At 50.5% G+C, this 283,387-nt stretch overlaps 5 protein-coding genes and 3 non-coding genes across 8 annotated transcripts in view; 3 read left to right on the forward strand and 5 right to left on the reverse strand.

Moving 5' to 3' along the window:
* Positions 1-6,605: 6,605 nt before the first annotated feature.
* On the forward strand, positions 6,606-35,762 carry ZFTRAF1 (zinc finger TRAF-type containing 1). The gene is made up of 4 exons (XM_060243150.1): positions 6,606-6,965; positions 24,311-24,549; positions 32,102-32,313; positions 35,319-35,762. Exons 1-4 carry the CDS (start codon positions 6,621-6,623, stop codon positions 35,708-35,710), a joined length of 1,188 nt encoding a protein of 395 aa, XP_060099133.1. The 5' UTR covers positions 6,606-6,620; the 3' UTR covers positions 35,711-35,762.
* A 16,129-nt stretch (positions 35,763-51,891) lies between these two features.
* Positions 51,892-104,424, forward strand: TONSL (tonsoku like, DNA repair protein). The gene is made up of 26 exons (XM_060243048.1): positions 51,892-52,001; positions 56,693-56,788; positions 60,568-60,710; positions 63,899-64,082; positions 65,529-65,658; positions 68,603-68,774; positions 72,104-72,218; positions 72,342-72,490; positions 74,744-74,896; positions 76,071-76,196; positions 76,939-77,119; positions 79,760-79,821; positions 79,930-80,019; positions 82,003-82,075; positions 82,187-82,350; positions 84,076-84,199; positions 85,948-86,735; positions 87,488-87,564; positions 93,657-93,810; positions 94,764-94,842; positions 95,077-95,378; positions 97,153-97,324; positions 100,630-100,808; positions 100,968-101,041; positions 102,214-102,347; positions 103,853-104,424. The coding sequence occupies exons 1-26, from the start codon at positions 51,965-51,967 to the stop codon at positions 104,092-104,094; spliced, it is 4,200 nt and encodes a 1,399-aa protein (XP_060099031.1). The 5' UTR covers positions 51,892-51,964; the 3' UTR covers positions 104,095-104,424.
* On the reverse strand, positions 88,696-88,767 carry TRNAG-GCC (transfer RNA glycine (anticodon GCC)). The gene has a single exon. It is a non-coding gene; the product is annotated as a tRNA-Gly (tRNA).
* A 501-nt stretch (positions 104,425-104,925) lies between the features above and the next one.
* On the reverse strand, positions 104,926-115,146 carry VPS28 (VPS28 subunit of ESCRT-I). Its single transcript, XM_060242910.1, has 10 exons — positions 115,058-115,146; positions 111,519-111,604; positions 111,131-111,159; positions 110,867-110,904; positions 109,102-109,191; positions 107,864-107,969; positions 107,646-107,747; positions 106,901-106,954; positions 106,452-106,543; positions 104,926-105,348 (listed from the first exon to the last, which is right to left on the reverse strand). The coding sequence occupies exons 2-10, from the start codon at positions 111,553-111,555 to the stop codon at positions 105,231-105,233; spliced, it is 666 nt and encodes a 221-aa protein (XP_060098893.1). The 5' UTR covers positions 111,556-111,604; positions 115,058-115,146; the 3' UTR covers positions 104,926-105,230.
* Positions 115,147-117,627: 2,481 nt separating this feature from the next.
* On the reverse strand, positions 117,628-188,334 carry LOC132574901 (protein EFR3 homolog A). The gene is made up of 23 exons (XM_060243151.1): positions 188,316-188,334; positions 185,621-185,697; positions 182,883-183,010; positions 181,068-181,218; positions 178,851-178,972; positions 171,562-171,711; positions 171,266-171,403; positions 169,477-169,555; positions 167,331-167,466; positions 157,865-158,023; positions 156,814-156,928; positions 154,386-154,437; positions 152,331-152,503; positions 149,859-149,934; positions 148,684-148,845; positions 146,863-146,994; positions 141,857-141,924; positions 140,656-140,783; positions 139,221-139,309; positions 137,282-137,330; positions 132,964-133,067; positions 127,264-127,313; positions 117,628-120,384 (listed from the first exon to the last, which is right to left on the reverse strand). The coding sequence occupies exons 3-23, from the start codon at positions 182,987-182,989 to the stop codon at positions 120,279-120,281; spliced, it is 2,346 nt and encodes a 781-aa protein (XP_060099134.1). The 5' UTR covers positions 182,990-183,010; positions 185,621-185,697; positions 188,316-188,334; the 3' UTR covers positions 117,628-120,278.
* A 31,381-nt stretch (positions 188,335-219,715) lies between these two features.
* TRNAR-CCG (transfer RNA arginine (anticodon CCG)) lies at positions 219,716-219,788 on the reverse strand. Its single transcript has one exon. It is a non-coding gene; the product is annotated as a tRNA-Arg (tRNA).
* A 2,786-nt stretch (positions 219,789-222,574) lies between these two features.
* Positions 222,575-222,641, reverse strand: TRNAP-AGG (transfer RNA proline (anticodon AGG)). The gene has a single exon. It is a non-coding gene; the product is annotated as a tRNA-Pro (tRNA).
* Positions 222,642-250,352: 27,711 nt separating this feature from the next.
* The window catches only part of LOC132574817 (zinc transporter ZIP4-like), a 46,752-nt gene continuing 13,717 nt past the window's right edge, over positions 250,353-283,387 (forward strand). The window contains exons 1-2 of the mRNA XM_060243049.1: positions 250,353-250,482; positions 258,759-259,165. Of these exons, the coding sequence (XP_060099032.1) occupies positions 250,353-250,482; positions 258,759-259,165 (537 nt within the window). The remainder of the gene's footprint in view (positions 250,483-258,758; positions 259,166-283,387) is intronic.

Genomic DNA, 283,387 nt, shown 5'->3' on the forward strand with positions numbered 1-283,387 from the left:
TCTCACCATCACTTTTAAAGGGACCGCACAGCTTTTAAATGCCTTCCCTCCGTTAGAAATAACGAAGGATAGGGGCGCCTTCTTTGGCAGCTCATAGAATTGGACCCCCTGGTCCAATCTTTTTGAAACTTGGAGGGTATTTTGGGGACAGGCACTCGATGCTATGCTGAAAATTGGCACTCCTCCCTCAAAAACAGACCCCCACACACCGAGCCCCAGATTCCTGCGGATCAATTCTCCATTATATCCTATGCGATTTGGTTTCCATAGGGAATAATGGAGTGCCTAGCAGACATTCCCTCCCCTCCCCCCCGTTTTCTGATGGCACTGAAGTGGGGGGAGGGCCTCCAAAGGGGGGGGGATCCCCCGCCCCCACCTGGGGATTGGCAACCCTAAACTGTGGACTGTATCTTTCACAAAGCTGGCCCAGCGGTTGATCCCCGGCTTAAATGCAGTGCCCGTGTGCCATCAATCTCTTGGGAACTGGAGATTCTAGGGCAGGGGTGGCCAACGGTCGCTCTCCAGATGTTTTTTTGCCTGCAACTCCCATCAGCCCCAGCCAGCATGCTGGCTGGGGCTGATGGGAGTTGTAGGCAAAAAACATCTGGAGAGCGACCGTTGGCCACCCGTTCTAAGGTATTAAGAGAACATTGCAATGTGCACGCCAAGGGCTCCGTTCTTCTCCTGTTCATGCTCCTGGCACTTTCTCCATATTCGTCAGACTCTCAAACAAGGCTGCACGTCTTCCTCCTCTTCACATCAGGGTTTCCTTTGCCTCCTTTCCAGCCCTTGAACGGCAAGGGTAGTTCACAGATGTCTCAGCGCTCCTCAGACTGCTTCAGACAGCAGAAATGTCTATTGATCCTTCAGCAGTTTTTCCAAAGAGGGAAGCGTGAAGCTGCCTTATACTGAATTCGCTGTTTCAGTCCACCAAAGTCATCCCGGTCTTCTCAGACTGGCAGCCGCTCTGCAGGGTCTGAAGCGGAGGTCTTTCACATCCCTTCCTCCCGGGTCCTTTTGGCTGAAGATGCTGCCAGGGGTTAGAATCTGGGATCTTCTGCATGCAAAGTGGACACTCTACCGCTAAGCCACGGCCCCTTCTCAGACTCAAAATATGCCTGCCCTTGACCCATCTTGCTCATGAAAGCGGCTGATTAGAGAGCCAGTTTGGTGTAGTGGTTCTTATCTGGGAGAACCGCGTTTGATTCCCCACTCCTCCGCTTGCACCTGCTGGAATGGGCTTAGGTTGGCCATAGCTATCGCAGGAGTTGTCCTTGAAAGGGCAGCTGCTGTGAGAGCCCTCTCAGCTCCACCCACCTCACAGAGTGTTTGTTGTGAGGGGAGGAAGATATAGGAGATTGTGAGCCGCTCTGAGACTCTGAGTGGAGGGCGGGATATAAATCCAATATCATCTTCTTAAAGCATTAGCACTTGGTGGTCTTTCGTTGCTTTCTTTGTATCTCTCCCAAGTGATCCAGGGAACTGGGCAAAGGAAGCTCTGGCTCTTTCCTTCCTTCCCCAGGAGACCAGGAGGGGGAGGAGCCTCAGCCACTAGAAGGAAGAGAGGCTTGGCTCAGTAGCTCTGCTGTGTGATTGAGAGAGCCTGGAAAAGCAAGCTCTCCCCCCCCTTCCTCCACAAGGGAGGAGATTCAGCCAAACAGAGGTTTTGCTCTGTAGCTCCCTTGCAATTGAGTAAGCCTTGCAAAGCAAGCTGTGATGCAGAAGGAAGCAAGAGAGAGGGAGAAGGAAGCAGATGACAGCCAGTTGTTCAAGGGCCTGATAAGAGCCCTTTGGGGGCCTGATTCGGCCCCCAGGCCGCATGTTTGACACTCCTGATTTAATCATGGGGGAAATAGCCATCAATGGACCTCTCCTCCTTGGATCTGGCTAGCCTTGTTAAAGCCATGCAATTTCGCAGTCTTCATAAGAACAAAAGAGAAGCCCTGTTGGATCAGGCCAATGGCCCATCCCGTCCAACACTCAGTGTCACACAGTGGTCAAAAAACCCAAGTACCATCAAGAGGTCCACCAGTGGGGCTAGAAGCCCTTCCACTGTGCCGCAACACCAGAATACAGAGCATCACTGCCCCAGACAGAGAGTTCCAACAATACGCTGTAGCTAGTAGCTACTGATGGACCTCTGTTCCATTTGCTTATCCAGTCCCTTCTTGAAGATTGCTATGCTTGTAGCTGCCACCACCTCCTGTGGCAGTGAATTCCACGTTACTTCCAGAAGAAGTACTTCCTTTTATCAGTTTTAACCTGACTGCTCAGCAGTTTTCAGCATTTTCGCTACATCATGCGAAAATGAGTTCCACAACGTACATTTCTTCTTTGGGTGAGCATGCCCTTACTTTTTCTCAGACCTGAATCTGTTGTCCATCCATATGTGAGTTCTGGTGTTATAGGAGAGGGAGAAAAGGTTCTCTGTGTCTTGAAGTTTGTTGAGAGACTAGAATAAATGTATACACTGCAAAAGGTTGATCACCATGCTAATTCGAGATTTTCTTTTAATTCTAATTTAACATGTCCTTAGTTAAGCAGTTTCTCCTGCCTATGAATGATTCCGATGTTTAAGTTGTTGCTATTAAAGGGGGGCGGCTGCCAAGACCCCAGAAGTTCAGTGATCACACATGGTCCATTTCATGAATGGTACTTTATTGATACACAGCAGTCCAAGGCAGGACGGACTTTGCGAAAACTGACTTGGCGGACTTTCGCCCTTCTCTTATAGCTTTAGCGAAAACCGTTACATGTTCAAAAGAAAGCGTGAAGCAACAATCCTTCCCGCCCAAGTCTTTCTCAGGCCCCTTCGCAGGTGCACATAATCTCGCAAGAGTGACCTTGGTAGCCCCTGGTAACGCTTGAGACTAGGCAGAAAAGGAATGTGATAACTGTACACAGAGATAGGCGCAATGTAAGGCAGGGAAATGAAAGTACTTCAGAGAACAGAATGAAAAACTGGCAAGGCATCTTGACAGCAACTGTGAATCATGATGAAACACACTTGGCGACCTAGGGTTAGTCACCATCCCCCTGCCTAAACCCCCCACAGAGTTGTTATGAGGGCAAAATGGGACACAAGAACCAGGTACATCTCAGAGGAAGGGAAGAATAAAAATGGCAGAGACAAAAGTAAAATATAGGGAGGAGCACCAGCAACCATGTGTCAAGCTGCTAAGCCAAAGTATAGGGAGGAGTGTCACAAAGACATTTTACGGTCGGAAGTCCCAAGCAGGAAGGGGAAACAGGCAGCCATCTGAAGAGAACAGTAGCCCTTCAGAAAGAAGGATTTATAATGTCCACCTCTTAGTTGGAGAAGGCATATGTGTATCCAACAGGTAAAAGCTGTAAGAGAAATGTCGTTGTAAAAGACGTTTCAAAGGGTATTAGAAAGAGAAACTCCTGAACTGGAACGGATCATGAAGCTCGAGATGATGTATCCACCTGGTCTGAACGAGACCTAGGTTTCCTATCTCATTGCCCATGCTGATTTCTCACACCTACGACCTTTTCTGCATATCACACCGAATCTAATTATGCTTGCTATTGTCATCAGCTGCTATTGTCCATCAGCATCTTGCAAATATTCCATTCTCCAAGGTATGAAGAGAGACAGGCTTCCATTCCAGCCGTACCTGAAGAGTGAGCAGTGACTCACGAAAAGCTCAATCCCCCTGCCACAAGTTTTGTTAGTGATTAAAGTGCTCCTGCGTTCTTGCTCCTTTCTAGGTCAAGCACATTGTCTTAAGAGGCAAGGCCTACTGAGCTCAGATGATGCTAGGGATGCTAGCTTCTAGCTTCTAGACCTGGGGATCCCCTGGAATTGCAGCTCAGTGGAGCTGCAGTTACTGCAGTCCAAGCTCTACTCACGACCTGAGTTCGATCCCGGTGGAAGCTGGGTTCAAGTAGCCGGCTCGAGGTTGACTCAGCTTCCATCCTTCCGAGGTTGGTCAAAGGAGGTCCCCACCTTGCTGGGGGTAAAGTGGAGATGACTGAGGAAGGCAATGGCAAACCACCCTGTAAAAAGGCTGCCGTGAAGATGTCGTGATACAACATCAGTCCAGAGTCGGAAACGACTGGTGTTTGCACAGGGGACTAGCTTTACTTTTTAAGATCAGTTCTCCTGGAGAAAAGGGATGCTTCGGAGGGTGCATTCTATGGCATTGTACCCCACTGTGGTCTCCGTCCTCCTCAGGCCCAACTCCCAAATCTGCAAGAATTTTCCAGGCAGGATCTGGCATCTCCACACCCCCATCCCTTGACAGCAATTCTGGGTGCTCCCCGCCCATCTTGTTCTCTCAGCGCAGGAAGCCCCAAGAGCTAAAGCAGCAGCAGCCGCCTGGCAGACATGGCCGGATTAACAAGTAGGCAAAGTAGGCACGGCCTATGGGCCCCCATGCCTTTAGGGGCCCAGGCTGCCCCCCCACTCAGTTTTCTCCCTGCTTGCAGCCCTCCCATCCTGCACATGCAGCCGGCAACTGAGCCGCTCTTTGCCTAACTTGCCTGGTGCAGCTGCTGGTGTAGTTGCCAAGTTTGCCTCTCTCTGCCTCTCCCCTGCAGCTTAGTAAAAGGGGCTTTTGAAAAAGAAGAAGATAAGAAGATATTGGATTTATATCCCACCCTCCACTTCGAAGAGTCTCAGAGTGGCTCACAATCTCCTTTCCCTTCCTCCCCCACAACAGACACCCTGTGAGGTGGGTGGGGCTAGAGAGGTTCTCACAGCGACTGCCTCGGCCAGAGGACAACCTCGGCCAGAGCTATGGCTGACCCAAGGCCATTCCAGTAGGTGCAAGTGGGGGAGTGGGGAATCAAACCCGGTTCTCCCAGATAAGAGTCCGCACACTTAACCATTGCACCAAACTGGCTCTCCTGCAGGTTGCAGTGGAGGGGCTGCGGGCGTCAGGGTGGGCATTCCGACTGAGACAATTTGCAAGGCCCCCCCCTCCAATATTTTGACTGTCTAGGGGGCCTCCACAGGGTTTAATCCGGCACTGCCGGCAGAACTCACTGGTGGCTTTTTTTGCTTCTTTACTAGGCCTCCTTGCTAGAAACGTTTTTGTTAAGGTCAGGACTAGATGGCCATCTGACAGCAACGAAAATCCTGTGAATTTAAAAAGGTAGACCCCTGCGCGAGCACCAGTCGTGTCCGACTCTGGGGTGATGTCGCATCACAAGGTTTTCACGGCAGACTTTTTACGGGGTGGTTTGCCATGGCCTTCCCCAGTCATCTCCACTTTCCCCCCAGCAAGCTGGGTGCTCGTTTGACTGACCTAGGAAGGATGGAAGGCTGAGTCAACCTCAGGCCGGCTACCTGAAAACGCAGCTTCCGCTGGGGATTGAACTCTGGGCGTGAGCAGAGAGTTCAGACTGCAGTACTGCAGATTTAACATTCTGTGCCACGTCCTGTGAATTTAGGGGCAGGTATTTGTGAGTTTCCTGCATTGTGCAGGGGGTTGGACTAGATGACCTTGGAGGTCCCTTCCAAGTCTGGTTCTACAGGGTTGAAGACTGCCTGGCTATCATGGCCCACTTTGGCACCCTAAATGCTAACATGGGAAGGCCTGGACTGGTCCCCCCATTACACACGTGTGGGCTGAGGGTAGGTGAGCTGCCCTGACAGACACGTGTCTGCTCAGCGGGACTAATTGAACGTGTGAATAGGCAGAGCCAGGCCTCTCCGTGACGTCACTGACTCCGCCCAGTGACGGGAGGCTGAGCGACACATCAGAACCGGGCGACGCGATTCGTCTTCTGTGCTGCCCAGGCGGCTCCTCCTTCCACGGGCGACGATTGGCTGAGTGGGGAGAGTGTGAAGGAGGGGCGTCCTGACTGCCGTCCATTACGAGCCCGCGCTCCTGATTGGACAGAGTGGGCGTCTATCTGTGCGCGACGCCATTGGCGGGCGTGACCGGCTGAGGATTGGCTGAGCTGGGAGCGTCTGACGGAGGGGCGTCCTGCCGGCCGGCCGTCCATCTCGAACCCGCGCTTCTGATTGGACCGAGCGGCCGTCTATATCTGCGCGACGCCATTGGCGGGCGTGGCCGGCTGAGGATTGGCTGAGCTGTGAGCGTCTGAAGGCGGGGCGTCCTGCCGGCCGGCCGCCCATCTCGAACCCGCGCTTCTGATTGGACCGAGCGGCCGTCTATCTCTGCGCGACGCCATTGGTGGGCGTGGCCGGCTGAGGATTGGCTGAGCGGGGAGCGTCTGAAGGAGGGGCGTCCTGCCGGCCGGCCGTCCATCTCGAACCCGCGTTCCCGATTGGACCGGGCGGGCGTCTATCTCTGCGCGACGCCATTGGCGGGCGAGGCCGGCTGAGGATTGGCTGAGCGGGGAGCGTCTGAAGGAGGGGCGTCCTGCCGGCCGGCCGTCCATCTCGAACCCGCGCTCCCGATTGGACCGGGCGGCCGTCTGTCTCTGCGCGACGCCATTGGCGGGCGAGGCCGGCTGAGGCGACAGAGGGGCCGGCCGGGGATTGGCCGGGCGCTCGGTGGGCGGGGCCGCGGCTGGCGGCGACGGGGAAGGAGCGCGGAGGCCCAGCAAAGATGGCGGCGTCTGAGGCGGCGGGGCCGGGCCTGGTCCTGGGCACGGCCGGGTGAAGCAGCAGCAGCGGCGGCAGCATGTCGGGGCCCGAGGAGCGGGAGCCCGGCGGCGGGGGCGGCGTGGCGGCGGCCGGCGTGGTGGGGGAGGCGGCGGGGCCCGGCCCGGGGGGCGCGGAGGAGCCGGGGCCGCCGCTGCTGCTGCTCGGGGCTGGCGGGGCGGGAGGAGGGGGCGGCGGCGGCGGGGCCCGGCAAGGGCAGCCCGAGCCCGGCGCCGACCGAGACTCCGACGCGCCGCCCAAGAAGCGACTGAAGCTGCCGGGCGGGGCCGAGGGAGGCGGCGGCGGCGTCAAGCTGGAGGAGCGGCTCTACTCGGTGCTCTGCTGCACGGTCTGCCTCGACCTGCCCAAGGCCTCCGTCTACCAGGTGCGCCGCGCCGGGGCTGCCGAGCCCCCTTCAGGAAACACCGGGGGGCTCTGGGGGCGGAGCCGGGAGACCTCGGGGGCGGAGCCAGGTGGCGGCGAGCATCCCAAGGGAGCTCCGGCCATCACGTTTCAAGGGACCGCACGCCTTTTAAATGCCTTCTCTCCATTGGAAGTAGTGAAGGCTAGGGGCACCTCTTTTCGGGGCTCATAGAATTGGACCCCCTGGTCCATTCCTTTCGAAACACGGAAAGCATTTTGAGAAGAGTCATCAGGTGGAGAGCAAGTTTGGTGCAGTGGTTAAGTGTGCGGACTCGTATCTGGGAGAACCGGGTTTGATTCCCCACTCCTCCACTTGCACCTGCAGGAATGGCCTTGGGTCAGCCACAGCTCTGGCAGAGGTTGTCCTTGAAAGGGCAGCTGCTGGGAGAGCCCTCTCCAGCCCCACCCACCTCACATGGTGTCTGTTGTGCGGGAGGAAGGGAAAGGAGATTGTGAGCAGCTCTGAGACTCTTTGGAGTGGAGGGTGGGATATAAATCCAATATCTTCTTCTTCTGCTATGCTGCAAATCTGGTGCCCTTATCTCAAAAGAACAGCCCCCCCCCCTTCAGGACTCCAGATACCCACGGATCAATTCTCCATTATACCCTATGGGAATTGGTCTCCATTGGAATAATGGAGTGCCCAGCAGAGATTTCCCTCCCCTCCCCCCGTTTTCTGATCTCCCAAACGGGGGGATCTCCTGCCCCCCCCCCCAGTAGGATTGGCATGCCTACTCTGGGCACCTGGTTACATGCATCAGCACAATGGGGGCAAATGGGACACGGCTCATGGCTGTGGTGGGCAGCCACGACTAAGCCACAGTCCATGGTGTGTGTCGCTGTCCCCTGCCTACACGTGTGTGGCCTGAGCTTGTTGGTCCTCTGGAGACATCTAACCCGTGTCTTTCCTGTTGTTCCTCAGTAGAACAGGTTTCCTTCCTCAGAAGGTGGTGGGTTTTCCTTCCTTAGAGGTTTTTAAACAGAGGCTAGATGGCCATCGGACAGCAATGAAGATCCTGTAAATTTAGGGGGAGGTGTTGGTGAGTTTCCTGCATTGTGCAGGGGGTTGGATTAGATGACCCTGGAGGTCCCTTCCAACTCTGTGATTCTATGAATGCAAGGTTTGTTTAATTTCCTCACGTGATCTGAAGCTCCGAGTTTGTAAAGAGACCTACCACTGACGGTGGGGATGGTGAAAAGGCATCTGAATGCGTGCAAAGACACATGTTGAACATTTAGTTCTGCTAAAGGGACTCTGTTGTGCTGGCGACTCTCATTCAGGCCTCTTAAAAGGGTGTTGTGTGTTTGTGGCAGGGGGAATCTCTTTGTGCATACTCATGGATGTCACCAGTAAGCTACCCATTTTATAGCTGTAAGTATACAGGAATTGGGAGCGATCTGAATAACTGGGTTGGTAGGATGCAATCTTCAGCATTGGAGGGGCCTCCCGAATTATTTTTATTTAGTTCATTTACACCTTGCCTTTCTTCCCCAATAGGGACCCACAACGACTTTAATCTTTTTCCTTTCCTCTTATTTTATCCTCAAAACAGCTTTGTGAGGTAGGTTAGCCTGGGCCGAGGTCACCTAGCATGGCAGAGTTAGGTTTCAAATCTGAGTCTTCCAAGTCCTAGTCTGACACTTAAAACGCTATAGCTCTGTGGCTCATTTATGACTATAAAAATAGCAGAATGGGAGCTCTCTGTGTACCTGTGGAGGTAGGGTGCAGTCTTCAATAGTGGAAGGGCTTTCTGGTTGAACACCGTCACGTTGCATTCTTTTGTGGGGCTGGAGAAGTCTCTGAAACGTGGTGGTTTTGGGAAACTGGATATGTATGTATCCATCCATAGGCCTTTATACAACATTACAGCTTCCACCACTTTCTGTCTAGCTTCGCCTGAGGTTCCGCTTGAACCTGTCCTCTGTGCATCCACAGTGGGAGTGCTTCTACTCTGAAAATTTTGTCGGTTTCTTAGGTGCTTCTGAAAACCTTATTGTGTGTGCCCTGCTCCCTGCCATCAGTGCTTTAGGCCTTGTGGCAGAAAGGCTTTGCTACCTGCTTCACTACCTTTGGGCCTGACCTGACTTCTCTGACTTCTTTCCCCTCTGGTGCTTCAAATGTTTTGTTCTGAGTTTCTTGGAGGAAAAGCAGTGCAAAAATAAATGTAGAGGAAACGACTGTGTGCCAACTGTAATGCTTTTTTTTTCTCTCAGGCCTTTTGTATGGTTTCTGCACTCTACGTATGGCTTCTTAGTAGTAGGGCTTGAGGTGTGTCCAGTCTCTTCCCCCCCACACACTTTGTTGTTCCCAGTTGCCACTGTTTCTGCTTTCCCAGGTGCACTTCCATACATGAGTAGCTTTAAACTACATGAGTAGCTGTGAGAGAGCTACTTTGTATAAGGGAGGGGAAATTGTCTCTCTACCCTCATCTCCCCCCCCCCCCAAACACTAGCTTGGCTCACGGCCTGTCTGTTCCCTCTTTTGGTCCTCAGCCTAATCACCCAATTCCACACCCACTCAGGCTTTCTGTTTTGTTCCCCTTATCCATTTGCCTGGCTTGCTCCCCACTCTGCCACCTGCCCAGGCCTCCCTTCCCCCAGCCAATTGTCTACCTTTTATCCTCTGTTCTTCTCATTTTCCTGCAGCATCTTGGATTGCTAGGCAACCCAAGGTGTCATTGTTTACTTTGGGTAGGAGTTTAAGCCCCTCCATTTTTTTTTCCAGTTTCCATATTCTCTGCAAACCTCATAGGTTAACCTGGGTTTTTAGGAGCATGCCAGTTGCAGATTTTGGGGCTACCTATTGCTGTTAGATATGATGATTCCTTTTTTTTTTAATACAGTGTCCGTTTGCAGAAGCATTGGATAGAAGCTAGGTGGTTGCAGTGGAGGTGGGATGCAGGGCATTAGGGATGGCTGAAGAGGGGGGGTGGGGAAAGGCACAGCTTCAAAGGGCCTGATCTAGCCTGTGGATTGATCATCCCTTTTGACTCATTCCCAGAGAGCTGGTGTGGCACTACAGCAAGACAAATTTGCCAGTCTTTTTTCCTGCCTGTGCTGCGGAACTCTTACACTTTTCCAATAGAATGTTGAGATCTTCTTTTTCTTCTCCCTCGTTTTCTTCTGTCTTCTTTCCATCTTAACCCAAGGCTGCCCACCCCAAGTGAGATCAGTCACCTCAAACTCCCTGGCCCTCCCTTGAATTTAATCTAGGTGTATTAGTTTTAAATTGATGCAGTCCTCTTTGAGAGCTCATATTCGACTGGGGGGGGTAAAAAAGAAGAGGTTTGGCCTTGTAAAGAAAGGTCCCTGCTTTCTCTCTAGCTTTTTGCTTGGTCTCCCACCTCACAGAGGTATGGCATGTTGGCTGATAGGTGCTAAGGTAGGCCATGATATTTAGGCAGTTTTCAGCCCTGATATTTTAAAATTTTTTAAAGGCAATTAGGTGTGGCTGGCCGGGGTTTGAATTTGAAACAGTGAAAAGCTGTAAAAATGATTGGTGGGGGCAGGGGTGCTTGGGGGCAGTCTGTAACGGCAGCCAGTAGCTGGGAGAAGGGTGGCTTTGGGATGTAATGCGGGTTGGCATTGTGGCTTGTTTAAAGAGTCAGGTATCTGCTCCGCTTCGCACTTCCCGGGTGGTCTTTGTTTCCTGGGCTCTGCGGTTTGTCTCTGTTTTGGCAAGGAGCGGCGCTGCAGGGGCCGGGGGGGTCTCGGTCGCCTGCCAGTGCTGAGAAGCATCTTGCCAAGGAGCTTTTCCGCAGGTTGCTGTCTTGAGCCCCAGTGAGTTCCGCCCTCGATGAGAATGCCATTTTGCTGCTCCGCATCGCTGCAAATGTTTTTTAGGGTGGCGGGAGCCCCTCAGACAAGCGGAGCAAACAAACCAGAAGCCCAGAGTCAAATGGACTTTTGTCCAGCTGCGCCTTGAAGGCTGGCTGCTTTGCAGCATAAAAACAGCCCCTTCTCTCTCTCTCTCTCTCTCTCCCCCCCTTGCCTCCCTCCCAGGCTCTCTCAATTGGGGCGGAACAGGGACTTGAACTTAAAGCCAAGTGCAAACCAGAGGCAGAGAACATGTGATGGAGGCATGTGACTTGCCTTCGCTAAGTCCCTAAATGCAAAGGTCATTGCCTTGGTGATGTTGCACTTTGGCGAGCGCGCCCTAATAATATCCGCAGAGCGTTTTCTGCCTGGCTGTAGCATAAAGAGGCGGCAGAACTGTGCTGCCCCGGGATTCCACGCTGACGGGGGGGGGGGGGGGGCTGCTCTAGTGTTTGAGAGAGGTTGATGTTCAGTATTGGAAGCTCGGAGGGGCAAGAGAAGCGGTGCTCAGTTCTGAGAGACCCATTCAGGCCATTCAGCGCTTTCCTGGTAACGGAAGGATTTTGTGTTAACACAGCAGCCTTTTCCTCAGACTTTGGGACTCCAGATTATGTGACGGTTCTGCACCACAACCGCCTGTCACCTCCCTCAGGCCTCCCTGCAGTGTGACCAGCGGGCCTCAGAGTTAATTTCCAAAGCCTACGAAGCCAGTAGGCTCGATTCTTGATCTATAATTGGAGGAGCAGAGCTGCTGTTTTTGTCCACACAGCGTGGATGGGAACTTCAGATCTTAGAACAATACAGTTGCTGTTTTTGAAGGTGGCACTTGAGACCGAAGACAGTCTCCTCCTTGTTTTACCCATCACCAAAGAAAGCAGAGCTTGGTTTTTCTTTCTTTTTTTTTTTTTTGAAAAGCTGGTTCAAACTGGCCTACGGCTATTCAAGTAACTGTGGCATTTTCTTGCAGCTTTGGCTAGGAAAGAGCGCTTAACAGCCATGTAAAGCACAGTGCCATCTCTGTCCATTTAGAGGAGGAATTGAAATTCATACTGTTCAGTGTCTGTATGGGATTTCTTATCTGGATGGACTAAAATGCCATGTATGCCCAGCTTTTTGGCCGTTTCCTGTACTGAAAATGTGCAGCTTTAAATGTTAGAGACAGCAAGATTTTTGAGTTATAAGCTTTTGAGTCAGATCTGATGATGGAAGCTTTGATTCTTAAAAGCTCATCTCCCAAAATCTTGTTGCTCCTGTACTCAAACCTTATTGCTCCTGTACTCAAACCAAAGCTATAAATGTTGAGAGCCGGTTTGGTGTAGTGGTTAAGTTTGTGGACTCTTATCTGGGAGAACCGGGTTTGATTCCCCACTTCTCCACTTGCACCTGCTGGAATGGCCTTGGGTCAGCCATAGCTCTCGCAGGAGTTGTCCTTGAAAGGGCAGCTTCTGTCAGAGCTCTCTCAGCCCCACCCACCTCACAGGGTGTCTATTGTGGGGGAGGAAGGAAAAGGAGATTGTAGGCTGCTCTGAGACTCTGTCCTTGAAAGGGCAGCTGCTGTGAGAGCCCTCTCAGTCCCACCCACCTCACAGGGTGTTGTGGGAGGGGAAGGTAAAGGAGATTGTGAGCTGCTCTGAGACTCTTTGGAGTGGAGGGCGGGATATAAATCCAATATCATCATCTTGAATCTGGCGGTGAGAACGCAGGTATCGATGAAGGTGCGTGTTGTCAGTGTGGTGTTTCTTGTTGCTGGAGGGCTACATTACACTTTTCTGGTAGGGCACTGAGTTCTCATGTCCTCCTGTGACACTTGGGGTGTTAATCTAGTACCTGCTAGTTAGCACTCACAGCCAGCCTGTATGCCATACTCCCATGGTCTGAGGACTAGTTACTACCGCTTGGCAGTCTCTCTTGCAAATGGCTAACTAGCAGTTTGATGGAGAAGCAGGTGTCTGTGGTTCCTCAGAGCCTGTGGTGCTATAATGACAAAGTGGAACTAGAGTGCGATTTGTATGTGGGGGTTGCCACGGCCACCATCGGTTGGACCAAGTCACAGAACATATAAAATACGTAAGACCACCTGTTGAAGGCGCTGCTTGCTTTGTTTGCCCAGGCTAAAGATGGGTGGGATACAAGAGGCCTCGCTGCTGTGGCTTCCACGCTCTCCAGATCCTGCCAGGAAGGCGCAGGGTGTCTTTTGCATTTTTTTTGTGGTAGCCTGTAAGTACAGTAATGTCAGCCCTTCTTGGCTGGTCATGTGAAAAGCTGGATTCATTCTCCATTGTTTTTTTGGGCACACATGGAGGTACTTCCAGGAACGGTGCACGAGAGAGCCAGTTTGGTGTAGTGGTTAAGTGTGCGGACTCTTATCTGGGAGAACCCTAACTCCTCGACTTGCAACTATTGGAATGGCCTTGGGTTAGCCATAGCTCTTGCAGGAGTTGTCCTTGAAAGGGCAGCTGCTGTGAAAGCTCTCTCAGCCCCACCCACCTCACAGGGTGTCTGTTGTGTGGGAGGAAGGGAAAGGAGATTGTAGGCCGCTGTGAGACTCTGTCCTTGAAAGGGCAGCTTCTGTGAGAGCTCTCTCAGCCCCACCCACCTCACAGGGTGTCTGTTGTGGGGAAGGAAGGGAAAGGAGATTGTAGGCCGCTCTGAGACTCTGTCCTTGAAAGGGCAGCTTCTGTGAGAGCTCTCTCAGCCCCACCCACCTCACAGGGTGTCTGTTGTGGGGGAGAAGATATAGGAGATTTTAAGCCACTCTGAGTCTCTGATTCAGAGAGAAGGGCAGGGTATAAATCTGCAGTCTTCTTCTTCCCCACTCCTCCACTTGCAGCTGCTGGAATGGCCTTGGGTCAGCCATAGCTCTGGCAGAGGTTGTCGTTGAAAGGGCAGCTTCTGGGAGAGCTCTCTCAGCCCCACCCACCTCACAGGGTGTCTGTTGTGGGGGGAGAAGATATAGGAGATTGTAAGCCGCTCTGAGTCTCTGATTCAGAGAGAAGGGTGGGGTATAAACCTGCAGTTGTCGTCGTCTTCTGCTTTGTTTGCCATGGGGCTAGGAGATCCTTATGGGTCGACACTAGTTAAGCAGATGATGTGGTAACTTATAGTCAGAGGACACTGGGACAGAATGCAGCTGTTAGAATCCTGGAGGTCAAATCTTATTCCCCCCTCCCCCCCCCAGTTCCTCATGATTGTGAGTCATGTGCCAGTTTACAGATGTAGGCTTGAGAGAGTGGGGCAAGGTGAGGGAGAAGGCTGCTGCTGTGCTGCTGCTGCTTTCCAGTGGGGTTGGTTAAGTTGTCAGCTCAAAAGAGCCTGTGGTATTATGGGAGAAGACAACGTGTACCTTTAGAGTGTAAACAGATTAATGGCAGGGTGCATTGGCTGGGCCAGCCCTGCATGTGGGGACATTTAAGAAAGGTCCTTCCCAGAGAAGCAGGGAATGGTTCCATTTAACACTTGCTATTTTAGGTAGTACTTTTGGTGCTCAAAAGCACCTTATCTTTACAGCAGTTTTGTGAGCTGCACTGATAAATTTCTGTTTTACAGGTGAAGATGCTCAGTCTAAGAGGCTGACTTTTCCCCAACTGCCCAGTAGTTGTTTGGCTAAGTAGGGATCTGCACCTATGTACAAATCCAGCACATATATGCAGGGCACATATTTTTCCTTGGCTTCTTTACTGGGCCAGAGCTTTGTGGCCACCCCTGACTTCTTCCTTCCCAAAGTCTCCAGCCTGACCAAGAGAACTAAGAAGGAGCATTGAGCTTTTCTACTGCTGAGCCTCTGGATAGGCAGAAATCCCAAAGGATATTGATGTGAGGCCCCTCTTCCCAGCTGGGGGTGAGGAGATAGTTTCTCATAGTAGAAGAAGACGACTGCAGATTTATACCCCGCCCTTCTCTTTGAATCAGAGACTCAGAGTGGCTTACAACCTCTTCTATCTTCTTCCCCCACAACAGACTGTGAGAGGGCTCTCCCAGCAGCTGCCCTTTCAAGGACAACCTCTGCCAGAGCTCTGACTGACCCAAAGCCATTCCAGCAAGTGCAAGTGGAGGAGTGGGGAATCAAACCCGGTTCTCCCAGATAAGAGTTCATGCACTGAACCACCCGGGGGTAGGGAACGTTGGCTCTCCAGATGTTTTTTTTTTGCCTACAACTCCCATCAGCCCCAGCCATTGGCCATGCTGGCTGGGGCTGATGGGAGTTGTAGGCAAAAAAAAATCTGGAGAACCAACGTTCCCTACCCCTGCCTGGCTCATAACTTTCTAAACTTTGGAGCTCAAGAAACGCTGCCTGAGAAACAGCCTTTTCTCCTAGAACTAGGAAGGAGTGAGGGTCGGGCCTCTTGTGGGACTGAGCAGGTGCCCTCGCTTGTGGAGGCCTGCATGCCAATGCTGGGAAACCCCTGAGTATATTGTGCCCATCGTTTTTTCTCTGAAAAGTGAGATTTCAGGATGCCGTTTTCATTCTGCCTTGCTCTCCCATAGATTGACCAAGGTTTAAAGTGAACTTCCCAGAGGCCAGTGAGAGGTCTCCTGAGCTGCCTGGTGTCTGAGGGGCATATGCCTTAGTAAAGTTGACTTCCCTTTGTCTGTTGTTGTTTCTTTTATTAGGTAGTGCTGCTGCTGTTTAGGAGGGGCTGTGGCTCACTGAGAGGGCAGGTGCTTGGCACACAGAAGGTCCCAGGTTCAATCCCTGGCACTTCCAGGGAAAAGGACCAGAGAGCAAGAGAGCTCTCCTGAGACAACCTGGGAGAGCTAAGAACATAAGAGAAGTCATGTTAGATCAGGCCAAATGGCCCATCCAGTCCAAATTTTTATATATATATACACACACATATATATACACACACACACACACTGTGGCTAATAGCCACTGATGGACCTCTGCTCCATATTTTTATCCAATCCCCTCTTGAAGCTGGCTATGCTTGTAGCCGCCGCCGCCACCTCCTGAGGCAGTGAATTCCACATGTTAATCACCCTTTGGGTGAAGAAGGACTTCCTTTTATCCGCTCTAACCCAACTGCTCAGCAATTTCATCGAATGCCCACGAGTTCTTGTATTGTGAGAAAGGGAGAAAAGTACTTCTTTCTCCACTTTCTCCATCCCATGCATTATCTTGTAAACCTCTATCATGTTACCCCGCAGTTGACGTTTCTCCAAGCTAAAGAGTCCCAAGCGTTTCAACCTTTCTTCATAGGGAAAGTGTTCCAGCCCTTTAATCATTCTAGTTGCCCTTTTCTGGACTTTCTCCAATGCTATAATATCCTTTTTGAGGTGCGGCGACCAGAACTGCACACAGTACTCCAAATGAGACCACACCATCGATTTATACAGGGGCATTATGATACTGGCTGATTTGTTTTCAATTCCCTTCCTAATAATTCCCAGCATGGCGTTGGCCTTTTTTATTGCAAACGCACACTGTCTTGACATTTTCAGTGAGTTACCTACCACGACCCCAAGATCTCTCTCTTGGTCAGTCTCTGCCAGTTCCAGCCTGAGTAGACAAGACTGGCCTTGATCGTCTGATTCCATATAAGGCTGCTTCACGTGTGTCCTTAGCATACTGCAGCCCTTGTTTGGAAAGTGCAGCTTTGGTTCCTTTTTTCCATCTCCTTTGTGCCTTGTTCTCCCAGGACTTCCTGCCGCCTTGAACTGTTTCCATGCCTTTTGAAAACCCCACACAAATGATTAAACAGCAAGGACCCCTGAAAGCTGGAGACTTTAGAAGTAGGTTTTATTTCTGTAGTTGCATCTTTCTTTTCTTTCAAGAAGTCCAGGCAGTAGTGGTCCCAGCCTTTTCAGTATGGTGACTCACGAGTCCAATTTTTTGGGTATGGTGACCCATCCAGGGCTGGCCCATGGTATTTTTGCACTCTTTATTTATTTGATTTGATTTCTATCCCGCCCTCCTCGCCGAAGCAGGCTCGGGGTGGCTCACAGCATAAAATCCCAACATACAGTGATACCATTAAGAATTAAAAACTACACATTCCACAGTAACAGACCAACCCATACTTTCAGGGCTTTAAAGGTGATAACCAGCATCTTGTAATGAATCCGGTATACTATTGGCAGCCTTGGGAGCCCCAATAACAGCCTCGGGAGCCCCAATAACAGCCGGGCGGCCGCGTTCTGCACTAGCTGCAGCTTCCGGGTTCAGCACAAGGAAGAGAACAGTCTTGCAGCCCTGCGGAACTGCACAAGGTTCCGCAAGCCCTCACTTCCTTTGGCAGTTGATTCCACCAGCAGGGGGCTTCAATCCAGAAGGCCCTGTCTCCGGTGGTTTTTAATTTGACCTTCCTCTGGCAGTTCCACCAGCAGGGGGCTAAAATCCAGAAGGCCCTGTCTCTGGTGGTTTTTAATTTGACCTTCTTCGGCCCGGGGATTACTAGTAGATTTTGCGATCCTGATCTGAGTACCCTCTGGGGAACGTGGGGAGAGACGGTCCCTAAGGTAGGCAGGTCCTAGGCCATATAGGGCTTTAAAGGTGATAACCAGCATCTTGTAATGAATCCGGTATACTATTGGCAGCCAGTGCAGTTCCCGCAGACCCGACTGAATGTGCTCCCACCTGGGGAGCCCCAATAACAACTGGGCGGCCGCGTTCTGCACTAGCTGCAGCTTTTGGGTTCGGCGCAAGGGCAGCCCCATGTAGAGGGCATTACAGTAGTCCAACCTCGAGGTGACCGTTGCATGGATCACTGTTGCCAGAAGAAGAAGACGACATTGGATTTACATTCCACCCTCCACTCAAGAGTCGCAGAGCGGCTCACAATCTCCTTTATCTTCCTCCCCCACAACAGACACCCTGTGAGGTGGGTGGGGCTGGAGAGGGCTCTCTCAGCAGCTGCCCTTTCAAGGACAACCTCTGCCAGAGCTATGGCTGACCCAAGGCTATCTCAGCAGGTGCAAGTGGAGGAGTAGGGAATCAAACCTGGTTCTCCCAGATAAGAGTCTGCAAACTTAACCACTAGACCAAACTGCCAGGTCGTCGCATTCCAGGAAGACCAGCTGCCTTGCCCGCCTAAGATGGAAAAAAGCGGAGTTAGCAGCAGCTGCTATCTGGGCCTCCATTGTCAAGGCAGGTTCCAGTAGTACCCCCAAGCTCTTGGCCTTGTGCGCCATTGTCAGTGGCTCACTGTCAAATGCCGGTAGGGGGATTTCCCTACCCAGAGCGCCACAGACCTCAGTCTTTGCTGGACTGAGCTTCAACCTACTCACCCTACAGAGCCAGTTTGGTGTAGTGGTGAAGTGTGCGGACTCTTATCTGGGAGAACCAGGTTTGATTCCCTACTCCTCCACTTGCACCTGCTGAGATAGCCTTGGGTCAGCCATAGCTCTGGCAGAGGTTGTCCTTGAAAGGGCAGCTGCTGTGAGATCCCTCTCCAGCCCCACCCACCTCACAGGGTGTCTGTTGTGGGGGAGGAAGGGAAAGGTGATTGTGAGCCGCTCTGAGACTCTTCGGAGTGGAGGGCAGGATATAAATCCAATATCTTCATCTACCTCACAGGGTGTCTGTTGTGGGGGAGGAAGGGAAAGGAGATTGTGAGCCGCTCTGAGACTCTTCGGAGTGGAGGGCAGGATATAAATCCAATATCTTCATCTACCTCACAGGGTGTCTGTTGTGGGGGGGGGGAAGGTAAAGGAGATTGTGAGTCGCTCTGAGACTCTTTGGAGTGGAGGGCGGGATATAAATCCAATATCTTCTTCTTCAGCCTAAGCCACCCAGCAACGGCTTGTAGCGCCAGGTCCAGATTTTCTGGGACACAGTCAGGCCATCCGTCCATCAGTAGATAGAGCTGGGTGTCATCGGCGTACTGGTGACATCCCAACCCATACCTTCAGGCAATCTGGGCAAGCTAGAACCTTGATGCTCATCTAGTTCAGCTAGAGGTCGTTTTGTAGAAAAATAGGTGGCGAAGCTCATTAGCATAACTTATTAGCATATGCCCCCCTCCTGAAAGGAGATCCCCAGGCGAGCGAGGCCTGCTTGGGCTGGCTAGAAATCCAGCCAGCCCAAGCAGGCCTCGCTTGCCTGGGGTTCTCCTGGGCCAGCCCCCCCAGTCAAAAGGCCAGCAAGCCACCCGCTGCCCAAAATCACATAAGAAATGGAGAAAGGGTGTGCAGGCTTTTCCAGGGGTTAATGAGGGCTGCTTGGGGCGTGGCAAAGCCCCTGGTGGTTGGCTGGCTGCCCGCTCTCCTAATCCAGGGACTGTTATGCAGCCGCATCTACTATTCAATGGACAAGGTAGGTGGGGAGGAAGAGGGGGAATTGTCAGAAAGGTTCAGGAGCTCTGCTCCTGTGAGCTCCTGCTGAATCTGAGGCCCGAGTTTAGCTTTCCATTTTTTACAGTACTGAACCAGATTTTTTGAGAAACTGACAAGGGTGCAGTCCCCCCCCCCCAAGCTGTGAACCCCAAACAAGCAGCATTCTGACATACACAGCCATTGCACCTGGAGGACAGCTTCCAGCCTTTGACCACCCTCTTCTTCTCCATTACTCCCTCTCTAATCCCCCATAAGCGTCTAAGAAACTCTAGTAACCATCAGGCTTCCTCAGGAGGTGATGGGCTCTCTTCCTTTGGAGGCTAGATGGCCATCTGACAGCAATGCTGATCCTGTGGAGTTAGGGAGAATTTCCTGCATTGTGCAGGGGGTTGGACTAGATGACCCCGGAAATCCCTTCCAACTCTGTGGTTCTTTGAAATGCAGTTCAAGTTAGAATTCTAGCAGGCAGCCTGGATATCCTTTTTTCTCACAATCTGGATATGCATCTTTTTGGGCTGGTTTGGTCACAGAGAACAATTTACTTCTCTTGAATTCAGTGTAGAATGTTGCACTGTGTTTACCCTGCATCAGGGTTTGTTTGTTTGTTTGTTTTGATAGCTTAAGAGAATAAGAGAAGCCCTGTTGGATCAGGCCAATGGCCCCTCCAGTCCAACACTCTGCGTCACATAAGAACATAAGAGAAGCCCTGTTGGATCAGGCCAGTGGCCCCTCCAGTCCAACACTCTGCGTCACATAAGAACATAAGAGAAGCCATGTTGGATCAGGCCAGTGGCCCCTCCAGTCCAACACTCTGCGTCACATAAGAACATAAGAGAAGCCCTGTTGGATCAGGCCAGTGGCCCCTCCAGTCCAACACTCTGTGTCATACAGTGGCCAAAAAAACCCAAGTGCCATCAGGAGGTCCACCAGTGGGGCCCGGACACAAGAAGCCCTCCCACTGTGCCCCCCCAAAGCACCAAGAAGACAGAACATCGCTGCCCCAGACATAAGAACATGAGAGAAGCCATGTTGAATCAGGACAATGGCCCCTCCAGTGGTGCCCTGGCTAACCCTGATTCAGTCACCTGAGTTCCATCAGTCTTACAGGAAAAATGCAAAGGTAAAATGAAGGAGAGGAGAACCACTCAGACAACACTCAAGTTCTCAGCAGGATAGCAATATGGTAGGTTGAGCCAGCAGCTTCTGCTTCAGATGAACTTATTTACACAGTGGCCAAAAAAAAACAAGTGCCATCAGGAGGCCCACCAGTGGGGCCATGACGCTAGAAGCCATTTTTGTCTACTATACATAGCTTTGTATGTATAGTAGACAGAAATGCTTGTCACAAAAGGGAATGCTAGCACTGAGGCGGAAAATGCTGTGGCCCCCAGTCCTGTGCCCCTGCCATAGGTGGGAGCAGCCCTGGGTGAAAGAAGGAGACATGACAAGAGAGCGAGCTGGTGTAGCGATCAGAGTGTTGGAGAAGAATGTGGGAGGCCTGGGTTCTAATCCCCACTCTGTTGTGGGTGCCCTTGGACCCGTCACACACACTCAGCCTCACCACCCTCACAGTGTTCTTGTTGGGATAATAAGATGGAGGAGAGGAGGATGCCGGAAGTCACTTTGGGGAGCAAAGTGGGGTACATAAGTTCATCTGAAGCAGAAGCTGCTGGCTCAACCTACCGTATTGCTACCCTGCTGAGAACTCGAGTGTTGTCTGAGTGGTTCTCCTCTTCTTCATTTCACCTTTGCATTTTCCCTGTAAGACTGATTAGGTGGAACTCAGGTGACTGACTCAGGGTCAGCCAGGGCACCACACAGCAGAGGGTGGGCTTGGCCACAGGCTTCCCCAGGCCCAGTGCTCTCTAACCATGACCCTGTGATGGCTGGCCTGGGGCTGGGAGGTGCCACGGAAGCTCTGCCTGAGAGTCTAGGCACATTTTTCCACTTGTCCTGATGCTCTGGTCTGTTTCTCTCTCTCCCAGCTAGGCATTCTTGCCTGGCCCCATGCTTGAGAGCCAGTCTGCTGTAGTGGTTAAGTGCTGACTCTTATCTGAGAGAATCGAGTTTGATTCCCCACTCCTCCACTTTCACCTGCTGGAATGGCCTTGGGTCAGCCATAGCTCTGGCAGAGGTTGTCCTTGAAAGGGCAGCTGCTGTGAGAGCCCTCTCAGCCTCACCCACCTCCCAGGGTGTCTGTTGTGGGGGAAGGAGATATAGGAGATTGTAAACTGCTCTGAGTCTCTGATTCAGAGAGAAGGGCGGGGTATAAATCTACAGTCTTCTTTTTCTTGAGAATAGCATTTCATGGGCCTTGGGTCAGCCATAGCTCTGGCAGAGGTTGTCCTTGAAAGGGCAGCTGCTGGGAGAGCCCTCTCCAGCCCCACCCACCTCACAGGGTGTCTGTTGTTGGGGGAGAAGATATAGGAGGTTGTGAGCCGCTCGGGTCTCTGATTCAGAGGGAAGAGCGGGGTATAAATCTGCAATCTTCTTGCAAAGCGCCTCTTGCCTGCCGTGGAGAGAGGCTGCTGAGGGAGACAGCAGATGCAATCTCTGATCCTTCCAATGGATCCGAGGTAGCTTCAGCTCAGACTTGCTCCATCCTCCCTCGTGACTTCTCTCTTGTTGATGTTTCCTGTGTTGCTGCCACAAAGATGAAGTTGCACCCAGCCAGGTGTGTTGTGATAGTTCAAGCGAGAACAAGAAGAACTGCTTCCCCGACTTTCTGCCTCCCCGTCCTCCAGACTGGCGGAGGTGGGATAGGTCGGGCTGTCCCATGCAGTCCACAAACCTGCCTCTTCCTGGCTGCAGTCTTGCCTTAGCTGCTCCAGAGCCAGTTCTGAGCTTCCTTTGGCCTGCCTGGTGCTGCTGTTGATTTGTTCTTGCGTGAGGGAGCGGAGGCGAAGTAGCGCCGCTGGTCGCTCGACAGAGATGCCCAGTGTTGTGGGCGTTCCTCCCCTATCTCTGGAATCGAAACAAAGGCAAATAGCTGAGCTCTGGGATAATATTCCCTGCTTCTTGGGTATCAGCGGCCTAGACTGCCTAGCTCATTTTGCTTCAGTTTTGCTCAAGTAAAATAGTCCATTCAGTGTGTCATCTGTTCCGCTCTCCAGAATCAAGTGCCTTTAGTTAAAAATGGGCAAGAGGAGAGGGGCCTTTGGTGTGGATATGTCTGTAACCAACTGCATGCAGCATTCTTTTTGCAATAAGGCACCTGAACTGTATAACTCCAGTTAAGATGGTCTATAAATGAAGCTTCATACGAATGGCTTGTGCCATTTTGATTTGTGTATCCGAACACATTGGCCTGACTTGGGGGGCCCAAGGTAGCCTGATCTGTCGGAGAGCCAGTTTGGTGTAGCGGTTAAGTGTGTGGACTGTTATCTGGGAGAAGCGGGTTTGATTCCGCTGAGCCCGCTTTGGTGGGGTAGGGCGGGATATAAATCGAATAAAATAAATAAAGCTGCTGGAATGGCCTTGGGTCAGCCATAGCTCTGGCAGAGGTTGTCCTTGAAAGGGCAGCTGCTGTGAGAGCCCTCTCAGCCCCACCCACCTCACAGGGTGTCTGTTGTGGGGGAGGAAGAGAGCCTGTTTTGTGTAGTGGTGAAGTGTGCGGACTCTTATCTGGGAGAACTGGGTTTGATTCCCCACTCCTCCACTTGCACCTGCTGGGATGGCCTTGGTTCAGCCATAGCTCTGGCAGAGGTTGTCCTTGAAAGGGCAGCTGCTGTGAGAGCCCTCTCAGCCTCACCCACCTCCCAGGGTGTCTGTTGTGGGGGAAGGAGATATAGGAGATTGTAAACTGCTCTGAGCCTCTGATTCAGAGAGAAGGGCGGGGTATAAATCTACAGTCTTCTTTTTCTTGAGAATAGCATTTCATGGGAGTGCAGTCTGTGAATGAAAGAGGAGAAAACTCTTGAGAAGAGCTGGAGACTCTAAAGTGACCAGACCACATGGAAGTTGGCGAAAAGGTTGTCAAAGAGTGTTCCAGATGTGGGTTTCTGGAGCTCTGAACTAGATGCGTTCTCATAGTATTCCCAGCTGTATGCTAAGGGATTTGAATTAAACTGTAACTTTTGAGACTTGAGAGTGAGAATTGCATCGGTTGCTGTTGGACCGCAGATGTGCTTGGTCATCGTGCAGCAAAATCACTCTTGGATCTTTTACTTTTGAAACTCGATTCTTCAACGTTTGAAGCAGAATGTTCTTTCGACTCACACACTGGGACGGTTTAGATCTTGACTCTTTTGCGAATACTGCAGGGAGGGCCTTGATTGCTCACATGGGGAGAAGGGCTGCCTTGTGAGTCAGCCTCTTGCTAAAGATTGAAGGGGAACACCCCCCCCCCCCTCATATCAAGTAAACCTAAAAAATAATACAAACTTCCAAATTTACAAAATTATGAATGTTATATTTTTACCAGACTTTTAACAGTGTAAACCTTATTATGTTTGCAATTGTAGAAATTATGTGCACAAGAGACACCTGACAATGCAGTCAATCCACTGACATTCATAATTTTGTACATTTGGGAGCGTTTGTATTGTTTTTGAGGTTTACTTAATACATTTTTTTCCCTTCGATCTATATGTTTACCCATATAATTCACTTTGGTTTTGATCTCTTGGTAAAGATGGCAGGTCTTTCCTTTCTGGATAGCACTTTTGTATTTTACTCATAAATAGTTGAACAATCCAGGAATTCAGTAAAGGACTTTGTGGAACAAAGAAAGTTTTGAAATTTAAAGACCTCAACCAGTATCTTGATGGGAAATGTCTTGTCAGCAGCTCTGTGCTTTTCAAGGAAGAGTGGGGTTTGAAACGTAAATACAGCCGGCTAGCAAGGAATCAAAGAGCCCCGTGGCGCAGAGTGGTAAAGCTGCAATACTGCAGTCCGAGCTCTCTGTTCACAACCTGAGTTTGATCCTGGCGGAAGCTGGGTTCAGATAACTGGCTCAAGGTTGACTCAGCCTTCCATCCTTCTGAGGTCGGTAAAATGAGGACCCAGCTTGCTGGGGGGAAAGTGGAGATGGCTGGGGAAGGCAGTGGCAAACCACCCTGTAAAAAGTCTGCCGTGAAAACATCATGACGCGATGTCACCCCAGAGTTGGAAACGACTGGTGCTTGCACAGGGGACTACCTTTACCTTTTTAGCAAGAATTCAAACCTCTGTCCCTTTTAAAAAGCCTCTGAAGTTCTGGTTTCCCTTTTCCTGCAGTGCACAAATGGCCACTTGATGTGTGCTGGATGTTTCATCCACCTCCTGGCAGATGCCCGGCTGAAGGAGGAGCAGGCCACATGCCCCAATTGTCGCTGTGAGATCAGCAAGAGCCTGTGCTGCCGAAACCTGGCCGTGGAAAAGGCGGTGAGCGAGCTGCCGTCCGAATGTGGCTTTTGCATGCGGCAGTTCCCTCGCTCGCTGCTGGAGAGGCATCAGAAAGAAGAATGCCAGGACAGGTAAACCCTCTTGCTGAGGCCCTGCGTTTGGCTCCGAGACTGTCTTCTGTGGCACTTGCTATCCCACCACTGGCAGGGTGGGCCAGGCAGATCTGGCTGTGGGGGGGACGTGTTGGAGGGGATCTTGTTCATATATCCTGAGAGGGTCCCTTGGCACACCACTCACTTAGGTGAGATTCACCACTGCTGTTTAATCCTACCCTATATCCACTCTGTATCGGTGGCTGTCACCACCAACAAGGTTAAAAGAGTAATAGGGCCTTAAGTACGATGAGGGAAGAGGAGGGAAAAAGTGATGGAATACCAGTTTTCCCATGCTGAGCCTCCCTTGCCCCTAAAGGGGACAGCAGGCTCTTGAGAGCCAGTTTGGTGTAGTGGTTAAGTGTGCGGACTCTTATCTGGGAGAACCGGGTTTGATTCCCCCACTCCTCTGCTTGCAGCTGTTGGCATGGCCTTGGGTCAGCCATAGCTCTGGCAGAGGTTGTCCTTGAAAGGGCAGCTGCTGTAAAAGCTCTCTCAGCCCCACTACCTCACAGGGTGTCTGTTGTGTGTGGTGGGGGGAGAAGATATGGGAGATTGTAAACTGCTCTGAGATTCTGACATTCAGAGTGTAGGGTGGGATATGAATTTTTATTTATTTATTTGGGATTTATATCCCGCCCTTCCCACGAATGGCTCAGGGCGGCTTCCAACAATTAATCAAACATAAAATTTAAACAATTTCAAGTATAAAACAGTTAAATATTTAAACAGTTAAAAACATTAAAAACAGAGTAATTCAGTTTCCTGTAGACAGATGGCTGGCCAGTTACCTCAAGTTGTCATCCTAGCTAAATATAGGCTAGGTATAGGCTAGCCGGAAGAGGGTCGTCTTACAGGCCCTGCGGAACTGCGCCAAGTCCCGCAGGGCCCTCACCTCTTCCGGCAGCTGATTCCACCATACGGGCGCCATAACGGAGAAAGCCCTTTCCCTGGTGGCTTTCAGACGGGCTTCTTTTGGCCCGGGGATAGTGAGGAGATTTTGTGTTCCTGACCTCAGTGCTCTCTGGGGAACGTGGGGAGAGACGGTCCTTCAGGTAGACAGGTCCCAGGCCATATAGGGCTTTAAAGGTAATAACCAGCACCTTGTACCGGACTCGGTATATCACTGGAAGCCAGTGCAGAGTCCGGAGACCCGGCTGGATGTGTTCCCACTTTGGGAGACCCAATAACAGCCGGGCTGCGGCATTCTGCACCAGCTGCAGTTTCCGGGTCCGAGACAAGGGCAGCCCCATGTAGAGGGCATTGCAGTAGTCCAACCTTGAGGTGACCGTAGCATGGATCACTGTTGCTAGGTCGTCGCGCTCCAGAAAGGGGGCCAGCTGCCTTGCCCGCCTAAGATGAAAAAATGCGGACTTGGCAGCGGCTGCTATCTGAGCCTCCATCTTTAATCATCATCATCTTCTCAGAAACCCAACTGAAAGGGCTGAGTCAGACAAAATTTGCTCTGTCCAGTGTAACACAGCAAACTTGCTTGCCATTAAGGGAACAGTCCATAGCAGGGGGGTCAAACATCTGGCCCAGGGGCCAAATCAGGCCCCTGGAGGGCTCCTATCAGGCCCCCAAGCAACCGGCTGTCTTCTGCTTCCTTCTCACTCTCTCTTGCTCCTTTCTGCGTAACAGCTTGCTTTGCAAGGCTTGCTCAATTGCGCAGAAGCTACAGAGCAAAACCTCTATTTTCTCCATTGGCTGAGGCTCCTCCCCCTCCTAGTCCCCTGGGGAAGGAAGGAAAGAGCCAGAGCTTCCTTTGCCCAGTCCCCCAGATCCCCTGGAAGAAATACAAAGAAAGCACCTTTAAGACCAATGAGTGCTAATGTTTTAAAAATGTTTTAAAGTTTTTTTTTTTAAAAGACCCTTTAATTGTGTTTGTCTGTGTCCTTTATAAAGTTTATATTTCTGCTATCTAAAATAAGTACACATATGGCCCTGCCTGACAAGATCTCATTTATGCCAGGTCTGGCCGTCATAACAAATGAGTTTGGCAACCTATAGCATTGTTTGGACTCCTGTGCCCCTCCTCGCGATTGCAGCTTAGAGGCTGAAGGATTTTTCTTTGTGGGATGAACCAGTTCGTCATGGCATTCAGGTTGGATGAACCTGGGATTCCAACCCCTCATTTGGTTTGGCATCCTGCTTCCTAGGCAGGAAAACAAACCGCTGTTGGTTTTGTTGGGCCCAAATCAAGCTGTGTGCAGTGATGAGAACCTGTATCTCTGCAAGCCTTGTTCTCGCAACAACAAACTGGTTGCTGAATAGAGCCAAAGTGGGTGTCTGGTCTTGAGGAGTGCAGGGAGCAGAGCTGAGCCTGAACAACACAGTCTGCGGGTGTGTTTATAAGACCTGTGGGTGTGAAACTGACATGTGGCAGGGCCTGCTTTTTAGGGCAAGTTCTCTGGGATATAAGGCAGAGCAGAGCAGGTTTGTGCTTGTCCCAGCCTGCGCATACTGGTTATACTTGTACAGCTTTGCCCCTTAGAACAACGGGATAATTAAAGAGGAAAGGGTGTAATTTCTGTACAAGTCGTGTTCATAGTTCAGTTCCAGGAAAGGGTTTGAAAATGGATCTGAACTTGGCGTTCCAAATGCAAAGACGCTATGCAGGCATTATGATACTGCACATATTTTTCTCCTGGCTTCCCTCCGTTTGTCCCCGCAGCAACCTTTTGAGACAATGTGACTGAGCCAAGATTGCACAGCAAAGTTCGCTGACAGGGTCGGGATGGGAACTTGGGGGTCTCCAGTCCTGGTCCTGCTCTCTTCCCACAACACCACACTTGGAGCCAGTTTGGTGTAGCGGTTAAGTGTGCGGACTCTTATCTGGGAGAACCGGGTTTGATTCCCCCCTCCTCCACTTGCAGCTGCTGGAATGGCCTTGGGTCAGCCATAGCTCTCTTATCTGAGAGAACCGGGTTTGATTCCCCACTCCTCCACTTGCACCTGCTAGAATGGCCTTGGGTCAGCCAGAGCTCTCTTATCTGGGAGAACCGGTTTGATTCCCCACTCCTCCACTTGCACCTGCTGGAATGGCCTTGGGTCAGCCAGAGCTCTTACCTGGGAGAACCGGGTTTGATTCCCCACTCCTCCACCTGCACCTGCTGGAATGGCCTTGGGTCAGCCGTAGCTTCCACAGGAGTTGTCCTTGAAAGGGCAGCTGCTGAAAAAAAGCTCTCTCCTATCTTGAGAGGAGAATCTTGAGAGTCCCTTGGACTGCAAGAAGATCCAGTCAGTCAGTCCTAAGGGAAATCAACCCTGACTGTTCTCTGGAAGGTCAGATGCTGAAGCATCTGAGAGCCAGTTTGGTGTAGTGGTTAAGTGTGCGGACTCTTATCTGGGAGAACCGGGTTTGATTCCCCACTCCTCCACCTGCACCTGCTGGAATGGCCTTGGGTCAGCCAGAGCTCTCTTATCTGGGAGAACCGGGTTTGATTCCCCCCTCCTCCACTTGCACCTGCTGGAATGGCCTTGGGTCAGCCATAGCTCTCTTATCTGGGAGAACTGGGTTTGATTCCATCCTCCTCCACTTGCACCTGCTAGAATGGCCTTGGGTCAGCCATAGCTCTCTTATCTGGGAGAACCGGGTTTGATTCCCCACTCCTCCACTTGCAGCTTCTGGAATGGCCTTGGGTCAGCCAGAGCTCTCTTATCTGGGAGAACCGGGGTTGATTCCCCACTCCTCCACTTGCACCTGCTGGAATGATCTTGGGTCAGCCATAGCTCTCTTATCTGGGAGAACTGGGTTTGATTTCCCCCTCCTCCACTTGCAGCTGCTGGAATGGCCTTGGGTCAGCCATAGCTCTCCTGTCTGGGAGAACCGGGTTTGATTCCCCACTCCTCCACTTGCAGCTGCTGGAATGGCCTTGGGTCAGCCAGAGCTCTCCTATCTGGGAGAACCGGGTTTGATTCCCTACTCCTCCGCTTGCACCTGCTGGAATGGCCTTGGGTCAGCCAGAGCGCTCTTATCTGGGAGAACTGGGTTTGATTCCCCACTCCTCCACTTGCACCTGCTGGAATGGCCTTGGGTCAGCCAGAGCTCTGGCAGAGGTTGTCCTTGAAAGGGCAGCTGCTGTGAGAGCCCTCTCAGCCCCACCCACCTCACAGAGTGTCTGTTGTGGGGGAGGAAGGTAAAGGAGATTGTCAGCCGCTCTGATACTCTTTGGAGTGGAGGGCGGGCTATAAATCCAGTTTCTTCTTCTACCTCACAGGGTGCCTGTTCTGTTGCGGGGGAGTAAGGTAAAGGAGATTGTGAGGCACTCTGAGACTCTTCAGAGTGGAGGGTGGGATATAAATCCAATATCTTCTTCCTCCTCCTCCCTTCTAAATTGTCTAAACCAAGCCACACTGATCCATACTTCCGTAGCTTAGAATTGACTGCTGTGGTGCACTTTGCATACAGTTGCCCTTGAAGACAGCTTGGAAGCTTGAGTTTGTGCAAAACGTAGCCGTTCGTGGTTTTCTAGCGGTGAGGCAGTATGAGCAAGTGCAGGCTCACGCAGCTTACTTCTAGCCAGTTGCTTTTTACTGCCAGGTCAAATGAAAAAATGGGGAACACAGTAGTGAAAAGCCTGCGAAATAACTACAAACTGTAGCTCAATATTCCTACAAAATCATGCAAATAATATTTATACACTATCAACAACTCAAAACAAACCAATAACAAGTATCAAAAGTCCAAAAGGCTCAGTTATAAACAATGTCCTAGGGGAGGGATGGTGGCTCAGTGGCAGAGCATCTGCTTGGTAAGCAGAAGGTTCCAGGTTCAATCCCCAGCATCTCCAGGCAAGTAGGCATGAAAAACCTCCGCTTGAGACCCTGGAGAGCTGCTGCCAGTCTGAGGAGACAAGACTGACTTTGATGGACCAAGAGTCTGATTCAGTATAAGGCAGCTTCATATGTTCATATAAATGTGGCAGAAAATCTTCCTCCAGGTATTTTGCTGGTCATATTCCCTTCATCAGGCAGTCTTATTCCACTTAAGGATAATTCTGTTGGTCTAATTATTAGCTTCCCGAGCTTGAATTTTGTGACGTTGCATGGCTGTGAGGCTGTATTAATCAGGACCCCAAAAAGGAAAATGTTCTGGTATGAGTGAATAATTAGACCTATAGAATTATCCTAAAGTGGAATAAGACTGCCTGACGAAGGGCTACGCTCTGAAGTGCACCGAGACATCCAGAAATCGCGCTGTATATCTCAGGAGGCTTCTGGGCATCTGATTGTATCTATTTGGGAATATGACCAGCAAAATACCTGGAGGAGGATTTTCTCCCACATTTCAAGGACGTTGGAACAAAGCGGTAGACAAGTGTCACCTTTAAGACCAACTAAGTTTTATTCAGAATGTAAGCTTTCGTATGCTCTAAGCAGACTTCATCAGACAAAATTGAAATGGCAAGCCATCTTTAAATATAAAGTGGGCAGTGGGTTGGTATGTAGAGTCATGGGAATGGTTTTAGCAGATTAAAAGAATCACAAATCAGGGTCTTCGTTTGTTTGTTAGTGTTGTTAACGGGGCTGTAACAACAGTGGAGGGTGATAAAAAAGCAGAGTGATGTCATAGGTGTGAAGTGCCATAAATCTGGGTGTCATTCTGGCTTCGTTAGTTGCGGGTTTCAGTGGAGGGCATTAGTATTTCAAGAGGTTATAACATCATTCTAGTTTGCCATTAGAAAAAAAGAATACAAGGGCATTGTTTATAACAGCCTTTTGGACTTCTGATACTTGCTATTGGTTTGTCACGTGTTGTTGATATTGTATAAATATTATTTTGCATGATTTTGTAGCAATATTGAACACAGTTTCTCTGTAGTTATTTCTCAGTTTCCTTGCAGGGTCAGTTGAAGATGCCGATTTGTACCTTTCAAGGCCTTTGTGACCCTAGAGTCACATCCCTGAAAGGCCTTCTCTCCCTGTATGAGCTCCCATGCCCTTTAAGGGCCGTCCCCTTGGACTTGCTAGTGTTCCATCTCCCTGTTGCGTTGGCATGGCGCGGTGTCAGTAAAGGCATGGGCCGCCTCGTTGGCAGCTCCCATTCTGTGGGAGGACATGCTCGAGGAGGTGGAAGGCCGCCATCTGTCTGTCATTCCGCAGAACTTGTGTGATTGGGCTGTTTTGCAAGATTTCAGACGGCATCCGTATTAATTATGGTTGGGCTTAAGTCTTCCTCCCCTCTGGCTGTTTGTTTCTGTAGTGCCAGTGTAACTGATAGCAGACCATCGGGCAGGGCTTAACCTTCTCAAGAAATGCATTGCATTGAGTAGACCTTTGATGTGATCTAGCGAGGCCGTTCTTGTGGCCTCTGGAGTCTAAAGTGTGTCCCATAATTGCTTCTAGTGTGGCCTGAATGCCGTTTGTAATTTGAGCAGCTGTTTTCCTTCTGTGGGGCAGAGCAAAGGAGTTGCTGTGTTCCAGTCCCCCACTGCGCTGCCCTTTCACAATTGTATGAAGAAACGCTTGCACAAGAAGCGCTTGGTGGGAACAAACTTGGGTTTCCAAGTGCCTGGATTTCTTATTCCAGTCTGGAGTGGTACTTCTGAATTGCCAAGTACATGAGATCCCCCTTTTGTCTCTCTCCCCTGGCTCCCTGAAGATTTTGTTTTTGCTGGTATTCCCAAAAGGAATTAAAGCAGATCTGATTTTCTAGAAATCTGTATGCAGCAGAGACCAGCTTTCCATAGAAGCGGCTACCCCACAGGGAAATAGTGCTGTCGGGAGTATTTTTTTTTAATTTGTCACTTTCTATTCCACCCTGTCCCACAAGCAGAGTACAACAAATTGAACAATAGCAATAAAACAATAACAGTTTGCTGCAAATATAAACAATAAAAACAATAAAACTGTTAAAATGGTCCGTTTCAGGCAGTAGACAAGCCATAATACAGATAAAGCTGGAATCGACGTTGCAAAAATAGGCCCGTGTGAAGATGGAATATTGCAACAAGAGAGGCCAGATTCAATGTATTATGGATGCTCACTGCCTCACTCAAAGGCCTGGCGGTTCCATTTTACAGGCCCTACGAAAAGGTAGTAGGTCAGGTAGGGCTCGGATCTCCAGCGGAAGCATTTTTCACCGGGCTGGAGCCAAGGCAGAGTAGCAGCGTACAATCAGATATTGCTGACTCAACACAGTATTTGGTATTTCCAGGTTCAGATTGGCAATGTCTTTGAAAGACTTTCCCACTATTTCCAGAACAATAACAATATTCCTGAAACTGAATGATGATAACGCCCTTCCTGATTTTCTGACACGAAATTGAGATGTGTTTTGGGAGCAAGGGCCAGATAGGGCATTTCTCAGCTGCCTTTGCTCTGCTTTTTGGCCCCTTTTGGCATCTATGCAGAGAAGCTGAGACTGCTCAGAGCAAGCAGCGGAAGAGATGCTCCTTTGGGAGGAAAGAGACGAGATGTTTGTGGCTCTTGCTGATTCTTGTTGCCCTGCACTTCATTCTGTGGTGAGCTTTCCTGAGGCCTCCGCATCGTGTTCATTTGAACATTGGCTTTCTCGTTTGCACTTCAGGGTCAGTCGGTGCAAGTACAAGCGGATCGGGTGCCCGTGGCAGGGTCCTTACCACGAGCTGACCGTCCACGAGGCGGAGTGCACGCACCCGACCAAGACTGGGAACGAACTGATGGAGATTCTGGATGAGATGGACCAAACCCACAAGAAGGAGATGCAGCTGTACAACAGCATCTTCAGCCTGCTCAGCTTTGAGAAGATTGGCTATACAGGTAAATTATGGGGATGTGGCCCGGTGGTGTGCAAGAAAGAGCTGTTGCTGTTGAAGTCACAAGTTTGTTTTAATTCCTCATCTCTCCCTTTTATGCACTGGTGTCCGTTTTCTGCTTCTGAAGTTTGTTTCTTTTGACGCAACACCCAGCGATTGTTCCTCTAGGCCAGAAGAGCCGGGTTTTGACGAGCAGGCAGGACAGCTACGCCAAGTGTCCCTCCCAAGACACTCCCCCGTCTGCTTGAGAGTTTAGGTTCAAGAGGGGAACTTGGGGTGGCAGGGAAGGGGGAGCTGCAATATTTCACACGATGCTCTCGGACCGGGAAGAAAAGGGGAAAGGGGATTGTTCAGTCACACGGTGAGCGCCCAGCACCTGGTCCCTGGACCGGTTCTCTCGCATTCTTCCTTTGCTGTTTTGTCCACTGGGCAGCTTTGACGTCGCATAGAAGAAGGACGGACCCTTCCTAGCAGCAGGTAAGGTGCTCTAGTTGTATTCGATGGGCTGAGAGTCAAGGCCGCAGACTGAGAATTCAGACCAGCATTGCTGTTTGCGATTCATGCACACGCTTTTACTAGTCATCTGCTTTGTATTAATGACATATTGAAAATCCTTTCTTTCTTGTGGGGGAAAAAACTCAATCTAGTACTCCCAGTATAGCTCTTCATGAGTTGCTCGTGTGAAAGATTATGCATTCTGCAACTTTTGTAGATGGTTCTGCCTCCACCTTCACTGAGCTTGAAGCCGTCCATAGTTTTCTTACGATAGGTATGTTCTGTCCTTGGTTTTCTTCACCTACTACAACATTACAACATCTCCCCCCCCCCTCCCCACATGCCCTGGTGTGGAAGCAACAGAGCTAAAGTAGTCAGGGTTGTGGAGGAAGAAACAGAACTGTCCTTTAACACAACCAAGGTGAATTGCTTTTGCAGGTAAGCCTGGTTATGAATCCTGAAGCGGGCTCGGAAATGCCTTCAGCAGGACATGTGGAAAAAGCACTTAATGGCTCTGAGTTGCTTGAAGTTGGGAGGGAGGAAAGGTAGTGGAAACCGCTTTCTTTAGCAGTAAATGTTCACCTTTCCCGCAGAGAGAAACTGCTTGGATTTACTCTGCTCTCTCCTGTCCTGAATTCTGCGTTTGACCACGCGAATGCTGGAACCTGGAAGCGATTGTGCTGGCCTTAGCCGAGTTAGCGGAGGTCGTTAGTTCTTTGAAAGCAAAGCGGAGTCTTGAGTGGCAGGAGCCCAGGAAAATGGAGCTCAGGTGATGAAGCGAGGGGACGGCTGCCTCCCTGCTGAAAAGTTCCCTGCTCCCAGTGGGCACCCAGGAAAGCAGCCGGAACCGGGCTGGCAGATCAGGACGTGGCTCTGCTGAGGAGCCAGGGGGCAAGCGGGGGTGGCGTGGGGGGTTCAGCCTGCCCAGGTGGATGGTGGGTGCAGAGGGTGGCTTTCCCCCCATCCGGTGTTCTCAAACACTAGGGTGCCTCTGCCGGTGAGAGAGAGAAGAGGGGCAGAGTTCCTTCCTCTGCTCTCGAAAAGAGATGGCCTCTAGCCAGAGAGGCACTCGCTGCTTGACCCGGAGCAATCAGAAACGCTGAGTCAGGCTGGTTGTGTGGCTTGAATAACTCCGTCGCCTCCTTTGTCCAGGTGTCGCTGCTGCGCCTTCCTTAACGGTCCCCCGGAAGCATCGAAGAATGCATATATGTTCCCAAGAGGTTCCCAATCCCAGAACTTGTGCTGTGAGATTCCATGGGTTTTGTACACCAAAGACTTTTTTTAAAAAAAAAAAAAACAACAACACCACTGAACTGGCCATGTTGATAAACTCGAACAAAACAAAATACCTCCTTGCACTTTGGACTCTCCTGAAGAAAGGTTTTTGACAGACGGACAGTGGACTCTGCTAAAAACATTTGGGTCTAAAATTGAACAGAGCCTCAAATGATTCAGTGTACTGTTCTTTGTCTTTATGTATTTTAACCCCAGGACTTTCTGCACTCTGTCAAAAAAAAAAGTGAAGATTTTTTTTTCTCCCCATGCCCTGTTTCTGATTTTTGCATTGTGGTGGTACATAATTGTGCCTTGTTAATACACGCATCTGTATTGTTCATGCCAATAAAATAAAAGTGCAATGTTACATGAGTTGCCATTGTCTGGCTTGGTTTTATGCATCTTATATTTGGGTGTCGACACCTGTAATGAATTCAAAACCAACCGCCTTTCTCCCCCCTCCCCCCCGCAGTGCTGAATTATTGTGCCCTACTTCTGGTAACGATCAGAGTGTCCCAAAAGGTCTTAATCAGGTCCTCATTCCCGCCCCCCTGCGACTTGAAAAGTCTGGCCACGTAAGGAGCCTGAATGTCAGAGCTGTGGTGTGGCGGTCTTAACGTTTGGTGGCACGATAAAGAGATACAGCAGAGCGCTCTGTGGTACCATGGAGGCAATGAAGGAGCAGGCTGGAAGATGACGGGAGAGTTTTCGGTGATGAGAAACCATTTCATCCTCCCTCTGGACAAATAAACGTGGGACAGAAATCCTCATGACGTGTTGATTCCTGGACTGGTCACTTTAAACTTCACCACTGCAGCCTTCTGCCTCCTTCCCAGGGGGCTAACAGATGGGGGCGTGTCCAAATTGCAGATGGGGGCGTGTCCAAATTAAAGTGGGTGTGTGTCCACCGTTGCTCCTTCCTCTCCACAAAGCCTTAGCAATGATTCGACTGTGATAAAGTGATGAAATGCATTGATTTTTTTTTTGTTAATCTCCTTTTCTCCTCTTCCCTGCTCCCTCTCCCCCCAAAGAAGCCCAGTCGCTTCTGCCCTTAACTAGCTCTGAATGGCTACTCTCACCCTTGTTGTCTCCTTACGTCCCGGCAAAGAAGGCCCCACACAGTAGCTACAGGTAACGTGAGTTTTGATTTCCCCTGCTGCCAGCCGCCTTCGGTTCTAACGTTTCCCCCCTTTCTTCCAATTCCCCCCCCCATCCCCTTCTTTCTCGCTCTTTCCACAGAAGTTCAGTTCCGTCCTTACCGAACCGATGACTTCATCACGCGCCTCTATTACGAAACGCCGCGGTTCACAGTGCTGAACCAGACCTGGGTGCTGAAGGCCCGGGTGAACGACTCGGAGCGCAACCCCAACCTCTCGTGTAAGCGGACCCTCTCCTTCCAGCTCATCCTCAAGAGCAAGATCAGCTCCCCCATGGAGTGCTCGTTCCTCCTGCTCAAAGGCCCTTACGATGACGTGAAAATCAACCCCGTGATCTATCACTTTGTCTTTACCAACGAGAACAACGAGACAGACTACGTGCCGCTCCCTATCATAGACTCCGTGGAATGTAATAAATTGCTGGCAGCCAAGAACATCAACCTACGTCTCTTTATATTCCAGATACAGAAGTAAGCGTAGCAAAGCTCGGCCCTTTCCGGAGTGACCGAGAGAGAAAGAGAGAGAGCACCACTGAACCAGAGTTACCTCGTACGGCTGCCTCGACCCCTTTTGCGATTCCACAATTAGTTGATTATTTTTAAAGAGAACGTTTTTCTGCATGCGTGGCGTACCAACGGCCTTGAGCTGTCGCTGCCTCGGGTCTCTCCATCGAGCAGGGAACGAGCTCAACTCGGGCTGCCGTCGAGGCCTGAGTGTATCAGGAGGGGAAACTGGCAACAGTGGTCAATACAATGTGAAAACAGGCTGCGTTTGTGTCATGGTCGTGTGTGTGATCTCCAACAATGTAGTGTCAGCGTGGCTGGGGGTAAGATTCCTGTCGTGCCTCAGTGGATAACATTCAAAGGTCACATGTGTTACTGGGTAGGTGTTAGGTTCTTTTTATCGGAATAAAAACAAGTGTGGGGGATCTTCGGTAGAGACACCTTCGGGGACCCCCAAGCGAAGGAGCTGCTTCTAGCTGGGCTGAAATGCCACATTCCAAGAGTAGTAAGTTTACGGAGAGGGAGGCAGCTGTGCCCCCCCCCCAATGTGCTTCATGGCACAAGCGAGTTAACGAGGCACCGCTGCCGTCCAGATAATCCCCTCTCCCAGCTTTCTGTTGCTGTCGCATTGGTAACTAATGTGCAGAAGCACGTGAAAGGAAGTTGGAATTATGGAAAGCTAATAACAAGGGTCACTGATCTCTCCTTTCTGCCGGTCTCTTCCCTCTAAAACGCTGTGCCCTCGACACGACTTGTATTGCACTTCACAAAACACTAGCCCAGATCTCCCTCCTCCCCCCTCCTTCTCTGGTCCTCAATATTGCCCGTTCCCTGCCTCCGCCAACCAGCGTCTTTTGCGACAGACTAAGGACCTCTCTAGGGCTGACCCAAACGAGTGCAGACTTATCGGAATGCAGGGTGATAATTCTGTCTGTCTTGGGAGCTTTCCCGATACTTCGAGAATCCTTTCTCTCTCCCCCCCCCCCTCGTGCAAATGCGTTAACAGGTTCTTCTAGTAATTATGCAATTTTACAATGTGATTTTATGTATGTAAAGTATATATAGCAGGTTTATGGATGGGGATCGTGGGGGGGGGGTCATTCACCAAATTTCACTGAGATCTACAGGGATATTTTGTTCCATGCTCTTAAAAAAAAAAGTATTTTAAACTGCGGGGGAGTTGGTGGTAGATGAAGTCTATATCATGAGAAACTTGTATGTTAAAGAAGACTGTGCATTCAAGATAATTTTCTTCCTTCTCTTCCCCGCCCCCCTCCTTCCCCTGGCTTTTAAAAAAAGGAAGCTACATTTGACAATTAACACTTTATATGGACTAACTGGATCAGGTGTGTTTCTGTGCAAAACTTCCACGAACCTGTTGCATGTGCTGCCTTGGCTGGGACTTGTGCCGTTAATGATAAAACAGTTTCTCTCCCCGCTCCCCAGCTTTCCTATCTCTTGCCCCTTCCTCTCCTTTCAAGACTCCCATAATCATCAGGTGTGGCCTGGAGGTGGTTTTGGACACCAAAGGATTGATGCCCCTTGTGGACAAGCCCTGCATAACTTGCAGACCATCAAGTCAGCTTGCTCTGGCAGGTCTCGGACAAGACGTCCTTGCGCGGGTAATCTCGGGGCAAGCCTTCTGGTTGTCTGCCTTCCCTGACCGTCGGGAAGCTGTTCCCAAGAGAGCAAGTGGGGTTGTCGTGGCCGATGTCAGCCTGTTGGTTCTGCAGAGGCTCAGCTCTGGTGACCGAACTTCAAGCCCTTCCACAAGCTTAGAGGTGCAATTGCAGCTCTTGGAATTAGGAGTGGGATAATTAGGTTATTCGGAGGGGCGGGGGTGGGGGTGGAGCAAGAACTGCCGGGGTGTCGGTCAGTGCTGACAAGGTTGTAGTTCAGGTTCAGGAGTCTAGACATGGCTGATTCATTGGGCCAGGGTTGTTGAGGCCTCAGATAAGTGTACATCTAACCCACCCAGACGATGGAAGCTTTTGCCATTATGACCGAAGCAAGGGCTAGTTCTTGATGCACCACAAAACAGGCTGTTTGTCCTTGTAGGCAGTCTTACAACTAGCCGCTTGCAAGAGAGGTTTTAAAATTGGCCATGAGCAAGAACACCTGGCCCCAGTGGTCCCTCAGGCATCTGGCGATTGGCCTTTCATTTGGGAACTCAAACCAGAGCCAACTTTGGATTGGCTGCTGGGGCTCCTCTTCCTTCTCCCCCCCCCTCCCTGATCCTAGGGAGGCTATGGGAGAGGCGGGAAAAGGCAACTAAAAGCGGGAAAGTAGGCAAGCAGCTCCTTTGAGGCTGCAGAAGCTACTTTCCCGCCTTTTGAATTGACAGCCGTATACTTCCAAATAGCTATTCGGAAGTATACGGTGAGCCGTATTCAGCTGCCATATAATGGATGCCTATGGGGATCGGCTGCAGCCTATTCCGTATGCAGCCGAATCAGTGGTGATTCGGCTGTAAATACAATTTGGCTGAACCGAATGCACATCCCTAGTTTGGAACCAAGGTATGCAGTGTGGGTAAAGGTGGGAGCGCATTCTTTCCTGAGGCGCAGGAGTTTAGGGAAGCTGGCTGCATAGCTATGCTAGAACCTCACTTCAGCCTTAAATCACAGCATGCCCGGCTGTGGCCAGACACCTGTGGATTGGGCCCCAGAAGGACTCCCATGTTTTTGAATCATACAAGCCAAACCTCTCTCCTTAGTGTGCCTGAGCGGGTGATGCGGAGAGGCCAGCCGTCTGCCGGAGAGTGTGTGAAAGTCCCAAGAGCTGTCTTCAGAGTTAGCCTGCCTTTGAGGGCGTATGGGTAAAAGGAAAACTGCCAAGCCTTGGAGGCCTGCCTTTTCCTGCCACTGATCTCGGGAGGGCCCGTGAAAAGCCCCGCCCCTGTGCAGTTTGGGAAGGCTTCTCAATCCCAGACCCCAGAACTGGTTTTTTGGGAAGCGAGCAGTTCCACTGGTGTCTGCATGACCCCCTGCTAATGTTGACTTGAACCTCTTGGGGGCAAGCATCCTTTGGTGCTGAGAGCCAGTTCGGTGTAGCGGTTAAGTGTGCGGACTCTTATCTGGGGGAACCGGGTTGGATTCCCCACTCCTCCACTTGCACCTGCTGGAATGGCCTTGGGTCAGCCAGAGCTCTCGTAGGAGTTGTCCTTGAAAGGGCAGCTGCTGGGAGAGCTCTCTCAACCCCACCCACCTCACAGGGTGATATTTGAGAGCCAGTTTGGTGTAGTGATGAAGTGTGCGGACTCTTACCTGGGAGAACTGGGTTTGATTACCCACTCCTCCTCCCCTTGCAGCTGCTGGAATGGCCTTGGGTCAGCCATAGATCTCTTATCTGGGAGAACCGGGTTTGATTCCCCACTCCTTCACTTGCAGCTGCTGGAATGGCCTTGGGTCAGCCAGAGCTCTCTTATCTGGGAGAACTGGGTTTGATTCCCCACTCCTTCACTTGCAGCTGCTGGAATGGCCTTGGGTCAGCCAGAGCTCTCTTATCTGGGAGAACTGGGTTTGATTCCCCACTCCTTCACTTGCAGCTGCCGGAATGGCCTTGGGTCAGCCAGAGCTCTCTTATCTGGGAGAACCGGGTTTGATTATCCACTCCTCCACTTGCAGCTGCTGGAATGGCCTTGGGCCAGCCATAGCTCTGGCAGAGGTTGTCCTTGAAAGGGCAGCTGCTGTGAGAGCCCTCTGCAGCCCCACCCACCTCACAGGGTGTCTGTTGTGGGGGAGGAAGAGAAAGGAGATTGTAAGCCGCTTTGAGTCTCTGATTCAGAGAGAAGGGCGGGGTATAAATCTGCAATTCTTCTTCGTTGGGCTGCTTAATGAAGGGAAGGTGTCTTCAGCCAAGCCACGGCTGCTGCCCGGTTGACACACAGTGTGAATGAATATGCATGTTGTTCCTTTGTGTTAAGGGGACTGCGCCATGTCCAGAGGTTGCCAGAGTCAGGAATCCTGCCTCCAGGGACTGCAAACTGGGTGGAAGGGGAGAGGACAGACCATCTCCTGCCTTATTAGGGTGTGTGTGTGTGAGAGAGTGATTTCAAGAAACCAGAGTGCTCATATTTAGATGAACATGTGACAAGCCAGGAGCGCCCTCTGCCCGTTTTCGAAGGGTTTTTGTTCCTGCAGCACCAGAACGCGGCAAGCGGCGTTGAGCTCTGTGTGAGGCTCTGACTGGGGAAGATCCATTAGTATTTTTAACTCTTCATCCCGGAGCGGGCAAACTGGGCATGCTTGAGGTTACAACTCCCTCCCCCTCCCTTTGGAACAGCTGCCAGCCATTCCGTCCCACCTAGGAACACCCCTCGAAGCTGAGCTAATCTTGCTCTGTAGCAGTTGCTGAAGGGCTCCTGTCTGAAAGGGAGAGGCCTTAGCAGAAGACCATTTCCTCGTGGCAAAATAGTATTTGCACCAGCGGGGGAGTTAAGGAAAGGTTTTGGGCAGGGGGTGGGGTTGAGGGGGAGGCTGGATTCTGAGGCTGGCTGTTGGCGTGATTCCAGAAGCGGCAGGCATCGCAGCTGCTGGATCCTGCAGGCCTCGTCTGGGGAGCCACGAGTTCTAAACCTCCCACGGTCAGCACAGAAGTGCCTCTCCTCCTCCCAAAGGCTGACCGCCAGCTTCCCACGAATGCTTTGTGGAACGAGAACCAATTGTCGAGCAGCTGCTGGAGCTGAGAGCGGGCAGGCAGTGCTTTCAGGTGCCCCGCAGCAACCAGTGGAGACCTCCATGCTGCGGACGGGTTGTGTAGGTTTTCCCCACCTCCAGCTGCAGCACGTGTTTCTCCCCTTGCGCAAGTGAGGCTGCCGCTAGCTCCTTCCCTCCGCGGGAGACCCACGCTGCAAAGAAAGATAGTGGTGGCTTGTCCCAGTGCCTGGCCTTGCAGCTGGCAGCATTCGTGCCCTTGTGATTGGCAGGAGGCAGTTCACAACCCCCTGGTTGGCAGGAGACAAGGTTAACTCTTGCCCGGTTCTTCCCATGTAAAATGTGTATGTATGCGAGTGGCCTTTGTCTTGGCAAACAGACCAGAGTGGGTTATTTTGCCTCCCGTTTCTGTGATTCAGGCGCAGTCCCATTGTAGTGACGGTGGTTACCTCCGTCTTGGTTGGAGAGCCAGTTTGGTGTAGGGGTTAAGTGTGCGGACTCTTATCTGGGAGAACCGGGTTTGATTCCCCACTCCTCCACTTGCAGCTGCTGGAATGGCCTTGGGTCAGCCAGAGCTCTCTTATCTGGGAGAACCGGGTTTGATTCCCCACTCCTCCACTTGCACCTGCTGGAATGGCCTTGGGTCAGCCATAGCTCTGGCAGAGATTGTCCTTAAAAGGGCAACTGCTGTGAGAGCCCCCTCAGCCCCACCCACCTCACAGGATGTCTGTTGTGGGGGAAGAAGATACAGGAGATTGTAAGCCACTCTGAGTCTGATTCAGTCAGAGAGAAGGCAGGGTATAAATCTGCAGTCGTCGTCATCTTGAAACCAAGCGAAGCAGTCCCCAGAAACCACTGTCTCCAGTTCTTCTCATTCTAAACAGCTGGATTGGAATATGAGAACAGCTGCGGTCGCTTTGCGAGTGGAAGTGGCAGAGCCGGCTCAGCTGGCTCTTGGATCAGGTTGCCCGGGTACACCTGGCCACCGGACCCACCACTGCCAGCCGTCATGGCGCTTCTCTGCTCCCGCCCCTCCTCTCCTTCGCCCTGGGACTCTGTCCCCCAACTCCTCCTCGGTAGCTGAGCCTTACCTGTGTCTAGCCCTGCGCTGGGCACCTGAAGATTGTAGCGTGCTTTCTCCATGCCGGGGCCTGCTAGCGACTGGCAGACCACGAAACTCCTTACAGTATTCACTGTGGGTAATTTATTGAACTAGCGAATGTAGAATTTAAACTTATTTTAAAAGAGAGAGACACGAAGGGTTTGTTTGCAAGATGGTATGTCCTTTGTACTTGGCCTGATTTTCCATTGTTTGTGTTCCTGTTCCTTTTCGTTGCGGAGAGGGGCTCTTTGTGGGGGGGGGGGGTGGACCCTGGACTCCAGCTCGGAAGCTCCTGCAGGGGGAGAAAGGAAGATGGGGGCGGGGGGCCGGATGGGATTCAGTCTCCTGGCACTTGGACGCCACGGGATTGCTGCCTGCAGTGCCGCCCCCACTCCCACTGGCCAGCTAGGGAGAATGGGAGGGGGGAGGACTACCCGGGGGGGGTGGCCCTGCGGCTGCCCTTTCAACACTGCTGCGGGACACGTCCTGAGCTTCTGCCATTCCCTCATGTCTTTCCCCCACTTTTGTGAGCTCTAAGCATATACCTAAATGGCTTTCAACATGAGGAATGGTTTTAATGTCGTTGGGAATGATTTCCTCTGTTCCTTTCGTGGTCTGCGTTTGTTTGAAGTTTCTGTATGTAAAGTAGTTTAAAGAAAATTGCCAAACCACTCTTGTCTCTGTGTGTATGTGTGCGTGTGCACTTGACCAAGACTCCGTTACTTTCCAGAGCACTGGCGGACGCGAGGAACTGTAGCGAGGGATGCAGGTGGTGCTCTGTCCGTGTACCCATGCCAAGTAGGGCAGGTGCCAAAATCGTCTGCAGAAGACGACGTGCTGTGGCTTCCTGTGCAACAGAAGTGCGGCTGCAGAAAACTAGTGGGCAAAGAATAGGATTAGGCGAGGCCCTGTCCCTTTCCCCTGAAGGGTTCGATACCGAGCCGCTATTTGGATGTCTTACATCCAGCTAGGTTCAGCAGACTGACTTCACCATGATTGAGATCTACCCTTGGGGCTACGTCCCTCCTGTCCTGTCTCCTGACACTTCTGAAGGCCAGTTCCTGTTGACGGTCCAGCCCAGAGTTTACAGAACCACAGATATCTCTTACCCCATCCCTGCCTCCCCCTAAGAATAATAGCTGTGTACAATCCATTGAAATATCCCACTGCCAGTCAGTGTTTAAACAAATCCGAATGATCTTGGGACTGTTGACTCCCAGAGACTCCATCTGTAGCTTTATTGCACATTTGGCATGAGAATCATGTCCCCTGTGAAACAGGACGATTGGTCTCATTATTTCTTACGGCAGCCAAACATCTAATTGCTTTGCAATGGCGGAATCCTACACCTCCTATCAATCAATGGTATATAAAACTCTGGGACTATTTTATATTTGATAAAATTGCTGGAAATATTAATGAATCAGAAAGCAGCCCTGCTTCCTACCTAGGAAAATGGCTTCCGTTTTTGGAGAAAGAACAAACCATCTCATTGTTGAGCCAATCTAGGCAATCACATCCTTCACTCAATGTTTTAGCCCACTTCAGACTTGATGATTATTATTTATAGATTATAAACTGGTTGTCTTTTTAATTTATATATGAAATAACCCAATTCACAAACACACACACACACACACATCTTATATATATATACATATAATAACCCACTGCCTTCGGCCCAGCCAGGAATAACAGCTGTTGGGTGAGATGGAGCAAGTGGCTCTTTCTGCCACCAGGAAGTCCAGCGAGCCCAGCTCCAGAAGACCTAAGGCCAGGGTGCTGGGCTGGGGCGGCAGAGCGCCTTCCACGCAAGGGAGACCGTCAACACGGGTAAGCAGAAGAGCCAGAATTGCAGACACAAAGCACCTGCTACGTCCCATCTCTAGTCAAATGATTTCTAAGCCTTTCTACTTCATTTTTACCCTCAGTGGACACTCGGAGCAGCCCACAAAAGAAATGCAGTTTAAGCGGTTAGGAGTACAATCCTCTTAGCATCCTGGACTGGTCGTGGCTTCACAGGCTGTGAGCAGAGAGCCCTTTGGCTCGGGCCAAAGGCAGCGGCGGCCTCAAAAGAGCTGCCTTGGAGAAGCACTTGGATCTTCCAACTGGCGGCTCAAAGGAAGCTGTTCCAGAGGTTGCTTGTACGCAGAGGGGTTTCTCAAGAAAGAGAAGGCTGCCTGGGAGGGTCTGTCAGAGTTCTAGGCCACCTGCCCTCCAAGGGGATTGGGGCAGTATATGCATTCCTCCCATCCTTTAATAAGAACTACTATAATAGAAGCAATGTCAGGGTGAAACTATACTATCAAAACATTTATTACAGGGGGGGAAAATCGGCGATAGGAAAAGCTTTGTGACTTCTACTTCTGAGTAGACCCTACTTCTAAACAGTCTATAATGAAACATATAAGTGTGCACACCGGCACTTTAATATTCCAGAGCTTCTACCTTTAAACAGACTGCAGTATGAAACGCAAGAGTGCACGTAGGCACTTTTGACAGAGGCTCTTTTCCCAAACAGGCTGCACTAACATGAATTCAAACAGTGCAGAAATTCAAACACGCAGGCACTTCCCATCCTTGGCAGCCCTGTGAGGTAGGTTAAGTTGAGAGAAACTGACCATTGAGCCGGTTATTTAAAGACAAGGTCCTCTGTGCAAGCACCAGTTGTTTCCGACTCTGGGGTGATGTTGCTTTCACAGCGTTTTCACGGCAGACTTTTTATGGGGTGGTTTGCCATTGCCTTCCACAGTCATCTCCACTCCCCCCCCCCCAGCAAGCTGGGTACTCATTTTACCGACCTCGGAAGGATGGAAGGCTGAGTCAACCTCGAGCCAGTTCCCTGAAAACCCAGCTTCTGCCGGGGATCGAACTCAGGTCATGAGCAGAGCTTCGGACTGCAGTACTGCAGCTTTAACACTCTGCGCCACGGGGCTCCTTACTAGGATTTTATATTATTTATATTGCTATTTTACTGCTAAATCTGTTTTATGCCAATAAAGGCTTGCTATTTGCTATATTTGCATATCAGGCCACACACCCCTGATGTAGCCAATCCTCCAAGAGTTTACAGTAGGCCCTGGAAGAGCAGCCCTGGAAGCTCCAGGAGGATTGGCTACATCAGGGGGGTGCGACCTAATATGCAAAGGAGCTTCTGCTACAAAAAAGCCCTGGAAAGGAAAGGTCCCCTGTGCAAGCACCAGTCGTTTCCGACTCTGGGGTGACGTTGCTTTCACAACGTTTTCACGGCAGACTTTTTACGGGGTGGTTTGCCATTGCCTTCCCCAATCATCTACAATTTCCCCCCAGCAAGCTGGGGACTCATTTGACCGACCTCGGAAGGATGGAAGGCTGAGTCAACCTTGGGCCGGCTACCTGAACCAGCTTCCGGCGGAATCGAACTCAGGTCGTGTGCAGAGAGTTCAGACCGCAGGACTGCGGTTTCACCGCTCTGCGCCACAACCAGACCCCAAATTGTGATTCTTTTAATCTGCTAAACATTTCCATGATTTTGCCTACGAATTCACTGTCCACTTTCTCTATACTTAGGACCGCTTGCCATTCCATCCTACTGTCTGTGTGCTTCTAGCTCACGAAAGCTTCCGTTCAGAATAAAACTTAGTTGGTCTTAAAGGTACAACTTGGCTCCTACTTTCTTCTGTTGCTTCAGACCAGCATGGCTGCCCACCCGGATCTAGCAACAGAACGATGCTTTGAGTCCAGGGACACCTTTAAGACCAAGAAAGTTTAATTCTAGGTATCAGCTTTCTTTTTCAGTGTGTCTGAAGAAGTGTGTGCGCACGTGAAAGCAAATGCCCAGAATTAAACTTTCTTGGTCTTAAAGGTGCCCCTGGAATCAAACTTTGCTCAGAAGGCAGAAGTTCAGAAGTGCTTGGGAATGAGAGTGGGTGAAAATACCCAGAACCACACTTAAAATACCAGCAGAGAGAACTGAATTGCCAACACACCTTCACGGGCGAGGGCCTGGACAAATTGTTTTATAGATTAACTTGATTTTTTTTAAAAAAATAGCTCTCCTAGAAGTGGCTTTTGGCTTTCATTCAAGAGAGAGAATGTGCGCGCTTTGTGTAGACAGCTGTTTTATCCAAACGCTAGGACTACCTCTTGCTTGGAGCAGGCCATAAAGGGGAGTGCTTGACTGCGCTGTAAAGGCATGAATTGCATGGAGGAGGAATTGTGGGGTATGCGCAGTCCATTGGATGTCAGTGGAAGAGGGGTGTATGTGAAAAGCATATTTGAGGCTGGGCTATCTTCCTCCCTGTGCTTTTCCACTTGTTCTGTCCCTTATCTCCTTAAACAGTAGCATAGTGATCTTAGAATCCTAGAGTTGGAAGGGACTCCCAGGGTCATCTAGTCCACCCCCCTGCCTAATGCAGGAAACTCACAAACCCCTCCCCCTAAATTCACAGGATCAGCATTGCTGTCAGATGGCCATCTAGCCTCTGTTTAAAAATCTCCAAGAAAGGAGAGCCCACCACCTCCCGAGGAGGAAGCCTGTTCCACTGAGGAACCGCTCTAAACTCACAAACCCCTCCCCCTAAATTCACTGGATCGTCATTGCTGTCAGATGGCCATCTAGCCTCTGTTGAAAAACCTCCAAGGAAGGAGAGCCCACTACATCCTGAGTTGGAAGGGACCTCCAGGGTCATCTAGACCAATCCCCTGCACAATGCAAGAAACCCACAAACACCTCCCCCTAAATTCACAGGATCCTCATTGCTGTCAGATGGCCATCTAGCCTCTGTTTAAAAACCTCCAAGGAAGGAGAGCCCACTACATCCTGAGTTGGAAGGGACCTCCAGGGTCATCTAGACCAATCCCCTGCACAATACAAGAAACCCACAAACACCTCCCCCTAAATTCACAGGATCCTCATTGCTGTCAGATGGCCATCTAGCCTCTGTTTAAAAACCTCCAAGAAAGGAGAGCCCACCACCACCTGAAGAATCATAGAATCCTAGAGTTGGAAGGGACCTCTAGGGTCATCTAGTCCAACCCCCTGCACAAAGCTGGAAACTCACAAACACCTCCCCCTAAATTCACAGGATCTTCATTGCTGTCAGATGGCCATCTAGCCTCTGTTGAAGAACATCCAAAGAAGAATCATAGAATCCTAGAGTTGGAAGGGACCTCTAGGGTCATCTAGTCCAACCCCCTGCACAATGCAGGAAACTTACAAACACCTCCCCCTAAATTCACAGGATCTTCATCGCTGTCAGATGGCCATCTAGCCTCTGTTGAAAAACCTCCAAAGAATGAAAATCATAGAATCCTAGAGTTGGAAGGGACCTCCAGGGTCATCTAGTCCAACCCCCTGCACAATGCAGGAAACTCACAAACCCCTCCCCCTAAATTCACAGGATCCTCATTGCTGTCAGATGGCCATCTAGCCTCTGTGTCAAGTATCGATATTTCTCAATAACCAGTCTTTTGTTGTTAAATCAAAAGTTGCTTTATTGTAGAAACTCAGAAGCTTTACCAAGGACAGAATCTTTGGAAGTAATGACGTATACATGTGTACATAGTTGCTATATAGGATTACTTCAAAGGATCGTATAAAGATGCAATCTGAGTCACGGGTTCAAAGGTTCCTAAACTATCTCTTTTATTTTATTACTAAGGAATTTAGGCTATTAAAAACATTTCCCTTTCTCACACTTCTCTGAGACCTGATAAGAACTATCTGTGTGAATGTGGGGGAGAGGCACCTCACAGCTTTACTAGCCAGGCTGTAGCGTAAACATCCTTGGGCTAGATAGGTTTACTGCTTGCCCAGCTGTTGTAAAGAGGAGGGGGCGGTGGATACTAGTGGCTTGTTCTCTGTCTAAGAAACCATCATGGCACTTCGAAATATGCATGCTTGACACTCTGTTTCAAAACCTCCAAGGAAGGAGAGCCCACCACCTCCCGAGGAGGAAGCCTGTTCCACTGAGGAACTGCTCTGACAGTCAGGAAGTTCTTCCTGATGTTGAGCCAGAAACTCTTGATTTAATTTCAACCCGCTGGTTCTGGTCCTACCTTTTGGAACAGAACCAATGGGTTGAAATTAAATCTTGTTGCATTCTGGAAGGAGAAGCAACGTTTATTTCTCTGAATGCCTTCAGGCTTGTACAAGATGACTATTCATTCCTTAAATGGACCGTGGGTGTCCCTGTCTCCATGTTGTGTACTGTGACAAGCTGTGGATCTCCAAGATTAGGCTTAGCAGTGCTCCTTTGTTAATAGGACCCCTCAGATTGTATCTGGGACCTTCTACAGGCCAAGCTGCTTCCTTTCTGTGGAGCTTCCTAAAGCACGGTAGAAAAAAAGGGGGCTCCCTGAGTTTAAGCAAAACTATAATAGAAGAAACGTCAGGGTGAAACCATGCTGTCAAAACATTTATTACAAGGAAAAAAACTGGGTGAAAGGAAAAACCTTGTGGCCTCTACTTCTAAGTAGGCTCGCTTCCAAACAGTCTATAATGAAAAATACAGGTGTGCGCACAGGCCCTTTAATAAAAACATAAGAGAAGCCATGTTGGATCAGGCTAAAGGTCCATCCAGTCCAACACTCTGTGTCACACATAGGAACCTAAGAGAAGCCATGTTGGATCAGGCCAATGGCCCATCCAGTCCAACACTCTGTGTCACATAAGAACATAAGAGAAGCCATGTTGGATCAGGCCAGTTGCCCATCCAGTCCAACACTCTGTATCACACAGTGGCCAAAATATATATATACCACCTCCTGTGGCAGTGAATTCCACATGTTAATCACCCTTTGGGTGAAGACGTACTTCCTTTTATCCATTTTAACCTGACTGCTCAGCAATTTCATCGAATGCCCACGAGTTCTTGTATTGTGAGAAAGGGAGAAAAGGACTTCTTTCTCTACTTTCTCCATCCCATGCAGAATCTTGTAAACCTCTATCATGTCACCCTGCAGTCGACGTTTCTCCAAGCTAAAGAGCCCTAAGCGTTTTAATCTTATTTATTTATTATTTATTTATTACATTAAGCTTATATCCCGCCCTCTCTGCAAGCGGACTCAGGGCAGCTCACAACATTACATTACTACCATTAAAACCAATAAAACATAATTGCATATTAAATTATTTAAATTATTTAAAACCATTTCATGGTGCTGTATTAATACAATACAATACAATCTTTCTTCATAGGGAAAGCGTTCCAAACCTTTAATCATTCTAGTTGCCCTTTTCTGGATTTTTTCCAATGCTATAATATCCTTTTTGAGGTGCGGTGACCAGAATTGCACACAGTATTCCAAATGAGACCATACCATCGATTTATACAGGGGCATTATGATACTGGCTGATTTGTTTTCAATTCCCTTCCTAATAATTCCCAGCATGGCATTGGCCTTTTTTATTGCAATCACACACTGTCTTGACATTTTCAGTGAATTCTGTACCATGACCCCAAGATCTCTCTCTTGGTCAGTCTCTGCCAGTTCACAACCCATCAACTTGTATTTGTGGCTGGGATTCTTGGCCCCAATAAGAACATAAGAACATAAGAGAAGCCATGTTGGATCAGGCCAACGGCCCATCAAGTCCAACACTCTGTGTCACACAGTGGCAAAAAATGTTATATACACACATACACTGTGGCTAATAGCCACTGATGGACCTGTGCTCCATATTTTTATCTAAACCCCTCTTGAAGGTGGCTATACTTGTGGCTGCCACCACCTCCTGTGGCAGTGAATTCCACATGTTAATCACCCTTTGGGTGAAGAAGTACTTCCTTTTATCCGTCTTAACCTGTCTGCTCAGCAATTTCATCGAATGCCCACGAGTTCTTGTATTGTGAGAAAGGGAGAAAAGTACTTCTTCCTCTACCTTCTCCATCCCATGCATTATCTTGTAAACCTCTATCATGTCACCCCGCAGTCGACGTTTCTCCAAGCTAAAGAGTCCCAAGCGTTTCAACCTTTCTTCATAGGGAAAGTGCGGTGCATTACTTTGCACCTGGCCATGCTGAACCTCATCTGCCACGTTGACGCCCACTCACCCAGCCTCAACAGATCCCTTTGGAGTGCCTCGCAATCCTTTCTGGTTCTCACCACCCTGAATATTCCAAAGCCTCTGCCTTTGAACCAACGGCAATAAAATACACAAGAGTGCACGCAGACACTTTAACATAACCTCTTTTCTCAAACAGTCTGCACAAAAGGAATCCAAACAGTCTGCAGAAAAATAAATCTGAGTGCACGCAGGCACGTTTTAAAGGTTAAGAGTGCATGTGACTCATAAACCAAAATCGTAAGAAAACAGTCCGTAATGGATTCTTTCATCTAGAGGCACCTTATCAGACAAATTATCCCACTTCACAGTCTTGCACATTCAGTCCACTATTGTTTCAATGAGGTGTTAGGAGCCGGAAACTTTTGATTTAATTTCAACCCACTGGTTCTGGTCCTACCTTCTGTGGCCACAGAAAACAATTTCACACCATCCTCTATAGGACAGCCCTTCAAGTACTTGAAAATGGTGATATTGTCAAGAGCCCGTGACACATATCAACTCTCAGCCGCCACCTCTCCAGCCTAAACAGGCTCAGCTACTTCAACCTTTCCTCATAGGACTTGGTCTCCAGACCCCTCACCATCTTCGTCGCCCTCCTCTGGACCTGTTCCAGCTTGTCTATATCCTTCTTAAATTGTGGTGCCCAAAACTGAACACAAGACTCCAGGTGAGGTTTTACGAGAGCAAAGTGATACCATCACTTCACGTGATCTGGACTCTAGACTTCTGTTGATACAGCCCAAAATTGCGTTTGCCTTTTTAGCCACCGCATCACACTGTTGACTCATGTTCAATGTATAGTCCCCTAAGACCTCTAGATCTTTTTTGCACATACTACTGCTAAGACAAGTTTCCCCCATCCTATAACCATGCATGGGATTTTCCCTACCTAAACGCAGAACTTTACATTTATCCCTGTTAAAATTCATTTTTTCCCTTTTAGCCCCGTTTTCCAGCTTGTCAAGATCATCCTGTATCCTGCTTCTGTCTTCTACTGCATTTGCAACATCTCCCAATTTAGTATCATCGGCAAACCTGATAAGCGTTTCCTCTATTCCTTCATCCAAATCATTTCTAAAGACGTTGAACAAACAGGTTCCAAGACAGATCCTTGAGGTACTCCACTTGTCACTCCTCTCCAAGAGAATGAGGAACCATTCACAAGCACGCTTTGGGTGCAATCTGTCAACCAGTTACAGATCCACCTAACGGTAACAGGATCCAAACCACATTTTACCAACTTGTCAACAAGGATAGTATGTGGAACCTTATCAAAAGCCTTACTGAAATTTGTTTACAGAGAATCCTAGAGCTGGAAGGGACCCCCAGGGTCATCTATAGGGAATGGTGTGGAATTGTTTTCTGTGGCCCCAGAAGGTAGGACCAGAACCTGTGGGTTGAAATTAAATCCAAAGAGTTTCCGGCTCAACATAAGGAAGAACTTTCTGACCATTAGAGCGGTTCCTCAGTGGAACAGGCTTCCTCCTTGGGAGGTGGTGGGCTCTCCTTCCTTGGAGGTTTTTAAACAGAGGCTAGATGGCCATGTGACAGCAATGTGGAGCCTGTGAATTTTGGGGGAGGTGTTTGTGAGTTTCCTGCATTGGGCAGGGGGCGGACTAGATGACCCTGGAAGTCCCTTCCAACTCTAGGATTCTAAGATCACTATGCTACTGTTTAAGGAGATAAAGGACAGAACAGGTGGGAAAGCACAGGGAGGAAGATAGCCCAGCCTCAAATATGCTTTTCACATACACCCCTCTTAGGCAGGGGGTTGGACTAGATGACCCTGGAGATCCCTTCCAACTCTATGATTCTATGACCACTTTTTGAAACACCTGGCAGGCACCAGGAGAGGGGCCTATAGAAAGGGAAAGTGCAGCGTTGGGCACCCCTATTCTCCATTATGCAACGCACAGCTAATTTCTTCCATTTGTTGGGTCAAGATATTTCGATGCCCACCTGCTTTTTACAAAAGGCTGTTAAAAGTTTTAGAGAAGCCGGCTGGAGCTGATGCCGGCAGCACCTGTTTCATTTGTATTGGTTCGGAGGACAGCCTTCCTCCCTTCTAAATTGACCAAGCCAAGCCACGCTGATCCATATACAGCCGAAAATTTTTGAGTTTCCTGCCTTGTGCAGGGGGTTGGACCTCCCAACTCTTCTATGATTCTAAAGCATCCGATGCTGCCCCGCACGTGGGAACGCGGAACTCCCTTTTTCTTCCGCGCGCGTGCGCAGACCACGCTTTCCTTCGGCCGCGGCGTAAGGCGTCTCACGCGATTGGGCGGGAGGGCCGGCCAATAGGAGCGGCGCGCGGCTCCTTGCGGGCGGCCAATGAGAAGGCCGCGATGGCGAGGAGGGGGCGGGGCGCGCGGCGGTTTGGCGCTGAGGCGCGGAGAAGCCGAGGAAGAGGCGGCGGCAATGGCGCTGAGGGGGACGCGGGAGCGCGAGATCCGCCGTGAGTGGCCGATCGGGGTCCGCGGGGGAGGCGGCGCCGGCCCCCTCGTCATCCCTAATCGCGGTTGGGTCACCCGTCGTGGGAATGACTGGCTCGCCTCAGGGGAACGAGGGGAGGAGCGATCGCTTGGCCACGCCCACCGAGCCCCCCAGCTGGAGGATAGACTGCGCCTGCGCAGAGAGGCTCCAGTAGCCCGGGGGTGGAGCCCAGCTGGGTGGGAGCTCAGGTTGCCAACCTCCAGGTGGAGCCTGCAGATCTCCCGGAATCCCAGCTGATCTCCCGAGCACAAAGGCCCCTTCCCCTGGAGGAAATGGCTGCTTTGGGGAGGGTGATATTAGACCCCTCCCCTCCCTGGGCTCCACCCCCAGGTATTTCCCAACCCAGGGTTGACCATTCTCGACTCAGGTGAGCAGGTGGGGTCTGTGCAGAATTTGACAGCATTTTCCCTGCTGGGGCCCCTCTGAGCACAGCCATCCCTCTTGATGAAAGGTAGACTGCCCCTGCACACGGAGGCTCTTCCAGCTATCATGGCTCTTCACTGTCAAGAGGCTTCTGTCAGTTTGACGCAGTCAGCCAGTTTGGTGTAGTGGTGAAGTGCGCGGGCTCTTATCTGGGAGAACCGGGTTTGATTTCCCACTCCTCCACTTGCACCTGCTGGAATGGCCTTGGGTCAGCCAGAGCTCTCTTATCTGGGAGAATTGGGTTTGATTCCCGACTCCTCCACTTGCACCTGCTGGGATGGCCTTGGGTCAGCCAGAGCTCTCTTATCTGGGAGAACTGGGTCTGATTCCCCACTCCTCCACTTGCACCTGCTGGGATGGCCTTGGGTCAGCCAGAGCTCTCTTATCTGGGAGAATTGGGTTTGATTCCCGACTCCTCCACTTGCACCTGCTGGGATGGCACTTGGGTCAGCCAGAGCTCTCTTATCTGGGAGAACCGGGCTGGATTCCCCACTCCTCCACTTGCATCTGCTAGAATGGCCTTGGGTCAGTCAGAGCTCTCTTATCTGGGAGAATTGGGTTTGATTCCCCACTCCTCCACTTGTAGCTGCTGGAATGACCTTGGGTCAGCCATAGCTCTCTTATCTGGGAGAACTGGGTTTGATTCCCCACTCCTCCACTTGTAGCTGCTGGAATGGCCTTGGGTCAGCCAGAGCTCTCTTCTCTGGGAGAACCGGGTTGGATTCCCCACTCCTCCACTTGCAGCTGCTGGAATGGCTTTGTGTCAGCCAGAGCTCTGTTATCTGGCAGAACCGGGTTTGATTCCCCACTCCTTCACTTGCTGGAATCGCCTTGCGTCAGCCAGAGCTCTCACAGGAGTTGTCCTTGAAAGGGCAGCTTCTGGGAGAGCTCTCTCAGCCTTGCCCACCTCACAGTGTGTCTGTTGTGGGGGAGGAAGAGAGCCAGTTTGATGTAGTGGTGAAGTGCGCGGGCTCTTATCTGGGAGAACTGGGTTTGATTCCCCACTCCTCTGCATGCAGCCAGCTGGGTGACTTTGGGCCAGTCACAGTTCTCTCAGGGCTGTTCTTTCAAGAGCCGCTCTCTCTGCCCCAACTACCTCACAGGGTGTCTGAGGTGGGAAGGAGATTGGGTGAAGGGTGGGGTATAAATCCAATCGGTTCTTCTTCCTGTGCATGAGAATCAGGCCCAAAGAAGGCAGGCCAGGACAGCAGGTCTTCTTTCTTCGGTGGTCGTGTCAGCCAAAGGGGCTGGTTACATGGCCTGCCAATAAAGGGCACACCAAGTGAGATTCTAGAAGCAGACAGAACTTTCATTGCAATAGGAGACTCCAACTAGCGAAGACCCAAGAAGGCAAATGCAATTTTGAGCTGTATCAGCAGAAGTATAGTGTCCAGATCACATGACGTGATGGTATCGCTTTACTCTGCTCCAGTAAGACCTCACCTGGAGTCTTGTGTTCAGTTTTGGGCACCACAATTTAAGAAGGATACAGACAAGCTGGAACGGATCCAGAGAAGGGCAACAAAGATGGTGAGGGGTCTGGAGACCTATAAGGAAAGGTTGAAGGAGCTGGGGATGTTTAGCCTGGAGAGGAGTTGGCTGAGAGGCGATAGGATCACCATCTTCAGGTACTTGAAGGGCTGTCATCTAGTGGATGGTGTGGAATTGTTTTCTGCGACCCTGGAAGGTAGGACCAGAACCCAAAACCAGTGGGTTGAAATTAAATCAATTAAATCAACTTCCTGACCGTTAGAGTGGTTCCTCAGTGGAACAGGCTTCCTTGGGAGGTGGTGGGCTCTCCTTCCTTGGAGGTTTTTAAACAGAGGTTAGATGGCCATCTGTCAGCAATGAAGAGCCTGTGAATTTAGGAAGAGGTGTTTGTGAGTTTCCTTCATTGTGCAGGGGGTTGGACTAGATGACCCTGGAGGTTCCTTCCTACTCTAGGATTCTATGATTAGGAAGAACTTCCTGATTGTTAGGGGGTGTTTCTCATTGGAACAGGCTTCCTCCTCGGGAGGTGGTGGGCTCTCCTTCCTTGGAGGTTTTTCAACAGAGGCTAGATGGCCTCCTGATAGCAATGAAGATCCTGTGAATTTAGGGGGAGGGGTTTGTGAGGTTAGAGCGGTTCCTCAGTGGAACAGGCTTCCTCCTCAGGGGGTGGTGGGCTCTCCTTCCTTGGAGGTTTTTCAACAGAGGCTAGATGGCCCTTTGACAGCAATGAAGATCCTGTGAATTTAGGGGGAGGGGTTTGTGAGTTTCCTGCCTGGTGCAGGGGGTTGGACTAGATGACCCTGGAGGTCCCTTCCAACTCTAGGATTCTGTGATTCTAAGTCTGAAGCTGGCATCTTTACATTCAGTTTTTATACATTGTTGTGCGCAATCCTCAGACATGCGCAGATGTCTGGTATGACATAGGCTTATTTTCCTGGAATATCACTGCCCGGCAGACATACACTCAAACATATGGTTTCTCCTTGTAAGTATTTTCTTATTTTCTTGGTCCTGTGGTCTGGGACTGTCCAGTTCCTCAAAACAGCCTCCAGACATTTGCTTTGCCTGTGACTTATTCGCTTGACTTTCACTCCTCTTTCCCCACATCCTCTTTCCCCTCACCCGATGCTGGCATTTCTTAGTAATGTCTCTTCGCTCAAGCGGATACGTTTTTAGCTTCTAGCAGAGATCTACAGTCTGGCTTTAAATCCCACACCCTCTTTCCCCTCTCCCGATGCTGGCATTTCTTAGTAATGTCTCTTAGCTCAAGCTGATACGTTTTTAGCTTCTAGCAGAGATTTACTGTCTGGCTTTTAAGCAAAGCTGTGTTAGTTACCCTTGTTTACGAGATTTTACATGAAATCTAAGTATTGCTACCTGATGTATCAGCCATTTTGGGGTTTCTGAGGACAAGCCATCCCTGCCTCTTTGCATTTTGCTTCAGTGGGAGAAGGGACCATGGCTTAGTGGAAGAGCATCTGGTTGGCATGCGGGAGGCCCCAGGTTCAATCCCCAGCAGCATTTCTAGTTTGAAGAAGAAAAAAGAAAAAGATATTGGATTTATATCCCGCCCTACACTCTGAATCTCAGAGTGGTCACAATCTCCTTTACCTTTCCCCCCGCTCCACAACAGACACCCTGTGAGGTGGCTGGGGCTGAGAGAGCTCTCAAAGCAGCTGGCCCTTCAAGGACAACTCCTACGAGAGCTATGGCTGACCCAAGGCCATTCCAGCAGCTGCAAGTGGAGGAGTGGGGAATCAAACCCGGTTCTCCCAGATAAGAGAGCTCTGGCTGACCCAAGGCCATTCCAGCAGGTGCAAGTGGAGGAGTGGGGAATCAAACCCGGTTCTCCCAGATAAGAGAGCTCTGGCTGACCCAAGGCCATTCCAGCAGGAGCAAGTGGAGGAGTGGGGAATCAAACCCGGTTCTCCCAGATAAGAGAGCTCTGGCTAACCCAAGGCCATGCCAGCAGGAGCAAGTGGAGGAGTGGGGAATCAAACCCGGTTCTCCCAGATAAGAGAGCTATGGCTGACCCAAGGCCATTCTAGCAGCTGCAAGTGGAGGAGGGGGGGATCAAACCCGGTTCTCCCAGATAAGAGAGCTCTGGCTGACCCAAGGCCATCCCAGCAGGTGCAAGTGGAGGAGTGGGGAATCAAACCCGGTTCTCCCAGATAAGAGAGCTATGGCTGACCCAAGGCCATTCCAGCAGGTGCAAGCGGAGGAGGAGGGAATCAAACCCGGTTCTCCCAGATAAGAGTCCGCACACTTAACCACTACACCAAACTAGATCTCAAGAAGATATTGGATTTATTCTTCACCCTGAATCTCAGAGACTCAGAGCAGTTTACAATTTCCTTTGCCTTCTTCCTTCACAACAGACACTCTGTGAGGTGGTTGGGGCTGAGAGAGCTCTCACAGAAGCTGCCCTTTCAAGGACAGCTCTGTGAGAGCTCTGGCTGACCCAAGGCCATTCCAGCAGGTGCAAGCGGTGGAGTGGGGAATCAAACCCGGTTCTCCCAGATAAGAGTCCGCACACTTCACCACTGCACCAAACTGGCTCTCTGCCGGTTTGCATAGACGTTACTCACCTTCATGGACCAAGAGTCTGATTCAGTAGAAGGCAGCTTCATGTGGAACAGTCCCAGGCTGTTTGTTCTGTAAAGGCACTGGGGGTGGAGCTACAAAGGTTCACGATGCTTCTTCCATCCTTGACCTGAGGTGATATTTCTGCTCCTCCAGAGCTCCAGAAGGCCAAGGAGAAAGCCCAGAGGAAAGGAGACCTCCAGGAAGAAGCTGCCCTCTGCAACCAGCTGGGCGAGATCTTGGCTCGCCATGGTGAGTGTTTGTTGCAGGCGAAGGGAGGCTTGGAGCACTCTCTCCAGCGTGGGCCTTTTGGAGGGGCAGCTGTGCCATGGGGACCCCTGGAAATTCTTCATTGTGGGGACCGACTTCCAGCCCAAGTGGCTAGCTGGGGGGAGGGTGTGAGCTCTGTGGCGCAGAGTGGTAAAGCTGCAGTCCAAGCTCTGCTCACGACCTGAGTTCACTCCCGGCGGAAGCTGGGTTCAGGTAGCCGGCTTCAGGTTGACTCAGCCTTTCATCCTTCTGAGGTCAGTAAAATCAGTACCCAGCTTGCTGGGGGTAAAGCTAAGATGACTGAGGAAGGCAATGGCAAACCACCCCGTAACAAAAAGTGCCATAAAACGTCGTGATGCGACATCACCCCTGAGTGGGAAACAGGGCTGCACAGGGGACTACCTTTACCTTTATAAAAATAGGGAGAGATGGTGGCTCAGTGGTAGAACATCTGCTCGATAAGCAGAAGGCCCCAGGTTCAATCCCCGGCATCTCCAAAAAAGGGTCCAGGCAAATAGGCTTGAAAAACCTCAGCTTGAGACCCTGGAGAAAGAGCCGCTGCCAGTCTGAGTAGACAAGACTGACTTTGATGGACTGAGGGTCAGATTTAGTATAAGGCAGCCTCGTATGTTCATATTAGGGGAGGGATGGTGGCTCAGTGGCTGAGTATCTGCTCGGTAAGCAGAAGGTCCCAGGTTCAATCCCCGGCACCTCCAACTAAAAAGGGTCCAGGCAAATAGGCTTGGAAAAACTCAGCTTGAGACCCTGGAGAAAGAGCCGCTGCCAGTCTGAGTAGACAAGACTGACTTTGATGGACCGAGGGTCTGATTCAGTAGAAGGCAGCTTCATGTGTTCATATGAACAATGGATCTCCCGAAACCTTTAGGGGAGGGATGGTGGCTCAGTGGTAGAGCATCTGCTTGGGAAGCAGAAGGTCCCAGGTTCAATCCCCGGCATCTCCAACTAAAAGGGTCCAGGCAAATAGGCTTGAAAAAACTCAGCTTGAGACCCTGGAAAGCCGCTGCCAGTCTGAGTAGACAAGACTGACTTTGATGGACCAAGGGTCTGATTCAGTATAAGGCAGCTTTATATGTTCACTGTTGGTTCAGGGGGCTGTGACTTCACCCTGCTTCTGTGTGTCCCCCTGGCACTGTTCCTGGCTCTGTGGTCAGTGGGGCTTTTCTTTCGAGGTGAGTGGGTCTTAGAGCAGGAGGCCCCTGATAGCCAAGATGGCTGGGACCAGTGACACAAGTCCATGACTCTAAGACAGGGGTCCTCAGCCTTTCTGAGCACAGGGTGTAGGCACCGTTGCGGAAGGCAGAGCCCGCCACAGAGTGTCAGGGAGTGAGGTTAAGCATAACTCTGATTGTAGCTTTTCAGCATTTCAGGCACAAGCTCCATTTGAATGGGATGCTTTTAAAAAAAAATGGACATGTTCTTTAAAAACATTTTCTCGCTCACACAAGTATCCGTATTGCGCTAGCTAAGAAACAGTTATCCGGCAGCATCTGTTGTCTCTCTAGTGGCCAATCAGGTGGTCTCCTGGCCCTGCCCACTTTCTAAAAACGCTAGGTGGGCACCAGGAAGTGGTCAGCAGGTCCTGTGTTGCCTGTGGGCCCCATGTTGGAGACGCCTTCTGTAAGGCGTGATGCTGCCTGGGCCAAGTCATGATGTGTCACAGGCGCTCGGTTCCTCTTTTTCCTTCTGAAAGCCGCCAGAGGTGTCTGCACTACATTCTGGCAAGTTTCCACTCAAAAGCCCACTCACCCTGGTCCGGTCTGCTGCCACTGCCAACGTTCCCTCTAAGGCACGGAGTCTTGCGAGCAACAAATCTATTTTGCGAGCTGCAGGTATTAAAAGTTGTGAATGAGCAAATTGGCCACTGCGTAACCTGGCAACGCATAAAAAGAGTTTTAACTACTTCTGGCTGCCGATTGTGTACCGGATTCGTTACAAGGTGCTGGTTACTACCTTTAAAGCCCTATATGGCCGAGGACCTGCCTACCTTAGGGATCGTCTCTCCCCACATGTTCCCCAGAGAGTGCTGCGATCTAGCTTGCAAAATCTGCTGACAATCCCTGAGCCGAAGGAGGCCAGATTGAAAATGATGACAGAAAGGGCCTTCTCGGTTACAGCTCCCCGCTGGTGGAACCAGCTACCAAAAGAGGTACGGGCCTTGCGGGACCTTAACCAGTTCCGCTGGGCCTGCAAGACTGTCCTCTTCCAGCTGGCTTTTTAATGTGGAATGATTACACCATCGTTATGCAAAGCTATGTTATATCCGTAGCACCAAACTAATCTGTGGTTTTAAATTCTGGTTTTATTGATAATAAAACAAAATAAAACACCCCAATTATTCATCAGTTAAACCTTAAACCTGATGAATAATTGTAAATTGGAGTATTTTATTTTGTTTTATTATTATATTACTGTATACTGTATTTTATATTATGTGAGCCACCCTTAGCCTGCTCCAGTGGGGAGGGCGGGATATAAATTAAAAATTATTATTATTATTGAATTGATTGTTTTTATGATGTTGTGAGCCGCCCTGAGTCCGCTTGCGGAGAGGGTGGGATATAAATGTAAAGTAATAAATAAATAAATAAATTATTATATTCTGTACCTGGTCAGAAATTTGAGTAGTGGGGATTATGATGACCAATGCTTCCTCTAAGCTGTGGAGTCCTTGGTGAGCTGCTGGCATTAAAGCTGTGAGCTGCTGCATAAATTAGTTTTCTCCGGGGTCCTCCTTCCTGAGCTAAGAAGAAATGTGTGAGCTGGAGGCTAAAAAACCGTGTGCTAGCTCACGCCAACTCAGCTTAGAGGGAGCACTGGCCAGTGGTTGTCTTTATTTTTTTTTAAAAAAACCCGGCACTGAGATTGTTGCCTTTATCTGCAGCGCAGTCTCTGGGCGGCCTGAATTCTCCTTTGCAATTGCAAAAAACTGAGCTGAAGTTGAATTCCGCAGTCACTGGTTTGGCTCCAGTAGGATAAATCCATGGCTGGAGGTGAATAGCTGGGAGGGAAGGTAAATTCACGGCTTTGGGATTCATCTGGTACAGGAGTGTCAAACTCATTTGTCATGAGAGCCGGATCTGACATAAATAGCACCTTGTCGGACTGGGCCATGTATGTGTGTCATAAAATGTAATTCCAAAGAGCAGTGATATAAACTTTACAAAGGACATGGACAAACGAATTAAATATTTTTTTTCAAAATTAAAACATGATTAAAATATTAGCGCTCGTTTGGGCTTAAAAGTGCTTTCTTTGTATTGCTCCTGTGCAATCCAAGGAACTGGGCAAAGGAAGTTCTGGCGCTTTCCCTCCTCCCTCAGAAGATGAGGGGGTGGAGCCCCAGCCAATAGAAGGAAAAGAGGCTCGCCTCAGTAGCTTTGCTGTTCGATTGAGAGAGCCTGGCAAAGCAAGCTATTCCTCCTGTGCGACTGAGTGAGCCTGGCCAAGCAAGCTGTGATGCAGAAGGAAGCAAGAGAGAGGGAGAAGGAAGCAGATGACGGCCAGTTGCTCAGAGGCCTGATAGGAGACCCCTGGAGGTCTGATTTGGCTCCTGGGCCACATGTTTGACATGCCTGATCTGGTATTTAGTTTTGGAGAATGGTTCCCACCTTTTTGACTGTTATTTTTGTCCTTTGGCCTCCTGTGGCTGAAGATTCTGCCGGCCAGCCCTGGTGGGCTCACGGTAGAAGCTGAGTCTGCCCATGTCTGGAGCTCACGGCTTCCTCCTCTGTCCCGGGCAGGGCGCTTCCAGGAGGCTCTAGAGGAGCACCAGCAGGAGCTGCGCCTCTTGGAGAGTGTGGATGACGTCATCGGCTGTGCTGTGGCCCACCGGAAAATCGGGGAGTGCCTGGCGGAGCTGGAGAGCTATGAAGCAGCACTGAAGGTGCGAGGGCTGGGGGGGGGGGCTTGTGCTCACAGTAAAGCACGGAAGCACAGCTTGGCTCCGAGCACGGATTGGCTTAGGCTCCAGGTGCATTTCTGCCACCCTGATCCAACATCTCCCAGCCTCTGGAGCTCTCCTTCTCTAGAGGGTGGCAGAAACTTGCATCTCAGCCTCTCTGAAGGCAGGGTGAAACTTTAGAACTTGGACATGCGTTGAGGCTGGGTGAGTCAATGTGGCAGATGAGGTTCACTGTGGCCAAGTGCAAAGTAATGCACATTGGGGCCAAGAATCCCAGCTACAAATACAATGGGGTGTGAACTGGCAGAGAATGTCCGAGAGAGAGATCTTGGGGTCGTGGTAGAGAACTCACTGAAAATGTCAAGACAGTGTGCGTCTGCAATAAAAAAGGCCAACGCCATGCTGGGAATTATTAGGAAGGGAACTGAAAATAAATCAGCCGATGTCATAATGCCCCTGTATAAATCGATGGTGCGGTCTCATTTAGAATACTGTGTACAATTCTGGTCACCGCACCTCAAAAAGGATATTATAGCATTGGAAAAAGTCCAGGAAAGGGCAACTAGAATGTTTAAAGGTTTGGAACACTTTCCCTATGAAGAAAGCTTGGGGCTCTTTAGCTTGGAGAAACGTCGACTGCAGGGTGACATGATAGAGGTTTACAAGATTATGCATGGGATGGAAAAGGTAGAGAAAGAAGTACTTTTCTCCCTTTCTCACAATACAAGAACTCGTGGGTATTCAATGAAATTGGTGAGCAGTTGGGTTAAAAAGAAGTTCTTCTTCACTCAAAGGGTGATTAACATGTGGAATTCACTGCCACAGGAGGTGGTGGCGGCTACAAGCATAGCCAGCTCTGTGTGACACAGTGTTGGACTGGATGGGCCATTGGCCTGATCCAACATGGCTTCTCTTCTGTTCTTATGTGACACAGAGTGTTGGACTGGATGGGCCATTGGCCTGATCCAACATGACTCCTCTTATGTTCTTATGTGACACAGAGTGTTGAACTGGAGGGGCCACTGGCCTGATCCAACAGGGCTTCTCTTATGTTCTTATGTTTTTAAAGCGCGCGGAGAAGTGAGGCTCTGTGGGTCCGGACGCGTGCTCATTAACGTAGCTAGTCAGTAGCTGTTGTTCGAGTTGTCTTGGCTACAAAATGTTTGGCAATGAATTTGTGTGTTCTCTGGGAAGTGGCTGGAAGCAGCGAGAGTAAAGGACTGGTCCAGAGTTACCAAGTCTAGCAAGATTTGAACCTGAGCCTCCTGTATTAAAAAGCGGCATTTGGGGGGGGGGGGGAGGGGGAGACATCAGTTTGGGGATTCTAGTCCTGAAAAAAAATTGTTTTGAGTCTGCAGGGAGGCTCTGGGCAAGAGACGGGGGGCAGAGTGTTGATGGGAAAACACCCCTGGAAAAGGGCCCTGTCCTGCTGCCCGCCCCGAAGGAGAGAGGAGCAGAGAGTAGGATGTGCCTGGCCAAGATACAGGGCGAGGCCAGGCCCTTGCCAGACTGAGTGGGCACATTTTTCACCACTAGAAGGCTGGGCCAGGTGGACACGCCCAAGGATGAGCTGTGTGACTCTGTCATGCTAGGCAGGGCATGTCTGGCCCGGGTCCCTCAGTGGAATGAAGAAGATGATATTGGGTTTATATCCCACCCTCCACTCCAAAGCGTCTCAGAGGGGCTCACAATCCCCTTTCCCTCCCCCCCGCAAACAGACACCCTGCGAGGTGGGTGGGGCTGAGAGGGCTCTCACAGCAGCTGCCCTTTCAAGAACAACCTCTGCCAGAGCTCTGGCTGACCCAAGGTCATTCCAGCAGCTGCAAGTGAAGGAGTGGGGAATCCAACCCGGTTCTCCCAGATAAGAGAGCTCTGGCTGACCCAAGGCCATTCCAGCAGGTGCAACTGGAGGAGTGGGGAATCAAACCCGGTTCTCCCAGATAAGAGAGCTACGGCTGACCCAAGGCCATTCCAGCAGGTGCAAGTGGAAGAGTGGGGAATCCAATCCGGTTCTCCCAGAGAAGAGAGCCATTGCTGACCCAAGGCCATTCCAGCAGCTGCAAGTGGAGGAGTGGGGAATCAAACCCGGTTCTCCCAGATAGGAGAGCTCTGGCTGACCCAAGGCCATTCCAGCATCTGCAAGTGGAGGAGTGGGGAATCCAACCCGGTTCTCCCAGATAAGAGAGCTCTGGCTGACCCAAGGCCATTCCATCAGCTGCTAGCGGAGGAATGGGGAATCAAACCCGGTTCTCACAGATAAAGGTCCACACACTTAACCACTACACCAAACTGGCTCTCTGAATGAGCAGGAGGCTTGGAACAGATCCAAGGAAGTCCTTCGCCACCCAGATCGTAATTGAGACACAGAATTCACTGCTGCCATAGGAAGTGGTGGAAGATACAAACATAGTCAGTTTCAAGGGGGGGTGGATTGGAGACACATAAGGAGCAGAGGTCTGTCAGTGGCTGTTAGCCATAAGGTAGAGATGGGACACCCTGTCTGGGGTAGTGATGCTCTGTTTTCTTGGTGCTTGGGGGGGCCGCAGTGGAAGGGCTTGTAAGGGAGATGTGGCCATGGCACCCAGGACCCCCGGACCTCTCGTTGGGTCCTCAGTGTCAAGCATTGGTATTTCAAATGAACGAGTTAAGCTTTGATACAAATATTCATTTTATTGATAATCCGGTACTGCTTCAAGGTACGATACCTTGAGAGTGATACAAGGTTTCACATAGCATAGTGTTTTAAGGATCACTTCAAAGGCAAAGGGAAAGATAGCTTCAAGACATAACATATACATGTGAATTGCTACAGTGATTACATCTTCCCTGGTTCCCATACATTCCAACTTCCGGTTGATAAGCAATTTGAATGGGAAGTGGCTGTGGGAGGCACCTCTTACTTTCTATCATCAAAGTTACTACATTTTCTACATTACTAAGCCAATGTGGGAAAGTGGAGGAAGGTGAGAAAACGGGAGGGGGGGAGCAAGCTTTTGAAATGCAAGGACAGTAGAGAGGAACTTTATTAGGGTTAGCCTGGAAATAGGATTTCAATAGCTGTATTGATCTGCAGTATAGAAATAGCGGGCTTGACACTCAGCAGGGCAGGCTTAGGATGCCTCTGGGTGGGACCGTGCCCTTGACTCTCTCCTCTGCATCCTTTTGCGCAGCACCAGCGCCGCCACTTGGAGCTGGCGCAGTCCCTCCGCAACCACATCGAGCAGCAGAGGGCCTGGGCCACGCTGGGCCGTACCTACATGTTCATGGCTGAGAGTGACGCTTCGAGCGGGGCCCTGAAGGAGGCGGAGGAGGCCTTCAGGAAGAGCCTGGCTGTTATCGAGGAAACCCTGGATGGTATGACTTTTTGCCTCCTCCCAACAAAGGGGGGTGGGGGGTGGGGACTGAGTGGGGCCTTCCAGGAAGGGAAGTCTCACCCTGCAGAGGCAAGGGCTATTGCCCTGTCTGGCTGTTCAGCTGGTTCCTCGCCCAGGGGCTTAGAGCTCTTTCTGTCCTGGAGGACAAATCGGTCACTTAGCTGGAGGCCCCAGGACTTTCAGCTTTTGCAACCCAGCCAGCAAAAAAAATACTTGCAGCTGGAGCAAATGCCTCCAGGCCCTTGGGTGGCATCTGCTGCCAGAGCTTTCAGGGACTGGAAGACGGAAGGCCTATCCCCATGATGCAGAGAGATAAAGCTGCAGTACTTCAGTCCGAGCTCTCTGCTCATGACCTGAGTTTGATCCCGGCAGAAGCTGGGTTCAGGTAGCCGGCTCAAGGCTGACTCAGTCTTCCATCCTTCTAAGGTTGGTAAAACGAGTACCCAGCTTGCTGGGTGGGGGGGGGGGGGGGAAGTGGAGATGACTGGGGAAGGCAGTGGCAAGGAAAAGGAAAGGAAAGGTCCCCTGCACAAGCACCAGTCGTTTCTGACTCTGGGGTGACGTTGCTTTCACAACGTTTTCACGGCAGACTTTTATGGGGTGGTTTGCCATTGCCTTCCCCAGTCATCTGCACTTTCCCCCCAGCAAGCTGGGTACTGATTTTACCGACCTCGGAAGGATGGAAGGCTGAGTCAACCTCGAGCCGGCTACTTGAAAACCCAGCTTCCACCGGAGATCGAACTCAGATCGTGAGCAGAGCTTAGGACTGCAGCTTTAACACTCTGTGCCACGGGGCTCCTCACCACCCCATAAAAAAGTCTGCCGTGAAAACGTCGTGATGCGACGTCACCCCAGGGTTGGAAACGACTGGTGCTTGCACAGGGGGACTACCTTTGCCTTTTTTGAATGTCTTCCCTGTGGCTTGTGCAATTTCAGATTTCCTTCCCTTCCGGCAGGAGTTTCTAGGCCAATCAAACTGGAACACTTTTTTTTATAGAGCCAACTCCCAGATTAGATGTGTATTTTTTTTTTAAATTGCAAATGTTGGCTTGTTGACACACCTCTGTGAACTCTGAAGGCCAACGTTCTAGCTGTCCCCAAGGCAAGTTGCTGGCTCTGAAATGCAGGAGAAGCTGCTTGGGGTGGGGTGGATTCTTTCCGCAATCTTTCATGGCCCATGACTTGAGACAGGCATCTAGCACCATCCCCAAGAGAGCAACCCTGTGTTGCCAAGACGTGCAGCCTCCAGACCACACGGCACCTCCGCACTGCTCTTGAGTGAGCTGAGGGAGCTCAGAAGCCAGTGAAGCGGAGGATGTGCGGGAGGGGGGAGCTGTTCTTTAGTGGAGTTGAATCCAAGCTGGGTCGTTTTTGTGCCTGGCTGAGGATCCCCTGCCTGAGGGCTGTCTCTGTCTGCCTCCCCCAGGGGAAGTGCCGCAGCGCGAGGTGAGCGAGATGAGGGCCCGGCTCTACCTGAACCTTGGCTTGGTCCACGACAGCCTGAAGAACCCCGCCAAGTGCAGCGACTACATCAAAAAGAGCATCTACATCTCGGAGTGAGGGCAGGGCTGGGGTCTTGGGGAGAGGCTGGGGGGTTCATTTGTCCCACTGGAGAGCCACCTGTGGCTGCCTGGAGGAGAGGTGGGACATAAACGTTTGCAATAATGGGGAGGGACGGTGGCTCAGTGGTAGAGCATCTGCTTGGGAAGCAGAAGGTCCCAGGTTCAGTCCCCGGCATCTCCAAAAAAGGGTCCAGGCAAATAGGTGTGAAAAATCTCAGCTTGAGACCCTGGAGAGCCGCTGCCAGTCTGAGAAGACAAGACTGACTTTGATGGACCCAGGGTCTGATTCAGGAGAAGGCAGCTTCATAAGTTCACGTATTTGGGGAGGGATGGTGGCTCAGTGGTAGAGCATCTGCTTGGTAAGCAGAAGGTCCCAGGTTCAGTCCCCGGCATCTCCAAAAAAGAGTCCAGGCAAATAGGTGTGAAAAACTTCAGCTTGAGACCCTGGAGAGCCCCTGCCAGTCTGAGCAGACAAGACTGTCTTTGACGGACCGAGGGGGGTCTGATTCAGTCGAAGGCAGCTTCATATGTTCATATGAACAATGGATCTCCCAAAACCTTTAGGGGAGGGACAGTGGCTCAGTGGTAGAGCATCTGCTTGGGAAGCAGAAGGTCCCAGGTTCAATCCCGGCATCTCCAAAAAAAGGGTCCAGGCAAATAGGTGTGAAAAACCTCAGCTTGAGACCCTGGAGAGCCGCTGCCAGTCTGAGAAGACAAGACTGACTTTGATGGACCCAGGGTCTGATTCAGGAGAAGGCAGCTTCATAAGTTCACGTATTTGGGGAGGGATGGTGACTCAGTGGTAGAGCATCTGCTTGGTAAGCAGAAGGTCGCAGGTTCAATCCCCGGCATCTCCAAAAAAGAGTCCAGGCAAATAGGTGTGAAAAACTTCAGCTTGAGGCCCTGGAGAGCCCCTGCCAGTCTGAGCAGACAAGACTGTCTTTGATGGACCGAGGGGGGTCTGATTCAGTCGAAGGCAGCTTCATATGTTCATATGAACAATGGATCTCCCAAAACCTTTAGGGGAGGGACAGTGGCTCAGTGGTAGAGCATCTGCTTGGGAAGCAGAAGGTCCCAGGTTCAATCCCCGGCATCTCCAACTAAAAGGGTCCAGGCAAATAGGTGTGAAAAACCTCAGCTGGAGACCCTGGAGAGCCGCTGCCAGTCTGAGTAGACAAGACTGACTTTGATGGACCCAGGGTCTGATTCAGTATAAGGCAGCTTCATATGTTAATAAAATAAATAAGATCCCGCCATGATCATCCAGGTCACACCTGCCTTCCTGCTGCTGCTCCTCTGTGTCCATCCGTCTCCTGCCGGTCTTGCTCTTCTCCCGCTGCCTTCCGCTTTTCCTAGCATGATTGCCTCTTTCGGTGGGTCTTGCCTTCCAATAATGCGGCCAAAGTACAATGGCCTTAGATTAGCCGTTGTCGTTTCTACGGAGAGTTCAGACTTGATTCGGTCTAGGACAGGGGTTTCAAACTCCTTTGTTATGAGGGCCAGATCTGATGTAAATTAGACCTTGTCGGGCCGGGGCAGTTGTGTCATAACATGTAATGCCGGGTAGCGGAGATATAACCTTTATAAAGCACACAGACAAACACAATTAAAGATTTTGTATCTCTCCTGTGTGATCCAGGGGATGAGGAGGGGGTGAAGCCTCAGCCAATTGAAGGGAAAGAGGCTTGGCTCAGTAGCTCTGCTGTGCGATTGTGAGAGCCTAGCAAAGCAAGCCGTGACACAGAAGGAAGCAAGAGAGAGGGAGAAGGAAGCAGACTTGCTCATGGGCCTGATAGGAACCCTCCGGTGGCCTCATCTGCCCCCCGGGCCACACGTTTGACACCCCTGGTATAGAACACTCTGATTTGGCTTTTGGGCAGACCGTGGTAGCTGTAAAACTCTCCTCCAGCACCACATTTCAAAGAACCCACTAGCCAGTCCTGAAGGGGTCACAGTGCTTCTTGGAGAAGTGATGGTCCGGGGTGCTGAAGTTCAGGGCTGGCTGGCTGGTTCTTTCTTTCTTTCTTTCTTTCTTTCTTTCTTTCTTTCTTTCTTTCTTTCTTTCTTTCTTTCTTTCTTTCTTTCTTTCTTTCTTTCTTTCTTTCTTTCTTTCTTTCTTTCTTTCTTTCTTTCTTTCTTTCTTTCTTTCTCTCTCTCTCTCTCTCTCTCTTTCTCTCTTTCTCTCTCTTTCTCTCTCTCTCTCTTTCTTTCTCTCCCTCTTTCTCTCTCCCTCTTTCTCTCTTTCTTTCTCTCTCTTTCTCTCTCTTTCTTTCTCCCTTCCTCCCTGTCTCCCTTCCTCTCTTTCTCTCTCTTTCTTTCTCTCTTTCTCTCTTCCTCTCTCTCTTCCTCTCTCTTCCTCTCTCTCTTCCTCTCTTTCTTTCTCTCTTCCTCCCTTTCTTTCTTTCTCTCTCTTTCTTTCTCTCTCTTTCTTTCTCTCTCTTTCTCTCTTCCTCCCTTCCTTCCTCCCTTTCTCTCTTTTTCTCTCTTTCTTTCTCTCTCTTTCTCTCTTCCTCCCTTCCTCCCTTTCTCTCTTTCTTTCTCTCTCTCTCTTTCTTTCTCTTTCTTTCTTTCTTTCTCTCTCTTTCTTCCTCCCTTCCTCCCTTCTCTCTCTTTCACACACACACACACACATGGTGTGGGGGGGACGGTGGCTCAGTGGTAGAGCATCTGCTTGGTAGGCAGAAGGTCCCAGGTTCAATCCCCAGCATCTCCAACTAAAAAAAGGGTCCAGGCAAATAGGTGTGAAAAACCTCAGCTTGAGACCCTGGAGAGCCGCTGCCAGTCTGAGAAGACAAGACTGACTTTGATGGACCAAGGGTCTGATTCAGTAGAAGGCAGCTTCATATGTTCATACACAGAGAGTTGTATTGCCTTGAGGAGCAAAGCCAGGCTTGGCTCTCGAGTGAGTTGGGTCTGTGTCTCCCCCTGCCCCTCCTAGGCAGACTCACCTGCACGAGGACCTCTACCGGGCCTACTTCAACCTGGGCAACATCCACCTGCGGGAAGGCGAGCATTCCAAGGCCATGCGCTGCCTGGAGAGGGCGCGGGAGTGCGCTCGCAAGATGAAGGAGAAGTTTGTGGAAAGCGAGTGCTGCGCCAGCCTTGCCCAGGTGAGAGAGCCCCCCTCCCCCACAGTTTCTTCACTTTGTGTGTGGCCCCTCTGGAGCACCCCTGGCTGGGAAGGACATGGGGGTCTCACTAGAGGAAACCCTTCGGGGTGTGGGATGGGGCCACTGTTTGGATTACACTGGTCTGGTGGGATTGTGGGGTTCACGGAGAACCATGGAGATCCCCTCTCAAACTCTGGGATGCGTCACTGTAAAAGGAATGGGTTGGCATTCCAGCCGTTCCTTCAGGTCCTAGGAAATGTTGTTTAAAACATGTATCAGCTGCCTTTCTACCTTGCAGAACTCAAGGCAGGTTGCAATTTAAATAATACAGCAATGGTAAAAAAAAGTCTAAAGATTGCAGTTAGGACTGTCAATAAATAAAAGATAAATCAGTCAGATGCAGTCCTAAATAAAGCTGTCCTCAGTTTCCTTCTGAAGATCAAAAGAAAGGAGGCCAGGCACACTTCCCTGGGGAAGTTGTTCTTTAAGAGTGGGGCTGCCACTGAAAAGGCCCAGACGAGCTTCACCACCGGACGAGCTTCTTTGATCGGTGAAACAAGCTGGAGCAGGGGTAGGGAATGTCCATCCTGAGGGCCCTCAAGACCACTTGGTCGGGCCCTCGGGAATTGCTGGGCCAGCCAAGCCACATGGCTTTCCTGGGGCCTGGCTGGCCGGTAAGAATCGTGAGGCACAGCCGCACTATGCAGCAGCCTTCCTGGGGACCGGTTGGCTGTCAAGGATTGTGGGGCCCAGCTGCACAGTGGCCTCCCTGGGGCCTGGCTGGCCAGTCAGCATCGCTACAGGGCCTGGAAGTCACCGTCACAGTTCAGGTAAATTTCCCCCTCATTTCTTTATTTCCCTTTCTTTCTATTCTTCCCATTTCTTTGTTTCCCTTAATTCCCCTTTCTTTATTTTCCTTTCTTCCCTCCATTTCTTTATTTCCCTTTCTTCTCTTTCCATTTCTTCCCTGCATTTGTTTATTTCCCTTTATTTCCTTCTTCCCCCCATTTCTTTATTTTCCTTTCTTCCCTTCTTTCTTTTTACCCAGCTACCACCAGTTCAATTTGCACTTGATTATCCCAGATGGTGTGGCCTGATATACTAATGAGTGTGTGACCTAATATGATAATATTAGGGGATGTGGTCTAATATGCTAATGAGTTCCTGGTGGGCTTTTTCTACCAAAACCGTGGACCTAGGCATTTGGTTAGGGCAGTGGGTCGGGTGTGTGTACGTGTGCCAAATTAGGCTCTCCCCACGTGACTTCAAATAGAAAAACAATTATTTGCATTAATTTTGCCTGCCTGAATTGTTCTCCCTCGATGGAGCACTGTTTTTTAAGCTGATAATTTTGTATGGCCCGTGAATTATGTTATAAATATCCGAATGGCCCTTGGCAGAAAAAAGGTTCCCCACCCCTGAGCTAGAGTGTATTTCCCTGTGATCTTAGTTCCCAGGCAACCCTACAACCATACCAAGTCTCCATTCAGCATCACTTTCTTTTTCTCCTGGGGAGGGAGGGGTACCAGACTTCTTTCTAAATATTCATTTCCCCCACCAAAATTGAGAGGCGATCCTGCTAGATGGATTTGTACATCTAGCACTTTGCATCCGCGCTGCCATTTAGAGGCCTAGTTGCCATGCCTCCTACTTCACCCCTACAAGCCAGCAAAAGAACATATATATATACTGTGGCTAATAGCCACTTATGAATCTCTGCTCCATATTTTTATCCAATCCCCTCTTAAAGCTGGCTATGCTTGTAGCCACCACCACCTCCTGTGGCAGTGAATTCCACATGTTAATCACCCTTTGGGTGAAGAAGTACTTCCTTTTATCCATTTTAACCTGACTGCTCAGCAATTTCATCGAATGCCCACAAGTTTTTGTATTGTTAGAAAGGGAGAAAAGGACTTCTTTCTCTACTTTCTCCATCCCATGCATAATCTTGTAAACCTCTATCATGTCACCCCGCAGTCGACGTTTCTCCAAGCTAAAGAGCCCCAAGCGTTTTAACCTTTCTTCATAGGGAAAGTTCCCAAACCTTTAATCATTCTAGTTGCCCTTTTCTGGACTTTTTCCAATGCTATAATATCCTTTCTGAGGTGCGGTGACCAGAATTGTACAGAGTATTCCAAATGGGACCGCACCATCGATTTATACAGGGGCATTATGATACTGGCTGATTTGTTTTCAATCCCCTTCCTAATAATTCCCAGCATGGCGTTGGCCTTTTTTTATTGCAGTCGCACACTGTCTTGACATTTTCAGTGAGTTCTCTACCACGACCCCAAGATCTCTCTCTTGGTCAGTCTCTGCCAGTTCGCACCCCATCAACTTGTATTTGCAGCTGGGATTCTTGGCCCCAATGTGTATTACTTTGCACTTGGCCGCATTGAACCTCATCTGCCACGTTGACACCCACTCACCCAGCCTCAACAGATCCCTTTGGAGTGCCTCACAATCCTCTCTGGTTCTCAGCACCCTGAACAATTTAGTGTCATCTGCAAACTTGGCCACTTCACTGCTTACTCCCAACTCCAGATCATTAATGAACAAGTTAAAGAGCAGGGGACCCAATACTGAGCCCTGCGGCAGCCCACAAGATGGTGATGATCTGTCACAACTTTGAGTTGTCGCCCTCCAAGGAGGGCAGGCTTACCCATTTCATGGAGCAAAGCTGAATAGGCACAGTGTGGTGACCAGGCTTAGAGGAATCTTGCAGCTTGTTGCTGGGGCATCCATGGTTGTGGGGAGAGGAGTGCTCCCCCTCCTGGCTGCTAGATGTGCCTGAGGCCTTCTCCGAGAGCCAGCTTGGTGTAGTGGTTAAGTGCATGGACTCTTATCTGGGAGAACCGGGTTTGATTCCCCCACTCCTCCACATGCAGCTGCTGGAATGGCCTTGGGTCAGCCAGAGCTCTCTTATCTGGGAGAACCGGGTTTGATTCCCCACTCCTCCACTTGCAGCTGCTAGAATGGCCTTGGGTCAGCCAGAGCTCTCTTATCTGGGAGAACCGGGTTTGATTCCCCCCTCCTACACTTGCACCTGCTGGAATGGCCTTGGGTCAGCCAGAGCTCTCTTATCTGGGAGAACCGGGTTTGATTCCCCACTCCTCCACTTGCAGCTGCTGGAATGGCCTTGGGTCAGCCATAGCTCTGGTAGAGGTTGTCCTTGAAAAGGGCAGCTGCTGTGAGAGCCCTCTCAGCCCCACCCACCTCACAGGGTGTCTGTTGTGGGGGAGGAAGAGAAAGGAGATTGTAAGCCGCTCTGAGTCTCTGATTCAGAGAGAGGGGCGGGGTATAAATCTGCAATTCTTCTTTCCCTCCAGGTGCTGCTGAGTCTGGGGGACTTTGTGGCTGCGAAGCGCTTCCTGAAGAAGGCCTACCTGTTGGGCTCCCAGCAGCCTCGGCAACGGGAGAGCGTCTGCCACAGCCTGCGCTATGGTGAGTTGACCACAGCCGACCGGTCTGGTGCCCTTCTCTGCAGGGAAGTGTGCCAGGGCAGGCATTGGGAACCAGCATGCTCTGTGCCTTGGGAGGGTTTGTGAGATGTTTTCTCCCCGGCAGCCATGAAGGTGAGCTCCCTGCAGCAGGCCCTGGAAGAGGCAGAGGCAGCCGGCAACCTGCGGACGGCCCTGGGCCTGTGTGAGCAGCTGGGGGACCTCTTCTCCAAAGAGGGGGATTATCGGCGCGCTCTGGAGGCCTACAAAGAACAGGTGAGGCAGGGGGCAGCTGCTGGCAGTGGGGTGCAGTGAAGCCATGCATGCTCCAGAGGGCAGCAGGAAGCACTTTTGTAGGAGCAGAGGTCCATTGGTGGCAATTAGCCACAGGGTATTGATGGAACTCTCTGTGTGGGGCAGTGATGCGCTGCATTGTTGGTGCTTGGAGGGGGGCCCCAGTGGGAGGGCTTCTAGCGTCCTGGCCTCACTGATGGACCTCCTGATGGCACCTGGGTCTTGGCCCCTGTGTGACACAGAGTGTTGGACTGGATGGGCCCTTGGCCTGATCCTATATGGCTTCTCTTATGTTCTTCTGTCTGGGGCAGTGATGCTCTGTGTTTTTGGTGCTTGGGGGGGGCCACAGTGGGAGGTCTTCTAGCGTCCTGGCCCCACTGATGGACCTCCTGATGGTACCTGGGTTTTTTGGCCACTGTGTGACACAGAGTGTTGGACTGGATGGGCCACTGGCCTGATCCAACATAGCTTCTCTTATGTTCTTATGTCTGGGGCAGTGATGCTCTGTATTCTTGGTGCTGGGAGGGGGCAGTAGTGGGAGGGCTTCTAGTGTCCTGGCCCCACTGATGGACCTCCTGATGGCACCTGGGTCTTGGCCCCTATGTGACACAGAGTGTTGGACTGGTGGGCCATTGGCCTGATTCAAGATGTCTTCTCTTATGTTCTTCTCTCCGGGGCAGTGATGTTCTGTGTTCTTGGTGCTTGAGGGGCCACAGTGGGAGGGCTTCTGGAGTTCTGGCCCAGCTAATGGACCTCCTGATGGCACCTGGTTTTTTAGCCACTGTGTGACACAGAGTGTTGGCCCAGAGGGGCCACTGGCCTGATCCAGGAGGGTTCCTCTTACGTCCTTATGTGGGGGTCATTGATATCAGTGGCAGCTTTACAAGGACACAGGTGGAGTTGTTTGCTGTCCTGGCAAGCAGTAAGCCTGAACCTGAGCCCCATGGAGCTTGAGCACTTGCTACCGGTGGATCCCCTGCTCACAAGTGGGGGGAAATCCGGTGTCAGTGGCGGAAGTGGACCCAGGAATTTCTCACAGCAGCTTCCCTGTTGGCGGCCACAAATGTATAAAGAGAACACACTGTCTGGGGTGGTGATGCTCTTTATGCTTGGTGCTTGGGGGGGCAACAGTGGGAGACCCAAGGTAGCCTGATCTTGTCAGAGAGCCAGTTTGGTGTCGTGGTTAAGTGCGTGGATTCTTATCTGGGAGAACCAGGTTTGATTCCCCACTCCTCCACTTGCAGCTGCTGGAATGGCCTTGGGTCAGCCATAGCTCTGGCAGAGGTTGTCCTTGAAAGGGCAGCTGCTGTGAGAGCCCTCTCAGCCCCACCCACCTCACAGGGTATCTGTTTTGTGGGGAGAAGACATAGGAGATTGTAAGCCGCTCTGAGTCTCTGATTCAGAGGGAAGGGCAGGATTTAAATCTTCAATTCTTCTTCTTCTTCTTCTTCTTCTTCTTCTTCTTCTTCTTCTTCTTCTTCTTCTTCTTCTTCTTCTTCTTCTTCTTCTTCTTCTTCTTCTTCTTCTTCTTCTTCTTCTTCTTCTTCTTCTTCTTCTTCGCAGAGGTTCTGCCAGTGAGCCACAGCCACAGAGCATCCACTGGTGGACCTTCTGATGGAACCTGGGGGTTTTTTGGCCACTGTGTGACACAGAGTGTTGGACTGGAAGGGCCATTGGCCTGATCCAACATGGCTTCTCTTATGTTCTTATGTGACACAGAGTGTTGGACTGGATGGGCCATTGGCCTGATCCAACAGGGCTTCTCTTATGTTCTTCTGTGACACAGAGTGTTGGACTGGAGGGGCCACTGGCCTGATCCAACAGGGCTTCTCTTATGTTCTTATGTGACAGAGTGTTGGACTGGAGGGGCCATTGGCCTGATCCAACAGGGCTTCTCTTATGTTCTTATGTGTGACACAGAGTATTGGACTGGATGGGCCATTGGCCTGATTCAGCATGGCTTCTCTTATGTTCTTATGTGACACAGAGTGTTGGACTGGAAGGGCCATTGGTCTGATCCAACAGGGCTTCTCTTATGTTCTTCTCTCTGGGGCAGTGATGCTCTGTATTCTTGGTGCTTGAGGGGGGCACAGTGGGAGGGCTTCTAGCGTCCTGGCCCCACTGATGGACCTCCTGATGGCACCCAGGTTTGGGCCACTATGTTAACTCAGAGTGTTGGATTGGAGAGGCCTGATCCAACGTGGCTTCTCTTCTGTTCTTATGGTTTTGTTTCAGCTGCAGCATGCTCAGGCTTTGAAACGCCCCAGGCAGGAGCTCGCTGTGATCCACGTTTCTCTGGCTGCCACCTTTGGGGACCTGAAAGATCACGCTCAGGCGGTTCACCACTATCAGGCGGAGCTGGCTCTGCGGCAGGGTAATGCCCTGGAGGTGAGATGGGTTGGTCCGCGTGGACGCATGCGCCTGCTTCTTCTACCCTGCCTTTCTCCCCAGCGGGAGGCCCAGAACAGCTTGCGTCATTTTCCTCTCCTCCATTTTATCCTCACAACAACCCTGTCAGGTTGGCCAGGCCGAGAGGGTGTGACTGACCTAAGATCACCCAGCAGGCTTCCATGGCACAAGTGGGGATTTTAGACTGAGTCTCAACCACGACATCACACACTGGCTAGACTGTAAACTTCAGGTGATGTCCTGCCTTCCTCCATCCCACTTCAAGTCCTTGAAGGGCTGTCCTATAGATGAGGGTGTGGAATTGTTTTCCGTGGCCCCGGAAGGCAGGACCAGAACCATTGGGTTGAAATTAAATCAAAAGAGTTTCCAGCTCAACATCAGGAAGAACTTCCTGACAGAGTGAAACAGGTTTTCTCAGGAGGTGGTGGGCTTGGAGATTTCTGTCCCCCATCTCTTCTTTTAGTTCCTTGGAGGTTTTTAAGCAGAGGCTGACAGCAATGAAGATCCTGTGACTTTAGGGGGAGGGGTTTGTGAGTTTCCTGCATTGTGCAGGGGGTTGGACTAGATGACCCTGAAGATCCCTTCCAACTCTAGGATTTTATGATTTTTCTTCCTTGGAGGTTTTAAAGCAGAGGCTAGATGGCCGTCTGACAGCAATGAAGATCGTGTGAATTTAGGGGGAGGTGTTTGTGAGTTTAGACAGGTTCCTCAGTGGAACAGGCTTTCTAGGGAGGTGGTGGGTTCTCCTTCCTTGGAGGTTTTGAAACAGAGGCTAGATGGCCATCTGACAGCAATGAAGATCCTGTGAATTTAGGGGGAGGTGTTTGTGAGTTTCCTGCATTGTTCAGGGTTGGATTAGATGACCCTGGAGGTCCCTTTCCACTCTAGGATTCCTGACACTTAGAGCAGTTCCTCAGTAGAACAGGCTTCTTCCTTGGGAGGTGGTGGGCTCTCCCTCCTTGGAGGTTTTCCAACAGAGGCTGGATGGCCATCTGACAGCAATGAAGATCCTATGAATTTAGGGGGAGGTGTTGGTGAGTTTCCTGCATTGTGCAGGGGGTTGGACTAGATGATTCTGTGATTCCATGAAATGCGCCAGAGGCAAGAGGGCTGAGCTCTGTAACAGCATCTTCCCTTGTCTTTCTGTGGCTAGGAAGCGAAGACTTGGCTGAATATTGCCCTGGCCAAAGAGGAGGCTCGAGAGAGCTATGAAGACCTGGAGCCCTGCTTCCGAAAAGCTCTGCGGGGGGCGGAGGCGGCTGGTGATCTCCGGTTGCAGGTGAGCTTGTGGGGGTGGGGAGGAGGCCTGACTCCCCCTCTTCCGGTCCCCAGAGGCTGAGAGAGAGTGCTGAGAGCCCTCCTCCGACAAACCTGCTGATTTCAGCACTCTCCAGGCTCATTGTGGCTCTCCAGAGGCCTGCCCCAGCAGCAAGCAAGGTCTTTTGGAGGGCCTCCAAGGCTGCAGCAAATAACAAATTCTGCTTCTCTGCAATTCCCTGCTTCTTCTCCAGTTGTCTGTCCCCCATCTCTTCTTTTAGTTATTGAGCACTTTCAGTATTGCTTTTCTTTGAAGGGAAAGGTGACGGCGAGTCCCCTAAGCAAGCACCAGTCATTTCCGACTCTGGGGTGACGTTGCTTTCACAGCAGACTTTTTATGAGGTGGTTTGCTGTTACCTTCCCCAGTCATCTACACTTCCCCCCCCCCAGCAAGCTGGGGACGCATTGTACTGGGTACTGAGTCAACCTGGAGCCGGCTACCTGAACCGAGCTTCCGCTGGGATTGAACGTCAGTCGTGAGCAGAGCTTAGGACTGCAGTACTGCAGCTTTACCACTCTGTGCCATGGGGCTCTTTGTTTACATTCACAGAAAACACTGATTTTAAGAACGGAAGGGTACCCTTCCAGCAAGCTTATGCATCAGTAGAGGCTCCCCTGCAATGCTGATCACCCCCGGGCGTAGGCTGGGAGGCAAAAATCCGATTGTAGCTCTTTATCTGAAACGGGGAACTCGTTTGTCTCAGTGCCAGATCCTGCAGTCTTTGCATGCCTCGCAGCAGAGGTGTGGCGACCCCAAGACCTCGGCCACACTGGCCCAACTGGAGGACCTCCGGAGCCGCTCAGAGGAGGAGGCAGGCGAGGAAGAGGAGGAGCTGCAAAGCAGCGAGCCCTTGGAGGAGAGCGACCTCGAGCTCTCGGACAGCGGTGAGAGCAGGGCTGAGCAGCACGTCAGGAGTGGGGGACGCCAGGGCAAAGGGTGCTGCTGCACATGGCACCGGGGGGGGGGGAGTGGTTTCTCTGGGGTGGGGCGGGGCCTGGGCTCCTTCTTGGCCCACTCCCAGCTTGATTCCCCATTCCTCCTTCACATGCAGCCAGCTGGGTGACCTTGGGCCATTCACAGCTGTCTCAGAACTTTCTCGGTCCTCCAAAAGCCGAGTCTAGCTCGCCACCTAGTGGTGCATAATGCTAAAAAAGCTAGGGCTCCTGGCTGCTGGACGCTCTTAGGATCTCCTGGCCATACTGCACAAACTGCCATGCGATAATTATTGCAATTACCGGCATCTCGGCTCGAGCCCAGGAGAAAATTGGAAGCCAGCATCGATGAAACGAGGCTGGAGTGGCATCCGGCCCCTGCAACCCCCCCAGCCGACACCCTCAGCCTCCCGCTTGCAGTGTAAACTCACGAGGAGGTGCATTGACATCAACAGGCAGAAGTTGACATACTTTGCCGGGGGAACTGTATCTGTAGAAGGATCGTGACAGAGCATTAAGAGGACACAACTGGGTCCAAACAGCAGCTACCAAGTTTGGGTGCTGCTGGCCACGATCCAAGAGGCCGGTTGCTGTTCTGGCTGGCGAGGGACACTGGAGAGCCAGTTTGGTGTGGTAGTGAAGTGCCTGGACTCTTATCTGGGAGAACCGGATTTGATTCCCCACTCCTCCACTTGCACCTACTGGAATGGCCTTGGGTCAGCCAGAGCTCTCACAGAGTTGTCCTTGAAAGGGCAGCTTCTGGGAGAGCTCTCTCAGCCTCAACCACCACACAGGGTGTCTGTTGTGGGGGGAGAAGATATAGGAGATTGTAAGCCACTCTGAGTCTCTGATTCAGAGAGAAGGGCGAGGTATAAATCTGCAGTCTTCTTCCCCACTCCTCCACTTGCACCTGCTGGAATGGCCTTGGGTCAGCCATAGCTCTGGCAGAGGTTGTCCTTGAAAGGGCAGCTGCTGTGAGAGCCCTCTCCAGCCCCACCCACCTCACAGGGTGTCTGTTGTGGGGGAAGGAGATTGTGAGCCGCTCTGAGACTCTGTCCTTGAAAGGGCAGCTGCTGTGAGAGCCCTCTCAGCCCCACCCGCCAATCCAATATCTTCATCTACCTCACAGGGTGTCTGTTGGGGGTAGGGTTGCCAAGTCCAATTAAAGAAAAATCTGGGGACTTTGGGGGCGGAGCCAGGAGACTTTGGGGGTGGAGCCAGGAGACACTGGGGGTGGAGCCAGGAACAAGGGTGTGACAAGCATAATTGAACTCCAAGGGAGTTCTGGCCATCACATTTAAAGGGACAGCTCACCTTTTTAAATGCCTTTCTTCCATAGGAAATAATTAAGGATAGGGGCACCATCTTTTGGGGCTCATAGAATTGGACCCTCTGGTCCAATCGTTTTGAAACTTGGGGGGTATTTTGGGGAGAGGCACTAGATGCTATACTAAAAATCTGGTGCCTCTACCTCAAAAAATAGCCCCCCCAGAGCCCCCAATACCCACGGATCAATTCCCTATTATTCCCTATGGGAATCATTCTCCATAGGGAATAATAGAGTGCCCAGTAGACATTTCCCTCCCCCCCCCCACGCTTTCTAAAGGGGGGGAGGGCCTCCATACGAGGGAATCCCCCTCCCTGCCCCCTCCCTCTCTCTCACACACACACACACACACAAATACTTACTTGGTCTTCTTCCGGAGAACTGTGCCTGCTGTGAAAACGAAAGCAAAGAAGGGAGGGGCCGTTCTCCGAAGACCTTCCTGTTTCCTCCTTCCTGCCCAGCCTTAAAGGGACAGGGATTTTACAAACTGCTCAGGAGCTCTATAGGTATGTTCTCCCCCCCTCCACCCCCCACCCCCCCGGTTCTCAATTTTTGAAGACCGGGAGATTAAGCTGGGAACCCAGAAGTCTCCCGCTAAAGCGGGGGGATTGGGACCCATAGTTGGGGGGGAGGAAGGGAAAGGAGATTGTGAGCCGCTCTGAGACTCTTCGGAGTGGAGGGTGGGATATAAATCCAATATCTTCATCTACCTCACAGGGTGTATGTTGGGGGGGAGGAAGGTAAAGGAGATTGTGAGCCGCTCTGAGACTCTTCGGAGCGGAGGGTGGGATATAAATCCAATATCTTAATCTACCTCACAGGGTGTCTGTTGTGGGGGAGGAAGGGAAAGGAGATTGTGAGCCGCTCTGAGACTCTTCGCAGTGGAGGGCGGGATATAAATCCAATATCTTCATCTACCTCACAGGGTGTCTGTTGTGAGGAGGGGGGAGGTAACGTAGATTGTGAGCCGCTCTGAGACTCTTCGGAGTGGAGGGCGGGATATAAATCCAGTATCTTCATCTACCTCACAGGGTGTCTGTTGTGGGGGGGGGGAAGGTAAAGGAGACTGTGAGCCCCTCTGAGACTCTTCGGAGTGGAGAGCGGGATATCAATCCAGTATCTTCTTCTTCTTGACCTGCGGATTGTCTGGGTCAAGCGGTGGGTGGGCGTTGCCTCTGGCTCAGGAGCTCCCTGGGGGCATGAGGGAGGCTTGGGGTCCGGTCTGTTGATGCGGCCCATTTCTTACATCCCACTTTGTCCTCCAGACGGAGAGGATGACCTGGAGGACTACGGCAAAAGTGTCCCCGGCCGGCGCAACGTCAGCAAGGTGAGGCCGGGCTACCCGCAGGCGGAGTGGTGGGAGTGGCCCCACAGTGGTTTGGGCAGCTTTTGGGAGCCAGCAGTTGCGGCCTGACTGTGCCTCTCCTTTTCTCAGTGGAACCAGCGGAATGACAAGGGCGAGACCCTGCTGCATCGGGCCTGCATCGAGGGCAACCTGCGCCGGGTGCAGTTCCTCTTGGAGAAGGTGAGCCGCAATGGGGGCCGGGGGCTTCTGCTAGCTGCTCTTCCCTCCAGAGACCTGCCTCCCTGCCTGGTGCCAGCCTATGGACTCTTCCTCTTCAATCTTGACGTGGGAGCTTGGCCCCACCCCCAGCACGAGGCAGGCAGGCCCAGTGGGAGCCCCACAGATGTGTAAGAGCCCCACTCTTTGTTCCCCCCCTTCCCCTGGATTCCCGTCTAGTATTCTTCTGTCTTTTGTTTGGATAGAGCAGTGTTTCCCGTTTGCAGGGTCACGACCCGGTACCGGGCCACGGAAGCCTCAATACTGGGTCACAAGAAAAGCCAAAGCTAGCCCCACCCCCAGAAAAGCATGAGCTCCGCTCTGCTTCCTTCCTTTCCTGTCTCTTTGTTGTGCAGAGAAAAGCTAGGCTTGAAGACTGACACAGGCTGCAGAGCCTGAGCCCTGTTTTCCTTCCTTCCATCCCCCAACATCTATGTGTTGTTCAGAGAGGAGCTGGGCTGCCTCGCCTTTCTTCTCCCCCCCTCCCAATGTTTGAGAGAAAAGCCGGAGTCCACTGGCACACCCATGAAGTGTTCTTCAAGGTTTCATGTGCCTTGCAGTATGTTCTTTTGGGGAGATTTCCCTGGGAGGCCTGGGCGGCGAAGAAGGGGGGGATGTTTTTTTCAGCGGGAAGTGGGCATTCCAGTAGCTTTTTTTTTTTTTTAACCAAACAACCTCTCGGCAGAATTGTTGCTGGCTGGGGTCATCTGATGGTGAGAAAGGCTTTTTTTCCTTTGCCCCCCCCTTCTTTCCCTGGAATTGGTGCTTTTTCTGTATTCTTGGTGCTGGGCAGGGGGGAAGGAACAGTGGGAGGGCTTCTAGTATGCTGGCCCCACTGGTGGACATTCTGGTGCTTTTTGGGCACTGTGTGAGAGAATTTTGGACTGGATGATCCTCTGGCCTCATCCAACATGGCTTCTCTTATGTTCTTTCTTGCCATGTCTTTCTTTCCATGCCTTTCTTTTCCTTTCTTTTCTTTTCTTTTCCTTTCCTTCCATTTCATTCTTTCCCTTTCTTTCCCTCCATTTTTACTGGATGAAACTTTTCTGTTCATATTGTTGTTTCAGACATAGGAGCTCTGCCAATAAAAAGTTGGCATCCCCAGTTGTAGCCAGCTGGCCTTTCTATGAGATTTTTGCGTGAGTGAGAGGCGTGGGGAAGAAAGAGATTATTGGAGATTACTGCTGTATATCTCAACAGCACTGGAAGTGATGGGACTATGAACTTGGCACCATTTTACTGGTCCTGTTTTTAACAGCTGTCTGACACCAAAATTAAACTTCTCCTGTAGATATTAAAAAAGGATGAAAGAAATTCATTGCACAACAGGTTGTTTTTAAAGGCATGGGAGACAGCCAGTAAAAAGCTGCAAGCCCCTCATAAATATCTGTTTTGGAATAACTGCAGAAAAGCTTGTATGAACTTGAATTCATGAATTGCAGTACAGTTCTCTCAGATGTTGTCATGTTTGCATGTGCTTTGCCTTGGGAGCCCTAGTCAGATGGAAAGGGGTGTGTGAAAATGTTTTCCATAAATAAAAAATCTGAGCCAGTAGGTCTCTGGCATTTGGGCAGGGCAGGGCAGGAAGGGGACGGGGCACGCCTTGGGAGCCTCCCGAGTCTAAAGGGGGAGGGAGAAAGAAGATCTTGGTGCGGAGTGTACCATGTGGAGGGGCGATTGGAGAGTCTTACTTTCGTCCTCTGCCCTGGGTAACGAAGGGCGGGGTAGAAATCCAGTCTCCTCTTCTTCTGCTTTGCTTTCTGAGCTCTCATCAGGCTGGCCTGGCCCATTGAAGCCAGGGCAGTGACGCTGGGCTTGGGAGATGGAGGGTGTGGCGGTCCAGAGGGGCTTGCCATTTCCATGACCTCCCGCAGGGGAGGGGGAGCGGGCCTGCGGGGGGGGCAAAGGCAGCTTTTCTCCCATTCACGCCTCCCCTCTCCACTGCAGGCTCACCCCGTGAACACCCGGGATTATTGTGGCTGGACCCCGCTGCACGAGGCCTGCAACCACGGGCATCTGGGTGAGCGTTGGGGATGGGGATGGGGATCCTCTGGTCTGGGAAGTGTGGCCCTGAAGAAAGCAGGGGTTGGGGCCACCCCTCACCACGAACCCCCTCGCCTCTTCTTCCCAGAAATCGTCCACTTGCTCTTGGACCACGGGGCCCACATCGACGACCCGGGGGGCCCTGGCTGCGAGGGCATCACCCCCCTCCACGATGCCCTCAACTGCGGCCACTTTGAGGTGGCGGAGCTGCTCATCCGCAGAGGCGCCTCGGTGGGGCTGCGTAACGCCCAGGTAGGGGCAAGGAGAAGGCGCTGCTGAAAGGGGGAGGGGGTGGGCATTGCTGAGGGGGCGCCTGGGGAGGGCCTGCCTTGGACGGCCGTTCTGCACAGGGGGTGGGGGTTCAAAGAATTAGACTCATGGAGAAGAGATCTGTCAGGGGCTACTGGCCTTGGTGGCTAAGGGAAACCTCCACAGTCAGAGGCACTAAATCTCTGAACCCCAGAGCCAGGAGGCAACCTCAGGGGAAGGCCTCAGCCTCTCTGCTCTGTTGCTGGCCCTCCAAAGGAACTGGCCAGCCACTGTGCAAGATGGGATGCTGGACTAGACGGATCCTCCCTGGTCTGACCCAGCAGGGCTCTTCTGATGTTCTTCTCAGGGGAAGGCCTCGGCCTCTCTGCCCTGTTGCTGGCCCTCCAGAGGAACTGGTTGGCCACTGGGAAGGGAATTGAAAACAAATCAGCCAGTATCATAATGCCCCTGTATAAATCGATGGTGTGGTCTCATTTGGAGTACTGTGTGCAGTTCTGGTCGCCGCACCTCAAAAAGGATATTATAGCATTGGAGAAAGTCCAGAAAAGGACAACTAGAATGATTAAAGGGCTGGAGCACTTTCCCTATGAAGAAAGGTTGAAACGCTTGGGACTCTTTAGCTTGGAGAAACGTCGACTGCGGGGTGACATGATAGAGGTTTACAAGATAATGCATGGGATGGAGAAAGTAGAGAAAGAAGTCCTTTTCTCCCTTTCTCACAATACAAGAACTTGTGGGCATTTGATGAAATTGCTTAGCAGACAGGTTAAAACGGATAAAAGGAAGTACTTCTTCACCCAAAGGGTGATTAACATGTGGAATTCACTGCCACAGGAGGTGGTGGCGGCCACAAGCATAGCCACCTTCAAGAGGGGTTTAGATAAAAATATGGAGCAGAGGTCCATCAGTGGCTATTAGCCACAGTGTGTGTGTATATATAAATTGTTTTGCCACTGTGTGACACAGAGTGTTGGACTGGATGGGCCATTGGCCTGATCCAACATGGCTTCTCTTATGTTCTTACTGTGTGAGACGGGATGCTGGACTAGATGGACCCTCACTGGTCTGATCCAGCAGGGCTCTTCTGATGTTCTTCTCAGGGGAAGGCCTCAGCCTCTCTTCCCTGTTTTTGGCCCTCCAGAGGAACTGGGTGACCTCTGTGTGAGACAGGAGGATGCTGGACTAGGTGGCCCACTGGGCTGATCTTGTGTTCTTACAAGGGGAAGGCCTTGGCCTCTCTGCCCTATTGCTGACCCTCCAGAGGAATTGGTTGACCAGTGTGTGAGACAGGATGTTAGACTAGATGGACCATTGGACTGATCCAGCAGGGCTCTCCTTATGTTCTTATGAAGGCCTCAGTCTCTCTGCCCTGTTGCTGGCCCTCCAGAGGAACTGGCTGGCCCCTGAGTGAGACGAGAGGCTGGACTACGTGGACCCTCCCTGGTCTGACCCAGCAGGGCTCTTCTGATGTTCTTCAAGTGCAGGCACAGCCAGGGGGAAGGCCAGGAGTTGGTATGCTTGCTGCCTGTTGTGCTGGGAGAGCCTGCGGGGTTGAATCGGTCTCCCTTTGCCAGCAGTAAGGGCAAGGCTGGTCCGATCCGGTGTGCCCAGTCCTGAGAGTGTCCAACTGGCTGGCTGGCTCCAAGCGATCCTGGTCTCCTATGGACGTTCTCACGCTCACTGTGCCCGGCATTTCCCCCTGTGCAGGGCCTCAACCCTTTGGGTACTCTTCAGAACTGGGTGCATCTGTATGGTCGGGATCTGGACCGGGAAACTTGTGAGCACAGCAAGACCATGGAGCAGCTGCTCAGGAAGGCCATGGCAAGTCGAGGTGAGGCTGCATAAGGGAGGGCCCGTGGCTCAGTGGCAGAGAATCTGCTTGGCATGCGGAAGGTCCCAGGTTCAGTCCCTGGCATCTCCAGTTGTGGGTGATGTGAAAAGGACCAGGCAGGAGGTGATGGGAAAGTCCTTTCTCTGCTTGAGACCCTGGAGAGCCCCTGCCAGTGTGAGCAGACAAGACTGACCTTAAAGGACTGAGCCAGAGATTAAAAGGGAGGGTCGATGGCTCAATGGTAGAGGATCTGCTTGGTAAGCAGAAGGCCCCAGGTTCAATCCCCGGCATCTCCAACTAAAAAGGGTCCAGGCAAGTAGGCGTGAAAAACCTCAGCTTGAGACCCTGGAGAGCCATGAATGGGGCTGTGGCTCAGTGGTAGAGCACCTGCTTGGTAAGCAGAAGGTCCCAGGTTCAATCCCCGGCATCTCCAATTAAAAAGGGTCCAGGCAAACAGGTGTGAAAAATCTCAGCTTGAGACCCTGGAGGAAGAGCCGCTGCCAGTCTGAATAGACAAGACTGACTTTGATTGACCAAGGGTCTGATTCAATAGAAGGCAGCTTCATATGTTCAAAAAGGGCCCTGTGAGTCACCAAGGTACAGAAAGCAAAAAAAGCATCTCATGAACGTAATAGTTTGCTTAAAGGTACATGACATTCATTCACAAAACTGTAGGAAAAATATGCAATATGATCTGTAACAAGGCACTCTCTCTAAACCTATACAACGAAGCTATAAAGTCTTCCAGAAGGGTTCCCAGGTGTGTAAAAGTAGGTTGAAAGATCCATCGATTTCACCAGACCCCCAACAGACGGAAAAGTGCTTGTATGTTATTCTCCAAAGTCTCTCCTGCCCAAAAGTGTATGAATGAATTCTCCAAGGTCTCCTTGGAAGAGCCAGTTTGGTGTAGTGGTTAAGTGTGCGGACTCTTATCTGGGAGAACCGGGTTTGATACCCCCTTCCCCCACTTGCAGCTGCTGGAATGGCCTTGGTCAGTCATAGCTCTGGCAGAGGTTGTCCTTGAAAGGGCAGCTGCTGTGAGAGCCCTCTCCAGCCCCACCCACCTCACAGGGTGTCTGTTGTGGGGGAGGAAGGTAAAGGAGATTGTGAGCCGCTCTGAGACTCTTCGGAGTGGAGGGCAGGATATAAATCCAATATCTTCTTCATCTTCATCTTCTCATATGTTCTTATGTGTGACACAGAGTGTTGGACTGGAGGGGCCACTGGCCTGATCCAACAGGGCTTCTCTTATGTTCTTATGTGACACAGAGTGTTGGACTGGAGGGGCCACTGGCCTGATCCAACAGGGCTTCTCTTATGTTCTTATGTGACACAGAGTGTTGGACTGGAGGGGCCATTGGCTTGATCCAACATGGCTTCTCTTATGTAACACAGAGTGTTGGACTGGATGGGCCATTGGCCTGATCCAACATGGCTTCTCTTATGTTCTTATATGACACAGAGTGTTGGACTGGAGGGACCACTGGCCTGATCCAACAGGGCTTCTCTTATGTTCTTATGTGACACAGAATGTTGGACTAGAGGGGCCTGATCCAACATGGCTTCTCTTATGTTCTTATGTTCAGGACACACTTTGACTTTTGAAAGCTGATTGCCCCCTCCCCAGTCTTGCTGGCCTCAAAGTCGTGCTCCTGTCCATCTCCCCTTTCTGCTTGGGCCCCAGGTTTTAGGGAGGGAAGGGGAGAGAGGCAACACTAGCCCAGAGCTACCTGCTTTCCCCCTGACAGGTACCAAGGCTCGAACCCTACGAGAAGAGCCGACCAGTCAGCTTTTCGATTCGGAAGTCTCCGAGCCCCCACCTTCTTGCCCTCCACGTCCAGCAGAGAAGCCCCGCAGCCCCCGGAGGGCCCCGAGGCAGAACGGCGAACTGGGTCTTGGCGGGACCGGCTGGGGGCAGTGGGAGACCCCAGAGAGCGGCCAGATTCCCCCGCGGCCTGCCGAGAGGAGGCCACAGCTCCTTGGGCAGGAGCCACGAAGGGCCGAGGAGGAGCAGGGGCTGGGCCAGACTGGGCAGAAGGATGCTGGCTCGGCAGCCGCAGCAGAGTACCGGGCAGCCATGAGGCGCGTGGGCAGCGCCCACTCTCGTCAGCCACAGAACCCCGAGCGCCCGCTGCCCTTGAATGGGCCAGCCCTGATCCCCTCCGAGGACTATGTGGGCGACGATTGGCTGGAACACGATCTGGGGCCGAGCCACGGGTCCCGGAAAAGAAGTCGCCGCTTGAGCGTCCATGAGGACTCTGGGGCCGAGTCGGAGGAGAGCTCAGGGCCCGAGAGCGAAGGCGGGGCCCCCCGCCAGCCCCCGGAAGCTGCGAGGAAGAAGCGGCGGCGGATCCGGCAGAGTCGCCTCACCCAGGTCGTGGACCGGATCCCCCTGGGCAGGACGCGAGGGGCTGGCCTGGTGACAAGCCCAGGGCGGCCAGCCAATGGCCCCAGTTCCTTCGGGGAGGCAGGGGACAGCAGCCCCGTCAACGGCAGGACTGGGGGTTGCGAGAGCCCGCCCCCAGCCACAGCACAGGTGAATTTCCCAGAGGGAAGGGGTGCCCAGCTTGCTCTCTGCCAGGCCAGTTTGGTGTAGTGATTGAGTGTGCAGACTCTTATCTGGGAGAACCGGGCTCAATTCCCCACTCCCCCACTTTCAGCTGCTGGAATGGCCTTGGGGCAGCCATAGCTCTTGTAGGAGTTGTCCTTGAAAAGGCAGCTTCTGGGAGAGCTCTCTCAGCCCCATCCACCTCACAGGGTGTCTGTTGTGGGGCAAGTAGATAAAGGAGATTGTGACTGCTCTGAGATTCAGAGTGGAGGGCGGAATATAAATCCAATATCCTCATCTTCTTCTTTGATTCCCCACTTCTCCACTTGCAGCTGCTGGAATGGCCTTGGGTCAGCCATAGCTCTCTTGCAGAGCTGTCCTTGAAAGGGCAGCTTCTGTCAGAGCTCTCTCAGCCCCACCCACCTCACAGGGTGTCTGTTGTGGGGGAAGGGGATAAAGGAGATTGTGAGCCGCTCTGAGACTCTGATTCAGAGAGAAGGACGGGGTATAAATCTGCGGTCTTATAGCAGCAGCACCTTAAAAGGTCAGACAAACAAAGCACAACCTGTCTTGCTGTGTTCTGCTTGGCCTGGAGCCTTGCGGGGGGGGGGCACTCAGTTCCCAGCACAGTTGGAGATAGGGGGTGCCACTGTGGGAGACACCCGCTCCCCTTCCCAGGAAGATAAGTTGGGCTGGTGGATGATTAATCTGCCCTCATCCATTTTTTTCTTTCTCCACAGCTTCCCGTTCCCCTAGCCCCTATCCGGGTGCGAGTTCGAGTGCATGAGAACGTCTTCCTTATCCCCGTGCCCCACAGGTATGAGCAGCAAAGGGGGATCTGTACTCTAGAACCCCACTCTTGGTTCCTCTGTCCCTGCTGGAGTAGCTACCGTCTCCTCTCACCCGTCTTGGGTGCCGAAAGGGTGGCTGCTTCCTTTTCTCAGGGTCTCCGGAGTGCCTTTCTCTCCTTCCGTCCCGCTGTGCCTCTGCTCTTTTCGGCCTCGTTCCTGCTGCCTTCTTTCCTCTCTCCCCCTATCTTAAGAAATGCCTTGCTGGATCAGACATCTGACTGCCCTTCTGGGGAACCCTTGAGGAGGACACTGAAGGTAACGGCCATCCCTACTTTGTCCCTGGCACCTGGCATTCAGATATACTGCCCCTGTTCCATTTAGCTCCCCTGCCTTCTCTGGGCTTCTTCTCAAAAACGGAGCTTTGGCTCTCCAGAGCTTATACCCCACTCCAAAATCTTGTTGGTCTGAAAGTGCTACTGGGTTCAAAACTAGCTGTAGCCCTCTCGTTCAGGGATGTCGAGCTAATTTGTTACGAGGGCAGAATCTTCAGCTTGCCGGGCCGGGCGTGTCATAAAATGTAATGCCAGGTAGGGGAGATCTAAATTTTATAAAGAGTACACTCACACGCACACACTCAGCCTAATCCACCTCACTGGCTTGTTGAGCCTCAGCCAACCGAAGGAAGAGAGGCTTGACTCAGTAGCTCTGCTGTGCGATTGAGAGAGCCTGGCAAAGCTAGTTCTCCTTCCCCCACTTCCTCCCCAAAGGAGGAGCTTTGCTCTGTAGCTCTGCTGTGCGATTGAGCAAACCTCCCAAAGCAAGTTGTGATGCAGAAGGAAGCAAGAGAGGGAGAAGAGAACAGACAACAGTGAGTTGCTCACGGGCCTGATAGGAGCCCTCTGGGGGCGTGATTCCGCCCCGGGGCACATGTTTGACACCCCTGTTCTAGTCTCCATGACCAACTGTTCCAGGGCACAGTCATTTACGATGTCTAGAAACCTCATTTCTACAGCATGACTTGAGCACACACAAGCACACGACTCACTGAGACTGAATCCGCCCCTTGGTCCATCCAGGTCAGTATTGTCCACTCAGACTGACGGCACCTCTCCAGTCTCATGCGAGTGTCTTTCATATCACCTGCTCCTTTAAACTGGAGATGCTGCCGGGGATTGAACCTGGGACCTTCTGAATGGCAAGCAGATGCTCTGCCACTGAGCCACAGCCCCCTCCCATAACATGCATTTGCCCAGTCAATGGGATGGGAGTTCAAGTCGCCCAATATTACAACATTTTCCGCTTTAGTCTCCTCCCTTTCTTCTCCATCTTGAGATGGTTCAGATCGGGTGGGCGGGGTGGGCTGTAACACACCTCACTTTTAAGTAACGCTTCAAGCCCAGAATCTCCACCCATAGCAGTTCCATGGAGGAGTTTTTTCTTATAATGTTATCTAGTTTATTTGACTTTATTCCCTCTGTAATATACAGAGGAACACGGCCCTGTCTTTTCTGTAGAGTTTGCATCCAGGAATGACAGGTCCCCCTTGGTTGCCTCCATCCCACCAGGTTTCTGAAATCAGACGGACTGAAGGGATCCTGGGAAACGTAGGCCCTGTAACTACTCCAATACAGGCTTCCCCAAAGCCTGTAGGCCTCACTAGGATCATGACTCCTGGGAAGAGCCTTCCTTAGGGACTGCCTACTCCCATGTGAACCTGCCTGTTCTTATCAGCCATCTGCAGAGACCTTGCTTCCTTTAGCCCTGTCCTCTGAGGCCAGATGGCTTGCAACTCGAGAAAGGGCTCTCTCCATCCTAGGGCCAAAATGCTGGAGCTCCCTCCCCACCAAGATTCGTTTGTCTCCCTCTCTCTATTTATCTGCATCCTCCTTTTGGGTTTCATTCGGCATCTCCCCAGTAAGGAAAGCCAATTTGGTGCAGTGGTGAAGTGTGTGGACTCTTATCTGGGAGAAGTGGGTTTAATTCCCCACTCCTCCACTTGCAGCTGCTGGAATGGCCTTGGGTCAGCCAGAGCTCTCTTATCTGGGAGAACCAGGTTGGATTCCCCACTCCTCCACTTGCACCTGCTGGAATGGCCCTGGGTCAGCCAGAGATCTCTTATCTGGGAGAACCAGGTTGGATTCCCCACTCCTCCACTTGCACCTGCTGGAATGGCCTTGGGTCAGCCAGAGCTCTCTTATCTGGGAGAACCGGGTTGGATTCCCCACTCCTCCATTTGCAGCTGCTGGAATGGCCTTGGGTCAGGTAGAGCTCTCTTATCTGGGAGAACCGGGTTTGATTCCCCACTCCTCCACTTGCAGCTTCTGGAATGGCCTTGGGTCAGCTAGAGCTCTCTTATCTGGGAGAACCGGGTTGGATTCCCCACTCCTCCACTTGCACCTGCTGGAATGGCCTTGGGTCAGCCAGAGCTCTCTTATCTGGGAGAACCGGGTTGGATTCCCCACTCCTCCACTCGCACCTGCTGGAATGGCCTTGGGTCAGCCAGAGCTCTCTTATCTGGGAGAACCGGGTTTGATTCCCCACTTCTCCACTTGCAGCTGCTGGAATGGCCTTGGGTCAGCTAGAGCTCTCTTATGTAGGAGAACCGGGTTTGATTCCCCACTCCTCCACTTGCAGCTGCTGGAATGGCCTTGGGTCAGCCAGAGCTCTCTTATCTGGGAGAACCGGGTTTGATTCCCCACTCCTCCACTTGCAGCTGCTAGAATGGCCTTGGGTCAGCCAGAGCTCTCTTATCTGGGAGAACCGGGTTGGATTCCCCACTCCTCCACTTGCACCTGCTGAAATGGCCTTGGGTCAGCCAGAGCTCTCTTATCTGGGAGAACCGGGTTTGATTCCCCACTTCTCCACTTGCAGCTGCTGGAATGGTCTTGGGTCAGCTACAAGTTCTCGCAGAAGTTATCCAATAGCACAGGTATTAAGCACAATGTATCAGGGGTGGCCAACGGTAGCTCTCCAGATGTTTTTTGCCTACAACTCCCATAAGCCCCAGCCATTGGCCATGCTGGCTGGGGCTGGTGGGAGTTGTAGGCAAAAAACAACTGGAGAGCTATCGTTGGCCACCCCTGCAATATATCATTCAAAACCTCACCGGTTGAATTATCACTCTCACACAAAAAGTGTATAAACAAACATTTAGTGCTCCTGTCTCCACCCAGATTCCGGACTGTGAGAAGCAGCTGAAGGCCGTGCCTTTAAGACACACTTTAGGAAAACAGACTGGGGGAGCACTGTGAGGGGGTTTGTTCTGTTATTTTGCTGTATGGACTTATTATACATTGTGCATTAAATGTTTCTTTACATACTTTTTGTGTGAGAGTGATAATTCAGCCAGTGAGGTTTTGAATGATATATTGTACAAGTTCTCGCAGCGCTGTTCTGCTCAAGAGCAGTTATCTCAGAGCTCTCTCAGCCCCACCTACCTCACAAGGTGTCTGTTGTGGGGGAAGAAGTTATAGGAGATTGTAGGCTGCTCTGAGTCTCTGTCCATGAAAGGGCAGTTGCTGGGAGAGCCCTCTCAGCCCCACCCACTACACAGGGTGTCTGTTGTGGGGGGAGAAGATATAGGAGATTGTAGGCTGCTCTGAGACTCTGTCCATGAAAGGGCAGCTGCTGGGAGAGCCCTCTCAGCCCCACCCACCTCACAGGATTTCTGTTGTGGAGGGAGAAGTTATAGGAGATTGTAGGCTGCTCTGAGTCTCTGTCCATGAAAGGGCAGCTGCTGGGAGAGCCCTCTCAGCCCCACCCACCTCACAGAATTTCTGTTGTGGGGGGAGAAGTTATAGGAGATTGTAGGCCGCTCTGAGACTCTGTCCAGGAAAGGGCAGCTGCTGGGAGAGCCCTCTCGGCCCCACCCACCTCACAGGATGTCTGTTGTGGGGGGAGAAGATATAGTAAGTAAGTAAATTTATTTTTGTATCCCGCCCTCCCCCGCCAAAGGCAGGCTCAGGTCGGCTCACAGACATGGAGCAACCATGATTTCAATAAAATACAAACAATACAAAAGACAGATTAAAATACAATTAAGTTACCGTTGTAAATTTAGTTAAAATTAGTTAAAATTAGATAAAACAGCTGTTAAATGTTAATAGTTAAGGTGCTACAATTCACAGTCATATATGAGATGGCTAGATGGCTAGAAATCAACTTAGCCGGGTTCTATCTTGAAAGCGAGCTGAAAGAGGGTGGTTTTGCAAGCCCTGCGGAACTGATTCAGGGCTCGCACCACCTCTGGAAGTTGATTCCACCATCGGGGGGCCATAACTGAGAAGGCTTGCTCCCTCGTTATTTTCAATCTAGCCTCTCTTGGCCCAGGGATTTTTAAAAGGTTTTGGGAACTAGATCTCAGTGCTCTCTGGGGAACATATGGGGAGAGGCGGTCCCTAAGGTAGGCAGGTCCTCGGCCATATAGGGCTTTAAAGGTAATAACCAGCACCCTATAGCGAACACGGTACACAACCGGTAGCCAGTGCAGCTCCCGCAGCCCAGGCTGCACGTGTTCCCACCGAGGTAGTCCCACCAACAGCCTGGCCGCCGCGTTCTGCACCAACTGCAGTTTCCGTGTTCGGTATAAGGGCAGCCCCATGTAGAGGGCATTACAGTAGTCTAGCCTCGAGGTGACCGTTGTGTGGATCACAGTTGCCAGGTCACTACGTTCCAAGAAGGGAGCCAACTGCCTCGCCCTCCTAAGGTGGAAAAAGGCAGATTTAGCAGTGGCAGCTATCTGGGCTTCCATTGACAAGGAAGACTCCAGTAGCACTCCCAAGCTCTTGACCCTGCGCACTGGTATCAGTGGCACACCGTCAAAGGCCGGTAGGGAGATCTCCCCTCCTGGCCCGCCGCGACCTACGCAAAGGACCTCAGTCTTCGCTGGGTTCAGCTTCAGCCCACTCAGCTTGAGCCAGCCAGCCACAGCTTGTAACGCCCAGTCCAGATTTATAGGGACATCGCCAGTCTGGCCGTCCATCAATAGATAGAGCTGGGTGTCATCAGCGTACTGATGACAACCTAGCCCATACCTCCAGGCAATCTGGGCAAGGGGGCGCATATAGATGTTAAACAACATCGGGGAGAGAACTGCCCCCTGAGGCACCCCACAATGAAGTGGGTGTCTCTGAGACAGCTCCCCTCCAATTGCCACCCTTTGTCCCCGACCTTCAAGGAAGGAGGAGAGCCACTGTAAGGCTAGCCCCCGAATTCCCGCGTCGGCGAGACGGCAGGTCAGCAGCCGATGATCGACCATATCGAACGCAGCCGATAGGTCTAGCAGCAGCAATACTGCCGAGCCGCCTTGATCCAGTTGTCGCTGGAGGTCATCCATGAGGGTGACCAAGACTGTCTCTGTCCCATGGCCCGGGCGGAAGCCGGACTGGCATGGGTCTAGGGTGGAAGCGTCATCCAGAAAGTCCTGTAACTGCAGCGCCACAGCCCTCTCGATAATTTTGCCCAAAAAGGGCAAGTTTGAGACCGGTCGGTAATGTGCCAATTCGGCCGGGTCTCATGTAGCCTTTTTCAGGAGAGGGCGGACCACTGCCTCTTTCAGGGGTCTTAGAGGAGATTGTAGGCCACTCTGAGTCTCTGTCCTTGAAAGGGCAACTTCTGGGAGAGCTCTCTCAGCCCCACCCACCTCCCAAGGTGTCTGTTGTGGGGGAGGGAAAGGGAAAGGGGCTTGGAAGACACTCTGCAACTCCTTTGGCTGCTGAAGGGTGGGATAGAGAATCCATTCTCTTCTTCTCCTTCTCCGGGTTGCTGGCCTTCCTCTTTGGTTCTCGCGTCGCTTGTGTGTTTTTTTCGGAATTGGTTTAATCATTTTAAATGTTTGTTTTTAACTGCTCAGCTGTTGTCATGTTTTCACGTGTTCTGCCTTGCGAGCCCTAGTCAGGTGGAAAGGGGGTGTGGAAATGTTTTCCATGAATGAAAAATCGGAGCCAGCAGGCCTCTGGCATTCGGGCAGGGCAAGGAAGGGGGGGCGCGCCCAGGGAGCCCCCGCAGTCTAGAGATGGAAGACCCTGCCACGGCGGTGTGGAGGCGCGATCAGAGAGCCCGGCTTTCTTCCGCTGCCCTGGGCACCGTCTCCCTTCCCTTCCCTTCCCTTCCCTTGCAGCAACGAGAGCCGGCCGGTCTCCTGGCTGGCGGAGCAGGCCTCTCAGCGCTACTACCAGATGTGCGGGCTGCTGCCGCGCCTCACCCTCAAGAAGGAGGGGGCCCTCTTGGCCCCCCAGGACCTCATTGTGGACGTCCTGCAGAGCAACGAGGAGGTGAGTGGCCGTTTCCGGGGGGGGGGGGAGGTTGTGCCCAGGGAGGAGGCTGCTGTCTGAAGAAGGAGAATTGCAGATTTATACCCCGCCCTTCTCCCTGAATCAGAGACTCAGAGCGGCTCACAATCTCTGAGAGCCATGCAGCCAGCTGGGAGGCTCCTGCTGGAGGGTGTTCCACAGCTGAACGGCACCTCCTTTGGGGCCTGCATCCTGTTTGGGGTAGTGGTGAAGCGTGTGAACTCTTACCTGGGAGAACCGGGTTTGATTCCCCACTCCTCCTCCACTTGCAGCTGCTGGAATGGCCTTGGGTCAGCCAGAGCTCTTGCAGGAGTTGTCCTTGAAAGGGCAGCTTGCACGAGAGCTCTCTGAGCCCCACCCACCTCACAGGGTGTCTGTTGTGGGGGAAGGAGACCTAGGAGATTGTGACCGCTCTGAGACTCAGATTCAGAATATAGAGCGGGATATAAATCCAGTATCTTCTTTTTTAACTCCAAGCCAGGGAAATCTGGCCTGCAGTGCTGCTGCCGCTGGGGAACCACGCAGCTGGGTTGGCCTGAAGATGCCCCAAAGGGGAGTGGGTTTGGGGCGGGTAGTCTGGCTCCCTGCCCGCAGAATTCAGGCGCAGAATTCCCCAGGGTGGAGTGTAGCGATTGAGGGGTGCCTTGGGCGAGATTGCCCCTCCCCTTGACTCTGGAGGCGGAGCTATGGAGCTTCTCACCCTTTTCGCGGCTCTTCTGGCGTCCTCAGGGTCTTGGCAGGTCTTGCAAAGGCAAGATCAGAGCAAGCCGAGGCGAAGGGTGGGATCAGGGCCAGCTGTGAGATGCAGGTGAGCTAGAGGAGTTGTGGGAGCCAGCCCAGCAAAGTGGGTCAGGTGGGCCCCGGGATCCTTTGGCAGGGGAGGGGGGCCCCTTTTGCCCAGTGCCTGATTGCGGTCGCTCTCGCTTCTGTGGCAGGTGTTGGCTGAGGTGGAGTCCTGGGACCTGCCGCCCCTTCTGGAGAGATACCGCAAGGCTTGCCGGAGCCAGTCTGTGGGTAAGCTGCAGCCCCTGGCCAGGTGGGGCTTCTGTAGGGCAGAGGGGACAGAGGGGGGAGCATCGCAGTGCCCAGAAGGTCTCTCTCGGGAGTGGCTTGGTTGCCTTCCTCTGAGAGGCTGGTTCTCCGTGGCGCTGCCTACAGAAGCCCGGAAGGGCCCCACCCGTGTCCGGGCAGGTGATTCCTGCTGGCGGGGCTTGTGCTGACAGTGTCGTGGGTCTCCCGGGCTTCCAGGGGAACATCCGCTGCTGCTGAAGATGCTGGAGCGTCAGGAGTCGGGCCCCTCGTTCAGCGCCTCGGGCGTGGCCCTGCGCGGCCCCCACCTCACCCCCCTCCTGCGGGCGCTCAAGCGGCAGACGGCCATCCGGCACCTCAGCCTATCCGGGACCGGCCTGGGGGACGACTCGGCTGCGGAGCTGCTGGCCAGCATCAGCACCATGCCCGCCCTGAAGACCCTGGACCTCTCCGGCAACCGCTTGGGCCCCGAGGGACTGCAGAAACTGGCACGGGGGCCGACCGGCCCAGCCACCTTCCAGGTAGGGCGCTTCTTGGTCTTCAGCTCGGGGAGGGGTGCCTGCCCGCGCGGCAGGATTTCTTTTGGGGTCGATCCTCTCGGTGAAATTGGCAGCGAGGCGTCCAAGCTCTCCATCGCTGTTCATACTGTGAACAGCTTAGGCTGAGAAAGGGAAGGGCTGTTTGAGAACAGGAATCGCCTTATGCGGTATGAGCAGGAACCAGAAGATGCAGCTGGTAGTTCTGGAATGTAGCTGACGGGTATGATAAGATGAGGATGAAATAGAGATGTGATAAAGTTTCCGGGGGGGGGGAGCCTTTATAAACCTTGGGGTTTTGAGCAGAGGGGGCTGCCTGTATGAGAGACAGGGGGTCTCTATGCTGGTCAAGCCCTGAGATTAACAAGCCTTCGTTGATTTCAAGCTGATCAGACTAGAGACAGGAGACTCTCTATGCTGGGTCATGCCAAACAAAGGGGTCTTGGGACTTAAACTTTAAATGAGAAAATGTAGACTAACAGGGTGTTAGTCTAATAGAGACTTAGACTTTTCATAGAACGCTTAACTGTATAGAATTGTGCTTAACTATGGAACTGTGCTTGACTATAGAACTGAATTCTAGCTGTATGAGCAAATGTACTAATGCGATCTATTGCTTTGCTTTTAGATAGACAGACAGACAGACAGATTGATAGAAGATAGATAGATGATAGATTGATGATATAGACAGATTGATTGATAGGTGATAGATAGATGATTGATAGACAGATAGATAGATAGATAGATAGATAGATAGATAGATAGATAGATAGATAGATAGATAGATAGATAGATAGATAGATAGATAGATAGATAGATAGACAGACTGATTGATTATAGATATAGACAGATTGATTGATAGATGATAGATAGACAGACAGACAGACAGATCGATTGATAGATGATAGATAGACTGATAGATAGACAGACAGACAGACAGTCTTCTGTCCAGAGAAGAAACTTGGAGCTAATAAAGTTTATCTGTAAGGTCTTGAAATGTATTAGTGTGTCTGTTTTAGCCTTCTGCTGATAACTGCAGGTTGTTCTGGTTACTGAGGTGTACAAAAGCAAATCCGGCTTCAGTCAGGCCTGGGAGTGGCTTGGTTGCGGGGAGGATCCCAGCTCTTTCCAGCTTGTACTGAGTGATGGGGATCCCAGGCCTTTGGAATGGAGACACAAGGAGGCAGAGCCAGCCACAAAATGGCCACCATGAGAGGCGGAGCCATGCCCTCAGGAAGCCCAAGTGCGGGGTGGGGGGAAGGAGGAGTGGGAGAGAGAATAAACCCACCCTCTGGCAGCAGCTGCCACTCAAACCAGGCTATTTGAATCTGCCCAGCCAGTCAGGTCTCCAGTGGCCAGCTGGCCCTCCTTTCTAAAAACCACTTGGCAGGTGCTAGGACAAGGGTCAGCGGGTGCCATGGCTCAGGTGGGCACCAAGCTGGGGCCCCCTGCTTTTAGGCGACAGCCAGAAGCACAGGCAAAGACGGGAGGCGGCAGCTCCCTGGAATGCTGGAGCAGTTCAGGAAATGCCTCAAAGCCTGAGGACTAGCGCCCTGCTCTTTTTAAAATGTCAGCTGAGACGTGGGTGGGGGGGAGGTCTGGAAAAGGGCTCCCACTTCCCCATGTCCCAGGATGGCACAGACCTGCCTCAACAGACCCCCAGTCTGCACCACTCTACCTCCAGTTTGCCCCCAGCTTTGGTTTTTTCCCCTTGGGGTTTTCTGGTGCGCCCCCGACTGGGCCCTCCCTGTCGTTGCAGAGCCTGGAGGAGCTGGACGTGAGCTTGAACCCGCTGGGCGACGGCAGCTCCCAGGCCTTGGCCTCCTTGCTCCAGGCCTCCCCCCTCCTCAGCACCCTCCGCCTGGGAGCCTGCGGCTTCACCCCCGCCTTCCTCCAGCACTACCGCCCCCTGGTGGCCAGCGCCCTCAGAGGTAAGCTCTGCTAAAGCAATTGACGCACACCCGCATCCCCCTTCTGCAGGGAACGAAGCCCTCCTCTAAAACGGGAGGAGGCACCGAAATAGCCATCACGGCAGTCGCCGCAGCCTTTACGCAGGAAGGATTTCCCTGCAGAAGCGGGAAAGGGAGAGATGCTCTTCTTGGGTATTCGCTGAGGTCTGGGGCAGGAGACAAAGCCCCTGGGCCCTTTCTCAAAGCGCCTGTGTAGGGTGTGGGTGGTTCGTGTCTCGGCATGTTTTTAATTCTTCCCTGAGCTGACTCCTGTACCCCCTAGGCTGCGGGCAGGGGATCCCTCAGTTTGGAGGGGACAATCCCCCACCCCCGCGCTTCAGGGTCATCCGAAAGCGGAGTGGGGGAGGGAAACGTCTGCTGGGCGCTCCATGATTCCCTAGTGCAGGGGTGGCCAATGGTAGCTTTCCAGATGTTTTTTGCCTACAACTCCCATCAGCCCCAGCCAACAGTGGCTGGGGCTGATGGAGTTGTAGGCAAAAAAAAAAATCCGGAGAGCTACCGTTGGCCACCCCTGCCCTATGGAGACCGATTCCCATAGGATATAACGGAGAATTGATCCGTGGGTACCTGGGGCTCTGGGGCGGCTGTTTTTTTAGGTAGAGGCACCAGGTTTTCAACATCGCATCCAGGACCTCTCTCCAAAATGCTAGCCAAGTTTTAAAAAGGTTGCCCCAGGAGGTCTATTTGAACATATGAAGCTGCCTTATACTGAATCAGACCCTCTTTGGTCCATCAAAGTCAGTCTTGTCTCCTCAGACTGGCAGCGGCTCTCCAGGGTCTCCAGCTGAGGTTTTTCTTGCCTACTTGCCTGGACCCTTTTTAGTTGGAGATGCTGGGGATTGAACCTGGGACCTTCTGCTTACCAAGCAGATGCTCTGCCACTGAGCCACCATCCCTCCCCAAGACATATGAACATATGAAGCTTCCTTATACTGAATCAGACCCTCTTTGGTCCATCAAAGTCAGCATTGTCTACTCAGACTGGCAGCAGCTCTCCAGGGTCTCAAGCTGAGGTTTTTCACACCTATTTGCCTGGACCCTTTTTTAGTTGGAGATGCCGGGGATTGAACCGGGGACCTTCTGCTTCCCAAGCAGATGCTCTGCCACTGAGCCACCATCCCTCCCCTAAAGCTCTACCACCGAGCCCCCAAAGAAGGTGCCCTGATCCTTCATTCTTTCCAAAGGGAGGGGAGGCATTTCAACGGAGCGGCCCCTTGAAATCTGACGGTCAGAACTCCCTTTGGAGTTCTGTGATGCTTGTCACCACCTTGCTCCTGGCTCCGCCCCCAAAGTCCCCAGATATTTCTTGAATTGGACTGGGCAACCCTAGTGCCCCCCCACAAGCACTGGGGGCTGGCTTGGACAAAAGCAGACTGTAGCACACCCACCCCGCACACCTAGCCTTGCTTTGGGCAGCCTTGGAGCAGCTGGGAGGGAGGGGTGGATGCCTGAAGGGGGACTGCTGCTTGCCGGGCAGTGCCCACTGAGCTCACAGGCTCTTGGCATCTCTTAGTGTTGGGGGAGGGGGGCACCGTGCTTCGGAAAAAGCACTAAAGTATGCCTGGGGGATTGGAGGGTGGGGAACAAGACATGAAGCTGCCTTATACTGAATCAGACCCCCCGAGGTCCGTCGAAGTCAGCATTGTCTACTCCGACTGGCAGCGGCTCTCCAGCCGAGGTTTTTCACGCCTCCTTGCCTGGACCCTTTTTAGTTGGAGGTGTCGGGGATTAAGAACATAAGAACATAAGAGAAGCCATGTTGGATCAGGCCAACGGCCCATCAAGTCCAACACTCTGTGTCACACAGTGGCAAAAAATTTTATATACACACATACACTGTGGCTAATAGCCACTGATGGACCTGTGCTCCATATTTTTATCTAAACCCCTCTTGAAGGTGGCTATACTTGTGGCCGCCACCACCTCCTGTGGCAGTGAATTCCACATGTTAATCACCCTTTGGGTGAAGAAGTACTTCCTTTTATCCGTTTTAACCTTTCTGCTCAGCAATTTCATCGAATGCCCACGAGTTCTTGTATTGTGAGAAAGGGAGAAAAGTACTTCTTTTTCTACTTTCTCCATCCCATGCATTATCTTGTAAACCTCTATTGAACCTGGGACCTTCTGCTTACCAAGCAGATGCTGTACCGCTGAGCCACCGTCCCTCCCCTAAAAACCCACTGATGATCTTTATTGCAAGAGTCCTTTTAGCACTTCGTACGCACCGTCTTCCAGCAATTACCCATTTTTTTAAACTGGAGCTTGACAGGAATCGAACTGGAGACCTTCTGCATACCAAACAGACGTTCTGTTATTAAGCCACCCATTCTCCCTAAAGAAGTGGAGACTGTTCTGACAGACTGGCCAAAATCTACTCCACATATTCTAACAGATGTTGGAAGTGCCGAGAAGCTAAAGGATCGCTATTTCATATATGGTGGCAATGCAAATTCGCTAGAAAGTACTGGACACAAATTAATATTTGGATACAAAAAATTTTGGAAGCGCAAGTTACTCATGTGCCGGAACTTTATCTTTTAAATATTTGTAGACAGAAATTCCCCACAACAAAGCTGAAATTGTTAATGTATATTATTACGATAGCTAGAATATTATATGCCAAATATTGGAAAACTGACAAAACCCCGAACAGAGACGAGTTTATAAACAGATTATTGGAAACTGCAGAGGCCGATTTAATGTCTACAAGATTAAGAAACGGAAATCTGCAAAAGTGTCAGGAGGAATGGAGACCTGTTTATAAATGGGTTAAAAGTAAAGGATTTGATATGGAGTAAATATACTGAAACATTATATACTCATTGAGTAACGAAAGTGTCTTCTTCTAGTTAAGAAGTAAAGGTTTTAATAGTAATATTGAATTGCTTTTTTGTTAAAATATGATGAAATGACTCTGAAATTACAACTGAATATTTTCTACCAGTTGAAACCTCTCCGTCTCCCAGTGTGGGTGACTGGGTATGTGTGTTGTGTTTGTTTGGTAAAGGGAGGATGATGTATGTATTGGTTTGTGGCTTAGTCTTTGTATAACTTATATGTTCTTTGTCTTTGTAATGTTTTCTTTTCTTAAATAAAAGTAAAATTCTTCTAAAAAAAAAGAAGTGGAGACTGTTGAAGTGAAGGAGGCGGGAAGCTGGGAAGCCAGAATGATGTTAATGCCCCCTTCTCAGTTCTGTCTGCCCGTCTGAACCCTATCGTGCCCCCCCCTTTGCCTGACTTGTGAGCTGAATGCCTCTTTCCTTCAGGAGCCGTGCACTTGAAGAAGCTGTCCGTGTCCCACAATGCACTGGGCTCCCCAGGCCTCCGCCTGCTGCTCCAGAGCCTGCCAGCCGCTGCCCTCACTCACCTGGAGCTCAGCTCCGTGGAGGCCCCAACGGGAGACCCAAAGCCCCTGTGGGATGCGGTGGTTCAGTACCTGCTGCAGGTAAGGAGCGGAGGGGAGGGGAAAGAGACGCTTGCAGAAGAGGCCAGAAAAACCGAGGGAGGGGGCTGCTTTCCTTTCTGGGGAGAGTACTGAGCATCTCTCCCCCCCCCCCCCGGCAGCAACTCCATTCTGTATCCATCTTTTTTCACCCCCATGCAGGAAGACTGTGCTGTCACCCATTTGACACTGTCTGGGAATCGCCTGACAGATGAGGCCGTCGAAGAGCTGGCCAGGTAGGATGGGGGAGGCTGCGACCAAAGAAACAGGCGCCGTCCGGGGCTTTCCCGAGGTCTTCGGTTTCAGATCTTGATCTGGCGATCAGAGGAAAAGAGCAGGGGTCCAGGAGCACCTGGAAGACTAATGATAGGAGCAAGTCCCAAAAGTCCTAAGACTGCCTGTCTGTAAACCTCACATGCAGAGGCTCTAACCCAGGGGTGTCAAACATGCGGCCCATGGGCCAAATCAGACACACACACACACACACACACACACCCCAGAGGGTTCCTATCAGGCCCCTGAGCAACTGGCTGCCGTCTGCTTCCTTCTGAATCACAGCTTGCTTTGCCTGGCTCGCTCAATCACACAGGAACTACAGAGCAAAGCTCTGTTTCCTCCATTGGCTGAGGCTCCTCCTTTGGGGAGGAAGCGGGGGAAGGGAGAGCTTGATTTCCAGGCTCTCTCAATCGCACAGCCGAGCGACTGAGCCTAGCCTCTCTTCCTTCTATTGGCCGAGGCTCCTCCCTCTCCTGGGGAAAGAAGGGAATAGTCAGAGCTTCCTTTGCCCAATTCCCTGGATCCCATGGGAGAGATACAGAGAAAGCATCTTTAGGCCAATGAGTGCTAATGTTCTAATCCTGTGTTATTAAAAAAAAATTCTTTGTGTTTGCCAGTGCCCTTTATAAAGTTTGCATCTCCACTACCTGGCATTACATTTTATGACAACAGACTGGCCCAGCAGGGTCTGATTTATGTCAGATTCGGCCCTCATAACAAATAGGTTCGACACCCCTGTTCTAAGCCTTTGACTCCCAGAACAAGGAGCAAACGTCAGGGGAAGGCTTTGGCCTCTACGCTCTGCTGTTGGCCCTCCAGAGGAACAAGTTTGCTGCTGAGACAGGAGGCTGCTGGACTAGATGGACCCCCACCCCCACCCCCGGCCTGATCTGGCAGGGCTCCTCTGATGTTCTTAAGGCTCCCCCTGGCCCTCTCTCTGCCTGTGAGCAACCTTGAGCAACAGAGCAGGGGCAAGCTATGGCAAACAGGCATGCTCCTCTCCCTGTTGTCCTCTTCTGCTCTCTCCTGGCTGCCTTTGCTCATCTTGTCCAGGCCCAGAAGGGACCAGATTGGGGAGCGGGGGGGGGGGGGTGCTGCTTGTTTGGCCTGAGCCCAGCCGTCCTCTCTCTAGGCACCTCCCCGCTTGCGGCTCGCTGCTCTCCCTGGATTTGTCAGCCAACCCGGCCATCAGCATCGTGGGGCTCCGGACGCTGCTGACGGCCCTGGAGGAGCGGCAGAAGGGCCTCCAGTTCCTCAGCTTGGCAGGTAAGTGGGCAGCTCCTGCTGGGGCCCCTCCTTCTTCTCCGAGGGGGGGCAGCATAAAGCAGACATTCCCCCATCACTCAGTGTAGGAGCCTGTTTGGGGCAGGTCGACTATAGGTGGAATTTAGGGTCCCCAGGTCCAATTCAAGAAATATCTGGGGACTTTGGAGGAGGAGTTAGGAGACTTGGGGTGGAGCCAGGAGCAAGGGTGTGACAAGCACAATTGAACTCCAAAGGGAGTTCTGGCCGTCACATTGAAAGGGATCGCATGCCTTTGAAATGCCTTCCCCTCCTTTGGAAATAATGAATAGAGTTGCCAGGTTCAATTTGAGAAATAGCTGGGGACTTTGGGGGTGGAGCCAGGAGCAAGGGTGTGACAAGCACAGTTGAACTCCAAAGGGAGTTCTGGCCATCACAGTTAAAGGGACTGCACCCCTTTTAAATGCCTTCCCCTCTTTTGGAAATCATGAATAGAGCTGCCAGGTTCAGTTTGAGAAATAGCTGGGGACTTTGGGGGTGGAGCCGGGAGCAAGGGTGTGACAAGCACAGTTGAACTCCAAAGGGAGTTCTAGCTGTCACAGTTAAAGGGACCGCACCCCTTTGAAATGCCTTCCTTCCATTGGAAATAAGGCTAGGGGCACCTTCTTTGAGGGGGTTCATAGACTTGGACCCCCTGGTCCAATCCTTTTGAAACTTGGAGGATGTTTTGAGGAGAGGCATGGGGTGCTATGCTGAAAATTTGGTGCCTCAGCTCAAAAGACAGGCGCCCCAGATACCTGTGGATCAATTCGCCGTTATACTGTATGGAAAATGGTCTCCATAGGGAATAACGGAGTGCCCAGCAAACATTTCCCTCCCCCCCCCACTTTCTGATGACCCTGAAGCGGGGGGGGGGGGGACCTCCAAACTGTTTCAGTTTATATCCCGCCCTTCCCACCAAAGCGGCTCAGGGCGGTTCACAACATATAAAATCTAACACAGAGTTTGGTTTTAAAAATACATCAATTTGCAACAAACTGGGGTATCCCCTGCCCCCACCTGGGGATTAGAAATATAGTAGAGAGTATCAGAGAGACTGAGAACCCAAAGAAAAACCGTGACAAAATAACGAATACAACCATTAGTTCATTTATAATTATTTGTGGGTGAAACTTCAAAGTACTTGCTTAGCAAGATCCAATCTAACAATCAGTATTAAAAGGCGAGTACATAGAATTCATTTACAATGCTTAGATGCATTTTGCAAATGCGTTTTGTAAATGAATTCTATGTACTTGCCTTTTAATACTGTTAGATTGGATCTTGCTAATCAAGTACTTTGAAGTTTCACCCACAAATTATAAATGCGCTGAGGATTGTAGTCGTTATTTGGTCACGGTTTTTCTTTGGGTCCCCACCTGGGGATTGGCAGCCATGCCGGCAGCGGGGGCTTTGGGGGAAAAGGGGAGCATTAGAGGAACCCCCCCCCCCACTCCCCTGACCGGCCTCCTCTCCCCGCCTCTGCTCAGGCTGCTCCGTGAAGGGCCCCTTGGACTGCACCGCCTGGAAGAAGCTCTCCGCCAGCGTCCGTCACCTGCAGCTCTGCACTCGCCTCCTCAGCCCCGGCGACCAGCGGGACGTGGCAGAGCTGTGGCCCGCCTCCCCCGGCTCTGCTCTCCGCACCGTCGCCAGGCAGCACAAGCTCTTCTGCCAGAGCCTGGCCCCAGGATCGCCCGCGACGGACTCGACCGCTCTCGCCGGCTCCGTGTGACGCTCCCTCCGCCAGTGCTGGGGGGCGCCTGCCCTACAGAGAGCCCAACAGTCCCCCGCCCTTTCCGGCTGATTGTGCAGGGCTTGGGCTGCAGGAGTGGATCATGGGAGAAAGACAAGGGACTGCTGCTGGGACATGCTGGGCACCCCCGGTCCCCCAGCCTCCCCAAAGCCCTGCCTGGGTCAGCACAGATGCTGCGTGCTGGGGGAGGGGAGCAAGAGAGCCCCACTGCTACTTTCCTGCCGTGCCTTCTCTTCCCTGGCTCCTCCTCCAGGGGTGCTTAGTCTTCAATTCCCTGCTATTTATTGAATATCACGTCTTCAGGATCAACCCCTGTGTGCCTCCATTTCTTCTAACTTGCCGTGTGAGTCCGCTAAAGGTCAAGGTAGACCCCTATGCAAGCCCCCGTCGTTTCCCATTGCATCGCAACGTTTTCACGGCAGGCTTTTTAACAGTTTGTCTCTGCCTTCCCCATTCATATACCCTTTCCCCCCCAGCAAGCTGGGGACTCATTTGTCCCACCTCGGAAGGATGGAAGGCTGAGTCGGCCTCGAGCCAGCTACCTGAACCCAGCTTCTGCCGGGATTGAACTCGGGTCGTGTGCAGAGAGCTCGGACTGCAGCTTTACCGCTCTGCGCCACGGGGCTGCAACCCCCATGAGTCCACTACGTGTTCCCTAAACGGGTGGGACAAAACAGTGAAGACAGAATTCAAGGGGAAGGCTCAGGGAACAGGCCAAAGACGCCACCTGCCTTTAACGGGTCTTGTTCCAGGCACTGCAGGGGACGGGAGAACGGCTGTCTCTTCAGCCGGAACGGAAACAGTCAGCAGTTACTGTAGAAAGGGGATTTATTTCCTTCCGAAAGAAACAAAGCTCAAATAAATACAGGCCCCACGCAGCCATTGGCAGCCTCCTGCTCACTCCAGGAGGGGCTCTAGCTGCATTAGGGAAAATACACCCCCCCACCCTACCCCGCACACCACCCTTTTTGTTTTCCTCCTCTGTTTCAGCTGGCACAAGGTAAGCCCCGAGGGCGGGAAAGGAGAGGGGCTCTTTGGGACCCCAGGCCTGCTTGGATATTTACACCAAAGGAAGAGGGTCAGGCAGGGACCCCCGCTGAGGCCCAGCCTCAGCCTCAGGAATGCAGGAAGCGGTTGAAGGCATTGTAGGCCGATTCCAGGTCAAAGAGCATCTGCCGGACTTGGGAGTCGTCGAGTTCGTCCGAGGCAGACATCCCGCTCAGCGTCTGCAGCCTGAGGAGGGAACGGGAGGGAGAGCAAACGGTTGGGCTCAGACAGAACCTCCCACTGGCCCAATCTTGTCCAATCAGGAGCTGCACAGGGTCGTCCATGGGAGACCACCGAAGGAGTCCAGGGTCACTTGGCAGAGGCAGGCAGTGGCAAAACCAACTCTGTTCCATCTCTGTCCTGACCCGGATGGGCCAGGCTAGCCCGGTCTCGTCCTATCTTGGAAGCTAAGCAGGGCGGACCCTGGTTAGTCCTTGAACGGGAAACCACCCCCCACCCCCCAGGAAGTCCCAGGTCCCTGGGCAGAGGCAGGCCAGGGCAAAACCACCTCTGAAGGTCTCTGGATGGCCCAGGCTGCTGGCCTGACCTCGTCAGATCCAGAAAGCTCAAGGGAGAAACCCTGATTCGTGCTTGGCTAGGATAAGGCCAACCCTGGTTTGTACTTGGCTGGGAAATGCCAACTCTGGTTTGTGCTTGGCTGGGAAATGCCAACCGTGGTTTGTGCTTGGCTGGGAAATGCCAACCCTGGTTTGTACTTGGCCGGGAAATGCCAAACCTGGTTCGTACTTGGCTGGGAAATGCCAACCGTGGTTCGTGCTTGGCTGGGATAAGGCCAACCCTGGTTTGTGCGTGGCTGGGAAATGCCAACCCTGGTTTGTGTGTGGCTGGGAAATGCCAACCTCGATTCGTGCATGGCTGGGAAATGCCAACCGTGGTTCGTGCGTGGCTGGGAAATGCCAACCGTGGTTCGTGCGTGGCTGGGAAATGCCAAGGGAGTCCAGGGCTGCCACGCCAAGGCAGACAATGGCAGGCCCCCTGTGAAGGGCCTTGAAAATTCTATGGGGTCAACAGAAGTCAGTTGTGACTTTGAAGGGAGGTGGGGGGGGAGGCAGAACCCAAGGAAAGGTGGAAAGGGATATTTTGGTAGAGAACGTTAGTCAAGGCCCAGCATCTGGCTCCAAAAATGTCCCTAGCCCAGCTGCTGTGAAATGGGGGGAGAGAGTTTGAGCCAACCCCCATTTGAGTTCCTTCCCCCCCCACATCCTGGCAGCCGGGGCCACGCAGAACAAGGCCGGGGGGCAGAGGGGCGGCCGAAGAGGAAGCCTCACCACTGCTGGACTTTCTGCCGCCCCTCGAAGTCCTGGGGCAGGTGGCTCATGCGGTTCATGGTCTCCATCAGTTCCCGGAGGTCAGGCTGGATCTGAAGAGGCAGAAAAGCGGCCAGAGGGGCCTTTCTTTGGAGAGGCCACACCCTTTGGGGGAAGGCGGGCCAAAAGCCCCCTCCCCACCACCTTTGGAGAGGTAAGGCTGGCCTCCCAGCCCCTTTCCCCCCTCCGAGTCTGCTAGCAACCAGCCGTCCTCCTCCCCCAGCATATGTGGCCACGGCAGCGCCAGACATCATCCCTGCTGGGCAAAAAGCAGCGGAGGGGCAGCTTCCACCCAGCTTTGAGCTGGCCCCGGCCTCCCCCAGGGCAGGTGCCTCCTTCCTCTGCCCAGAAAACACCCCTGGAGCCCTTTAGGGCCAGGGTACCCCCACCAAACTGCTCCTCCCTCTTACCTCGTCCATGGCTCGGATTTCCAGGCGCAGTTTGTCCATCACTGTGATAAAGAGCTGGAGGGGAGAAGAGGCACCGGTCACGAGAACCAGTTTGGTGTAGTGCTTAAGTGTGCAGACTCTTATCTGGGAGAACCGGGTTTGATTCCCCACTCCTCCACTTGCACCTGCTAGCATGGCCTTGGGTCTGGCAGAGTTGTCCTTGAAAGGGCAGCTGCTGGGAGAGCCCTCTCAGCCACACCCATCTCACAGGGTGTCTGTTGGCGGGGGAGAAGATATAGGAGACTTAGGGTTTGTAGAATCTTTCAGGATCAAGTGCCGTGTTCTACTGGAGAAAGTTTTCCTTCCAAACTTTCTCCAGTAGAACACGGCACTTGATCCTGAAAGATTCTACAAACCCTAATGATGTTACCAGCCGTGAAAACCTGAAATCTTTGATATAGGAGACTGTGAGCGGCTCTGAGTCTGATTCAGAGAGAAGGGTGGGGTGTAAGTCTGCAGTCTTCTTCCCCACGCCTCCACTTGCAGCTGCTGGAATGGCCTTGGGTCAGCCATAGCTCTGGCAGAGGTTGTCCTTGAAAGGGCAGCTGCTGGGAGAGCCCTCTCAGCCCCACCCACCTCACAGGGTGTCTGTTGTAGGGGAGAAGATAAAGGAGATTGCGAGCCGCTCCGAGTCTCTGATTCAGAGAGAAGGGCGGGGTATAAATCTGCAATTCTTCACAGGGGGCCCTCAGAGACCCCCACTCACCGAGACGATGTCTGCGATGCAGCGGTTCAGGTTGCCTTTGTCGTCCTTGATGGTGATGGGTCGGTCCTCCTTGATCCTCTCCATGGCCAGCGGGCAGTCGAGCTGGAAGACACAGGCGAGGGACTGGACTGCAGGGCCCTCCTTCCCTCCCCCCCCACCGGAAGAAGCTCCCCTCCACCCGGGAGGACAGGCCGAGTCTCCCCCTCCCGACCTCTCACCCGAAACTTGCGGCAGAAGTCATCAATGGAGTTGATCTCCAGGCCTTGGACCTGCTTGAAGGCGGCCTTGTACTGGACCAGAAGGCGAGAGCAGGCCGCCGTGTACCTGAGGCGGGGAGGGCACCGCGTGAGAAAAGGGCAGGGCGACGGGGCTGCCCTCCTGCTGACGCGGGGCTGGTCTGGGGTTCCAGCTGATGCCCGCTTAAGCTGACCCTCCCGCAGACGTGTCAGGGAGTCATCAGCCCTGGCATGCCCAGAATGCCCCCGGGCAGAAGGTGGTGGAGGGCTGGGCTGCCCCCCTCAAGAAGTGCACTGGAACCCTCCACTGCAAGAGCCATCAGATCTCTCCAGGCCTATGCAGACTGGAACCCTCCCCTCGGAACACGGAGATTCCTTCAGCTCTCCCAGCTACCAGCCCCCGGAGTGCAGAGGACCCCTTTTTCATGTTCACAGGGAGGAGGAAAATGCCAGTATGGGGGGGGCATTCCCTGATCTGCCAGTACAGAGGAGGACGCACCCCCCAAGTTCCCTGAGCTGTTCCTCTAGCCCAGGGGCAAGGAATCTTTTTTCTGCCAAGGGCCGTATGGATATTTATAACATCACTCGCGGGCCATAAAAAATTATCAACTTAAAAAAGTGCTCCACCGAGGGAGAGCGATTCAGGCCAGCAAAATAAATGCAAACAATTGTTTTTCTATTTGAAGTCATGTGGGGAGAGCCTAACCTGGCACACACACACACACGGCCTGCCGCCCTAGGCAAATGCATAGGTCCAGGGCTTTTTTGTAGAAAAAGCCCAGCAGGAGCTCAGTAGCATATTAGACCACATCCCCTAATATTAGCATATTAGGCCTCACCCTCTGGGATCATCAAGTGCAAACTGAACTGTGGCAGTAACTTTCCCAGGCCCTGCAGCGGTTCTGGCCAGCCAGCCAGGCCCCAGGGAGGCTGCCACACAGTACATCTGGGCCCTGTGATCCCTGCCTGGCCCTGGGGAGGCTGCTGCACGGTGCGGCTGGGCCCCACGATCCTCGCTGGCCAGCCAGGCCCCAGGGAGGCTGCCACATGGCTCAGTTCGGCCCAGCATTCCCCGAGGGCCACACCAGGTGACCTCGAGGTCGGGATGGAGGTTCCCACCCCTGATCTAGCCCTCCTGCCACCCTCCCACCTTTCCCTGGGTATCTTTAGAAAGCAGGACCCAGAGAGGCGCATGCCCGAGGGCCCCGGCAGCAACTCACTCGTTGGGGGTGACGCAGTCCTTGATGTAGGCCTTCTCCAGAGCCTGCATGGTCTTCACCACTGCGAACAGCTCGGCCATGTTGTCGTACCTGAAAGCAGACCGAGCCAAGCCCCAGATGAAGCCCTGCGGGACCCTTTCTAGCCCCCGAGATGCAGTGAGGAGTGGTGGAGGAGGAAAGCGGTGTGGTTTGCAAGACCAGAGCCCTTCCGGGGTGGTTTGCGACTGCCTGCCTCTGCACTTCCTTGTTGGTCTCCCACCCAAGTACTTGATTAGGGGCAACCCTTTTTAGCATCCGAGATCTGGTCAGACCAGGCTAGCCTGGGTCAAGCAGGTGAGAGCAAATAGAGGGGAACGCTGGAGAAGATCTCAGAACCTACAAAGGGGCATGGCTCTCACCTTACTCACTGTAGCCGTCACTGCTACTCCCCCTTCTGGCCTGAGCCAGAAACCACAGTTGTTTCAAAAATATGATATTGGATTTATATCCCGCCCTATACTCTGAATCTCAGAGTCTCAGTGTGGTTACCATCTCCTTTACCTTCCCTCCACCCCCACCCCAACAACGGACACCCTATGAGGTGGGCTGAGAGAGCTCTGACAGCAGTTGCCCTTTCAAGGACAACTCCTACAAGCTCTGGCTGACCCAAGGCCATTCCAGCAGGTGCAAGTGGAGGAGTGGGGAATCAAACCCGGTTCTCCCAGATAAGAGAGCTCTGGCTGACCCCAGGCCATTCCAGCAGCTGCAAGTGGAGGAGTGGGGAATCAAACCTGGTTCTCCCAGATAAGAGAGCTCTGGCTGACCCAAGGCCATTCCAGCAGGTGCAAGTGGAGGAGTGGGGAATCAAACCCGGTTCTCCCAGATGAGAGAGCTATGACTGACCCCAGGCCATTCCAGCAGGTGCAAGTGGAGGAGTGGGAAATCAAACCCGGTTCTCCCAGATAAGAGAGCTCTGGCTGACCCCAGGCCATTCCAGCAGGTGCAAGTGGAGGAGTGGGAAATCAAACCCGGTTCTCCCAGATGAGAGAGCTATGACTGACCCAAGGCCATTCCAGCAGGTGCAAGTGGAGGAGTGGGGAATCAAACCAGGTTCTCCCAGATAAGAGAGCTCTGGCTGACCCAAGGCCATTCCAGCAGCTGCAAGTGGAGGAGTGGGGAATCAAACCTGGTTCTCCCAGATAAGAGAGCTCTGGCTGACCCAAGGCCATTCCAGCAGCTGCAAGTGGAGGAGTGGGGAATCAAACCCGGTTCTCCCAGATGAGAGAGCTATGACTGACCCAAGGCCATTCCAGCAGGTGCAAGTGGAGGAGTGGGGAATCAAACCAGGTTCTCCCAGATAAGAGTCCGCACACTTCACCACTACACCAGACTGGCTCTTTATGGGGGGCAGGGAGCACGAAGATGTGGGGTGCACAGAGCTCTTGGTCTCCATCGAAGGCTCCCAAGATGAAAACTGTGAGGGATGTTCCCCGAAGGTTATTCCCTAGTCCTTGGATATCTTTTGCAAACTAGATTGAGGCTCACTGTGAGTTTGAGTCAGGTCTGAGTTAACAAAAGGTGCGTGCACCTAAAAGCTTATTCCAAGAATAAAACCTTGTTGGTCTTAAAGGTGCGGCTGGACTCAAACTTGTCTTTTGTAAACTATGTCTCTCCTGTGGAATAAAGAGAGGCGCCAAACCAGCAATACTTTCTGAGCCCTGGACCATAATTGTTGGCCAACTGCGACCATCCCAAAGCACATGCAATTCCTGGGTGAGCTACTTACTTCTCTCGCTCCCGGGCATTCTTGTACAGCTTCACTTCCTGCAAGGGGGGGGGGGGGGAATGTTAAACTGCAGCCCCAAACCCTTTGAAACACAAAAGATGCCCGGGTGCCTGAAAGCCTGAGGCACCCAGATGCTCTTCTGAGTCCCTGCAGAAATGGGGCATCCTTGTGACCTGGAAAAATTCCCTGCACAGCTCCTGGGCAAACCCCTCTCTTCTACTGGGGTTGGAATCGTGAGCCATGCTGAAGCGGAAAGCTACTTGCCTCGTACAGTTCCGGCCTGTTTGCTGGGGCTGAAAACAAAGAAAGAAGCCTGAGTCACCTCCAAAGAGCCACCATGACCACGAGAGAGGCCCCTCCCACCTGCAGCATAGCTGGGATAAGCACCGCCTTCCCGCATCACAAACGGCTGCAGCCTCCCTCCCGTCAGAGCAAGAAACCTCAAGGGTTACCCTGAAGGAGAACTCAGGAAAGGGGGTGAAGCTCCCTGCAGGTGGGCTTTCGGACCCTCCCCTGAGCTAGAAGGAGCTATGCAGCAACCGCTGTTCAAAAAAACCCTCCACTGCCAAAATAGCTGATGGCAGAACTAAGTCATCGCAAATACTTTTCACCCCATTCGTCGTCTGCACAGAGTCAGCACCAGAGGACTTACCTCCCATCCCCGGGTTGGCAGGGATGCCGTGGAACATGCTGCTAGCTTTCGGCTGCTAGGATCCAGACAAGCCTCTATGCAGGGACCTGCCACACACAAGAAGGAGGAAAAAGATGATATTGGATTTATACCCTGCCGTATAACCTGAATCTCGGAGCCTCAGAGCGGCTCACAATCTCCTTTCCCTTCCTCCCCACAACAGACACCCTGTGAGGTGGGTGAGGCTGAGAGGGCTCTCCCAGAAGCTGCCCTTTCAAGGACAGAGTCCCAGAGTGGCTCACAATCTCTTTTCCCTTCTTCCCCCACAACAGACACCCTGTGAGGTGGGTGGGATTGAGAGAGCTCTCCCAGAAGCTGCCCTTTCAAGGACAGAGTCTCAAAGCAGCTCACAATCTCCTCTTCCTTCCTCCCCCACAACAGACACCCTGTGAGGTAGGTGGGGCTGAAAGAGCTCTCCCAGAAGCTGCCCTTTCAAGGACAGAGTCCCAGAGTGGCTCACAATCTTCTTTCCCCACAACAGACACCCTGTGAGGTGAGTGGGGCTGAGACAGCTCTCCCAGAAGCTGCCCTTTCAAGGACAGAGTCCCAGAGCGGCTCACAATCTCCTTTCCCTTCTTCCCCCACAACAGACACCCTGTGAGGTGGGTAGGGCTGAGAGAGCTCTCCCAGAAGCTGCCCTTTCAAGGACAGAGTCTCAAAGCAGCTCACAATCTCCTTTCCCTTCCTCCCCCACAGCAGATACCCTGTGAGGTGAGTGGGGCTGAGAGAGCTCTCCCAGAAGCTGCCCTTTCAAGGACAGAGTCCCAGAGCAGCTCACAATCGCCTTTCCCTTCCTCCCCTACAACAGACACCCTGTGAGGTAGGTGGGGCTGAAAGAGCTCTCCCAGAAGCTGCCCTTTCAAGGACAGAGTCCCAGAGCGGCTCACAATCTCCTTTCCCTTCCTCCCCCACAGCAGATACCCTGTGAGTTGAGTGGGGCTGAGAGAGCTCTCCCAGAAGCTCCCCTTTCAAGGAGAACCCTGTGAGAGCTCTGGTGGACCCAAGGCCATTCCAGCAGCTGCAAGTGGAGGAGGAGTGGGGAATCAGACCTGGTTCCCCCAGATAAGAGTCTGCAGAAGCAGTGGCTGCAAAAGCAGCCCAGGGCCGCAGTGGAGTGACCTGTGCCTTCAGCTGGGCTCTTTTTGCCCACCCGCAGCCTTGCTGGAGAGACCCCAGCTTGTGGCAACAGGGCTCCTCTGTGCGCAGTGACGCTGCACGGCCCCAGCACAAGCGGAGGTGAATGGAGCGCTGGGCAAAACCAGGATGGCTGGTGGGCAGAAGAGTTGGGAAGGAGAAAGGCCCTCGGTCTCGATGGACAAGAACGGGGTCAGAGGAGGACAAGGAAGCTGGAGAGGAGCCGACGGAAAGGAAGCCCTGCAAGGAAGAGGCCGGAGGCTGTCCTGGATCTCCACCAACTATCAGATCCAAAAGCAGCTCCTGTTGTCTTGGAGAAAGGCAAGGCCTAGAGGGCAGGGCACGAACGGTTGCCAACCTCCAGGTGGACAGTCAAAACAATGGGCTGGAGTGTGGAGAATACAAATTAAAACACACACTTCTCCAGGCACAACAACAGAATAATAGATAGATCCAGGTGGGCGGCTGTGTTGGTCTAGCACACAAAAACTCTCTCCCCCTCCTTCCCTTCCCTTCCTTCCTTTTTTTCGTCAGTCTTTCTTTTTCTCTGTCTATTTGCTTTATTTCCCACCCCTCCACTCTTTCTTTCCGTCTTTCTTTCTTTCTGTCTTTCCTTCTCAGTCTTTCCCCCCATATTTGCTGTATTTCCCACCCCCCTCTTTTTCTGTTTCTGTCAGTCAATATTTTCTCTTTCTTTCTTTCTTTCTTTCTTTCTTTCTTTCTTTCTTTCTTTCTTTCTTTCTTTCTCTCTCTCTCTCTCTTTCTCTCTTTCTATCAGTCTTTTCCTGTCTTCCTTCCTTTTTCTCTCTTTCTGTCAGTCAGTCTTTTCCCCTGTTTTCCTTCTCTCTCTCTGTCTTTTTCCTGTCTCCTTCCTTCTTTCCTTCCTTGCCATTGGCATGTCTGGGAATTGGCTAGTTGCTAGGTAACCAAGGGCAAAGAGCTGGAGGAGACATGAACCATGAACTGATAGTGAGCACCTGTGGTGATGAGAGCTTAGCAAAAACCCCGCTTTGGCTTGAATTATAACGGTCAGGGCAAAGGTTTATAAATTGGAGGAACTGACAGAGAGGCCAGTTCCGACAACGCGTGTGTATGCCCACGAAGCTGGAATAAAGATCTTGAACTTCAACTGTCTTTTCCTTGACTCTGGGTCTGACAGCTGAGAGCATTTTATATTTTCAGCTTTCTGATCCTTGTGCTTTTTCTTTGCTTTATTTTTAAAACTGCATTGCAAAATCCCACTATTCTCCTACCTTTTCTAAACAAAACACTCCAAGAGTTTTAAGCGTGTTTGTATATCATTTTCTGTCTCCCAGCTCCACCCCCAAATTTTAGTGGGCCACGAAGGAGAATTGTAAAAATAACCGGGCCATGGGGGGGGGGGTGGAGTTTGGGAAACCCTGCTCTAAGCTGCAGAATCTTGTGAGCAAAAAATTCTACTTTGCGAGCTCCTGGCATTAAAGTTGTGAGCTGCTGCATACATTAGTGGGCTCTGGGGTCATCCTTCCTGAGCTAAGAGAAAAATGTGTGAGTTGGAGGCTAAAAATCTGTGAACTGGCCCACGCTGACTCAGCTTGGAACACTGCTGCTAAGATCCGTCCCCTCCCCCAAAATCTCCAGGTCCTCCTTCCTAACCCAGAGAGCCGTCGCCCAGTGAGCCTCCGTGGTGGGCCGGGGATGCCAACGGGGCAGAGGGGCGGCCTGGCAGGGCTGCTGTGACTAGGGTTGCCAAATCCAATTCAAGCAATATCTGGGGACTTTGGGGGTGGAGCCAGGGGACTTTGGGGGTGGAGCCAGGAGCAAGGTTGTGACAAGCATAACTGAACTCCAAAGGGAGTTCTGGCCACAGTTAAAGGGACCGCACACCTTTCAAATGCCTTCCCCTCCTTTGGAAATAATGAATGGAGTTGCCAGGTTCAATTCGACAAATAGCTCGGGACTTTGGGGGTGGAGCCAGGAGACTCTGGGGGTGGAGCCAGGAGGTGGCAAGCATCCAAAGGGAGTTCTGGCCATCACAATTAAAGGGACCGCGCCCTTTTCAAATGCCTTCCCTCCATTGGAAATAACGAAGGACGGGGGCACCTTCTTTGGGGGCTCGTAGAACTGGACCCCTTGGTCCAATCTTTCTGAAACCTGGGGGGCATTTTAGGGAGAGGCACTGAATGCTGTGCTGCAAATTTGGCCTCAGAAAACAGCCCCCCCCCCAGATAACCGTGGATCAATTCGCCATTATATTCAATGGAAATAAGTCTCCGTCGGGAACAGCAGAGTTCCCAGCAGCCATTTCCCTCCAAACCGGGGGATTGGCAACCCCAGCTGTGAGGGCGGCAGTGCAGAAGTCGCGCAAGGCCCTCCCCTCCCCTCACCTCCTCTCCTCCGGCCGCCGCAGGCCTCTGCCCACCTTCCGTCCTTCCTTCCGGGAAAATGGCGGCGGGGCTCTCGGCGATCGCTTGGTGACGCCTAGAGGCTGGACTCGGCGCTCGATTGCGCGTCCCGGAGGCCCCGCCCAGCGAGGCTGGCGCCGCGCGCTCCCGCCGCCAGGTGGCGCAGCGTGGGGTGGGGATTCCCTGCCTGGCGCGTCATCGCCCGCCGCGGCCAATCCGTGGCTGCGGGAAATCCCCTGGGCGGGGCGGCGTCTCGCGCCCCAGCCAGCCTCGGTCTTCAAGTCCACTTCCCACGTGCGGGAGAAGGAGGAAGCGGAGCCTGCAGGCGCCGGCGGAGGGAGAGTTCTGCTGCACCCTGCTTGCCACCCGTTATCTCTGGCCGCCAGCTGTGGACTGAGAAAGACCTCAGGATTTAGGGGGAGGTATTCCTGAGTTTCCTGCATTGTGCAGGGGGTTGGGCTAGATGACCTTGGAGGTCCCGTTCAACTTTGTGATTCTATGATTTAGAACCTGAGGAAGATGATGATGATGAAGACATTGGATTTATATCCCGCCCTCCACTCCGAAGAGTCTCAGAGCGGCTCACAATCTCCTTTACCTCCCCCCTCCCCCCCACAACAGGCACCCTGTGAGGTAGATGAAGATATTGGATTTATATTCCACCCTCCACTCCGAAGAGTCTCAGAGCGGCTCACAATCTCCTTTATCTCCCCCCCCCCCCAACAAACACCCTGTGAGGGGGGTGGGGCTGAGAGGGCTCTCACAGCAGCTGCCCTTTCAAGGACAACTCCCACAAGAGCTATGGCTGACCCAAGGCCATTCCAGCATCTGCAAGAGGAGTGGGGAATCAAACCCGGTTCTCCCAGAAAAGAGAGCTATGGCTGACCCAAGGCCATTCCAGCAGGTGCAAGTGGAGGAGTGGGGAATCAAACCCGGTTCTCCCAGATAAGGGAGCTATGGCTGACCCAAGACCATTCCAGCAGGTGCAAGTGGAGGAGTGGGGAATCAAACCCAGTTCTCCCAGATAGGAGAGCTCTGGCTGACCTAAGGCTATTCCAGCAGATGCAAGTGGAGGAGTGGGGAATCAAACCCAGTTCTCCCAGATAAGAGAGCTCTGGCTGACCCAAGGCCATTCCAGCAGGTGCAAGTGGAGGAGTGGGGAATCAAACCCAGTTCTCCCTGAAGCTCTTGAGTTTCGTTGGGTGGAGATGAGTTGTAATCCCAGTAGATTGACAGTTTCCACGTGGGCCCTCTTCCACCCCTGTAGAATCCACTCCTTTCCAAACCCAGAAACACTTTATAAGTATTTCAGGCATTTAACAGTTTATGCAACACTCCCTACCTGTCATGGGACTCTAGCAAGTTGCTCATTAACTGGCAAGTCAGAATTACAAATAGCTGTTCTAAAATATACAAAAACCGTTCACAATTTTAATTTTCAGCACCAGCTTCAGGTTCCTTGTGGTGGCTGATTCACCCCCACAATATTACTGAGCCATATTTTGCTTGATTTCCTGGGCCGGAACAAATGAGACAGGAGGGGCAGCCCTGTTGGTCTGAAGCGGCAGAACCAAAGTTTGAATCTGGTTGAAGACCGACAAAAGTTTTATTCATGGTATAAACTTTCATTTGCAAGCACGCTTTGGCAGTCTTAAAAGATTCTGCAGTCTTTAACTGCTGTAATATCTGCAGTCTTCGCAGACACGCTGTGTGTGTGCAACTTTAAAAATCCCCTCATCAGGAGTATCGCAACTGCGGAAGGAATGAGCTGACTGTGCACCTAACGCAGCAGAACTCCATCGTGAGCCAATGCTGAAGCAAGCTAGTTCTCTGGAAGCCTCAAGAATGAAGATTCAGCTTTCAGAATGTCCCGCATTGGCTAGTGATCTGTCTAGATACCAGGGTGTAACAAAGAAAGTGGCAACACAGTATATTACAGACCAAAATCAACACCACTGTGTCTATAGCCGCAGAGGTCCAGCAGTGGCTATTAGCCACAGTGTGTATATATAAATTATTGGCCACTGTGTGATACAGTGTTGGACTGGATGGGCCGTTGGCCTGATCCAACATGGCTTCTCTTTATGTTCTTATGTGACACAGAGTGTTGGACTGGATGGCCCACTGGCCTGATCCAACAGGGCTTCTCTTTATGTTCTTATGTGTGGCACAGAGTGTTGGACTGGATGGGCCGTTGGCCTGATCCAACATGGCTTCTTTTATGTTCTTATGTGTGACACAGTGTTGGACTGGAGGGGCCATTGGCCTGATCCAACATGGCTTCTCTTATGTTCTTATGACTTGTATTTGCTTCAACAATGTTGATTTTGGTCTGGATACCAGTGCAGCAGTTCCAAGAACACCAGGCAAGGCTAAAGTCTCTAGAGACCTTCACAGCTTTGTGTAGTTTCCCCCCTTGTGTGTCTTTCCAGATTTCACTCCCTCTTCGGTCACTTACTGTACTTTGTGAAGACTGAGGGAAGGATTGCGTGTCCCCACAATGGAGGTTATCCAGAAGCCCACTTAATAAACCTCAGAAGGGAAAAAGGACATACACTGTTTGGTTTATTTTATTGCTTACACGTGGATTGCACAGTGTTTTTACATGTAGTCAAATGGCTCATTACAGAGAGTGCAGAATATAGATATCTAAGCATCAGTAAAATAGACATCTTAAGTCGTTTTCTGACTTTCCTCCACGTTAGGCTTTAAAATACAGCTGCTTTCGAAAAGTTATACATTCTTTCAAACCGATCGGCCCAACTGCAGTTGAAATGCCCAACGACCGGGCTGGAATACAAACAAGGACCAGCGAGGGACAAAACATTCAAAACGGCATCACGACTGCCGGCACAGGCAACAGGCCAACCGTATGCCCCTTGACTCCAACACACGTCCACACAAGCACACTGTCACAGTCTCATTCCAGACACCCATTTTGAAGTCGGCAACATGGTTGTCTTCACCGCCAAGCCTGCTTCTGCTTACCCCTTTCCCATGACCACACGATGCACAACGGAGTCTTTTGAACCCTGCGTGGCAGCCCTATGGTGTTTCCAGCTGGCCCAGCCCCCCCCTCCCCCGTATAGCACCCCCTACCCAATTTATACAATGACTAAGAGGAATGTCACTACTGGTAACAACACAGGAGGCTCCAAAGCGAACGGGAGGTTGATGGGAAGCATCTCTTGCATGCACAGCTGAGCGAGGGAGACGACTGGGTGTTTGCAACAACGGCACTGTCCACGGGTAGCACAAGGGCAAAGCAAAGTGCTTTCTGGTTTTGTTTTGTTTTTTTGCTTCAGGTCTTTGTACAAAAGCAGTCAGACTTCAAAAGAACAAAAAAGCAACGTGGGACGGCTGCCTTGGTATGTACAGCAAGCTCAGGTTCACTTTGGTCTTTTAAAGAAAAAGCCACTTGGGATGACAGATCGGTCAGCTGCGAAGACATCTTACCTGCCCCAAACCAAAAAGCAGAAGCCCGAAAGGGTGCAGGAGGGAGGGGGGGAGAGGCGCTGCCTCCAATCTGAGCAGGGTGGGATTGCGGAGCAGCAGCAATCACAGGGAAGGACACGGTGCGAAAGAGGCTGTTTCGTCATCCACTGGGAGCCGCTGTGATTGCGCTGTCAAACTGAAAAGAAGGCTGGGTTACCGGCCTGAGCGTGGAAAGCACTCCACCAGAGAGCAGCAGAGGGTGGCTTGTTTCACAGAGGACAAAACTCAAGGGCCTTGGCAGAAGGCCGAGGCCTCTCTCGGGCCCGTCTTTCTTTTCCAAACACAGCCACTTTCAAGAGTTTCGTATAGCGATAAGGTCAGCCCATCTCTCTCCCTTGCCCATTCCAACCCCTTTAGCGGTCAAACTCTGACTTGGAGAGAGGACAGAAATACATTTGCAAAACTGAACAAGCGCCCAGAAAGCAAGCGGATCCTCCCTGTCCCGCCAGTGAAGATGCTGGGGAGGCTCCGGAGCGGTGTGAGAAGAGGCCCATGCATTCACGGGGGTTTTCCTGCCTCTTCCTACTCCACCCTGAAGAAAGGCAGCCAGCAGGGCAGGGAGGGGGGACTTCGGGGAAAGGAGGGTTCCCTCTGCAGAAGGGAAAACTAAGGGCAGTCTGGACTCTACAGCTTTAGCCCGCCGGCTGTTGCCATGTTTCTCCAACTTCCCTGACAAAATGTCATCCTTGGGTGAGAGGCAAACCAACACGGCCAAGAACTGGAGTCTTGCACGACCGTAAACGAAACAGAAGGCTGCTTTTTTTCTTTCTGCAGGTAATTCCTTGAAAAAGATCTGCTGTGGAGGGGCGGGGTCCATTTTGCCACAGAGGAAAAATGCGGCAACGAAATTAAAGCAGATGGAAGCAAATGCATTTTTTTTAAAAAATGCAACCCCTTGTCAGGAGGGGGAGGGAGAGAGGAAGCACAAGCGATAGAAATTATATGCCACTGTACTACAGAGGACTCTTGTTGTAGAATAACCGGCTTCTCTCGTCCACTCGCACGGAGGATTAATACAAAACTATTTTCAGTTTCAAAACGCAATTCTCTCTCGCTATACTAAATATATATCTATGGATTTCCATCTCCTAAAAGCGCAGCAAAAATACAATTTCTCTTCCAAAAAGCATGGGGGGGAGGGGGGCGGGGTGAACCAGATGCTTCCAGACATTCAAAAAGATTGCCAAGTTTGGTGCTTCACGACAGGCATTTCTTAGCCAAAGCAGGAGATGCAAGGAGCGTCTAAAGAGCAAGTTCAGGCCAAACTCTTGGCTCCTTGCTTTGACTTTTAGTATCTTGGGGTCAGTGGTAGCCAGATTCGCACCCAGCACAGCTTAAGGCCGCAAACCAGTGGAGGGGAAAGCCAGCCAGCTAACCATTGGCTCCCTAACACTGCAGCATTTCAGCGGAGCAAACCCCCTGGGGGCCCTGGCTTCTGATCTAAAAACTCTCCTACCTCTAAAAGAAAGCATTTTGGCAAAACAGGGAGAAAAGAAAAGTAGTTGCCAAATCAACGGATGATAAATCTCAAGAGTCGGGCCGGAAACCTCTACCGTTCGGGCACGATCCCAGCCCTGCTGCGCTACATCCAAGGCTATTCCCAACAGCTCTATTCAAATTTAAGCAAAGGGACTGTGAGAGAGACCGACGCCCCTTTCGGGCTTTGCACAGTAATGCCAAAGGAGGCCCGGAAGAGGCGAGAAAACGCTTAATACACACAAAGATCCGGAAACTTCATCTCATAGACGGGAACAGATTGGTAGTGGGTGTGTCCGGCGGTGATAGTGAGCGTCCCGGAGGGGCTGGGAGGGGGGCTGCAAGAGAAGAACCAAAGCAAGTTAAGATTCCACAACACATTTCTAAGTAGCTAAGAGAAGCCGTGTTGGATCAGGCCGAGGGCCCATCCAGTCCAACACTCTGCGTTACTCAGCGGCCAAAAAACCCCAGGTGCCATCAGGAGATCCATCAGTGGGGCCAGGATACTAGAACCCCACCCACTGTGCCCCCCGCCCCAAGCACCAAGAATACAGAGCATCACTGCCCCAGACATAAGAACCTAAGAGAAGACATGTTGGATCAGGCCAAAGACCCCTCCAGTCCAACACTCTGTGTCACACAAGAGAAGCCATGTTGGATCAGGCCAGTTGCCCCTCCAGTCCAACACTTTGTGTCACACAGAAGAACCTAAGAGAAGCCGTGTTGGATCAGGCCAAAGGATCCTCCAGTCCAACACTATGTGTCACGCATAAGAACCTAAGAGAAGCCGTGTTGGATCAGGCCAGTGGCCCATCCAGTCCAGCACTCTGTGTCACACAGAAGAACATAAGAGAAGCCCTGTTGGATCAGGCCAGTGGCCCCTCCAGTTCAACACTCTGTGTTACACATAAGTACCTAAGAGAAGCCACGTTAAATCAGGCCAAGGGCCCCTCCAGTCCAACACTCTGTGTCACACAGAAGAACCTAAGAGAAGCCATGTTGGTTCAGGCCAGTGGCCCATCCAGTCCAACACTCTGTGTCACATATAAGAACCTAAGAGAAGCCGTGTTGGATCAGGCCAAGGGCCCATCCAGTCCAACACTCTGTGTCACACATAAGAACCTAAGAGAAGCCATGTTGGATCAGGCCAATGGCCCATCCAGTCCAACACTCTGTGTCACACAGAAGAACCTAAGAGAAGCCGTATTGGATCAGACCAGTGAACCCTCCAATCCAACACTCTGTGTCACACATAAGAACCTACCAGAAGCTGTGTTGGATCAGGCCAAAGGCCCCTCCAGTCCAACACTCTGTGTCAAACATAAGAACATAAGAGAAGCCATGCTGGATCAGGCCAAAGGCCCCTCCAGTCCAACACTCTGTGTCAAACATAAGAACCTAAGAGAAGCCATGCTGGATCAGGCCAAAGGCCCCTCCAGTCCAACACTCTGTGTCAAACATAAGAACCTAAGAGAAGCCCTGTTGGATCAGGCCAAAGGCCCCTCCAGTCCAACACTCTGTGTCAAACATAAGAACCTAAGAGAAGCCATGCTGGATCAGGCCAAGGGCCCCTCCAGTCCAACACTCTGTGTCACACATAAGAACCTAAGAGAAGCCATGCTGGATCAGGCCAAGGGCCCCTCCAGTCCAACACTCTGTGTCAAACATAAGAACCTAAGAGAAGCCCTGTTGGATCAGGCCAAAGGCCCCTCCAGTCCAACACTCTGTGTCAAACATAAGAACCTATGAGAAGCCATGCTGGATCAGGCCAAGGGCCCCTCCAGTCCAACACTCTGTGTCAAACATAAGAACCTAAGAGAAGCCCTGTTGGATCAGGCCAAAGGCCCCTCCAGTCCAACACTCTGTGTCAAACATAAGAACCTATGAGAAGCCATGCTGGATCAGGCCAATGGCCCCTCCAGTCCAACACTCTGTATCACACATAAGAACCTAAGAGAAGCCATGCTGGATCAGGCCAAGGGCCCCTCCAGTCCAACACTCTGTGTCACACATAAGAACCTAAGAGAAGCCATGCTGGATCAGGCCAAAGGTCCCTCCTGTCCAACACTCTGTTTCACATAAGAACCTAAGAGAAGCCATGCTGGATCAGGCCAAAGGCCCATCCAGTCCAACACTCTGTGTCACTCAACGGCCAAAACCCATGTGCCACCAGGAGTTCCACCAACTATCTAGAACAGGGGTGTCAAATATGCAGCCCGGGGGCTGTATTAGGCCCTCGAGCAACTGGCTCTTGTCTGCTTCCTTCTCCCTCTCTCTTGCTTCGTTCTGTATCTCAGTTTGCTTTGCAAGGCTTGCTTAATCGCGCAGGAGCTACAGAGCAAAACCTCTATTTCCTCCATTGGCAGAGGCTCCTCCCTTGGGGAGGAAGGGGGAATAACTTGCTTTGCCAGGTTCTCTCAATTGCACGGCATAGCTACTGAGCCAAGCCTCTCTTCCTTCTATTGGCTGAGGCTTCCCTCCCCCCGTCCCCTGGGAAAGGAAGGAAAGAGCCACAGCTTCCTCTGCCCAGTTCCCCAAATCCCAGGGGAGAAATACAAAGAAAGCACCTGGGTTGAAGTTGAATCCAGCGAAGACAGAAGTCCTTTGCATGGGTCGGGGCGCTCTGGGGAGGGAAATACCTCTCCTGGTTTTTGACGGGGCACACTGAAAGCGGCGCGCCGGGTCAGGAGCTTGGGAGTTCTACTGGAGCCTTCGCTATCAATGGAGGCCCAGATAGCAGCCACTGTTAAGTCAGCCTTCTTTCATTTAAGGTGGGCAAGGCAGTTGGCCCCCTTCCTAGAGCGCCAGGACCTAGCAACAGTGATTCATGCAACGGTTACCTCAAGACTGGATTACTGTAATGCCCTCTACATGGGGCTGCCTCTGTGCCGAACCCGGAAGCTGCAGCTGGTGCAGAACGCGGTGGCTAGGCTGCTATTGGGGCTGCCAAAATGGGAGCACATACAGCCAGGGCTGTGCGGACTGCACTGGTTGCCAGTTACGTACCGGATTCGTTACAAAGTGCTGGTTATTACCTTTAAAGCCCTATATGGCCGAGGACCTGCCTACCTGAGGGACCGTCTTTCCCCATATGACCCCAAAGAGCACTGAGGTCAGCAGGGAAGAACCAACTGACCATCCCCGGGCCGAAGGAAACAAAACTACAGAGTACTCGCATGCAGGCCTTCTCCGTTGTAGCCCCACACCTATGGAACCAGCTCCCGGAAGAAGTGCGGGCCCTGTGGGACTTTGAACAGTTCCGCAGGGCCTGCAAGACCATCCTCTTTGGGATGGCCTTCACTGATTAAAAGATAGAGAGACTGCTTAAGTGATTTTTACCATCTGTTGAAATAGCACCAGAATGTTAATTTTATTAATTTTAGAATTTTAATTAAATTGTTAAATTAGCTATTGCTTTTAAATATTATTGTATAACTTACTGTATTTGATTTAATGTTGTTAGCCGCCCTGAGCCTGCTTCGGCGAGGAGGGCGGGATATAAATAAAATGATTGATTGATTGACCTTTAAGACCACAAGCATTGGTCTGTCACGACAGTGTGCGTTTGCAATAAAAAAGGCCAACGCCATGCTGGGAATTATTAGGAAGGGAATTGAAAACAAATCAGCCAGTATCATAATGCCCCTGTATAAATCGATGGTGCGGTCTCATTTGGAGTACTGTGTGCAGTTCTGGTCGCTGCACCTCAAAAAGGATATTATAGCATTGGAGAAAGTCCAGAAAAGGGCAACTAGAATGATTAAAGGGCTGGAACAATTTCCCTATGAAGAAAGCTTGAAACGTTTGGGACTCTTTAGTTTGGAGAAACGTCAACTGCGGGGTGACATGATAGAAGTTTACAAGATAATGCATGGGATGGAGAAAGTAAAGAAAGAGGTACTTTTCTCCCTTTCTCACAATACAAGAACTCGAGGCATTCGATGAAATTGCTGAGCAGACAGGTTAAAACGGATAAAAGGAAGTACTTCTTCACCCAAAGGGTGATTAACATGTGGAATTCACTGCCACAAGAGGTGGTGGCGGCCACAAGCATGGCCACCTTCAAGAGGGGTTTAGATAAAAATATGGAGCAGAGGTCCATCAGTGGCTATTAGCCACAGTGTGTGTGTGTATGTATATATATATATATATATATATATATATATATAAATTTTGGCCACTGTGTGACACAGAGTGTTGGACTGGAGGGGCCACTGGCCTGATCCAACAGGGCTTCTCTTATGTTCTTATGTAATGTTTTAAGCATGTTTTATTCTAAGTTTTTTTTTTAAAAAAAATCTTTAATCGTGTTTGTCGGTGTCCTTTAAAAAGTTTATATCTCTGCTACCTAATCTTAAATAGGGACACCCATGGCCTGACCAAGTCTCATTTAAATCATATCTGGCCCTCATAACAAATGAGTTTGACACTCTGGGTCTAGAACTTCAAAAGCCCTCCCACTGTGGGCCCCCAAGCACCAAGAAGACAGAGCATTGTGCCAGACAGAGTATTCATATGAACATATGAAACTGCCTTATACTGAATCAGACCCTTGATCCATCAAAGTCAGTATTGTCTACTCAGACTGGCAGCGGCTCTCCAGGGTCTCAAGCTGAGGTTTTTCACACCTATTTGCCTGGACCCTTTTCAGTTGGAGGTGCCGGGGACTGAACCTGGGACCTTCTGCTTTCCAAGCAGATGCTCTACCACTGAGCCACCGTCCCTCCCCATTTTCTCTCTCTCTCTCTCTCTAACAGCCATCTCTTCCTGCCCTGCTGCAGCAATCCCTATGCTGTGTGCTTTGTGAGGTCAGATCAGAAATTGTTCCTGTCAGATTCAGTCTTGGCCTCCTGTCTTTTCATTTTATAATTTCCCATTTTGCCTCTGCATACAGCTAATGTCTGTGGCAGCTTACAGTCCCCAAAACTGGAGGGGCCATGGCTCAGTGGTAGAGCATCTGCTTGGCGTCCAGAAGGACCCATGTTCAATCCCCGGCATCTCCAGGTAAAAAGTCCAGATGGCCTGGGACGTATACGGCCTGGGACCTGTCTACCTTCGGGACCGCCTCTCCCCATATGTGCCCCAGAAAGCACTACGTTCAGGGTCCCAAAATCTTCAGATTCCTGGACTGAAAGAAGTTCAATTGTCCAATACTAGAGCCAGAGCATTTTTGACAATAACCTCCCGCTCTGTGGAATGCCCTCCCTGAAAAAATCAGGGCCCTGTGGGACCTGCCACAGTTCTGCCGGGCCTGTAAGACCGAACTATTTTATTTATTTATTTAATTCCATTTGTAGCCCGCCCTCCCCGCCGAAGCGGGCTCAAGGCGGCTTACATATTAGGCTTGCCAATCCCCAGGTCCCAGTGGGGGTTCTTCCGCTTTCCCAGGCTCCTTCCCGCCCCCAGTCAGCTGGCCAGCGGGGGGAAGCCCCGCCCCCAGAGGACGATGTGCCTTTCCACCTCCGGAGGCTTCAGTCTCCGATTGAAAGGCTTCCTCTTGGGATGGTGTGTCTGTGTTACTTGGAAGAAGTTGGCAGCAACTCGTGAGTAGAGAGGCCAATCCCTCACTTCAGAGTCACCAGAAATGAGGGGGGGGGAGGGAAACGTCTGCTGAGCACTTCATTATTCCCTATGTGGAGATCGATTCTCATAGGCTATAATGGGGAATTGATCTGGAGGTTTCGGGGGCTCTGGGGGAGCTGTGTTTTGAGGCAGAGGCACCTAATTTTCAGTATAGCATCCAGTGCCTCTCCCCAAAGTACCCCCCAAGTTTCAAAACGATTGGACCAGGGGGTCCAATTCTATGAGCCCCAAAAGAAGGTGCCCCTATCCTTCATTATTTCCTATGGAAGGAGGGCATTTAAAAAGGTGTGCTGTCCCTTTAAATGTGATGGCCAGAACTCCCTTGGAGTTCAATTATGCTTGTCGCACCCTTGCTCCTGACTCCACCCCCAAAGTCTCCTGGCTCTGCCCCAATGTCTCCTGGCTCCACCCCCAAAGTCTCCTGGCTCCATCCCCAAAGTCCCCAGATATTTCTTGAATTGGACTTGGCAACCCTATTACATATTCATGCATATGCCTGGGCATAACATACAATAAATAAGATTAAAAACCATAAAACAATTTAACAACCATAAGACATAAAAATTTACATTTCCACATTTTGGCACTACGATCTTGCAATCAGATTTATCTGTGTCTTAAGCTTGCCTCCAAAAGCCTAGGGGAGGCAGTCTCACTGGACAAATATAGATATTCGGAAACATCGATGTGCATCTTGGGATTTAGTGGTTAAAAGGTGTGGATTGATTTTATTGTGCATTGTTTTTAATATCCGATGTGGTTTTTAGCTGCGGTTAGCGGCCCTGGAGCCCATTAGGGGAGGGTGGGATATAAATTTGATAAGATGAAATAAATAAATAAAATGTGCAAGACTTTGACCACCTAAGACTCTTGGAGAGCCGCTGTCAGTCTGAGTAGACAATGATGCCCCTGTATAAATCGATGGTGCGGTCTCATTTGGAATACTGTGGGCAATTCTAGTCACCGCACCTCAAAAAAGGATATTATAGCATTGGGAAAAGTGCAGAAAAGGGCAACCAGAATGATTAAAGGTTTGGAACACTTTCCCTATGAAGAAAGGCTAAAACGCTTGGGGCTCTTTAGCTTGGAGAAACGTCGACTGTGGGGTGACATGATAGAGGTTTACAAGATTATGCATGGGATGGAGAAGGTAGAGAAAGAAGTCCTTTTCTCCCTTTCTCACAATACAAGAACCCATGGGCATTCAATGAAATTGCTGAGCAGTCAGGTTAAAACAGATAAAAGGAAGTACTTTTATATATATATATATTTGGCCCCTATGTGACACAGAGTGTTGGACTGGAGGGGCCATTGGCCTGATCCAACAGGGCTTCTCTTATGTTCTTATGTGACACAGAGTGTTGGACTGGATGGGCCATTGGCCTGATCCAACGTGGCTTCTCTTATGTTCTTAGTGACCCTGATGGATTGAGTATGAGGCTCTAAGCTCAGCAGTGGTTAGGCTGTGCCTTCAAGTCTGCTGGCCAACTACACTCAAGCAACAGCCCATAGAAAGAAGCTCCCGGGCACGCCACAGCCGTCAGAGCTACTGCTGATAACTGCAGCGCTGAAGGAGAGCTTAGCAGTAGCTCCCTTCTCCCACCCACCCCGTATCCCTGGCCTTTCCCCCTTACCGAATTGTGAGCTCCAGTATCTGGGCCAGCCGGTCATGAAGAAGAGTAGCCTGCAAGGAGAAAAGTCCACAGCTGAAAAAACTGAAGGTGAAACTGCACCCGGGAATCTCACCCCAGCCTTCCTTCCCTGTGCCCACGTCGCTGCAACAGCCGCACAGCCAAATCATTTCAGGCTTTTCCCAGGGAAGGACCAAGGCCTATAGAGCAGTTATAGGCCTCTTGCACAGAGAAGAGCTCTGGAGGAAATGCCAACAGAAGAAGAAGAATTGCAGATTTATATCCCGCCCTTCTCTCTGAATCAGAGACTCAGAGCGGCTTACAATCTCCTGTATCTTCTCCACCCACAACACCCTGTGAGATGAGCGGGGCTGAGAGAGCTCTCACAGCAGCTGCCCTTTCAAGGACAATTACTGCGAGAGCTATGGCTGACCCAAGGCCATTACAGCAGCTGCAAGTGGAGGAGTAGGGAATCAAATCAGTTCTCCCAGAGAAGATGCCGCGCACTTAACCACTACACCAAACTGGCTCCTCCCCCAACATACACCCTGTACGGTTGGTGGGGCTGAGAGGGCTCTCCCAGCAGCTGCCCTTTCAAGGACAACCTCTGCCAGAGCTATGGCTGACCCAAGCCCACTCCACCAGCTGCAAGAGGAGTGGGAAATCAAACCTGGTCCTTCCAGATAAGAGTCCGCATACTTCACCACCAGAAGACGACTGCAGATTTATACCCCATCCTTCTCTCTGAATCAGAGACTCAGAGTGGCTTAGAATCTCCTATATCTTCTCCACCCCACAACAGACACCCTGTGAGATGGGTGGGGATGAGAGAGCTCTGGCAGCAGCTGCCCTTTCAAGGACAACTCCTACGAGAGCTATGGCTGACCGAAGGTCATTCCAGCAGATGCAAGTGGAGGAGGGGGGAATCAAACCCGGTTCTCCCAGATAAGAGAGCTCTGGCTGACCCAAGACCGTCCCAGCAGGTGCAAGTGGAGGAGTGGGGAATCAAACCCGGTTCTAACAGATAAGAGAGCTCTGCCTGACCCAAGGCCATTCCTGCAGCTGCAAATGGAGGAGTGGGGAATCAAACCCGGTTCTCCCAGATAAGAGAGCTCTGGCTGACCCAAGGCCATTCCAGCAGGTGCAAGCAGAGAAGGGGGGAATCCAACCCGGTTCTCCCAGATAAGAGAGCTCTGGCTGACCCAAGGCCATTCCAGCAGGTGCAAGTGGAGGACTGGGGAATGAAACCCGGTTCTCCCAGATAAGAGAGCTCTGGCTGACCCAAGGCCATTCCTGCAGCTACAAATGGAGGAGTGGGGAATCAAACCCGGTTCTCCCAGATTAGAGAGCTCTGGCTGACCCAAGGCCATTCCTGCAGCTGCAAATGGAAAAGCGGGGAATCAAACCAGGTTCTCCCAGATAAGAGAGCTCTGGCTGACACAAGGCCATTCCAGCAGGTGCAAGTGGAGGAGTGGGGAATCAAACCCGGTTCTCCCAGATAAGAGAGCTCTGGCTGACCCAAGGCCATTCCTGCAGCTGCAAATGGAGGAGGGGGGGAACCAAACCCGGTTCTCCCAGATAAGAGAGCTCTGGCTGACCCAAGGCCATTCCTGCAGCTGCAAATGGAGGAGGGGGGAATCAAACCCGGTTCTCCCAGATAAGAGAGCTCTGCTGACCCAAGGCCATTCCAGAAGGTGCAGGTGGAGGAGTGGGGAATCAAAACCGGTTCTCCCAGATAAGAGAGCTCTGGCTGACCCAAGGCCATTCCAGCAGGTGCAAGTGGAGGAGTGGGGAATCAAACCCGGTTCTCCCAGATATGAGAACTCTGGCTGACCCAAGGCCATTCCAGCAGCTGCAAGCGGAGGAGTGGGGAATCCAACCCGGTTCTCCCAGATAAGAGAGCTCTGGCTGACCCAAGGCCATTCCTGCAGCTGCAAATGGAGGAGGGGGGAATCAAACCCGGTTCTCCCAGATAAGAGAGCTCTGGCTGACCCAAGGCCATTCCTGCAGCTGCAAATGGAGGAGGGGGGAATCAAACCCGGTTCTCCCAGATAAGAGAGCTCTGGCTGACCCAAGGCCATTCCTGCAGCTGCAAATGGAGGAGGGGGGAATCAAACCCGGTTCTCCCAGATAAGAGAGCTCTGGCTGACCCAAGGCCATTCCTGCAGCTGCAAATGGAGGAGGGGGGAATCAAACCCGGTTCTCCCAGATAAGAGAGCTCTGGCTGACCCCAGGCCATTCCTGCAGCTGCAAATGGAGGAGGGGGGAATCAAACCCGGTTCTCCCAGATAAGAGAGCTCTGGCTGACCCAAGGCCATTCCTGCAGCTGCAAATGGAGGAGGGGGGAATCAAACCCGGTTCTCCCAGATAAGAGAGCTCTGGCTGACCCAAGGCCATTCCTGCATCTGCAAGTGGAGGAGTGGGGAATCAAACCCGGTTCTCCCAGATAAGAGAGCTGCGGCTGACCCAAAGCCATTCCAGCAGGTGTAAGTGGAGGAGGAGGGAATCAAACCCGGTTCTCCCAGATAAGAGAGCTCTGGCTGACCCAAGGCCATTCCAGCAGCTGCAAGTGGAGGAGGAGTGGGGAATCAAACCCGGTTCTCCCAGATAAGAGAGCTGCGGCTGACCCAAGGCCATTCCAGCAGGTGCAAGCAGAGGAGTGGGGAATCAAACCCGGTTCTCCCAGATAAGAGAGCTCTGGCTGACCCAAGGCCATTCCAGCAGCTGCAAGTGGAGGAGGAGTGGGGAATCAAACCCGGTTCTCCCAGATAAGAGAGCTCTGGCTGACCCAAGGCCATTCCAGCAGCTGCGAGTGGAGGAGTGGGGAATCAAACCCAGTTCTCCCAGATAAGAGAGCTCTGGCTGACCCAAGGCCATTCCAGCAGGTGCAAGTGAAGGAGTGGGGAATCAAACCCGGTTCTCCCAGATAACAGAGCTCTGGCTGACCCAAGGCCATTCCAGCAGCTGCAAGTGGAGGAGGAGTGGGGAATCAAACCCTGTTCTCCCAGATAAGAGAGCTCTGGCTGACCCAAGGCCATTCCAGCAGCTGCAAGTGGAGGAGTGGGGAATCAAACCCAGTTCTCCCAGATAAGAGAGCTCTGGCTGACCCAAGGCCATTCCAGCAGCTGCAAGCGGAGGAGTGGGGAATCAAACCCGGTTCTCCCAGATAAGAGAGCTCTGGCTGATCCAAGTCCATTCCTGCAGCTGCAAATGGAGGAGGGGGGAATCAAACCCGGTTCTCCCAGATAAGAGAGCTCTGGCTGACCCAAGGCCATTCCTGCATCTGCAAGTGGAGGAGTGGGGAATCAAACCCGGTTCTCCCAGATAAGAGAGCTGCGGCTGACCCAAGGCCATTCCAGCAGGTGTAAGTGGAGGAGGAGGGAATCAAACCCGGTTCTCCCAGATAAGAGAGCTCTGGCTGACCCAAGGCCATTCCAGCAGCTGCAAGTGGAGGAAGAGTGGGGGATCAAACCCGGTTCTCCCAGATAAGAGAGCTGCGGCTGACCGAAGGCCATTCCAGCAGGTGCAAGCAGAGGAGTGGGGAGTCAAACCCGGTTCTCCCAGATAAGAGAGCTCTGGCTGACCCAAGGCCATTCCAGCAGCTGCAAGTGGAGGAGGAATGGGGAATCAAACCCGGTTCTCCCAGATAAGAGAGCTCTGGCTGACCCAAGGCCATTCCAGCAGGTGCAAATGAAGGAGTGGGGAATCAAACCAGGTTCTCCCAGATAACAGAGCTCTGGCTGACCCACGGCCATTCCAGCAGCTGCAAGTGGAGGAGGAATGGGGAATCAAACCCGGTTCTCCCAGATAAGAGAGCTCTGGCTGACCCAAGGCCATTCCAGCAGCTGCAAGTGGAGGAGTGGGGAATCAAACCAAGTTCTCCCAGATAAGAGAGCTCTGGCTGACCCAAGGCCATTCCAGCAGGTGCAAATGAAGGAGTGGGGAATCAAACCAGGTTCTCCCAGATAACAGAGCTCTGGCTGACCCACGGCCATTCCAGCAGCTGCAAGTGGAGGAGTGGGAAATCAAACCCGGTTCTCCCAGATAAGAGAGCTCTGGCTGACCCAAGGCCATTCCTGCAGCTACAAATGGAGGAGTGGGGAATCAAACCCGGTTCTCCCAGATTAGAGAGCTCTGGCTGACCCAAGGCCATTCCTGCAGCTGCAAATGGAAAAGCGGGGAATCAAACCCGGTTCTCCCAGATAAGAGAGCTCTGGCTGACACAAGGCCATTCCTGCAGCTGCAAATGGAGGAGGGGGGAATCAAACCCGGTTCTCCCAGATAAGAGAGCTCTGGCTGACCCAAGGCCATTCCAGAAGGTGCAGGTGGAGGAGTGGGGAATCAAAACCGGTTCTCCCAGATAAGAGAGCTCTGGCTGACCCAAGGCCATTCCAGCAGGTGCAAGTGGAGGAGTGGGGAATCAAACCCGGTTCTCCCAGATATGAGAACTCTGGCTGACCCAAGGCCATTCCAGCAGCTGCAAGCGGAGGAGTGGGGAATCCAACCCGGTTCTCCCAGATAAGAGAGGTCTGGCTGACCCAAGGCCATTCCTGCAGCTGCAAATGGAGGAGTGGGGAATCCAACCCGGTTCTCCCAGATAAGAGAGTTCTGGCTGACCCAAGGCCATTCCTGCAGCTGCAAATGGAGGAGGGGGGAATCAAACCCGGTTCTCCCAGATAAGAGAGCTCTGGCTGACCCAAGGCCATTCCTGCAGCTGCAAATGGAGGAGGGGGGAATCAAACCCGGTTCTCCCAGATAAGAGAGCTCTGGCTGACCCAAGGCCATTCCTGCAGCTGCAAATGGAGGAGGGGGGAATCAAACCCGGTTCTCCCAGATAAGAGAGCTCTGGCTGACCCAAGGCCATTCCAGCAGCTGCAAGTGGAGGAGGGGGGAATCAAACCCGGTTCTCCCAGATAAGAGAGCTCTGTCTGACCCAAGGCCATTCCAGCAGCTGCAAGTGGAGGAGTGGGGAATCAAACCCGGTTCTCCCAGATAAGAGAGCTCTGTCTGACCCAAGGCCATTCCAGCAGCTGCAAGTGGAGGAGTGGGGAATCAAACCCAGTTCTCCCAGATAAGAGAGTTATGGCTGACCCAAGGCCATTCCAGCAGCTGCAAGTGGAGGAGGGGGGAATCAAACCCGGTTCTCCCAGATAAGAGAGCTCTGTCTGACCCAAGGGCATTCCAGCAGCTGCAAGTGGAGGAGTGGGGAATCAAACCCGGTTCTCCCAGATAAGAGTCCGCACACTTAACCACTACACCAAATTGGCTCTCAAACAGCCACCCCTGATGTTCCATGGGGACCGGGCTGCCTCCAAGGGGGGGGGGGCACCTGCCCTTTCCCATTGCTGGGGCTCCACTCACCTGTCAAGGAGGTGAACAGCACTGGGTGGGAGAAGCCGCAGGCAGCTAAGGAGCTTCCTACGCCAGCCACTCACCTGTCATGGGAGCCAGGTGGCCCTGGCCATCCCACAGGTGACGCGGCTCCCGGAGGACGCTCGCCACACCCATCCCACGGTCGCCAAGCCGTGCCACAGAAGAAGGTCGTGCAAGAGCAGGGAAGAGGGACTGGGCACCAGCACCCGTAGCAGGCCTCAGGGGGGAAGTCTCCAGGGCCCCACCCCAGGCTCGGACCCCGCCTGCCCTCAAAGCGCACCAGCTCTAAGCTCGCCCCCTCCTCTACCCATGTGCATCGAAAGCGCTCACCTTGCTTTCACACTGGGCCGCGATTTCCTCAAAGGGAGCTTTCTGGAACTTTTCAATCACAAGGCGCCTCTTCTCCTTCTCTTGCTCTTCGAGACCAGTGTTGTCTTGGGCAAAGGAAAGGGGGGGGGAGGATAAGATTTCTGTCTCAAGTCAAGTCAAGTTAGCCTTTATTGGCATAAAATATATAGATATATATATATATCAGAGCAAATTGGTTAAAAAAAAAAGATGAAATGGAACGATTGCATACATATACATCAGGAAAAGCATAAACAAACTATTTCCATGAGATTCTCTGGCGTGCCTTTAAAACAGAATAAAGAAATCAAAGATTTCAGGTTTTCACGGCTGGTAATATCATTAGGGTTTGTAGAGTCTTTCGGGATCAGGTGCCGTGTTCTACTGGAGAAAGTTTTCCTTCCAGACGTTTCGTTCTCAGCTGCGGAGAACATCCTCAGTGGTGTTGCAGCCGGAGCAGGTGCTCAGACCTTCTCAGCAGCCAAGAAGGTCTGAGCGCCTGCTCCGGCTGCAACGCCACTGAGGATGTTCTCCGCAGCTGAGAACGAAACGTCTGGAAGGAAAACTTTCTCCAGTAGAACACGGCACTTGATCCCGAAAGACTCTACAAACCCTAAGAATAAAGAAACTCCGCCACTTTCTCAGTGACACTAGATGAAGTATCGTTCAAAAGACTATACAACTATCTGCTTTCAGCTGCAAGAACATTATATGCGCAGTTATGGAAGCAAGATAAAATACCAGAAAAATGGGATTGGATTATAAAAGTTATGTCATGGAGTGAAATGGACAAGCTTACAAGAATCTTAAAAGACTATGATTTAGAGAAGTTCAGAAAGGAATGGGAGAAATTTCAAAACTATGTTGAAAAACAATGGAAAGTAAAGGGACATGTAGTGGTTTTTGATAATAGTTGAAGTGTGGTGAAATAACGGCCTAAAGTTTATAAATGGAAAATTTGTTTTTTCTGTCTTTGAGTCTGAGGTGAAAGGAGAACAACGAAGATGAACTTATAGAGTTAACTTCTCTTATTTTTTTCTTGCTTTTACTTCTTTTTTGTTATAAAGCTATACATTTTTAAAATGTTAATTCTTGATTTGTTAAATTACCTTGTATTTTTTTTTTGCAATTTTAAGTAAACACCGGCGGGGTCAAGAAAAGGGGAGGAGAAGGGGGGGAAAGTGTGATGTTTTCAATTTGTATTATTTTTTAATTTTTTAAAAGAATACTATAACAATATATTGCAAATTAATAAAATTGTTCTAAAAACAAAAGACTGTAGGCCTTAAGTGCATCATATGAACATATGAAGCTGCCTTCTACTGAATCAGACCTTTGGTCCATCAAAGCCAGTCTTGTCTTCTCAGACTGGCAGCGGCTCTCCAGGGTCTCCAGCTGAGGTTTTTCATGCCTATTTAGAGAGCCTGGACCCTTTTTTGGAGATGCCGGGGATTGAACCTGGGACCTTCTGCTTCCCAAGCAGATGCTCTACCACTGAGCCACCACCCCTCCCTAAAGTCAGTATTGTCTTCTCAGACTGGCAGCGGCTCTCCAGGGTCTCAAAGCTGAGGTTTTTCACACCTATTTGCCTGGACCCTTTTTGGAGATGCCAGGGATTGAACCTGGGACCTTCTGCTTCCCAAGCAGATGCTCTACCACTGAGCCACCGTCCCTCCCCGAACAATCAGAACAATCAACCGTGCTCACTAAAAGAGGATGCAAATACTTGTGACGAAGATCTGTATACAAATTACAATAAAGAAGAATACGAGTTACTGACTGCACACATTTTTGCTTACAGAGACAGTATTCGTCTCAGACTCTTCAGAGAGGGGTCACAGCCCACCAAAGGAGGGAGGGGGGCACTGAGGAAGGCACCGCTTCCATCCGTTCCAGGAAGGAACCATGCTCTCTGCTCCGGCAGCCTTTCGTAGGCTGCTTTGCACGGGTGAATATAACATGCAGGGTTGAACTTTCTGCCAACAAGCACCGCACATGAATGCTTCAATTTGGTAGAAGAACAGGGGAGTTTTAAAACAGATTTCATTCCAGGCACAATGCAATGGATAGAACTGGTCCAGATGGAGATCTCATAAGAAGGGAATTGATAACAAATCGGCCAGTATCATAATGCCCCTGTATAAATCGATGGTGCGGTCTCATTTGGAGTACTGTGTGCAGTTCTGGTCGCCGCACCTCAAAAAGGATATTATAGCATTGGAGAAAGTCCAGAGAAGGGCAACTAGAATGATTAAAGGGTTGGAACACTTTCCCTATGAAGAAAGGTTGAAACGCTTGGGGCTCTTTAGCTTGGAGAAACGTCGACTGCGGGGTGACATGATAGAGGTTTACAAGATTCTGCATGGGATGGAGAAACTAGAGAAAGACGTACTTTTCTCCCTTTCTCACAATACAAGAACTCGTGGGTGTTCAATGAAATTGCTGAGCAGACAGGTTAAAATGGATAAAAGGAAGCACTTCTTCACCCAAAGGGTGATTAACATGTGGAATTCACTGCCACAGGAGGTGGTGGCGGCCACAAGCATAGACAGCTTCAAGAGGGGTTTAGATAAAAATATGGAGCCTGAGAGGGCTCTCATAGCAGCTGCCCTTTCATGGACAACCTCTGCCAGAGCTATGACTGACCCAAGGCCATCCCAGCAGGTGCAAGTGGAGAAGCAGGGAATCAAACCCAGTTCTCCCAGATAAAAATCCACACACTTAACCACTACACCAAACTGGCTCTCTTCCTCTCCCACAACAGATACCCTGTGAGGTGGCTGGGGCTGAGAGGGCTCTCACAGCAGCTGCCCTTTCAAGGACAACTCCTACGAGAGCTACGGCTAACCCAAGGCCATTCCAGCAGGTGCAAGTGGAGGACTGGGGAATCAAACCTGGTTCTCCCAGATAAGAGTCCACGCACTTAACCACTACACCAAACCGGCTCATTGAAGAAAGCATGTAGAGGAGTTAGAAATCAAACCCAGTTCTCCAGAATAGAGTTCACCGCTCTTAACCACTAACACCAAACTGGCTCTCTCAGAGCCTTTACAACCCAGTCGGAAGGTAGGAGAGTTAAACCATCTCTCAAGGGTGCATCCGCGCACCCCCAAACGTATCAGATATGTGATAATGTTTTCTTCATATCAAGACCTCCCAACAGGATGAGAGGCAGGAGGGAAACACATTCCGGACATTACCAGTACGTGGCTTGGGCAGATACGGAACTCTGCCGGACAAAAGGATCAAGATGGGTCGCCACGTTAGTCTGTCTGTAGCAGGAGGAAAGAGCCGGAGACCTGCAGCACCTCCAAAACTAACACAATTTGTGGCAGGCCAGGCGCTTTCAGGAGTCACTGCTCACCGTGGCAGAATTTCTTTTGGGGTTGGATCTCTTACGAAATTGGCCATCAGGGGTCCAAGCTGTCCAGCGCTTAGCTATCCGGCACTATAAGCTTAGAGCTAGCTGCTAGGAAAGTAGGCGAAAGGTTAGGGCTAGGGAAATCTTAGCCTTAAATAGACTGATTTGGCAGCATACTTGTTGATGTGAAGAGGTATGCGAAGAACCGGATAGAGTCAAGATAACGGATCCATTGGCAGATGTGAGAGACGAGCTGTTGATGCAACTGGTGGTTTGGAATGTAGGTGACGCATATAATCAGATAAGATAAAGATAGTAATACCAGTTTCTGGGGGGAAACTCTGGGATTAAGGGAAAGGTGCTGGCTTGGGGTCTCTATGCAGGTCAAGCCATGAAATTAACAACTCTTGTTAGAGACCTCTAATATAGAATGGGACTTAGGTTTTCATAGAACTAATTCTTTAGCAGGTCTTAGAGTATAAATTTGACTAAAGGAATTGGGTAAAAGTTCATCTGAATTCTAACTGTATAACTTTCTAACTGCATTCTGAAATTGCACTAATGTTATCTAATTGTTTTGCCTTTCTACATATGTATTTTAAGCCTTCTGTCCAGAGAAGAAACTTAAGTGTAATAAAGTTTATCAGTGCGGTTTAGAAACCTATTCATTCATCCGTACGAGTTCCAGAAAATTACGGGTTGTTTGGGTTACTGAGGATACAAAAGGTGTACAAAAGTAAATCCCACCTCTCTCACTTCTTCAGATACAGGTAAAATTCATGCTGCCCTACCCCAAATTGTGTTAAGTCTTTAAGGTAATCCTGGACTCTGGCTCTTTTCTACTGACAAAAGGATTGTTAACTCTCTGGAAAGTTCTGGAGGCTGTCAGAATGGAGTGTCGAGGAAATGTGCCGAACAGCAAAATGCCATGAACCTCACCTATTGCCTTCTTCAGTGCTTCAAAGGTGATTTCCTCTGTGTTGTTGACCTGCAGAGATTTTTAACTGATTTAAATCACACACGTATACACCTACAATTTGATTTACATAACAATGTGAATTGGCGGTAAGCAAAATTGAAATATTTTTTTAAATCACACACAAGCAGCTTAATCGGAAATTAAAAAAGATAACTGATCCCTGTAGAACCGAGCAAGAGCTCGGGAGCACCTGCAAGGCTGACAAAATCTGCGGCAGGGTCATGAGCTTTCGTGAACCACTTGCTCACTTCTCCAGGAATCTGAAGTATCTGCACAACTGAGCCGGGGCTCGCACAATTTTGTTAGCCATTAAGGTGCTCTCGGACTCTCGCTGCAGACAGACCACCGCGGCTACCCTTCTTGATCTAACGGATTGCTGCAATTTCTTATCTATTCGGCTCCACTGATGTGCACTGGGTTTCACAAAGGGAGGAGGAGAGAACAGACTGTTAACTTGGGGCAGAGAAGTGCCTGCCTCTTTGTCTCACAGCTTCGTCTTCCTTTGTGGCCAACGGCAGCTTCAGGCCTCTGGCTCTCTTTCTCGCGGACAGCTTTTCAGACTGCCCCGCTCCCCTCGGCTGCAGTGCCCGTGGGGTACATTTTGTATGCTTTTAAGTTTGAGAAGAGCCCCGTGGCGCAGAGTGGTAAAGCTGCAGTACTGCAGTCGCAGCCCTCTGCTCACGACCTGAGTTCGATCCCAGCGGAAGCTGGTTCAGGTAGCCGGCTCCAGGTTGACTCAGCCTTCCATCCTTCCGAGGTCGGTAAAATGAGTACCCAGCTTGCTGGGGGGAAAAGCGTAGATGACTGGGGAAGGCAATGGCAAACCACCCCATCAAAAGTCTGCCATGAAAACAACGTTACCCCAGAGTTGAAAATGACTGGTGCTTGCACAGGGGACCCTTTTCCTCTCCTTGATCTGGGTATCATGAGTGTGAGAAAGCAATAAAATAGTAATACGTCAAAATGTGAGAATGTCTATTAATCACTCTATTGTATAGGAAAGGAAAGGTCCCCTGTGCAAGCACCAGTCGTTCTCAACTCTGAGGTGACGTTGCTTTCACAACATTTTCACAGCAGACTTTTTACGGGGTGGTTTGCATCAGAGCAAAGCGGCCGCGTGGCGCAGAGTTGTAAAGCAGCAGTACTGCAGTGCTGTGATCTGAACTCTCTGCTCACAACCTGAGTTCAATCCCAGCGGAAGCTGGTTCAGGTAGCCGGCCCAAGGTTGACTCTGCCTTCCATTCTTCCGAGGCCGGTCAAATGAGTCCCCAGCTTGCTGGGGGAAAAGTGTAAAAGACTGGGGAAGGCAATGGCAAACCACCCTGTTGGGCTATAGCATTATAGCGCTATAGCGACATCTCACAACAGCACCACCATAGGGATGCATTGGTGGTGCTGTTCTGAGATGCCGCTATAGCGCTATAGCCCGACATTAAAAAAAAAAAAAAAGCCGGAGATCACGCACCAGCAGGCGAAAACAGCTGGCGCTGGTGGAAGCAAGATAACGTGCACTCTTTTTTGCAGGATTCGCTCCATAGGACGCACACACTTCCCCCCCACTTTTTTTGTGGGGGGGGGAAGTGCGTCTTATGGAGCGAAAAATACGGTAACAGCTACAAAACCCAGATGCTTACAAAAGTACATTAGACATCACCCAAAGTTTTTACCGATCCCTGTCTCCTGATACTGTATCCCTCAAACGGCTGCAGAGTCTAAGAACTGAAATGCATGATCGATGCCCATTGCAAGACATTTGCACTGGCGCTGCTGCTCAGAAGTCAACCTCCAGAGCTCCGTGCAGGGCAAAACCAAGCAGCCAGTGCTTCGCAACAGGGGGGGCCCAAAATGGAAAAAGGAACGGCCAAGATCCTTTTCCACAAGCAGAAATGTCGCCCTTGCCTTGTCCTCCGTTCCATTGCCCGCCAGAATGTCCACCTGGATGGAGACGGTGTCCACAACGCTCTTCCTCCGTGACAGCCTGTCTTCATCTGTGGACAGAGATACACACAAAAAGGCGTTTCGCTCGTCTTCGGCGTTCTGAGCGGAGAGGGGGAGGCCGGTGACCCTCCCCCTGTGCCACCTGCATTTGGCATTCGGAATAAACCAAGCGAGCCCATCTGTGTTCCTTTGCTCTGCAGGGACAGTTCTGCTTCCCGGGGACAGGTTGGTAAGGAACGAGGAGCCCGAGAGACAAGGCCACAGAGAGGCAAGATTGCAGGGTTAGCTTGGGGCACTGAGACTTAAAGGTGAGAAAGGCAGTTCTGGGGATGCAAGGAGTCTGCCCCCTCCCCGGCATTCTGACACACAAGTATGCATGGCTGGGGATCTCTTGCCCTCCACTCCCTCCAGCATCCCACCAGAAGCTCCTTCTGCCTGGAAGAAGACCGTAGATATCTACCCCACCCTTCTCTCTGAATCAGAGTCACAATCTTCTTTACCTCCCCCCTCCACAACAGACACCCTGTGAGGTGGGTGGGGCTGAGAGAGCTCTTGCAGCAGCTGCCATTTCAAGGACAGCTTCTATGAAAGCTCTGGCTGACCCAAGGCCATTCCAGCAGGTGCAGGTGGAGGAGTGGGGAATCAAACCCGGTTCTCCCAGATAAGAGTCCACGCACTTGACCACTACATCAAACTGGCTCTGGGCCATGTTCCCTCTAAGCGAATTTAGATTTAGCGTGAGCTAGCTCACAGATTTTTAGCCTCCGGCTCACACATTTTTGTCTTAGCTCAGGAAGGATGACCCCAGAGCACAATAATTTATACCGTAGCTCACAACTTTAATACCGGTAGCTAACAAAGTATAATTTTTGCTCATAAGACTCTGCAGCTCAGAGGGAGCCTTGGAGGGAGGTGAGGCTGAGAGAGCTCTTTCAGAAGCTGCCCTTTCAAGGACAACTCTGCCAGAGCTATGGCTGACCCAAGGCCACTCTAGCAGCTGCAAGTGGAGGAGTGGGGAATCAAACCCGGTTCTTCCAGATAAGAGTCCGCGCACTTAACCAGTATACCAAACTATACCCACGACACTGAGTTCACTGCTAAACAGATGGTCCAAGTTGCCCGGTGGGAACATGTGACCATTTGATTTCATTTCAGAAGGAGAGGAAAGGAAAGCTGCAAGGAACAGCATGTGGAGAACAGAGAAGGGGAGCAGCTGTTTGGCAAAGGAAGGGGGAAGAGAGAGACTGGCACTCTTCCAGGAACAAAAGTCTGGGGGCCTGGAATCCTGCGGTCTGACTCTGTCTGACACTCCAGGGCTGGAGGTGGGTGACTGAGCAGGCACGAGACGCGAGGATTCATCGGCAGGCGCTGGGGTTAGGAGGAGGCAGTGACTCACCCGTCACCTGAGGGACGTACGGCACAGACAGCCTCTCCGCACTGTAGCCGCTGCCGCCCAAGGACTCGGCGATCTTGTTCATCAGGAAGAACAGGCTCTTGTCGTCCCTGTCAAAGGTTTTCGGAAGGCTGCAAAGAGGGAGTCAGGCACTGCGTGAGATGGAGAGGAAGCAAAACGCACAGCCGTCTCTCCCGCCAGCAATCCTTTCTGCGGTCAACCTCACCTCCACCTCCGCCCCAGACTCTTCGAGCCTGCTTTTTCGGCCAACCCTAGCTTTCCATTTCTGTTTCCCTGCGGGGAAAACAGCAGGGCCCATTCTAGAATCCGGTGTTCCCCCTCCTCTCGCATCATGTACAATTTGGCCCTTTAATCCAAAGATGGGGGGGGGGGAGGGGAGAAAAGTGACTATGCTCCAGGTCCCCTCCATCATGTGTGTGTAGATGCTTGTCACTCACATAAGAACAGAAGAGAAGCCATGTTGGATCAGGCCAATGGCCCATCCAGTCACACACTCTGTGTTACACAGTGGCCAAAAAAACCCAAGCGTCATCAGGAGGTCGATCAGTGGGGCCAGGACACTAGAAGCCCTCCCACTGTGGCCCCCTCAAAGCAACAAGAATACGGAGCATCACTGCCCCAGACAGAGAGTTCCAACAATACGCTGTGGCTAATAGCTCTGCTCCAGATGTTGATCCAAACCCCTCTTGAAGCTGGCTATGCTTGCAGCCACCACCACCTCCTGTGGCAGTGAATTCCAGGTGTTAATCACCCTTTGGGTGAAGAAGTACTTCCTTGTATCCGTTCTAACCCGACTGCTCAGCAATTTCACTGAGTGCCCACGAGTTCTCGTATTGTGAGAAATGGAGAAAAGGACTTCTTTCTCTACCTTCTCTATGAGCAAAACCATTAATTTCAAGCTCTCTTTGCGGGCTCCTGGAGGGGGGGGGGTAGTACAGGATCAAATTGCCCCATGGTCCTACCCCCCCCCCCCCAAAAAAAACCCTTCCTTTGAAACTAGTCAGGGAGATCAATGCTTTGAAGATGGCCGGAATGCCCAGAGCACCAAAGTATCAGGAAGACTTTGCATTGCTGTGGTGGGTATTGAATTCCTGTCTTTCTCCATGTATCATACCTTTGTGAAAGCGATACTCTTGTGCTGCAAAGTATAGCTTCTTTTTATCAGCAATAAAATGACCGTTACCTGCACTTGTCCCGGAATATGGTTTCTGGCAAGAAGTACGGACTTTCCACCGTTCTGGTTTCGATGACCTGAAAAGAACCCGTTAATTGAACAGAATGAAACAGGACTCCCCAAGTTAGATTTGTTCCTGCCTGCAGTTAGATCACGAACAGCGTATTTTGCAGAATGTAACTGGAGTGCCTGGCTGAGTATTCACATCACTGGGTCTAGAGGACAGCCAGGAAGCACCTGATACACTGCAGAAGCGCTGTTATTGTACCCACATTTATCTTTCCCTTCCCCCAAAAGGCTCAGGGCAGCAAACCTGCCTCCATTTTATCCACCCGACAAGCCTGCAAGGTAGGCACGCTCTGGCTGTGAGAGGGCGGGATTTTCTCAGCATCTGGGAGAGCCAGTTTGGTGTAGTGGTTAAGTGTGAGGACTCTTATCTGGGAGAACCGGGTTTGATTCCCCACTCCTCCACTTGCACCTGCTGGAATGGCCTTGGGTCAGCCTTAGCTCTGGCAGAGGTTGTCCTTGAAAGGGCAGCTGCTATGAGAGCCCTCTCCAGCCCCACCCACCTCACAGGGTGTCTGTTGTGGGGGAGGAAGGTAAAGGAGATTGTGAGCCGCTCTGAGACTCTTCGGAGTGGAGGGCGGGATATAAATCCAATATCATCATCTTCCAAAGAGTTTTCAGGCAGTGTGAAGGTTTCAGCCCAGTCGGACCCTCTGTCCCCTGCACCGAGCCGGTTCCTTTTTCAGCGGCTGAATTTCTAAGCACCCGTGGACCTGAGGACGGGCCTCGAATGGGAGACCTGTCGGCTCTGGGACTAGCCTCAACTCAAAAAGGCTCCCAGTGTAGTCAGAAAGCTGGCTTTATTGATAAATCGGAACATTAGCAATACACGTCTGGGGGGGTGGCCAGTACTTATGCCTTATCTGGGGCCGTTATGCAGCCCGCCAGAAATACTGTGCAAAAAAGCCTGCGTAAAGCAGAGCAAACTGGTTTCCACCGACACCTTCCATTCCCTAAACGTGACGCAGGGGGAGCTGTCTCTGGGATGAGATAAAGCGGCCTTGAGAAAGCATCATTATCAAAAGCACCTGTTGCCAAAAGACAGCTCTCCTGGCTTCACGACAACACCCCCATGTTGCTAAAACAATGAGCACATGAAGCTGCCTTCTCCTGAATCAGACCCTGGGTCCATCAAAGTCAGTATTGTCTTCTCAGACTGGCAGCGGCTCTCCAGGGTCTCAGGCTGAGGTTTTTCACGCCTATTTGCCTGGACCCTTTTTGGAGATGCCAGGAATTGAACCTAGAACCTCCTGCTTACCAAGCAGATGCTCTACCACTGAGCCACCGTCCCTCCCCTATCTACTTACCTGGATCCTTTTTAGTTGGAGATGCCGGGGATGGAACCTGGGACCTTCTGCTTACCAAGCAGATGCTCTGCCACTGAGCCACAGCCCTTCTCCATTGCTCTCAAGGGTCTCAGGCTGAGGTCTATCCCATCACCTACTGCCTGGTTCTTTTAACTGGAAATGCCGGGGATTGAACCTGGGACCTCCTGCTTACCAAAGAGATGTCCTACCACTGAGTCACTGTCCCTCCCTAAATTAGTGTGCTCTGGGGCCATGGACATATGAGCATATGAAGCTGCCTTCTACTGAATCAGACCTCCCCTCACTCCCTCAAAGTCAGTCTTGTCTACTCAGACTGGCAGCGGCTCTCCAGGGTCTCAAGCTGAGGTTTTTCACACCTACTTGCCTGGACCCTTTTTAGTTGGAGGTGCCAGGGATTGGACCTGGGACTTTCTGCTTACCAGGCAGATGCTCTACCACTGAGCCACTGTTCCTTCCCTAATATATACATATGAAGCTGCCTTCTACTGAATCAGACCCTCTTGGGTCTATCAAAGTCAGTCTTGTCTACTCAGACTGGCAGCGGCTCTTTCACCAGGGTCTCAAGCTGAGATTTTTCACACCTACTTGCCTGGATCCTTTTTAGTTGGAGATGCCGGGGATGGAACCTGGGACCTCCTGCTTACCAAGCAGATGCTCTGTCACTGAGCCACCGCCCCTCCCCACTGAGGGCGCCAGAAGGAACTTCCCAGTCACAGCAGAAGACAGTTTCAAGCCCTTCTCAGTGCCAGGGGCAAGAGCGAGGTGGCGGTGGTTTCTGATGCAGCTATTTACCAAGACGATAAACAAAGTTGTAAAACGAGGGCACACGGACCCAGATGGGACAGGGGAGGCCAATTTTTACCACTCTTGAAAGCTAAGCAGGGTCAGGCAATGGCAAAGCACCCGTTCACCCCTTGCCTCGAAACCCCTGCAGAGTCGCCATGAATTGGCCCTCTCCACCACCATGAAGACAACTGCCTTCCCCAGCTGAAACAGAGGAAGTTCTTCCCCGCCTGAACGTCACATCTCTCTATGGATTTTACACACAATGCCTGACTGTGAGAGCCAGTTTGGTGTAGAGATTAAGTGCGCGGACTCTTATGTGGGAGAACCAGGTTTGATTCCCCACTTCTCCACTTGCATCTGCTGGAATAGCCTTGGGTCAGCCAGAGCTCTCATCTGGGAGAACCAGGTTGGATTCCCCCCTCCTCCACTTGCAGTTGCTGGAATGGCCTTGGGACAGCCAGAGCTCTCTTATCTGGGAGAACCAGGTTGGATTCCCCACTCCTCCACTTGCAGCTGCTGGAATAGCCTTGGGTCAGCCAGAGCTCTCATCTGGGAGAACCAGGTTGGATTCCCCCCTCCTCCACTTGCAGTTGCTGGAATGGCCTTGGGACAGCCAGAGCTCTCTTATCTGGGAGAACCAGGTTGGATTCCCCACTCCTCCACTTGCAGCTGTTGGAATGGCCTTGGGTCAGCCAGAGCTCTCTTATCTGGGAGAACCGGGTTGGATTCCCCACTCCTCGATTTGCACCTGCTGGAATGGCCTTGGGTCAACCAGAGCTCTCTTATCTGGGAGAACCGGGTTTGATTCCCCACTCCTCCACTTGCACCTGCTGGAATGGCCTTGGGTCAGCCAGAGCTCTCTTATCTGGGAGAACCGGGTTTGATTCCCCACTCCTCCACTTGCACCTGCTGGGATGGCCTTGGGTCAGCCAGAGCTCTCTTATCTGGGAGAACCGGGTTTGATTCCCCACTCCTCCACTTGCACCTGCTCGAATGGCCTTGGGTCAGCCATAGCTTTGGCAGAGGTTGTCCTTGAAAGGGCACCTGCTGTGAGAGCCCTCTCCAGCCCCACCCACCTCACAGGGTGTCTGTTGTGGAGGGGGGGAAGGGAAAGGAGACTGTGAGCCACTCTGAGACTCTTCGGAGTGGAGGGTGGGATATAAATCCAATATCTTCATCTACCTCACAGGGTGTCTGTTGTGTGTGGGGGGGAAGGTAAAGTAGATTGTGAGCTGCTCTGAGACTCTTCAGAGTGGAGGGCAGGATATAAATCCAATATCGTCATCTACCTCACAGGCTGTTGTGGGTGGGGGGAAGGGAAAGGAGACTGTGAGCCACTCTGAGACTCTTCGGAGTGGAGGGTGGGATATAAATCCAATATCTTCATCTGCCTCACAGGGTGTCTGTTGTGGAGGGGGGGAAGGTAAAAGAGATTGTGAGCCACTCTGAGACTCTTCGGAGTGGAGGGTGGGATATAAATCCAATATCTTCATCTACCTCAAAGGGTGTCTGTTGTGGGGGAGGAAGGAAAAGGAGATTGGGAGCCACTCTGAGACTCTTCAGAGTGGAGGGTGGGATATAAATCCAATATCTTCATCTACCTCACAGGGTGTCTGTTGTGGGGGCGGGAAGATAAAGGAGATTGTGAGCTGCTCTGAGACTCTTCGGAGTGGAGGGCAGGATATAAATCCAATATCTTCATCTACCTCACAGAGTGTCTGTTGTGGGGGGGGGGGAAGGTAAAGGAGATTGTGAGCAGCTCTGAGACTCTTGGGAGTGGAGGGTGGGATATAAATCCAATATCTTCATCTGCCTCACAGGGTGTCTGTTGTGGGGGGGGGAGATAAAGAAGATTGTGAGCTGCTCTGAGTCTCTTCGGAGTGGAGGGCGGGATATAAATCCAATATCTTCATCTACCTCACAGGGTGTCTGTTGTGGGGGGGGGGAGGTAAAGGAGACTGTGAGCAGCTCTGAGACTCTTTGGAGTGGTGGGCGGGATATAAATCTAATATCTTCATCTACCTCACAGGGTGTCTGTTGTGGGGGAGGAAGGGAATGGAGATTGTGAGCCATTGTGAGACTCTTCAGAGTGGAGGGTGGGATATAAATCCAATATCTTCATCTACCTCACAGTGGTGTCTGTTGTGGGGGGGGAAGATAAAGGAGATTGTGAGCTGCTCTGAGACTCTTCGGAGTGGAGGGCAGGATATAAATCCAATATCTTCATCTACCTCAAAGGGTGTCTGTTGTGGCGGAGGGGGGAAGGTAAAGGAGATTGTGAGCAGCTCTGAGACTCTTGGGAGTGGAGGGCAGGATATAAATCCAATATCTTCATCTACCTCACAGGGTGTCTGTTGTGGCGGGGGGGCGGAAGGTAAAGGAGATTGTTTGCCGCTCTGAGACTCTTCGGAGTGGAGGGCGGGATATAAATCCAATATCTTCATCTACCTCACAGGGTGTCTGTTGTGGGGGAGGAAGGGAAAGAAGACTGTGAGCCACTCTGAGACTCTTTGGAGTGGAGGGTGGAATATAAATCCAATATCTTCATCTACCTCACAGGGAATTTGTTGTGGGGGGGGGGGAAGGTAAAGGAGATTGTGAGCTGTTCTGAGACTCTTCGGAGTGGAGGGCGGGATATAAATCCAATATCTTGTTCTTCTGTGCAGACTGGCATCCTCAGTTCAAGGAACTCTTCCAACCAGAAGGTAACTCCTTGATTAACCTCAGAACAATCAACCTGTATGTATCCCAATGTCTGGAGAACAGAACAGCCCCCAGGAGGAAGTGGATCCTTGCTGGGTTGGACTGTGAAAGGCACAAGAGGCTGTAACAAACCTTGCTGACGTGTTGGCAGAAAGCGGGCACAGCGATCATCTGGCTCAGGAAGTTGAGGTACGCAGCGACCAGCGCCATGATGCCACAACGGCTGAACATGGACAAGTTGTCCTCATTGAGAATGGCTACATCCTGTATAAATAAAGGAGGAAGAAATGTAAAATGGATATATTTTTTTTCCTTTTGAAAGGAAATATAAAATATAATGTTACTCCTACATAAGTGCTGTAATCCTGGATTATATGCTTGTTTTTTAAAAAGTACATGAACATATGAAGCTGCCTTATACTGAATCAGACCTTTGGTCCATCAAAGTCAGTATTGTCTTCTCAGACTGGCAGCGGCTCTCCAGGGTCTCAAGCTGAGGTTTTTCACACCTATTTGCCTGGACCCTTTTTTGGAGATGCCAGGGATTGAACCTGGGACCTTCTGCTTCCCAAGCAGATGCTCTACCACTGAGCCACCGTCCCTCCCCCCACTGAGCCACAGTCCCTCCCTATAAGTAGTTTAGTTCACAGACTAAGTTTAAAAAAAAAACTGATTTAAACTTAAATAATTAAGTTATGATGAATTAAGAGATCGATAGTAATGGTGAAGGAAATTATAATAATGATTGCAATAATGGAATTAAGGAAATTATTATAATGATAATAATGATTACGGTAATAGAATTAAGGAAAAATGCTATCAATGTATTAACGAGAAATTAAAGGTTCAGAAGAGTGGATGTAACATTACAACAACAATTGAATGCATCGTTAGCTTTTGCATGAGCTGCAGTGAAATTGTAACTGCAGGGGGGGATCTTTACATACATTTATACTTCCTTATTTCCTATTTTCTACATATTTCTTTTTCTTTATTTCTCTGTCCTTTAAAATCGAATAAAAAAACTTTGAAAAGAGAATATCCTGCACAGTCAGAGGGAGGAAAATGCCAAACAAGTGAGCTGTGTGACGCGGCTTGAACATGCAGCGCACTCCTTCTGGCATTCCTTTCGGACTCAGGGGTGGCCAAACTGGCTTAATGTAAGGAAAAAGGAAAGGTCCCCTGTGCAAGCATCAGTTGTTTCCGACTCTGGGGTGACGTTGCTTTCACAGCATTTTTACGGCAGACTTTTGACAGGGTGGTTTGCCGTTGCCTTTCCCAGTCTTTCACACTTTCCCCCCAGCAATGGGGACTCATTTGACCGACCTCGGAAGGATGGAAGGCTGAGTCAACCTTGGGCTGACTACCTGAACTCAGCTTCCGCTGGGATCAAACTCAGGTCATGAGCAGAGAGCTTGGACTACAGTACTGCAGCTTTACCCACTCTGTGCCACTCTAAGAAAAGGTAAAGGTAGTCCCCCTGTGCAAGCACCAGTCGTTTTTGACTCTGGGGTGACGTTGCTTTCATAATATTTTCACGGCAGACTTTTTACGGGGTGGTTTGCCATTGTCTCTCCCAGTCTTTTACACTTTCCCCCCAGCAAGCTGGGGACTCCTTTGACCGACCTCGGAAGGATGGAAGGCTGAGTCAATCTTGGGTCGGCTACCTGAATCCAGCTTCCGCTGGGATCGAACTCAGGTCGTGAGCAGAGAGTTCAGACCACAGTACTGCTGCTTTACCACTCTGCGCCACAGGGCCGCTATATTAATGCAAGAGCCACGCGGAATAACGTCAGACGCTTGAGACGCACGACGTGAATGTCAGAGAGTCACAGGACAAGAAGGAAGGCAGGCAAACAGATGTGAGGAGGGAAGGAGAGGTGGAAAGAAAGAGGCATCCAAGTCCTCTGCCTGGAAACAACCAACTGCCCCCCCCCCCCCCAATCCACCCACCTGTAAGGCAATGGCCAGGCGGATGAGATCCGTCACCACCTCCTCGTTGGCCAGCTCGATGGTGATCAGAGCAAGAGTCGTGTAGAGCAGCTCAAAGTTCTTGTGCACACTGTCGTCTTCTTTGCAGCCCAAGTAGATGTGTCTGTACAGCTGCTGGCAGTGCTGTGGGGGAGGAGCAAAGGTCAGGCCCCGCAGCAGCTGGAGATCGCTAGCGCCAGTTCGGAGCAGGGCCTTGTACCTCTCTGCCCTTCCTTGCCTAGCCCTCCTCTATGGTCGCTGACAAGCTCATGGGGCTGCCTGAGACTTCCAGTCACCTCCCTCTGGCAGTCACCTCCCTGACTGAGCTCCTGACTGGCAGCAGAAGGCCAGCTCTGCGTGCAGGAGGCCCCAGGTTCAGTCCCCAGCAGCTCCAGTCAATAACGGCAGCAAGAGATACCCCTGCCTTGCAGAAGAGCGGCCAGGCAGAGAAAAACAGCCCTTGGCCTGACGGACCAACAGCCCACGTAAGGAAGCGTCATGTGATTCTTCCCACGCTGCAGAGGGCTCGTGTGCCAGTTAATGGAGGAGCACCGTGCACTGCGGGGAAACGCACACAAAGGTGAGTATTCTCAGACCGACAGCAGCTCTCCAGGGTCTCAGGTAGAGGGTATTCCCCAGATCAGGGAGCAAGCAACGTATCTATCCCCCCTAAATACCTGGGCTACAGTACTGAGAGCCAGTTTGGTGTAGTGATTAATGGGCAGAATATAAACAAACAAACAACCACCACCACTTCCTGCCTGGGTCCTTTTAACTGGAGATGCCAGGGATTGAATTTATGACCTTCTGCATGCTAAGCAGATGCTCTACTGCTAAGCCAAAGCCCTTCACACGAGGCTGCTTTGTACTGAACTAGATCCTGGGTCCATCAAAGTCAGTCTTGTCTACTCAGACCGGCAGCAGCTCTCCAGGGTCTTTTGCATCACCTCCCGCCTGGTGCTCTTCAGCTGGAGAGGCCAGGGTTTGAACTTGGGACCTCTGCCTCCGAGCCCTCCCCCTCACCACCTGGAAACAGCGACGGCTCTGTCTTAAGTTACGTGGTCCTGCCTGCGGGGGACAGAATGGGAGAAGGGACCTTCCTCTGCAGGGGATCTTCCTTCATGGGCGGACAGACGGGAGCCTCTTCGGGCACTTACCTTCTTCATGAAGCTCACGTCTTGCCGTGAAATTTTATCTCGCTTTATCTTCAGATCCGAAACGTCTGGTATTATTCTAGAGGAGAAAAACAGGCATCGTTCATGGGTTCCCTGCAGCCTGGCGCCACCCCCGCGGAACTCCCTCCCCTCCGAAAGCTGCCCGATGCCCACACAGCCAGCCTTTGGGCACCAGGATTCCCATCTTGTTCCCAGGTCTTGGGCCAATATGCTTCCCCGCCCCACCCCACCCTTGGTTCTCCAAATATTTCTGCTCTGGTTCAAACGATGTTTCTTATATCCTATACAGTTAAATGCTTTTTAACCCCACTCTTTGTATGCCGCATTCTGGTTTCATTTTATGATTCTTAGCGCATGTAATGGCTTTTGCATTATCCAAGAAGCAAAGGCCATATATGTGTGCATATGTATGTGTATGCGGGTATATATATATATACACACACACACACACACACACAAACACACACATATTGGCCACTGTGTGACACAGAGTGTTGGACTGGAGGGGCCACTGGCCTGATCCAACAGGGCTTCTCTTATGTTCTTATGTGACACAGAGTGTTGGACTGGAGGAGCCATTGACCTGATCCAACAGGGCTTCTCTTATGTTCTTATGTGACACAGAGTGTGGGACTGGAGGGGCCACTGGCCTGATCCAACAGGGCTTCTCTTATGTTCTTATGTGACACAGAGTGTTGGACTGGAGGGGCCACTGGCCTGATCCAACAGGGCTTCTCTTATGTTCTTATGTCACACAGAGTGTTGGACTGGAGGGGCCACTGGCCTGATCCAACAGGGCTTCTCTTATATTCTTATGTCACACAGAGTGTTGGACTGGAGGGGCCACTGGCCTGATCCAACATGGCTTCTCTTATGTTCTTATGTGACACAGAGTGTTGGACTTGAGGGGCCACTGGCCTGATCCAACAGGTCTTCTCTTAGGTTCTTCTGTGACACAGAGTGTTGGACTGGAGGGGCCACTGGCCTGATCCAACAGGGCTACTCTTATGTGACACAGAGTGTTGGACTGGAGGGGCCACTGGCCTGATCCAACAGGGCTTCTCTTATGTTCTTATGTGACACAGAGTGTTGGACTGGATGGGCCATTGGCCTGACCCAACAGGGCTTCTTAGTTGTTCTTATGTGACACTGAGTATTGGACTGGAGGGGCCTTTGGCCTGATCCAACAGGGCTTCTCTTAAGCTCTTATGTGACACAGAGTGTTGGACTGGATGGGCCATTGGCCTGATCCAACAGGGCTTCTCAGATGTTCTTATGTGACACAGAGTGTTGGACTGGAGGGGCCTTTGGCCTGATCCAACAGGGCTTCTCTTATGTTCTTATTTGACACAGAGTGCTGGACTGGAGGGGCCATTGGCCTGATCCAACAGGGCTTCTCCTATGTGTGACACAGAGTGTTGGACTGGGTGGGTCATTGGCCTGATCCAGCATGGCTTCTCTTATGTTCTTATGTGACACAGAGTGTTGGACTGGAGGGGCCATTAGCCTGATCCAACATGGCTTCTCTTATGTTCTTATGTGACACAGAGTGTTGGACTTGAGGGGCCATTGGCCTGACCCAACAGGGCTTCTCTTATGTTCTTATGTGACACAGAGTGTTGGACTGGATGGGCCATTGGCCTGATCCAACAGGGCTTCTCAGATGTTCTTATGTGACACAGAGTGTTGGACTGGAGGGGCCACTGGCCTGATCCAACATGGCTTCTCTTATGTTCTTATGTGACACAGAGTGTTGGACTGGAGGGGCCACTGGCCTGATCCAACAGGGCTTCTCTTATGTTCTTATGTGACACAGAGTGTTGGACTGGAGGGGCCACTGGCCTGATCCAACAGGGCTTCTCTTATGTTCTTATGTGACACAGAGTGTTGGACTGGAGGGGCCATTGGCCTGATCCAACATGGCTTCTCTTATGTTCTTATGTGACACAGAGTGTTGGACTGGAGGGGCCATTTTCCTGATCCAACATGTCTTCTCTTATGTGACACAGAGTGTTGGACTGGAGGGGCCATTGGCCTGATCCAACATGGCTTCTCTTATGTTCTTATGTGACACAGAGTGTTGGACTGGAGGGGCCATTGGCCTGATCCAACAGGGCTTCTCTTATGTTCTTATTTGACACAGAGTGCTGGACTGGAGGGGCCACTGGCCTGATCTCTTATGTTCTTATGTGACACAGCGTGTTGGACTGGATGGGCCATTGGCCTGATCCAGCATGGCTTCTCTTATGTTATTATGTGACACAGAGTGTTGGACGGGATGGGCCATTGGCCTGATCCAACAGGGCTTCTCTTATGTTCTTATGTGTGACTCAGAGTGCTGGACTGGAGGGGCCACTGGCCTGATCCAACATGGCTTCTCTTTATGTTCTTATGTGCTAACTAAATGCTGGGTTGTGCATCCAATGCATAGCGTTTCACCCCAGGCTGGGCTACCTGATGCCTCTAAGCTTTGCTCGGTTGTCGTGCCGATCGATAAGGTTGTGCAGCACTTCCAGGACCAGCTGCCGCAGCTCGCAATCTTCCATGAGCGAAGAGGACAGCAGAGGATCGAGGAAGGGGGCTGAAAGGACCGTGGCGATGCTCTTGGCGTTGTAGCCAGAGGTGACCTGTGGATGTGGGGACCAAGATAAAGTCAGCAGTACCATTGCAGACCTCCTTAATGCACAATATATCCTGAGGGGGCCAAGCTGCGGCTCGGGAGCCACATGTGGCTCTTTCACACATATTGTGTGGCTCTTGGAGCTCCCACTGCCCTAGCTGGAAAAGGTACTTATCTCTTTAAATCACTTCTCCAAGAAGAAATTGGATTTATATCCTGCCCTCCACTCCGAAGAGTCTCAGAGCGGCTCACAATCTCCTTTACCTTCCTCCCCCAAAACAGGCACCCTGTGAGGTGTGTGGGGCTGAAAGGGCTCTCACAGCATCTGCCCTTTCAAGGACAACTCCTGTGAGAGCTCTGGCTGACCCAAGGCCATTCCAGCAGGTGCAAGTGGAGGAGTGGGGAATCAAACCCGGTTCTCCCAGATAAGAGAGCTCTGGCTGACCCAAGGCCATTCCAGCAGCTGCAAGTGGAGGAGTGGGGAATCAAACCCGGTTCTCCCAGATAAGAGAGCTCTGGCTGACCCAAGGCCATTCCAGCAGGTGCAAGTGGAGGAGTGGGGAATCAAACCCGGTTCTCCCAGATAAGAGAGCTCTGGCTGACCCAAGGCCATTCCAGCAGCTGCAAGTGGAGGAGTGGGGAATCAAACCCGGTTCTCCCAAATAAGAGAGCTCTGGCTGACCCAAGGCCATTCCAGCAGGTGCAAGTGGAGGAGTGGGGAATCAAGCCCGGTTCTCCCAGATAAGAGTCTGCACACTTAACCACTACACCAAACTGGCTCTCCAAGCCAAGCCAGTCAGCAGCTTGGAAAAATGCATTTAAAATTAAAGTTGCTTTCTTCTCATCTCTCCCCTCCTCCCTCCCTTCCTCAAAGATCTGACGTTCATGTCTTGCGGCTCTCAAGCATCTGACATTTATTCTATGCGGCTCTTATGTTAAGCAAGTTTACCCACCCCTGATATATCCCTTCAGCGACAGTCTGAACAAACTGAAGGGCGAGAGGGAAATGGCCACGCACCCTGGATCTTGGAAGCTAGGAATCAGAAGACTCAAAGACAGCAGCTGGGTTCATAAGTGGGCCGTGAAGCAGCCCCCATCTCACAGGTGCCTCCACACTACCAATAGGTCGCGTGTGACCCATATCCTGCCACTGTGATCCCTTTCGTACCACGGCCCACAGCGGACACCCCCAAATCACTTATGATATCCTATCCTTGTGCAGGGTTGGGTGTGTGGGTGTGTGTGACAGTGGTACAATCTGCAAGTGAGTCTTGTTCTCAGGACCCCCCACAGTATTTAGAGCCCACGGGGAAGACGGCAGAACGTAACACCGGAGCATAAGCAGAGCCCCGCTAGAATCAGAGCAAAACATCCAGACCTGTGTACTGTTCCCCAGAGGGGCCCGTCAGATGCCTTCCGGAAGCTCACAAACAGAACTCCAACAGGTCAAGGGCAAAAGCCTCTTCCGTTGCTGGCATCCTTCCCTCCCCCGCACAGGGCCGCACTGCCTCTGGACGTCGTGGCGACCAGACTAATGCGTGGGGGAATGAGGTCTCTCAGTGGCTAGCTGCCCTTTCTTAAGCCATCTGGGCTAGCAGCCGTCCTGCACCCCAGGCCAGTGAGTCCAAGTCATGTGAAGAAGTCTTGCCTCTTGTCCACCCTGGATCTGCCGTCCATCAGCTTCACGGGGCACCCTTAAGCGCTAGCCTCAGGACAGAAGGAGAAGGAACTCCCTTGCCCCCTTTGCTCGCACCGACTGCTGCTTTGGCTCAGCGCTTCCTGCGACACCTCCAGGAAACCAGAGCCTTGACCTCATTCACAGCCATTCCACCCCACCCCCCGCTCCCCATAGGACTCATCCCAACAGCAGGGGCCGAGACCGGGCTTACCATCAGCAAAGAGCGCAGCAACATGATCTGGATCCTCCTGGTTCCCAAGTCCCTGGAGTTGGGGGTGGTGGGGGAGAGGGGAGAGAGAAATATGCTTTGGGACAGAACCAGAGAAAATGCTTCCAGTTTGCAACTCAGTAAAAAATGCAGTGTTATGTAGTGATGGCATTTTTTATGTTTAAAGAATTTTATTAATAACAAATGGTAACATTATCCATTTTTTTAATCTTCCCCATATGCTATTTTCTAAATCCCCCTCCCCCCATTATTTGACTCCCACCGATGTTATAAACTTAAAATGTTAACACTTAAAGGTACCCTTAAACCATACTAATACCCCGCTAATACTTAATCATTATTTAAAAATTGTCCAGTGTCCTTTTATTTTCCATTGTTTTTCTACGTAACCTCTAAACTTTTTCCACTCCTTTCTATAAACTTCCAAATCATAGTCTCTTAAGATTCTTGTTAGTTTATCCATCTCACTCCATGTTATTACTTTTGTAATCCAATCCCATTTTTCTGGTATTTTTTCTTGCTTCCATAACTGCACATACAATGTCCTAGCCACTGAAAGCAAGTACCAAATCAAAGTTCTATCTACTTTTGGAAATGTTTCCATTTCCATTTGTAATCCCAACAGAAATGTTTCTGCTACTTTCTTAAATTCATATCCCAAGATCTTAGAAATTTCTTGTTGAATCATCTGCCAATACTTTTTTGCTCTTTCACAAGTCCACCACATATGGTAGAAAGAACCTACCAGTTTGCACCTGCTGAGATGGCCTTGGGTCAGCCAGAGCTCTTGCAGGAATTGTTCTTGAAAGAGCAGCTGCTGTGAGAGCTCTCTCAGCCCCACCCACCTCACAGGGTGTCTGTTGTGGGGGAGGAAGATAAAGGAAGATAAAGGAGATTGTGAGTCACTCTGAGGCTCTGTCATTGAAAGGGCAGCTGCTATAAAAGCACTCTCAGTCCCACCTACCTCACAGGGTGTCTGTTGTGGGGGAGGAAGGGAAAGGAGATTGTGAGCCGCTCTGAGATTCAGAGTATAGGGCAGGATATAAATCCAATATCTTCTTCTTTGATTCCCCACTCCTCCACTTGCAGCTGCTGGAATGGCCTTGGGTCAGCCATAGCTTTCATAGAAGCTGTCCTTGAAAGGGCAGCTGCTGTAAATGCTCTCTCAGCCCCACCTACCTCACAGGGTGTCTGTTGTTTGGGGGCAGGGGGAAGGTAGAGGAGATTGTGACCGCTGAGACTCTGAGATTCAGCGTATGGGGCGGGATATAAATCCAAAATCTTTTCCTCTGAAAGGCTGTGCTGTAGGGGCAAAACTACAGGGGCAGGAGCCCTGGGGCAAAGGGTACAGCGGCCTTGCTGAAGACTGAAAGAGGTGGAGGGGTCAAGAGCACCTCTTGCCATTTAGATGGAACGTTACTTTCGCTTCTTGCTTCGCTGGCTCCTATTTCTGCGTAACGCATGAAGCATTCTTTCAGCCTGGTCTCGGGGATGGCCAAGGCTGTCTCTGCCTGATAATGTGCGCACTTGAAAGGGGCCTGGGAAAGAACAATGGGGGGGGGGGACTGCTTGCTTCACACCTCGCATTTGAATGTATAACGGTTTAAGCTTAAGATATAAGCAGAGGGCTTTTGTCTGCCAAAGCCAGTTTTTGCAAGAACCCTCTTGCTCCAAAGACCTGTCAGTTTATCATTAAAGTCTGTTCTCATAATGGCCTGGTGTTGATTACTGAACTGCTGGGGACTTGAAGAAGAAGAAGAAGATATTGGATTTATATCCCGCCCTCCACTCCGAAGAGTCTCAGAGCGGCTCACAATCTCCTTTACCTCCCCCCCACCCACAACAGACACCCTGTGAGGTAGATGAAGATATTGGATTTATATCCCGCCCTCCACTCCGAAGAGTCTCAGAGCGGCTCACAATCTCCTTTACCTTCCTCCCCCACAACAAACACCCTGTGAGGTGGGTGGGGCTGGAGAGGGCTCTCACAGCAGCTGCCCTTTCAAGGACAACCTCTGCCAGAGCTCTGGCTGACCCAAGGCCATTCCAGCAGCTGCAAGTGGAGGAGTGGGGAATCAAACCCGGTTCTCCCAGATAAGAGTCCGCGCACTTAACCACTACACCAAACTGGCTCTCCTTGACAGGGGGATGGTCAGTGCCCGGGATGGGGAATGCCCCAGAGGCTCCCTGTACCCCCTGCCTTTGCCTTACAAAGGAAGAAAGGTGGGGTCATCAGTACTTCCAGCGCCATTGCTTCTGTCTTGGCAAAGGGAGACACAAGCTCCAATCCCAACCCCATTTGGGATTACATACGCACAAATATATACATATAAACCCTGATAATATATACAAATAACCAAAACTAATAATCAGTGACACTTTTAACAGCAAACAGGAGAAAAATACAAACCCAAGTTGGCCGTTCTCTGAGCTATGAGCCGTCATCCCAAACACAGGGACCTTCCCCATTATAAACATCATGATCTCCGACCGCTGGTAATCAGGCAGGTTACTTCCAAAGAATCCTACAGAAGGGAGAAAGGAAGAGGCACTGATCTATCGTAAGGTGAATTCAAGGGCAAAAGGGATTCTGTCTCACTTATCTTGCCTTCCCTCCCACATCTGCAGAAATAAGAACATAAAAGAACATCAGAGAATCCAGGTTGGATCAGGCCAATGGCCCATCCAGTCCAACAAGTTGTGTCACACAGTGGCCAAAAAACCCAGTGGCCATCAGGAGGTCCACTAGCAAGGCCGGAACTCCAGAAGCTCTCCCGCTGTTGCCTTCTCAAGCACCAAGAATACAGAGCCTCACTTCTCCAGACATAAGAGAAGCCATGTTGGATCAGACCAGTGGTCCATCCAGTCCAACACTCTGTGTCACACAGTGGCCAAATAAACCAGGTGCCATCAGGGGGTCCACCAGTGGGGCCAGGACACTAGAAGCCTTCCCACTGTGCCCCTCCAAAGCACCAAGAATCCAGAGCATCACGGCCCCAGACATAAGAGAAGCCATGTTGGATCAGGCCAATGGCCCGTCCAGTCCAGCATTGTGTCACATGGCGGCCAAAACCCAGGGGCCATCAGGAGGTCCACCAGCAGGGAAAGAACTCCAGAAGTCCTCCTGCTGTTGCCCCCCCCCCCCAAACATAAAGAATACCCGGTATCACTGCCCAGACGGAGTGTTCCTTCTATACCTTGTGGCTAATAGCCACTGATGGTCCCTTAGTCCACATATTTTTTCCAATCCCCCTTTGTCTATGCCTGCAGCCACCGCCACTTCCTGCGGCAGTGAATTCCACGTGTCAATTACTCTTCGGGCGAAGAAGGATTTCCTTTTAATAATTCCAGTTCCCTTTGCAGAACGGTGGGGTGAAAAGGCAATAAAAACGGGAGCTGGGGTTTTGTTTTGTGTTCAAATGCGTTCATTTCAAGGAGTGCAGGGCACACACTTGACTCACCAATGGTCTGAATGATGGCATTCTGGACTATCTTTTCCTCACACTCCTTGGAGCGGGTGTCGATGTTGCCAGTTGAACCAGACTTGGTGCCCAGTTCAAAATCCACGCTCAGGCTCAAGTGTTTCAGTAGAGTGTTGAAGACCTCCAGGACGGTCGGGCCTGTACAACAGAGGAGCAATGCGGTAATCAGAGCTACCCAGCACACAATTCATTTGCCAGCTCCCACTGGGGCCAGAATACTTGCGTAGAAGCACCCATGGAGTTCTGTGAACTGTATCACACAGATACACACCCACAGCTTGCACATTGCAGACAGCTGTGGTCAGGGTGAAACCAAACCAAGAAATGGCCTGACCCACCGATATTTGACCAGAGATGGGGGAGTAAAAGGAACACCAGTGAAGCAGTAGTGGAGAGCCAGTTTGGTGTAGGGGTTAAGTGCGCGGATTCTTATCTGGGAGAATCGGGTTTGATTCCCCACTCCTCCACTTGCAGCTGCTGGAATGGCCTTGGGTCAGCCATAGCTCTCTTATCTGGGAGAACCGGGTTTGATTCCCCACTCCTCCACTTGCTCCTGCTGGAATGGCCTTGGGTCAGCCATAGCTCTGGCAGAGGTTGTCCTTGAAAGGGCAGCCGCTGGGAGAGCCCTCTCAGCCCCACCCACCTCACAGGGTGTCTGATTTGGGGGTGGGGAAGGTAAAAGAGATTGTGACCCGCTCTGAGACTCTTCGGAGTAGAGGGCGTGATATAAATCCAACATCTTCATCTACCTCACAGGGTGTCTGTTTTGGGGGTGGGGAAGGGAAAGGAGATTGTGAGCCGCTCTGAGACTCCTTGGAGTGGAGGGCAGGATATAAATCCAACATCTTCATCTACCTCACAGGGTGTCTGTTGTGGGGGAGGAAGGTAAAGGAGATTGTGAACCGCTCTGAGACTCTTCAGAGTGGAGGGAGGGATATAAATCCAATATCTTCTTCTTCTAGTTCTTTGCTATGCAAGAGAAGTTGAAATAATAATAATTATTTTTAAGAATTCGTGTAGAGCAGGTGAGATGCCAGTAGATTGAAGGCGGGCAAATGTTGTCCCCATCTTCAAGAAGGGGAAAAAAGAGGATCCGGGTAACTACCAACCTGTCAGTTTGATGTCTATACCTGGAAAGGTTTTAGAACAAATCATCAGATATTCAACAAATACAGATATTCAGAAACATTGATGTGCATCTTGGATTTTATGGTTAAAAATGTGTGGAATTGATTTTATTGTAGAAAAAGATATTGGATTTATATCCCGTTCTCCACTCCGAAGAGTCTCAGAGCAGCTCACAATCTCCTTTACCTCCCCCCCCCCCCACAACAGACACCCTGTGAGGTAGATGAAGATATTGGATTTATATCCCGCCCTCCACTCCAAAGAGTCTCAGAGCGGCTCACAGTCTCCTTTCCCTTCCTCCCCCACAACAGACACCCTGTGAGGTAGATGAAGATATTGGATTTATATCCCGCCCTCCACTCCAAAGAGTCTCAGAGCGGTTCACAATCTCCTTTACCTTCCCACCCCCCCACAACAGACACCCTGTGAGGTAGATGAAGATATTGGATTTATACCCTGCCCTCCACTCCGAAGAGTCTCAGAGCGGCTCACAATCTCCTTTACCTTCCCCCCCCCACAACAGACACCCTGTGAGGTAGATGAAGATATTGGATTCATATCCCTCCCTCCACTCCGAAGAGTCTCAGAGCAGCTCACAATCTCCTTTCCCTTCCTCCCCCACAACAGACACCTTGTGAGGTGGGTGGGGCTGAGAGGGCTCTCACAGCAGCTGCCCTTTCAAGGACAACCTCTGCCAGAGCTATGGCTGACTCAAGGCCATAGTAGCAGGTGCAAGTGGAGAAGTGGGGAATCAAACTCGGTTCTCCCAGATAAGAGTCCGCACACTTAACCACTACACCAAACTGGCTCTCTTGTATATTGTTTTTAATATTCTACGTGGTTTTTGTTAGCTACCCTGAGCTCGTTAGGTGATGGCAGGAAATAAATGTGATTATTAATAACAACAACAACAATCATCAGTCTGTCAGCCCTTAAGCACTTAGGAAGGACGGCTGTGATTACTAAGAGCCAGCATGGGTTTCTCAAGAACAAGTCACGTCAGACTAACCTGATATCTTTTTTTGAGAAAGTGACTACCTTGCTGGATCAGGGGAATGCTGTAGACATTGTTTATCTTGTTTTCAGTACAGCTTTTGATAAAGTTCCACATCATATTCTTGTAGACGAATTGGTAAAATGTGGTTTGGATCCTATTACTGTTAAGTGGATCTGTAACTGATTGACAGATCGCACCCCAAGAGTGTTTGTGAATGGTTCCTCATCCTCTTGCAGAGTAGTGGCAAGTGGAGTACCTCAGGGATCTGTCCTGGGACTTGTTCTGTTCAACATCTCTATAAATAATTTTGATGAAAGAATAGAGGGAACTGCTTGTTAAATCTGCAAATGATACCAAATTGGGAAGGATAGCAAATATGGCAGAAGACAGATGCACGATACAGGATGATCTTGACAGGCTGGAAAACTGGGCTAAAACAAAATGAATTTTAATGGGGATAAATGTAAAGTTCTGCATTTAGGAAGGAAAAACCCAATGTATCATTACAGTATGGGGGAGACTTGTCCTGGCAGCAATATGTGGGGAAAGGATCTAGGAGTCTTAGTGGACCACACACTGAACATGAGTCAGCAGCGCAATGCAGCTGCTAAAAAGGCAAATGCGATTTTGGGCTGTATCAACAGAAGCATAATGTTCAGATTGTGTGATGTGATATCGCTTTGCTCTGGTTAGTCCTCGCCTGGAGTACTGCGTTCAGTTTTGGGCACCACATTTTAAGAAAGATGTAAAGCTGAACAGGTCCAGAGGAGGGCGACGAAGATGGTGAGGGGTCTGGAGACCAAGTCCTACGAGGAAAGGCTGAAGCTGTGGAGTGCCTGGCCACAGCCTCTCCTCTTCCCCCTTTAGCTTATTTTATTACTGTCTTGCCCTTCCCGCATGTGGGCTCAGGGCTCAGGGCAGGTTACAACATGTAAAACTCAGTTATAAAGCCAAATCTAATACTATAGAAGCATTAACCCTTAAAAACAAGATGGCATTCTGGGGGGGGGGGGGAATTCACAGTGTCCCAGCACAATGTAGCTGTAGAGAAAAAGAGAGAGGCCAGAGCCTATAAGATTTTCCAGATGGTACAATTCGTTCATTTTCATTCGTTTATGTTTCACAAGCCTTTAATGGCATATATCAGATTATGCATTGCTGTCAGATAGAGCCAGAGCAGGTATTGTGGTCCAGAGATATGACAAATTACAGCTGGTTATGGAGGGGCCCGACTGCACCTTGTTCCCCCCGTAACTTCTACCGCTCATTTATTTAGAATCATAGAGTTGGAAGGGACCTCCAGGGTCATCTAGTCCAACCCCCTTCACAATGCAGGAAACTCACAAACATTTTCCCCTAAATTCACAGGATCTTCATTGCTGTCAGATGGCCATCTAGCCTCTGTTTAAAAACCTCCAAGGAGGGAGAGCCCACCACCTCCCGAGGAAGCCTGTTCCACTGAGGAACCGCTCTAACGGTCAGGAAGTTCTTCCTAATGTTGAGCCAGAAACTCTTCTGATTTAATTTCAACCCACTGGTTCTGGTCCTACCTTCCGGGGCCACAGAAAACAATTCCACCCCATCCTCTAGATGACAGCCCTTCAAGTCCTTGAAGACCACCTCTCAGCCGCCTCCTCTCCAGGCTAAACATCCCCAGCTCCTTCAACCTTTCCTCATAGGACTTGGTCTCCAGACCCTCACCATCTTCCTCGCCCTCCTCTGGACCCGTTCCAGCTTGTCTACATCCTTCTTAAAATGTGGTGTCCAAAACTGAACACAATTTGCTCTCGCCTTCATATTTTCCTTACTGAGATCATGTGCACAGTCTACCGTTAACATATCTTAACTCTATAGGGAGGGGCTGTGCCTCAGAAGCAGAGCCTCTGCTTTGCGTGCAGGCACCTGAGGGAGGGGGTCCTGCAAAGGTCCTTCCTCTCCCGAGGACTGGAAAGCCCCTCCCCCACTACCACCAGTGAGAAAAGGCAGTACTCTGCTCCATGAACCAGCGACCCAACTGAGCTCAGAGCAGCTTCAGAGGTTCAACTATTCCATTTTCTATCAAGGGGACTTCTTTGGAAATGTAGAAGACATGAAGGTTCTTTTTACCATATGTGGTGGACTTGTGAAAGAGCGAAGAAGTATTGGCAGATGATTCCACAAGAAATTTCAAGGATCTTGGGATACGAATTCAAGAAAGTAGCAGAGACTTTTTTTATTGGGATTACAAATGGAAAAATTCCCAAAAGAAGATAGAACTTTGATCTGGTACTTGCTTTCAGGGGTTAGGACATTGTATGCGCAGTTATGGAAGCAAGAAAAAAATACCAGAAAAATGGGGATTGGATTGTATAAGTTATAACATGGAGTGAGATGGACAAACTAACAAGAATCTTAAGAGACTATGATTTGGAAGTGTATGAAAAGGAGGGGAAAAAGTTTAGATGCTATGTAGAAGAAGAATGGAATATAAAAGGATTTTGGACAATTTTTTAATAACTATTCCAACTATTCCATTTTCTATCAAGGAGACTCTGCAAATCTCTATGGGGATTTATTAGTATAATAAGAGGCTCGTTATCCTATTACAAGCTGGCAGCTTTACGGTTCCAGCGTGGTTTCTTTAATAAACCCAACCGCTTCCCATTCTTCTGGTTTGCCAGCTGATCGCGAACCACGACTGGTCGCTTCAGGCCTCACGCTGAAGTCACGAGTCTCCTGAATCGCGGTCTGACGCGATGCCTCGGCTGAGTCTTCATTTAAAGGCCAGAGATGGGAGAAGGATTCCATGGAGAAGCCATCACCCCCAGGCGGCTGGCTTCTCTCTGAATATTAACCATTCAAGGCCCACCAGGGCAGAGAAGCTGGAAGCATAAAGCAGTACCCAAAGTGCAAACCCACTCAGGGCTTTTGGAAAGAAAAATGGGCCCTTTAGGGGCAACCCCCCCCCCCCAGCTTCCCCAAGGAACCCCGGCCTGGCAACAGCTCCCCCTTTCCCACGATGCAGTTCACACTCAGGGGCAAGAAAAGTGGAGGCGGCACAAGACGCCAAGCCAGCCAGAAACAGAACAGACGGGCCGACGATTTTAAAATGCCAGATTCACAACTCTGCCAGCTAAGAGGAAAACCTGGATAAAACTCCCACCATTTAGACCAGGGTGGCCAACGGTAGCTCTCCAGATGTTTTTTTTTTTGCCTACAACTCCCATCAGCCCAGCCAGCATGCTGGCTGGGGCTGATGGGAGTTGCAGGCAAAAAAAACATCTGGTGAGCTACCGTTGGCCACCCCCGATTTAGACTTTTACGAAACACAACATCGGAAGACACATACGAAAAACAAGCCCCGGCGTGGACAGCCCAGGCTAGCCCGGTCTCGTCAGATCTCGGATGCTAAGCAGGGTGAGCCGTGCTCATTATTTGGATGGGAGACCACCAAGGAAGGCCAGGGTCTCTACACAGAGGCAGGCGACGGCAAGTCACCTCTGAACAGCTCTTGCCCTGGGATCTCAGACGCTCAGCAGGGTCAGCCCTGGTTAGTACTTGGATGGGAGACGGGCGAGGAAGTCATAGGAACAAATGAAGCTGCCTTCTACTGAATCAGACCCCCCCTCGGTCCATCCAAGTCAGTCTCGTCTACTCAGACTGGCAGCGGCTCTCCAGGGTCTCAAGCGGAGGTTCTTCACGCCTACTTGCCTGGACCTTTTTTAGTTGGAGATGCGGGGGATTGCACCTGGGACCTTCTGCTTACCAAGCAGGTGCTCTACCACTGAGCCACCATCCCTCCCTAACACTTATGAGGCTCTCCAGGGTCTCAAGCTGAGGTTCTTCACGCCTACTTGCCCGGACCCTTTTGAGTTGGAGATGCCGGGGATTGAACCTGGGACCTTCTGCTAACCAAGCAGGTGCTCTACCACTGAGCCACCATCCCTCCCTAACACTTATGAGGCTCTCCAGAGTCTCAAGCTGAGGTTTTTCACACCTCATTGCCTGGACCCTTTTGAGTTGGAGATGCCGGGGATTGAACCTGGGACCTTCTGCTAACCAAGCAGGTGCTCTACCACTGAGCCACCATCCCTCCCTAACACTTATGAGGCTCTCCAGGGTCTCAAGCTGAGGTTCTTCACGCCTATTTGCTTGGACCCTTTTGAGATGGAGATGCCAGGGATTGAACCTGGGACCTTCTGCTTACCAAGCAGGTGCTCTACCACTGAGCCACCGTCCCTCCCCAAGTCCAGGGTTGCCAGGCAGAGGCAGGCAAGAGCAAACCACCTCTGAACATCTCTTGCCTGGAAAACCCCATGAAGGGTTGCTGTAAGTCATGGTGGTACTTCCCCCTCCCCCTAAGCAGGACCGGATCGACATGTTTTTTGAGGGGAGAGCAAAATCAAAAAATGGTGCCCCCTTATGGGCCATTCTATTTTATGGTCCCATAGAATACAACGGGCTCCATACCCAATTTGGTACCCCCCCTCTGTTGGCGCCCGGGGCAAGCACCCCCCTCTGCCCCCCCCCCAAGATCCGGCCCTGCTAGGGTTGCCACGGCCAATTCAAGAAATATCTGGGGACTTTGGGGGTGGAGCCAGGAGACTTGGGGGTGGAGCCAACATCAAGGCTGTGACAAGCATAACTGAACTCCAAAGGGAGTTCCGGCCATCACATTTAAAGGGACGGCACACCTTTTCAATTCCTTCCTTCCGCAGGAAATAATGAAGGATAGGGGCACTTCTTTTGGGGCTCATAGCATTGGACCCCCTGGTCCAATCCTTTTGAAACTCGGGGGATATTTTGGGGGAGAGGCACTAGATGCTATACTGAAAATTTGGTGCCTCTACCCCAAAAAACAGCCCCCCCAGAGCCCCAGATACCCACAGATCAATTCTCCATGATTTTCTATGGGAATAAGTCTCCATAGGGAATAATAGTTCCTAGCCGACATCTCCCTCCCCTCCCCCCGCTTTCTTATGACCCTGAAGCGGGGGGAGGGTCTCCAAACCAGGGGATCCCCTGCCGCCAACCCTAGGCCCTGCCCCTAAAAAAACCAAAAATGACCAGCTTAGTCTGCCTCTTCTGCCTTGGGGGTGGCATGCTGTATCCCTTTTGCCCTGAGGAACGTGGGCATCCTCCTTACCATCTGGGTATCCTGGGCTCTTCACTGCTTGGCACCGTGCTCCATCACAAACGCCCTCTTCCTGAGGCTCCATTTGTCCCAGGAGGGTCACTCTCCCTCCCTCCTTGGGGCACGGCAAGACCCTTTTGGGACCCCCTTCGTGCCCCCTGCAGCTAAGCCCGGCCTCTGTCTTTTTTGCAGGTTTCACCAGCCCCTGACCCAGCCTGACTTCCCGCCAGGCTCCCACAGCTTTCCTCTCAGGAGCCTGCCGATCCTGCCCTTTTATCCCCAGCTCCATTATCGCTAATTGGTCCTCCCGTGGCATGCGGTGACAGCTTCCTCGAGCATTCCTGGCCTCAGCGTGTGGAATCTCTCTAATGGCTGCTCGCGGCTGACACCGCCGCTCACTGCAACCGTTTCCTGTCATGACACGCTGAAAAGGATAAATGACCATCAGCGCAGAGCCCAATTAGTGGAGAAGGGAAGCACTGAGCAGATGATCTGGCTGGCAACTATTTTGTAGAGAAAGAAAGGATCTCAACCCCCTGCACAATGCAGGAAATTCACCACTACCTGCCCCCATCCCAGAGGAAGGCAAAAAACCATCAGGCTCACTGGGCCAACTAGGTCTGCAGAAAGTCCCTGCCAGACCCCAAGTGGTGATAGGCATTACCCTGGGCCAGGGGTAGGGAACAGTGGCTCTCCAGATGTTTTTTTGCCTACAACTCCCATCAGCCCCAGCCAGCATGGCCAATGGCTGGGGCTGATGGGAGTTGTAGGCAAAAAAACATCTGGAGAGCCATTGTTCCCTACCCCTGCGGGCCTGGGCATATAAGGCCACGAGAGCCACTCCCTCCTTCCGACCCTCCTCTCACAATCTGCCTAAATTCACGGCACAGAATCAGCATTGCTGTCAGAGGGCCATCCGGCCTCATTGGAAAGCATCAAGAGAAAGATATGAGAGATCGGCCAAAGATATGAGAGATCCACTTTCAACCCCTGGAGTCTACAAAATACCCTGCTCCTGTGGTGCAGTCCACATTGGCACTACCCAACGCAGTATCAACACCCGTCTCACTGAACACAAGAGACACTGTCGCTTGTTTCAGCCAGAAAAATCAGCTGTAGCTGAACATGCACTTCAAGAAGGAGACCACGTCATCCACTTTGAAAGAACTGAAGTCCTTTCTACGGTCTCACATTATCATACCCGCCTGAACAGAGAAGCTATTGAGATTTACAAACACCAGCACAATTTTAACAGAAAGGAAGAAGGCATTTTCATCCACCAATCTTGGTACCCAGCTCTACAAAACACCCTACAGACTATAAATTGCAGAAAGTCTCAGAACAACCAGCAAATTCCACAGAACAATCAGCACAGTCAACAACCATCTTCCTTATCTTCAAACCCCTTCCAACCCTCCCAGCAATTAACACAGAACAATGGTCACATTCAACAGCCTGTTTCCTTATCACTACCCTTCCAGGAAGCCCCACCAAACAATGGGCACAATTGCCCTCTCACCACACCCCCTCCAGCCTAGAAATAGCAGCTCTCCAGCAGCCCTGGCCTCACTCAATGCACAGCAGCCAAGAAGGTCAGAGCGCCTGCTCCGGCTGCAACGCCACTGAGGATGTTCTCCGCAGCTGAGAACGAAACGTCTGGAAGAAAAACTTTCTCCAGTAGAACACGGCACTTGAGCCCGAAAGATTCTACAAACCCTAATGATGTTACCAGCCGTGAAAACCTGAAATCTTTGATAACATCAAGAGAAAGAGAGCCCACCACCTCCCGAGGAGCCTGTTCCACTGAGGAACCGCTCAATAGTCCCTCTAAGCTGTGGAGCCCTGTGAGCAAAAATTCTACTTCGTGAGCTACTGGCATTAAAGTGGTGAGCTGCTGCATACATTATTTTGCTCTGGGGCCATTTTTCCTGAGCTAAGACAAAAATGTGCGAGACGGAGGCTAAAAAACGATGAGCTGGCTCACACGAACTCAGCTTAGAGGGAACACTGGCTTCTAACTGTCGGGAAGGTCTTCCTAATGTTCAGCCAAAAACTCTTCTTGATTTAATTTCAACCCGCTGGTTCTGATTTGACTTTCTGGAGTAGAAGAAATCCGAGGGGGAGGGGAACATCCCGTCCTCTCGCTGCTCATTAACACGGCACGATGGGCCCTTCCCACAAACTCCCGAGCCTTTAACCCAACTCACCGATGGATCCTTTAGCAGCGATGGCGATCGCCTCCAGAAGTACCTGGATGATGCCGGCTCGGACACGGGGGGAGTCTCGCTTGCGGAAATCGAGGTGCCCCAGGATCTCTTGGATCACGTGATGAGAATACTGTGCCTGGGAAAGAGAAGGGAGCAGCAAAAGCGTTTTTTCATCCCTCCCAAAAAAGCAGGCAATATGCCCTCTCCAGTGCACCAGACCAGGTGCTGCACAAAATGCGGAAAGAGGGCAGGAGTTTTTGTCCTGCCCAGGGGTCTTACCAGGAGGTGTGTGATGAAAGGAATGGAGTTTGGGAAAGGGGGGTAGGAGCATGCAGGCAACAGGATTCTTTGGTGGCTGAGAAAAAACACGCGGGGCTTCGAGGAGCCATTTGACAGGAATATGAACATCTGAAGCTGCCTTCTTAGTTGGAGATGCTGGGGATGGAACCTGGGACCTTCTACTTACCAAGCAGATGCTCTGCCACTGAGCCACTGCCCCTCCCCTAATATGAACATATGAAGCTGCCTTCTACTGAATCAGACCTCCTTGGTCCATCAGAGTTAGTCTTGTCTACTCAGACTGGCAGCGGCTCTCCAGGGTCTCCAGATGAGGTTTTTCACACCTACTTGCCTGGACCCTTTTTAGTTGGAGATGCTGGGGATTGAACCTGGGACCTTTTGCTTACCAAGCAGATGCTCTGCCACTGAGCCACTGCCCCTCCCCCTAAAGGTTTTGGGAGATCCATTGTTCATATTAACCTATGAAGCTGCCTTCTACTGAATCAGACCCCCCTGGGTCTATCAAAGTCAGTCTTGTCTACTCAGACTGGCAGCGGCTCTCCAGGGTCTCAAGCTGAGGTTTTTCACGCCTATTTGCCTGGACCCTTTTTTAGTCGGAGATGCCGGGAATTGAACCGGGGACCTTCTGCTTCCCCTGAGCCACCGTCCCTCCCTGACTTGGCCTCCAACACTGGCACAGACATGCCTTTCACCTTATATCTTTGCAATAAAAAGGGCGAGACACTTATTTTGAAGCTGGAAGCTGGACGTTCAGAGAATGTGATATACAGATTGTTATAAGCACCCCAAAATCCCACCCCCTCTGGTGGCAGGGGGAGGAAACAGCCGCCATGAAGGAAGGATCACAAAAATCTGAGCTTTGCCACTTGCATGGCAGCCATCTAGACGTCACTGCAATCTTTTCCAAAGCGACACAGCAGAGTAGGTTTGGGAAAGATTGAAGAAATGCCAGGGGAACCCTAGGAACTACGTGAATGGACCAGGATACTATGGGGAAGCAAAGGAAAAGTCTGCTTCCCCACAGGATTGCCAAGTCCAATTCAAGAAATATCTGGGGACTTTGGGGGTGGAGCCAGGAGACTTTTGGGGTGGAGCCAGGAGACATTGGGGCAGAGCCAGGAACAAGGGTGTGACAAGCATAACAGAACTCCAAGGGAGTTCTGGCCATCACATTTAAAGGGACAGAACACCTTTTAAAATGTCTTCCTTCCATAGGAAATAATGAAGGATAGGGGCACCTTCTTTCGGGGCTCATAGACTTAGACCCCGTGGTCCAATCATTTTGAAACTTGGGGGGTACTTTGGGGAGAGGCACTAGATACTATACTGAAAATGTGGTGCCTCTACCTCAAACAACAGCTCCCCCAGAGCCCCCGAAACCTCCAGATCAATTCCCCATTATACCCTATGAGAATCAATCTCCACATAGGGAATAATGAAGTGCTCAGCAGACGTTTCCTTCCCTCTCCCCCACTACCCCGTTTCTGGCGACTCTGAAGCGAGGGATTGGCCTCTCTACTCACGAGTTGCTGCCAGCTTCTTCACAGCAACACAGACACACCATCCCAAGAGAAAGCCTTTCCAATCGGAGACTGAAGCCTCCGGAGGGGGGAAGTCACATGATGGCTGTGGGGGCGGGGCTTCCCCTCGGCGGCCAGCTGACTGGGGGCGGGAAGGAGCCTGGGAAAGTGGAAGAACGCCCGCTGGGACTTGGGGATTGGCAAGCCTACTTCCCCCATGGCAGCAAACTCAGGGCAAAAAACCTGTGTGGGAAAGGTCTGTTTCTAGACCTGAGAGCTAAAACTTCTGATCTAATCACTACAAAGCAGGAACAAAGTGAACCCACCTGTATGGAGTACATAATTATTTTGAAGCAATGGACAGCAAATTCATTGGGGTCCCACAGCTTGTGATGATCTAAATGCCTGTTGAAACAAAAATGTACCATTACGAACCAGTAGCAATCAATCAGCCCTTCTCCTTTTTTATATAAATCCTCTGTGGGCAACCTACAAGATTAAAAGAACAGCATTTCTCTTGTCCCGCGAATTAGGCCAACTCATGGAGAAGAGGTCTGTCTGTGGCCACTAGCGATGGCGACTAAGGGGAACCTCCATGTTCAGGGGCAGTGAAGCCTGTTGTCATGATCCTGGGCCTAGTGAGGCCTGCAGGCCCCAGGGAAGCCTGTTTAGGAGTTAGTGGGACAAGTCTACATCTCCCAGGATCCTCTCTGTCCCTCTGATTAGGTAGCGAGGGTTTTGGAGGGAAACAGGCCCAGAGAGGGGTGGGGCCTGGGAAGAGAATATATAAAGGCCAAGCCCAGGAAGTGGGTGTTCTTTTCCTAGGAGGCAGAGCTGCTGCCAGGGAGAGATCCTCGCCCTGTGAGGTACGGTGAGTAGTCTAGGTCTGACTGAGACAGTAGGGACAGTAAGTCCCTGCGTTAGGGCATTTGGTGATTTCCCCTTCACCCCTTTTACTGTTTTATGCACCTTGTTTCATTATTTTGCACTGACCTTCTAATAAACCTTTTTGTTGTTGTTGTTCCCTCTGCCTGGTCCTCACGCCCATTATTTGGCCTAAGCTAAGGGAGGCCTGGAAGGGCTTGGGAGGGGACTCTGAGCCTTCTCAAGGGAGACCCTTAACCCAGAGTGGTGGCAGCAATGGGTAAGACCCCCCTGAGTCGTGACACCTCTGCATTCCAGTGCTGAGAGAAGGCAGCAGCAGAGGGGGCCCCCACGGGAGACAGGATGCTGGACGAGACGGACCGCTGCCCTCACTCAGCAGGGTCTTGCTCTCAGGAACAGGCCCCTGATGGTTATAACTGGAGAGGACACTGTTTTGCTGGTATTATTAAGAACATAAGAGAAGCCATGTTGGATCAGGCCAATGGCCCCTCCAGTCCAACACTCTAAACCCCCCTTGAAGGTGGCCATGCTTGTGGCCGCCACCACCTCCTGTGGCAGTGAATTCCACATGTTAATCACCCTTTGGGCGAAGAAGTACCTCCTTTTATCCGTTTTAACCTGGCTGCTCAGCAATTTCATCGAATGCCCACGAGTTCTTGTATTGTGAGAAAGGGAGAAAAGTACCTCTTTCTCTACTTTCTCCATCCCATGCATTATCTTGTAAACCTCTATCATGTCACCCCGCGGTCGACATTTCTCCAAGCTAAAGAGCCCCAAGCGTTTTAACCTTTCTTCACAGGGAAAGTGTTCCAACCCTTTAATCATTCTAGTTGCCCTTTTCTGGACTTTTTCCAATGCTATAATATCCTTTTTGAGGTGCGGTGACCAGAATTGTACACAGTACTCCAAATGAGAATACTGTGCCTTGCCCCTCCCGGGCCCCACTGGAGCAACAGGCCTGCCTCCGTCCCAGTCCACATTCAACACCCCCCCCTCCCAACCTCAGGATTCCACTCTTTAGCATCAATGACTCTTCAAGACTCTTTCCAAGATTGCAAGTTCTGATCGCTGCACAGCAAGACAAAAAATCGCAACCGTCTGGTGAAACGCTTCAAGCAAAACCGATCCGGGGAGAGTGTGGCCAGTCAGTCCGAAGGCATTCCGCCCCCCCCCCCCCCCCCGGCCAAATCCCCAGGACAGCCGCTGCAAGAGAGGCAGCCTACTACTCACGCAAAGACCGGCTTGACAGCATTATTCATGTTCCCATAGGTCGCCCGGGCCAACAGTTCCCTGAAGCAGTTCTCCGCCAGCACGGCCGGGTTCTCCTCTTTATCGCCCCCTGTTGGAGAGGAGGGCGGCCCGATCCGGCTGGAACAAGCACACATTTTGAAAAGGCAGCCAGTCTCGGCCCAGAAAGCAGACTTCGATCCCCTCCCGCCTCCCCTGCCAAATCCTCCCCTCTCCCTCGTCCATGTCGCTTAGCTTTCAGGGTGCCAGGAAACAGAGAGAGGGAGAGCGAGACGTACCTGTCGGCATCTTCGGTCTTCTGCATGTTATACAGCAGCGAGGGGACAATCTTGTCCATGTGCTGAGGCTCCCAGATGGTAGCTCTGAGCTCGTCGTTCACAGTTTTGCGAACCACCCCCTGGATGCCCCGGATTCCAGCGATCCGGATCCTGGCAGGGGAAGCAGTGACATCATCAAACAAGGAAGGAACAGAGCGGCAGAAGGTCTGGGGGTTTGCTTTGCCAACAGGCAGTGGGGTCAGCCACATCAACTGCTGGGGGAGAGGAGGACGTACACCTCCTCCTTTATCCTGCTCTCACGCAGTCCAAGAACTTCCTTTTTGCATAAGGCTGTGGGGGGGGGGGGGTAACAAGAGAGTTCTCCTTGACTCAGCTGCCAGCAGTCTAAGAAGCGGCACTCTTAAGTGGCAGAAGGAACAGTGGCAACGAGAAAAGAGGTCCGCAACCGTGGCAACAAGAAAAGAGGCCTGCGCTTTGGGCACAACACAGGGCTCTGGAATCCATCCCTAGGTTCCTTCCTTCCTTCCTCCCACGCGGACAATGCACAAACAGTGACCTCTGGGTTAGGTGCCACTCACTGGCGGGAACATCGTGGTCAGCTCATATTACACCAGTTCTGTGGCAGCCGCCCTGGTTACCAATTAGTCTCTGGATCCAACTCAAGGTGTTGGCGTCAACCTTGAAAGCCCTCAATGGACCGGGACTTTCATACCTCTCCCATTACAACCCCCCCTTCATTCTTCTTATAGGGGCTCTTGCAGGTGTCTGGCACTTAGCCGTCACCAGGGGAAGGGGCTTCTCAGTTGCGGCCCTTATCCTGTAGAACAGCGGTGGCCAACGGTAGCTCTCCAGAAGTTTTTTGCCTACAACTCCCATCAGCCCCAGCCAGCATGAAGACATCCCAACAGTGGGACGTCTTCTAGTGTCCTGGCCCCACTGATGGACCTCCTGACGGCACCTCTTTTTTTGGGCCACTGCATGACACAGAGTGTTGGACTGGATGGGCCATTGGCCTGATCCAACGTGGCTTCTCTTATGTTCTTATGTGACACAGAGTGTTGGACTGGATGGGTCTTTGGCCTGATCCAACGTGGCTTCTCTTATGTTCTTATGTGACACAGAGTGTTGGACTGGATGGGCCATTGGCCTGATCCAACGTGGCTTCTCTTATGTTCTTATGTGACACAGAGTGTTGGACTGGATGGGCCATTGGCCTGATCCAACGTGGCTTCTCTTATGTTCTTATGTGACACAGAGTGTTGGACTGGATGGGCCATTGGCCTGATCCAACAGGGCTTCTCTTATGTTCTTATGTGACACAGAGTATTGGACTCGATGGGCCGCTGGGCTGATCCAACATGGCTTCTCTTATGTTCTTATGTGACACAGAGTATTGGACTAGATGGGCCACTGTCCTGATCCAACAGGTCTTCTCTTATGTGACACAGAGTATTGGACTGGATGGGCCATTTGCCTGATCCAACAGGACTTCTCTTATGTTCTTATGTGACACAGAGTATTGGACTGGATGGGCCACTGGCCTGATCCAACAGGACTTCTCTTATGTTCTTATGTGACACAGAGTATTGGACTGGATGGGCCATTGGCCTGATCCAACAGGACTTCTCTTATGTTCTTATGTGACACAGAGTATTGGACTGGATGGGCCGTTGGCCTGATCCAACAGGGCTTCTCTTATGTTCTTATGTGACACAGAGTGTTGGACTGGAGGGGCCATTGGCCTGATCCAACAGGGCTTCTCTTATGTTCTTATGTGACACAGAGTGTTGGACTGGATGGGCCATGGGCCTGATCCAACAGGGCTTCTCTTATGTTCTTATGTGACACAGAGTGTTGGACTGGAGGGGCCACTGGCCTGGTCCAACAGGGCTTCTCTTATGTGTTAATGCCAATAAAGGTCTATGGTAGCTAGCATGTTCTTATGTGACACAAGAGTGTTGGACTGGAGGGGCCACTGGCCTGATCCAACATGGCTTCTCTTATGTTCTTATGTGACACAGAGTGTTGGACTGGAGGGGCCATTGGCCTGATCCAACATGGCTTCTCTTATGTTCTTATGTGACACAGAGTATTGGACTGGATGGGCCACTGGCATGATCCAACAGGGCTTCTCTTATGTTCTGATGTGACACAAAGTGTTGGACTGGAGGGGCCACTGGCCTGATCCAACAGGGCTTCTCTTATGTTCTTCTGTGACACAGAGTGTTGGACTGCATGGGCTACTGCCCTGATCCAACAGGGCTTCTCTTATGTTCTTCTGTGACACAGAGTGTTGGACTGGAGGGGCCGCTGGCCTAATCCAATATGGCTTCTCTGATGTTCTTAACACCTTTGCCTTGCCAGACTCGTTTAGTTTTCACAGGGCATGCAAGACGGAATTGTTCGGGTTGGCATTTGATGGGTAATCCATACATTTGAGCTGTTTTAATCGCAGTATGGTGGTAGCCACGTATTTTAATAAATTATCGCCATCATAATTTTTTATATGTCGCTTGTTTTTATGCTGCTTTAGCTTACTGCCCCTCAAGACCCTTCTAATCAATCAGTCAACAGCTGATCCATTCCCAGTGGTGACAGTGCCAGCCAAAAATTCATCCTGAAGGCTTCAGACACGACAACTACAGTAACAGCTTGACACCAGCCTATACCGAAGTGTCGAACGGTGCAAGCCTAAGGAGAACTACTCCGTTCAAAGCCCATTGAAATGAATAGGCTTAGACTGGAGTAACTCTCCTTAGGATTGCACTGTAAGTCTACCGTTCTACTTTCTAAGTACTTTGAATTCTACTAGTTCCTCACTAGGCAAATGTCTGGCAAAGTCCCCGTTACACCAGAAGTAGGAAGAGCCACACATATCGACAGAGCCCTAAGCACTGACACCACAGTGCGAATGGGAATTCAAGCCACCTAAAGCAATACATTTCCAGGCTGGGGGGAGACATATGCAATAAGCCTGGGAACGCACACAGATCGTCCACTCCACAAAAGGCGACATGGGAGTTGTATAAGACAAGCAACTCTTGTATCCTTCCCCTTCCAACAGTTTACGTTGCTGCCTTCCATTTTGCTGCAAGAAGAGCCCTGCTGGAGCTGACCAGTGACCTATCTATCTAGTCCAGCATTCTGGTTCACAGGGTGGCTAACCAGTTGCCCTGGAGGGCCAGCGACTAGAGCATGGAGCCCCACTGCTGCCTCTGCACCGCTAGTATTCCACCGCTTATGGGGGTGGAAAGACAGCTTCTGTGCTCCAAATATATCTCGCTGCTTGCATGACACTTTTGCAGTCTCAGAGACGACCAGGAAGATCAGTTTTAAAGGAAGCCCCAAAAATGCTTCCTTTCACTATTGTTTTTAAAAAGCTCAGGTGTTTGGTTATCTAATGGGAGTCTGATGAACCAGTGAAGCCACAAAGAGGTTTCAGCAACAGCTGAGGTTCTGATCAGCCCCCTTTGAAGAAGAGGCTGCTTTTAATAAGCACTCTCCAAAGCAGGCTGTTGACAAAAGGGAGTAGACACCAGGGAATTCACACCGAGCTCGCAAAAGGTCATGTTCCTTTGGCAAGCAAAATTACCTTTCGTGATCAGCCAGATGAGCTTTTCCTACAGAGGGGAAGGAAGCCATTTCCCTGAAGGATCTCTGACTACTGCTGGCCTATGTGGACAGGCTAGCAAACGCAACAGCTTCCCCCACCAACCGCAGAATGAGGACGATGCCCAAAGACAAGGCACACAGAGGAGGAGGAGGAGGAGGAGGAGGAGGAGGAGGAGGAGGAGGAAGAAGAAGAAGAAGAAGAAGAAGAAGAAGAAGAAGAAGAAGAAGAAGAAGAAGAAGAAGAAGAAGAAGAAGAAGAAGAAGAAGATGATGATGATGATATTGGATATATATCCCGCCCTCCACTCTGAAGAGTCTCAGAGCGGCTCACAATCTCCTTTACCTTCCCCCTTCACAACAGACACCCTGTGAGGTGGCTGGGGCTGGAGAGGGCTCTCACAGCAGCTGCCCTTTCAAGGACAGAGTCTCAGAGTGGCTCACAATCTCCTTTCCCTTCCTCCCCCACAACAGACGCCCTGTGAGGTAGATGAAGATATTGGATTTATATCCCGCCCTCCACTCCAAAGAGTCTCAGAGCGGCTCACAATCTCCTTTCCCTTCCTCCCCCTCAACAGACACCCTGTGAGGTAGATGAAGATATTGGATTTATATCCCGCCCTCCACTCCGAAGAGTCTCAGAGCGGCTCACAATCTCCTTTACCTCCCCCCCACCACAACAGACACCCTGTGAGGTGGGTGGGGCTGGAGAGGGCTCTCACAGCAGCTGCCCTTTCGAGGACAACCTCTGCCAGAGCTATGGCTGACCCAAGGCCATGTTAGCAGGTGCAAGTGGAGGAGTGGGGAATCAAAGCCGGTTCTCCCAGATAAGAGTCCGCACACTTAACCACTACACCAAACTGGAAGAATATGAGGGCAGAAGAGAAGTTATTTTGGATCAGGCCACTGACCCATCCAGTCAGCGTTCCCTCTAAGCTGAGTGAGTGTGAGCAAGCTCACAGATTTTTAGCCTCCAGCTCACATATCTTTGTCTTAGCTCAGGAAGGAGGACCCCAGAACACACTAATTTATGCAGGAGCTCACAACAGTAATGTTAGTTCACAAAATAGAATTTTTGCTCGCCATACTCTGTAGCTTAGAGCAGGGGTGGCCAACGGTAGCTCTCCAGATGTTTTTTTCCTACAACTCCCATCAGCCCCAGCCATTGGCCATGCAGGCTGGGGCTGATGGGAGTTGTAGGCCAAAAAAATCTGGAGAGCTACTGTTGGCCACCCCTGGCTTAGAGGGAACACTGCATCCAGTCCAACACTGTGTCAAACAGTGGCTGAGACTCAGCAGCCATCAGGAGGTCCACCAGCAGGGCCAGGATTCCAGAAGAGCTCCCATTGTTGCCCCCCAAGCACTCAGAAGCCAGAGGATCCCTGGCCAGACAGAGCCTTCCATCTACACCTTGTAAGAACATAAGAGAAGCCATGTTAGATCAGCCCAATGGCCCCTCCAGTCCAACACTCTGTGTCACATAAGAACATAAGAGAAGCCCTGTTGGATCAGGCCAGTGGCCCCTCCAGTCCAACACTCTGTGTCACATAAGAACATAAGAGAAGCCCTGTTGGATCAGGCCAGTGGCCCCTCCAGTCCAACACTCTGTGTCACATAAGAACATAAGAGAAGCCCTGTTGGATCAGGCCAGTGGCCCCTCCAGTCCAACACTCTGTGTCACATAAGAACATAAGAGAAGCCCTGTTGGATCAGGCCAGTGGCCCCTCCAGTCCAACACTCTGTGTCACATAAGAACATAAGAGAAGCCCTGTTGGATCAGGCCAGTGGCCCCTCCAGTCCAACACTCTGTGTCACATAAAAACATAAGAGAAGCCCTGTTGGATCAGGCCAATGGCCCATCCAGCCCAGAACTCTGTGTCATAGAAGAACATAAGAGAAGCCCTGTTGGATCAGGCCAATGGCCTCTCCAGTCTAACACTCTGTGTCACTTGAGAACATAAGAGAAGCCATGTTGGATCAGGCCAATGGCCCCTCCAGTCCAACACTCTGTGTCACATGAGAACATAAGAGAAGCCATGTTGGATCAGGCCAATGGCCCCTCCAGTCCAACACTCTGTGTCACATAAGAACATAAGAGAAGCCATGTTGGATCAGGCCAATGGCCCCTCCAGTCCAACACTCTGTGTCACATAAGAACATAAGAGAAGCCCTGTTGGATCAGGCCAGTGGCCCCTCCAGTCCAACACTCTGTGTCACATAAAAACATAAGAGAAGCCCTGTTGGATCAGGCCAATGGCCCCTCCAGTCCAACACTGTGTGTCACATAAGAACATAAGAGAAGCCCTGTTGGATCAGGCCAGTGGCCCCTCCAGTCCAACACTCTGTGTCACATAAGAACATAAGAGAAGCCCTGTTGGATCAGGCCAGTGGCCCCTCCAGTCCAACACTCTGTGTCACATAAGAACATAAGAGAAGCCCTGTTGGATCAGGCCAGTGGCCCCTCCAGTCCAACACTCTGTGTCACATAAAAACATAAGAGAAGCCCTGTTGGATCAGGCCAATGGCCCATCCAGCCCAAAACTCTGTGTCATAGAAGAACATAAGAGAAGCCCTGTTGGATGAGGCCAATGGCCTCTCCAGTCTAACACTCTGTGTCACTTGAGAACATAAGAGAAGCCATGTTGGATCAGGCCAATGGCCCCTCCAGTCCAACACTCTGTGTCACATGAGAACATAAGAGAAGCCATGTTGGATCAGGCCAATGGCCCCTCCAGTCCAACACTCTGTGTCACATAAGAACATAAGAGAAGCCATGTTGGATCAGGCCAATGGCCCCTCCAGTCCAACACTCTGTGTCACACAGTGGCCAAAATTTATATATATATATATATATATATATATATATATATATATATATATATATATATATATATATATATATATATATATATATACACATACACACACACACACACACACACACACTGTGGCTAATAGCCACTAATGGAGCTCTGCTCCATATTTTTATCTAAACCCCTCTTGAAGGTGGCTATGCTTGTGGCCGCCACCACCTCCTGTGGCAGTGAATTCCACATGTTAATCAACCTTTGGGTGAAGAAGTACTTCCTTTTATCCGTTTTAACCTGTCTGCTCAGCAATTTCATCGAATGCCCATGAGTTCTTGTATTGTGAGAAAGGGAGAAAAGGACTTCTTTCTCTACTTTCTCCATCCCATGCAGAATCTCATAAACCTCTATCATGTCACCCCGCAGTCGACGTTTCTCCAAGCTAAAGAGTCCCAAGCGTTTCAACCTTTCTTCATAGGGAAAGTGCTCCAGCCCTTTAATCATTCTAGTTGCCCTTCTCTGGACTTTCTCCAATGCTATAATATCCTTTTTGAGGTGCGGCGACCAGAACTGCACACAGTACTCCAAATGAGACCGCACTATCGATTTACACAGGGGCATTTTGATACTGGCTGATATGTTTTCAATTCCCTTCCTAATAATTCCCAACATGGCGTTGGCCTTTTTTATTGCAAACACACACTGTCTTGACATTTTCAGTGAGTTGTGGCCACAGATGGACTTCGGCTTCAAAGTCAGGAGGCCGCTGGGCTTTGTCGCCAGTGAGGGGCTCTGCAAGCCGTTTCTTTTCAGGAAAGCCTTGGGAGTGCGAGCCCTCCCCAAACACCGGCATCTCTACGTGCCACCACTTACTCGTTCTGTATTTCTTGGTCATCGTGGCAGGAGTGGCACATGGCACTGAAGCGGGACACAAAGAAGTCGTAGCGGCGGTGGTAGGAAGGGGTGTCTTCCTCGATGTTTGCAAATTTGACAAACTGCGGAGGGGAGAGGGAGAAAGCAGCAGGGTCAAGCAAAAGAGTGGCCTCCAGAGCATTACCAATGCTCCAAAGCCGCCCTGAGACACTTCGGTGAGAAGGGCGGGATATAAGTCCATTAAATAAATAAATAAATAAATAAACAAAATGCTGCTTTCTCCAAAATTATTGCTATGTTTATACCATGCAAAACTGCTTGTAAAATTCCTTGGTGTTGGTCCCAGTCACTTTCTGTGATTATTCACAAAAGGAAGGTCTGTCCTCTCTTTTTCCCTGAGTCCACACTACCCTGGGCCAGTGGCTCAGCCGCACCTTCCGGCACTGTTAGATCCTTCCTGCCCGCCCTGCAGTATTTCGGGAGCTGCTCAGCAGTGCCACTGGGCCCGCCTTAATCCACCCGCAGAGCTTTTGGGGAGCCGCTGCTCTCCTTTCCACCTGCGCCCTGAGAGATCTCTCTCCCTCCTTTCATAGAATACATCTAAATATTACTTTTCTCGTTTCTAAATATTCCTTTACTTATTTCTAAGAAGGGCACGATAAATCCCCGAGTCCATTCAGAGGGCAGCACGCGGCTAAGCCAGTAGAGTCATCAACGCAGTGCTTGGCTTAAATGCTAGAAATCTAAGTATTATCCATACAACAAGAGACTATATGGGTCATAGAATCATAGAATCCTAGAGTTGGAAGGGACCTCCAGGGTCATCTAGTCCAACCCCCTGCACAATGCAGGAAACTCACAAACCCCTCCCCCTAAATTCACAGGATCAGCATTGCTGTCAGATGGCCATCTAGCCTCTGTTTCAAGACCTCCTAGGAAGGAGAACCCACCACCTCCTGAGTTGGAAAGGATCTCCAGGGTCATCTAGTCCAGCCCCCTGCACAATGCAGGAAACTCACCAACCCCTCCCCCTAAATTCACAGGATCTTCATTGCTGTCAATAGCCATCTAGCCTCTGTTTCAAGACCTCCTAGGAAGGAGAACCCACCACCTCCTGAGTTGGAAAGGATCTCCAGGGTCATCTAGTCCAGCCCCCTGCACAATGCAGGAAACTCACCAACCCCTCCCCCTAAATTCACAGGATCTTCATTGCTGTCAGGTGGCCATCTAGCCTCTGTTGAAAAACCTCCGAGGAAGGAGAGCCCACCACCTCCCAAGGAGGAAGCCTGTTCCACTGAGGAACCTGTCATAGAATCATATGGAAGGGACCTCCAGGGTCATCTAGTCCAACCCCCTGCACAATGCAGGAAACTCACAAACACCTCCCCCCAAATTCACTGGATCTTCATTGCTGTCAGGTGGCCATCTAGCCTCTGTTGAAAAACCTCCGAGGAAGGAGAGCCCACCACCTCCCAAGGAGGAAGCCTGTTCCACTGAGGAACCTGTCATAGAATCATATGGAAGGGACCTCCAGGGTCATCTAGTCCAACCCCCTGCACAATGCAGGAAACTCACAAACACCTCCCCCCAAATTCAATGGATCTTCATTGCTGTCAGATGGCCATCTAGCCTCTGTTGAAAAACCTCCAAGGAAGGAGGGCCCACTACATCCTGAGTTGGAAGGGACCTCCAGGGTCATCTAGTCCAACCCCTGCACAATGCAGGAAACTCACCAACCCCTCCCCACAAATTCACTGGATCTTCATTGCTGTCAGATGGCCATCTAGCCTCTGTTGAAAAACCTCCAAGGAAGGAGAGCCCACCACCTCTCAAGGAGGAAGCCTGTTCCACTGAGGTCAGGAAGTTCTTCCTAATGTTGAGCCGGAAACTCTTTGGATTTAATTTCAACCCGTTGGGTCAGAAAGTTTAAAGATCGCCTGAGTGACCAGAGCATTACATCTGCCACTTGAAAAGAACCGGGGCTGCCTTACACCACTCCCTTCCATCGGGCAAGTGAATCTGTACTGTGCAGCAAACGATTCTCAGTCTTACGCCCCAAAGAAGCAATCAGTGGCTTTGCTGCTAGGCTGTACTGAGTATTGTGCATGGCTGACGACCCCTACCTCTTTGCCTTTAAGTTTATGCTGTCCCTCTGAAGCCTAAACAGATTTCAGGCTGCTACAGAACCTAACAGGGAGGCACCGGGGGTTCACTCACCGAATTGGTCCCCAAGACTTGCAGTCTAGGCTCTCCAGACTCCAGCAGCTTGGCTACCATGTGCAGAAAACTCTCAACAAATGGCTTGATGCTTTGAGAATGGCAGGCCATTAGGAGCTGGTCCAGGGCTTCCATGGCAATGAACACGTACCTGAAAGTGAATGAAAATCAGGCAGAAATACATGATGGCTTCTCTAAGAACACAAGAACGACCCTGCTGGGTCAGACCAAGTGAGGGTCCATCTAGTGCAGCCGCCTGTCTTACACAGGAGCCAACCAGTTCCTCTGGAGGGCCAACAACAGGGCAGAGAGGCCGAGGCCTTCCCCTGAGAAGAACATTAGAAGAGCCCTGCTGGGTCAGACCAGGGAGGGTCCATCTAGTCCAGCCTCCTGTCTCACACAGTGGCCAACCAGTTCCTCTGGAGGGCCAACAACAGGGCAGAGAGGCCGAGGCCTTCCCCTGAGAAGAACATCAGAAGAGCCCTGCTGGGTCCGACCAGTGAGGGTCCACCTAGTCAAGCCTCCTGTCTCACACACTGGCCCACCAGTTACTTTGGAGGGCCAATAACAGGGCAGAGAGGCCGAGGCCTTTCCCTGAGAAGGACATCAGAAGAGCCCTGCTGGATCAGACCAGTGAGGGTCCATCTAGTTCAGCCTCCTGTCTCACGCAGGGGCCAGCCAGTTCCTCTGGAGGGACAACAACAGGGCAGAGAGGCCAAGGCCTTACCCTGAGAAGAACATCAGAAGAGCCCTGCTGGGTCCGACCAGTGAGGGTCCACCTAGTCAAGCCTCCTGTCTCACACACTGGCCCACCAGTTACTTTGGAGGGCCAATAACAGGGCAGAGAGGCCAAGGCCTTCCCCTGAGAAGGACATCAGAAGAGCCCTGCTGGATCAGATCAGGGAGGGTCCATCTAGTTCAGCCTCCTGTCTCACGCAGGGGCCAGCCAGTTCCTCTGGAGGGACAACAACAGGGCAGAGAGGCCAAGGCCTCACCCTGAGAAGAGCATCAGAAGAACCCTGATGGATCAGGCCAGTGAGGGTCCATCTAGTCCAGCATCCTGTCTCACACAGCAGTCAACCAGTTCCTCTGGAAGGCCAAGAACAGTGCACAGAGGCCAAGACCTTCTCAGAAGACCACTGCTGGATCAGATCAATGGTCCATTTAGTTCAGCACCCTGTCTCACACAGTGGCCAACCAGTTCCTCTGGAGGGCCAACAACAGGGCAGAGAGGCCGAGGCCTTCCCCTGAGAAGAACATCAGAAGAGCCCTGCTGGATCAGACCAGGGAGGGTCCATCTAGTCCAGCATCCTGTCTCACACAGTGGCCAACCAGTTCCTCTGGAGGGCCGACAACAGGAGAGGCCGAGGCCTTCATAAGAGCATCACAAGAACCCTGATGGATCAGGCCAGTGAAGGTCCATCTAGCCCAGCCTCCTGTCTCACAAAGCAACCAACCAGTTGCTCTGGAAGGCCAACAACAGAGCACAAAGGCTGAGGCCTTCCCCCGCTGGGTCAAAGGGTCCATCTGGTCCAGCATCCTGTCTTACAACATGGCCAACCAGTTCCTCTTTGAACCAGCCACAGAAATAGCCAAGTGCGGCTACTGGTCTCAACCATTTTTAGTATCCAGTCTGCACGTGTGCCTACTTGTGGCACGCCTAAAATGGAATTTTAAAATCCTCTGCTGGTTTACAAAATTCTCCCTGTCAGGTGAGACTCTTTCCCCCACAAGCCAGAACTGACACTTCCAGCTCCGCAAGAGTGAGAAGGTGAAATGAATCCTGAAGTGGGCCGCAGAGCCTCTTGTCCTTACCCGTAGCGGTGCCTGATGACGTCCCGGCTCAGCTTCTCGGCCAGATAAGCCCCAATTCGGTCCAGCTTCTCTGGGGCAGAGACAGCGTAGAAGGTCAGCTTCTCCATGTCTGCTTTGACGAGGCCATCCTAGGCAGACGAGAATCACAGAGAAACTCACTGCAGAAATCAATATTCTTAATGCAGTTTCTCCAGCTCCCCTTTTCAGGGTCTTCCACCAGAAAACAGGGAGTTTCTTCAGGGTCTTTGGGCGGTATAAAATTGCAAGCAGTTTAGTTCAGGACATGGATGAAACAACAGTTGTTTGCCAGCCTACATGTAGCACAAAGAACAAGCAAATGCACGTATCGTCGGAAATGATGCTACTGTGATCTTTCTCCTCCTAGACATTACTGTTTCGGAAATGACCGGAATGGCTCCATGTGCGCTTGCGGGACCGCCTCTCCCCATACGAGCCCCAAAGAACCAACACCTTCTGGCCATCCTTGGCCCAAGGGACATCCGGCTTGCCTCGACCAGGGCCACGGCTTTTTCAGCCTTGGCCCGGGCCTGGTGGAATCAGCTCCCTGTGGAGATCTGGGCCCTACCAGACTTGCTTCCCTTCCGTAGGGCCTGCAAGGCGGAGCTGTTTCGCCGGGCCTTTGGTTGAGGCAAGCGGACGTCCTCTCATTCTACTGTCTACACCAGGGGCGGCCAACGGTAGCTCTCCAGATGTTTTTTGCCTACAACTCCCATCAGCCCCAGCCATTGGCCATGCTGGCTGAGGCTGATGGAAGCTGTAGGCAAAAAAACATCTGGAGAGCTACCGTTGGCCGCCCCTGGTCTATACCATCTATTGCCCTCTCCCACAATGGGCTGAAAAGCTACAATGAGCCAAAAAATTATGTTTTCACCTGAAATATGGGCCAGCCCGCCTGTGTATATGTTTGAGTTATGTTTTTATCCCTACGTTATCAATTTATTGCTGTATTTTAACTGTTTTACCATGCCTGTGATGCGCCCTGAGCCCATACGGGAAAGGGTGGCATATAAACTGACCAAATAAATAAATACAAATAACATCTGGCTCCAGTCGTAGAAAATGCTAACAAAAGTGCCTAAGAAATTGGGAATGCTACTTTATTCCAGGCTTAGGGAGGGGCAAGGGCTCAGTAGCAGAGCGTATGCATGTAGAAGGTCCCAGGTTCTATCTCCCACTAAAGGGCCCAGGTAATATCTGATGGGAGGGGCCTCTGCCTGAGACCCTGGAGAGCTCCTGCCACTCAGATTAGGCAATACTGGATTTCAAAGGCCAACCTCTGGACCTGGAAGAAGGTAGCATCATGTGGTCCTACATTCATGGTCTTTCCGTCCTCTCCGCACAACAGTCGCTCTGTGAGGTTGGTGGGACTGAGAGAGTTCTGAGAGTTCTGGCCCAAGATCACCCTGCAGGCATCGCATGGAGGAGGAGTAGGGGATCAAACCTGGTTCTCCAGATTAGAGATCACTGCTCTTAACTACTATAACCACGCCATGCTGGCTCTTTGAACACAAAAGCCTTTGGAATTTAAGAACATAAGAGAAGCCATGTTGGATCAGGCCAATGGCCCATCCAGCCATTGGCCTGATTCAACATGGCTTCTCTTATGTTCTTCTGTGACACAGAGTGTTGGACTGGATGGGCCATTGGCCTGATCCAACATGGCTTCTCTTATGTTCTTCTGTGACACAGAGTGTTGGACTGGATGGGCCATTGGCCTGATCCAACATGGCTTCTCTTATGTTCTTCTGTGACACAGAGTGTTGGACTGGATGGGCCATTGGCCTGATCCAACAGGGCTTCTCTTATGTTCTTCTGTGACACAGAGTGTTGGACTGGATGGGCCATTGGCCTGATCCAACATGGCTTCTCTTATGTTCTTCTGTGACACAGAGTGTTGGACTGGATGGGCCATTGGCCTGATCCAACATGGCTTCTCTTATGTTGTTCTGTGACACAGAGTGTTGGACTGGATGGACCATTGGCCTGATCCAACATGGCTTCTCTTATGTTGTTCTGTGACACAGAGTGTTGGACTGGATGGACCATTGGCCTGATCCAACATGGCTTCTCTTATGTTCTTATGTGTGACACAGAGTGTTGGACTGGATGGGCCACTGGCCTGATCCAACATGGCTTCTCTTATGTTGTTCTGTGACACAGAGTGTTGGACTGGATGGACCATTGGCCTGATCCAACATGGCTTCTCTTATGTTCTTATAACCTGGATTTTCTCCATTGGTTGAGGTTCCTCCCCGTCCTGGTCCCCTGGGGAGGGAGGGAAACAGCCAGAGCTTCCTTTAAAAACTTTAGTCATGTTTGTCTGTGTCCTTTAAAAAGTTTTTATCTCTGCTTCCTCATCTTAAGTAGGTGCACACATGGCCCAGCCCGACAAGGTCTCATTTATGTCAGATCAGGCCCTCAAAACAAATGAGTTTGACACCCCTGTGTTAGTATGTCTGTAGTGGTAGAAAAGAGCAAGAATCCAGCAGAACCGTCACGACTGACAAAATTTAGTCTTTTGTTAGTCTTTAAGGTGCTCCTGGACTCCTGCTCTTCTTCTAGCGTAATATTTTTGTGAGGCTAAAATACAGAAGCGGAGCACCACCGAAGCTGCCCTGAACTCCATGGAGGAAAACTCAGAATACAAATGTGATGGGCAAAAAGTTCCACAAGGATAAGGCATCCAGGCTCACAAAGAGGCATTCGCAGGTGCTTACTTTGGGATCCTCGGGGAATATATTATCCACCAGGCGCTTGTAACGAGGCCGCAAGGCAGCACAGCAGCAGCAGACTCCTGCAAAAACAGATCCAGTGAGAACCCAACTCTTGGGGAAACAGGCTTCGCATCGAAGAGAAAATCCCGTTTAAAATAACGGCACCCAAAACGGCAAACGACCAAGTGTCAACGCAGTATTGCCTGTCTGCACATCTGTCTCACGTACATGGTAAGTTCGAGAATATCATCAGGGCTTCTTGTTTTCTGTTTTGGGGGGGGAGGAGGAGGAGAAGGCACAGTAACTGGATGCACAAGCTCATGTGTCACGGTAGAGAAGAGCGGAGGCCAGGACCCCTGCCTGGCTCTAGGTTTCATATCACAATCTGTGTGCTTAACCCCATTTCAGATCACAAGACATACGTGCATCTCGCAGGCAAGCTCCTATTGCTTGAGTGAGAGAACACGACGGCAAATGCTTCTACATCTAGCACCCAATTCCTCCTCCACACACACATACACAGAAATAATTCAGAGTACATCCACTCAATGACTGATGCACTGAGCACAGAGAATCAACCTCCGGCACAGAGCCCCTGCCAACGTTCCCTCTAAGCTGCAGGGTCTTGTGAGCAAAAATTCTACTTGGTGAGCTACTGGCATTCAAGTTGTGAGCTGCTGCATCAATGAGTGTGCTCTGGGGTCATCCCTCCTGAGCTCAGAAAAAAATGTGTGAGCCGGAGGTTACGAATCTGTGAGCCAGCTCACGCTCAGCTTAGAGGGAACACTGACCCCTGCAAGTATCTGAGGCCAGCCGGCAGGAAGGCAAAAATGGGAATAAAAGGAGAGTTCCACCGGTGATATCCCAAACGAGATAGCCACACTGAAAACCCTGGGACCCTGCTCAAAATCCAAGGCATACCCTATTCAACAACAGGGGAAAAAATGCGAGCAAACCTAACTGAAGAATCCTTCTCTGGAAACCAAAGTCCAGAGAAATATCTGAACGATTCATCCAAACATATGAAGCTGCCTTCTACTGAATCAGACCCCCCTCGGTCTATCAAAATCAGTATTGTCTACTCAGACTGGCAGTGGCTCTCCAGGGTCTCAAGCTGAAATTTTTCATGTCTATTTGCCTGGACCTTTTTTAGTAGGAGATACCGGGGATTGAACCTGGGACCTTCTGTTTACCAAGCAGATGCTCTACCACTGAGCCACTGTCCCTCCCCAAACAGCTTCCATTACCTACCAACATGAATGGAGACTCTTCCAATTTGGACATGGATGAATTTTCCTGAGAAGAGTAGAATTAAGGGTTCGTGGCTCAAAAGACATATGCATGTCAAGAACTTACGAATTCCAATTCTTGACACAGATTCTCTATGAATTATTCCTTAATTTTCAGAAAGTAAATGCATTTGGGACAGGATGGGGAAAAGAATCCCTGCAGTGAATGAAACAACTCGGAATTCATTTAGCGTATATACAGCCAACGTTCCCTCTAAGCTGCAAGAGTCTTGTGAGCAAAAATTCGACTTGGTGAGCTACTGGCATTAAAGTTGGGAGCTCGTGCATAAATTATTGTGCTCTGGGGTCATCCTTCCTGAGCTAAAACAAAAATGTGTGAGCTGGAGGCTAAAAATCTGTGAGCTAGCTCACACTAACTCAGCTGAGAGGGAACACTGTATGCAGCCCTAAAAAAATGCCACTGGTCAAGCTTCTTTCCTGTTGTCCAGAAATTCCTCCCCTAGAGAATTCCAGAGATATTAACATTTGCTTTTTGCGAAAGATCATGGGGTTTCCTATGTGTGCTCCTTATGCCGTTTTATGTTTGGAGTGTGGTCAGAATTTGTTGGCTCCTAAGGCATGGGTTCGCACTATTAAATTCCGGTTACGACTCCACTTCAACTCTGACCCACTTCGTTTTCTGTACCAGCTACTTTCTGAATCTGATCATTCTAGCTGGCTACCTTACACTGAAGCTAAAAAGTTCCCTGAATCTATCTTTAGAATCCTTATCCTTGCTATCTGAGTCCGTGGCTTTTTTAGAAATAAAATCTAGTCTACTGAGTTCAGAACCACAAACCCTTTATAGTCTTGCCAACAGAACCTATTCTCCCCTAAACTTCAGGATTATTCCAAATGCAAATATTCCAGCTATGCATCTCTACCAACTTCCAGCTTTTCCATATATAATGCCCCTCTGCCCCCCGCTCTCTTCTTTGTATATAATGATCTGCGGAGTATGGATTACACAAGGCCTAATTCCAAACGGTGAGGTTTCCAGGATTTCAGTAGAGCATGTTTTAGCAAAGTATATATTAACAAAGCCATTAGCAGTGAAAGAGGCACCGAGGTCCATGTCGGAGAGAGGCACGCAGACGTTAATAGGGAACATGGCAGCACCTACTCCCCATAGCAAGTGCTCAAGTGCAGCTGAAGAGAGGGTAAGAGAGGAAGTAATTTTTAAAGGAAATAAGCAGAAAGCAGAAAGCATCAACATCTGGTAGCGAGAGGAGATCTTGACACGTCTTCTTGGCTTCCCGCTGAAACCAGCTCTTTTAAAATAAGGAGTAATCCAGCAGGTTTTCAAACTGTTGCGTTGAATAAAACTGCAGCGATTAAAAGGAGAAGAGCTTACGCACCCACTTCTTCCCCACCCCAAAATGAAAGGGGGCTCTGACGATGCCACCTACCAAGACCCACGCAGGGACCCGGTTCCCATGCAGGGTTGTAGTCGTAGGAGTGATTTCGCTCTGCTGCTGGAACCAGGACGTATTCCTTCATCTTGGTCCTTCTTGACTTCTCCTACCCAGCGTCCTTCCTTCTTCCAGCACCGGCTTAGCAATGCCCTATGCGTACACCAGCAGCCAGCTCCAGAACTTATCTAACTAGCCCTGCATCGACATGAAAGAACCCAATGCGCTTTCTAAAGGAAAGTGTATCCGATTCTAGGAACGGTGCCAAGTAGAAAGAAGGCAGGCGGAGTGCCCAGGTCGCTCCACCTGACACCTGCGCCATTTAGCCTGTCTGGGATGCTAAGAGACGCACAATTTGAGAAACCACACCAGCCTAAAGAAAAGCTCACCTGGATACCTAGCTTAGCTTATTACTGACAGCCAAATAAGAGTCAGTACAAAAAAGCTCAAAATATTATCCTCTATTAAAATACAACAGCAACAACATTAGTACATGTTGACAGACTTTCCCAACCTGCTGAAAAAGAAACGCCAAAAACATCCCCGGAGGAGACGTTTGCTTTGCTAACTTGTCACAGCACAACGACAAACGTCCCCTCTGAGCACAGGCTAGACGGTGACAATGCTTTGTTGCGGCGCTGTCCTCTTTAAGCGATCAAAAGGACAAAACCAGTCAACAGTGATGGGGGGTGAAACATCTTTTGATGCCGTAGTTTAATGTGGAAAATTTCCCACCCCACGTACGACAATATAGTCCTTATATTTATAGTCGTCAGGGCTCTTGTGTTGTAAATCCATCATGTCAGATGGATGGAGAGGCAGAGGGAGGGACCACAGCTCAGTGGGAGAGCATCTGCTTGGCTTGCAGAAGGTCCCAGGTTCAATCCCCGGCATCCCCAGTTAAAGGGTCTCCCAGCAGGTGATCTGAAACACCTTTTTCTACTGGAGACCCAAAACAGCCACTAAGATGATGATGATATTGGATTTATGTCCCCCCCCCCCAAACTCTGAATCTCAGAGTCGTCACAATCTCCTTTACCTTCCCCCCCTTCCACCAACAGACACCCTGTGAGGTAGATGGGGCTGAGAGAGCTTTTACAGCAGCTGCCCTTTCAAGGACAACCTCTGCCAGACCTATGGCTGACCCAAGGCCATTCCAGCAGCTGCAAGTGGAGGAGTGGGGAATCAAACCCGGTTCTCCCTGATAAGAGAGCTACGGCTGACCCAAGGCCATTCCAACAGCTGCAAGTGGAGGAGTGGAGAATCAAACCCGGTTCTCCCAGATAAGAGAGCTCTGGCTGACCCAAGGCCATTCCAGCAGGTGCAAGTGGAGGAGTGGGGAGCTCTGGCTGACCCCAGGCCATTCCAGCAGGTGCAAGTGGAGGAGTGGGGAATCAAACCCGGTTCTCCCAGATAAGAGAGCTCTGGCTGACCCCAGGCCATTCCAGCAGGTGCAAGTGGAGGAGTGGAGAATCAAACCCGGTTCACCTAGATAAGAGAGCTCTGGCTGACCCAAGGCCATTCCAGCAGGTGCAAGTGGAGGAGTGGGGAGCTCTGGCTGACCCAAGGCCATTCCAGCAGCTGCAAGTGGAGGAGTGGGGAATCAAACCCGGTTCTCCCAGATAAGAGAGCTCTGGCTGACCCCAGGCCATTCCAGCAGGTGCAAGTGGAGGAGAGGGGAATCAAACCCGGTTCTGCCAGATAAGAGCGCTCTGGCTAACCCAAGGCCATTCCAGCAGCTGCAAGTGGAAGAGTGGGGAATCAAACCTGGTTCTCCCAGATAAGAGAGCTATGGCTGACCCAAGGCCATTCCAGCAGGTGCAAGTGGAGGAGTGGAGAATTAAACCCGGTTCTCCCAGATAAGAGAGCTCTGGCTGACCCAAGGCCATTCCAGCAGCTGCAAGTGCAGGAGTGGGGAATCAAACCCGGTTCTCCCAGATAAGAGAGCTCTGGCTGACCCAAGGCCATTCCAGCAGATGCAAGTGGAGGAGTGGGGAATCAAACCCGGTTCTCCCAGATAAGAGAGCTCTGGCTGACCCAAGGCCATTCCAGCAGCTGCAAGGGGAGGAGTGGGGAATCAAACCCGGTTCTCCCAGATAAGAGAGCTCAGGCTGACCCAAGGCCATTCCAGCAGCTGCAAGTGGAGGAGTGGGGAATCAAACCCGGTTCTCCCAGATAAGAGAGCTCTGGCTGACCCAAGACCATTCCAGCAGCTGCAAGTGGAGGAGTGGGGAATCAAACCCGGTTCTCCCAGATAAGAGAGCTCTGGCTGACCCAAGGCCATTCCAGCAGGTGCAAGTGGAGGAGTGGGGAATCAAACCCGGTTCTCCCAGATAAGAGAGCTCTGGCTGACCCAAGGCCATTCCAGCAGCTGCAAGTGGAGGAGTGGGGAATCAATCCGGTTCTCCCAGATAAGAGAGCTCTGGCTGACCCCAGGCCATTCCAGCAGGTGCGAGTGGAGGAGTGGGGAATCAAACCTGTTTCTCCCAGATAAGAGTCCATGCACTCCCTACATCAAACTGGCTCTCTACTGACCTTGAAGGACTAAGGGTCTGGCGGCTTCATGTATTCATCGGCTAAATGAGAGATACGAAGCATGTACCCAGTTCAGGCTTGTACATGATAGATTTGTGTACTTTTGCTAACATTAGAAAGGTTTCTAAACTTATAGATGGAGCGGAGACACAAATGTAATTTCAGAGAAATTGAAAGTGCTTGTTATATCCATGCAAACCACCTCCGAACAGCATTCAGCAGTAACTCAGTCCTTAGTCTGGCAACACACAGGACAAAAAACTCCCATACGTGTTCTGCTTGCTGTGTGTTCAACGTCCAATTGTTCGTTGAGACACCTTAGAATCATAGAGTTGAAAGGGACCTCCAGGGTCATCTAGTCCAAACCCCCTGCACAATGCAGGAAACTCACAAACACCTCCCCCTAAATTCACAGGATCTTCATTGCTGTCAGATGGCCATCTAGCATCTGTTGAAAAACCTCCAAGGAAGGAGAGCCCACCACCTCCCAAGAAAGCCTGTTCTGCTGAGGAATCGCTCTAACGGTCAGGAAGTTCTTCCTAATGTTGAGCCGGAAACTCTTTTGATTTAATTTAAACCCATTGGTTCTGGTCCGACCTTCTGGGGCCACAGAAAACAATTCCACACCCTCCTCTGTAGGACAGCCCTTCAAGGACTTGAAGATGGTGATCCTATCACCTCTCAGCCACCTCCTCTTCAGGCTAAACATCCCCAGCTCCTTCAGCCTTTCCTCATAGGACTTGGTCTCCTTGTTCTCTGCACTCCCAAGAAGGCGTGATGTTGGTTAATTTCTGCACTGAATAATGTGGAATACCTTCACTCACACTTGAAGAAAACATGCTCAGAAAAAGATCCCTCTTTTTAGTCTGCAGCCAAGGACAGGCAAGACACCAGAGTGGCATTTAGCAAGAAAGACAGCAGCGCTTGAATGCGGGAAGGGGGCATTTTGGGCATAACATTAAAGGTGAGTGACACGCCATTTGCAAAGTTTCAAAAGGACAGAGGCTTCACAGATCGAGCACCTCGAGCATCTTTCTGAAGAGAGAGGCACTCCACTTCCTATATCGATCCATGGCACAAAGGAACAGCAGAACGAAAGGGGGCCAGTCGCTTGAAATCTTTCTTTCTTTCTTAAAAAGCGGCAATCTTTTATGTTGCTGCTGAATAACTCCAAGGCAAAACTCAACGAAGTTCTTACACAAAGGACAAGTTTTATTCAGTGAGCATAGTGGAAGGGGAGATACACAATCACAGGCATAAAAAAAACCAACAAGCAAATAATACATTTGTGTGCTCAGCTAAGAGAACATAAGAGAAGCCATGTTGGAGCAGGCCAATGGCCCATCCATTCCCAACACTCTGAGTCACACAGTGGCCAATATATGTGTGTGTGTATATATATATACACACACACATACACACACACACACACACACATATATATATACTGTGGCTAATAGCCACTGATGGACCTCTGCTCCATATTTTTATCTAATCCCCTCTTGAAGCTGTCTATGCTTGCAGCCGCCGCCACCTCCTCTGGCAGTGAATTCCACGTGTTCCTCACCCTTTGGGTGAAGAAGGACTTCCTTTTATCCGTTTTAACCCGACTGCTCAACAATTTCATTGAATGCCCACGAGTTCTTGTATTGTGAGGAAGGGAGAAAAGTATATACCCTTATTTTTAACTATAAAGATGCAACTGTTACAATCAAGACTGAAGACGTCAACAGCGGAACTACTGGCTACTTCTGCAGATGTCCCTCAGCCAGCACAAACCACAACCACTGACCTGTTTTGATGAAGGTTTAATTATTGTGCATGCGTTTGGAATGGCATCACAGATTACGGAGCCATTCATTTTTTTTTGTTTGTTTAAACAAGGCCCTCAGCATACTGACCTCTCTTGCTGAGATTCTGGATTCAATAGAGAAGGCAGAGAAAGAAGTCCTTTTCTCCCTTTCTCAAAATACAAGAACTCATGGGCACTCAATGCAATTCCTGAGCAGTCGGGTTAGAACAGATTAGAGGAAGTCCTTCTTCACCTAAAGGGTGATTAACACGTGGAATTCACTGCCGCAGGAGGTGGCGGCGGCTACAAGCATAGAAAGCTTCAAGAGGGGACTGGATAAGCATATGGAACAGAGGTCCATCAGTGGCTATTAGCCACAGCTTATTGTTGGAACTCTCTATCTGGGGCAGTGATGCTCTGTATTCTTGGGGGGGGGGGGGCACAGTGGGAGGGCTTCTAGTGTCCTGGCCTGATCCAACATGGCTTCTCTTATGTTATGGAGAGCCAGTTTGGAGTAGTGGTTAAGCGAGCGGACTCTTACCTGGGAGAAGCGGGTTCAATTCCCCATTCCTCCATTTGCACCAGCTGGAATGGCCTTGGGTCAACCATAGCTCTGGCAGAGGTTGTCCTTGAAAGGGCAGCTGCTGGGAGAGCCCTTTCCAGCCCCACCCACCTCACAGGGTGCCTGTTGTGAGGGGCGGGGGGAGGGAAGGTAAAGGAGATTGTGAGCTGCTCTGAGACTCTTCAGAGTGGAGGGCGGGATATAAATCCAATATCTTCATCTACCTCACAGGGTGTCTGTTGTGGTGGGGGGGAAGGTAAAGGAGATTTTGAGCCACTCTGAGACTCTTCGAGTGGAGGGCAGGATATAAATCCAATATCTTCATCTACCTCACAGGGTGTCTGTTGTGGGGGGGGGGAGGTAAAGGAGATTGTGAGCCACTCTGAGACTCTTTGGAGTGGAGGGCGGGATATAAATCCAATATCTTCATCTACCTCGCAGGGTGTCTGTTGTGGGGGGGGGAAGGTAAAGGAGATTGTGAGCTGCTCTGAGACTCTTCGGAGTGGAGGGCGGGATATAAATCCACTATCTTCATCTACCTCACAGAGTGTCTGTTGTGGGGGGGGGAGGTAAAGGAGATTGTGAGCCTCTCTGAGACTCTTCGGAGTGGAGGGCGGGATATAAATCCAATATCTTCATCTACCTTGCAGGGTGTCTGTTGTGGGGGGGGGGAAGGTAAAGGAGATTGTGAGCCGCTCTGAGACTCTTCAGAGTGGAGGGCGGGATATAAATCCAATATCTTCATCTACCTCACAGGGTGTCTGTTGTGGGGGAGGAAGGTAAAGGAGATTGTGAGCCGCTCTGAGACTCTTCGGAGTGGAGGGCGGGATATAAATCCAATATCTTCATCTACCTCACAGGGTGCCTGTTGTGGGGGAGGAAGGTAAAGGAGATTGTGAGCCGCTCTGAGACTCTTCGGAGTGGAGGGCGGGATATAAATCCAATATCTTCATCTACCTCACCGGGTGTCTGTTGTGGGGGAGGAAGTAAAGGAGATTGTGAGCCGCTCTGAGACTCTTCGGAGTGGAGGGCAGGATATAAATCCAATATCTTCTTCTTATGTTTAAGAGGATTACAGTCTTATTATTTATGCCTAGCACCATTCACTGTGCTTTTTCAAATGACTCACAGCATAAGCCGGCTTTGGAAAGGCAGGGACTCACCACCTCGTTTCGAAAGCTCGAGTCTATCACCAGTTTATCATTTCATACCTGCCGCAGTAACTGACATCAAGTCAAAGTAAGACATTTTGCCATAAAAATAACCACGCCCGTCACACGCAAAGAGTTTTTACGCACTGCATGTGTCGTGGAAGACTTTTTACGAGCTATAATAATAGATTCGACACAACAAGCTCCTTGTAGGGCCAGTAAAGCGCTTCCGTACTTACTTCCAGGCATCACTGATGTGCAGTTTGGCTTCTATTTTCAACCACTGGACGGACTGCAAGAAAAAGAGAGAGACGTGTCGACATTTAATGGGTCAGACGGGCTCACTCCCCCTGGAAGTTCAGTAAGGACAAAGAAGGACAATTCCAAAAACGACAATGTCCTAAAAAATACTGCCCTTGTTGAATACACTGCAGCACTAATCCTCTGGCTCAAGCAGCTGCATGCTGCACAATGACACCCAGAAGAACTTGGAAAGTGCAACTTGTCTGGTTGTTCACTTCCATTTTTAAATTTCTACAGGACAGCCGGGGAACCCCACACCCATGGGCTTTTGGAGTGGCCTTCTCCATCTCATTGCAACCTTCTTTTCCATCTGCGCTCGGAAGATGAATGGGAGGCCTTGTGAGATGATCTCGACTGCACCTGCCCTCTGGAGTTGAAACCACAGCTGGCTTGAATTCACTGATTGCCAGTTTTCCTAAATACATCCTCAAAAACAACCATGTGATGGAACAATCATCATATCACTCTATTTTCAGAGTGAGCCACCGGAGCCCCTCATGAAAGCCAGTTTGGCGTAGTGGTGAAGTGTGTGGACTCTTAACTTGGAGAACCGGGTTTGATTCCCCAATCCTCCACTTGCACCTGCTGGAATGGCCTTGGGTCAGCCATAGTTCTCGCAGGAGTTGTCCTTGAAAGGGCAGCTGCTGTGAGAGCCCTCTCGGCCCCACCCACCTCACAGGTTGTCTGTTGCAGGGGGAAGGCAAAAGAGGGCTTTAGATAAAAATATGGAGCACAGGTCCATCAGTGGCTATTAGCCACAGTGTGTGTGTATATATAAAATTTTTTGCCACTGTGTGACACAGAGTGTTGGACTGGATGGGCTGTTGGCCTGATCCAACATGGCTTCTCTTATGTTCTTATGGTAAAGAGAGCCAGTTTGGTGTAGTGGTGAAGTGTGCAGACTCTTAACTGGGAGAATTGGGTTTGAAGAAGAAGAAGATGATATTGGATTTATATCCCGCCCTCCACTCCGAAGAGTCTCAGAGCAGCTCACAATCTCCTTTACCTTCCTCCCCCACAACAGACACCCTGTGAGGTGGGTGGGGCTGGAGAGGGCTCCCACAGCAGCTGCCCTTTCAAGGACAACCTCTGCCAGAGCTATGGCTGACCCAAGGCCATCTTAGCAGGTGCAAGTGGAGGAGTGGGGAATCAAACCCGGTTCTCCCAGATAAGAGTCCGCACACTTCACCACTACACCAAACTGGCTCTCTTTACCATTTGATTGATTCCCCACTCCTCCGCTTGCACCTGCTGATGTGACCTTGGGTCAGCCACAAGTTCTCTCAGAGCTGCTCTGCTCAACAGCAGGGGTGGCTGTTGTAGGGAGGGGAAGGGAAAGGAGATGGTAAGCTGCTCTGAGACTCCTACGGGTAATGAAGGGTGGGGCATAAATCCAATCTGCTCCTCCTCTTCTTTTTATCCAAGGCTATCTATATAATTCACGTGTCCCAGTGCAATTTTTTCGAGACTCTTCTCAGCTTCAGAGGGAAGAATGTGAGCAGAACGAGTGAAATCTCAACATCAAGAAGGAGCCAAGTAGGAATTTTACGGCAGTTTGGAGAGGACTGGCGCTCTCCATCACACTGGCCCATCCTCGCTTCTGGAGGATGCAGGGCACAGGAACTCGGTCCCAGGCATGCATTTCCAGAGGATTTAGTCGGATTTATTATTGAGTAAAGGAGGTCAGATTCATTATGTGCTTGATGCATTACACTGATACCCTAATGAACTGGGATGTGCACACAGCCCCACAGTAAGCTGGGCAGAGTTCCCAACTCTAGGTTCAGGAAATTCCTGGAGAATTGGGGGTGGAGCCTGAAAAGGGATGGACCTCCGTGGGGTATAACGGCATGGAGACCACCCTCCAAAGCAGCCGTTCTCTCCGGGGAATCTGATCTCTATAATTTGGACAGCAGCTGTAGTTCTGGGAGCTCTCAGGCTCCCCCAAGGCTTTTTTTTTGTAGCAGGAACTCCTTTACATATCAGGCCACGCATCCCTGATGCAGCCAATCCTCTTGGAGCTTACAGGGCTCTTCTTTCAGGGTCTACTGGAACATAAGAACATAAGAGAAGCCATGTTGGATCAGGCCAATAGCCCATCCAGTCCAACACTCTGTGTCACACAGTGGCCAAAATTTTTTTATACACACACACACTGTGGCTAATAGCCACTGATGGACCTCTGCTCCATATTTTTATCTAAACCCCTCTTGAAGGTGGCCATGCTTGTGGCCGCCGCCACCTCCTGTGGCAGTGAATTCCACATGTTAATCACCCTTTGGGTGAAGAAGTACTTCCTTTTATCCGTTTTAACCTGTCTGCTCAGCAATTTCATCGAATGCCCACGAGTTCTTGTATTGTGAGAAAGGAAGAAAAGTACTTCTTTCTCTACTTTCTCCATCCCATGCATAATCTTGTAAACCTCTATCATGTCACCCCGCAGTCGACGTTTCTCCAAGCTAAAGAGCCCCAAGCATTTCAACCTTTTTCCCGGAAGCTCCAGGAGGATTGGCTACATCAGTGGTGTGTGGCCTAATAGGCAAAGGAGTTCCTGCTACAAAAATGAGCCCTGCCTAAAGCTGAACTGAGTGGGAAAATCCTGCCGCCACCACCACATTAGCAGGACCACAGGTTCAAGCTTGCTTCGAGCCTGGCTGCAACAACGATGACATTGCCTGGGCGACTCTACATTTCGCCCAGGTAGTTCCTGGCCACCCGTGAGCCTCCAAGGCACCAACCCTCTGGGAATTTCCCCGGCAAGTGGACAGGCCAGTCCTGCCCGGCCTCCCAGATGGTCTTCGAAGCAGCCTGCAAGATCAGTGGCACAGTGCTGTCGCAGACCTTCAGACCACTCCACCAGCTGCAACCTCTCTGGATCCAGTGGAGGTCCATCCCTTTTCAGGCTTCACCCCCAGAGGTCTCTGGAGACCTCTCTGGATCCAGTGGCCCTTACATCCAAGGAAACATGCCCAGGCTAGGAAACACCAAAGGAGGAAGTGCATACAGTTAGCGAGAGCTGGATTCAAAGGCCAGGGCCACCATTACCTCAGCATGACAAGGACCTTATAGATCTGTCCAAAAGATAACAGAAAGATGACGGGGACGAAGGGTTTTATGCGGCCCAAACTAGAGCCTCAGAGGTGTGATCTGTTATCTGTCAGAGCAGCGACCTAAGTGGGAGACAGCCTCTGTAGCTCTCCAAATCATGATGTAAAAAAGTTGCTTTCTTTCTACCTCTCCTGCTCTCCTCCCTCCCTCCCTCCCTCAAACATCTCTTGGGGCTCTTTAGCTTGGAGAAACGTCAACTGCAGGGTGACATGATCCAAGTTTACAAGATTATGCATGGGATGGAGAAGGTAGAGAAAAAAGTACTTTTCTCCGTTTCTCACAATACAAGAACTTGTGGGCATTCAATTAAATTGCTGAGCAGTCAGGTTAAAACGAACAAAAGGAAGTCCTTCTTCACCCAAAGGGTGATTAACATGTGGAATTCACTGCCACAGGAGGTGGTGGCTGCTACAAGCATAGACAGCTTCAAGAGGGGGTTAGATTAAAATATGGAGTAGAGGTCCATCAGTGGCTATTAGCCACAGTGTGTGTGTGTATATATATATAAATTTTTGGCCACTGTGTGACACAGAGTGTTGGACTGGATGGACCACTGGCCTGATCCAACATGGCTTCTCTTATGTTCTTATCTGATGTTCATGTCTTGTGGCTCTCAAACATCTGACGTTTATTCTATGTGGCTCTTAAGTTATGCAAGTTTGGCCACCCCTGGCCTAGATAGTCCCCACCTGCGCTTCAATTAGCAATGGAATGAAGAAAAATTAACAAAAATTAAGAGTGATGGATGACACGCCAACGGTATGTTTTCATTACAAACATCTCCAAAGTCCATTTCCTCTTTGCAGACAGAAAAGGGAGAAAAAGGACACACATCTTTTCAAAGCCACATTGAAGCAACTGTTCGAGCACTCAGAAGGACAGACAGCTTGCCAGGGTAGCATTTCCGAAGAACACTCGGTTTTAACGCTGCTTCCCTCCCCCAGGAAACAGGAAGAAGTGCCAAAGTCAGTGGGCGGTTTGAGAGCCTTTCCTTTTGGTGACAAAGGTTAAACGAGACACTCTACAAAAGACAATTATTTCAACTCTCCATTTTACAAGCTTTCCCGGAGGAACAACTAACAAGTTACAACTATCAAGTAACAAATGTACAAAGACCGTTTTGCACATTTTAAAAAACGCACATTTACAAAACGCCTACCTCTCTCAAAGACGCTCATCCCAAGGACAAAGCTCACACTCTGCCGTGGAATTCCCTTCAACAGAAGCAGAAAAGCCTTCGAAGTCATTTTATCCCACCATACCCTGAGGTCAACTCCCCATGTTACACCCACGCTTCAGGCTCTGCTGGACGGCCCATTGCTACCCCACAGTGCAGCAAAAAATCCCAAAAGCTGGATGCCATCTCTGTCACTCAGAGCAGTGCCACCAGTGCAGAAAGACAGACTCACCCTGTTGTGACACACACCCTCTGAGTGCGCTATTCCTCAGCAGGGAGGAGAGACGTAGGATTCGGCAATCAAGGGCATCAACCTGACAGCATAAACGCCAGTTCTAAATACTGCATGGCTGTCATTTGCCTTCCCTGTGTTGAGAGCACCAATATTTTGAAAGCTTTCTATGCACTGCACAGTTCAGATCTGCTCTGGTTAAAGGGTGTAACACAAAGGCTCTCCTTCCTTGGAGGTTTTTAAAGATAGGCTAGATGGCCATCTGACAGCACTGCAGATCCTGTGAATTTAGGGGGAGGGGTTTGTGAGTTTCCTGCATTGTGCAGGGGGTTGGACTAGATGACCCTGGAGGTCCCTTCCAACTCTAGGATTCTCGGTTTTTAAGCAGAGGCTCGATGGCCATCTGAAAGCAATGCAGATCCTGTGAATTTAGGGGGAGGGGTTTGTGAGTTTCCTGCATTGTGTAGGGGGTTGGACTAGATGACCCTAGAGGTCCCTTCCCACTCTAGGATTCTCGGTTTTTAAGCAGAGGCGAGATGGCCATCTGACAGCAATGCAGATCCTGTGAATTTAGGGGGAGGGGTTTGTGAGTTTCCTGCATTGTGTAGGGGGTTGGACTAGATGACCCTAGAGGTCCCTTCCCACTCTAGGATTCTCGGTTTTTAAGCAGAGGTGAGATGGCCATCTGACACCAATGCAGATCCTGTGAATTTAGGGGGAGGTGTTTGTGAGTTTCCTGCATTGTGCATAGGGTTGGACTAGATGACCCTGGAGGTCCCTTCCAACTCTAGGATTCTAGGTTTTAAAACAAAGGCTAGATGGCCATCTGACAGCAATGCAGATCCTGTGAATTTAGGGGGAGGGGTTGGTGAGTTTCCTGCATTGTGTAAGGGGTTGGACTAGATGACCCCGGAGGTCCCTTCCAACTCTACGATTCCATGAAATCAAGACGGGACCAGAAAACCACTTTAAATCCCAAAGAACCACCCTTAGTCAGGGATATTTTCATCATCGCAACTTTTATCGGCGTGACAGATTAAGGGAAGCAAAATGGGAGAAACAGAATCCTAGTGCCTTTCTCTCCTTTTAGAAGCCAGATACAAAAAGTCTGCCATTGTTTCAATACTTACAGCACTTTCAGTAGAAAGAAAATAGACTTATGATCATCTGATTGGCCTAGTAAATCCAACAACCACCAATCTAAATACATAGCACGAATGTCAGAATAGTCAGGGATATGTTAAATTCCTACACATCCACAGACCATGAAAATCTGATCTGAGACTTTTCTAGCCTAAACTGCATTATGTTGGGGGACACCCCGCCCCGGGAACCATGGCACTGCCAACACCTTTCCTGGCGTGTCAGATGTTTTTAGACAGTGGGCAGGGCCAGGTAGAGATTTTCCCAGCAAGGCTTCTGATTGGCCATTGGAAACTTGATCAGCTTTGCATATCTTTAAAAATCTTGCTTTGGCAGTAGCTGCCACCACAACACAAGGGAGAGCCAGTCTGGTGTAGTGGCTTAAGTGTGTAGACTTATCTGGGAGAACCGGGTTTGATTCCCCACTCCTCCACTTGCACCTGCTGGAATGGCCTCGGGTCAGCCAGAGCTCTCTTATCTGGGAGAAGCGGGTTTGATTCCCCACTCCTCCACTTGCACCTGCTGGAATGGCCTCGGGTCAGCCAGAGCTCCCTTATCTGGGAAAACCAGGTTTGATTCCCCACTCCTCCACTTGCAGCTGCTAGCATGGCCTTGGGTCAGCCATAGCTCTTGCAGAGCTGTCCTTGAAAGGGCAGCTGCTGTGAGAGCTCTCTCAGCCCCACCTACCTCACAGGGTGTCTGTTGTGGGAGAAGGAGATTGTAAGCCTCTCTGAGACCATATAAATCTACAGTCTTCTTCTTCATGGTGACAGGTCAACTGTGGCAGCGGTCATTTTGCTGTGTCAGAATTCCAATAGTGCCCCTGAGCTCAAAAACACTGAGGATCCCTCATCTGAGCAATCAGCGTACAGTGACGTTACAGGCACAAATATTTTAGAGAAAACAAATATCCCATGGGTTATTTTCTTAAGAAAAACGCTGGTCTGTGCAACAAGTTGACTCCTGAATAAGCCTGTCTGGAATTCTTTGCACGCATTAGGGCAGACTTTCACAATTAGCAACAACGCTTGCTTAGCAATAACACCCATGCCCCCACAAGGGAAGTCACCCTCGGGGACGATTTGTTATTTCCAGCACCATCCAGATAAACTTGGAACAGCAGCCTTATTAGTACTTAGTACAGATTGATCTCATACTCTGTGGAACTCCACTGTGATATCTTGCTACAGGGAAGAAGAAGAAGATGATATTGGATTTATATGCCGCCCTCCACTCTGAAGAGTCTCAGAGCGGCTCACAATCTCCTTTACCTTCCTCCCCCACAACAGACACCCTGTGAGGTGGGTGGGCCTGAAAGAGCTCTGACAAAAGCTGCCCTTTCAAGGACAACTCTGTGAAAGCTATGGCTGACTCAAGGCCATTCCAGCAGGTGCTTGTAGCTGCCATCACCTCCCGTGGCAGTGAATGCCATGTGTTAATCACCCTTTGGGTGAAGAAGGACTTCCTTTTATCCATTCTAACCCGACTGCTCAGCAATTTCATTGAATACCCACGAGTTCTTGTATTGTGAGAAAGGGAGAAAAGGACTTCTTTCTCTACTTTCTCCATCCCATGCATAATCTTGTAAACCTCTATCATGTCACCCACAGTTGACATTTCTCCAAGCCAAAGAGCCCCAAGCGTTTCAACCTTTCTTCATAGGGAAAGTGTTCCAAACCTTTAATCATTTTAGTTGCCCTTTTCTGCACTTTCTCCAATGCTATAATATCCTTTTTGAGGTGCGGTGACCAGAACTGCACACAGTACTCCAAATGAGACCTCACCATCGATTTATACAGGGGCATTATGATACTGGCTGATTTGTTTTCAATTCCCTTCCTAATAATTCCCAGCATGGCGTTGGCCTTTTTTATTGCAATCGCACACTGTCTTGACATTTTCAGTGAGTTATCCACCACGACCCAAAGATCTCTCTCTTGGTCAGTCTCTGCCAGTTCACACCCTATCAATTTGTATTTATAGTTAGGATTTTGGGCCCCAATGTGCATTACTTTGCACTTGGCCACATTAAACTGCATCTGCCACGTTGACGCCCACTCACCCAGCCTCAACAGATCCCTTTGGAGTGCCCCACAATCCTCTCCGGTTCTCACCACCCTGAACATTTTAGTGTCATCTGCAAACTTGGCCACTTCACTGTTTTATTCACCCACTCAGTACATGCTGACTGGCAGAAGAGGAATTCTGATCCCAGTAGCCAGGGAACAACACTTTCTGCACCTGAACTTACACAGAGTACAGTGCATGCCATTGTGTCTGAAGCAAGTGCCCATGCCGCAGAGCTCTTTGAGCAGAGGATAAGCATTTTATTCCTAGCAGTACGCTAGCATTCATTCCAACCCACGTAAAGCCTCTGCCTGAGAATCTTACACCATTTTGGTTTGGTTAGGAGACAGGGCAAGGGGCGGGGCTGTGGCTCAGTGGCAGAGCCTCTGCTTTTGCACGCAGAAAGTCCCAGGTTCGATCCCCAGCAGCACCTCCAACTAAAAGGACAAGGCAGTAAGTGATGTGAAAGAGCTCTCTCTGCCGAAGACCTTGGAGAGCATCCACCGGTCAGAGTAGACAAGACTGCCTGGGATGGACCACAGGGGGTCTGATTCCATAAAAGGCAGCTTCAGGTGTTCTAATATGTGAATATGTGTTTGTACAAGCACATAGGTGCCGCTTTTGTCAAATCAAATCAAATTTTATTCTTATATCCCGCCCTCCCCCACCAGAAGGCGGGCTCAGGGCGGCTCACAGACATGACACGTCATGATCCTTTTGTAGAGGATGGGAGTGGCAAAATTAAGCTAGTCTTCACAGCAAAAGTCTGATTCCCCACTCTTGCACCTGCTGGAATGGCTGTGGGTCAGCTCATTTAGCCCATGAATGCATGAAGCCGCCAGACCCTTAGTCCATCAAGGTCAATAGAGAGTCAGTTTGGTGTAGTGGTTAAGTGCGCGGAGTCTTATCTGAGAGAACCGGGTTTGATTCCCCACTCCTCAGCGTGCAGCTGCTGGAATGGCCTTGGATCAGTCATAGCTCTCGCAGAGCTGTCCTTGAAAGGGCAGCTGCTGTAAAAGCTCTCTCAGCCCCACTTACCTCACAGGGCTTCTGTTGTGTGTGGGGGGGGGGGGGGTGTAGAGGAGATTGTGACCGCTCTGAAACTCAGAGTATAGGGCAGGATATAAATCCAATTTCCAATGTCTTCTACCACACGCAGCAAAAATCTGAAGTACCACCTAGGTGTTCTCAGAAGGAGTTCCAGACACAATTCAAGGGGAGATGTACTTTCCTAAGCTGGAGAAGAAGAGTAAACAAAAAGACGGAGTGAGGAGGGTTGAAGAAAAGATGGAGAGGCACCGCTATGCAAATAGACTGTGCGATCCACACAAGGTATTTAAATATTGTGGGGGAGCTCTATTAAGGGTGTGGCCACATACAAAAGAAGAGAGAGCTTCATTACCTTTAGCAGCGATAAAGAAAGAGGGAATTCTAGTAGCTTTTGCACACAGCAGAGAGAGCGCCACTCAGATGGAGGCATCCCCCAAAAGCTCTTTGGTTTGGCGCCCAAACACTAGCAGGAAAGTAATAGGAGTGCCACAAAAAAGACCCACCATGTTTTATTTAATTTGATTTTTAGATTTCTATCCCACAAGCGGGCTCAGAGCGGCTTACAACAATAAAACAACAGAGTTTAAAAATACCATAAAAATGCTGAGATCCCCAAGATTGTAACAATGCTTGTTATGGTAAATATAAACGCGTGGATTTATAATAGCTTTCTCTTATTCTCTCCCACATAAACGTTAATTTGAAATGAATTACTTCTTGTAAAATGGGACGAATGCTCGGCAATACGGTACCTTCTCCTTCTGTAATTATAGAAATTGCTCTATGTGTATAAATCATTTTGGATTGTATTATACCGATTTATAGAAAATAAAACTGTTAATTCAACCCCCCCGCAATAAAAACAACATTACAAAACAGGAGCTGCACAGCAAAGTAGGAGCCAAACGGCACCTTTAAGACCCACAAAAGTTTTATTCAGAATGTAAGCTTTCGTGTGCTCTAAGCACACACGAAAGCTTACGTTCTGAATAAAACTTTTGCGGGTCTTAAAGGTGCCATTTGGCTCCTCCTTTGTTCTACTGCTTCAGACCTACACGGCTGCCCGCTTGGATCTAGGAGCAGCGCAGTAAACAACCTTACAAACACAGAGACAAAGGGCCTCCTAATACACAACACGAGTATCCTCCACCAGATGATGGAAACCAACTCATCGAACTGGCATAAGAATTCTTATTTTTTTAAAAATCCAAGCTTGACTTGAAGATGCCTTATACTGATCGGCCCTGGGCCAGTTCGTGAAGGTCTCGGCGGAACTCAAGAGTGGCTCTTCAGGGTCTCAAGCCGAAGTCTTTTGCTTCAACTGCTACTTGCACCTTTTTGCTATAACCCTGGGTCCCCGGGATGCCCAGCAGATGCTCCACGGCTAGTCACGGCCCCTTCCCGGCAGAAGAAAAACAATGCCTAGTAGAGCCAGCAGGTCTCCAATGAGAAAGTAAGAAGGAGTGGGGTTGTCTTTCTTTGAGAGCGGTTTACTGGGCAAAGAGAGGGCTGCCAACTCCAACTTGGGAAATTCCTGGGTATTTAGGGATGGAGCCAGGGGAAGGCAGAGTTTGTGGAGGGGAGGGGCTGATTCAGCAGTTAGCCCTCCAAAGGTTCCATTTTCCCCAGAGCAACTGACCTCTATAATCGAGGGATCTGCTGTAATTGCATGAGAAGAAGAAGATGATATTGGATTTATATCCCACCCTCCACTCCGAAGAGTCTCAGAGCGGCTCACACTCTCCTTTACCTTCCTCCCCCACAACAGACACCCTGTGAGGTAGATGAAGATATTGGATTTATATCCCGCCCTCCACTCCGAAGAGTCTCAGAGCGGCTCACAATCTCCTTTACCTTCCTCCCCCACAACAGACACCCTGTGAGGTAGATGAAGATATTGGATTTATATCCCGCCCTCCACTCCAAAGAGTCTCAGAGCGGCTCACAATCTCCTTTACCTTCCCCCCCCCCCACAACAGACACCCTGTGAGGTAGATGAAGATATTGGATTTATATCCCGCCCTTCACTCCGAAGCGTCTCAGAGCGGCTCACAATCTCCTTTACCTTCCTCCCCCACAACAGACACCCTGTGAGGTGGGTGGGGCTGGAGAGGGCTCTCACAGCAGCTGCCCTTTCAGGGACAACCTCTGCCAGAGCGATGGCTGACCCAAGGCCATTCCAGCAGGTGCAAGTGTAAGAGTGGGGAATCAAACCCGGTTCTCCCAAGTTAGAGTCCACACACTTAACCACTACACCAAACTGGCTCCCCCAGGCCCTACCTGGAAGATGGCAACCCTAAGAAAAAGGCTGATGAATGTGCAAACATACACAAAAATACCCACACATCCCTTTTTCATCCTCCACCTTTAAAGCACCACATCTATCAAAAAGAAGGAAAAAGGATAGGTCCCCTGCGCAAGCACCGGTTGTTTTCAACTCTGGGGTGACGTTGCTTTCACAATGTTTTCACGGCAGATTTTTTTACAGGCTGGTTTGCCATCGCCTTTCCCAGTCATCTATGCTTCCTCCCCCCCCCCCCCCCCCCGCAGCAAGCTGGGTACTCATTTGACCGACCTCGGAAGGATGGAAGGCTGATTCAACCTTGAGCCGGCGACCTGAATCCAGCTTCTGCCGGAATTGAACTCAGGTCGTGAGCAGAGAGTTCAGACCGCAGTACTGCAGCTTTACCACTCTGCGCCACGGGGCTCCGTTATCAAAAAGAAAGATGCTCCCAAGTGTTAAGACAATCCTAAGCAAGTGAGACTTGAGTAGAAGCACTCTCAAGATAGCTTTCGAGAATCAAAGCACCCTTTCCCTTGAAAGCTCATGCCCCAAAAGTCTTGCTGGTCGCGGAGGCGCTACTGGATTCGAATCTTGCTCCTTGACTGCAGAACAACACAGCCACCCTTTGAAATTATGTCCTAACAAAGGTTATTCTCAATACCGTACACAACTGTGACCACTTGGAGAATTTAAGACATTTTTTTTGTTGACACCACGTGTTTGGAGGGGAGGGATATCTAGTCTTCCATCCAGGTAGATAAGGTTAGGTCAGAGGGAGCAGCAGTAAGGTTGCCACCTCCATGTTGGAAAATTCCTGGAGATTTAGGGGGCAGAGGGGGGAGAGGAAGGATTTGGTGAGGGGTGGGACTTCAGTGGGGAACAACACCAGAGTCCATCCTCCAAAGCAGCCATTTTCTCCCCGGGGAGCTGACCTCCGCAGCCTGGGAATTCACTGCAACGTCATGAGCTCTCCAGGTCCCAGCTGGAGGTTGGCAACTCCAGGCAACAGAGACGCCCCCCCCCCCCGGAGGGAAGGGGAGCCCCCTGGCTCCTTCCTGAGGCACAGAGATTTCTGCAAGAGCAAAAATTTCCTCCAAAATATTTGGCCAGGGGCCCCTCCCCCAAAGGAGGAACCCTACACCACAGACATTTCATCATTAATATCTCTTATCTACAGGAAGGGGAACTGGGGGGTGGGGGCTGCAGTGACCAAGCCCCCATTGCCTCGGGGAAGGTTGCCAAGTCCAATTCAAGAAATATCCGGGGACTTTGGGGGTGGAGCCAGGAGCAAAGTTGTGAAAAGCATCATTGAACTCCAAAGGGCGTTCTGGTCATCCCATTTCAAGGGACCGTACACCTTTCAAATGCCTTCCCTCCTTTGGAAATGATGAAGGAGAGGGGCACCTTCTTTGTGGGCTCCTAGAATTGGTCCCCCCGGTCTGATCTTCTTGAAACCTGGAGGGCCTTTTGGGGAGAGGCATTGGATGCCATGCTGAAGATTTGGTGCCTCTACCTCAAAAAACAGACCCTCCTCCCCCCAGATACCCACGGATCAATCCTCCATTCTACCCTATGGGAATCGGTCTGCATGGGAAATCGTGGCGTGCCCAACAGACATTTCCCTCCCCCCCCCTGCTTTCTGAGGACCCTGAAGGGGGGGAGGGCTTGCAAATGGGGGGGGGATCCCCTGTCCCCGCCTGGAGATTGGCAACCCTAGCCCCAGCCCCTCCCCCAAGGAGGAGGCCTGCAGCACAGGCTTTTCAGCTTTAATATCTCTTATCTACAGGAGGGGGAACTGGGAGATGGGGGCTGCAGTGACCAAGCCCCCATTGCCTCAGGGAAGGTTGCCAAGTCCAAGTCAAGAAATATCCGGGGACTTTGGGGGTGGAGCCAGGAGACATTGGGGGTGGAGCCAGGAGCAAAGTTGTGGCAAGCATCATTGCACTCCAAAGGGCGTTCTGGCCATCCCATTCCAAGGGACCGCACACCTTTCAAATGCCTTCCCTCCATTGGAAATGATGGAGAGCGGCACCTTCTTTGGGGGCTCACAGAATTGGACCCCCCGATCTGATCTTCTTGAAACCTGGAGGGCCTTTTGGGGAGAGGCATCGGATGCCGTGCTGAAGATTTGGTGCCTCTACCTCAAAAAACAGCCCCCCCTCCCCCCCAGATACCCACGGATCAGTTCTCCATTCTACCCTATGGGAATTGCTCTGCATGGGGAATCATTAGGGTTGCCAAGTCCAATTCAAGAAATATCTGGGGACTTTGGGGGTGGAGCCAGGAGACTTTGGGGGTGGAGCCAAGATCAAGGCTGTGACAAGCATCATTGAACTCTAAAGGGAATTCTGGCCATCACATTTAAAGGGACCTTTTCAATTCCTCCCTTCCATAGGAAATAATGAAGGACAGGGGCACCTTCTTTTGGGGCTCATAGAATTGGACCCCCTGGTCCACTCTTTTTGAAACTTGGGGGTTATTTTGGGGAGAGGCACTAGATGCTGTACTAAATATTTGGTGCCTCTAACTAAAAAGCAGCCCCCCCCCCGAGCCCCAGATCAATTCTCCATGATTTCCTATGGGAATAAGTCCCCATAGGGAATAACAGAGTTCCCAGCAGACATTCCCCTCCCCTCCCCTCCCCTTCTAACGACCCTGAAAGGGGGGGGGGGCTTTCCTCTTTAATGGGAGGGGGCTGCAGTGGCCCGGGGGCAACGGCCCTCCCTGCCGCTCCCAAAGGAGGGTCTCCCCCCAGGGCCTTCGGGGGAGGGCTCTATTCCGACGGGCTTCCTCTCGGGGGGAGCCGGGCTGCGCCCTCCCCTCCCGCCCCACGGCCACACTCACCTCAGCCGCCGCCCCGCAGGCGCCGCCATCTTGGCCCCTCGCGGCCTTATGAAGGCTCGGCCCGCGCGCGGGGGATTGTGGGCCTTGTAGTTGGCGCCGAGGAGGCGAGGAGGGGGAGGGTTGCCACTCCCCAGGAGGGGGCAGGAGGCTTCAGCGTGGGTGGAGGGAGAGGGCTGTTGGGAGACAGATGCCCACAGGGTGGAATGGAGGGAGAATGGATCTGGGGATATAGATGGAAATGGGAGGTGTGATGGAGAATGGATCTGGGAGTATAGATGGATCTGGGAGGTGTGATGGAGAATGGATCTGGGAGTATAGATGGATCTGGGAGGTGTGATGCAGAATTGATCTGGGAGTATAGATGGATCTGGGAGGTGTGATGGAGAATGGATCTCGGAGTATAGATGGATCTGGGAGGTATGATGGAGAATTGATCTGGGAGTATAGATGGATCTGGGAGGTATGATGCAGAATTGATCTGGGAGTATAGATGGATCTGGGAGGTATGATGCAGAATTGATCTGGGAGTATAGATGGATCTGGGAGGCATCATGGAGAATTGATCTGGGAGTATAGATGGATCTGGGAGGTATGATGCAGAATTGATCTGGGAGTATAGATGCATCTGGGAGGTATGATGGAGAATTGATCTGGGAGTATAGATGGATCTGGGAGGTATAATGGAGAATTGATCTGGGAGGCTATATTGATCTGGGAGGCATCATGGAGAATTGATCTGGGAGTATAGATGGATCTGGGAGTATATAGTTATCTGGGAGGTATAATGGAGAATTGATCTCGGAGTATATATTGATCTGGGAGGTATCATGGAGAATTGGTCTTGGAGTATCCAGGTCTCTGGGGGGCTGTTTTTTGAGATAGAGGCACCAAATTTGCAGCATAGCATCCAGTGCCTTCCCTCAAAACAACCTCCACGTTTCAAAAGGATTGGACCAGGGGGTCCAATTCTATGAGCCCCCAAAGAAGGTGCCCCTATCCTTCATTATTTCCAGTGGAGAGAATGCATTTCAAATGTTTGCAGTCCCTTTAAATGTGATGACCAGAATTCCCTTTGGAGTTCAATTACGCTTGTCCCAACCTTGCTTCCTGGCCCCACCCCCAAAGTCTCCTGGCTCCACCCCCAGAGTCCCCAGATATTTCTTGAATGGGCTTGGCAACCCTACGGGGAGCACACGGAGCTGTGAGGTTTGCTTGCAACGATGGGGGGGGCAGGGGGGAAAAGAAGCCGGGGCGCTTTGCTGTGGCAGATGCAAGAACCATGAAGCTGCCTTCTACTGAAACAGCCCCACAAGGTCAGCATTGTCTACTCTGATTGGCAGCCGCCCTTCAGGATCTCCGCCTGAGAGCCTTTCCCAGGGGTGGCCAAACTGCAGCTGTGGCTCTTTCATACATATTGTGTGGCTCTCAAAGCCCCCACTGCCCCATTGGCTGACTTGGAGAAGGCATCTGTCTCTTTAAATCGCTTGGAGAATTGCAATTAAGATTAAAGTTACTTTCTTTCCACCCCTCCCTCCCTTCCTCTTGTTTTGCAGCTCTCGAATATCTGATGTCCATGTCTTGTGGCTCTCAAACATCAGACGTTGATTCTATGTGGCTCTTACATTAAGCAAATTGGCCACCCCTGGTCTTTCCCATCCCCCCTCGCCTGGGCCTTTCTGCTGGAGATGCTTGCAGGGGATCGAACCTGGGACCTTCTGCAAGCCAAGCAGAGGCTCTCCCTCTGAGCCACAGTCCCTCCCTAAAAATATACATGGGGGATTGTTTTATTGTTTTAACATGGCTTTTGCCATGTCCTGTAAGCCGCCCTGAGCCTGCCTTGGCGGAGAGGGCGGGGAATAATACCCCCAAATGTGATAAGCAGTGGTGTGTCTATAGCTTATTATTACTGTTGCTGTTATTTTATTTATATTCTGCCCATTCCCCCGTTTGGGGGCTCAGAATGGAGTACATCAAAATAGAAATAAAATCACAATAAAGTCATAATAAAATCAATTACAACATTCAGTAAAGTGCAACAAGATGATATGACAGCAAGGTGGTGTGGCACAAAAATAGTACCACAATTTTTTGTTGTTCAGTCGCACAGTCGAGTCTGACTCTTTGCGACCCCATGGGCAAAGTCACGCCAGGCCCTCCTGTCTTCCACCATCCTCCAAAGTCTGCTCAAATTCGTGTTTGTTACATCAGTAACGCTGTCCAGCCACCTCTTTTGCCGTCCCCTTCTTCTTTTGCCTTCTGTCTTTCCCAGCATCAGGGTCTTCTCCTGGGAGTGCTCCTTTCTCATTGGGTGGCCAAAGGATTTGAGCTGCAGCTTCAGCATCTGACCTTCCAGGGAACAGCCTGGGTTGGTTTCCCTTAGGACTGACTGATTGGATCTTCTTGCAGTCCAAGGGACTCTCAAGAGTCTTCTCCAGCACCACATCTCAAAAGCATCTATTCTTCTGCACTCAGCCTTCCTTATGGTCCAGCTCTCACAGCCGTACATGACTACTGGGAATACCATCGCTTTGACTATATGGACTTTTGTTGGCAGGGTGATGGCTCTACTTTTTATTCTACTGCACCACAATACAGCAGTGCAGTCGAGCAGTAGGGGGGCGGCCAACCCATCAAATAAATAGATGCCCGCTGCATTATTCATTTACTTCATTTGGATCAAATGGGGGCCCAAAGCGGATCAAAACATTCTTCCCTGGTTTTGATCCACTTTGGGCCCCCATTTGATCCAAATCAAAACATTCTTCCCTGGTTGCAACAAATCAAAAGCTTGATGGAAAACGATATTAAATCGGAGGGAATTAGACGTGAGCAAACAGAATTGGAAAGGGTCCTGCTTGGAGATAATGAAAAATTAATATCGAAAGTATACAAATTATTATTGAAATGGTCTACAGAAGAGGAAGTAGTTAAGTCTCAAATGGTTAAATGGTCAATCAATGTGAATAGAGAAATACAAATGGATACGTGGGAGCACCTTTGGAAGAACTCGATGAAGATCTCAATTTGTCAGAGTATCAAAGAGAACTGTTTTAAGATGATGTACAGGTGGTATATGACTCTGAAAAAGCTGGCTAGGATGAGTTAGAAAATGTCGGATAGATGTTGGAAATGTAAAAAACATGAAGGTTCTTTCTTTCACATGTGATGGACTTGTGAAAAAGCGAAAGAATTCTGGAAGATAATTCAACAAGAAATCTCCAAAATTTTGGGTTATGACTTTTAAAAAAACAGCAGAGACTTTCCTGCTTGGATTACAATTAGAAAAATTTCCAAAGGAAGACAGGACTTTAATTTGGTACTTACTCTCAGCTGCTAGGACATTGTATGCGCAGCTGTGGAAGCAAGGAAAAATACCAGAAAAATGGGATTGGATTGTGAAAGTTTTATTGTGGCGTGAGATGGACAAATTAACTAGAACTTTAAGAGACTATGATTTAGATATATTCAAAAAGGAGTGGAAGAAATTTAAAGGATATATGGAGAAAGAGTGGAATGTAAAAAGACATTGGACAATTTTTTAGTATTAATGAGGGGAAAAAAAGAATACTGAACTTTGATTGGTTAGTGGTACCTTTAGTATTGAACTTAAATCTATAACTTCGGGGAAGTCAAACATTGGAGGGAGGGGGGGTTGAAATGTCATATGGGTTAGTATAGAAAATGTATAATTAACTTTTGTAACCATATGTTATCAATACATTGTTATAACACAAAACATTCTTCCCTGGTCAACTTCATCCTAACAACAACCTTGTAAGGTAGAGAGCCAGTTCGGAGCAGTGGCGAAGAGCGGCAGGATCTAATCTGAGAGGTTTGAATCCCCACTCCGTACAGCCAGCTGGGTGACTTTGGACCAGGCCCAGTTCTCTCCGAGCTCTCTCAGCCCCACCTGCCTCACAGGACTTTTGTTGTGGGGAGAAGGGAAGAGACTGCAAGATGCTCTGAGGCTCTGAGTGAAGGGCGGGGTATAAATCCAATCTCTCCTCCTTGGTTTAGTCTAAGGAATTTAAAAGCTCATAATTTTACCATAGATTATATAAATCAAATCAAATGGAATATGTATCAAAATGTTCCAATGGGGAACCAGATTGCCTCGAAATGGAATGAAAATGTTTGCAGGAACATGTTATAATAGTAATAGCATACATTACTCTTTGCGCGGATATTCTTTAAATTCCATAATTGATTGATTATGGCATCTTACATAACTTGAATGATAATCTACTTGCTATGTTTCCTATCTTTATTTTCTTTTTTATACATAATGTGGCTGTTATGTTCTTGTCCAATACGGTTCCAAGCTTGTTTATACATACTTCTTATAAGAACATAAGAACATAAGAGAAGCCATGTTGGATCAGGCCAGCGGCCCATCAAGTCCAACACTCTGTGTCACACAGTGGCAAAAAATGTTATATACACACATACACTGTGGCTAATAGCCACTGATGGACCTGTGCTCCATATTTTTATCTAAACCCATCTTGAAGGTGGCTATACTTGTGGCCGCCACCACCTCCTGTGGCAGTGAATTCCACATGTTAATCACCCTTTGGGTGAAGAAGTACTTCCTTTTATCCGTCTTAACCTGTCTGCTCAGCAATTTCATCGAATGCCCACGAGTTCTTGTATTGTGAGAAAGGGAGAAAAGTACTTCTTTCTCTACTTTCTCCATTCCATGCATTATCTTGTAAACCTCTATCATGTCACCCCGCAGTCGACGTTTCTCCAAGCTAAAGAGTCCCAAGCGTTTCAACCTTTCTTCATAGGGAAAGTGCTCCAGCCCTTTAATCATTCTAGTTGCCCTTCTCTGCACCTTCTCTAAAGCTGTAATATCCTTTTTGAGGTGCGGCGACCAGAACTGCACACAGTCAATATTATTTACTGCACTGCAATGTTATTTACAATAAAGTGTTAATTAGCAGAAAATGTTTGAGAATTAAAAAATGATACATTGTTGGAGAGCTCGGCCATAATATATGTGCCCCATAATACATGTGTCCCATTGTTGTGCCATAGTGACAAATCTGGGGGAAGTTTTGACTTTCCAGAATGAAGCTATAGCAGATTTCAGCGTCAATAAAAGGATTGCTATGGCTTCAGATCTAGGGCTTCCTAGAGCTGACTCAGGCCTGGCGAGAGTCATCTGGACTAGCAGGGAGAAGGGGTGGCTTAGTAACCAGAACGTCTGCTTGGTATGTGGAGGGTCTCGGGTTCGATTCCTGTCAAGCTCCAGTTAAAAAAAACGGGTAATCGCTGGAAGACGGTGCGTACGAGGTGCTAAAATGACTCTTGCAATAAAGATCAGTGATTGTTAAATACATAAAAATAGGTTAGATGCAGTCGTTAACTTTTAGTTCTCCGACTCTACCGCAGCACCTCCGGGGACGTCACACGCGACATGCCAAGGCGGGCTCAGGAACTGTTGCTAAAAGTTGTGGTGTAGTGTCTGCCACTGGCCATCGGGTGGCACTCTTGCGTTGTGAAACAATACCTGCCCCAGCTCTTGTGCTGGTCGGAGCTGGGGTGGGAGGGGGAGTTCTTCCATAAATCCTTGAACTCAGCAGACGAGAGAGGAGAGAACTGGTGTTCCTTCGAATCTGCTACAAGACTCTAGCAGGGCAGGCTTTTATCAGTTCAGGCAGGGTGGACTTCACAGCCCACGTTAGCCACCTTTTGTGTTCCCAATCAGATCAAGGGGTGAATGAGGCGGAACAGCGAGGGTTGCCAAGTCCAATTCAAGAAATATCTGGGCACTTTGGGGGTGGAGCCAGGAGACTTTCGGGGTGGAGCCAGGAGACATTTGTGGTGGAGCCAAGATCAAGGCTGTGACAAGCATCATTGAACTCCAAAGGGAGTTCTGGCCATCACATTTAAAGGGACGGCACACCTTTTCAATGCCTTCCTTCCATAGGAAATAATGAAGGATAGGGGCACCTTCTTTTGGGGCTCATAGAATTGGAACGCCTGGTCCAAACTTTTTGAAACTTGGGGGGTATTCTGGGGAGAGGCACTAGATGCTATACTGAAAATTTGGTGCCTCTACCCCAAAAAAACACCCCCCCCCCAGATACCCGCGGATCAATTCTCCATGATTTTCTATGGGAATAAATCTCCCTAGGGAATAATAGAGTTCCCAGAAAACATTTCCTTCCCCTCCCCCCGCTTTCTGACGACCCTGAAGTGGGGGGAGGGCCTCCAAATTGGGGGATCCTCTGCCCCCACCTGGGGATTGGCAACCTTAGGAACAACGGTGGGAGGGTTTCTAGTGTCCTCGTCGTTTTTGTAGAAAAATAGATGGCAGAGCTCATTAACATAGCTCATTAGCATATGCCGCACCCCCCACCAGCCAAAAGTACCTAACGTGAGAAAGGAGAGCCCCAGGCAAGCGAGGCCTGCTTGGGCTGGCTACAGATCTAGCCAGCCCAAGCAGGCCTTGCTCGCCTGGGGCTATCCCCCAACAGTCCAAAGGCCAGCAAGCCACCCCTGCCCAAAATCACATAAAAAGTGGAGAAAGGGTGGCACGGGCTTCTCCAGAGGTTGATGAGGGCTGCTGGGGGCATGGCAAAGCCCCTGGTGGCTGGCTGGCCGCCCACTCTCCTAATCCAGGGATTGTTATGCAGCTGCACCTACTATTCAATGGACAAGGTAGGCAGGTGAGGAGGAGGGAGGGCGTCAGAATGGTTCAGAACTCTTTCTCTATGAGAAAGAGTCGAATGTAAGAAGACATTGGACAATTTTCTAGTAATATTGGGGGGGGGGAAACGAAGAAGCAAGAAGGGGGGGAAATATATATATAATTTTGATTAGTCAGATGTATCTTTAGTATTGAATTAGAATCTATAACCTCGGGGAAGTCTATATTGGAGGGAGGGGGGATTGAAAAGTCATATGGGTTAGTATTGAAGCAACGAAGGGAAATTAAGTTCTGTAACCATATGCTATCAATAAATTGGTAAAACACAAAGAATGGTTCAGAAGCTGTGATCTCCTGCTGGATTAAAGGCCTGCCTGGCCCTGCTGGTGGACCTCCTGATGGCACCTGGGTTTTTTGGCCACTGTGTGACACAGAGTGTTGGAGTGGAGGGCCCACTGGCCTGATCCAACAGAGCTTCTCTTATGTTTTTCTGTGACACAGAGTGTTGGCCTGGAGGGGCCACTGGCCTGATCCAACAGGGCTTCTCTTATATTCTTCTGTGACACAGAGTGCTGGACTGGAGTGGCCATTGGCCTGATCCAACATGGCTTCTCTTATGTTCTTCTGTGACACAGAGTGCTGGACTGGAGTGGCCATTGGCCTGATCCAACATGGCTTCTCTTATGTTCTTCTGTGACACAGAGTGCTGGATTGGAGTGGCCATTGGCCTGATCCAACATGGCTTCTCTTATGTTCTTCTGTGACACTGAGTGTTGGCCTGGAGGGGCCATTGGCCTGATCCAACATGGCTTCTCTTATGTTCTTCTGTGACACAGAGTGTTGGACTGGAGGGGCCACTGGCCTGATACAACATGGCTTCTCTTATGTTCTTCTGTGACACAGAGTGTTGGCCTGGAGGGGCCATTGGCCTGATCCAACATGGCTTCTCTTATGTTCTTATGTGACACAGAGTGTTGGACTAGATGGGCCATTGGCCTGATCCAACAGGGCTTCTCTTATGTTCTTATGAGTGACACAGAGTGTTGGACTGGAGGGGCCATTGGCCTGATCCAACAGGGCTTCTCTTTATGTTCTTCTGTGACACAGAGTGTTGAGCTAGATGGGCCACTGGCCTGATCCAACATGGCTTCTATTATGTTCTTAAGAAGAGTCAGCACGGGTTGGGGAATTCCTGGAGTGGGAACCTGGGGAGGATTGGAAGTGAGGAGGGGAAAGACTTCATCAGGGAGTGATGCCAAACAGTCTACCCTTTGAAGGCTCCCTCTCCTCCCAAAGAACTGAACTCTGTGCTCCAGAGATCCGTTGTAATTTTAGGAGATCTCCAGGCCCCACCTGGAGATTGGCAATATTAAAAAAATTCCACTTTTCCAGGGTAGGAATTAAACCCCTAACCTGCGGTTGCAGAAAAGATGCCTTCCTTATTAGGTCACGGGGTCTTTTGTGGAAGCCGCTTTGCTAAGGTGTCCCTTAACAACAGTTTCACACCTGCGGTACCTGCCTTGCCCTTCTAAGTGCCTCTTTGGCAGCAAGACCTTGCCCTTGCATAAGACCTAATGAAGGCACAGAAACAGCCAATTTAAACAAAACAAATGTGTGGGTTTTTTCCCCTTTCAGCGTCCCTTAGCAACTATCAGCACAGACAAAAATCCTTTTTGAGCAAACGTTGTTGCAAGTTTCAACCACCAGCCACCCAGGCAGGCCTTGGGACAACAGGTAAGAGAGGTGCGGCAAAATCGCCAATGTGTCTGCAGAGTGAGGATACACTCCTTGTATCTGAAGAAGTGGAGTCTGGCCTTCCAATTATTTTGCCGGAATAAAATCTTAAAGGGCCGCATACTCCCTCTAAGCCGTGGAGTTTTGTGTGCAAAAATTCTGCTTTGTGAGCTGCTGGCGTTCCCGTTGTGCGCTACTGCATACATTAGCTTGTTCTGGGGCCGTCTTTCCTGAGCAAAAACTAACAATGTTTGAGCCAGAAGCTAAAAAACTGTGAGCTAACTCACACTAACTCAGCTTAGAGGGAATATGGAGAGACTCCTGCTTGGCTTCAGACATGAGAAGCCGCTCTTGGGTCCTCATTTTTAAAGGTTACAACGCTTGGGGCTCTTTAGTTTGGAGAAATGTCGACTGCGGGGTGACATAATAGAGGTTTACAAGATTCTACATGGGATGGAGAAAGTAGAGAAAGAAGTACTTTTCTCCCTTTCTCACAATACAAGAATTCGTGGGCATTCGATGAAATTGCTGAGCAGTCAGGTTAAAACGGATAAAAGGAAGTACTTCATCATCCAAAGGGTGATTAACATGTGGAATTCACTGCCACAGGAGGTGGTGGCGGCCACAAGCATAGCCACCTTCAAGAGGGGGTTAGATAAAAATATGGAGCAGAGATCCATCAGTGGCTATTAGTCACAGTGTGTGTGTATATGTATATATATTTGGCCACTGTGTGACTGGATGGGCCATTGGCCTGATATCCAACAGGGCTTCTCTTTATGTTCTTATGTGACACAGAGTGTTGGACTGGATGGGCCATTGGCCTGATCCAACATGGCTTCTCTTATGTTCTTATGTGACACAGAGTGTTGGACTGGAGGGGGCATTGGCCTGATCCAGCAGGGCTTCTCTTATGTTCTTATGTGACACAGAGTGTTGGACTGGATGGGCCATTGGCCTGATCCAACATGGCTTCTCTTAGGTTCTTCTGTGTGACACAGAGTGTTGGACTGGATGGGCCACTGGCCTGATTCAACATGGCTTCTCTTAGGTTCTTCTGTGTGACACAGAGTGTTGGACTGGATGGGCCACTGGCCTGATCCAACAGAGCTTCTCTTATGTTCTTATGTGGCACAGAGTGTTGGACTGGAGGGGCCATCGGCCTGATCCATCAGGGCTTCTCTTATGTTCTTATGTTATGTTCTCAGAAGAGCACCTGGTGCACCATGCCAAGTGCTGCCACCTTTCCTGGTGCCCACCTAATACATTTAGAAAATGGCTGGGACCAGGTGCAGAGTTTGCCCCGCAAGCCTTCCAAGAGGCCAGTGGCCATCTGATTGGCTGTGCAGATTTCATAACATCTGCCACCACAGCGCAAGGATCCTTCTTGGGTGACTGGAGCTAAGCTGTAGTGGCCATTCGGCGGCTGGCTCTGCCTCCTGCAACAGTTTACGGCTGCTCCACCAAAGGTCATCTAGTCCACCCCCAGCATAATGCAGGAAATTCAGTTCCCCCCCACCCCACTCCTCCAAGGACCCCCTGCCATTCTCATGGGGATGCAAATCCGCTTACATCATTCTCCTCTCCTCCAGTATTTTCTCACAACAACCCTATGAGGTAGGACAGACTAAAAGTATGTGACTATCCCAAGGTCACCTAGCAAGCTTCCGTGGAAGAATAAGGATTTGAACCCAGTTCTCCTAGATCCTAACCGCTATCGCACATTGCCTCTCTAAATCTGATGATGATGATCGAAAATCGTTGTCTTTTCTGGATATTCATATGTTATGATGGGCCATGACTCCACTGGCAGAGCCTCTGCTCAGCATGCAGACGGTCTCAGGTTCAATTCCCAGCAGCTCCCGTTAGAATGGGCCAGGCAGGAGGTGATGGGAAAGACCACAGCCTGAGGCCCTGGAGAGCTGCTGCCAGTCTGAGTTGGAAATACTGAACTGGAGGGACCAGTTATTCAACTCAGTACAAGGCAGCTTTGTGTGTTCATATGTGTCCCGTACGTTGCTGGTTTTGTTTTCGGAATTATTGTTTTACACTCTTTTATAAGCTGCTTTAATAAGAGCCCCCTGGCGCAGAGCGGTAAAAGCTGCAGTACTGCAATCAGAGCCCTGTGCTCACGATCTGAGTTTGATCCCAGCGGAAGCTGGTTCAGGTAGCCGACTCGAGGTTGACTCAGCCTTCCATCCTTCCGAGGTCGGTAAAATGTGTCCTCAGCTTGCTGGGGGGAAAGGCAATGGCAAACCACCCCGTAAAAAGTCTGCCGTGAAAACGTTGTGAAAGCAATGTCACCCCAGAGTTGGAAACGACTGGTGCTTGCACTTCACCTTTTTATAAGCTGCTTTGAGTTTTAGGTAGAGCTAACAACCTCCAGGTGGGACCTAGAGTTCTGGAATTACTTGCAAGTGATCTCCAGGTAACAGAGACCAGTTCGCCTGGAGGAAGTGGAATCTTCAGTACCGTGTCTCTGCCATGTTCCCTTCCCAAGCACCATCCCCAAATCTCCAGGAATGCCATGCCAGAGTTGGCAACCCTACAAGCAGAGCAGAACTCCTTAAAATAGATACCCAAATAAACATGATTCATTAATAAAGAAGGCCTGACAGTCCAAAGACCAAAAGCAAGAACTTCTCTTGCTTTGCAAGTTAACAGCATCATTTTACTGATGTAATGCTGGCAGCAACCCAACTCTTCCCCTCCTTTTTTGGGGGTGGGGGGCTCTCTTACCTGAGAAACAAAATGAAGCGACCCAGGTGGGACTTGAACCCACAATCCCCAGCTCCGGAGGCTGATGCCTTATCCATTAGGCCACTGGGCCTTAGTGGAGGAAGAGATACCATCTACTGCTATGCATTTAGATAAAATGCTCAGGGCAGAGGCCAATTTTTTACACATGCTACTAAAAAAAAGAAGGCTATTCACAGCTTCTCAGGGCAAGAGTCCAGAAGAAAGGAAAAGCAGAGAGACTCTCAGCCCTTTCCCACCCCCAGGGAGACTCCAACTCACCCCCTCACCCTCCAGAAGCACTGCCTTCCAGAAGAAAATCACAGTACTATTGAGATCTTGCCAATGGGGAATATCTTGTTGCTATCCCAGCATTCCTGGCTCTGCCCCAAGGATCATAAATAAAAGAGCCAGGATGCTACACTGAAAAGCCCACAGTTGAGTCTGCACAACCATGTGTGTGTGGGTGGGTGTGGGTGTGGGTGGGGTGTCCCCACAGGGCATGCAGGGTGGGGGTCCCATGGAGCTGGGTCTGAGTGAGGACAAGCGAGGGCTGTAGGGTTGCCAGGTCCAGTTCAAGAAATATCTGGGGACTTTGGGGGGTGGAGCCAGGAGACTTTGGGGGGTGGAGCCAGGAGACATTGGGGGTGGAGCCAGGGGCAAGAGTGTGAGAAGCAGAATTGAACTCCAAAGGGAGTTCCGGCCATCAAATTTAAGGGACCGCACGCCTTTTAAATGCCTCCCCTCCACTGGAAATAATGAAGGACAGGGCATCTTGGTTTGGGGCTCATAGAATTGGACCACCTGGTCCAATCTTTTGAAAAACGTGGTGTTTTGAGGAGAGGTACCGGACGCTATGCTGCAAATTTGGTGCCTCTGCCTCAAAAAACAGCCCCCCCCCCGAGTCCCAGATACCCATGGATTCTATACCCTATGAGAATCAGTCTCCATAGGGAATAATGCCCAGCAGACATTTCCCTCTCCCCCCCTCCCCGCTTTCTGATGGCCCTGAAGTGGGGGGAGGGCCTCCAAACCGGGGGATCCCCCGCCCCCACCTGGGGATTTGCAAACCCTACAAATCAACCACTGCTTTTAAATGTTGCAAATAAATGCTTAAGCAATTTCTTTCATAATGATGCAATTACACGGTTACCATCACCAACCAAAATTCATTAAACGTCCATAGAAAAATCGAAAAGTTATTTCACGCCACTCTTGTAAGGTAGTGCTTTCAAAATCAGAATGTTATTTCACATCACTCTTGCGAGGTAGTACTTTACCGTCCGCTGTCTCAGTTCTCCTTTGCTTGAAAGACGTAGACAGAACCATGCTTGTATAGGATTCCTCCTATGGGGAGCAGACCGAAGTCTGACAGGTGGGGCGGCTACACAGGTCCTAGGTTCAGTTCTGTGTTTCATTCACCTTCCGCTGGCCACTTTCTTTTAACTTTGGAACCCGTGCTAAAGGCAATGGCTCACACATTACAGTACAGTGTTACTTTGCAGCTTGCATGAATGGTTTATTTCTAGCGGTTTTGTTTCTAGTGTTTGCTAATCAGTACACTGTGGTTTCCGGTTTGCCCACTTGGGGATTGACACCCTATGTAGGGTCAATGCCCTATGTCAACACAGAGAGGCTCTGGCTTGATGCATGTTAATTTCAGCCACAGGTCCCCCAACATGATGCTTGTGGGTGCCCCATACCTTTCCTTGGCGGGGCCAGGGGGGCTTTTGTCCAGCAAATCTTCTGACTGGACGTTGGAGATTTGATAGGCCCTGTACAGTTTTGAAAAAACGTTGCTTGGGCAGCGGCTGCAACTACAACACAAGAGGTCTTCGTGGTGAGACTGAAAGGAACCTGCAGCAGCCATTTTGCAACTAGCTCCGCCTTCTGTGGCAGCCATTTTGTGGCTGCGCTGTGTCAGAACACCAAAGGTGCTCACAGGCTCAGAAAGGCTGGAGATCCCTGGCTCATCCCTTCATCCCTCGTCTGTCTCCCAAACAGGCAAGTAAAACAGCTTGTATTGTCCCCCCTTTCTCCATTTTATCTTCACAACAACCCTGAGAGGTGGGACAAAAGACAGGGTGTGCGTAGCTCAAGGTCACAATGAATCCCTGTGGCAAAGTGGAAATGTGAACCTGGGTCTCCCAGAAAGCTCAAACCTTGAATAAAACCTGGGTTAGTCTTGAAGGATCTACTGGACTCAAACTTTGTTCTGCTAAACCACATGGGCTCTCATGAGGATAAAAGAAGAGCCCTGCTGGATCACATCAAAAGATGCTTTATAAGGACTCACAGTCTTGGTTTGGTGACAGTTTGGTGTAGTGGTTTTTAAGTGTGTAGACTCTTATCTGGGAGAACCAGGTTTGATTCCCCACTCCTCCACTTGCACCTGCTGGAATGGCCTGGGGTCAGGGAGAGGTGTCACAGCCCCACCCACCTCACAGGGTGTCTGTTGTGGGGGAAGAAGATAAAGGAGATTGTAAACCGCTCTGAGTCTCTGATTCAGAGAGAAGGGCGGGGTATAAACCTGCAATTCTTCTTCTTCCATCAAAGTCAGTATTGTCTGCAGGAAGTGGCTCTTTACCTGCTCCCTCATCTTTTAAACTGGAATTGCTGGGGATTGAAACTTGGGACCTTTGGGGTCATGCCAAGCAGATACCTCTAACCACTGAGCCATAGTATACACACACACACACTATATATATATATATATATATATATATATATATATATATATATATATATTGAACATATGAAGTGCCTTATACTGAATCAGACCTTTGGTCCATCAAAGTCAGTATTGTCTTCTCAGACTGGCAGCGGCTCTCCAGGGTCTCAAGCTGAGGTTTTTCATACCTATTTGCCTGGATCCTTTTTTGGAGATGCCAGGGATTGAACCTGGGACCTTCTGCTTCCTAAGCAGATGCTCTACCACTGAGCCACCGTCCCTCCCCTTGGCCACTGTGTGACACAGAGTGTTGGACTGGAGGGGCCATTGGCCTGATCCAACACGGCTTCTCTTATGTTCTTATGTGACACAGAGTGTTGGACTGGAGGGGCCACTGGCCTGATCCAACAGGACTTCTCTTATGTTCTTATGTGACACAGAGTGTTGGACTGGATGGGCTACTGGCCTGATCCAACTGGGCTTCTCTTATGTTCTTATGTGACACAGAGTGTTGGACTGGATGGGCCACTGGCCTGATCCAACTGGGCTTCTCTTATGTTCTTATGTGACACAGAGTGTTGGACTGGAAGGGCCATTGGCCTGATCCAACATGGCTTCTCTTATGTTCTTATGTGACACAGAGTGTTGGACTGGAGGGGCCATTGGCCTGATCCAACAGGGCTTCTCTTATGTTCTTATGTGACACAGAGTGTTGGACTGGAGGGGCCATTGGCCTGATCCAACAGGGCTTCTCTTATGTTCTTATGTGACACAGAGTGTTGGACTGGAGGGGCCATTGGCCTGATCCAACATGGCTTCTCTTATGTTCTTATGTGACACAGAGTGTTGGACTGGAGGGGCCATTGGCCTGATCCAACAGGGCTTCTCTTATGTTCTTATGTGACACAGAGTGTTGGACTGGAGGGGCCATTGGCCTGATCCAACAGGGCTTCTCTTATGTTCTTATGTGACACAGAGTGTTGGACTGGAGGGGCCACTGGCCTGATCCAACATGGCTTCTCTTATGTGACACAAAGTGTTGGACTTGAGGGGCCATTGGCCTGATCCAACAGGGCTTCTCTTATGTTCTTATGTGACACAGAGTGTTGGACTGGAGGGGCCACTGGCCTGATCCAACATGGCTTCTCTTATGTGACACAAAGTGTTGGACTTGAGGGGCCATTGGCCTGATCCAACAGGGCTTCTCTTATGTTCTTATGTGACACAGAGTGTTGGACTGGAGGGGCCACTGGCCTGATCCAACATGGCTTCTCTTATGTGACACAAAGTGTTGGACTGGAGGGGCCATTGGCCTGATCCAAAAGGGCTTCTCTTATGTGACACAGAGTGTTGGACTGGAAAGGCCATTGGCCTGATCCAACAGGGCTTCTCTTATGTTCTTATGTGACACAGAGTGTTAGACTGGAGGGGCCATTGGCCTGATCCAACAGGGCTTCTCTTATGTTCTTATGTGACACAGAGTGTTGGACTGGAGGGGCCATTGGCCTGATCCAACATGGCTTCTCTTATGTTCTTATGTGACACAGAGTGTTAGACTGGAGGGGCCATTGGCCTGATCCAACAGGGCTTCTCTTATGTTCTCAAGTGACACAGAGTGTTGGACTGGAGGGGCCATTGGCCTGATCCAACATGGCTTCTCTTATGTGACACAGAGTGTTAGACTGGAAGGGCCATTGGCCTGATCCAACAGGGCTTCTCTTATGTTCTCAAGTGACACAGAGTGTTGGACTGGAGGGGCCATTGGCCTGATCCAACATGGCTTCTCTTATGTTCTTATGTGACACAGAGTGTTAGACTGGAGGGGCCATTGGCCTGATCCAACAGGGCTTCTCTTATGTTCTTATGTGACACAGAGTGTTGGACTGGAGGGGCCATTGGCCTGATCCAACATGGCTTCTCTTATGTTCTTATGTGACACAGAGTGTTAGACTGGAGGGGCCATTGGCCTGATCCAACAGGGCTTCTCTTATGTTCTTATGTGACACAGAGTGTTGGACTGGAGGGGCCATTGGCCTGATCCAACAGGGCTTCTCTTATGTTCTTATGTGACACAGAGTGTTAGACTGGAGGGGCCATTGGCCTGATCCAACAGGGCTTCTCTTATGTTCTTATGTGACACAGAGTGTTAGACTGGAGGGGCCATTGGCCTGATCCAACAGGGCTTCTCTTATGTTCTCAAGTGACACAGAGTGTTGGACTGGGTGGGCCATTGGCCTGATCCAACATGTTCATAGCTTTCCCCATGGGCAAGTGGCCCATCTCGTCCGGCAGCCTCTTCCCTACAGTGGCCAACCAGTTGACCCGGAAGGCTAACAGATGCTGTTTCCTAACTCCAGTGTTTAGAGGTCTGCCGCTCCTGAATACGAAAGTTCCTCTTAGACATTGTAGATTATAATCGAGTTGGGCAGCTGTGTTGGTGTGAAGCAATAGAACAAAGTTCTTAAAGATGTTACAGGACTCCCAACTTTTTTCTATCGTAGATCATGGTGATTGCAGCCATGAAATTAAAAGACGTTTGCTCCTTGGGAGGACAGCTATGGCAAACCTGGGCAGTATCATAAAAAGTAGAGACATCACCCTGCCAACAAAAGTCCGTATAGTCGAAGCTGTGGTATTCCCAGTAGTATGTATGGCTGTGAGAGCAGGACCATAAGGAAGGCCGAGCGCAGAAGAATAGATGCTTTTGAGCTGTGGTGCTGGAGAAGACTCTTGAGAGTCCCTTGGACTGCAAGAAGATCCAATCAGTCAGTCCGAAGGGAAACCAACCCTGACTGTTCACTGGAAGGTCAGATGCTGAAGCTGAAGCTCAAATCCTTTGGCCACCAAATGAGAAGGGAGCACTCCCTGGAGAAGACCCTGATGCTGGGAAAGACAGAAGGCAAAAGAAGAAGGGGACGGCAAAAGATGAGATGGCTGGACAGCGTTACTGATGTAACAAACACGAATTTGAGCAGACTTCGGAGGATGGTGGAAGACAGGAGGGCCTGGCGTGACTTGGTCCAGGGGGTCGCAAAGAGTCGGACTTGACTGTGCGACTGAACAATAACAACAAAAAGATTATAATCACTGGCAGAGCTAACTCCTCCATGAAATTGTCTAATCCCCAAGTATAATTCCACCAGCAGGGAATTCCGTAATAAAGTCCTATTCCCACCCCCCCCCACACACACAAACACACGGGGGGGGGGTATTCTCCTATGTATTAGCTTAGCAGGGCCAGTCCCGCCACTGGACAAACTAGGAGATTGCCTAGGGTGCTGGCCTTCTGGGGGTGCCAAATTAGGTGCCCCCCCATGTGATTCATTATCAGTGCAGGGGGGATGCCAGAAGCTGGCCTTGACTAGGATGTCATGGAGTCTAGGGCCGGCTCTGTAGCTTGGTAGCCTTTTAAATGGTTGCTGTGGTTCTGGTTTTGTGCTTTTCTGAATACAAGAAGAGCAGCTGAGAAATGGTTTCAATCAATAAAATTACTTTTTAAAAAGTCTCTCCGTGCGCAGTAAGATCCAAGCGGGCTGGTCTGAAGCGGCAGAACAAAGCAGGAGTCCAGCGGTACCTTTAAGACCAACCCAGTTTGATTCAGAATGTAAGCTTTCGTATGCATGCAGAATCCGAATATTTTAAGGAAGACTGTGGGATAGCACACTGATGGATTGCGTTGATTTTATCGTGTCAATTATTAATGTATTTTAATTCTTAATTTTATTGTTAGGATTTTTTACGTTGCGAGCCGCCCTGAGCCCGCTTCGGTGGGGTAGGGCGGAATATAAATCAAATGAAATAAAATAAAATAAATAAGAATTCTTTGGACGAGGGGATGGCGTCCAGTGGGCTGAAATACATGCAGTCGGTGGGTTAAGAGAGAGTGTAAACTGATCCAAGATAAGGGTCAGATGGCAAAATAGTGTCATAAATGGGAAGACCATTTGGTCTGGATAGCAATCAAAGGTCATAAAACCCTCGGTCCGCAGCCAGGCTGAACATCTCCACCTGGCACAGTCTGCTGTTCTCTGGGTATCTCTCTGAGGCTCCATGCCCTCTGGTGACTGCCAAGTGAACCCACTTTATGGCTGGCCCTGGAGCCAGGATCAAGCCCTCCCAGGCTGTTTATGAGGCACGTTATCGGGCTTTCTTGCAGTACGCTGTGTCAGGTGCTGATAATGGGGGGGAGGGGTGGGTGGGCAAAGGGCTCCCACCAGGAGACAAGAAGCAAATAAGTTGCCGGGTGTAAGTGAGGGCAGAGAGCGGGGACGGAGGAAGAACCAGTCATTTTCTAGGGATCCTGAACGTTTTTTTTGCTTTCCTCTGCTCATAGAATTGGGGTCGCTGGGGGAATGGGGGGGGGAGATTGCTGTGCATTTCCTGCATTGTGCAGGGGGTTGGCATACTAGATGATCCCTGGGGGGGGGGCACCCTTCCGGCTCCACGTTTCTATGTTTTCTGCAATGAAACCCCCACAGTGTGAAAAGGAAGCTCAGAGGTCCATAAGAACATAAGAGAACATAAGAGAAGCCATGTTAGATCAGGCTGCCTGGTTGGGCCTTGGAAATTGGAGCAACACCGCAAAGGGAGGAGCATTTGACCCACTGGTGTTTTTTGGCTGGCCAAAGTGGTCATGCGGGAGTAGGGTTGCCAAGTCCAATTCAAGAAATATCTGGGGACTTTGGGGGTGGAGCCAGGAGAGTTTGGGGGTGGGGCCAAGATCAAGGCTGTGACAAGCATAATTGAACTCCAAAGGGAGTTCTGGCCATCACATTTAAAGAGACGGCACACCTTTTCAATTCCTTCCTTCCTTAGGAAATAATGAAGGGTAGGGGCACCTTCTTTTGGGGCTCATAGAATTGGACCCCCTGGTCCAATCTTTTTGAAACTTGGTGGGTATTTTGGGGAGAGGCACTAGATGCTACGCTGAAAATTCGGTGCCTCTACCCCAAAAAACAGGGCCCCCAGAGCCCCAGATACCCGCGGATCAATTCTGCATGATTTTCTATGGGAACAAATCTCCATAGGGAATAACAGAGTTCCCAGCAGACATTTCCCTCCCCTCCCCCTGCTTTCTGACGACCCTGAAGCGGGGGGAGGGCCTCCAAACTGGGGATCTCCTGCCCCCACCTGGGGATTGGCAACCCTATGCGGGAGTGCTATGGGGGTTGTGTATGGGGGTACTCACCATGCAAGCCGTGCCTAGAGAAGCAACAAGAGTTCAAGGTGAAGGGCAGGGTGTGATTCTCCATTGGACTGGCCCCAAAAGCCTCTGTCATTCAGAGCTTGTGCACTGAGACTGAAGCATAGTCTTTTGATCCTCTGACTTTCTGCTCACCAGGTAGGCTTCCCAATCCCCAGGTCCCAGCAGGGGATCCCCCGGTTTTACAGGCTTCCCCCCTCCCCCAGCCAGCTGGCCGGCAGGGGAAGCCCCGCCCCCACAGCCATTATGCACCTCCAGGAACGATTCCCATAGGGAATGATGGGGAATTGATCCGCGGGTGTCAGGGGCTCTGGAGGGGCTGTTTTTTGAAGTAGAGGTGCCAAATTTTCCATATAGCATCTAGTGCCTCTCCCCAAAATACCCCCAAGTTTCAAAAGGATTGGACTAGGGGGTCCAATTCTATGAGCCCCAAAAGAAGGTGCCCCTATCCTTCATTATTTTCTATGGAAGGAAGGCATTTTAAAAGGTGTGCTGTTCCTTTAAATGTGATGGCCAGAACTCCCTTGGAGTTCAATTATGCTTGTCACACCCTTGCTCCTGGCTCCACCCCCAAAGTCCCCAGATATTTCTTGAATTGGACTTGGCAACCCTATCACCAGGCCACTTTCTTGACTGGGGAGGGGACTTATGGGGACAGCCAAGAGACGATGAGAAGACGGCAGCATGAAACTAATAACAGGTATGAGTCGGTCAAATCACACCTTGCCCAAAGCACAGGAAATTCAATTCCGTCTTAATGCCGACTAAATAGCTGGCTGAGATGCTGGGATGCTAGGGTTGCCAACTTCTAGGTGGGGCCTGGTTGGGCTGATCTCCATACTACAGAGTTCCATTTAGGCTTGCCAGTCTCCAGGTAGTGCAGCAATACTGGAGGGGGGGGGAAGGTAAAGGAAAGGTCCCCTGTGCAAGCACCAGTCATTTCCGACTCTGGGGTGACGTTGCTTTCGCAACGTTTTCACAGCAGACTTTTTACAGTATGGTTTGCCATCGCCTTCCCCGGTCATCTACACTTTACCCCCACTTTACCCCACCCATTTGACCGACCTCAGAAGGATGGAAGGCTGAGTCAACCTTGAGCTGGCTACCTGAACCCAGCTTCCGCCAGGATCGAACTCAGGTCGGGAGAAGAGCTTAGGATTGCAGTACTGCAGCTTTACCACTCTGCGCCACGGGGCTGTTATACTGGAGGAAACTGTGCTATAACAAATGCAATAAAGACAAGACTTATAACCACCCAAACTTTTCTGAGTGATTATTCTCTAATGTGACATAATCATGCAAAACGTTACTGTGAGCACAATATATAGTCCCAAGGTATAACAGTAAACAATTGATAACGAGGCCATCATAAAAGTAAGTCCCATGTGAGAGTCCAAAATGCCAAGTTTGAAAAAAAAAGGCTGCAATGCAGAAATCTCTCGTCCCACGCAGCAATCTCAAAGCTCAGCGCGGCCCCTAATAAATTTGCGTGTTTCAATAATAATTCTTCCTCAGGGGACTATTCTCCTGGAACCAAAGCTCACAATTTTAGGCAGGCATGAGTCTAAACATTCAGAAGTGACTTCCACGGTTCTCCCCAATGAAGCATAATTCTGGGTACAGGCTTTCATGTGCATATCCCCAGAAATCAACTTCGTTGGTCTTAAAGGTCAGCCAGTATCATAATGCCCCTGTATAAATCGATGGTGCGGTCTCATTTGGAATACTGTGTGCGATTCTGGTCACCGCACCTCAAAAAGGATATTGTAGCATTGGACAAAGTGCAGAAAAGGGCAACTAGAATGATTAAAGGGTTGGAACACTTTCCCTATGAAGAAAGGTTAAAACGCTTGGGGCTCTTTAGCTTGGAGAAACGTCGACTGCGGGGTGACATGATAGAGGTTGACAAGATTCTGCACGGGATAGAGAAGGTAGAGAAAGAAGTCCTTTTCTCCCTTTCTCACAATATGAGAACTCGTGGGCATCAATGAAATTGCTGAGCAGTCGGGTTGGAACAGATAAAAGGAAGTCCTTCTTCACCCAAAGGGTGTGGAGGGGGTGGAGCCTACAGGCATTGCCAGCTTCAAGACGGGATTGGATAAAAATATGGAGCAGAGGTCCATCAGTGGCTATTAGCCACGGTGTATTGATGGAACTCTCTGGGTTTTTCCACACCATGATTTCTGCATAAAATTATGCACGGGATAGAGAAGGTAGAGAAAGAAGTACTTTTCTCCCTTTCTCACAATACAAGAACTCGTGGGCATTCAATGAAATTGCCGAGCAGTCGGGTTAGAATGGATAAAAGGAAGTCCTTCTTCTCCCAAAGGGTGATTAACATGTGGAATTCACTGCCACAGGAGGTGGCGGTGGCTACGGGCATAGCCAGCTTCAAGAGAGGGGATTGGATAAACCTGTGGAGCAGAGGTCCATCAGTGGATGTTAGCCACAGTGTATTGTTGGAGCTCTCTGTCTGGGGCAAGTGATGCTCTGTATTCTTGGTGTTTGGGGGGGCAACAGTGTGAGGGCTTCTAGTGCCCTCGCCCCACTGATGGACCTCCTGATGGCACCTGGGTTTTTTGGCCACTGTGTGACACATAGTATTGGACTGGATGGGCCATTGGCCTGGCCCAACATGGCTTCTTCTTATGTTCTTCTGTGTGACACAGAGTATTGGACAGGAATGGCCATGGCCTGATCTAACATGGCTTCTCTTAGGTACTTATGTATGACACAGAGTGTTGGACTGGCGAGGCCATTGGCCTGTCCAACAGGGCTTCTCTTATGTTCTTATGTGTGACACAGAGTATTGGACTGGATGGGTCATTGGTCTGATCCAACAGGGCTTCTCTTATGTTCTTATGTGTGACACAGAGTGTTGGACTGGAGGGGCCATTGGCCTGATCCAACAGGGCTTCTCTTAGGCTCTTATGTGTGACACAGAGTGTTGGACTGGATGGGTCATTGGTCTGATCCAACATGGCTTCTCTTAGGTTCTTATGTGTGACACAGAGTGTTGGACTGGAGGGGCCATTGGCCTGATCCAACAGGGCTTCTCTTAGGCTCTTATGTGTGACGCAGTGTTGGACTGGAGGGGCCATTGGCCTGATCCAACAGGACTTCTCTTAGGTTCTTATGTGTGACACAGAGTGTTGGATTGGATGGGTCATTGGTCTGATCCAACATGGCTTCTCTTAGGTTCTTATGTGTGACACAGTGTTGGACTGGAGGGGCCATTGGCCTGATCCAACAGGGCTTCTCTTAGGTTCTTATGTGTGACACAGTGTTGGACTGGAGGGGCCATTGGCCTGATCCAACATGGCTTCTTCTAATGTTCTTATGTTCTTTCTCTTATGTGCTGACCAGGGCTGGGTCTGCTTAGCTTCTGCGATCTGTTGAGACTGGCCCAGCCTGGGCCATCCCGGTCTGGACCTGAAAAGTGGCATACAAATGACTTATTATATAATGGGGGGGGGGGGGGGAGGTGTTGCATGTGAGATAGAAACCTGTTGGCAGAGAAGCTGTTTCTTAACCTTCCGCTCTCTCCGTGCAGGAGCCGGGCTCAGGAGCGGGCAAAGAGCCAGTTTGGTGGGTTGATTAATCCAATGAAACCAAACCGTGAGGCTCCTGTATAACCTGAGACAGACGCACTTTGACTCAGGTGCTGTTCCTGGAAAGACAGGTGAGGATCCACCCCCAGCTTTTCTTGTTTATTGGCACCTTGAATTCTTCCAGAACGTTTGTATCGCTTTCTCACCCCAGCGCAAAGCGCCTGAAGCAGCTTCCAATGATTCAATCCAAACGCACACATCAAAAGCTCCAGGCTTATAAAAACGAGACAAGAAGACTGTGAAAAAGGAAGAAAGAACACAAGCTTATAAATGCAGGAGTGCCTGACACAAAAGCATGAGAATGAAGACCATAAAACATTTTTCTTGAAAGGCCCAGGGGTTTTTTTGAGCAGGAATGCCCAGGAACGCAGTTCCAGCTGGCATGGCATCAGGAGGTGTGGCCTAGTATGCAAATGAGTTCCTGTTGGCTTTTTCTGCAAAAAAAAGCACCCTGTGCGAAACAATGCTGATGGAGGCAAACAAAGAAGGGAAAGAAACTTAACCCAAAAACTGGAGTTAGAAACCTGAAAGGTTAATATGCAATTAAAGGGCCAAACATTAAAAACAAAGTGTAAAATAAATCATAAACCAACATACATGTATTTATTATAGAAAGCTAAAGCCATTTAAGAGAGCCCCGTGGCGCAGAGTGGTAAAGCAGCAGTACTGCAGTACTGTGATCGGAACTTTCTGCTCGCGACCTGAGTTCGATCCCAGTGAAAGCTGGTTCAGGTAGCCGGAAGTCGGTAAAATGAGTCCCAGCTTGCTGGGGAGAAAGTGTAAAAGACTGGGGAAGGCAATGGCAACCACCCTGTAAAAAGTCTGCAGTGAAAACGTTGCGAAAGCAGCGTCACCCCAGAGTAGAAAACGACTGGTGCTTGCACAGGGGACTACCATTTAAGGGCCCATTGTAAGCCTCTATCCTATGTACAATGATAAAATCACAATGGGAACCCACTCAACTTGACCTGACGCGTTTTGACCTAGATTGGTCTTCTTCAGAGGTCAGAAAGGTAAGTACAATACAAGAACTCGTGGGCATTCGATGAAATTGCTGAGCAGACAGGTTAAAACGGATAAAAGGAAATACTTCTTCACCCAAAGGGTGATTAACATGTGAAATTCACTGCCACAGGAGGTGGTGGCGGCCACAAGTATAGCCACCTTCAAGAGGGGTTTAGATAAAAATATGAGCAGAGGTCCATCAGTGGCTATTAGCCACAGTGTGTGTGTATATATAAATTTTTTTGCCACTGTGTGACACAGTGTTGGACTGGATGGGCCGTTGGCCTGATCCAACATGGCTTCTCTTATGTTCTTATGTTCTTAAGTACACTTATTGGCTGATAACACAGAATAGAATAAAACAATAGAACAATGCTGGACCAAAAGGAAATTTAGTGAAGTGACAAAGGCTTAGAGATATTCATGAGGCCTCTTATTCTACAGCCTTATGTCTTAATCAAGGGCATACATAATGCATCCAGCGTCTTATTGTATGTCGCATGATCCAGAATTGATCAAGATAGGTATAAGGTCAGAGTCTATGTGCCAAGAGTTATGTGTGAAACAATGTGGATGTCGAGGGGTGTGGCTTAATATACAAAAGAGTTCCTGCTAGACCTTTTCTACAAAAAAAGCCCTGTAGAAAGCCCACAGGTGACAGGGGAAATACCAATAAAACCATACACCGGAGTATGGATAAGATTGTCTTTGCCCCGAAGATGGCAGCTTTGGTGCCAGTGAGCTTTAATGGGCAAGAGACCCTTCTGCTGCCACATCCACAGGGGTTGCCAACTCTGAGTTGGGAAATTCCTGGAGATTTGGGGGTGGACCCTGGGGTAAGGCAGGGTTTGGGGGAGGGAGGGACCTCAGCAGTGAAGAATGCCACAGAGTCCACCCTCCAAAACATAAGAGAAGCCATGTTGGATCAGGCCAATGGCCCTTCCAGTCCAACACTCTGTGTCACATAAGAACATAAGAGAAGCCATGTCAGATCAGGCCAGTGGCCCCTCCAGTCCAACACTCTGTGTCACAGACGAACATAGAGAAGCCCTGTTGGATCAGGCCAATGGCCCCTCCAGTCCAACGCTCTGTGTCACATAAGAACATAAGAGAAGCCATGTCAGATCAGGCCAGTGGCCCCTCCAGTCCAATACTCTGTGTCACAGACAAACATAAGAGAAGCCCTGTTGGATCAGGCCAATGGCCCCTCCAGTCCAACACTCTGTGTCACATAAGAGAAGCCATGTTGGATCAGGTCAGTGGCCCCTCCAGTCCAATACTCTGTGTCACACATAAGAACATAAGAGAAGCCATGTTGGATCAGGCCAATGGCCCTTCCAGTCCAACACTCTGTGTCACATAAGAGAAGCCCTTTTGGATCAGGCCAATGGCCCTTCCAGTCCAACACTCTGTCACATAAGAGAAGCCCTGTGGGATCAGGCCAATGGCCCATCCAGTCCAACGCTCTGTGTCACATAAGAACATAAGAGAAGCCATGTCGGATCAGGCCAGTGGCCCATCCAGTCCAACACTCTGTGTCACATAAGAACATTAGAGAAGTCATGCTGGATCAAGCCAATGGCCCATCCAGTCCAACACTCTCGTCACCACAGTGGCCAAAAACCCCAGATGCCCTCAGGAGGTCCATCAGTGGGGGCCAAGACACTAGAAGCCCTCCCACGGCTGCTCCCCCCCCCCAAGCACCAAGAATACAGAGCATCACTTTCCCCAGACATAAGAACATTGGAGAAGCCATGTTGGATCAGGCCTATGGCCCATCCAGTCACACACTCTCGTCACACAGTGGCCAAAACCCCCAGATGCCCTCAGGAGGTCCATCAGTGGGGCCAGGACACTAGAAGCCCTCCAAAGGCTGCCCCCCCACCAAGCACCAACATTATAGACCACCACTGCCCCAGAAAGAGAGTTCCAACAATACGCTGTAGCTAATAGCCACTGATGGACCTCTGCTCCATATTTTTATCTAACCCCCTCTTGAAGCTGTCTATGCTTGTAGCCCGCCACCCCCTCCTGTGGCAGTGAATTCCACACGTCAATCACCCTTTGGGTGAAGAAGGACTTCCTTTTATCTGTTCTAACCCGACTGCTCAGCAATTTCATCGCATGTCCACGAGTTCTCGTATTTTGAGAAAGAGAGAAAAGGATTTCTTTCTCTACCTTCTCTATCCCATGTAGAATCTTGTCAACCTCTGTCCAGATCCAGCAGGGCTCTTCTGATTTTCTTCTTCCCTGGAAATCTTGTGGGTCTCTGAATTGCTGCAGGACTCAAATCTTGATCTTCTACAGCAGATCTACATGGCTTCACATGTTGCAAAACCTCTGAGTAACAGTGCAATCCTAAGAAGTCACACCCTTCTAAGAGCATTGATGTCACCGGTTAGAAGGGTGGGTCCCTGCTTACAATATGATCCAGTAAATATTTAAGGGATTAGATGTGCTGGTTTCATTGCTGGTTTGCTAGGGAAAAAATCTCCACATTCCCCTGCCTGCCCAGAAGCCCTTTCTGTGCTGGGGCTGCCAGCCTCCAGTGAGTAAATAAAAAAACGTTAAGAGACACCACAAATTTTAAACAAGACAGTGTAATGTAGAGGTCAGTGGTGTTCTGACCAAGCTTGCACATAGAAACAAGGAAAGGAAAGGTCCCCTGTGCAAGCACCAATCGTTTCTGACTCTGGGGTGACGTTGCTTTCACAACGTTTGCACGGCAGACTTTTTATGGGTGGTTTGCCATTGCCTTCCCCAGTCTTTTACACTTTCCCCCCAAGCAAGCTGGAGACTCCTTTTACTGACCTCGGAAGGATGGAAGGCTGAGGCAACCTGAGCCGGCTACCTGAAACCAGCTTGTCGGGATCCAACTCAGATGGTTAGCAGAGTTCAGACCTCAGTACTGCTGCTTTACCACTCTGCACCACAGGGCCGCATAAGGAATGGAAAGGTCCCCTGTGCAAGCACCAGTCATTTCTAAGTCTGGGGTGACGTTGCTTTCACAACGTTTTCACGGCAGACTTTTTACGGGGTGGTTTGCCATTGCCTTCCCCAGTCATCTACGCTTTCCCCCCAGCAAGCTGGAGACTCATTTTACCGACCTCGGAAGGATGGAAGGCTGAGTCAACCTCGAGCCGGCTACCTGAAACCAGCTTCCATCGGGATGGAACTCAGGTTGTGAGCAGAGAGTTCAGACTGCAGTACTGCAGCTTTACCACTCTGCACCACCGGGCTCTTCAAATAAACAAGAGCATGTAGGAAAAAGATATTCGCAGAAGACAGTTCAAGAAACAGTCTTTCCAATCACAACGGAATGACAATATTCCAGTATTTAGTTCATAGAAGTAACAGCCTATGAACTAAATACTGGAATATTGTTACTCCTTTGTGATTGGAAAGACTGTTTTTTGAACTGTCTTCTGCGAATATCTTTTTCCTTCATGCTCTTGTTTATTTGAAGTTCTATGTGCAACCTTGGTCAGAACACCACTGACCTCTACACTACACTGTCTGGTTGTTTAAAATGTATGGTGTCTCTTAGCGGTTTTTTATTTATACAGCTGTACACTAAGATCCTATAGTTTTGCTAACCTCCGGGTGGGGGGTGGAGTTTTCCTGCAATTATAATTTATCTTCAGGCTAGAGAAACCAGCTTCCCGGGGGGGGGGGGGGGGAACCAGCAGCTGGAAAAGGTAGACTCCATGGAATCAAGGATTGCCAGCTCCAGGGTGGGAAATACCTGGAGGCTTTGAGGGTGGAGCCCGATAAGGGACTCTATGGGGCATAAGGCTATAGAGTCTAACTTCCAAAGCAGCCATTTTCTTCTTCGTCTGGACATCAGTTGTTATCCCAGGAGATCTCCAGCTACCACCTGGAGGTTGGCAAGCCTAGGTCCAAGGTGAAATCTCTTTCCTGGTTCTCTCCTCCACAGGCACTCCCTCTCCCCCCCCACCCATCTCCAGGAAGTGCCCAGGCTTTGTGGACGATACTGAGGACAAAGATTGCCACCACCACCACCCCATGTTGTAAGATGATACCTCATTCATCTCTTGGTAGGTTCTGACCTCACCATTTTAGATCTATTGGTTAAGGCTTCTTGTTCTTGACGTCTTTTCTCTTCAGAAAGGCACACAAATCCCAAGCCAGCTGGCATGCCTCCTGTCCCCAGAGGTGCCTCCTAGTACTTTGTGAGTCGCGCACCCCTGACAACACATACTTGTGGCTGGAGACATCCAAGCTATGAGGAAGTCAGCAAAAAGATGCTATGGGGAAACTCCCCTTCAAACCACTCAAATTCTCAGCATGTTGAAAGAGCTCAGGTTACCCACTGTGGGACACACAGCAAGTAAATAGATCCAAGTCGTCAGCCGTGGTGGTCTGAAGTAGTAGAACAAAATAGGAGCCAAGTCGCACCTTTAAGACCGCTTAGTTTTATTCAGAACGTCAGCTTTGCTCACTGTGCCGGATTCCTCGTCTGATGAAGTGTGCTTAGAGAGCGCACGAAAGCTAACGTTCTGAATAAAACTAAGTTGGTCTTAAAGGTGAAACTTGACTCCTGTTTTGTTCTACAGCAGCTAAATGCGATTCTTGGCCGGGAGAAGGTAAACCGTGAAACTGAGGAAAGTCCGTGGCAGGGCAGAAATGACGAGGAAGGGATGTTGTGGTCTGACTGGAAATGAATCACTTCTGTTCAGCATGCAGAATCACCTCTCCTAGAAAGGCAGATGGAGAAAGATTGTTATGTCACATCCTACAACGTTGCTGGTGGAAGGCACATCCCTTTTCTGGCCTGGGCAGCATCCTGCACATGTTTAAACAAGGCCGTGATCCTGCGCGTGCTTCCTCGAGATGAAGCACTCTTGAACTTCGCAGGATTGTAGTAGCCAAAGAAAAGCTCTGGGGACTGCAAATTGGCCTCTTACTTAATTTAGCTGGTTAAGTTATATTTTAAAATTAATTAAAGTTTTATACGCTACCTTTCCCCCAACTCATGGGCCCAAAGCTGCATTTCATGTAGAAGACAAACTCAACCACGAAGCAACTACAAGTCACCCTACGTTCATTAGCACACTTTTAGGATTTTGGAGCCAGTGGGTCGAGTGTTAAGATCAGCATTTATTTATTTATTTATGTTTATAATTTCTATCCCGCCCTTCCAACAAGTGGCTCAGGGCGACTCACAGCACGGAGCTCCACATAAACACAGTTTAAGCATAAAACAGTTAAAAATAATTAATACAGTTTAAGCATAAATCAGTTAAAATAATTAATACATTTAAAATTTTAAAACATTTAAACCATTTAAACCATTTAAATATTTAAGACATTAGGGACAGCAACCTCTATTATAAACTACACCTGATTTCTTGTTCCTTGTACCAGCTAGTCATAGGCCAGCCGGAAGAGGGCTGTCTTACAGGCCCTGCGGGACTGGGCAAGGTCCCGCAGGGCCCTCACCTCTTCCGGCAGCTGGTTCCACCAGGAGGGGGCCATGACAGAGAAGGCCCGGTCCCTGGTGGATTTTAAGCGGGCATCTGGGAGACCCGAGTTTGAATCCCGATTCTGTCACAGAAGCTCACTGGGTGACCTGGGCTAGTCACACACTCTGAACTTCGCCTGCCTCACAGCGTCGTCGTGAGGAGAAAATGCAGGAATGGAGATGGATGTAAGCCCTTGGGTCCTTTGTGAGGGGGCAAAGGCGGAGTATGAATTAAGTAAATAATAAAATTGTGTGAAAAGTGCTCCCACCCACCCGCTCTTCTGCAACCTCACCATAACGCCATGAGGTAACATTCCTTTGGGGAACTGAGCAAGAGCGGCAGCCAAAGTTGTGTGGTCAGGGGGCACCAGTGGCTCTCTGTTGAGTTACACTGACTCCTAGGAAAGTCTCCCTCAGACTCCCAAATAGGTCTGAAGCACAGCCTCTCTTGATTGATAGTCCACTTTTCTCCTGGGGGTGAGAGAATGACAGGCCATCCAGCAATTCGGTCTAGGGTTGTCAAGTCCAATTCAAGAAATATCTGGGGACTTTGGGGGTGGAGCCAGGAGCAAGGTTGTGACAAGCATCATTGAACTCCAAAGGGAGTTCTGGCCATCACATTTAAAGGGACCGCGCACCTTTTAAATGCCTTCCCTCCATTGGAAATAACGAAGGATAGGGGTACCTTCTTTGGGGGCTCATAGAATTGGACCCCCTGGTCTGATCTTCTTGAAACCTGGAGGGTGTTTTGAGGAGAGGCACCAGACACTATGCTGCAAATTTGGTGTTGCTGCTTCAAAAAACAGCTCTCCCAGAGCCCTAGAGATCAATTTCCCATGATACCCTATGGGAATCGGTTTCCATAGGGAATAATGGAGTGTCCAGCAAACGTTTCCCTCCCCCCACCCTGCTTTCTGATGACCCTGAAGCGGGGGGAGGGCCTCCAACCCGGGGGATCCCCTGCCCTCACCTGGGGATTGGCAACCCTCATTTGGGCTGTAGAACCAACCAGCAGTCTAAAAAACAGAAGTGAAGCAAAGGAGAAGTGTGAACAGGACACATGAATGAAGCAAGATTACACAAGGGGAGGATCCAACCCACAGCAAGCTATAGACTGGGGGGGTGGCTAAACTGCTGTCAGGTAGTCACATGTGGCTCTTTCACACATATTGTGTGGATCTGGAAGCCCCCAACACTCTGTCAGCTGGCTTGGAGAAGGCATTTGTCTCTTTAAAGCACTTCGCCAAAGCCAAGCTTGGAGAATGCATTTAAAGTTGCTTTCTTTCCATCCCTCCCTTCCACTCCCTCCCCTTCCAGAGAGCCAGTTTGGTGTAATGGTTAAGTGCACGGACTCGTATCTGGGAGAAATGGTTTTGATTCCCCACTCCTTCACTTGCAGCTGCTGGAATGGCCTGGGGTCAGCCAGAGCTCTTGCAGGCGTTGTCCTTGAAAGGGGAGCTTATGGGAGAGCTCTCTCAGCCCCACCCGCCTTACAGGGTGTCTGTTGTGAGGGAGGGAGGTAAAGGAGATTTTGAGCCACTCTGAGATTCAGAGTATAGGGCAGGATATAAATCCAATATCTCCTTCCTTCCTTCCTTGTAGCTCTCAAACTTCTAATGTTCATGTCTTGTCGCTCTCAGATATCTGAGGTTTATTCTATGTGGCTCTTATGTTAAGCAAGTTGGGCCACCCTTGATATAGACAGTAGTACAGACTACAGTCACTGATAATTTATCCAAGTAACTTTGTGAAACCTTTTGCACAGTGCTAGGGATGCCAGCCTCCAGGTGGGGCCTGGAGGTCTCCCAGACTTACAGCTCCTCTCCAGACTACATATAGTATGGTGTAGAATTGTTTTCTGTGGCCCCAGAAGGTAGGACCAGAGGTGGTGGGCTCTCCTTCCTTGGAGGTTTTTAAGCAGAGGCTCGATGGACATCTGACAGCAATGAAGATCCTGTGAATTTAGGGAGAGGTGTTTCTGAGTTTCCTGCATCATTGTGCAGGGGTTGGACTAGATTCTAGGTTTTTAGAGAGGCTAGATGGCCCTTTGACAGCAATGAAGATCCTGTGAATTTAGGGGAGGTGTTTGTGAGTTTCCTGCCTGGTGCAGGGGGTTGGACTAGATGACCCTGGAGGCCCTTCCAACTCTAGGATTCTGATTCTACAGAAATGGTTGCCCTGGAAAAAAATGGATGTTTTGGAGGGTGGACTCCAAGGCCTAAGTTGTACTGAGGTGAGATCCTCCCCAGACTCCACTCCTAGATCTTCTCGAGTTTCCCAACCTGGAGCTGAAAATCCAATTCCCTCTAGGTTGCCAATCCCCAGCTTGGTGCAGTGGATCTGCCAGTTTGCTGGGCACTCCATTATTCCCTATGGAGACCTATTCCAATAAGGGATAATGGAGAATTGATCTGCTGGTATTTGAGGCTCTGGGGGGATGTGTTTTGAGGTAGAAGCACCAAATTTGCAGCATAGCATCCAATGCCTCTCCTCAAAACACCCTCCAATTTTCAAAAAGATTGGACCAGGAGGTCCAATTCTATGAGCCCCCAAAGAAGGTGCCCCTCTCCTTCATTATTTCCAGTGGAGGGAAGGCATTTGAAAGGTGTGCAGTCCCATTAAAAGTGATGGCTAGAACTCCCTTTGGGTTCAATTGTGCTTGTCACAACCTTGCTCCTGACCCCACCTCCAGTGTCTCCTGGCTCCACCCACCAAAGTCCCCAGATAGTTCTTGAATTGAACCTGGCAAACCTAACTTCCCCCCCGCCCACAATTGGTGGCCCTGGGTACCCGGTCATATGAGTGCTACCTGATTGCCTACAGAGAAAAGCCCTCTTGAATAATTCCGTATTGCATAGTTTGTGGAAATCTAGGAGAGCAGGAGCCTTCCGCACCTCCTCAGGCAGGTCGTTCCACAAGGTGGGGGCCACCACAGAGAAGGCGCAAGCATGGGCCGTCCTTGGTTTTCCCAATTTGCAGCTTGGCAGTGGCACCCGCAGAAGGCGCTGCTCAGGTGAGAAAAGCCATCACGGCAGAACAGAGGAGTAGAGTCGTTCTCACGAGAGCAAGTTTGGTATAGTGGTTAAGTGTGTGGACTCTTATCTGGCAGAACGGTTTGACTCCCCACTCCTCCACTTGCACCTGCTAGCATGGCCTTGGGTCAGCCATAGCCCTGGCAGCTGCTGTGAGAGCCCTCTCCAGCCCCACCCACCTCACAGGGGGTCTGTTGTGGGGGGGAGGAAGGTAAAGGAGATTGTGAGCTGCTCTGAGACTCTTCGGAGTGGAGGGCGGGATATAAATCCAATATCATCATCATCTTCTTCTCTTCTTCTTCTTCTTCTTCTTCTTCTCTCTTCTTCTTCTTCTTCTTCTTCTTCTTCTTCTTCTTCTTCTTCTTCTTCTTCTTCTTCTTCCTTCTTCTTCTTCTCAGACATGAGAGTCCAAGGCTATTTAGTGTCAGACACCGGAAAGAGCTTTGTTGTTATGATAGTATGCTTAAGATATAATGAATTGCCTGACCTAACTAACTCCATTTTAGAACCTTTGCTACTAACCCTAAACAGAGACCTTGCATATCAAAGTAGAACAGAGATGTTACTGACCCCTGCTGTGAATTCCTCTCCTTGGCACTAACTAAAGCAACAACCCTTTGAAGATAAAATGCCTCAAGGAAAGCCAGCAGGGCTCTTCCATGAGAATGGGAACCGCAGCGAGATAAGGGGAAGCAAGGTATTCCCCTTATTCACTCTAGTGTGGGAATGTAGATTTGTTTAGAAAACGTTTGATGTATTTTGGTTAAAGCGTTCATGCTCCCGCCAACTGGCATCAGTTCCAATGTCTCATTGTTCAGAACTTTCGGATTATCAAATAAAGCCTTAACATTGTAACCAATGGAAGTCCGCTTGCTTTGAACCTCCACTGTCTGACATTTAGGGCTTTGTATGTGAGAGCCAATACTTTAAATTGTGTCCAGTAATGCTAAGGTTGCCAAGTCCAATTCTCAATATATCTGGGGACTTTGGGGGTGGAGCCAGGAAACATTGGGGGTGGAGCCAGGAGCAAGGGTTGTGGACAAGCACGATTGAACTCCGAAGAGAGTTCCGGCCATCACATTTAAAGGGCCGTGCACCTTTTAAATGCCTTCCCTCCATTGGCTCACAAATTGGATTCCCTGATCCAATCTTTTTGAAACTTGGGGGGTGTTTTTGAGGAAAGGTACTGGATGCTATGCTAAAAATATGGTACCTTTACCTCAAAAAACAGCCCCCTTAGAGCCCCAGATACCTGTGAGAGCCAGTTTGGTGTAGTGGTTAAGTTTGCAGACTCTTACCTGGGAGAACGGGGTTTGATTCCCCACTCCTCCACTTGCAGCTGCTGGAATGGCTTTGGGTCAGCCAAAGCTCTTGCAGGAGTTGTCCTTGAAAGGGCAGCTACTGCGAGAGCCCTCTCAGCCCCACCCACCTCACAGGGTGTCTCTTGTTGGGGGAGAAGATATAGGTGATTGTAAGCCGCTCTGAGTCTCTGATTCAGAGAGAAGGGCAGGGTATAAATCTGCAGTCTTCTTCTTCTGGATCAATTCTTTATTATACCTAGGGTTGCCAAGTCCAATTCAAGAAATATCTGGGGACTTTGAGGGTGGAGCCAGGAGACTTTGGGGGTGAGCCAGGAGACATTAGGGGTGGAGCCAAGATCGAGGCTGTGACAAGCATCATTGAACTCCAAAGGGAGTTCTGGCCATCACATTTAAAGGGACGGCACACCTTTTAAATGCCTTCCTTCCATAGGAAATTATTTATTTATTTATTTATTTATATTTCAATTTATATCCCGCCCTTCCCACCGAAGTGGCTCAGGGCGGCTTACAACATATAAAACTTACACAGGTTTGGCTTAAAAACAATTACATAGCAACAGTTAAAACAATAAATTAATAAAACATAGGACATAAAAACCAGTGTCTGTCAGAATGCACTCTAGCTCCATCCAAAAATTCTCAGCGTCAATTAGTTGTAGGCCCAGCCGGAAGAGGACTGTCTTGCAGGCCCTGCGGAACTGCCCCAGGTCCCGCAGGGCCCTCACCTCTTCCGGCAGCTGGTTCCACCAGTAAGGCGCCCTTACCGAGAAGGCCCGATCCCTGGTGGATTTCAGACGGGCCTCCTTTGGCCCGGGGATCACTAGCAGGTTTTGCGAACCCTATCTCAGTACTCTCTGGGGAACGTGTGGGGAGAGACGGTCCCTAAGGTAGGCAGGTCCTCGGCCATATAGGGCTTTAAAGGTAATGACCAGCACCTTGTACCGGACTCGGATATTATTGGCAGCCAGTGCAAATCCCGAAGCCCCGGCCGAATGTGCTCCCGTCTTGGGAGCCCTAATAACAGCCGGGCAGCGGCATTCTGCACTAACTGCAATTTCCGGGTCCAGCACAAGGGTAGCCCCATGTAGAGGGCATTACAGTAGTGAAGGATAATGAAGGATAGGGGCACCTTCTTTGGGGCTCGAAGGATTGGACCCCCTGGTCCAATTGTTTTGAAACTTGGGGGGGGGGGAGGTATTTTGGGGAGAGGCAATAGATGCTATATTGAAAATTTGGTGCCTCTACCCCAAAAACAGCCCCCTCAGAGCCCAGATACCCGCGGATCAATTCTCCATGATTTTCTATGGGAATAAATCTCCATAGGGAATAACAGAGTTCCCAGCAGACATTCCCCTCCCCTCCCCCCGCTTTCTGATGACCCTGAAGCGGGGGGAGGGCCTCCAAACCGGAGGATCCCCTGCCCCCACCTGGAGATTGGCAACCCTACTTTGTGTGTGTATATATATATATATATATATATATATATATATAATATATATATATACACACACACACACACACTGTGCCCCAGACAGAGTTCCAACAATACGCTGTGGCTAAGAGCCACTGATGGACCTCTGCTCCATATTTTTATCTAACCCCCTCTTGAAGGTGGCCATGCTTGTGGCCGCCACCACCTCCTGTGGCAGTGAATTCCACATGTTAATCACCCTTTGGGTGAAGAAGGACTTCCTTTTATCCGTTTTAAGCAGGGTGGGCCGGGTTCACTATTTGATGGGAGACCAGCAAGGAAATCCAGGGGCGCTATGCAGAGGTCAGGTCTTCCACCACCAAATTACCAGGTGAGCCAGCAGCAACAAGGGACTTCCCCCCCCGCCCCCCCCCTCCCCGCATTAGCTTTTGTGGACTGGAATGCACTTTCTCAGATGCATGGAGTGTTATCTGTATTTACAGGGTGCAAAGGTCAGTGTGGGGAAGGGAAAGGGGGGACAGAAACCCTGGAGCCAAAAGGACACAAAGAGCTCCAGGAAATGTGTGACATTTCTATGCAAAACTGAAAGGCATGCCAGATAACTCATTTGCAATAGCCCCAAAGGGAGATAGCAGATTTCTCTCTAGCCAAGGTAGATAGATCCAAGGGTGGCTTTGCTCACTGTGCTGGATTCCTCATCTGATGAAGTGTGCTTAAGAGCACACGAAAGTTTATGTTCTAAATAAAAACTGGTTGGTCTTAAAGCGTGCCACTTGACTCCTGCTTTGTTTCTCTAGCCACGGTGTTCAAGGGAGCCACAAGGACCTTTGGTTTGCAGGACCTGAGCAAGCAGTGAACTCCAGGGGTTTGGGAGAACATTAATTCATAGGTGTTTTTAGTGCAAAGGATCCTCAAGAACAGAATGGAGAGAGAAATTGCTGAAATACAAATTATTATGAAACTTGGAACAAACACCTCCCCAAGACTGAACTGGAATATTGGCTTTTTAATCTCATTACAGATGCTAAACCCACTCTCACTGAGTATAGCTATACATCCACAGTATTCCAATGTATTTCTCTTTTAGAATAGTGCATCAGAATAATTTTTAGTATTGACATACTCAAATAAGGGACATTGGCGGTTTATCTCATTACCTATCCCTAACCCATTTTCATTTTATGTATTCTTTTTTTCTAATGGCAAACGAGAATGATGTTATTAGCGTTTGTAGAGTCTTTCGGGATCATGTGCCGTGTTCTACTGGAGAAAGTTTCCTTCCAGACGTTTCGTTCTCAGCTGCGGAGAACATCCTCAGTGGCGTTGCAGCCGGAGCAGGCGCTCTGACCTTCTTGGCTGCTGTGCATTGATGAGAATGATGTTTATCATGTATAGAATGATGTTAAAAAATAAATTAGGTGGACAAGAACATCACTAGGAAACGCATGTCTTTTGCACTTAATTAGCAATTAATGGGCGACTCTTATTACCTTTTATTGCTATCCAGTCCAAATGGCCTTCCAATTTGTCACACTATTTTGCCATTTGATCTTTTGTATCGGTTTGCACTCTTGACCCACCAGCTACATGTACTTCAGCCCACTGTACCCCATCCTCTCGTCTGATGAAGCGTGCATGCGTACAAAAGCTGATATTCTGAATAAAACTTTGTGCTGGACTCCGACTTTGTTCGATTAATTCATAGGGCTGCCGTAAATTGGAAGCGATTTGACAGTGCTGGACACCATTGCACATGCACTAGGGTTGCCAATCCCCAGGTGGGGGCAGGGAATCCCCCCCCCCGGTTTGGAGGCCCTCCCCCCCGCTTCAGGGTCATCAGAAAGCGGGGGGGGGGCGGGGAAGGAAATGTCTGCTGGGCACCTATTATTTCCTATGGAGATTTATTCCCACAGAAAATACGGTAATGGAGAATTGATCCGCGGGTATCTGGAGTCCTGAAGGGGGGCTGTTTTTTTTTAGATAGAGGCACCAGATTTTTAGTATAGCATCTAATGCCTCTCCCCAAAGTACCCTCCAAGTTTCAAAAAGATTGGACCGGGGGGTCCAATTCTATGAGCCCCCAAAGAAGGTGCCCCCATCCTTCATGATATCCTATGGAAGGAAAGCATTTCAAAGGTGCGCGATCCCTTTCAATGTGCTGGCCAGATTGGAATTCAATTGTGCTTGTCTCAACCTTGCTCCTGGCCCCACCCCCAAAGTCTCCTGGCTCCACCCCCAAAGTCTTGAATTGGACTTGGCAACCCTAACATGCACGCACCCAAGGTGTTAAATCAACATACAGAGCAAGGAACCTAGTGGAGTTGGGGATTATAGGCTGCCAGCTCCAGGGTGAGAAACGCCTGGAGACTTTGGGGGTGGAGCCTGACGAAGGCGGAGGAGGGGGACTTCAGCAGGGTAGAGATTGGATTTATACCCCCCTTTCACTCAGAGTCTCATAGCAGTTTACAATCCTCTTCCCTTTCTCTCCCCACGAGAGACACCCGATGGGGTAGATGGGACGGAGAGAGCTCTTTTGAGGGCTGCTCTCAAGAGAACAGGGCCCAGAGGACTGTGACTGGCCCAAGGTCACCCAGCAGCTGCATGTTTTTTTGTGTTGTTAGCCGCCTTGAGTCTTCGCAGAACAGGCGGGATATAAATCTAACAAAATAAATAATACATAAATAAACGTGGAGGAGGTGTGGGAGAGCAAACCCTGCTCTCCCAGATTAGAGTCTGCTGCTCGTTCTTAGCCGCTACACTAAATTGAAGGGCTCTTTAATAAAGGGATGTTGTTTTTTGTTACAATTGAATGTACGCACTGTCTTGTTTTTACCACATTACATAAGAACATCAGAGAAGCCATGTTGGGTCAGACCAATGGCCCATCCAGTCCAACACTCTGTGTCACACGGTGGCCAAAATAACCAGGTGCCACCAGGAGGTCCATCAGTGGGGCCAGACACCAGAAGCCCTCCCACTCTGCCCCCCCAAGCACCAAGAATACAGAGCATCACTGTCCCAGACATAAGAGAAGCCATGTTGGGTCAGACCAATGGCCCATCCAGTCCAACACTCTGTGTCACACGGTGGCCAAAATAACCAGGGTGCCACCAGGAGGTCCATCAGTGGGGCCAGGACACCAGAAGCCCTCCCACTCTGCCCCCCCAAGCACCAAGAATACAGAGCATCACTGTCCCAGACATAAGAGAAGCCATGTTGGGTCAGACCAATGGCCCATCCAGTCCAAAACTCTGTGTCACATGGTGGCCAAAATAACCAGGTGCCACCAGGAGGTCCATCAGTGGGGCCAGGACACCTGAAGCCCTCCCACTCTGGCCCCCTCCAGCACCAAGAATACAGAGCATCACTGTCCCAGACATAAGAGAAGCCCTGTTGGATCAGGCCAATGGCCCATCCAGTCCCACACTCTTGTGTCACACAGGGGCCAAGACCCAGGTGCCATCAGGAGGTCCATTGGTGGGTCCAGGACACTAGAAGCCCTCCCACTGTGCACCCCTCAAGCACCAAGAATACAGAACATCACTGCCCCAGACAGAAAGTTCCAACAATACACTGTGACTAATAGCCACTGATGGACCTCTGCTCCATATTTTTATCTAACCCCCTCTTGAAGCTCTCTATGCTTGTAGCCGCCACCACCTCCCGGGGCAGTGAATTCCACATATTAATCACCCTTTGGGTGAAGAAGGACTTCCTTTTATCCATTCTTTTATCCACTTTGTTTGTTTGTTTTTTAATTTCTGTAATCCAGTTTTTGCATTTCTTACATGTCATGTCTCATACACTTTTTATGGCCTTATTCCCTAATTTTGTCGTCTGACCTTAGCAAACTGCTTATTGCATTGCTTGAATTTTTTCCAAGCTGCCTTGTCTCTCAGCAAAAAAGGCAGACAATAAATAAACTGGGACACCTTGAAGAGAGCAGACGCTTGGTCCTTTCAAACTGTTATACTGCCCAGTGTGGGCAGATTCTGGGCAGAGCCCTTCTGCTGACACCGTTCTCGTCCCTGCAGCTGTTCCCCCCCAAAAGGAGCCAGGGGCCCTGATTCACTCAGCTTGCTTCTACCCCAACCATCAGGATCCACACCCACTTTCACCTGCTGGGAATGAAACTCAGACATTCTGAGACATCTGCCTTCTTCTCTGACTACTGGGCACCACGCCCTTGAAGCAGCTGGCAAGAGAACCCAAAAGTCCTGGTGGGCAAGTCTCAAGACAGGGAGAGCAGAAGTTACAGCAGAAGGTGATCCCGACAGCGGCAGGATCTTGCCAGGGAAGTTTCCCAGGGCCCGCCCTAGATGGGTGCCGGGCCCAGTCTGACATTCTAAGCACTAGAACAAAGCAGGAGACAAGTGGCACCTTTAAGACCAACTAAGTTTTATTCAGAATATCAGCTTTTGTTTGCTCTAAGCAGACTTCATCAGACAAAAATGGAACGGCAAGCGGTTCTTAATATAGAGAAAGTGGGCAGTGAGTTGGTATGTAGAGTCATGGAAACGTTTTTAGCAGATTAAAAGAATCACACATTTGTTTGTTTGTTAATGTTTGTTAGTGTTGTTAAGGGGGCTGAAACAACAGTGGAGGGTGATAGAAAGCAGACTGATGTCATAGGCGTGAAGTGCCATAAATCTGGGTATCATTCTGGCTTTGTTAGTTCTGGGTTTAAATAGAGGGCATTAGTATCTCAAGAGGTTATAACATCATTCTAGTTCGCCATTCGAAAAAAAGAATACATTAAAATATAGTGGAAGATGGGTTAGTATATGTAATAAGATAAACAGCCAATATCCCTTATTTGAGTATGTCAATACAAAAAAAACCCCCAGTATTCTGATTTGTTGTTGTTCAGTCGCACAGTCGAGTCCGACTCTTTGCAACCCCGTGGACAAAGTCACACCAGGCCCTCCTTTCTTCCATCATCCTCCGAAGTCTGCTCAATATTCTGATACGCTGTTCTAAAAGAGAATTACATTCTAGTTTGCCATTAGGAAAAAAGGCTACATTAAAATATAGTGGGAGATTGGTTAGTATATGTAATGAGATAAGCAGTTCATATCCCTTATTTGAGTATGTCAATAAAAAAAACATTCTGATACTGTTCTAAAAGAGAAATACATTGAAATACTATGGATGTATAGCTATACCCAGTGAGAGTTGGTTTAGCATATATAATGAAATTTAAAAAACCCATATCTCTGTTCAGTCCTGGGAGGAGGTGTTTGTTCCAAGTTTCATAATAATTTGTAATTCAGCCATTTCACTCTCCATTCTGTTCTTGAAGTTCCTTTGCAGTAAAACAGCTACTTTGAGGTCACCCATTGAATGCTCAGGAAGGTTCAAGTGTTCTCCGACAGGTTTCTGTTCTGTAATTCCTGATGTCAGATTTGTGTCCATTTATCCTTTGGCATATGTTTGCCCTACGTAGAGAACTGAAGGGCATTGTTGGCATTTAATGGCATATATAATGTTGGAAGATGAACAAGTAAATGCTCACTTGGATCTATTCTAAGCACATACCGCTTAGATTCTGATAGGTCAGGGAAATTCCCCCAGTTTTGTCAGAGGGTGCTTTCCAGCCTACCTGTCTGCATGTTCCTGCCTTCTCATGACCAGGCCTCATTTTGGGCAGGAGCTCACAGGAACAGAACTCCGGAACCTCTACATTTTATTGTGCTCTTTCTTTCTCCCCTCCCCTCCCCAATACTTGCTTCTGGGCTCCATCGTTCAAACCCTCTGTGAGAATTTTGCTGAATTTTAAGATTTCACAAACTTTCTAATATTTCCTCCCCCACAAAGAAGGGAAAATAGCCAAAACATATGAAGCAGACAGATGGAAATCTTCCTCATGCCACCGTGGCCACATAAAAGGTAAAGGTAGTCCCCTGTGCAAGAAACAGTCGTTTTTTCTACTCTGGGGTGACGTTGCTTTCACGTTTTCACGGCAGACTTTTTACAGGGTGGTTTGCCATGGCCTTCCCCAGTCTTTTACACTTCCCCCCCCAGTAGGGTTGCCAATCCCCAGGTGGGGGCAGGGGATCCTCCAGTTTGGAGGCCCTCCCCCCGCTTCAGGGTTCTCAGAAAGTGGGGGGAGGGGAGGGAAATGTCTTCTGGGAACTCTGTTATTCCCTATGGAGATTTATTCCCATAGAAAATCATGGAGAATTGCTCTGCGGGTATCTGGAGCTCTGGGGAGGGCCTGTTTTTGGGGGTAGAGGCACCAAATTTTCAGTATAGCATCTGGTGCTTCTCCCCAAAATACCCCCAAGTTTCAAAACGATTGGACCAGGCGGTCCAATTCTATGAGCCCCAAAAGAAGGTTCCTCTATCCTTCATGATTTCCTATGGAAGGAAGGCATTGAAAAGGTGTGTGCCGTCCCTTTAAATGTGAGGGCCAGAACTCCCTTTGGAGTTCAGTTATGCTTGTCGCAGCCTTGATCTTGGCTCCACCCCTAATGTCTCCTGGCTCCACCCCCAAAGTCCCCAGATATTTCTTGAATTGGACTTGGCAACCCTACCCCCCAGCAAGCTGGGGACTCATTTTACCAACCTCGGAAGGACGGAAGGCTGAGTCAACCTGGAGCTGGCTACCTGAACCAGCTTCCGCCGGGATCGAACTCAGGTCGTGAGCAGAGAGTTCAGACTGCAGTACTGCAGCTTTACCCCTCTGCGCCACGGGGCATAGGAGAAAGTAATTTAAAAAGCATGACGGGAGGACGGTTGCACGGCGACCGTTATAATTCAAGAAGCCTTTTAAGGTTGACGCTGAGCTGATATAATTTAGTGCAGCTCCCGGCGATGCCAGGGGTGTGTGGCATATGCAAACGAGTTGTGCTAATGAGTTCCGCCACCTCTTTTTCTACACAATGACCCCAGCTCATGAACAAGCCTTTGCTTCAGTTGCAAAGAGCGGAGAGATGTTGCGCTGCTCATCTGTGCGAAGATGCTCACGTTCCCTTCATTTTTGGCTCTGACATTCTCGCCGTCATCCTAAGGCAGGTGGCCAGATGTGAGACTCTGAGCTGCATTTTCCGCAGAGTGAGGCTCACCACAGAACAAAGCACCCCGGCTTCCATTGTAACAAAAACAATACTTTTGCCTCCATGGAAACAGCAGGGGGAGGGTGTTTGGTTTGCAGCACTGACCCAAGCAAAGGAGGACTATTTCCCTTCATTTGGGGCTCATAACAGAAGCCATGTTGGATCCGGCCAACACTCTGTGCCACGCAGTGGCCAAGACCCAGGTGCCTTCAGGAGATCCATCAGAGCAAGGACTCCAAAAGCTTTCCCACTCTTGCCCCCCCTCCCAGCACCAAGAATACAGAGCATCCTTGCCCCAGACAGAATGCTCCCTCTATGCCTTACAGCTAATAGCCACTGAAGGACCTCTGCTCCATATGTTGACCCAGTCTCCTCTTGAAGCTGTCTATGCTTGTAGCCGCCGCCACCTCCTGAGGCTGTGAATTCCACGTGTTAATCACTCTTTGGGCGAAGAAGGACTTCTTTTTATCCGAAATTGCTCAGCAATTTCATGGCGTGCCCACGAGTTCTTGCACTGTGAGAAAGGGAGAAAAGAACTTCTTTCTCTACCTTCTCCATGTTGATGCGCCTGTGCTTAGCAAGGGTGGTCTTTAGGGACGCCAAGAATGAAGGCTTGCACACAGCAGTGTTAAAACCACTATATACAATTTATTTACACCTCCACTCTCCAAACCGACAGAATGCTCCGCTGCACCTCCACCATACATATCCCACACACAGTAAAGTGTCTTTGTACATTTATACATAAGGTCCAGCCAGGTAACCAATCAGCTTGCTGCTGAGTCATGCTGACATTGCCCAGGCTGATGCAATCTGGCAACCAGCCACCTTCTGTCACTTAGATGATCTGCCTGGCAGTTCTATTACTTTCACTTTCCCAGCATGTACATAGAAACTGCTAGGCTTTGCATGTACTGACACTCCATTCCATGCCTAATCTTGTAAACCTCTATCATGTCACCCCACAATCAACGTTTCTCCAAGCTAAAGGGTCCCAAGTGTTTGAACCTTTTTTCATAGGGAAGTGCAAAAAGCCGGGGAGGAGGGGTTTCTGGAGATAGTGTGGGTGAGGATGTTTTGAGGGGGTTTGTGCAGGGGGTTGGACTACATGACCCTGGAGGTCTCTTCCAACTCTGTGACTCCATGATTCTATGACGCCCACAATCAACCTGAAGCGGATGGCCTTCCATGCTCTGCTTTGATGTCCGTGCTTATTTTTGATGGTTTGTGGTGCAGAGTGGTAAAGCTGCAGTCCTAAGCTCTGCTCGCAACCTGAGTTCGATCCCGGCAGAAGCTGGGTTCAGGTAGCCGGCTCCAGGTTGACTCAGCCTTCCATCCTTCCGAGGTCGGTCAAATGAGTCCCCAGCTTGCTGGGGGGAAAGCGTAGATGACTGGGGAAGGCAATGGCAAACCACCCCGTCAAAAGTCTGCCATGAAAACGTTGTGAAAGCAACGTCACCCCAGAGTCGGAAATGACTGGGGACACATGGGACTACCTTTACCTTTTTTTTATGGTAGCAATTCTAGTGTGTTGTTTTAGTTTGTGAGCCAGTCTCTGGTGAGGCAGCAGGTAAGTGTTCTAAAGGAATAAAGGTTGGGCTCGGGGAGCACTTTATTTATTTATTTATTTATTTATTTTATGATTTATATCCCGCCCTTCCCAGCCAGTGGCTCAGGGCGGCTCACAACATAGCTCACAACTTTGAATGATTTGAAGTTGTTGTGTCTTGCAATTCGGTCCCTGAATTTATAACACAGCGCAAGTTCGTGCACACAGAGGTGGCCAGTGGGAAACTGCAGGTCGCCGGACGTAAGGATGAAAATGAACTCCGCCTATGAAGATCTGTGGTGCGAAGTTTAACTGGCCAGGATTGGACCTGCCCAGGTAAGGGGGTTGTTCCGGGAGATGTATATAATTGGGGACCCAGTCCCGACATGTTCTCTTTGTGATGTACTCACCAATAAAGCATGTTGCCTTCTAAACGTCTCGGAACACAGTACATTACAGAAGTGATTCTCAAGACTGAATGGTCTGATGCGATGCTCAAGATCCCGGGTTTACCAAAGAGCAAGCAACCTGTGCCAAGTCATTGTTTTCCCTCTGAGGTCATGGAGTCTTCTTACCTCTCCGGCAGAGATTGCTCAAACATTGCTTCATCTCCACTGAGACTCAAGATTCCAAGCGTGACACCTCCAGAGACAGAAGTTGAGGTGGGCAGATCAACTGAGCTGTTTGTGATTGCTCAAGTCCTTCTTGTGGTTTAAAATCACTTCCCTAATAGCCAGCCAGGTACAGCCAAAACAAACAGCACGCTCAAGGAAGAACTGTTCATTCATGGAGGGGGTTTCCCCCCCAATCCTGTCTGTATTTCTCCAAATCAGCTCCTTCCCCACCCAGAATTTATCTGATCCCTGGGGCTTACATGTTCTAAGGGGACAGTAGTTGCCAAAGAAGGAAAGTGAAGAGGCTCCGCCAGTCCCATGCACAAAACAGGGAGTAATTTCCCTTCCTGCCTCTCTGCCACTCCCCACCCCCAGGCCTAGAATCATAGAGTTGGAAGGGGCCTCCAGGGTCATCTAGTCCAACCCCCTGCACAATGCAGGAGACTCACAAACACCTCCCCCTAAATTCACAAAATCAGCATTGATGTCGGATGGCCATCTAGCCTCTGCTTCAAAACTTCCAAGGAAGGAGAGCCCACCACCTCCCGAAGAAGCCTGTTCCACTGAGAAACGCCCCCCAATAGTCAAGAAGTTCTTCCTAGTCATAGAATCAAAGAGTTGGAAGGGGCCTCCAGGGTCATCTAGTCCAACCCCTGCACAATGCAGGAAACTCACAAATACCTCCTCCTAAATTCACAGGATTCGCATTGCTGTCAGACGGCCATCCAGCCTCTGTTTAAAAACCTCCAAGGAAGGAGAGCCCACCACCTCCCGAGGAGGAAGCCTGTTCTGCTGAGGAACTGCTCTAACGGTCAGGAAGTTCTTCCTAACAGTAGTCAGTAGTGAAGATTCCAAGGATTTAGCTGTGGGACCAGCTATCAGAATTAATAATAATAATAATAAATTTATTCTTATATCCTGCCCTCCCCCGCCGAAGCGGCCTCAGGGCAGCTCACATGACATGGTTTACACCATGATTACACTAAAATCCACCAATACATTAAAACAATTAAAATAGTTAGATACAATTCAGGTTAAGTAAATTAACAATTAAAATTTATCAAATATAAATTAAAGTGCCACAGTTCAGAATGTGTATAGGATGGCTAGGTGTCATCTCCGGGTGCCGTCTTAAATGCGAGTTGACAGAGGGTGGTTTTGCAAGCCCTGCGAAATTGATTTAGGTCTCGCAGAGCTCGCACCTCCTCTGTTAGTTGGTTCCACCATTTGGGGGCCATTGTGGAGAAGGCCTGCTCCCTAGTTGCCTTCAATCTGGCCTCTCTTGGTCCAGGGATTCGTAGTAGGTTTTGAGAACTAGATCTCAGTGCTCTCTGGGGAACATATGGAGAGAGGCGGTCCCTAAGGTAGGCAGGTCCTCGGCCATATATAATACTGAGAATGCCTCTGAACTTATGCAGAGTGTCTTTCAGAAGGCTGAAGAGTCTGGGACTTTTAGAAAAGAGAGGGCTAAGGGGAGGAGGATACGATAGAGGTTTATAAAATTCTGCATGTGGTGGAGAGAGAGAATTGACAAATAACTTTCTCCCTCTCTCCCAAAATACTAGGGCATGACAACATCCAACAAAGCTGATAGACATTGGATTCAGGACAGAGAAACGAAATAGTCCCACCTACCTCACTGGGTGTCTGTTGTGGGGAGGTGGAAGAGGAGGAGATTGTAAGGTGCTCTGAGAATCTGAGTGAAGGATGGGGTATAAATCCAACTCTCCTCTTCCTAGTAGTCAACGTGGACAAGTTCAGTAGTGCTTCCCCCAACTAGATTTCTGAGAGAGGCTTGAGCCCCTGTGCCTCTCTCACTTTGGGATAGAAGCACACAACGGTAGCAACAGCAGGGGTTGTTTTCTAGAAAAATAGGTGGTGGAGCTCATTAGCATAACTCATTAGCATATGCCGCCCCCCCCCCCTCACAGCCCAAAGCAACCTGACACCAGAAAGGAGAGCCCCGGGCGAGCGAGGCCTGCTTGAGCTAGGTTGAGATCCAGACAGCCCAAGCAGGCCTTGCTGACCTGGGGCTCTCCTTGGCCGCCTCCCATCCCCACAGTCAAAAGGCCAGCAAGCCACCCACCCCCAAAATCACATAAGAAGTGGAGAAAGTGTGGCGCGGGCTTCTCCAGGGGTTGGTGAGGGCTGCTGGGGGTGTGGTAAACTCCTAGTGGCTAGCTGGCTGCCCACTCTCCTAATCCAGGGATTGTTATGCAGCTGTACCTCTTATTCAGTGGACAAGGTAGGTGGGGAGGAAGAGGGGGGAGCCCTCAGAAAAGTTCAGGAGCTGTGCTTCTATAAGCTCCTGCTGAAATCAAGGCCTGAGCGGCAGTCTCCAGGATTAAAAGCCCTAAGATACCTATATAAGACCAACCCACATGACACAAAACAGGGCGCAAGCTTGCAACTTATGCAGAACTCTGCACCAGGCTGGATTTGGTAAGCAGGGGAAGAGGATATGTCTCAGGGGGTGAGTTAGGAGTCCTCTGCAAGACGAACAAATTCACTGCAAGGGACTCAAAGATACACAAGTATGAAGAGAGTGATGTCAACAGTGGTGCCAAACGGCCCAGAAATTAACGAATGAAGCTGCCTTATACTGAATCAGACCTTCTGGTCCACCCAGGTCACCACTGTCTACTCAGACTTGGAGCAGCTCTCCAGAACCTGAGGTGGAGGAAAGGATGCCAACCCCCCAGGTGGTGGGTGGAGATCTCCCGCTTTTACCAGTGATCTCAAGGTGATGGAGATGACGACATTGGATGCATATCCCACCCTCCACTCCGAATCTCAGAGCGGTTCACAATCCCCTTTATCTTCCTCCCCTACAAAAGACACCCTGTGAGGTGGGTGGGGCTGAGAGAGCTCTGACAGAAGCTGCCCTTTCAAGGACAACTCCTGCGAGACCTCTGGCTGACCCAAGGCCATTCCAGCAGGTGCCAGTGGAGGAGCGGGGAATCGAACCCGGTTCTCCCAGATAAGAGTCCGCACACTTCACCACTACACCAAACTGGATCTCCTGTTCCCCCAGAGAAAAAGGCTGCTTTGGAAAGTGGGCACCATGCTGAGGTCCCTATCTTCCTCAAGCCCCACCCTCTCCAGGCTCCACCCCCAAATTCCCCAAGTATTTCCCAAACCAGAGCTGACAGGTGCAATGGCAACCCTAGGGGAAGGTCACCTGCTGCCTGTGTTCCCTCTGAGCTAGTGTGAGCTAGCTCACAGTTTTTTAGCCTCCAGCATTTTTGTCTTAGCTCAGGAAGGATGGCCCCAGAGCGCACTCATTTATGCAGGAGCTCACAGCTTTAAGGCCAGTAGCTCACCAAGTAGAATTTTTGCTCACAAGACTCCACAGCTTAGGGGGAACATTGCCTGCTGTCTGATCCTTTTTAACAGGAGATGCCGGGGATTGAACCTGGGACCTTCTGCATGCCAAGCTGAGGCTCTGCCACTGAGCCACATTCCAAAAAGACATGAAACTAACTTAGACCGAATCAGCCCTCTGGGTTGATCCAGGCCAACAGCGTCTGTCTCCTCAGACTGGCAGCAGAGCCCGAGGCAGAAGTCTTCCACATCACCTGCTCCTTTTAACTGGAGTTGTTGCTGGGGACCGCACCTGGGTACTTCTGCATGCCAAAGCTAGGGTTGCCAAACACCAGGTGGGGGCAAGGGATGCCTCGGTTTAGAGGCCCTTCCCCCATTTCAGGGTCATCAGAAAGTGTGAGGGGGAGGGAAATATCTGCTGGGCACTCCATTATCCCTTATGAAGACCAATTTCCATACGGAATTGATCTGCGAGTATCTGGGGCTCGGGGGGGGGGGCTGCTTTTTGAGGTAGAGGCACCAAATTTTCAACATATCATCCGGTGCCTCTACTCAAAACACCCTCTACATTTCAAAAATATTGGACCAGGGGGTCCCATTTTATGAGCCCCCCAAAAAGGCGTCTCCATCCTCCATTATTTCCAACGGAGGAAAGGCATTTAAAAGGTGTGCGGTCCCTTTAGATGTGATGGTCAGAACTCCCTTTGGAGTTCAATCGTGCTTGTCACAACCTTGCACCTGGCTCCACCCCCAAAGTCTTCTGGCTCCACCCCCAAAGTCCCCAAATACTTCTTGAATAGGGCCGGGCAAGCCTGGCCAAAGCCTACGCAGTACTTACAGGGGCAAGCCCAAGGGTGGCCAGACTGCAGCCGGGGCTCTTAAAGACCCCACCAAATTGAATACGTACAAATAAATAAATAACTTCCCCAAGCCAAGCCAGCCAGCGACTTGGAGAATGCATTTCAAGTTAAAAGTTGCTTTCTTTCCACCTCCTCCCCAACCCTAGTCTATTTGCTGTCCTTCTTCCTGCCTGCTCTCAAACATCTGATGTTCATGTCTGGCGACTCTCAAACATCTGATGTTTATTGCATGTAGCCACAGCAGCCACCCCGGGAAGAGAGCTCCGTTCTTCTTTCACTGGCTGGGAGAGCTTCCAGAGGGCCCCTGTCCCGGAAGCCAGCTGAGCAGGGGGGTAGTTCAATGGAGGCCGCCTTTCTGGCTCTTTCGCCTGCAGGGGAAGGCCAAGACAGAAAGCATTCCTGGGGTCTGGAGAGCCTGACGCCACCAAGGAGGCAATGACGCCCACTGTACATATACCTACCTCTCTAACCCTCCTGTGGCTAAAACGACAGTCCAATTTTTAAAAAAACAGCTGCCTTTTGCTTCATTTCCTGCTCCCAGTTTTGAGCTTTGCTCTTTTATGCACCTCCCTGCTTTAAAAAAAAAAAAAAAGAGCTAGTACCATTCTGCACATGCTCAGAAGCACTCCAGCCCTCTGTCTTTTGCAGGGTTTTTTTTTTGGTAGAGAAAGCCCAGCAGGGACTCATTTGCATCTTAGGCCACACCCTCTGATGTCACCATTGTTCCACACTGGGAGTTTTTTAATGCAGAAAAGGCCTAGCAGGGAACTTATTTGCATACTAGGCCACTCCCCTGATGCCAAGACGACTGGGACTGCTTTCCTGCTTAAAAAAAAAAGCCCTGGGTGAGAGGATTATATGCTCAATAGCATTCACTCTCATTTTTAAAAGTCCCATTCTGCGCATGCTCAGAGGCACTCCAGCCCTCTGTCTTTTGCAGGGGGGGGTTGGTAGAGAAAGCCCAGCAGGGACTCATTTGCATCTTAGGCCACACCCCCTGATGTCACCATTGTTCCACTCTGGGTTTTCTTATGCAGAAAAAGCCTAGCGGGGAACTCATTTGCATACTAGGCCACACCCCCTGATGCCAAGACGACTGGGACTGCGTTCCTGCTAAAAAAAAAGCCCCGCACTCACTCTCATATTTAAAAGCACCATTTTGCACATGTTCAGAGGCACTCCAGCCCTCTGTCTTTTGCAGGGGTTTTTTTGGTAGAGAAAGCCCAGTAGGGACTCATTTGCATCTTAGGCCACATCCCCTGATGTCACCATTGTTCCACACTGGGGTTTCTTTTAATGCAGAAAAGGCCTATCAGGGAACTCATTTGCATACTAGGCCACACCCCCTGATGCCAAAACGACTGGGACTGCGTTCCTGCTCAAAAAAAAGCCCCGCACTCACTCTCATTTTTAAAAGCCTCACTCTGCACACGCTCAGAGGCAGCCCAGCCCTCCGTCGCGTTAAACAGCGGGAAGATCACGCGCTCGGAAGCCCCCGCGCTCATTTTTAAAAGGGCTTCAGCGCCTCTGAGCATGTGCCAAAAGGGCGCCGCAAAGAAAAAGGCGATCCGCGTGCCTCTGCGCTTGTGCAGAGTGTCCTCAATCGACGCCTGATGAAAAAAGCCAAGGGCGAGGGAAGCGGCAGCATGGAAGGCCCCCGGCCAGTTTCTCCAGCCCCCGGCGCCGTCTGCTGGGCAGGGCGGGCCGGACAGCCGAGCCAGTGGATTGGCACCCCCCCCCCTCGCCCCAGCTGCACCACACCCCTCGCGGGCACGCGGAGAGGGGAGGGGGAGGAGGTTGAGCAAGTGCGGAGCATCCCCGGGCACTTCCGACGGGGCGGGAGAGCTGAGCCAAGCGCCTGCCCGCAGCGCCTGCCCGCCTTTCGCTCTCGCCTCCAGTCCTCGCCGGGGAAGCCGCTCCGTCGCGGGAACGCCAGCCGGCCCGCTCTGCCCGAGACAGCCCAGCAGCCTCGACGGCCGGCCGTTGCCCCACCCGGGCCCTCCCCAGCCCCGCCAGCGCGCCTCCTGCCCGGCGCCGCCTTTGCGCAAAGCAGCCCCGGCGCCGCCTTCCAGCCCCCTCGACGGCCATGCGCTTCCTGGCGCTGCTCCTCGTCGTCGTCGTCCGCCTGGCCCGAGCCGGCGCGCACGGCGGCCACCATCACCGCGAGGAAGGAGAGGCAGAGGCCGGGCGGGCGCTGGCGGGCCTGCTGGCGTCGGGCGAAGGCGCACTGCCGCCGGGCGCCGTCGAGACCCTGTTAAATATCGCCGCGGCTCGTGTGCAGTGCCCCGACGGGCCGTGTGGAAAGGTAACGCGGGCGGCGGCGGCGGCATGCGCCTGGGTCAAACTCCAGCCGCGGAGGAGGGGAGCGTCCGGGACCGTCCAGGGCTCCCCAGCGCAGGTGGCGGGGGCAGAATTGGGCCACCGAAAGGGCCCTCTGGAGGGAGGCGGGGGGGAGAGGGGGGAGTAGAGGAGAGGGGGCAGGTGCCAGACACCCCCCCCCCCCTGCGCACACAGAGAAGGGTCTCTCCCTGGGCCCCTCGACGGCTGTTGGTTAACAAAGCACGTTTCCGTCTCCTGCGCTTTTGGGTTAGCGCAACGGTGACCAAATTTGCGGTTCGGGAGCGGCATGTTTTGTGTGAAATATGACTCTCAAAGACTCCACCACCCCCTCGGCCAGCTTGCAGAAGCCATTTGTCTCTTGAAATCGCTTCCGCCAAGCTAAGCTAGCCAGCGGCTTGCAGAGGGCATTTAAAGTAAAAGGGGATTACTTTCTTCCTCTCCCTCCCTCCTCTGATGCTCACGTCTTGATGCTCTCGATCATCCGAACATTTATTCGATGTGTTTCTTACGTTAAAAGCCCCATGGCGCAGTGTTAAAGCTGCAGTTCTGCAGTCCTAAGCTCTGTTCACGACCTGAGTTCGATCCCCGGCAGAAGCTGGGTTTTCAGGTAGCCGGCTTGAGGTTGACTCAGCCTTCCATCCTTCCGAGGTCAGTCAAATGAGTCCCCAGTTTGCTAGGGGGGGGGGAAGTGTAGAGGACTGTGGAAAGTAATGGCAAACCACCCCGTAAAAAGTCTGTCGCGAAAACGTTGTGAAAGCAACGTCACCCCAGAGTTGGAAACGACAGGTGTTTGCACAGGGGATCTTGCCTTTCCTTATATGAAGCAAGTTTGGCCACTCTTGGGCTAGCGGGATCTGAGCACCTGCTTGCCTGGGATTGGCTCGAACCTGGCCTGCGGCTGATAGCTGTTGCACATGCAGGAGGGATGCCAGCCTCCAGGTGGGACCTGGAGGTCCCCTGGAATTATGGCTCATCTCCAGAGTCCAGACTACAGAGACCAGTTGTTTCCCTGGAGATGATGGCTGCTTTGGAGTGTGGGGGGGGGGGGGACTGTGTGGCATAGCGTCCTGGGGAGGTCCCTGCCCCTCCCTGCCTCCATCCCCAAATCTCTAGGGGTTTCCTGACCTGGAGCTGGCAACTCTATCCTTCCATCCCCCATCGGTGAACCTGACGACCCTGATTTGCACCCTTCCTGATAGCACCACCCTCAAAGGAGCCTTGTTCCCCTTTCCCCTCAAGGGGGGATTGTGGGGAAGAAGGAAACAAAATCTATGCGCGCCCCCCCCCCCATTATGGAAACAGCAGGTGGCTGTTATTCCAGATTAATTACCAAGAACCATTTAGGGAGCAAGCCTCAGCCGGTGGACTTGGAAGTAACTCCCAGTTTATTCAACGTGGCTTGCTCCCAAGAAAGCAGTCTTAGGCTCACAACCTGACTTGGTTAGATAAGGCCCTTTCCAGCCCTAGCCTAACTTGGGATACAAAAATATCAAAGATATTGTGCAAAAACACTCTTGACTAGTGTGTACAAAATTAAGTAACTTATATTCTATCATATAATAAACAGCCTACAAAAGTTGGCGTACATTCATATACATCCAGTAGAAATTAAAGACAAACAAGAGTCTCAAATACAGTATTACAGGGAGGACCCCACATAGACTCTTAATTTTCCAAACAGAGTACTGAGACTCAACAATAAAGTTCCACAGGAGTCCCTCCGTTGCTTGTTGACTTCTGAAGGAAAAAATTCTTGCCTTCACGCAAACTCCGGCTTTGACTCCTGTGAAACTTTATTGTTGAGTCTCAGTACTCTGTTTGGAAAATTAAGAGACTGTGTGGGGTCCTCCCTGTAATACTGTATTTGAGACTCTTTGTCTTTAATTTCTACTGGATGTATATGAATGTATGCCTACTTTTGTAGGCTGTTTATTATATGATACTTAATTTTGTACACACTAGTCAAGAGTGTATGGCGAACTTTCCACCGGCCGTCGAAATAGAGGGGCACCAAAGAAGAGGTACAAGGACTCCTTGAAGAAATCCCTTGGCACCTGTCGCATCAACCATCACCAGTGGTCTGACCTAGCCTCAGATCGCAAAGCATGGAGGCACACCATCCACCAGGTTGTCTCTTCCTTTGAGAACGCACGCATAGCTGGTCTTGAGGACAAAAGGAGATTGAGGAAGAATCGCACTGCTACAGCACCAACCCCAAATCAGACTTTTCCCTGCAGCCGCTGTGGCCGGACCTGCCTGTCCCGCATTGGTCTTGTCAGCCACCAGCGAGCCTGCAGCAGACGTGGACTATTGCACCCTTCTTAAATCTTCGTTCGCGAAGTCAAGCCGAGAGAGAGAGTCAAGAGTGTTTTTGCACAATATCTTTGATATTTTTGTATTCCATATATTGTGCTGCCATTGTTCTCTAGGCTAACTTGGGGGCTTGTTGTGAGAGTGACTGAGAGGGGGAAAGGTCACGCCTTGCAGACGCAAAGAGTTATGCCGGGAAAGGGGCAGATTGACCACAAGGCTGGTGGTTCTGTCTCTGCGCTTCACTGTTAGCACCTGCATTCCACGTAGGTACGGTAGGTCTAGGTGGGCAGCTGTGCTGGTCTGAAGCAATAGAACAAAGTTGGAGGCCACTTGCTCCTTCAAGATCAACACAGTTTTTTTGGTCTTATAGGTGCTACTGGACTCCAGTGCTGCTAAACACCTGGATAACAGAGACCCCCCCCAGGAGAAAACTCACACCGGATTCCTGGTACTTCTTATGTAGCTTGACTGCAGCTCCTGATGGCTGAATGAACGCTTGTCAGGGATGGTTTAGGCTGATCCTGCATGGTGCAGGGGGATGGACTAGATCAGAGGTGGCCAAACTGTGGCTCAGCAGCCACAGAGAGCCAGTGTGGTGTAGTGGTGAAGTGCTCGGACTCCTCCACTCGCACCTGCTGGAATGGCCTGGGGTCAGCCAGAGCTCTCTTATCTGGGAGAACCAGGTTTGATTCCCCACTCCTCCACTTGAACCCACTGGAATGGCCTTGGGTCAGCCATAGCTCTCTTATCTGGGAGAACCGGGTTTGATTCCCCACTCCTCCACTTGAACCCACTGGAATGGCCTTGGGTCAGCCATAGCTCTCTTATCTGGGAGAACCGGGTTTGATTCCCAACTCCTCCACTTGAACCCGCTGGAATGGCCTTGGGTCAGCGATAGCTCTCTTATCTGGAAGAACCGGGTTTGATTCCCATTCCTCCACTTGCAGCTGCTGGCATGGCCTTGGGTCAGCCATAGCTCTCTTATCTGGGAGAACCATGTTTGATTCCCCACTCCTCCACTTGCAGGTGCTGGTATGGCCTTGGGTCAGCCAGAGCTCTCTTATCTGGGAGAACCGGGTTTGATTCCCCACTCCTTCACTTGCAGCTGCTGGAATGGCCTTGGGTCAGCCATAGCTCTCTTATCTGGAAGAACCGGGTTTGATTCCCCCCTCCTTCACTTGCAGCTGCTGGTATGGCCTTGGGTCAGCCATAGCTCTCTTACCTGGGAGAACCGGGTTTGATTCCCCCCTCCTCCACTTGCAGCTGCTGGAATGGCCTTGGGCCAGCCAGAGCTTTCACAGAGATTGTCCTTGAAAGGGCAGCTGCTGGGAGATCCCTCTCAGCCCCGCCCACCTCACGGGTGTCTGTTGTGGGGGAGGAAGATAAAGGAGATTGTGAGCCGCTCTGAGTGGAGGGCGGAATGTAAATCCAATGTCGTCGTCCTCTTTTACATGTGGCTCTTTCATGCATATTGTGTGGCTCTTGAAGCTCCCACTGCCCCATCAGCCAACTTGGAGAAGGCGTTTCTCTCTTTTAGTCACTTTCCAAACCAAGCCAGCCAACAGCCTGGAGAATGTATTTAAAGTTGCTTCCTCTCATTTCTACCCCTCCCTCCTTCCTTCCTCCCTCCCTTCCTCCCGGCTTTCAAACATCTGATGTTCATGTCTTGTGGCTCTCAGACATCTGAAGTTCATGTCTTGTGGCTCATTATTAGCAAGTTTGGCCACTCCTGGACTAGATGGTCTGCAGGGCCCCCTCTAAGTCTACAGTCCTATGACTGACCCAACTGGGGTTCCCCGTTGTCTTCCTGCAAAGTTTTAAACCAGCCCCCGTAGCTGTTTCTGTGTGCAGGAATTAACGGGGGATGGCGCACCCCAAGCCAAACGTGTGCTTGAGTTCCACGGGAGGAGATCTCTGCAACTTCGTAAACTCGGAGTCCGGTTGCACTTTTAAGATTTGCCAAGCTTGATTCAGAACGTCTGCTTTCATGCACTAAAAACACACTGTACCCGATCCCCTCGTCTGATGAAGTGTGCTTAGAGAGCACACGCAAGCTTACGTTCTGAATCAAGCTCGGTTGGTCTTAAAGGTGCCACTGGACTCCTGCTTTGTTCAACTGCTTTAGACCAACAAGGCTGCCCGCTTGGGTCTTTGTAAACTCTGTTCTCTCAGATGTGCCTGGAAACTGAGTCCTGAAACACTGCTGGGAGCTTCAGACACAGAATTTCTCCGCTCAGGTCTAGCTTGATCCCGGCTTGTCCAGCAGCAGATGGGCTGGGGGCATGCAGATGTTCAGCTGAAGGACCAGGGCATCCTATGCATGTATTCTGCACCCTCTGGAGGCCCTCTGCATGTGGTTATGGACTCCGCGTTTCGCAAAGACCCTGGTTGCTCGGGGAGATCCTGAGTCTTCTGCTTTTGTGGGTGTTCACCGTCCAGACCTTCATCTGAATGATTACAGGTTTGGAACACTTTCCCTATGAAGAAAGGCTAAAACGCTTGGGGCTCTTTGGCTTGGAGAAACGTCGACTGCGGGGTGACATGATAGAGGTTTACAAGATTCTGCATGGGATGGAGAAGGTAGAGAAAGAAGTCCTTTTCTCCCTTTCTCACAATACAAGAACTCGTGGGCATTCGATGAAATTGCTCAGCAGTCAGGTTAGAACGGATAAAAGGAAGTACTTCTTCACCCAAAGGGTGATTAGCCTGTGGAATTCACTGCCAGAGGAGGTGGCAGTCAGTGGCTACAAGCATAGCCAGCTTCAAGTGGGGGTTAGATAAAAATATGGAGCAGAGGTCCATCAGTGGCTATTAGCCACAGTGTGTAGGCCCAGCAACGACTATACTATTTAAGACTCTTAAGATCACAACAACTGTCAGGTTGCCTTTTATCGTAGTTCCATTGAGAGCATTTTATCTTATTGCCTCTGCATGTGGTTTGGGAGCTGCATGGAAGCAGAGAGAAGGGTGCTCCAAAGAGTGATAGTAAGCACAGAAGATTTGTGGATGTTCTCTCCCCTCATTGGTGTATCTGTATAATATGGGATGTAAAAGGAAGATACAAATGATCTTAAGGGACCCTTCACATCCGGGCCACTTGCTATTTGAGATCTTACCGTCAGGTAGGCGATATAGAGTGTTGAAGGCTAAGACAAATAGATTCAAGGGTAGCTTCTATCCAAGTGCCGTGGTTAGGCTAAATGCAGGGTTATGAATGGTTATTTGTTTTAGATACATTTAAATGGTCTATGTATATGTTCTTTTTTTGGGGTGTTGATGTGTTGGTATGTTTGTGGAAGAAAACCTCATTTCGTTGCTCTCATTTTCTTTTTTGAGAACAATGACAATAAATCTATCTATCTATCTATCTATCTATCTATCTATCTATCTATCTATCTATCTATCTATCTATCTATCTATCTATCTATCTATCTATCTATCTATCTAAATTATTGGCCACTGTGTGATACAGGGTGTTGGACTGGATGGGCTGTTGGCCTGATCCAACAAGGCTTCTCTTATGTTCTTATGTTCTTATCTGATCCCAGGCACCTACATTCCTGTTACCCCCTCCATGCATTCACAAAATGTGCTTGTTTATGGGTGAACCGTGTCCCTGTGTTCCTTCCCAGCGTAGATGTCGGTGGCCTTTTTTCAGTGGGATTTCCCTTCCCAAGCCATAAGACATGTGGGGAAAGGTGCTGAATCACTACTTCCTGCTTAGTAGGCCTGCTTAGTGGGGGTCATGAGAGAGTCAGATGTTGAAAGTTTGTGAGGGGGGAAGCCACATTGATGTCGGTTGAAATGTTTAGTGAAATCTGAGTTCCTTTTCTGACATTATGAAAACTGTAGGACAAAGCGGTAGACAAGTTTCACCTTCACCTTGACGACCAACTAAGTTTTATTCCGAATGTAAGCTTTCGTGTGCTCTAAGCAGACTTCAACAGACAAAATGGGAATGGCAAGCCATCCTTAAATATAGAGAAAACTGTGCTTTTTGGAGTTGTAAACCTCACAGAATCTAAATCGGGGGGGGGGGGGCAGACTTGCTTAACAAAAAGAGCCACAGAATGAATGTCAAATGTTTGAGAACCACAAGGCATGAACAATAAGGGAAGGAAAGAAGGAAGGAAAATAGATGGAGGAGGGAGGGGGGAGAGGTAGAAAGAAAGCAACTTTAACTTCAAATGCACTCTCCAAGTCACTGGCTTGGCGAAGTGATTTAAAGAGAGAAATATCTTCTCCAAGCCGGCTAACAAGATGGTGGTGGGGAACTTCAAGAAGAAGATATTGGATTTATATCCCGCCCTCCACTCCGAAGAGTCCCAGAGCGGCTCACAAATCTCCTTTACCTTCCCCCCCCCAAAAAAAACAGACACCCTGTGAAGCGGGTGGGACTGAGAGGGCTCTCCCAGCACCTGCCCGTTCAAGGACAACCTCTGCCAGAGCTATGGCTATGGCTGACCCAAGGCCATTCCAGCAGTTGCAAGTGGAGGAGCGGGGAATCGAACCCAGTTCTCCCAGATAAGAGTCTGCACAGCAGCTGCCCTTTCAAGGACAACCTCTGCCAGAGTTCTGGCTGACCCAAGGCCATTCCAGCAGCTGCAAGTAGAGGAGTGAGGAATCCAACCCGGTTCTCCCAGATAAGAGAGCTCTGGCTGACCCAAGGCCATGCTAGCAGGTGCAAGTGGAGGAGAGGGGAATCCAACCCGGTTCTCCCAGATAAGAGAGCTCTGGCTGACCCAAGGCCATTCCAGCAGGTGCGAGTGGAGAAGTGGGGAATCAAACCCGGTTCTCCCAGATAAGAGAGCTCTGGCTGACCCAAGGCCACTCCAGCAGGTGCAAGTGGAAGAGTGGGGAATCAAACCCGGTTCTCCCAGATAAGAGAGCTTAAGACCCAGTAGCATTTGTGACAATTTCTTTTTCTTCCCTGTTAAGAAAGGCTTTCCTCTTTTGCAAGTGTGTTAACCTGAAGCATTATTCGCTTGACCTTTTCAGCCGTAAATGGGAGCAGGTTAGAAGGTCGCAAAGCGGTTCTTGCTGAGTTTGCAAGACCTGACTGCTATTTCAGGCTCACCACTTCCTGGTACCAGTGAATCCCCTCTCCTCTTCCCCTCCCCCTATGTAAGCTTTTGAACCGAAGCAAAGGCCAATGTTTAATCTGAGAATCTGCCTGCAGCGTTTGTCCTTGGGAAAAAAACACCCCAAAGTCCAGCCCAAATGGGTGCCCTGGAGCAATGGAAACTATTTGGACTGCAAAGTAACCTTGAATGCAAGCTTCAATGTCAGATTCTAAAGACCTGTTGCCCGGTCCTCTGTATTCGTAGACTTAATTTAATATTGTCTTTTGTTCAAATGAGTCCCCAGCTTGCTGGGGGGAAAGCGTAGGTGACTGGGGAAGGCAATGGCAAACCACCCCGTAAAAAAAGTCTGCTGTGAAAACGTCGTGAAAGCAACGTCACCCCAGAGTCGGAAACGACTGGTGCTTGCACAGGGGACTACCTTTACCTTTAAGAGCCCTATGGCACAGAGTGTTAAAGCTGCAGTACTGGAGTTTGAACTCTCTGCTCACGACCTGAGTTCAATCCCAGCGAAAGCTAGTTCAGGTAGCTGGCCCAAGGTCAACTCAGCCTTCCATCCTTCCGAGGTCGGTCAAATGAGTACCCAGCTTGCTGGGGGGAAAGTGGAGATGACTGGGGAAGGCAATGGCAAACCACCCCGTAAAAAGTCTGCCGTGAAAACGTTGTGAAAGCAATGTCACCCCAGAGTCGAAAACGACTGGTGCTTGCACAGGCGACTACCTTTACCTTTACTTTGTTCAAAACAGGGTTTGCTGGTTTAAAAAACTCTATAATTAAATGCACTCTGGTTTTGTGTGAGTGCAACCTTTGACAACTGATATAAGTTGCCAGCTTTTCTTCTGGCAAGGCTCTTGTGTCTTTAACGGCTGCAAAACAGTAAGAAACTTGGTGGGTGCCACTTCCCTGCTTCTTCTTATCTTCATAATGCCTTCTTGCTTATCATAATGTCCCTGTATGAATCGATGAGCCCTGTATAAATCGATGTACAGTACTCTTTGGAGTACTGTGTACAATTCTGGTCACCACACCTCAAGAAAGATATTATAGCACTAGAAAAAGTGCAGAAAAGGGCAACTAGAATGACTAAAAGGGGTGGAACACTTTCCCTGTGAGGAAAGGTTAAAATGCTTCGGGCTCTTTAGCTTGGAGAAATATCGACCGAGGGGTGACATGATAGAGGTTTACAAGATTATGCATGGGATGGAGAAGGTAGAGAAAGAAGTACTTTTCTCCCTTTCTCACAATACAAGAACTCATGGGCATTCGATGGAATTGCTGAGCAGTCGGGTTAGAACGGATAAAAGGAAGTCCTTCACCTGTGGAATTCTTAACATATGGAATTCCCTGCCACAGGAGGTGGTGGCAGCAGCTACAAGCATAGACATATGGAGCAGAGGTCCATCAGTGGCTATTAACCACAGGGTATAGATGTAAGTCTCTGGGGCAGGGATGCTCTGTATTCTTGGTGCTTGAAGGGCAGCAGTGGGAGGGTTTTTAATGACCTGGCCCCACTGGTGGACCTCCTGTATCCATTATACCATAGCGGTGCATAGTGGGTTTAGTAGATGAGAGGTCTAATGAATAAGACTTGTGCAGAGCATGGACAAAGAAACACCAGATGAAATTTTGAGGCTAGCAACATCTTTAAGACCAATAAAGTTTCATTCTGGATATAAGCTTTTGTGTGCATGCACGCGTCTTCAGATACCTGAATCTGTCCTGTTGATCCCTGCCCTGGTTTTTGAGATTTCCCTAGGAATGTGTTCAGACTTGCTCTTTGCACATAAGTGATGTGGCGTCTCAGGATGATGAGTTTTGTATTCGAGTCCATTGTCTTGTGGTATGAGATACCTGATGCCGATGAAGAAGAGATTAGATTTATACCCCGCCCTTCGCTTGGAGTCCCAGAGCGGCTGGCAATCTCCTCTCCTGTCCCCTCCCCACAACAAATCCCCTGTGAGGTCGGTGGGGCTGAGAGAGCTCTGACAGAAACTGCTCTTGAGAGAAAAGCTCTGAGAGAACTTGTGACCGACTCAGGGTCACTCCAGCAGGTGCATGTGGAGGAGTGGGGAATCAAACCTGGCTCTCCAGATTAGAGTCTGCACAGTTAACTCTGACACCAAGAGGAGCTTTGACCTTCGAAAAATCACAGTGCCAAAATCTTGTAGCGCTTTGAGGTGCTACTGGTCTTGAGTCAAGCTCTTCCACCCAAGGCAACCTCAGAGAAATGTCTGGTTTACAGGGTCCTGGGCTGGATCAGACCAGTGGTCCATCTAGTCCAGCCTCCTGTCTCACACAGTGGCCAACCAGTTCCTCTGGAGGGCCAAGAACAAGGCAGAAAGGCCAAGGCCTTTCCCTGAGAAGAACATCAGAAGAGGCCTGCTGGATCAGACCAGGGAGGGTCCATCTAGTCCAGCCTCCTGTCTCACACAGTAGCCAGCCAGTTCCTCTGGAGGGCCAACAACAGGGCAGAGAGGCCGAGGCCTTCCCCTGAGAAGAGCATCAGAACAGCCCTACTGGATCAGACCAGGGAAGGTCCCTCTAGTCCAGCTACCTCCTGTCTCACACAGTGGCCAACCAATTTCTCTGTAGGGCCAACAACAGGGGAGAGAGGCTGAGGCCTTCCCCTGAGAAGAACATCAGAACAGCCCTACTGGATCAGACCAGGGAGGGTCCATCTAGTCCAGCATCCTGTCTCAAAGTGGCCAACCAGTTCCTCTGGAGGGCCAACAACAGGGCATGAAGGCTGAGTCCTCCTAGCCAAAGAAGAAGAGATTTCCCACCCCAAAGAAGTCTGCAAGTGGCCCCTTGTCTTTTGGGGTCTTTTGCCACCAGCCAGGCCGAGTGTAAACGCCCCATCCCTGGTTTTGCTGGGCTCGTAATTTCCAATTGTGTGTGAAGTTGTCCCAGCCACCCGCCTGACAAAACCAGTTTCACACTTTGCATAATGTAAAGAAGAGATAAACGCAGAGAGGCAGTCAAACTTGTTTGACTTATTTGGAAAGCTGCAGGTACAGAGTGAAGAAGCCAGAGCCTGAAATTCTCGCTCTTAGGTCCGGGGGCATGGACAGTGGTTGGGGAGAGGCTCAGGTGCCTCCACAGCTCTTACAGGTATAAGCTTCCTTTCATTTGGAACCTCTTTCCAGTCCTGAAGGCATCTTCTCGATCAGGGGTGTCGAACTCATTCGTTATGAGGGCCAGATCTGACGTAAATGAGATCTTGTCGGGTCAGGCTGGGCCATGTCTGTACCCAGGGCCTTTTTTCTAGAAAAAGCCCTGCAGGAACTCATTTTCATATTAGGCCACACACCTCTGACATCACCATTGTTTAGCGTAGGGCCTTTTTGTAGAAAAAGCCCAGCAGAAGCTCATTTGTATATTAGGCCACACCCCCTAATGTCACCGTTATTTAGCATAAGGCATTTTTGTAGAAAAAGCCCAGCAGAAGCTCATTTGCATATTAGGCCACACCCCCTGACATCACCGTTGTTTAGCATAGGGCCTTTTTGTAGAAAAAGCCCAGCAGAAGCTCATTTGCATATTAGGCCACACCCTTGATGCCAAGCCAGCCGGAACTGCGTTCCTGCTTTTAAAAAAAAAAAAAAACAACCCCTGTGTGTACCTATTTAAGATGAGGTAGCAGAGATATAAACTTTATAAAGGACGCAGACAAACGCGATTAAAGATTTTTTTAAAAAAACCTTAAAACACGCTTAAAACATTAGCACTAATTGGTCTTAAAGGTGCTTTCTTTGCATTTCTCCCATGGGATCCAGGGAACTGAGCAGAGGAAGCTCTTTCCTTCCTTCCCCAGGGGATGGGGGGGGGGGAAGGAGCCTCAGCCAATGGAGAAAATAGAGGTGTTGCTCTGTCCAATTGAACAAGGCTTGCAAAGCAAGCTGCAACGTTGAAAGAAGCAAAAGAGAGGAAGAAAGAAGCAGACAAGAGCCAGTTGCTCAGGGACCTGATGGGAGCCCTCTGAGAGCCTGATTCATCCCCCAGGCCGCATGCTTGATGCTCCTGTTCTGTGCACAGTTCGTATGCAATGTGGTGCAGTGATTAGACTGTTTGCTGTGGGACTGGGGGAGCTAGGTTCAAGTCACCAGCATGCTCCGTAGGTGGGCGACCCTGGGCCGCTCCTCTTTTTGCAGCTTCCTCTACCTCACAGGATCATTGTGAGCTCCTTCCTCGAAGCAAAGCCAAGATAAAGAGTGCGGCATGGTGATTAGTATTGGACCGAGATCTGGGAAGCCAAGGTGCCAATCCCCACTTCGCCATGAAGCTAATTGGGTTGATGAATGACCTTGGGTCAGTTGCTCTCTCTTTTATCTGTCCTACCTCTCAGGGTTGTTGTGTGGATAAGTGAGCTGGTGGGGTGAGAGTGTTGAGCTAGAATCTGGGAGACAAGATGGAAATCCCCACTCATGGAAACTTGCTGGGTGGCCATGGGTCCATCACAGTCTCTCTGACTAGCCTGCCTGTGTACAATTCTGGTCATCACACCTCCAAAAAAAGATATAGCATTGGAGAAAGTGCAGAAAAGGCCAACTAGAATGATTCAAGGGTTGGAACACTTTCCTTTGGAAGAAAGGTTAAAACGCTTGGGGCTCTTTAGCTTGGAGAAACGTCGACTGTTGGGTGACATGAGAGATTCTGCATGGGATGGAGAAAGTAGAGAAAGAAGTACTTTTCTCCCTTTCTCACAATTCAAGAACTCGTGGGCATTCAATGAAATTGCAAGAAATTCTCGGGGGAAGGCCTCAGCCTCTCTGCCCTGTTGCTGGCCCTCTGGAGGAACTGGTGAGAGCCAGTTTGGTGTAGTGGTTAAGTGTGCGGACTCTTATCTGGGAGAACCGGGTTTGATTCCCCACTCCTCCACTTGCACCTGCTGAGATGGCCTTGGGTCAGCCATAGCTCTGGCAGAGGTTGTCCTTGAAAGGGCAGCTGCTGTGGGAGCCCTCTCCAGCCCCACCCACCTCACAGGGTGTCTGTTGTGGGGGAGGAAGGGATAGGAGATTGTGAGCTGCTCTGAGACTCTTCGGAATGGAGGGTGGGATATAAATCCAATATCTTCATCTACCTCACAGGGTGTCTGTTGTGGGGGAGGAAGGGAAAGGAGATTGTGAGCCGCTCTGAGGCTCTTCGGAATGGAGGGCGGGATATAAATCCAATATCTTCATCTACCTCACAGGATGTATGTTGTGGGGGGGGGGAAGGGAAAGGAGATTGTGAGCCGCTCTGAGACTCTTCGGAGTGGAGGGCGGGATAGAAATCCAATATCTTCATCTTCTTCTTGGTTGGCCCCTTTGTGAGAGAGGAGGCTGGGCTAGATGGACCCTCCCTGGTCTGACCCAGCAGGACACTTCTGATGTTCTTCTCAGGGGAAGGCTTCGGCCTCTCTGCCCTGTTGCTGGCCCTCCGGAGGAACTGGTTGGCCCCTTTGTGAGAGAGGAGGCTGGACTAGATGGACCCTCCCTGGTCTGACCCAGCAGGACTCTTCTGATGTTCTTCTCGGGGGAAGGCCTCAGCCTCTCTGCCCTGTTGTTGGCCCTCCAGAGGAACTGGGTGGCCACTGTGTGAGGCAGGAGGCTGGACTAGATGGACCCTCCCTGTTCTGATCTGTTGTGTTTGGAATACTGTGTGCAATTCTGGTCACCGCACCTCAAAAAGGATATTATAGCATTGGAAAAAGTGCAGAAAAGGGCAACTAGAATGATTAAAGGTTTGGAACACTTTCCCTTTGAAGAAAGGTTAAAACGCTTGGGGCTCTTCAGCTTGGAGAAACGTCGCCTGAGGGGTGATATGATAAGAGATTTACAAGAGAATGCATGGGATGGAGAAGGCAGAGAAAGAAGTCCTTTTCTCCCTTTCTCACAATACAAGAACTCGTGGGCATTCAATGAAATCGCTGAGCAGTCGGGTTAGAACGGATCAAAGGAAGTCCTTCTTCACCCAAAGGGGGATTAACACGTGGCGTTCCCTGATCCAACGTGGCTTCTCCTATGCTTTTGTGCCTCACCTGCCCAGTTTTAGCATGAGATTTTGCATAGGGAATAATGGAATGCCCAGCAGACATCCCCCCTCCCCCACTTTCTGATGACCCTGAAGTGGGGGAAGGGCCTCTAAATGGGGGGATCCCCTGCCCCCACCTGGGGATTGGCAACCCTAGTGTGTGTGTGTGTGTGTTTGTTCTCTCCCAGAAGCAGCCTGCAGGCCAACCTAGACGTGCATTTGTAAGAGTTGGGTCCAGATTTCCCTGGGTCCAGAATTCCCCAGGTGCTTGCAGCCAGGTAGCAGCTAATGGAGAATGCCTGTCTAGGCTTGGACCACTGCCAGGAGGGGTGAAAGAGCGAGGGAGGGAGCGAGGGAGACAGGCCGCTGTGGGGCACACAACCCCCAGAGCCTCACATGTAGTCTTTAGCTCTGTGTCTCGGCTGAGAGTCTCCATAGGTGGGTCTTACCTGTCGACACTGTGCAGCCCAAAGCCGGCAGTCAAGCACGGGCTTGCCAGCACCCTGCCCTGACTCACCCCAGCACAGCGTGTGTCGTACATTTTGCAGACTGTGTGGGGTTTGGAGCAGCTGGTTGTGTCTCTTCCTGGCATGTAAGAGGACATAAGAATGTAAGAGAAGCCATGTTGGGTCAAGCCAATGGCCCATCCAGTCCAACACCCTGTGTCGCACGGTGGCCACAACCCCCAGGTGCCATCAGGAGGTCCATCAGTGGGGCTATAAGCCCTCCCACTGTGCCCCCCCGCAAACACCAAGGATACAGGGCATCACTGCCCCAGACAGAGTTCCAACAATACGCTGTGGCTAAGAGCCACTGATGGACCTCTGCTCCAGATGTTGATCCAATCCCTTCTTGAAGCTGGTAGTGCTTGTAGCCACCACCACCTCCTGTGGCAGTGAATTCCATGTGTTAATCACCCTTTGGGTGAAGAAGGACTTCCTTTTATCAGTTCTAACCCGACTGCTCAATATTTTCATTGAATGTCCACGAGTTCTTGTCCATGACTTCTTTCTCTACCTTCTCTATCCCATGCGTAATCTTGTAAACCTCTATCATGTTACCCCCTCAGTCGACGTTTCTCCAAGCTAAAGAGCCCCAAGCGTTTTAACCTTTCTTCATAGGGAAGGTGTTCCAGACCTTTAATCATTCTAGTTGCCCTTTTCTGCACTTGTTCCAATGCTATAATATATTTTTTGAGGCACGGTGACCAGAATTGTACACAGTTCTCCAAATGAGGCCGCAGCATCGATTTATACAGGGGCATGTTTTCTGTGAGTCACTCTCAGTGGTGTTTCTGGCTTTCTGTCAATCCGCTTGCGGTGTTGTTCACAATGCAGTCCAAACATATCTGTTTGGGCGGGGGCACCTCCAGATGCATCCTTAGGCTAACAGGCAGACTTCTGTCCCCTTTTCCAAATGCAAGATGCAGATCTCTGCGGCCCCTTTGCAGTGTATAGTGGCCATCTCCGGTTGAGAAATTCCTGAAGATTTGGGGGTGGAACCTGCTGGGGGCGGGATTTAGGGAGGGGGAGGGACCTCCGTAGAGTATAACACCATAGAGTCCATCTTCCTGGAGAGCCAGCTTGGTGGAGTGGTTAAGTGTGAAGACTCTTATTTGGGAGAACTGGCTTTGATTCACGACTCCTCCACTTGCCCCTGCTAGAATGGCCTTAGGTTTAGCCATGGCTCTTGTAGGAGTTGTCCTTAAAAGCTGCTGGGAGAGCCCTCTCAGCCCCACCCACCTCACAGGGCGTCTGTTGTGGGGGAAGAAGATAAAGGAGATTGTGAGCCGCTTTGAGACTCTGATTCAGAGAGAAGGGCGGAGTATAAATCCTTCTTCATCCTCCTCCTTTTCCTCTTCCTCTTCCTCCTCCCACTGTCATCTGAAGATAAGTCATAATTGTATATCTCTGGGCTGTACCTGCAGATTTCTTCCATTACTCTTGGCTTTGCTATTATTGCTGGTCATGAGCATGGCTTTTTTGTAGCAAGAACTCCTCTGCGTATTGGACCACGCACCCCTGATGTAGCCAATCCTCCAAGAGCTTACAGTAGGCCTTGTAATAAGAGCCCTGTAAGCTTTTGGAGGATTGGCTGCATCAGGGGTGCGTGGTCCAATATGCAAAGGAGTTCCTGCTACAAAGAAAGCTCTGGATGTGAGCAATGGGACATCCTAGGGATGCCCGGTGTCTCTGGGAGATGGGGAGGCAGGGACTTGTGGCTTACTTCCAGAAATGACATCATTGGACCCAGAAATGACATCATTGGACCAAAGGTGACACTTGAGCATTCACCCCAAACTCTAACCACAGAGTGTTGGGCAAAGCTAGAGCATCAACGGATGCGATGATGTCACTTCCTGTCCATGTGGGAAACAATGCTATCACTCCCACTGTTGCTTTCCCCCCTCCCAGCACCAGGAATACAGACAGAGCATCACTTGCAGGGAAAGAAAGAAAGAAAGAAAGAAAGAAAGAAAGAAAGAAAGAAAGAAAGAAAGAAAGAAAGAAAGAAAGAAAGAAAGAAAGAAAGAAAGAAAGAAAGAAAGAAAGAGGGGGGCAAAAAAAAAAAGCCTTCCTCACCATCAGATGACATCAGCCAGCAATAATTCTGCCCATAATTCTGCCCAGGGTTCATTTGGTTAAAAAAAAAAAAAAAGCTACTGGAATGCCCACTCCCCGCCCCTCCTGCCTGAAAAAAAAACACACAACCCCTACTTTGCTGCCCAGGCCTCCCGGGAAATCTCCCCAAAAGAACATACTTCAAGGCGCAGGAAAGCTCATACCTTGAAGAACATTTCATGGGTCTAAAGTGCCAGTGGACGCCAGCTTTTCTCTCAAACGCTGGGAGGGGGGGAGAAGGAAGGAGAGGCAGCCCAGCTCCTCTCTGCACAACACAGAGATGGGGGAAAGGACGGAAGTCAAACAGAGCTCAGACTTTGCAGCCTGCGTCAGTATTCAAGGCTAGCTTTTCTCTGCATAACAGAGAGACGGGAGAAGGAAGGAAACCGAACGGAGAGCAGGCTTTGCAGCCTGTGTCAGTCTTCAGTGCAAATGTATCAAAACCATAAGAACATAAGAACATAAGAGAAGCCATGTTAGATCAGGCCAATGGCCCATCCAGTCCAACATTCTGTGTCACACAGCGGCCAAATATATATATATATATATATATACACATACATACACACACACACATACACACTGTGGCTAACAGCCACTGTGGCTAATAGCCACAAAAAATATTGTGTGAATCACACTTATTAAATAAATAATACAGTTTATATCGTAGTGTATAGAAACATACAAAAATTATCAAATACAAAACATTTTAACAACAACCAAGTCTCTAACGTATATTATTTCAAGGAGGACCCCAAAAAGTCTCTTATTTTCTCAAAGAGAGTACTTCGACTCAGAAGCAAAGTTCCACAAGATCCCCTCCGTTGCTTGTCGGCTTCCGAAGGAAAAATGTTTGCCTTCTCGCAACCACCGGCTTTTAATTGTGTTCCGCTGCTCCTGCAGCTTCCTCATAAGCCAACTGAAAAAACAGATGTGACCCAGTAAAACAACATCTCAAATCAGAACAATAATTTCAAGAACCACACAAATACAGTTGATACAACAACCTTGAGTTCCCAGCCAAGCTCCTGTCATACGCCCATTTCAATGACTCAAATGACGGCTTAACCTTGTTGCAAAAAACAGCAGTTTTTTAAAGGAAAGTCACAGCTGTTGTTAATCAGCCATTTAAAAGAGACATTGCAAATTGCAGCGACATACCCCAGACACAACTTAAACAAAAATGAAATAAAACAAGAAAGATCATTCTGTTGATTAAGACCGAAGGGCTCAATAGTGTTTAGACGATGAATCCACCTCGCCTCTTTTTGTAACATAATTCTCTGCATAGCACCCCCCCTCTGCTTTTTTCTATTTCAACCCTTTGTATCACAAAAAAATTTCAAAGATTCTAAGTCATGATTTGAGAAAATAAGAGACTTTTTGGGGTCCTCCTTGAAATAATATACGTTAGAGACTTTGTTGTTGTTAAAATGTTTTGTATTTGATAATTTTTGTATGTTTCTATACACTATGATATAAACTGTATTATTTATTTAATAAGTGTGATTTGCACAATATTTTTTGGATACATTTGCATTTTGTATATTTTGCTGCCATATGTTCTTTGCATTATGTCAGTCTGCAAGGCTAGCTTTTCTCTGCACAACAGAGAGATGGGGGAAGGAAGGAAGCCAAACGGAGCTCAGGCTTTGCAGCCTGTGTCAGTCTTCAAGGCTAGCTTTTCTCTGCACAACAGAGAGATGGGGGAAGGAAGGAAGCAGAGCAGAGGTCATGCTTTGCTGAGGGCGGGGCTAGCTTTGGCTTTTCTTGTGACCCGGTAGTGAGGCTTCCATGGCCTGGTACCTGGTCATGACCCTGCAAATGGGAAACATTGATCTAGAGCAGGGGTCCTCAAACTATGGCCCGTGGGCCAGATGCGGCCCGCTGAGGATGTTTATGCGGCCCGCCGGGTTATGGCAAAATCAGACCGGAAGTGACGTTCGACCTAAACTCGCGTTAGCAATGCACACTTCCGGCACTGGGCTGAGGCGGCAGAGACAGAGTGTGAGGCGATACCGAGGTGAGGTGAGTTCCTAGGCCGGGGTGTGTGGTGTGGGGAAGGGAGAGAGATGCAGAAGATGGAGAACTGACGGCCCGCAGCCTTGTACAGTAACGGCAGTGCGGCCCTCCAACAGTCTGAGGGACAGTGAACTGGCCCCCTATTTAAAAAGTTTGAGGACCCCTGATCTAGAGGATGGTGTGGAATTGTTTTCTGTGGCCCCAGAAGGTAGGACCAGAACCAGTGAGTTGAAATGAAATCAAAAGAGTTTCCAGCTCAACATTAGGAAGAACTTCCTGACCATTAGAGCGGTTCCTCGGTGGAACAGGCTTCCTCAGGAGCTGGTGGGCTCAACAGACAGTTGCTGGAGATATAGGTCAGACTGGCAGGCGAATGATAAGATCCCAAGGAGACTGGCCTGGGGGGGCCACCCAACTTGACTCGCCTTAGACAGGAAAAGCCTGCCCACAGAGCATGCAGTGGGTTCTATGCCCAGAATTAAAGGCAGGGAGACCAGATGCAAAAGAAGAGGGGGTGGGGAAGTGCCTTTACTTATCCTGCATAACAGGGAACTTCCTGCAGGTGTGCTGGGGGCGGGGGATGGTAGAGAAGCAAACCCACGCAGATAGAATTTCAACCTTCTTGGGAAACCACCCCATAAAAGTCTACCAAGAAAACATCCTGAGGTGACGTCACCTCATGGGTTGGTAACAACCCAGTGCTTGCACAGGGGACTACCTTTTCCTTTTCAATACAAGTATTAACAGTAACAAGGGCCCTGTGGCACAGAGTGGTAAAGCTGCAGTACTGCAGTCGAAGCCCTCTGCTCACGACCTGAGTTTGATCCCGGCGGAAGCTGGGTTCAGGTAGCCGGCTCCAGGTTGACTCAGCCTTCCATCCTTCCGAGGTCGGTCAAATGAATCCCCAGCTTGCTGGGGGGAAAGTGTAGATGACTGGGGAAGGCAATGGCAAACCACCCCGTAAAAAGTCTGCCGTGAAAACGTTGTGAAAGCAACGTCACCCCAGAGTCGGAAACGACTGGTGCTTGCACAGGGGACGACCTTGACCTTTTTATTAACAGCACCAGGAGTAGAGTTGCCAAGTCCAATTCAAGAAATATCTGGAGCTGTTGGGGGGCGGAGCCAGGAGACTTTGGGGGTGGAGCCAGGAGACATTAGGGGTGGAGCCAAGATCAAGGCTGTGACAAGCATAATTGAACTCCAAAGGGGTCCTGCTGTTGAGCCCCCATAGGAGCTGGTTGGCCACTGTGTGAGACAGGACGATGTGGCCACCTGTCTGTTTCAGCAGCACTGTTATGTTCCTATCCTAGGAAGAACTTTGGCTTCTATGCCCTGTTGTTGGCTCTCCGGAGGAACCGGTTGGCCACTGTGGGAGACAGGATGTTGGCTCAGATGAACTCTTGGTCTGATTTATCAGGGCCCTTTGACATCCTTCTGTTATGTAACACATGGCACAGAGGACTTTGAATGTTGAGCCTTGACACCCGGGGAGCTGGCAATGTTGAGCCTTGACACCCGGGGAGCTGGCAAGCGGTTCCACCTGCCCAGAGACAAAGTTCCAGCATTTGAAAACAAAACAAAGGGCTTGAAGGTCTTTTCTTTGGAGCTACTGTGCTGGCAAAGCCTTTTGTGCCTACGACGAGGGATCCGGTTTTTAAAAAATAATCATTAACGATTTTCTTCTACTGTACAGATCTTGGAACAGATTTGAACGGAGTGGCTGATATGTTTTCCTCTCCTTCTTTAGTAATCCCCTCGAATTTTCTTTGCCTTAGCTGGTTTACAGGGATCCAAGTGAGATAAGCCGGGTTTGTGAAATGTGTTTCTGCATCCCTTCTGAAATGGAAGGAATACGGAAAGATGCGCAGATGATACGTAAGAACACAAGGACACAAGAGAAGCCATGTTGGTTCAAGCCAAAGGCCCATCCAGTCCAACACTCTGTGTCACATAAGAACATGAGAGAAGCCATGTTGGATCAGGCCAATGACCCATCCAGTCCAACACTGTCACACAGTGGCCCAAAAACCCAGGTTCCATCAGAAGGTCTATCAGTGAGGCCAGGACACTAGAAGTCCTTACACTGTAACCCCCCCCCCTCCACAAAGCACCAAGAATACAGAGCATCACTGCCCCAGACAGTTCCGATAATATGCTGTGGCTAATAGTCACTGATGGACCTCTGCTCCAGATGTTTATCCAATCCCCTCTTGAAGCTGGCTATGCCTGTAGCCACCACCTGCTGTGGCAGTGAATTCCACCTGTTAATCACGCTTTGGCAGGTGAGCTGGATGCTTTTCTGCTGAATGAGAAATCTAATTCCTGAGGAAGAAATCCAGTTCCTGTTGAAGAACAGCACATCTGCCTTTAGTGGGCAGAGAGGGTCCCCCTCTTAGCTGAGAGGGCCGGTCACCGCCAGCTCCGGCCTGTTCAGTTTCTTCCACCCCTGACCTGCAAAAGCTGCAAACCTCCCAAAGCGTCTGTCTGCCCTTTGCATCCTGCTCCCCAGCCAGCTCAGCGAGCCCTTATCAAGAGGACAAGGGCCAAGGAGCGGCCCAGGATCGGGCCCAGTGGCCTCGTGGCTGAAGGAGCAACTCCGGAGCTTGGGACTATGGGTTCGAGCCCCACCTGGGTCCAAGTGCCTTTTATCGGAAGCCGATAAGAGAGAGGAGGACTTCACAGCCAGCTCTCCCAGACAGCTCTCAGTGGAGCTGATCCCCAGAGGCTCAGTGCAGCCTGTGACACGCCCCCATCCCACACATATGGGGAACGGAAGAAAAACGTCTGTTTTATTTCTGAAATGAGAGAGGCCACAAGCCTGGCCCTGGCACCTAGTGGGGAAGCGTACCCAGCTCCCTCTCCCATTGCTGGACCTTTGGCTGACTGCTGCTGGGAACAGAGCGCTGGGGCAGAGGGAGTTCTCATCTGATCCGTTCACCCAAAGAAAGAGTTCCCGTGGAGGTGCCGTGGCTCAACGGGTGGCATCTGTTCGGCACGCGGAAAGTCCCGGGTTCAACCGCCCAATATCTCCACTTAGAAGGCCCAGGCAAGAGGTGAGGCGAAAGACCTCTGCTTGGGACCCTGGAGAGCTGATGCCAGTCTGAGTAGACAAGACTGACAGTGATGGACCGATCAACGGCATGGAGCAGAGGGGTCAGCTGGAGGACTGCAGTCCAAGCTCTCTGCTCACGACCTGAGTTCGATCCCGGCGGAAGCTGAGTTCAGGTAGCCAGCTCAAAGCTGACTCGGCCTTCCATCATTCCAAGGTCATAAAATGAGTACATAATAAGAACTTAAGAGAAGCCATGTTGGATCAGGCCAATGGCCCATCCAGTCCAACAGTCTGTGTCACACAGTGGCCAAAATCCAGGGGTCTTCAGGAGGTCCACCAGCAGGGCCAGAATTCCAGAAGCCCTCCCACTCTTACCCTCCCCAGCACCGAGAATACAGAGCATCACTGCCTCAGAGTATTCCATCTATGCCTTGATGCTCATGGTGGCTCAGTGGTAGAGCATCTGCTTGGAAAACAGAAGGTCCCAGGTTCAATCCCTGGCATCTCCAAAAGAGGGTCCAGGCAAATAGGTGTGAAAAATCTCAGCTTGAGACCCTGGAGAGCCGCTGCCAGTCTGAGAAGACAATACTGAACTTGATGGACCAAGGGTCTGATTCAGTATAAGGCAGCTTCATATGTTCATATGCCTTGTGGCTAATAGAGGTTTACAAGATAATGCATGGGATGGAGAAAGCAGAGAAAGAAGTACTTTTCTCCCTTTCTCACAATACAAGAACTCGTGGGCATTCGATGAAATTGCTGAGCAGCCAGGTTAAAACGGATAAAAGGAAGTACTTCTTCACCCAGAGGGTGAGTAACATGTGGAATTCACTGCCACAGGAGGTGGTGGCGGCCACAAGCATAGCCACCTTCAAGAGGGGTTTAGATAAAAATATGGAGCAGAGGTCCATCAGTGGCTATTAGCCACAGTGTGTGTGTGTATATATAAAATTTTTTGCCACTGTGTGACACAGAGTATTGGACTGGATGGGCCATTGGCCTGATCCAACATGGCTTCTCTTATGTTCTTAGCCACTGATGGACCTCTGCTCCATATGTTTATCCAATCCCCTCTTGAAGCTGGCTTTGCTTGTAGCTGCCACCACCTCCTGTGGCAGTGAATTCCATGTGTTAATCACCCTTTGGGTGAAGAAGGACTCCATTTTATCCCGGTTTGCTGGGGGTAAAGTATAGATGACTGGGGAAGGCAAGGTCAAAGCACCCCGTAACAAAAAGTCTGCCAAGAAGACATCATGATGTGATGTCACCCCATGGGTTTGTAACGGCTTTGTGCTTGCACAGGGGACTACCTTTACCTTAAGGCAGCTTATGTATCAACAAGCCTCAGACTCAGCAGAAACTCACAGGAGCACAGCTCTTGAATCTTTCTGAGGGTTCCCTCGCCTCCTCCCCACCTACCTTGTCCATTGAATAGGAGGTGCAGCTGCATAACAATCCCTGGATTAGGAGAGCGGGCAGCCAGCCAGCCACCAGGGGCTTTGCCACACCCCCAGCAGCCCTCATTAACCCCTGGAGAATTTCACACCACTCTTTCTCCACTTTTTATGTGATTTCGGGCAGCGGGTGGCTTGCTGGCCTTTGGACTGGGGGTGGGGCGACCCAGGAGAGCCCCAGGCAAGTGAGGCCTGCTTAGGCTGGCTGGATCTCTAAGCCCAAGCAGACCTCACTTGCCCGGGGCTCTCCTTTCTTGCATTGAGTTGGTTATAGCTGATAGAGAGGGGCAGGCGGTATATGCTAATGAGTTATGCTGTTGTATACTGTATAATCTATACTGTTTAAGAATAGGAAAAATCCAGCTGCAAATGGCATTATTTAGTGTCGTTTGAATGCACCTGTTCTCTAAAAAGAGGACATCTGGTAATCTTACGCTATACCCTGTTGAACAAAATAGGAGTCGATTGCACCTTTTAAGACCAACTTAGTTTTCTTGAGAACGTCAGCTTTCACGTGCTCTCTAAGCACACTTCATCAGACGAGGAATCTGGCACGGTGAGCAAAGCTGACGTTCTGAATAAAACTAAGTCGGTCTTAAAGGTGCACCTTGACTCCTGTTTTGTTCTGTTACTTCAGACCAACACGGCTTCCCGCTTGGATCTATATACCCTTCTGAGATCCTGCTCCTCCACCAAATTCCTCCCACCTCAGACTGCACCCCAAAAATCTCCAGGTATTTCTCAAGCCAGAACCGGTAACCTTATTTTTTTTTTGGGGGGGGGGGAGATCTAGGGTTACCAAGTCCAATTCAAGAAATATCTGGGGACTTTGGGGGTGGAGCCAGGAGACTTTGGGGGTGGATCCAGGTTGTGACAAGCACAATTGAACTCCAAAGGGAGTCCTGGCCATCACATTTAAAGGGACCACAGCACACCTTTTAAATGCCTCCCCCCCCATTGGAAATAATGAAGGATAGGGGCTCCTTCTTCTGGGGCTCATAGAATTGGACCCCGTGGTCCAATCCTTTTGAAACTTGGACGGTATTTTGGGGAGAGGAACTGGATGCTATCCTGCACATTTGGTGTCTCTACCTCAAAAAAACAGCCCACCCCAGAGCCCCAGATACCTGCAGATAAATTCTCCATTATACCCTATGGGAATGAGTCTCCATAGGGTATCATGGAATGCCCAGCAGACATTTCCCTCCCCCCCTCCGGCTTTCTGATGACCCTGAAGCGGGGGGGGGGGAGGGCCTCCAAACCAGGAGATCCCCTGCCCCCACCTGGGGATGTAGGTAAATAAGGAGAGAGGTCACTCATAGACTGTAGAAGATATACAACCATGCGGTTATAGTGACCATTGAGGCCACTGCGCCTTATTGAGCGTAGAGCCTGTCTTTGAAGTTGTTTTTGGAAACACTTTGGGTCCCTATGAAAAATTCATTATTTTGCAGATCACTGAATGTTGCGTGAATACCTATATTGATTTTGGTCTGAACTGGACTTTTGAAATTAGCTTTTACGGAGCACCCCTTGCATGAAGCGTGAACGAAGCAGGAATTTCAAGTCAACCCCCTGCACATCGGGACTCCTAATTTTTGTTATTGTTATATTCCAACTTTGACGTTATTC

This window comes from Heteronotia binoei, chromosome 7 (genome assembly GCF_032191835.1).
Source record: "Heteronotia binoei isolate CCM8104 ecotype False Entrance Well chromosome 7, APGP_CSIRO_Hbin_v1, whole genome shotgun sequence".
Taxonomy (NCBI): Eukaryota; Metazoa; Chordata; class Lepidosauria; order Squamata; family Gekkonidae; genus Heteronotia; species Heteronotia binoei.

Coding starts and splice junctions, on each gene's coding strand:
- LOC132574901 (XM_060243151.1), bottom strand. CDS start 182,989: ATGGAGAAGCTGACCTTCTACGCTGTCTCTGCCCCAGAGAAGCTGGAC. Junction 167,467..169,476: donor TAATTATGTACTCCATACAG/GTGGGTTCACTT, acceptor TCTCTTTCCCAG/GCACAGTATTCTCATCACGT. Junction 137,331..139,220: donor GCAATGGAACGGAGGACAAG/GCAAGGGCGACA, acceptor AAATCTCTGCAG/GTCAACAACACAGAGGAAAT.
- ZFTRAF1 (XM_060243150.1), top strand. CDS start 6,621: ATGTCGGGGCCCGAGGAGCGGGAGCCCGGCGGCGGGGGCGGCGTGGCG. Junction 24,550..32,101: donor AAAGAAGAATGCCAGGACAG/GTAAACCCTCTT, acceptor TTTGCACTTCAG/GGTCAGTCGGTGCAAGTACA. Junction 32,314..35,318: donor TGAGAAGATTGGCTATACAG/GTAAATTATGGG, acceptor CTCTTTCCACAG/AAGTTCAGTTCCGTCCTTAC.
- VPS28 (XM_060242910.1), bottom strand. CDS start 111,555: ATGTTCCACGGCATCCCTGCCAACCCGGGGATGGGAG. Junction 110,905..111,130: donor ACAGGCCGGAACTGTACGAG/GCAAGTAGCTTT, acceptor CCCCCCTTGCAG/GAAGTGAAGCTGTACAAGAA. Junction 107,748..107,863: donor ACTTCTGCCGCAAGTTTCGG/GTGAGAGGTCGG, acceptor TGTGTCTTCCAG/CTCGACTGCCCGCTGGCCAT.
- TONSL (XM_060243048.1), top strand. CDS start 51,965: ATGGCGCTGAGGGGGACGCGGGAGCGCGAGATCCGCC. Junction 72,491..74,743: donor TGGAGGCCTACAAAGAACAG/GTGAGGCAGGGG, acceptor GTTTTGTTTCAG/CTGCAGCATGCTCAGGCTTT. Junction 94,843..95,076: donor TTGCCGGAGCCAGTCTGTGG/GTAAGCTGCAGC, acceptor CCGGGCTTCCAG/GGGAACATCCGCTGCTGCTG.